This window comes from Marmota flaviventris, chromosome 17, assembly GCF_047511675.1.
Source record: "Marmota flaviventris isolate mMarFla1 chromosome 17, mMarFla1.hap1, whole genome shotgun sequence".
Taxonomy (NCBI): domain Eukaryota; kingdom Metazoa; phylum Chordata; class Mammalia; order Rodentia; family Sciuridae; genus Marmota; species Marmota flaviventris.
This window is the reverse complement of record NC_092514.1, coordinates 73,924,741-74,206,408: the sequence shown is the minus strand read 5'-3', so window position 1 is coordinate 74,206,408 and position 281,668 is coordinate 73,924,741. Positions and strand designations below refer to the sequence as shown.

Here is a 281,668-nt window from a genome sequence, read left to right as displayed (position 1 = left end):
TGGCTTTTGCACAGGAGGGAACCCATCCAGCCCTTGACTCTCTGGGGCCCACTTAGTCCACTCACATGATGTTCTCATCCTGCATCTGGAAGACGCAAGACTCCACCAGAAGACACCTGATAAACAAGTTCAGCAGAGGACAGGATCCAAGGTCAACGTACACAGACCCATAGCTTTCCCAGACTCCAGTAGTGATTCCGCTGAGAAAGGAATCAGAAAAACTGTCCGGCTCATAAGTAATCTCAAAAACAAAACAAACCAAAAACAACTTAGGAGTAAGTCTAATCAAGGAGGTGAAAGACCTCTACAGGGAAAACTATAGAACACTAAGGAAGGAATCGAAGAAGACCTCAGAAGATGGGAAGAGCTCCCATGTTCATGGACAGGGAGACTCAGTACTGTTAAAATGGCCACGCCACCAAGAGTGCTGTGCGGACTCAGTGCACTCCCCATCAAAGTAGAACTAGGAAGAGCAGTTCTGGGACTCATTTGGAAAAATGAAAGACCTAGAAGAGCCAAAGCAATACTCAGCAAAAAGAGCAACGCTGGAGGATCCCAAAGCAGATCTCAGAGTTTACTTCAGAGCCATAGTAACAAAGGCCACAGGGCACTGGCACCAAGACAGACACGAAGACCAGTGGGACAGAACAGGAGACACAGAGACGGGCCCACACGGTCACGGTCATCTGATACTCGACAAGGGGCCAAAAATAATATACACTGGAAGAAACAGCCTTTTAACAAATGGAGTTGGAAAAGCTGGATATCCATATCTAGAAGGATGGAACCGGGTCCCTATCTCTCACCCTGCCCAAAATTCAAATCAAAATGGATCCAAGACCTGGGAGTCAGGCAGAAACTTTGCAGCTGCTAGAAGGAAACATAGACTCAACACTCCAACGGATGGGCTGGTGCAGGCGCTCACGGGAGGAGAGCTTTGTCCGCCTCTGCTCCGACAGGGACCTAACAGCAGAATGCTCCCAGAGCCGCTTCTCCTGCTCCTCCTGGCCAATAAGGGAGCCATCCACACAGATCTCCATTCCCAGGACCAGGCACTGCCCACTGGACCCTGGGACACTGTGGCTTGGGACAGGATCCCTCGGAGACAGGGTTTCCACCTCTTCTCTTGGACTTTCCTGGTTGTAGAAGACCAAAAGGTTTCAGAAAAGATTGGCATTCTCCACTGTTCCAGGGAGAGCACCTCAAATGTCCCTCTAAGGGGAAAGGGGGGCACATCTGCACCCACCACACCCATTTCCTCCACGCCAAATAAGGTGGGGGAGGGGTTTCTTCCCGCTCTTCGCACACAGGAGGTTAGTGAAGTGTCTGGAGGACACTTCCGAGAAAAGCAAAACAAAATCAACTTCACAGACAATGAGGGTCTTTGTAGGACAAAAATCCACCATTATTTTTTTCCCTCTCCGAAAACCTTTACACCCTGACGCCATCAAACATCTCGATGGGCCATCAGATGATTGGGTCTCATAATCTATGGGACCATTAAATGCAGGAAAATCTGCGGAGAAGTGACACGGTGACTCTGCCCCTCCCCACCCCTGGTGCTTTGGCGGCTCCCTGTGTTTGTCATCGCAGGTCAGACACCCACTTCCTCTTTGTCACTCTGCAACGTGACAAACGTCCCTGCACCCGACTCGGTCTCATCAGTCTGTGAGCTTGAGGGTTGTCATCCTTTGTCCTGGAGAAGAGCCTGCAGGGGACAGGGACACTGCACAAGATTCCCCTCGGGGTTGGAGGGGGCGCTGAGCAAGGAACTGTGGCCCCACGAGAACAGGGGTCACGGTGGCCGCCCAGCCGCCTCCCTACACTGAGTTGGCTGTTATAATAGAAGGGCCATTCCACATGGCCACCTCGTCCCTCCTGCAACTGCAAGCTCCGTCTCCTACAGCCGTGGGGCACAGAGATCCTCCCCTGAACCCCCCAGTGCCTTGCTGGTCCTCCTCTTCTGTGGTACCTGGTGTTGTACTGGTCAGGAGTGGACCAAGGGGTCAGCCTGGGCACCCTCTCCTCCTCCTCGTGCCCCCACCTCAGCACCACAAGAGCAGAAACAGCAGCCAAGTGGCTGGAAGGGCCACGCTGTCACACAGGACACACGTCACCCATGCTGTACCAGAGGAACGGCATCTTGGGGAGGAAGGATGATGGCTCTCCCTGGTTCAGGGGACTGGGAAGGCCCTCATGGAGGACTGACGTTTGCAGAGAGCCTCGGGACGTGGAGGGCTGCTGCGGCCCTGAAGGCAGGGTGGGGCAGGGCTGCGGGGGAGGCCAGCTGGAGCGAGGGCAGGAAGTGGGCAAACTGCTGCCCAGGCTCAGGGGGTCATCTCTCAGGACGCTGGGGAAGGGATGGGGGGCAATGGAAAGGAAGGGGAGGCTCCGGGGAAGGCCAGGCCCCAACCCAGGCCCGGGGGCTGTGCTTCCTTCTGCCTCCCCCAGACCTGGCCAGGTGAGCCGGGCACGGCTCCTGAGGCCCTGGGGCTGAGGTTAGTGGCAGGCCAGTGTCCCCTGCTCCGCCCCAGGAGGTGTTGCCCCACGAGCCCCAGCACCTCTCTGCTGACTCTGGTCCCCAGATCCTGGGCTGTGCTCCCTCCCCAGGGTCACACCTACTCACCCCCGCCACCCTGGCGGACACGGCTTAGCCTGCCCAGCCCTGAGGTGGCTGCCGGCTCCTGCTGTCACCTGGGCCGTTTCCGCCTCACTGCAGCCCATTCCCCGGGCGGCAGGTGCGGTGGGTGCTGGGTTGGCTCAGCCCAGTTTGAGACAGCCCATTGGCACAGCCTACCCTGGCTCCAAGGTCAGCAGAGTGCCCTTGAAATTGGCCACAGCGGGAGTATTTTCATCATGGGCATGAGGAAACGAGGCCATCAGGACTGCCCCGGGGGCCAGCTGTGGGACACTCAGCAGCCCACCTCTGCACCACGGGGCAGGACTCCATCGCGTCTGAGGTTCCCCTCTGTGCCTTGCTCTGGGTGGGTACAGATGCTGCATTGGCACAGCAAGGGACAGCTGAAGAGCAGCAGAGACCTATGGTGTGAATACGGGCAGTGTCCCCAGGCTTTGTGTTTTAAAGACTTGGTCCCCAGGGTAGACCTGCTGGAGATGCTGTGGGCCTGGTGGGAGGTCCTCGGGTCACTGGGGACGTAGCCTCCAGGGGACCTAGGGGACCGTGGGTGGAGAGGGCATTCTCTCCAACGTGCACGGCCACCCTCACCAGAGGCCCAAAGCAAGGGGTCCCCTGACCTCCAAAACAGTGAGCTCAAGAACCCTCCTTGTCTTCCCAAGAAGCCGGCCTCACAGTCGCGTGAAGCTGACGCATGCCGACCCTCAGGCTGGGGTCCGCCTTCTGATCAGCCTACATCAACAGCTTCCGCGAGATACACGGCCTGGCGCTCTCCACATTGGCATCAAAGTTCCGTCTTTGATAATATCACAAGTTCCTGCAAAGCAGAGGTTGCCACAGTGTCACTAACTGCCACTTCACCTTTCTGCTCTCTCCACAGAGGGAGGAGGAAGCTCCACACAGGTGCTCCTCCTCTCCTCCTTGGTGCGTGTGAAGCCCCTGGGGAAATGCTTACAAGAGTTGCTGCTCAGACCTGCCCTGGGGAGGCTGAGAATCCACACTGGCTCCCAGGCAGGGGCTCAGACCTGCCCTGGGGCAATCAAAGCCAGACCAACACGTCCCACCCCTCACATGTCAGGAGGACGGTGTCACCAGGAGCCAGTTGACTGTCCATGGGACGCCAGCATTTCTGGTGTCCCGCAGACCCGTGGTTTCCGTGACCTCTTCCTGCCAGCTGTTCCATGAGGTGGAGACCAATTGCCACATGTCCTTGGGATGCCACTAGCCACGGGCAGGGCTTCATAAGGACTTCTCGGCTCCCCGCAATCCATATGTAAAACACTTGGGAAGAACAAATAATTCCCACACAAACAGCAAAAGGAGAGGCAATTTTCATCAACAGAGACCCCATAAATCTTTATATATTTTATGAATCTCACTTACGTTTCTCGTCTGACTCGTGCATAAAACTTCTTGAGATTTATACAAGCCAACTGCATCCGTCATCCCCTTCCCGCGTGGGCTCTATATCTTGATGACCTTTTAGAAGCCAATGACGGCTTTTCTGTTGTTATCCATAATTGGAAAAGCACTGGAGATAAGAAAATTTATGGCGCCGAATGATCTACCTGAGCAAAGCCATAAAGAATAGCGGGTCTCTAAAAGAGGGCGGCGGGAAGGTACTGGCCTGTTTATCAACCTTATCTCCATCAGCCAGGGGCCTCTGTAGCTCGCTCAGGCCGACTCCCGGAACCCGCCGGTGGCCCACCAGAGGCTGTGCCGGCCTCTGTGGCTTCAGGGCCGCCTAGGATCAGCCTTCTCCGTGGATGAAGGTCAAGGAGGTGCTGTCCTCCCCTGCCCAAGAGCACTCCTGCTTTCACGCGGACAGACCGAGCTTCAGTGGAGTCCGGGATGGGCAAGGACGGAAAGATAGATGGGGTCCCGGGGCACTTCCTCAGCCCCTCCAGCCCCCATGGCTTACTGAGGGCCTACTGGGTGCCAGGTACTGGTCAGCAGGCTGCGGATACTGCAGTGAAGAGAGTAAAGGAAACGTCCTACCACAGTGCCGTTTATGTGGGGTTGGACCTGAGTCACAGTCCTGTGTCCAGCCACAGGAAGGAGCCAAAATGACCCTGCGTGGCCAGAAGAGGACCAGTCAGTCCTCCTCCCTCTGACTGGCCTTGTGGAACCTGACTACCCACCACGCAGGGATGATGAGCTGACAGAATTCACGGTGTTAATCCTGGCCACCAGGAGAGCATGAGCATATCAACCAGCAGAATTAAGCACCACTGATGTACGTACGCGGAGCTTTAACTCCTGAGCACGCCTTCTAGGTCTCTAAGGAGCTCATAGTTGGTGGCTCATGGCCACCTGGGGGCAAACATCCTGTCCCTGAGATAGAACAGGGGTGGGGGTGGGGGGAGTGCCTTGCTCCTGGAACTACACCTCTCAGGGTGGACAGCAGAGCTCAGAGGCCTGAGGGGCTCCCATCCAGAGCACCACCTCTTCCTGGCTGAGCCAGGAGACCAAGCACCTCATTCCCCTGGGCCTCCAATTTCCACAAGTGGAGAGGGTGGCCAGTGAGGAACCCCAGACAGCAGCGGAGGGAAGGGGTACCGGAGACCAAGACCCACAGCAGGCAACAGGAGGAGCCCAGAGCCCACCACTCAGCCCGGGCCGTGGCTCCCTCCTCCGCCCTGGCCACCACACATCTGTGCCTGAGAGCGCTTCGCATGGACGGGTGATTCCTGATGCCCGACTTGCCAGCCCACATTTGAGAGCCTCACGGGCTTCTCATGGACCAACAGTGCCCCAAAAGAGCAGACGGGCAAAGTGAGTTATTAACGACGGGTTGTGGTTCTGAGCTAGCCAGTGGCCAGTCCCTGGGGCCATTTCAGAGGCTTCCTCCGGGGTACCTGGAGGAACCCCAGAGGCCTGTGGTGTGTGTGCACACATTCACAGAAGGGGCCCTTGTGCCCAAGGGGCACGACCCGCCTAAGCCAGGGCTGCTGCTCCCCGTCTACCTTTCTCAGGGAGACTCCAGGCTTCCTCTGCCCTGGGAACACAGCCTGAGGGACCCCAACTCCCACCTGGACTCCATGTCACCTGACAGGGCACAGCATGAAGACAATACGTCCTAGGCATGGAAGAAATGATCTTGCAGTGAAGAGCCCTGTGGCAGACCTCAGACCTCCGTCCGCAGAAAGGCTTCTGGGAGGCCGGCCCTGGCTGGCGTCTGGGTGCGCAGATTTCGGGAGGGTTACCCCAGACCTTGCTGACGGGGACTCACTGCGCCTAGACCCTTTGTGCCAAGGTTTGTGATCCCCCACTTTCCACCTAGAATCCAGGTGCATGCTCCATGCCAAGCCCTTCATTCCATTATCTCAACCGGCCCGCGCCAGTCCTGGGAGGGTGCTGCTGTCACCCCATTTTACAGAAGGGGAAAGTGGAACCAGGGAGCCCGGGTCAGACAGGGGCTTAGACATAGAGGTCAGAGGCGTGTAGGCAGAAGATGCCTGTGACCAGAGCCCAGTGAGAAGGTTAGGTGCACCATTCAGAGGAAGGAAATTCTGATGCACACGTGGATTGACCCTGGGAGACACGATGCCAAGGGGCACAAGCGAGTCACAACAGGACAAACGCTAGCTACATGGCCTCACTCACAGGAGGTCCCTAGAGCAATCAAATTCATGGAGAAGGAAAATAGAGTGGGGTCCCAAGGGCTGGGGGAGGGCAGTTGGTGTTTAATGAGGACACTTTGGGAAGATAAAAATATTTCAGAGATAGATAGTGGTGATGTTGGTACACACTGCAGGTGTATTCAATGCCACCGAACTATCCACTTAAAAATGGTCAAAATGGTGAGTTTTACATTGTGTATATTTTACTACAACTTAAAAAAAAACAACACTTCAGGAATTGGGAGTGTAGCTTGGTGGCACAGTGCTTGCCTAGCATGCTCAAGGCCCTGGGCTTGATCCCCAGCACAAAATTTTTTTTTTAAATTTAATTAAAAATATTTTTTCATCACATCAGTCACTCCCGCTTAGCCCCGCCCACATGCCATCCCCTGGCCCCGGGAAGGAGATCCCAGCTTTTTCTGCTGGGGCACAAAGCCCTGCAACCTGATCTGGCCCTGCTGCCATCTCCCCTCTGCCACCCATGTCATCTTCTCTGTCCCTTGAACATGACAAACTTGTACCACCTCGAGTCTTTGCACCTGCTGTCCCTCTGTCTGGAAATTTCTTTATTTCATTTTTCAGACTTGCTGGCTCCTCCTTGTCATTCAAATTTCTTTTTAAATGTCACTTGGCTCAGAAGGCCCTGCCTGGCCACCCTATATAAAGTGGGGTCCCCTCCCCTAGCTCATCACCCTGATTCAGCCTGCAGAGAGCACACACACCCAATCTTCTTCCTGCTGTTCATTTCTTTTCTGTCTTTTGAACAAACTGTCCAAAAGAAGAGGAACCTAGTCCTGTGGACAGAGTGTGGCTCACGGAACCCCCCCCCCTTCTCGGGGAGGGGGGCTGGAAGGAAAGAAGGTGCTCAGCAGTCACAGACCTTCACAGGGCCCCCTGCAGGGAGGTGACCTGGAGAGGAGACAGGGAGCTGCTGTGCAGCCCCACACAGCCCCCCATCCTGCAGCAGCTCTGGAGCTGGGGGGCCCTGGAGTTGCCCCAGGGGAGACAAGGCGACCAGGCTTCACCCACCGTGTCTGCCGGGCATGGGGAATACAGGCAGCTGGCAAAGGCGGGTGACTCTGGGGAGGCTGGCTTCTCCAGCTGAAGGCAAGTTCAAGGAGGACTCAGGAGAGAGCCCAGCAGGAGAGGAGCTCCCAGAACTGGGGGAGGGGGCTCTGGGGGACCACCGCCCACTAGGGCGGGGACAGCCTCTTCCCAAACACTCCTGCTGCAGACGCTTTCTCCCTGAGGCAGGAAACGCAGAGGGGAGCTGGAGAGGTTAGACCCAGGCGGGCGCCTTCCCCAGCCGGCCCCAGCGCGCTCCCCGGAGGACACGGACCTGGACCTGAGCCCGCCCCCAGCATGCCAGGGTGCTTCCAGAGCCCTGCCCCGCTCTCCTAGGCTGCCTGCTGCCCTCCACCCACGAAGGCCCTAGACAGGCTCTTCCAGGGGGCGCCTCGCCCCGCTCCCCTCCCCAGGGTGGGCATCTCCGCGTCGGGTCTCGGCGCTCCTGGGGGCGGGGTCTGCGGGGAAGGGGCGGAGGGATGCGCGGGCAGCTCGGGGCCTGACCTTCCCGCGGGGCATGCGCGCGCGTGCGCGTGTCAGCGGGAGGCTGCGGAGCAACTCGGTTTCCTAGGCGACGGTGCGGCGGGGCGCAGGGTGCTGCGGCGTGGGCGGGGGAGCGGTGTCATTCTGGTCGGCTGCCGGCGGGAGCCCGGCCCACCGCTGCCCGGCTGGAGCGGCCGCGCGAGGAGCCTGGAGAGGCCCGGGGCCCGCCGAAGGGTCCGGCAGGTTACCCGGGGAAGCCGGCGGCGCCCTCGCGACACCCGTCCCTCGCTCTCTGCCCGGGCGGGGGAGCCGGGCAGGCGGGCAGCAGGCCATCCCGGCCCACTCCACCGCTAATTATTTTCCATGATGAACATGTTATTATGTCTTACACTCGAAATAATCAATTTGGAATCACCACTCTGATGACTTAATGGGCACTTGGTGGGTGTCATTTGAGAATCTCTCCGCAAAGTGCGGTTCTATTTTTAACAGCGGGTGGCTGAGCAGGGAACATGAAGGACATGTTAAGTGTGCCTGGCCAGGCCCCGCTAGGCACCCAGGGCTCCCCTCGCGCAGGGGCGCGCTCTCCCTTTCTCTTTCCCCTGCTCTCTCTCCCGGCCCTTCTCCTCCTCTCCCAGGCCCCTCCTTCCCTCTGCCCTCCCTTTGCGGGGGAATCTCTGGCGCAAGGACTGAGTGCTCAGGCTTCATCAAGACTGGCACCAGAACCAGACCACCAACCCCCTGCACCGTTGACCCTCCCTCCACTCTCCTCCTGCTCCACGGGGCGGCGGGCTGTTGCAGGGGTCTGGGTGCCTGTGGATCAGCTCTGCTCCGTGATCCAGGCCACACCTCCCCACCTGGATAAGCCCCTGGCATGTGTTGGCTGCAGAATTTCGCAAACGTTCCCAATGGTGATTGTGATTATTAATTCTATTGCACAGAGGAGGAAACTGAGGCTCTGGGGTTTGAAACCAGAGAGCCTGACCCCAGTGGAAGTCTGCATGATCTATCCCAGCAGCCCAACCACATGACCATGAAATAAGAAGCAGGAAGGATTTCTATTCATAAAATTCTTTAAATTGCAAAGATGGACACTAGAACACAGAGGTTTCTGTCATTTCTGCAAATGTCAGAAAGTGGGGTGGACAGAAGAGAGCTAAAAGCTCTCACCCCCAGGTAAGAGTCACAGGCGAGTCTGCAGCTAAGCACCTGCGTCGGCATGATGGGTGGACACTGGAGGGGGGGAGGTGGGCATGATGGGTGGACACTGGAGAGGGGGATGTGGGCATGATGGGTGGACACTGGAGAGGGGGATGTGGGCATGATGGGTGGACACTGGAGGGGGGGATGTGGGCATGATGGGTGGACACTGGAGAGGGGGATGTGGGCATGATGGGTGGACACTGGAGGGGGGGAAGTGAGCATGATGGGTGGACACTGGAGGGGGGGAAGTGAGCATGATGGGTGGACACTGGAGGGGGGGATGTGGGCATGATGGGTGGACACTGGAGGGGGGGAGGTGGGCATGATGGGTAGACACTGGAGAGGGGGACGTGGGCATGATGGGTGGACACTGGAGGGGGGGATGTTGGCATGATGGGTGGATGCTGGAGAAGGGGACTTGGAGGGGAAGGCGCAGGCAGACGCTCCCATCATGGGCCCCTTGCACTGGGGCCTGTCCGTGTGCAGTGGTGGGAGCACTCTGGGCTCAGAGGGATGGACTGGGCTGGCAGCAGTGCTGGCGAGGGCCAGACTGTAGACAAGGGCTTTTTACAGAAGAGATCTGAGACTCACAGGGAATGCTGCACCCTACAAAAGCTCCCTGGAGTCAGGGCTGGTTTTTGTCTTTGGCTTCCCTCAACCCACCCGCTGTGGTCCTTGGATCCAGGCCATCTTTACACTGGTGTGAATGGACAATGCACCTAGCCCATGGGCCAGCGCCCCCAGCCTTGGCACCACAGACTTACCAGTGACCATACCTTTGGTCCTTTGAGTACTCGGATCTCTCTGTCAGTGAAAGAGACACCCCTAACCTCAGTTAGACAGAAACCTACTGGTTATCTGCTTGGCCCCTGTGCCCTCTTCCCAACAGCCTCCGTTTCTTAAGCTGAGGGTCTAATTGGGCCTCAGGAGCCTGACCCAGGTCCAGGGATAAAGCACACGACCTGGACTAAGCCAGTCAGTGAATTCCCATCCTCTTTCCACATGATTGGTTCAAAGGTAGGCACCCTGGCCAATCCAGACCAGTGGACATGTGGCTCAGTGCCTTCACTTGGAGCATTAAGGCAAAGAGGCCTTGTATTTCTTACTGGGCATAACCAGAAATGCCCAAGGAGCTGCCAACAGCCACTTGCTGAACTTAGAGATGAAAACACACACACACACACACACAAACACACACACACACACACACACACGCTGCCTTGGTCCTCACACAGCAGAAGGCCCTGGCTCTCACACACACAGGCCCCCCGTGGGGAAAGAGAACAGCAGGCAACCTTCTTTCAGCCTGTTCTTCAAAAGCTGGGCGAGACCTGCCTTTCCCATCTGAGAACAGCGGGAAGCTGCACCGGCCAAAGCAGAGGGGCCTCCTGTTGCAGCCAGCTCCTGTTGCAGCCAGATGCTCGTCCTCAGCAAGGAGAAGCCGTGGACTGCCCCTCTCCTCAGCAAATCCCAGCTTCTCGATGGTTCCAGAGGCAGGAAACTAAGCTCTCTTTATTCCTCACATCATTTCATATCCTGTGGCTAGGATCCATGCAGGAGGAAGGAAGGCATGGAGATTCTTCTCTCCAGGGCGCCTAGCCTGAACCCTGCACAGCTCATGGTCAAGGCCTTGCTGGACATGAGGAGTCCACGGGGTTTGTAGAGCCCATCAAGGCAAAGAACAGAGAAGCCACCAGGATTCCTTCCCAAGAACAGAAGTGCAGTACAGGGGTGGAGGGGGAAGCTTGAGGAGGCTTGGAGGAAAGCACCGGTCGGTGTTTGAATTTGAGTGACTCCTGCCCAAGCTCATAGAATAAGGGGCTTTTCAAAGACACTGGCAAAAGCACTCAAATCCCAAATTCAAATTGTGTGACCAATCACTTAGTGTAAACAGTAGGCTTGGTGGGGTACCCCCTCTCCCATTGCCAGACACCCAGGGCAGAGGTGTCCGCGGGGCCACAGGCCACATGCCAGCACATCACCCCGAGCACTGAAGGCTGCATAGTCCCAGCATGCTGTTTACTGATCCCAAAAAGGAACTTGGAGGACTCAAAAGAGAGGTTTGGACATTTTATCACTCACATGCTTCTTGGCGGTGTGGGGGGTACAGTGGAGAGCCACCAGTGCTGATGAGCTGAGGGGGTGCATGAGCTCAGTCGCTGTCTCCAAGCAGGTGGCGTTCTGCGGATGTGGTGAGCATCCTTTACTCTGCAACCAGGCTTGCTCTGCTTTGACTCTCACCTAAAGACTGAAGATAAGGGAGGTGGCCAGCTCCCCCCTCCATTTCCTCCCTCACTGGGTTCTGTGAGTCCTGGTCTCACTACAAGCTTCCCTGGGTGCTGGTCAGTGTTCACCCACACCTGCACTCACTGGGAGAGAGGAGAGCTCTCCATCTCTAGGAACACCAGATGTACCCAGCCCCAGCTGTGATCCACAACTCATGTTCAAAGGAAGGCCCCGGGGAGCCACGAGAGGACCCCAGCAGGGTTCAAGAAGAGCCTCAGGAACGCACCAGCTCTGGAGGAGGAGTGCGCCAACCGGGCGACGGCGGGAAGCCACGGGGCACATGGGAGGTGCTGCCTGAGGCTGTCAGCCCCCCATCTCCAAACAGAAAACCTCTGATCACAACCTGCCAACGTGACTGAACAGGTCAGGACAGCGAGAGAGCTGTGGGATGCGTCGACAATCCAAACACTACAAGTGCAAATGTTTAGCATTTTATAGAGAGCTAAGTGTCCCTGATATTTGTGAGTGACTGAGCACCTCACATGGTCCCTGTGTCATGTTCCTTGCCTGGTGTTGCGTATCCAGAAGGAAAAGTGGGAAGTCCTCCGCCGGATCTGGTGCCCACCTTTACTGCCAAATACAATGCACCTCCTGAGATATTCAAAAAATATCTCAGACCTGACTTTGGACTCAGAAGCAGTTTCCTAACATGTTTGTAAAAATAGTCTGGAGGAAGAGATCTGTGGGTCTTGAATTCATTTACTGAAAAACAAAATGTGCAACACCTTTCAAGGCTGCAAGAACAACGGCTTGACACAGGGAAGGCTGCAAATAAAGCAGAGAATCACAACTAAGAAGCAAGCAAGCTTGACCTGATCCTAGATGGGTAACCAGCTTCCGTGAGCAGGGGCGGCCGTCACTCTCCCACTGCGTGGGTCTGCCTACCTCTGCCATTTCCACCGATGAACCCCCTCAAAATGGTGAAACAAACAATTCAGGGAGAGATGTTCCAATCACACTATCACTAAGTATTAAGCTAGAATTTTCCAGACTAATCAAGTGTGGTCAATTTGTTTTCTACAAAGGCCCAGCAGCATCCTGCGGGGAAAGAACAAGAGGCAGGACTGGCCGGCCCCTCTAGACCTGCCTCTGGAAAACACAGAAGGCACAGTCTCAGCCCATACCCACCAAAAAAGAGCTCACAGTGAAACACAGACCTAAATATAAAACCCCAAATCTAGAATTTCCAGAAGAAAACATAGGAGAACATTGGACAAGGGACGATTTCTTAGACATAAACCATGTAGTAGAATCTGTTAAAGGAAAAAAAACAAATGATGAACTGGACTTATTCAAAATTGTAAGTGTCTACACTTTAAGAGACACCATTAAGGTAACAAAAAGAGGGGCTGGGGCTGTAGTTCAGTGGTAGAGCACTTACCTAGCACATGTGAGGCCCTGGGTTCCATCCTCAGCACCACATAAAAAGCAAATAAACAAATAAAGGTACTATGTCCATCTGCAACTAAAACTATATTTTTTTAAAAAAGATAGTAAAAAGATAAGCCTCAGGCTGGGAGCAAGCATGTAAAAAACATATCTGTTAACAAATGTTTATATGTTAAATATCCAGGATATTTAAGGAGTTCTCAAACCTTAATAATGTGAAGACAAAAACCTCAGTTTTTAAAATGGGCAAAAGATTTGAAAAGATCTTTCACTAAAGAAGACGTACAGACGGCTCAGTTGAGTGCTCGCCTCACATGTGGAGGGCACTGGGTTTGATCCTCAGCACCACATAAAAATAAAATAAAGGTATTATGTCCATCTATAACTAAAAAAAAAATTAAAAAAAAAGAAGACGTACAGATGGCAAATAAGCCCACCAAAGGGTGTTCAACACCATTGCTTATTAGAGAAAGGTGAATTCAAACCACGTGAGAAACCACAGCAGCCCACCAGCATGACTACAGTGATGTTTCGTGTCGTTCAGTCTGACAATAGCATGTGTGGAGGGCGTGGTGGAAACGCAGAAGTGCAGCCACCTTGGAAACCTTTGGGGACTTTCTGATAAAGTCACGTGCACATTCACTAAGTGACCAGCAATCCACGCTAGAAACACAGGTTCCCACAAACCCTGCGATGTGACTGTTTATAGCAGCTTCATTGATCCTAATCAAAACCCAGAAACATTCCAAACGAGCTTTAATAGGTAAACAGAGACACGAGCTTGTCCATCGCACCGTGGGCGGCTGCCGGGCTGTGAGCGGGCATGATCCTGGTGGACATGGGAGATGGTCTACTAAATGAACACAGCCAGATGCAAAGCCTGCCTTCTATAGCACCCCATCTGTATGACACGCCGGAAAAGCAAAGCCATAGGGGAGATAAGAGGAAGTTTCCCTCTGACCACAGAGAAACACCCAGGAAGGTTCTAGGATGAACAGATGGACGACGGTTCCACGTCTTGGTTGCAGTACTGGTTGCGTGGCTGCGGGCTGGGGAAACCCTCAGGACTGTGCACCAGAAAGGTCCACCCTACAGCACTCAAATCTCACCTCTGCAGCCCCGGCTGCAAAAGAAGAGTCCATCAGATGAGTCAGATCGAAACATGAATTTGTCGGGCTGGGGACGCAGCTCAGTCGCAGAGCACCCACCTGGCTTCCATCCCCAGCCCTCTGCAGAGCTCCTCTGCAAAAGCTAAGAAACAGAAATGAGTAATTTGCCTTAGCGATGTAACATTTATTGTCCACAAATGGGCCCTGTCGGCCCAGCCAGGGCGCCATGTTCTCGAGTTGTTTTGAAGGTCTGTTCCCTGGTTGTGGGTTTGGACATCTGTAGGGCCCCACAGCCTTTCTTCTCCCTGACGTAGAGAATGGTGATAGCAGGCGGAAGCTCTGGCAGGTTGGGTCTGCCATTCTCCCCACGCCCTGTCTTCCGTCCCCTGCTGGTTCAGTCTGGAAGCTTTGGGGCCACCACTGAGACTGTGGTCACTTGAAATGGAAGACCCTTTTGGTCCTCATCAGGGTGAGAAGTGCTCTCCAGGTACATGATTGGGACAGCTTAGGTGGAAAGATGGAGGGGCAGAAAAAGGATCAAGCAGAGGAGGGGACGTGGGGGCAGCGCCTCAGGAGGGGCGGGCGGGGTCACCTGAGTGGTGCAGGTGGCCCTCTGGGTAGCTCTTGGCCATCCTCTCCTCAAATTGTGAGGCGGGCAGGCGCGGGTGGAGGTGTAAGGGCCACGAGCCAGCCCTCCCGCTGGGGGTCATCCGGCTCGTGAACAAGTGCCCTAGTGACCCCTTGACTGCAAGCTGAAAGGGGTCACAGCTTTTTGACCTCCACGTGGTTTGACTGGAGGCAAACAAAACCTCCTGTTGGTTTAAGGAATCTTCTCTCAGGCCAGGGGCCTCAGGAGAGCGCTGCTTCCTTCCACGTAGACCAACGACTCTCCCCGGAGCCTGGGGCTTGCTGGGAGCTCTGCAGAGGGCCGTGCCCACATGGCTCCTGTGCCTGTGGGGCCCTCCCCTCACCACGGTCAAGTCTGTCTTCTAAATGTTGGTGTCTTGAGCTGATTAACCAGAGGCACTGTCCCCTGGAGGACACACCTCCACCCTCCAGCTCCACGTCCAGCACCCTGCCCAGTCCTCCCGGGTAGGACAGGTGCAGGATGGAAACCCACGGTGAGCTGCCAGCTGCCCCCCACCTCACACTGGCAAAGGTGAAGGACCCAGGAGCCGACAGGCAGAAGCCCTCGGGGGAACAGAATGTGGAACTGACCTTGGCAGGGGAGGGTCTTCCCCAGGGGGGCTGGTCTAGGCATCTACCACGGCCTGGGAGGAGGAGGAGGGGGCTGCAGGGGGCACAGCAACCTGCTGAGGTCCAGCGTCCTGAGTTCCAGGGGTACCTCCCACCCGCGCCCCCTCTTGCTTATTGAGGTGACAGCAGGCAGGCTCTGCCCCTGGAGGAGGGATTGTTTCACTGATCAGGACTCCGAGGTTCAGGAAGGTGAAGTTGTTGGCCCAGAGTCATGTGGTCAGCAAGGGGACAGCCAGGACTGGAGCCCAGATAGACTCCCAGAACAGAGCTCCCGCAGGAGGGCTCCGGAGAAGTCAGAGAAGTGGAGTCTTGTGAGCCGGCCAGCTCCCTCCAGAGGCCTTGCGGGGGCTCTCTGCCCAGCCACCAGTCAAACCATGTGCACAGCTTTGGAAAAGTAGACACCTTGTCCCTAAAGAACCGCACCCCAGGGTGCCTGTGGAGCGTTCCTGATTCTCAGCCAGGACAGCCTGTCTGTCCCGGGGCCTCTGGACACCTGCTGGGCCCAGCCAACCACCTTCCCTTTGAGCCGTCAACTGGTCTCCATTTCCTCAAGGCCCCAGGCCCCCAAAGCCCACCTGAGGAGGGGACAGGAGGGTCAGAAAGGAGCTGCTGTGACACAGATCTGCACAGTAAGGGGCTGACTCTGGCCGGGCAGTCAGCCTGGAAAGGGACGCAGAGACCTGAGGATGACCAGCGCAGGGCCTGCTGTTGCCAGGGCAGGCAGTGGGCGGGGCCTGCCCTGCTGCTCACCTGGGAAGAGGGTGGGGCGCAGGAGCCAGGCTCACAGGTGTGGGCAGCGGGGAGGGAGGCTGCAGGTGGATCCTACCAGGTAGGAAGGGGCAGACAGATGGGATGGCTCCCAGCTGAACTCACCCTGCCCTCCAATACCTGGCAGAGGTTAGCCTGGTAGGCAGAGGCCTGGCGGTCACCATTGCTTCTCTGGCAACCAGTGCAGAGCTAGCGTCCACCTGGAACAGGACGCACATAGGCTGAACGGCAGCCCTCTCCTGGGGTCCTGTCTTCCTTGGGCCAAGATTCGGTCCACACGTCACCAGTGAGCAAGCCGGGCCTGAACCAAGCACCACCAGGCAGCTCCCGCTGTACCTCTGGGCCCCTAAGTTTGTAGAAACAGAAGTGGGGGCTCAAGACAAGGAAGTTAGTAGCAAGACGCACTTTCCAGAAAGCCAGCAAGATCACCAGGTGCCCTGGGCTGGGCTCCCCTGGAGTGGGGCCCCCACCACGCCTCCCAGCCCAGCCCGGAACACTCCCAGCCAGCTGCCAAGGGCCCACAGCAGCCTGTCACCCCGCCTGCCTCTCAGGAAGGAAACCCCTCTTCCTGGTGAAGCCCTGCAGCTGAGTGGGGTCCCCACTTCCCACCAGTCCAGTTAACATCAGCTTTGGTGAGGGCAGAGGCCCTGATGCCTTCACAGCCGTCCCTTCTCCTCCTGTGGCCCCAGCACTCCCCGTTCAGTCCTGTCCCCTCCTCCGCCATAGCACAAGCCCAGGGACACCCACCCCCCGTCAGACCCCAGTCCTCCTAGGCTTCAAGAGCAGGTTTCTGCACCCAAGGCCCAACTGCTTCCCTCCAGGCAAGCCTCCCGGAGCAGCCTGGGAGGTGGGATATCAGCCTGGGAAGTGGGGTGCCAGCCTGGGAGGTGGGGTGTCAGCCTCCTGCACTGAGTCAGCAGGCCTAGAGACAGTGGCATCACTCAACTCTACACCTGCAGGCCATGGCTCCCCAAGGGCACCGCAGGCTCTCGGGGCAGCAGGCATCTTCTGTACCCACAGAGCCCTGATCAGGCAGCAGCTGATGATTCTGACAAGCTGGGTTGGAACCCTGGCTGGGTCCCCAGGACGGTGCCTGTCCACAGTGCACCCTGCCTTCCTACAGCCGTCATAACAAGTCTCCCCAGTTGAGAGCCTTAAAATAATACAGACTCTTTTGGTCAGGAGGGCAGTGCGGGGTCTCGCTGGGCGACCATCCCGGTGTCAGCGGGGCTCCCTTCCTTTCCCAGGCTCTAGGGGGAGTTTGTTCCCTGGCCTGATCCAGTTTCCACAGGCCACCATGTGCCTTTGCTCCCGGTCCCCTCCTCTGTCTTCAAAGCCAGCAACGTTGCAGCCCTGGTCCCTTCCTCTATCATTGCATGTCCCTCCAACCACACACAGGCCTTGCGATTAGCTGAGGTGACGGGATAACCCGAAGGGTCCCCGCCTTGCTGATCCTACCCGCTCGAGGCTCGCTAGGTCAAGCACAGTTGAACAGGACACCTCTGCAGGGCTGCTCAGAGCCTTGCTCTGCTCATGAGCAGGGTGAGCCACCAAGAAAGGCTTGGAGTTGCAGCATTTTGCAGGTTGCTCACGTGTGACTCCAGGACCTCTTTGTGCTTTTGCAATTACTGAGACCTCCCTAGAAGCCCTGCAGGTCACCAGGGTAGGAAGCACACTGCTGGAGCCTCCCGGACCCCTTCTCTCCTCCTCCTGGACTTCTCAGGATCTGCAGGACTTCACCTGAGGGCACCCAGCCTCAGAGCCCTGGCATGCTGTGGACAGTGACCGTGACTTGGGGGACACTAGCCCCCTGAAGCTTTGGTTCCAGCTGCCAGGCAGACTCCACTTTGCAGGAGCAGAAATGCTTCTGCCTTGTGTTTCAGGGCCCGCCTGGCCCAGATGAACCAAGCTGTGAGAACAAGCCAAGGTCCCTGTGCCTCTGTGCCAACGACTGTGCACCAGCACTGCGGGGTCCTGGGGAGTAGTGTCCGCTGAGTCCCTGGCCTTCCAGACAACACCTTCTGAACCTACCAAGGGGATGTCTGTGGCGCTCCTCCTGGCCCTGCCACAGGGGCTCCCAGCAGGGCTTCCTCACCGGCTTCTGACGCGCTTCCTCTAAGGATCAGTGGGGCCAGCGACTGGGGACACCCTTGGGCACTGAAACAGTAAAGCCAGTTTCCAGCCACAGGGAGCGTGGGGGTTTCCGCCTCTGAAACACCAGGCTCTTGTGCCAAACCAACCACCTCCACCCGGAAGGCTCTTAAGGGCTGTTCCCTCATCGTCACAGCCAGATTCTCCCGTCTGTGGGACATCAGGGGAAATGCTCAAGAACGCTCCAGAAGTCATACAGCCACCCCCGTGTGAGGCCAGCACCAACTGGGACTGTCTACTACAACTGACAGCCCGCCCCTCTGAGCTCTTGTTGGCTGGCGCAGGGGTCCATCACCAGCTCAGGGAGCCCATAGGGCCCTGCATGGCTGCTTTGGCTGATGACCACGGGCCTCTGCAGACACTGTGTCCACACCTGGAGACGTGCCTGGGGGAAGGCCAGTGCCTGTTCCCAGCCTTGCTCCGCTTCACAAAGACAGGGAGCACGTGACTGGGTCTGTAGGGGAGTCACGGTTTCCAGCCCACAGGTGCCTGGGGGTATTCTCACTGAGCCCAGCCATCAGCCAAGGGTCAAGTTCACTGGTAGATGAAATCTCCCTCCCTCCCTGCAGAGGCCTGGGCAAGACGTGTCCTACTGGCCAGGAGTTCAAATTCACGCTTGGGACAGATGACTGAAGTGACTTCTCTAGGGGACCTCCCCCAGGGCCCAGGCCAGCTAAAGCTGTGTGGGGATGACCTCGTCCTGTCCTGCTGGCAGGGATGGCCTGTTGCCGTCCTGCACAAACAAAAGTAGTGCTTCTGGCTCCCTGGCATCATGGCAGCACCTTGCCCCCTCCCCCCGCCCCGTTCCAGCCCAGCTTCCTGCAACACAGACCACAGGACGGAAACTCCCTGGGGGGGGGGGGGGGGCGGCCCACGCTGCACCCCGAGTCTGCCCCAGAGAGCCCTGTGATCTTGGGCATATTCCTGCACCCTCAGGACCTCCCTCCTCTCCGCTAAGCTGACCCTTTCTTTCCATGGCCTCTTCCAGCTTCAGGACTGGCTTTCCTTCCTGACACCCCAAAACCACATCCAGAGGAGAATGATATGCATCTCCAAAGAGACCCTCCCACCCCAGCATCTTGGATGTGGCTCTTTTCTACCTGTATCTCGAGTCTCCAGGGAAGGAATTATTCAATCTCATTGTACAGCACTGTGATCATTAGCGGCACTTTGGTCATTGAAGAATTTCAAGGCCATAAATAATAACGATGATTATAAAAATAACAGGCATGTTCTCCTCCCTCCCCACGTCAAAGTGCTGGATTCCTTTTCTTTCTTCTTCTTCTTCCTCTATTTTTTTTTTAATGCCACTCTGTGCCAGAGGCCTTCAGAAAAAGAGTTAATTAATATCCCTTGCTGTGGACTAATTCTCGTTCCAACATGTGGCTGTCATTTCCCTGTCATCAGAGCTGATTTACAACAGGGTTTAATTAAATTCTCCGTACATTATTCAGCATTCTCCAAAGACAACACCACCGTGGCCGGGGGTATTTAAAATGTCACCTGCTGAGACATATCACCTTTCCCTAAATAAATATGACAGTGATCAAACTTTGGCTAATTACAGTGACTTAGTTATTTGTTTGTATGTTTTAATATTTAATTGCTTTCATGTTCATCCAATTACTGAGCAACAGCAAATAGAAATTAACTTTTTTATCAGCGTGTTCCCAGCCCAGCTAATAAGCACTCCAAAGCCTCAGTACAATGGGAACTGCCCAAGCTGAGAGGATTGTAGACATGTTCTCAGCTCAGTGGACGGAGTGATTAAATTAAGGAAGAGCCCTTCCAGTCTCCCCAGCAGTGAGGAGCTGCAGCCCCCTTCCAGGAAGGCAGGAGAGAGCCTTTGATGGCACCAGGCACCTGCAGGGCTTTTGGTTCCACACTGCCACCCCATGGCCACTCGGTGCAATTGCCCCAGCTCCTTTGCATGCTTAGGATTCCTGGAAAATGACAAAAGTCCAGAACTCCTGGGAACACATGCATGGAGAGTCAACTTCCCGCGTGGGTGACCTGAGAGCTCCCCCCTGTGGAGGCACGTCTTGAGCCTCCAGCTTCGGGGGGTCTTTGGCTCCTGGAGAGAGGCTCTAGCACCTTCTGCCAAGCTCCCTGGGTCAGCAGCAGCCCCTGAGGACATGTGGAGTGCATGCTTCACAGTGGAGGTGCTGCCCTCCAGGAAGTGGGAGCTGGGAGGTGCACACAGCCCATCAGGGGGCAGCAGCCTGTCCTGGGAACAGCACACCCGGCCCCAGAGCCAGCCGCTCTGCCTTATCTGAGAGTTCCCACCCTTCCGCGTCAATCATCTGACATTCCAGCATCTGCTTATGTCCCAAGCCTGACCTCAGCATCGCAGAATCTCCGCAGAGTTTAGAAATTTAAAAAAGGATGAGGAATTAAGATCTTCGCGATCCTGAACTGGATCCTAACCCACAGCCTCATGGGAGGTGGGCTTAAAACAGTTCAACCTTCCAAAAATAAAGAGAATCTTCCCGTGCGCGCACAACTTATCTCCCTGCTCAGCTACGTGCTCTGGAGCATCTGAGAGCTGACAGAGGCGCACCGTAAGAGCTGGACGACAGAGCGGCTGGCTAGCCGGCCCTATGGCCCTGGACTGGACTTTGTGTAGATCTGGTTCTCAAGGGGACCAGGCATCCCATTAGGGTTCCAACCATTGAACAAGTACACCTACTAAGCACTAGGTGTTGGATTTACTGGCAGTGAGTGGTCAATCTCTGTCCTTGGGGTGCTGGAGTCTGGGAAGAAACATACCCACAAATAAGTGCAGCCAGTTGGGGTACCTAGAGGAGAGAGTGGGGGACCTAGTCAGCGGAACGCCCTGAGAAGCCACGGGAGCTGACAGCTGAAGAAAGACAAGGGGACTTTTTCAATGAAAAAAAGATGCTTACCCCTGGGTGAGCATCTGCATGGGGTCCTGGGGCCGATGTCACTGTCAGGCCCACTCTGCAGACCCCAGAGACTTCTACCTCAAGTTCCACATGGTCTCTGTGCCTCTTCCTCTCAAACTAATTCTCCTCTACAGGCAAGTCCTTGAGAAAGTGGCCAAGTGTCAAGTCCTGGGGCTTGGCCGAGATTCGAGATCAATCCACCAAGAGAGCAGCCCAGGGAGAGATAGGAAAGAAGGCAGCCCAGAGTGGGTGAGCAACAGGAAAGGCTGTACAGCAGGAGCCCGGGGTCCCACCAACTGGGCCAGCCCAGGGCCCCTCTGGAAGGCAAAAGAGAGCCATTGAGGGCTTCCCGGAGGTGAGGGAGCCCAGCACAAAGGTCCTCATTAAACACTGTGGCAGTGTCAACAAGTACTCAGTACCTCGGCAGGGGAGGCAAGAGGCCAGGCTGCTTGGGGAAGCCCATTTTCCTCCATGCCTTTTAAATCCAATCAGAATTCTTTACTCCCCGAAGTATGCAGCACTAAAACTATTAAGTACTGATCAAGATTTTCATTCCAGGGTGTCACATAAATGTGACAGCTTGCATTTTCCAAAAATGGTCACAGCAATATTTCTGGTCTCACAAGTTCTTCCAGAACCTTGCCACTCCCATCAGGAAGTGGAGTCCATTGGTCTCACTGGGAATCTCGGTGAGCCTTTGTGACTGGCTTGGCAATTAAAATGTGGTAGAGATAATGCTCTGTGACCAGCTGGATGATGAGAACCTGGCAGAAGGAATGTGTGCATTAAAGCTGATCCAACTTCACCTCGCTACCTCTGTCTCCTCCTCTCGCAAGGTGTTCATCCTTGGACTGAGGCCACCATATTGTGAGGAAGCCCAAACCACACAAAGAGGCAACATTGTAGGCATTCTTGCTGACAGTTAAGGTTCCGGATGACAGCCTCATCACCTTCAGACTTGAGTGAACAGATCTGTAGATGATTCCAGCCCCAGCCTTTGAGTTTTGCAGCTGATTCCATGGGGCAGAGAAAGGCTGTCACCACCAAGCCCAGGAAAAAAATTAATGTCACAGTTTAAAGCCACTAAGTTTTGGAGTGTTGCATAGCCCCAAATGACCAGAACAAAACCTCTCTGTTCAGTTTCAACCCATCTGTCTGATGGCAAAAGGTATCCCCACTTTTACATCAAAGTTCTTCAATTCACTTCCTTCCCCTCTGGGCTAAGATGTTTATCTTTATCTGAATTATGGAGTTATCTAAGCAACTTGGGCATACCCAAGATGATGGGAGAAACCTACTTTCATTGGAATTGTCTGTAAGTACATCGATTATAACATCTTTTGCATATAACTAAGTTACATTCCAATCACAAAGCAAATTTATCTACTTGTTTTACCCCTTTCCTGGAAACTTTGAGGCATTAGAATATATTGAATTGTCACTACAGATGCTTTAAAATAATTCAACAGCGCTTCTTTTAAAATGTTCAATGAAGAGTGGCCGTGATGGTGCATGCCTATAATCCTGGCTGAGGCAGAAGGATCTGAAGTTCAAGGCCAGCCTGAGCAATTGCGAGACTCTGTCTCAAGATAAAATAAAAAGAGCTGTGGATTTGGCTTAGTGGAGAAAGCCCTGGATTCAATCCCCACTGAAAAAAAAAAATTAAAATGAAAAATTTATAAAGTTCAGTGATCAGCTAGCTCCAGCATTTCCCCAGTGACCATCAGCCAAGTCTGAGATCAGCAAATCCTGGAGGATCTATGTGGAGGTGTCCTGTGAGAAGCAGCTTGAGCACAAATCTACTCCTGCAAGTCCCTTCTCGGATGACGTGATTAGATGCACAGGGTTCAGTATAGGGGAAGAGGTGGAGAGCTGCCCCGTCCTCTCTGTTGACCAGCTGGAGGAGCCCAAAACCCTACAGTTTGGGAGATTCATGGTAGTTTCGTGATGAGGCAGGATTGATTTACCATTGGCCTCAGGATTAACTCAGAGGAAGGGCTGAAAGTTGGGTCCTCTGGTAACCCCTTTTTTCCTAAAGCTATTTAAGTGTCCATCAAGATTCACCTCATTAACATAAACTCAGGAATGACTGAAAGGGGCTCGTTGTGAATAACAAGAGACTCTCACCTCCAACACAGACTTTTAGAAACTCTTGTACTAGGAACCAAGAATAAGGATTTTATAGACAGATCGATAGATACACAGACAGACAGATATATGTATCTATGTCAATCACAATATCGCATAGGGTGATCCCTAAATCAACTATTATTACAAGTATTAATAAGTACGAATTAAAAAAATGCCATTAGAGAAATTAAAGTGGAACACCAAAAAGTATGTAATGAGCCTAAAAGAAGTCAGGGACACAGGAGCAAAACACAGAAGAGGCCAAAAAGAGAACAAATGAACGCCCGGGCAGATATAATCCAGCTATATGAACAACCACACTTAACAGAAACGGACTTTACATCCCAGTTAAAAAGCAGCAACAGTCTGGCTGGATCGAATGGCAAGACCCAACTTTGTGCTGATTCAAGAGAAGCACTTTAAACATAAAAAAGACACAGATAGGCTACACGTGAAATAAGGGAAAGGCCCTGTCCGGCCTCTGCTATAAGTACCGCAAGCAGGCATGGCCACACTCACATCAGACAGTCCAAACAGTACCACTGAGGAGTAGAGAAATATTGCATAATGACAGAAGGGTCAGTTCACTGGGAAAACACAACAATACTGAATGTATATGCACCGATTAACAAAAGTTCAAAATACATAAAGCAAAACTTGACAGAAGTAAATGGAGAAATAGACAAATCCAAAAACCATAATTAAAGATTTTATATTGTACCTATCTTTCAGTCACTGACAGAACAAGTCAACAAAAATCAGTATGAACATTGCATATTTGGGTGACTAATTTGACCTAATTGATATTTAAAGAATACAACACCTAATGATTGCGAAATGCAAGTTTACAAATACACACAGGGCTTTCTCCAAGGTAAACCATATGCTGGGCCATAAAATAAATCTGGACAAATTTTAAAGATCAAAATCTTGCAGAATGTTAGACACAAAGGGAATATATGAAAGTAAGGTCTTTTAAGCTAAGCTACTTCAAATGTGACCACCCAAATTTGAGAAACCCATAGAGTCACACCAGATACATAGATTGAAATATAATTTTACTAATATCTAACGGTATTATCCATTTGGAGTAACATGCATGGCCTCTCCCCAGGGATGTGACTTTGTGAGGTTTTGCCGGCCCCACCATGCCATGTTGGCACTGAGAAACGAAAGCTCACTGTCGTGATCATAACCTGCCAGTACCCAAGCCGGCAGCCCTCCTGGACCCTGCTCACCCTCTTCCTTGCTCTGTGGTTGGGCAAGACAGCACCTTCCTGATCTCTCCCCTGGCTGTAAGTTCCTCAAGAGCAGCACTGGGCCTGGGCACAGTGACAGGCACATACACAAAGTCATGGTGTGTGGAAGCCTTTGTCGTCACCGTCATCGCTGTTGTGGTCACCATGGGGAAATGCCACGAGGCTCCAGACTCACGTGGTACCCCAGTGACCAACCAGGGGACCCTGCCTCCTAAAGCGCACAGACCCACTGCTTCTGAGCCCTCTTTCACATCCAGCAGGAGGGATGGTTGCCCACAGACCCTCCTTAAAGCTCAAGGCCAAATGAGGCCTCCAGGAGCCCCCAGGAGCCAGGGTGTGGGCAGGCAGAGACGCATCTCACAAGGGGTCTTTTGCCCAATGACTGGGGTTCGAAGCCCAGTTCTACCACTTCCTAGCCATGTGACCTCCAGCCCTGACTTAAATAAGCCTCCTTTGCTCCTGAAGAACGGGGATAGTCCTAGCACCTCACCCCATAGGGTTGAAGGAGCACTGAGACACAGAACTCACGTCCAGCGTGGGCCTGCTATTTTAACCACCCTGGAACCGGTGTACGGCGGCCATCATCCCATTTTAAAGAGAGGGCCCAGGGTTCAGACCAGGCAGCTGTGGAGTGGGAGAGAGGGAGTCACACTCGAATGCACCACTGACCCCGATGTGCCCGCTCGCTCGGGTCAACACGGGTGCATCTTAATATTTTTCAGTGCATAAAATAAAATATGTAAAATGACAAAGAGAACCTATGAGATTAAAAATCCAGGCCTTAAAATATGTTCTAAAAATTGATAAATAATACAGGCGCTTCTATGTTACCTAGAGCGTTATGTAGCATTACCTAGAGTTCAGTTGCTGGTTAATAACGGCCAATATTTCTGAGAAACAGCTGTACGTGCCAGGGTGCTTCCTTAATTCTATTTATAATTCAAGGAAATGCTAGATTTCAAGGAAAGTTTCCTAAAAACAAAGATGCGAATTTATTGGATCCTACCTCGTGGACTCCTGACTCCTTCCGTAGACCCGAGGGGCCTGGGTTGAGGACCAGCCAGGGGGGACTATGTGGGTCCTTAGTGTCACAGTCTTCTGCTATTTGGGATGTGGATTCCCTCTGAACATTGCTGACCCCCCCGGCCCCCTTCCTTGGGAAGTCAGGGGAGCTGAGCCTGCACACAGACCTGTGTTCTCCTGACAACTGCAAGTGGCCCGGCCCTCAGGAGCCCCTGAAACCCTCTAAACCGACGTCAAAGCTCTCAGCCACTCAGAGTCCCTTCAAGAGGAAAATCACCATATGATGTTTCCAAGAATCCAGAAACCTCCAAAGAAAGAGAGACCAGGAGCAGAAACCGTCCACTGGGGAATAAAATGAAAATGCCCCTCGCTGTAGAGGTCAGTGGCAGTTTCCACAGGGTGTCCCATTTCCAGCTCTGATGACCTCCTGGGACCCAGGTCTCAGGGAGCCGCCGGCAGCTGGAGCCAGAGGGGAGCGCGGTTATGGATGATGGTGTTCGATTCCACTAATTACTAATAATGGCCCAAACCAGGAACCAGCCACAAGTCAATTCATCTTAAAAGCTGTACGATAATGTGTAGGATGAGGAATTAATTTTTATAGCCACTAGAGCAGCTGAACGTCCACCGTAACACAGATTTATTACAGATTGAATCTTCCTCAAGTGGCTAATGTGAGGACAGGTGTCCGGCAGAAAGGACGCCCGGCCGTGCTCCCCTCGGGCTGTGCCACAAACCGAGGGCAGTTGTGTGGGGGACTGTGTCCCTGGACACCTCCCAAGTGGCCTGTGGCTCCTACTCAGTCTCATCCCTGGCCCTTCGGCAGGCGGGAAGGTGAACTGCGCCCTCAGGCAAGGACGCTGCCTCCCTGTTTTCTACCAAAGAGACCAAGGGCACCTTGCAGGCCCAGCCCTCGGAGGGCGTCCCTGCTGTCTGGCTCCCACCCTGGAAGAGGGCATCAGGAGGGAGCGAGACCGGAACCCACAGCGGCCCCCCATATCAGCCCCCCACTTCAGCCTTGCGCTCACCCGCGGGGCTCTGTGCTCAGGGAATACATTTTGTTAAGTCTCTGCTCACAGAACTCCCCGCCCCCGCCGTTAATGGGAACCCTGGGGTTCCTGGGTAGGCCAGGCCCCCCACTCTTTCCACATCCGTAAGGTGCTCCTGGTGAGTCCCAGGCAAGTTCTGGCGTGAGTGTCCCCTCTTCTGCCCGGCAGTCCCATCCAGCTGTGGCTCTGCACAGCTGGGCTTCCCAGGGTCCTGGCTAGCAGGCTGGGGTGGGGCAGGGTGGGCTGCTCTGTGGACCTCGGTGGGAGTCAGCGGGAAGGCCTCTGTCTGAGGGGACCAGGGAGCAGCCTTCACACCGCGCTCACCTGCAAGGGTGGAGACCTGCTCCCTCCCAGGTGCCCAGCCTTTCAGCCCTCAGGAATGGCCACGGGGACCAGCCCAGGGCTGCTGGCTGCAGGGACTGCTGTGCTTCCCGACCTCGAGGTCACTTCCTTCTGGCTGCAGGTTGCTGGGCAGCACGGCCTGGCTCCGCGGGCTGCCCACTTTCACCCACTGGCTCTTGTCCAGGTCCCCACAGGGAAGCTCAGTGGTTGCGCCCAGGCGGGAGCACAGGGGCAGGCAGTGTGAGTACTTGCATGTCCCACCGGCTTGTTTCCTGGCCCACAACTCGATTCTTTTGACTCAGCATTTCCTCAGCCTTGAGGAGGACCTCAGGTCCCCTCCTGGGCATTTTGGACCCACTATTCTGGTTTCACGTCTTCAAAGAACACCCAGAAATCCAGGAGACAGACCACAGGGGACAGTCATCTCCAGGACTGCCATCTTCTGGGCCTTTCGCTTCCTGAGAGTGACAGGCAAGGTCGCCATGGCTCCCGTCCACCTGTTTTCTCCAACCCACAGGGAGCTCCCAGAGCCTGGGGACACAACAAGAACCAAAGCAAAGCCCTGGCCCTGTGAAGTCCACTGTCCCAGCAGGAAAGGAAGACAATCAACAGATGAATGGAATAAGGATCACCTGACCCGAGGGACAGTGGCTGGGTAAACAAAGCCAGGTCAGTCAGGAGGTGAGGGACACCCTGGAGTGGCCAAAGACCCGATGAGCAGCACGGAGCAGGGTGTAGGACATGCGGGGCTCCTGGACGAGAGTGTCCCCAGGAGAGGGGACAGCCAGCACAGAGCCCTGAGGCAGGAGGGCCAACAGGTGCCCCGTGATCCCTGCCTCCTGGGGTTCAGGGAACACAGCTCAGAAAAGCCGGGCCTCACAGGAAAAATCAAGACTTTGCAGAGTTTTTCCTGAAGTCGTGGGAAGTCTGGAGCTGAGAACCGACTTGACCTCAGCTGCAGAAGGCTCACCTGGGCCAGGTGGGCTGCTGGAGGGAGCCAGACAGGCTCCTTAAGGGACAGTTACAGCCGGGCACCGCGGCACACACCTGTGATCCCAGTGGCTCGGAGGCTGAGGCAGCAGGATTGGGAGTTCAAAGCCAGCCTCGGCAAAAGCAAGGCGCTGAGCACCTCAGTGAGGCCCTGTCTAATAAAATACAGAATTGGGCTGGGGAGGTGGCTCAGTGGTCGAGTGTCCCTGAGTCCAATCCTGGGAAACCCCCTAAAAAAGAGACTACTACAATGATTCAGTTTGGGGCTCAGTGCCTGCATTGGAGGCCCAAGCAGTGCCAGGGACATGGTGGGCGGAAGCCCCCAGGGCTATTGAAGGCTTGGGCGTGAGCAGGGAGGACAGAGAGAAGGCAGGATGCTAGGGGTCAACAGGGCCCTAGTCACTTGGCGAGTGGCAGTGCTACTGAGACAGGACAGACTGCGGGAGGTGCAGGTCTGGGCACGTGGATCCAGAGGTCAGTGTTGGTCACACTGTTCTGAGATCTCGAGTGACCAGGCCTACCTGGAGTTTGGGAAAAAAGAGACAGAAATCTGGGGCTGTCCGTCCCAGATGGTATGGAGAGGGAGGTCCAAGAGCCACCTTTGGGATTCTTCATCATTTGTGGTCACTCTGAGAAGCCGTCAAGAAGGTGACGGGCAGCCAGGCTTGAAGGAGGAAAACCAAGGAATGTGCTGTCCTGAGAGCCAGGTGAGCAGCTGTCTGAAGAGGGGCCAAGGAGGGCCAGCTAAGCTTACCCACCGTCCAGCGGGAAGGGCCAATGGCCACCCAGAAGCACTGGGGGAGGGGAGAAGCCCAAGGCCCTGGGAGGGATTCAGACCTCACCGTCTCCCTCCTAGAGAAAAAGAAGAAAGAGCCAGCAAGGACAGCTCCTGAGGCCACCTGAGAAACCTGGGCAAGGGGGTGGCTGGACAGGAGCTGCAGGCCTGGAGCCCCCACAGGAGGGGACCTGCTGGGTTAGGTCCTGGGTCCCCTTCCTCCTCATTGCCCCAGCTCCAGGTGACAGCTCTTGGAATCTTGCCCTAAGCTGGCCCCTGGGATCCCTGCCTCCTGGTGCCCCTCCCCCAGCGCCCCATGCATGACCATGACCATGACGTGTGTGGGGCCCCTCCCCTCAGGGCCCTGCGGTGCTGTTCCCGGGGAAGGCCATCCCTGCCCTACTTGGTAAGTAGCTTTGAACACATCCTCCTCCTGAAGAAGAGCTTCCTGACCCCTACAGCAATGATGTCACCCCAGACTGGTGACCCTGCTGGTAAATGGCTTCCTGGAACGTCCAGGTAGGGACAAGATGGGGACGTGAAAACCCAAGCCCTCGCCCGAGCCAGCTTGTGCCACGTGCTGCTCTGTGAGAGGGGGTCAGTCCTGTCCAGCTTCGCAAGTTCCCCATGGTGAGCAAGGACCCAGGGCAGCTGGGCTAGTGGACGGCAGATGCCTCCCTCCAGGAGCGTCGGGGTCCTGGGCATCAGCTGAAGGCTCCACCAGTGCCCACAAGGGCCCATGCCCACGAGCTTTGCCCGTCTGCAGGGAGGCCGCAGCCTCTGGCTATAGCCCTCCTTGGCCCAGAGAGTGGCTCCGAGGACCCACTGAAACCCGGTAATGTTGCAGGACATGGACACGACTATTAGGCATGTTCCTGTCCCCACCGTCATCACTGCTGTCCCCTCTGAGTGCACCTGGTATGGTCACGCCAACACCAGGGTCTCCCACCAGCTCCACAGGGTCAGTGTGGGCCATGAGGGTGACGGTGTCTGCCGGCCACACACGGCATCGGTGACCTTGGTGAGTGTCAGGGTATGGATATGAGGTGTCCCCCAAAAGCGCATGTTTGAGACAATGTAAGATTGTTCAGAGGTGAAAGGATCAGGTCATGAGAGGTGTGACCTAATCAGTGGATTAACGAATTTGATGGGTTAACTGGGTGCTAACTGTGGGCAGGTGGGGTGTGGCTGGAGGAAGTGGGTCACTGAGAGCCTGCCTTTGGGTTCGTATTTTGCCCCTGAGAGCAAAGCACCCTCTCCCCCTCCCCCTCTTCCTCTCCCTCTCCCTCTCCCTCTCTCTCCCCCTCTCCTCCTCTTTCCCTTTCTCCCTCTCCCTCTTTCTCTCCCTTTCCCTCTCTCTCTCCTCCTCTTTCCCTTTCTCTCTCCCCCTCTCCCTCCCTCTCCCCCACCCTCTCCCCCTCTCCCTCTCCCCCTCCCCCTCCCCATCTTCCTCTCCCTCTCTCTCTCCCTCTCCCTCTCTCCCCCTCTTCCTCTCCCTCTCCCCCTCCCCCTTCCCTCTCCCCCTCCCCCTTCCCTCTCCCCCTCCCCCTCTCCCTCTCCCCCTCCCTCTCCCTCTCCCTCTCTCTCTCCCTCTCCCTCTCTCTTCCTCTCCCTCTCCCTCTCCCTCTCCCTCTCCCTCTCCCCCTCCCCCTTCCCTCTCCCCCTCCCCTCCCCCTCCCCCTCCCTCTCCCCCTCCCTCTCCCTCTCCCTCTCCCTCTCCTCCTCTTTCCTTTTCTCCCTCTCCCTCTTTCTCTCCCTTTCCCTCTCTCTCTCCTCCTCTTTCCCTTTCTCTCTCCCCCTCTCCCTCCCTCTCCCCCACCCTCTCCCCCTCTCCCTCTCCCCCTCCCTCTCCCCCTCTTCCTCTCCCTCTCTCTCTCCCTCTCCCTCTCTCCCCCTCTTCCTCTCCCTCTCCCCCTCCCTCTCCCCTCTTCCTCTCCCTCTCTCTCTCCCTCTCCCTCTCTCCCCCTCTTCCTCTCCCTCTCCCCCTCCCCCTTCCCTCTCCCCCTCCCCCTCTCCCTCTCCCCTCCCTCTCCCCCTCTTCCTCTCCCTCTCTATCTCCCTCTCCCTCTCTCTTCCTCTCCCTCTCCCTCTCCCTCTCCCTCTCCCTCTCCCCCTCCCCCTTCCCTCTCCCCCTCCCCCCTCCCCCTCCCCCTCCCTCTCCCTCTCCCTCTCCCTCTCCTCCTCTTTCCCTTTCTCCCTCTCCCTCTTTCTCTCCCTTTCCCTCTCTCTCTCCTCCTCTTTCCCTTTCTCTCGCCCCCTCTCCCTCCCTCTCCCCCACCCTCTCCCCCTCTCCCTCTCCCCCTCTTCCTCTCCCTCTCTCTCTCCCTCTCCCTCTCCCTCTCCCTCTCTTTCCCTCTCCCTCTCTCTCCCTCTCCCTCTCCCCCTCCCCCTCCCCCTTCCCTCTCCCCCTTCCCCCTCCCCCTCCCCCCTCTCTGATTCCCAACAGCCCTGAGCTGAGCAGCTTCCTCATCTTAGGCACAGGGCTATGGAGTCTGCTGACCATAAACTGGGCCTCTGAAACCGTGAGCCAGTTTCCTCCTCTGAGTTGTTCTTGTCAGGTGTATTGGTCACAGTGACACAAGGCTGACCAACACAGTGTCCTCAGTGGGTTTTGCTGCCCAACACTAACACGGCACAGACTAAGCCCAGGCCACTGTGCCGACCAGGTCATGGTAAACAGAGATAAGCAGAAACAGCGGCTGGCCAGCGGCAGGCCCTCTGCACAGAGGCCATCTGTGTGGCCACAACGGGAACACCCACCTGGATGGTTGTTAGGACTCTGGCTTCAGAGACACAGAAGTGAGGGTGTCCAGGAGGGGACTCTGGCCAGGGAACCTCTAGTGTGCACCAAGGGACAGCCAGGTGCCTGAGGCCACTAGGCATCCAGGTGTGCCCGAGGGTGCCCCTTCATGTCAGAGGCAGGGTCTAGTGACCCCTCTTGCCAGGACACCAGGAGCAGTTACACTTGGACATGGAGCATAGGTCCTGTCCCCTCTCCAGGGACCATGTGGATGGCAGGGGCCACATCCTCTTGACCACACACCAGGAGACCCTCCCAGTAAGTGGGTCACAGATACAGAAAGCTGAGGCCTCCTAGGGGCCTCCCCTCTTCTGACCCCTCCCAACTGGCCTTCCCTGGGGTCACTAGGATAGTGGGGACGGGCTTGGGGGGACAAGCTCTGAAATCCACTCCTGTCTTCCGTTGGAATCCCAATCCTCATCAGCCACAGAGGAGAATGACCAACATAATCACAGAGATGGGGACAGTCACGAGGGAGAGGGTCGAGAGCCAAGCGTCACCGAGCTGGTTAGTTACGCAGCCGACCGGGGAGCACCTGCGTGACCTCCTCTCAAACGCTGTTGACACGCTGGCCTGAGTGCCAGTGACCTTTAAAACGAGCAGGTTATAAGTTGGATGATCCGCAGGTGGATGGCAATTAAGCAAAGTGTCTGGGGCCGGGGCTGGGAACGCGAAGCTTTTGTGCCGACCTGGGGCAATGTTAGCACCGGAGTCTTCCGAGGGCCTTGGCCCTTTCAGAACAGGACCGTGCCTGCACCTGTGTCTTTGGGAACACACTTGCCTTCATCTTGTCCGGCGGCTCTGCCTGGCTTGGCCAGGGTTACCAGAGCCGACTGCCACCTCTGCCTAAACAGCCGAGGGTTACCTTCTCGCCTCCTGGAGGCCGCAAGCCCAAGGTCCAGGTGCCAGGCTTGTCCCTCTCTCCTGCCCAGTGAGTGGTGGTCCCCTCCTTCCTGAGCCTTCCTTCATGTGGCCGTTACGCTGTGCGTCAGTGCCCTCGTCCCTTCTCAGAAGGACACCAGCACTCTGGATCACAGCCCGTCCCCACGTCCGCCTTTGAACCTCCCCACCTTTTGTGAGGCCCCACCTCATACCGCGCACCCCGAGCGAGTGCAGGGCTTTGTGTGTGAATGTGAGGGGCACGTTCAGCCTTCACAGAGGCTTTCTGCAAAAGTCAAACCCCCTGCTGCCCAGGAGGGGAGGGGTCACCGAGAACCATGCCCTGCAGAGCCCAGAGCCTCATGAAAGGCCTGGCCCTAGCTGCTGGCCTTAAGGATAAATACAACAATAATAGTAAATAAAGTAAAACACTTCAAGGGCAGACAGAAGGTCCTAGAACATCTCACATGAAGGGCTCTCCTGATAAGACAGGCCACGTGGTACTTTCCAGGACCAGCGGTGGAGACTCGGAGGTGGCCCGAGCACAGGGCAGGGCAGCCTTTCACCGGCCACCCAGGCAGGGCCGTGCCCTCGCTGCTCCTGCGTAGCCCCGTGGGCAGCTCCCAGCAGGCTCATTAGCAGCTGTCCTCAGCCTGGGGACCTGTGGTCACCGCCAGGAGCAGCAGCAGCTCTTCCCTGGGGGACACAGGCAGGGGGCCAGGGCCCAGCTGTGTCAAGTCAGGTCACCATTCCCCCGGAAACATCTTCCTCTCTGTCTCCTGGCCTCCAGCGGGGCCATGCCAGCATGGACAAAGACAGACAGTCCCTGTAACCATGACATGCTGTCCCCCCCGCCCCAGGGATCCACTGACAGCATGGCCCCCCAGGACCAGCAAAAAGCCTCCACCAAGTGCCCTGTGCCAGCAGGGGACGGGGACCTGGTTTCTTGCCCAGCCCATCCTACCAGCAGCAGAGGGGAAAGGAAGGAGGGACCCAGTGCCCAGGGGCTGCTCCTCTGCATCCTGGTGGCTGGCTGTGGCACAGAAATGTCATTCGTGCCCCCGGGGCATCCCGAGCTCCACAGGAGGCAGAGTGGGTGGGAGTTGCAGCCCCTGCCCCCCTGCTCACTCCAGGCATGTTCTCAGCTACTGCTCTAGACACCCTTCCGGAAGATTCCTGGCTGGCTGCACTCTGCTCCCACCCAGCCCTCCTTGGTGGCCCTGCCCACCCTGCTTCCTGGCAACGGCTACTGCGGATGGGCTCTGCCGCGTCTCCCCTCTGCCTCAGCCTCTTCAGCCCACCTGGGAAGGAGGGAGAAGTGGGGGGACGAGCAGGGGGCAGACAGGAAACAGCAACACCTGGCACAGGGGCTCCCAGCCACCAATGGGCTGTGTGACTCATGCAGAGGAGCGCAGGGCAGGAGGGGTGGCCCCAGGTGGCAGGCCACCCACAACCACCTGGAGGACGGTGCAGGAGGGATGGCCTCTCCACCACCTTGCAAACAGGAGAACCTGGACAGCTGGGGACGAGGAAGGGCTCAGGGCAGAGAGGAGGGTAGGGTCCTCCCTCCCTTCCTCTGGCCATTGCGGGTCCCAGAGAGGAGCAGAGGGGTTAGCAAAGGCAGGCGCCCCTGCGTTCCCACCTCCCCCACTTCCCCTCCCCCCCCCCAGGGTGCCTGTGGCTGTTCATCTGCTCCTGGGTGACCACGGGACACGCAGTGGGGCCACTGTCATTCCAGGGGACCCCTCTGTGTTCTTCCCTTTCCAACTTTGTCCTTTGTTGTGACACAGGGGCGAGGGCCCCAGAGTGCGCCCAAGATTAGACAGGCCTCCCATGAGGGGCCTCAAGGGAGGGGCTTGGTGAAGGAAGAGCCCTTGGCTGGTCCCCTGGGTCACCCACCCCGAGAAGCCCATCCTGCCCACATACACTGTGAGGTTCCCAGCAAAGCCCAGTGGCCACTGATGCCCGCACACAGATGGCACTCAACGCCCGCGTGCAGAATTGCCCTCCACAGCCCAGTCCCACCCCAGATCTCACCTGAGTCGCTTCCCTCCGATCAAAGAGCAGAGGACCCCCCCCTTGCTCCCCAGGGTGAGTGGCAGGAGGAGCCGGCACACTGCAGGGGGGTGGGGTGCTGGGTGGGGGTAAAGGGGAACCAGAAGGGAAGAGCCTACCAGACCCACCCTGGCCTTCTGCAGGAAGCCACCTCAGCTCAAGTCACCCAGAAACAGCACCCGGGAGCCCCTGCCACCACGGAGGGCAGCACCCTGGCCGAGCTGGGAGCCTGCAGGAGGTCCCGTGTCATCACGGGGGCTCATTATGCTCCATCCAGACCAGAAAAGCCGGAGCCCATTACTGCTCTCTTGATAGGATTCAAAAATAAAAGGCCCTTGTATATTACAAGGACTCAGTTAAGCTCTGATGAATGCGATATTAATTAATTGCGTGAAGCTCATGCGGGAGGCGGGCCGTGCGGGAGGGGAGGAAGCCGCTGGAGCTCTGCTGCTCGCGTCTCTCCCTCAGAACCCACCTCGGCCGGGGAGGTGTACCTGCAGGCAGCAGCTGTGGCTGCCACAGATTGAAAGCCCCTGGCACCATTACGAGAGGGGCGGGGGCTGGGGATCGCATCACCGTGGAGGGAGGGGAAGGGGGACCCTGGCCCAGGCGCCATCTTCTCTCCCTGCAAGCGCAGATTTGAAATCCATTTCACACGTTCAGATGGCTGCTGTCAGTCGGGAGCCCGGGGAGGCTGCAGAGAGAGGCCCGAGTGGCTCAGGCGCCTCCTGCATTCATTCTGTCCATAAAACAGTCTGAGCTTTGCAAGAACGCGTCCCTGTCTGCCAGAAGCAGATCAATCTCCTCCAGAATATTCTACAGAAGCCACTTTAAACCCCTCTCCAGGTCTGGGCCCCAGAGGAGGGCCCCTGCCGCGGGAACCTGCAAAGCTGACAGATACTTCAAAGGAGAGTGCGGAGTTCCTCAAAAATCACGGAGAGGGAACTGCATCCTGAGCATCAAACAGCCCAGAGGCCACTGCCACTTCCCTGGTGGCCCCGATCACTATCAGGACTCACTCTCACCTCCCCCCACACCCGCTTCCAGCCTGAAGTAGAATGAGCCCAGGACACAGTAAACCTCTCTCTTTAGGACCAGAGACTTGTCCCTGGGGACACTGAATAGATCCTTAGTGACAGGTAGCCGGGCAGCATCTGGGCCTAATGGGAAGGTAACCAGTAGGTCCAGTGAAGTGAGCCAGGGGTCACCCAGAGGCCTGCAAAGGCATGAGGTGCGAGTTCAGGCAGCAGAGAAGCAGGTCCATCAGAAGACAGAGTCCAGACAGGAGACCCGGGGAACAGGAGGCAGCAGGGACGTGGGGCTTGGGAAGGGTCTGAGCCACTGGGAAAGCCAGCAGCAAGAATGGCTTTTGATCTGGCTAGAGGGGCTCAGGAGCTCAGGGGGTCTTGCCTAATGCCACAAATGTCACTCAAAGGACTGGGCTGCAGGCAGAAGCGACAGGCTGAGTAAGGAAGTCAGAGTGGGGGCAGATGTGGGGTTCCTGTAACACCTGCCCCTTTTCTCTCCTCCATATGAATATTGTCAGAACTCTAGAATCTGAAATCAAGCTTTTTTTTTTTTTTTTAAGGCATTCTTCTAGCGAATCTAGAAAACTTCAAAGCACCGTCCATAGAATGTGAGACATTTCATGGTGTTGTGATGGTTAATGTCATGTGTCAACTCGATTGGGCCACAGGGCACCCACATATTTGATCAAACATTATTCTGTTTCTGCAAAGCTGTTTTAGGATAAGTACAGCAGATTTTTCTCCCCTAATGTGGATGGGCCTTATCCAATCAGTTGAAAGCCTGAACAGAACAAAGGGCCCGCTCTCCCCTAAGCATGAACAAATTCCTCCCACCTGAGGGCCTTCGGATTGGGATGCAGTTTTTCCTGCCTTTGGGCTTGAACTGACCTTAACTCTCTGGGTCTCCAACTTCCTGAATGCAGATCTGGGGACTTCTCAGCCTCCAAGATCACATGAGCCAGTTCCATAATAGATCCCTTTATGTCTAGAGAAACAGAATCCGTAAGACAGATGCATATGTATGTGTATATAAGTCTCCTATTGGTTCTTTGGAGAAGCTGGATTCATAAAAATATTCACAGATCATTTTCTATGCTTCCCCTGGGCTGAGGACCTGGAGAAACTCAAGAGCTAAAGCAGATCCTATTACCATCTCTGAAAACCAGAAGACAATTTTCCTATATGTGTGTCTCAATATTCTCAATGGCATTCAGCACTGGTCTCCCCCACTCTGGGAGCAGAAGGCAAGATGCTACCTTCCCAGACACCCTGCTGTTGTAGGGGACCAGCTGCTTGGTAGGTAACACTGGATGGCAAAGGGACTCAGGAAACCTGATTCCTCCCTGCAGTGGGAGGCTCGGGAGCGAGCTCCATCACTTTCCCCGAGCAGCTCCACCTACCTGAGGCCAGCCTTGCTCCCCAGGATTCGGCTTCACAGGTGTGAACCTGTGGTGGTGGCAGCTCTGGATCATCAAGGACCTCTGGATCATCGCGACCTTGGAGCTGGTGATGCAGGCTACCATCTGCTGCTTCAGCCTCCCATGGATTCCACAAACTCCCAATTTCCTGCATTTTAGCTACATGTATGCACGGGAGAGACCTGGAAGAACCCAGCATAAAGTGAGGCCAGACAGAGTTGTCTTCAAATGTACTGTCAAACCCACACCCGGAGGCAGCGGAGGGGAGCATTCCTGGGCTCAGGGTGTATCAAATCACTGGTTGATCAATAAGCCGCACAGAGTCACGGTGAGCCCAAGGAAGGCAGGAGAAACAGAGTCGCCTCCATAGGGTAAGTTCAGGAAAGAGAAATAAAATAAAAAACTCAGAAAAAGAAATGGAATCCAGAGCTACTACAATATATGATTTTAACCAAAAATTATGAGACATGGAAATAAATGGAGAAATATGACTCCTATTTGGAAGGAAATCAGTCAATAGAAACTGACTCAGAGTGATCCCCAATGTTGGCTTTAGTGAAGACACCAGAACAGCACTAAGAGCTTAGGAACTACTAAAATGACAAGTTACATGTTGTGCTTATTCCACCACTATACGTAAAAATATGAGGACAGGAGAAAAACTGAAGGAAACTATATACAAAGAATTAAAGGAAATATGATGACGATGATTCAACAAATAGGGAATCTTGCTGGAGATGGTAGTGCATACCTGTAGTTCTAGCAACTTGGGAGGCTAAGGCAGGAGGATTGCAAAATTTGAGGCCAACCTCAGCAACTTAGAGAGACCCTGTTTCAAAAATAAATAAATAAAAAGAACTGGGGATGTAGCTCAGTTGTAGAGCACCCCTGGGCTCAATCCCCAGTACCACAAAACAAAACAAAAATAAAAATAAAAATAAAAAAGACAGAGGGGGCTCTCAATAGAGACATAAGAAACTATATAATTCTAGAGATTGAAGGTAAAATAAAAATGCAGAAGAAATAAAATTAATAAGATGAGCTCAACAGATTTGAGATAGCAGAAGAATCCAATAATTCAACAATAGATTGATCTGAAGAGCAGAAATGGAAAATATTGAAGAAAATGAACAGAGTTCCAGAGACTTACAAGATGACATCAAACAAACTAACACATATGTAGTGGGACTTCCAGAAGGACAGAAGAGAAATAAAGGGGCAAAAAGTTCTTGAAGAAATTTTATCTGTAAACATCCTATATTTGATGAATAACAATAAAAATATTAACCTAAATATTCAAGCAGTTCAACAAGTTCCATAGAGTAGACACAAAGTGATACACACCTGGACGCGTCATAGTTGAACTGCTAATCCAAAAACAGAGAGAATCTTGAAAGCCGAAGAAGAAAAATGACACTTTCCATACAGGAGAAGACCACTACGTACGGCTGACTTTTCATCCGAAACAATGGAGGCCACACGGCGGTGCGTGAGCATATTCATCCAGTAATTATATTTCCTGTGAAATTACGTTTCAAAAATGAAAGCAAAATAAATGTATTCCTAAATAAACTAACCTGCAACATTCTCTGCTCACAGATCCACCCCACAGGAAATATTAGAGGAAATCCATCAGACCAGGCAGCTTCTCAGCCACTGAATTATTGACGTTTAGGCCAAATGATCCTCTGCTGTGATGCTGTGCTGTAAGGTATTTTTGTGTGTCTCTGGTCTCTGGCCAGTAGGGGCCAACTGCAGCCCCCCAGCTACAGGAACAGTGTCTCCAGACACAGCTGAAAGTCTCCTTGAGAGAAACTTGGCCCTGGTTGAAAATCATTGGGGTAAAACAAAGTGATACCAGACGTAATTCAAATGCATGTGAAGCAATAAAAAGCAATGGGAATGGTGGATTCCTGAGTGAATGTTAACAAGCACATGTGCCTGTTCTTTCTTCATCTCTTAAAAAGCTTTGTGTTCGTGTAATGAATTGGACTTTTATGTCTGAAGATTTTCTAGAGAGAAACTAGGATGTTTTGCAATAAACCCTGTTTGTGACTAGATGTTCTTTGCTTGTATGCCTATTTGTTTAAATAATTTTTGCTGGATTTGGCTTGCTAATGCTTTCTTTTGAATTTTGTATCAGGTTTCAAATGTGAGCCTGGCCTGTAATTTTCTGTTTTATGCTGTTCTTTTCCTTGGGCTGTAGATTAGACTAGCCACATAAAACCAGTTGGGAAATTTCTCTCTATTGCCCAGTCTCTGAGCAGTTAAAATAAAATAGGATTTATCTGTTTTCCTAAATCTATTTATAAAACCATCAAGACTTGATGGGATTCTGATAGATTTTTAGCACATAGTTCAATTTCTTTAATGATTTTAATTCTAATCTTCATGAGTTTACTTAAATAAGATATGATTATATATAATATTGATATATAATAAACACAAAATATATTTGTGGGTTTTTTTTAAAGTATATACTTGGTTTTTAGAAATTATTGTATTCAAATTTATCTTTTGAAGGTATTTATTTCCAGGATTTTCCTTTTCATTCTTAATGTTGTAAGATCATCCTCTACTCTCTTCTATATTGATCCATTCTTATCTCCTTACAAGAATCAGCTTTGGGGTTTTGATGAGCTCTCTGTTCTCATCTTTATTATTCTGTCCTGACACTTTTTTACTTGATGTCCTCTTTCAAACTATTTTAGTTTGATTCTTCCGTCACTTTTAATGTTTCTCTTTTCTACACACACACACTTAAGGCTACCCAGGTTGGCATGAGTTTTATGTTATATATTTAAAATCATTTAATTCTACATATTTATTAGTTTCTAACGTTTCACACAGTTACTCTTTGCATTCATTATTTAAATTCTTTGTTCCTTAAATCATTATTACATATAGAGAGGTTATAATTTTTTTCTGGGTATTTTGGTTAACTTTTGTTACTGGCTTTGATTCTCTTCTGTTGCACTCAGAGATCGTGGTCTCCACACAGCACTCTTGGGCTGCGTTGACCCCCGCTTGGCCATCTCCTGTGTGGCCAGTTTCTGCAAATGTCCCACGTGTGCCATGTTAGTCAGCTCTTGGCTGTTGTCACCAAAATACTAGACAAGAGCAATTAAGGGGGAAATGTTTATTGGGGCTCATGGTTTCAAAAGTTTGGTCCTTGCTCTGGGCAATGGAGGAACATCCTGGCGAAGAGTGTGGTGGAGAGAAGCGGCTCAGCTCCTGGTGAAGTCAGGAATCAAAGAAAGAGGAAGGGGGCACAGGGCAGACGCACCCTGGAGGGCACATCCCAGGGGCTGACTCCCCAGCCACACCCCAGCTGCCCACGGTCACCATCCGGTCAGTCCACGCAAACCAGGGCAGACTGGTGAGGCTACAGCCACCATCCAATCATCTCACCTCCAGGCATTCCTGCATTGATGGGCACCTTGGGGACACCTCATATCCAAACCACAACGCGCCTATGAAGCATTCTGTAATGGGTGTGGGGGCACCAGTGTCTTGGATCCAGCTTTTTAACTGCTTTATTCAAATCTGCTACAAACTTAGCAAAACTATTTGTTGCTTAACTCACCCTTAATAAAGGTGTGGTTGAGTATCCAGCATCACTGTGGTTGCTGATTTCCCTTTTTGGTCTACGGTTTTTAGCTCTGTGCATTTTTGAGCCCCTGTAACCATGTACATACACATGTGGGATTGTTGATGAATTAACTGCTTTATCATTATGTAATCATCTCTTTATCCCTCATATTATTCCTAGTGTATGAGTCTACTTTTTTGAAATATATTTACATGGTATGTCCTTTTTTTAAACATTTCACCTATTTAAGCTCTTGTAGAATGGGTCTCTATGGACAGTACACAATTGGATAGTTGGGTCTTGCTTTTTTATCCAATCTGACAATCGCAGTCTTTTAATTTGATCATGTGCATCACGTACTGTTGGGTTTGCAGGTACGGTTTCCACCTGCCACAAAAATAAAAATCTCCACGGTCATAGCACTTAGTGAGGTAAGGAAAACATGGCATCTATAAAACACACGTAAAGGTTGTTTCTTAGAAAGAGAATAATCTTCAGAATAATCAGATAATATCACTAAATGCTTTTGGAAGTTAAAAATTATCATGATATTAGAAAGTTTTAAAAGTTTGGTAAAGGAAGGTTGGAAGACGTCATTGAAAATATCTTTAAAAATCAAGGCAATGAAATGGAAGGTGGCAGAGAAATGCCAAGACCATCGGACAGTTAATCCATGAGGCAGGTTCCACCAGGGGCAGCTCCTGTCACCAGCAAGAGCCCGCCTCTAAAGTCTAACGAACCAGCCAATAAAACTATTCTGATATGCAATATGCTAATTAGCAAGGTCTCGTTGTTGATTGGGCACAGGAGGCACTGCTTACACAGGGGCCCATCAGAGCCCATGAGCCAGCGGCCGTGCTAGGAGGGATTATGGCCTCTGTCCACCCTGTGAAATGCGCCAGCCCACTCAGCACCACTGATAGGCTTGGGTTGGCGGTGGCGGGGGGAGGGTCCCTGTCTTGCCGTGGGACTGCCCAGGCGGGAAGGGCCGCCAGCTTTGCAGGGTGTTCTTGACTCTGCATTTGGGTGTTGATCTGGGAGGCTGCCCCCAGGGCTGGCTAGTTCCTGGAGATAAAGCGCCTTCCTGTGAGCACACCTTGGTGCACAAGCCAACCACTGAGCCACACAGCCACTCTGCCTCCCCACCCCCAGTCACACACTGTGCCATGTTCCCCGCCCTCCTTCTGGGTGGTGGGGGACCACCCCCCACACAGAGCCTGCCACAGCTGTCCCTTCCCCGTCCTCAGAGCTCTCAGCTTGCCTCACCTGCCCGCCCTGGAGAACCCCAGTGAGGCCCCAGCCAGGCTCTGGGCTTCCCCTCTGCCTAAGGCTGGTGCCCCCCCAGGTGGCCCTGCACGGGGCCCTGTGCTTCCGCACAAACATTCCTCATGACAATCATTTCTGTGTCCACGTGTCTCACATGCCTGACGAAAATAAATCCCAATTACAACTTTTTACACAATCAACCACGGAGACCACTAGCATTCGGACACCAAAGCAGATAATTTTTATTGGTGAGTCCAGTGGCCTGCTAACTGGCGTGTTGGAAGCAGGCTCTCACTGCCAAAATGAAAGTTAATCAAGATACATCGAAGGCTGACTCTGATAACAGACTCCCCGTTCGAGGGACCAGCCAGGATTGTCATCTGTACCCTTAGGAACTGTGCCTGATGCTGTCCCTACGGGCCGAGTGCGGCCAGTGTCTTCACAGCACTGACCACTGGCCCCAGAGCCCAGAGCCCCACTCTGGCAGGTTCTGGAAGCCGTGCACACTGGGAAGCTGGAGACTGACAGACAGTCGCTGGGGCTTCCTGAGGCTCTTGTGCCCTTGGAGCACATGTTGGTCCAACAGGAATTTGCACACGTGGAAGTTTTTCTAAGTCTGTGGTCATTGTGTCTGGGGGCCCAGTGTGAGGGGCAGCTGGCACCTCCTTCCTGCATCGGCTACCGCCATCTAAGGCGACAGTCAGATCCGCGTGGACCACTTCACAAGGAAAAGGGCTACCAAGGGCCCAGCAAAGTGGATTCCAGTGACCACACGGAGGTGTATCGTGATGACCACATCGAATTCCAGGACTAGAGAGGAAGTGGGTGGACCAGACGTCACTAGGAAAGGAGAAAGGAGAAATGACAAAGCCGGCCGTCCACATTCCCAGAGAAGCTATTCCAAGCAGAATCCCACGTCCAGTCCAAGGACAGAGCTCAAGGCTCTGCGGGCAGTCTCAAGACTTGTCGGGAAGCCACTGGAAGGCGCTGGATCTAGGAAAAAGGCACCCAACCCAGGAGAGAGGAAAGAGGACGTCCCGCTGATGGCCGGGGCTGCGCAGCCATCCTGGGAAAGACGGAGCAGCGGGCACCAGAGCCCAGCGGAGGCTGGCAGGAGGGGGCTCACCACCTGCTGGCGTGGGGAAGACGGGCAAATGTCAACTGCGACTAGTCACCCAGAAGACAGAATGGGGCATGATTTTACCCTTCAGTCCGAGAGTCTAGAAAGACATGGCAACAGTGACCTAGTAAACCAGGTCATCAGGAACAGGAGCCTCAGAAGTTGTCACTGACTCCAAGATGCCTCTCCCCCTAAGAGCTGAAACGTACCAAGAGGAAAGTAAGACCCAAACAGTTCCACCCGCAGAGCTGAGATTAAATGTGCTTCTCCCAAGTCCCCCAAACCACCCGGCAGTGGAGATTCAACCCCAACAGGACACAGGGGACGGACGGACGGACGGAGCCGGGAAGTGGCAGGGTGGGGCAGGGGGAACCAGGGCGGATCTCCAGCCTCGGTCACAGGAGCTCAGCGACACTGCCAAGGAGGGACCGATCCTTCAGACACGAGGAGATGAGTAACAAGAAAACGACCAAATGTGCCTAAGAAAGGGGCCCCAAAGCCCCAGAAGCTCGAGGCCCCTCCCCACCCCCTTTCCTATCCCTCGACATCGACTCCTGCGCACGCGCATTGGTGCGATTTTAAAAATAATTTAAAAATAGACATAGATTTTAGTGCTCTCCTAGTTAAAGGCAGAAAGGTTCTAATGGAAAGTGCCCAACCTGCCAACGTCTAGTGGAGATGAGAGGAAGTCACCCAGCCCCCCCCCCCCCAGAGCCGAGTCCAGAAAGTGGGCAGAACACGGAGGCCAAGAGGGCTCCCAAGCCAACATGCACCCTGCGACAATAAACGACATTCCTTCCTAGCTTGCGAGGTGAGCGCTCTGCCACTGAGCCCCGGCCCAGTCCCCCATTAAATACATCGCCTCCTTAGAACGTGGCCAGGCCCTGCGTTCTGCTGTTGAGGCTCGTGTTCTGGATGCGCCAGGCCCCTGCGCTCTCTCCACGTTGCTGTGCTCACTTGCCCAAAGGTGGCCAAGAGGTGATCATTTTTACTCAGTCTGACACGACCCTAGTGCTAGTTTGTTAGCTGAAAAAGGCAACAAATATTTAAGGACAGATGGACCCAGACAGCAGGCAGAGGGGCGAGTAGGGCGTGCTCCAGCCGTGGCAGAGAAAGCTAGATCCAGGAACTCAGGCAGTCCAGGGACATGCAGGAGGTGCCGTCGGCTCTACAGAGTTTTGACAGTGAAATATCTACTACCCTTAGGTTGCTGCCTCGGTATTAAAAAGAAAAGACTTGTGAGTAGAACACTTTAAAATCCTCCTGCCATTGGGGGGCACCTCAAGGTCATCTGACTCAACCCAAACCACGACTGCTCACGTCTGCTCATCTGGACACTTTGTTTTCTGCCTAATTTCATAAAGCAGAGAGGGGACAAGCTGTATTTCCTACCAGAGGGTTTTTTTTTTTTTAAATGTAAAGCAGACATCAATTGTCACATTAAACAAAATAGTCATGTTTTACACCTAAAGAGACAATCAATGGTTTGGAAAATTTGAAACCATCTCCTAAATAATGATTGGTCAAAAAAGAAGTCAAAACCTAATGCAGATTACTCACAAAATAATGGGATAGTGTCAAAGTCAAATTTAGAAGTGAATTCAAAGATTTAAGAATCCTTACCAAGGAAAATAAAAATGACAAGAAAGTGTGTTCGCTCTATTTTTTCAAAGAACAAGGTGACAGAAATAAGTCCAAATCTGTCAATATCAATACTCACAAATAACGTGAATAGATTAAAATCCCCTACAAAAGAGAGAGTTTGATTTTTTTTTTCTTTAATTGGTTGGTTTTTAGAGAAGCAAAATTTACCTGTGGTGATCCTAAGTGCAAAACCCAGTGAATTTTGATTGACGTATAAATGCTGAGCAGCCAGAACCCAATGCACTGTTCTGTACCCCACGGTGCTCTCATCTGCCCCTTCCCCCAAACTCCACCTCCCCGTGGACAACCCACCTGCTAGTTTTTATCTCCATGAATTCATCTGCCTCGTCCTGAATCTCACTTTAAAGGGAATCGGTCACTGTGTGCCCTTTGCAACAGGCTTTCCTTTCCACCCAGCGTTCTTAAGAATTAACGCACCCACAGGCCAGGTGCAGCGGCTGCGCCTGGAATCCCACGGCTCAGGAGGCTGAGGCAGGAGGATCGTGAGTTTGAGGCCAGCGTGGGCAACTGGGTGAGACCCTGCCTCAAAATACAAATTAAAAGGGCTGGGGGTGTAGCTCAGTGGTGGAGTGCCCCTGGGTTCGAGTCTCAGTACTAAAAGAGAAAGAGAACGCGAATCACGCCTGTGTGTCTATAGTTCACTTTTACTTGCTAGAATTCCGTGGTGTGAATATATCCAAATCCTCCACTGGTGAACATTTGAATTTGTTCCCATCTGGCCATAATTTAAGCACAGCTTCTAGAACATTCCAGCCCTGGGTGTTTGTGGTCCCTCCTCCCTGGGCTTTGTCTCTGCAACTTCTTTCCTCCTCTGCACCTGGCTGCCTGCTCTCCGGGGGCAGCTCTGTCCGACGGGTTCTGCGCTGTCCTCGGCACCCCTGGCCCTCAGTGCCCACCGCGCCACAGTAGCGACGCCTGATCTAGTGACCACACGGTCACGTCTTCCCCAGCAGGCTGCCATCTCCTTGAGAGAGTCCGTCTGTGTTTCTGGGCTTAGGCTCCCGGGGGGCATAGTGCCTGTCCACAGAGGATCTCAAAATCAAACAAACAAGACATCTTAAGTGAACAAACAAGTTACTGGTCACAGTACCTGAGGATGAAGATGGAGAAGTAAAACTCACCTGCGTGCCCTGGGAGCAGCCAGGGGCTGGGGGAACCCCAGAACCGGAGAGGGGCCGTCTCCCATCCAAGGCTGCAGCCCACCCTGACAGGCAAACCAGTGGAGGAATCAGAGCCCTGAGCTCTGCGCGACTGCAAGAAGCCAACAGTTTCTCTCTGGAGATGCGGGACACTAGACTAGCCCTTCGGGTCCTGAAGTCCCCACCCAGGGTACACACTTCCCTGTGCTCCACGGCTGGCTGGGGGAGGGGCGGCACATGCCAGCGTTCAGAGCACGGGAGAAGAAGCTATTAAACTGCATATTTGTTGAAAGAGAGAGAAAGAGTACAAAGAAGAATTACAAGAAACCCCCTAAATTACAAGTGTGGGTTCCAGTAATTGCTAAATTACAGAGCTTCGCCTTTATGAGATACACACCCTCTCAGCTCCCACGACTTCCTAGGCCTGCCTCAAGCTGACAAAAGCCAGAAAGTTCTGCGGGAAGTCTGGCAGGCAGCAGAGGGGGCTCGCGGTGGGGGCCAGGATCCAGAGAGCCGGGCCAGGAGCAGGGGGCTTCTGCTTTCTAAGGTGAGCGCCCCTGGCCGCCGGGCTCTGCCTGCTGTGGCTGGAAGCAGGACGGGATGCCATCATCGTGGATCTGAGGAAGCAGCAGGGCCTGTGGCCGATTGATCTGGAGTCCTGAGACCCTCGCCTCCCCCGCCCCAAGTCACTGAAGAGGTGAGCTGGAGGCAGAGCGTCCATCCTGAGATGGTGAGAACTGCTGTCTTCAGCGACGCAGCAACTGGAGCCTCGAGGATCAACACTCCATCTCTGGTCAGTCACCGCCCGCGCCTGCACGTCTGCAGTGCCACCTTGCCTAGCAGCGCTGACCTCCACGTCCCGTGTTCACATCCTCCGTGCCCTCCGACACCACACCCACCGGAGGCGTGCGCCACCTGCCTTCTGGCAGAGACACGTGCGAGGCGACTCACGCAATCCTCTTCTCTCCAAAGCACTTGATTCAGGGAAGACCTGATGAAGTGGGTGGAAGACTTCACCAAAGCCCAGGGCCAACCCATCAGACCCACGTGGTGGCCTGAGACAGGAAGGCGTCTTCTTTCTCCAGGAAATGTATTTATTTTACACACTGCTTTAAAAAAAAAAGCATCATGCTTGGCATACATTTTAAAAAGTTGCAAAGAAGCAGGAAAAACATGCCCCCTAATCAGGAGAAAAATCGTTAATAGAAGTAGATCCACCAATGGCGGAGATGTTGGAATTATTAGATGAGGTCTTTGAATCAACTAAAATGAAGATGTGAAGAGACCCGGTGAAGGGAACGGTTGCCAAGATATGTGAACAGATAGGACTTTCTGCGGAGAAATGGGAACTGTAAAAATCATCTACTGGATCTGGACATGGTGGCGTGCTCCCCTGTAATCCCAGTGACCCAGGAGGCTGAGGCAGGAGGATTGAAACTAAGGCCAGTCTCAGCAACTTAATAAGACCTGTCTCAAAGTGAAAATGCTGAGGATGGAGCTCAGGGACAAAGCAACCCTGGTCAATCCAGGTGTCAAATGAGGGAACTGGAGGTGTGGGCGCATCCACAGCCTCCGTCATGGGGATGCAAAGTCTGGACAAAGTCTTGATTCTGGGCGGCAGCTGGTCCAGTGACTCTGCTCCTGAGCATCCCAGGTATCCCCAGGAGGGGTCCTGGGCAGGCTCCTCCACCTGGCCCTTTCCCCTTGGGGACTTACATTTCCCCTGGGACAGGGCTCTGATGAAGTTATTAATCAGCAGGATGGAGATGCTGTGGCAGTTTTCTATGTGCCAGGACTGATTGATGAGCCGGCTGCCCGTGCCTCTGGTGCCCCAGGAGGAGGCGGCCAGTGGTGGGTGACACGCAGCATCTCCCCGGATGTGAGGACTCTCCGAGTCATTAGTCCTTAAATCAGGCAGACAGTTCAAGGAGCCTCGCTGTGGGAGCCTTAATCATGCATGCCCCCTCTCCCTCTGATCATTTGTGATCGTCCTCTCTGGAAGCCGGGGAAGATGTCTTCTCCACTGGACTTTCTGTGTTCCTGCAGCTCCGACCTCTGTGGGATGCGTGGAGCCACTGGGTGCCTGGAAGCTGGGCAGGACTCTTGAAGGGACCCACACTGGGCTGGCCAGGGGTCCAGAGTCCTGAAATAGGATGCCTCCTGGGTCCGCCCTACCTGCTGATGGACGTGCTGCCGAGGCCCTGCTGGGAGCATGGGCAGATGTGCAGGGGGAGCGACGCACAGACTGGGGCTCGGAGCCGTAGCTGGACCTGGAAAGGGAGTGGGGGCCCTCCTTTTGGGGTGTAGGAGTGACTGTGACTCCGGAGACAGAACGGGTAGGCGCTTGCTGCAGGCAGCCCTCGGCTTAGCCGGAAATCCACGGGTGCTGGGCCCCTTCCTGCCCCGTTCCCCAGGCGGAAGGACGCCGTTTGTCAGGTGAGGGGGGCTCAGTTACCCTAGTCCTCCCCGTGCCACAGTGGGGGATTGAACCAGGTGCTCTCTGCCACCGAGCTATACACCCCGGCATTTCTCGCCCTCCTCCTGCCTCAACCTCCGGAGCCGGGGGATTACTGGCAGGTGTCGCGGCATTCAGCTGCTTCTACCATGTGCTGCCACCTTGCTGTGCCACCTTGGCCCAGGAGTGCCTGAGGGCCCTTGGCATCGGCTCTCAGCCCCTCTCCCCCACCCCAGCCTGCTCTGACCCCTAGGGGCTCCTCATATGTGATCTAGGCGGGGTGACCTCTTTACAGGACCCAAGTTCAAGAGAGGCCAAGCTGCCTCCTGCATCTACGTGGAAGAGCACTCGAAAGTGAGCATTTCAAGAATGGGATGGCAGGGGTGACTTCGTGCCTTGACCTCTGAGCGTCAAGACTGTGTGTGTGCGAGACCCAGAAGGAGGAGGCTTCGCTCATGGACAGGCAGGAAGCAGGGACCAGAGACGAGGGTCTTGTCCTGATTTCTCACCCGCTTGTCCCCCACTGTCCCCCTGCTTGGACTCTGGGCAAGCCAGTGGCTTCGGCTCCTGTCCCATGCGTTTGACCAGCAAGTGCCAGCCGCCTCTCACCCAACCACGAGAAGGGACGGGGGCTCAGCCAATGGCCTCGAGGGTCCCCACGGGGCGCCAACTGCAACTGACTGACAGGAGCAAAGAGGGCAGTAGCCGTCACTGCAGTGGCCTACGTGTGCTTCTATGGCAGGGTGCTGCCCGGCTGCGAAGTCCTGTTTATCAAAAATGACATGGACAGGATCAGGTGGGTTATCAAATGATACGCACAATGTGAGCTTGATTCGGGGAAAACAAAACTAAAGAATGTTTGCAAATGCATTTTTTTTTTAATTGGCAGGGCCGGGGCTGGGGGTGGCTCAGTGGGACAGTACTTCCTAGGTTCCATCCCAGCCACAATTTTTTTTTTTTTAAATTAAAACAATTTTAACTCTGTGTATTTTTTTTTTTTTTTTGTACTGGGGACTTCACTCAGGGGCACTCGCCCACTGAGCCACATCCCAGCCCTATTTTGTCTTTTATTTAGAGACAGGGTCTCACTGAGTGGCTCAGCACCTCGCTTTTGCTGAGGCTGACTTTGAACTGTGGTCCTCCTGCCTCAGCCTCCAGAGCCGCCGGAATCACAGGCGTGGGCCACCGCGCCTGCTTTGTGTTTTGTTCTTGCGTCTCTTTTTCAAACGCTTCATCAAGAGCTGGCATCGCTTCTTACCAGAGAGACACCAGGACATCCCCTCCATGTTGAGCTGCTGGGAAAGAGCAGGGAGCTGGGTGGGGTAGCCCCTGGGGGTCTAGGGGCCAGCCCGCCCTGACGGACCAAGCCTGTCCTGATGCCCGTTATGCCTGGCATTGACGGGCATCGCAGCCCACCTGGGACTCTGCAAGGAGAGACCTGAAGGTGATGTCACGGGTGACGGCCGTGTCCTGGCGCAGGGCCAGCGGCCCCCGCACCGCCGGCTCTGCTTCACGGCCCCTCCTGCATCTTGGGGCAGAACAAACATCTGGAAGGTGTTTCTGCTCCAACACAGGAAGTGTGCCTTGGCCCCGCACAGATCCCAGAGCAGGACACCGGAGCTGGCCCAGCAGTGGGGCCTCTCCTGCAAGGGGCAGGGGGTGGGGAGCTGTGAGGAGGGGAGCAGAGGGCGGGGGAGGGGTGCTTCACGGGGCTGGCCTCTGAGGCTGCCCCCAGGACACCTGCTTGGAGAGCCTCACCTGGGCGGCAGGACAGGCGTCCTCCCAGGGCTGGACACCGGGTCTGGCCCGGAGCTCGGCAGTTTTCTTTTCTCCCTCCCAGCAGCCGCCACCGCCTCTTCCCTCCCAGGGACAGCCCCCACCCCCCAAGACCCCCAAGTCCGCCCAACACCAGATCCAGCAGGAAGCAAAGCAATGCACAGAACCGGCTCCTCCCAGCCCTGAAGACAGAACCCTGCCACGCGGGAGGGGCCGGGCGCAGCCCAGGGCCAGGGCTGGACGGCATCATCCACATCAAGGGGCCTTTCCATTTTCTTCATGGGATATTTTTTTCTGGCATTTTCCACATTGTCCCTACTACTTTTGTGGTCATAATGTAGTGTTTAAAAATGGGCAGGGGAATAACTAAGAACAGAGTTGGGAGGAAGAGCATGAGAAGAAGATTAACATTAAACAGGGGTGAGAGGTGGGAGGGAAAGGGAGAGAGAAGGGAAATTGCATGGAAATGGAAGGAGACCCTCAGGGTTATACAAAATTACATACAAGAGGAAGTGAGGGGAAAGGGGGAAAAAAACAAGGGGGAGAAATGAATGACAGTAGAGGGGGTAGAGAGAGAAGAGGGGAGGGGAGGGGAGGGGGGATAGTAGAGGATAGGAAAGGCAGCAGAGCACAACAGACACTAGTGTAGCAATATGTAAAACAGTGGATGTGTAACCCATGTGATGCTGCAATCTGTATACGGGGTAAAAATGGGAGTTCATAACCCACTTGAATCAAAGTGTGAAATATGATATGTCAAGAACTATGTCATGTTTTGAACAACCAACAATAAAAATTAAAGGAAAAAAAATAAAATAAAAATAAAAAAAAAAAAACGGGCAGGCGGGTGCCGGGCGTGGGGGCACATACCTATAACCTAGCAATTCAGGGAGCTGGGGAAGGAGGATCGCAGGTTTGAGGCCAGCCCGGGCAACTTAGGAGACCCTCCACAACTTTGTAAGAGCCTGTCTCAAAATTATTTAAAAGGGTTGGGGGTGTGGGGGTGTAGCTCAGTGGCCTGGGTTTAATCCCCAGTTCCAAAAGAGCAAGACCCACAAAAGGAGGGGGGCATCCATAAATAAAAATCCAAAAGCAGACGCCCGGCCGCCGGCCTGCGCTCTCCTGGTTTCCGTCTGGCTCCCTGCCCAGGCCGGGGGACCCTCCCCCACCCCACTCCACTCACCATGGACTCTCGCTGGCCCCTGAGCTCAGGGGCTATAAGAATCCCCAAGGCCGGGTCTGGAAGGGCCTGTTCATCCTAATTTTCTGGCTCTAAACCTCACAGCTCAGAACAGGGGGAGGAGGCAGTGAGGAACCCGGCCCCTGCTGCCCTGTGGGCCGCCCCATTCCCACAGAGGTCCCCCAGCCAGCATGAGGTGGGGGTGGCTCCTTCTTGGGGCCTTCCGGGTCTCCCTGAGTCCCACCTTGGTGACAGCCTGGCCTGGCCCACGGGCTGCTTAAGGAAGGTGGGTAGGGGGATGTGAGGCTCTCCCGCAGGGTTCTGCTTGGTTGGGTCGGGGTGGGGGCACCCACTGGGCCCCATGGGAGGTGTGGGGTGGGCTGGGCAGAGCTGGTGGGCGGTTTCATCAATGAGATGACAAGGGTCCACGGTCAGAGAGCTGGACTGAGGTGGGCTGGGGCATGCTGCCCTGAGAGTGCTGCTTGACGGTGCTGATGGCAATGGGGACAGGTCAGTGTGGAGCAAGGAGGGATTCAAGGTGCAGGACCTGCCAAGAGCAAAGCCACGGCAGCTCGAAGGGCCTCAGAGACGGAGGCTCCGGGCTGGCAGTCCTCACCCATGTGGACTGACCCTCTCAGCTGTCCATGTCCACAGCAGATGCTGGCAGCCAGACACGCCTCAGAATCCTTGAAGCAAAAGCCCCATGTGGCCACTGCCCGTCCACTCATTCTGAGATGATTTCAGAGGTCAGGTGGCCCCTGAAGAGCCAGAGAGGTCGAGAGCATCCTGAGGCCGCCTGGCCCCTGTGCAGCTGAGAGGAGGCAGAGCGAGGCTGGAGGCCTTTAGGTCCAAGTTCAAGGCTTTCACACTCCTCTCCTGCACTGCCCAAGACGGCGGGAAAGGGGGTGCAGTGGGTCGAACAGAACCCCCCAAATTCACGTCCACTCAGAACCTGGGAATGCACCCTCATTCCTTGCAGATGTAGTGAAAGGCCAGGTTATACAGATCAGGGTGGACCCTAAGTCCACGGTGCTGCAGAAGAGGCTGGGGAAGGCCAGGTGAGGACAGAGGCAGAGACTAGGGTGACGCAGCCCTCGGGGGCTGGAAGGGCAGGGAGGTGCCTCCCCTAGAGCCCTGGGAGGAGCAGCGTCCCCGACACCTCGGCTCAGCCTTCCCAGAACTCCGGGGTACATTTCTACGGTCTGATCCGACCCAGGCTGGGGTCATTTGTCACAGCAGCCACCAGGCACTGAGACACAGGACTCTGCCCACACCAGGGCTGCTGGACCAAGATTCCCGGGCCTCAGTCCCCGCACCTTGCACACAGACAAGCTTGCCCGGCCAGGCCTGGACTGTGTGGGGACACGCTCTCTCAGGATGCGTGAAGTTGTCATAAATTACTGCTAATCACTGACCAGCTGCTAGGTCAACCTCATAAATTTCAAAAAGAAAAACTTTCCAGGCCTCCCCAGCAGAAACCCTCCAGACCCCGATGGCGGATGATTTAAGGCCCACCATTTGCTTTCCTCCACAGCGGACAGCTTCTCAGTCCTACCCCTTCCTTGCCCTGTGTGACTGAGACAGCTCCAGGAGTCACCTTGATGTGACCCCGACTCCCAGCAAGTCCTGTGTAGGATGCTCCCCACCACAGCTCCAGGGACTTCTCGGTTCTGAGTCCAGGTTCCAATCTGGCCTGACATTTCTTACCTGAGCCCCTCTCCACCTGCAGTGGACCCCGGCCAGTCCCGAGGCCCGGAGAAGTGCACTCTCAGGGTAGAAATGACATTTCCACTCGGGAGCCTCTGAGTTTGCATTTGAAACATTTATTTCAGGAAATACATTTCAACATTTTTGTTATTTATACAAAAAGAGACGAATTTCTCAGGAGGCACAGAGCTAAAGGCCATTACGGAACACAGCCCAGCAAAACTGTTCAAAATCTGGTTACAGAGAAAGGAAGCAAAGCCTTCCGGAGCCGGGATGCTGCTAACCCCAGGCGACATGGGGGCTGGGGAGGGCAGGGCCATGCGTCCTGGACCCTGGGCTGCACACTTTCAAAGTCTTGGTTTTGGCAAAAACTTGGCAAGTCGGTAGTTGACATGTAAACTGTGGGGCAGAGGGGTTTGTCTTCTCCTGGAATGGGAGGCAGGAAGGTCAGCTGTGCGTGGTCCCTACCAGTCCCCTCTTGGGGACCAGGCTGTGTCACGGTTAAGCCTTTCTCTGCAGCCTAGGTGTATTCTGTGTATCTCTGACCCCTTGTCTCTCCCTCTCTGGGGACTTCAAATCGGACTCTAGGGTACAGAGGCCCAGGAACATGGAGGACAACCAACAGCCAGGCTCTGTGGCCTCCCGTGTACCCAGGTCTCTGGGGCAGTGAGGGCTGAGCAGGAGCAAAGCTGGTGAAGGTGGAGGAGGGGCATGAGTGTAGCCGGAGCATCTGGGCCAAGCCAGACTCCACAGGTGCCAACGCACCTCCTGCGCCTGCAGGGTGGCCCCCACTGCTTCGCCCCTCACCCCTCCACCAGAGTGCGGGACATGCCCAAAATTCAGGGTGGAGGTACCTCCGTCCTTTAATCCTCACCAGATGGCACTGCAGCACCCACAGGCAAAGGGAGGGAGGAGAGGGGACACCACAGGCCTCCTGCCTGCAGCCTGTCTGGCCTGAGGGGACACACAGGGACGCTGAGATAAGGCACTTTCTGCTCCGGGCTCATGGGCGGGCAGGGGCAGCCGGGGACTTGCCACCTCTAAGCAGTGGGGCAGGCGGGGTGCTGAGTCATGTCCCATGACATGTAGGGGGCAGGAGGGGCTCCAGGTCCACCTGCTGGCTCTGTCCTCCCCTGGGTACAGCCTCCGACAGGGGCCAGGGGACGTGGCCACTGGGACAGAGTATGGCCCAGTGGTCATCCCTGCACCCTGGACCTGGCCCAAGCACAGACCCCCCAGCTCTGCAGGCTCCGTGCAGGGGGCAGACAGTGGCTCTCCTGGCCCCCGGGAGCTGGACCTGGGCGGGGGGTTGGATCCAGGGGGCCCTCCCTTCTGCCCACTGCCCAGCCCTCCCAGCCCTCAGGAAGGCCAGAGGCTGGCCCAGGACCAGGACCAGACCGAGGTCCAGCCACGTGCCCGGAGACCTCGGGCTGGTGAAGAGCACACGGGGGACGCGCCTTCTCTGGTGACCAGGCAGTGTGTAAAAGGGGCGGAGACGGGTGACAAACGGAGAGAATGATATGAAATAAGACGGGTGAATGGGCGGGCCTGGGGCGTGGGGGACTCGGGTGGGTCCCGGGGGCGTCTACATCTCCTCAGCGTCTGGCTCCTTTTCAAGGCCATTGGCCAGGGTGCTGCTGCCCTCGCTGAGGCGCTTCACGCGGTAGGCTTCGAAGTGGATGCTGCTGGTGATGTCCTTGATGTTCTGCATGTGTGTCCTGCGGGGAGCGGGGTCAGCGGCCGCCTGCCCCTGCCCGCCCCACCCCGATGGCTGGGTGCTCCACGGGTCCCCTGGGCTCACCAGGCCTGGTGCTAGGCAGGGCCTGCCACCTGGTGCCCTGAGCATGCTTCCCTCCCCGGGCTGCTACCACCCACCAGGCACCCGGGCTCTCACCTGATGAGCAGGTCCCGCAGGTAGGCAAACTCACAGTGCGTGGTGTTCTCGACTGGGGAGAGACGGGGCTTCAGCGTCACGCAGGACACCCCCCCACACCCAGTAATGCTGCCAGGAGCAGCTTCTGCGGACAGTCTGCTGGAGCTGCGCAGGGGCGGGAGGGGGAGTCCGGGGCACCTGCAGGCACCCGGCACTGATCCCAGCACCTGGGATGCTGGGCGGCAGGAAGAACTCAGCCCATGCTCCCCAGAAGGTTCCAGCCTATTGGGGAGATGGCCCTGCCACCAGGTCAAGAGCCATAGGAAGGCCCCTGCTCCCTGGGTGGCCAGGGAGATGGCTGGGAAGAGCTGGCTGTCCCAGCACCAGCCCGAAGGCAGGTGGGGGCTAGAGTGCAGGGAGCGGGAAGAGGTGGGAGTTGGAGGGGCTTTTCAAGGAAACCCGGGCCCCAGCTACAGAGGCACAGAGTGGGCACCGAGTGCCCGCACACAGAGACTGTGACAGTGGCTACCCTCGGTACAAACTCAGGGACGGCACAATGAAATGAGACACTGCCTGGGACTCCTGCACAGGGGACATGACCAAGGGGACCCCAGGGGAGGGGTGAGCACAGCTGGGGCTCACTTCTGGGGCCACCAGGGGGCGACACGCACGTCCGTGGGCTCCCCTGAGCACGCCGGTGCAGGTGGAGCGCTGTGGGTGGCAGCGAGGTGCCACTCATGGCTGTGGCTAACTCACACACTGCCAGGTGTGTGTGACCGTCACCAGGGGTGGGGGCTGCGTGGCATTGGTGGAAGGACTAGGGAAGCTACTCTCCCTGGGTGGCCAATGCAGTCTCCTCAGGCCCTGCAGGCCCAGCTAGGGTCCTCTTCTGTAGCCACTAAGGCAGGCCTGGGAAGGCGTCCGGGACTCGAGTCTGCCTGGACGAGGTCACAGAGGGATTTGGAACCCAGGCCCCAGCTCCACAGTCCCGTCTGCCCTGTCACAGAGCAGTAGGACTTCCCCAGTTGGCGGTCTGGGTTTTGCCTGAGGAGCCAGCCGGCGGGGCCCAGGCTGTGAAGAGCCGTCCCCTGGACCCCATCCCTGCAGGGCTGGGCCCCACGGGAGGCTCTGCGGCAGGCCCCAGGCATGCAGCATGGTTTCCCGAGTCTGAGAGCTAGCAGGAACCAGAGCTCAAGTCTGATCTGTGTGATCGGCTTCCTGGCTTGGGCAAGTTATTCTGCTCTCCCTGACCCTGTTTCCTCATCTGTAAAGTGGGATAACAGTGTCACACACTTCTCAGAGACGCGAGGACCAAATGAGCTCAGGGTGTGATCTGCAACACCCACTTCCTCTTCCAGGAAAAACCACCTCGTGACCACACCTGCAGGGGTGCACCAAGCAGCAGGTTCTCTGGTCAACTCACGAGGTCTCTGGTCTGGACCCATCATGTTCTGGGGAAGTCTCTAGGGTCTTCATAAAAGCCGGGTGGCTTGAGTATCGCTACCCTGTAAGCATCTTTACAGGTGCCAAAGGGCTGCCGCTTAGAGGGTCCCTCAGCTGAGTCCTGACATACGGCTGCCTGAAGTGCCTGGCGCTGGCCACCAGGGGGCAGCAGCAGAATGCCGATGTCCAGTCCCCCCTCCCTGGGTCCCTGAAGGCTCCTTTTGATCCCAAGCGTCTCTGTTCTCTAAAACATGATTTTCGTAAAGGGGTTCCTGGAGCAAGGTTTGGGGGGTGCGCAGGGAGGAAGGGAGGAAGTGGAGGAGGGGCCTAGGGGAGGTGTCCAGGGAAAAGCCTGACAGAGCCTCCTAGTTCTGATGGCCCCCCCCCAAATACTTGACCACTCCCCTGGAGTGGGGGAGAAAACCAGGTCCAGCACGTGGTGCAGACCCTAGAGATGTCCAGACTGGCTGGTTTAGAAAAGCACCAGAAGGCTGGCACTCAGGTGGGGGGCGCGTGGGCATGGGTGAGCAGGACAGGGCAAGCAGACAGGGTTCTCGGGGTGCTGACCCTGAGACAGGCCTGGTGCTCCTCCATGTGCTCCTGCAGACGAGAACCCCTGGCCAGAGGAGTTGCCCTCGGGGCTGGGACCCTCGCTGCAGCACCTTCCTGAAAGGAGGGTGGGTGCAGGGACCTCGTGACAAGGGCTCCAAGGATTAAACAAGGACCGTCACCCTGAAGGACCAGTGCCTGCTACCTGCCATTATAACCTGTTTCTTTCTTTTTTCTTTTTGGTACCAAGGACTGAACACAGGGGCACTTGACCACCGAACCGCATCCCAGCCCTTTTTATATTTTATCTAGAGACGGGGTCTCACTGAGTTGCTTGGGGCCTCGCTGCGTTGCTGAGGCTGGCTCTGAACTCTCCGACCTCCTGTCTCGACCTCCGGAGCTGCTGGGATGACAGGCATGTGCCACTGTGACTGGCTATAACCTGTTTCTTAAACCCACGGCTCCCCGCGAAGCTCTAGTGGGCTGTGGGACGTTTGATTTGCTGAATTCTTGGCACACGGTACCCACTTTATAGATGGTGAAAACCGAGGCTCTGGAGGATGGAGGACTTGCCCGAACTCACAGCAAGGAGACTTTCTGCCCCTTCTCTCCTGGCCTTTGGGCAGAGCCAGGCCTCCCTCCTCCATGCTAAGGAGTATGGAAGGAACAGAGAAGAGGAAAGAAGTGTCCAGGCCCACCCCCGAGGAGCTGCCGCCGGGGCTGAACGTGCCCCAGACAGGGCCAACGTGTGTGTGGACCTTGTCCAGAAGACGTCTTTGAAGAGGTAATAAAGGGTTTCAAAAGGTACCAGCCTGCACTCAGGGTGGGCCAAGGACAGTGACAGGTGTCTTCAGTGGCCTTGGGCCATGTGTCCTGGGTGCAGAGACTCATTCTCCCCCTCCCCCACGGCCCCAGGAGGGGGAGTACCTTCGATGGTGCCCCACTTGGTCTTCCTCCCGAGGATCCGCTTGCCGTTGACTTGGTACTCCTGGTCACTGCCCACAACGGCAAACGGGATCATCTCCTGCGGGAGGGGCGGGTGGGTTGGTCCCCTGCTCAGAGAGGCCAGCTCAGACCTGAGGCCTGGGAGGAGCTGCCCTGAGCCTGGGCCCCCCCCCACCCCGCCCAGCCCCAAAGGCAGTTCCCCAGGGCTCAGGCCATCCCCCCATTTCCCCAGACCCCCTCGGCAAGCCCTGGGACCTGGGAGCAGCGCCGTGGCTGAGGCACTCACCCGGAACTTCTCGTTCACCAGCCTGTCCTCCGAGTCCTCGTCAAACTCCTTCTGGGGGTACACGTCAATGCCGTTGGACAGCAGGTCTGCGGTGATCTGGGGGACCAAGGGGCAAGCTGGAGCCACCCTGCAGCAAGCTGAGCCCACCAGCTGGTATGGTGACCTCAATGCTGCCAGCTGCCCCTGGCTCAGGGTGAAGGGCAGGCTCTGGGGGCGGGACCCTGATAATCTCCTCTTCTGGGGCCTCCTGAGTAGAGATGGTCTAGCGGACCTGCCCGCCCTGAGATGCTGTGGACCTCCAAGGGCCCTGGGGTCACTCATTGTCCTGTGTCTCCCCTGCCCAGCTCAGAATTCAGGGTTGCTGAGCCCCTCTTGCCGAAACCCTGGTCATAGCCACCTCCGGTGCATCTGCTGTGTTAAACTGTCTGTCCCCAGACCGCAGCGCCAGCCACGCGATGGGCAATGGAGAATGTCCCAGGGAGCAGCTGTCACATCTACCCTGAGCTCCACGTGCACCTGGCCGCGGGTCCCTTTCCCTCCAGGAGCTGCGTCTCTGCATGGTGAACTGTCCTTCCCTAGGCATGCTGGGAAAACCCCCACCTGGCCCCCGATGGAGGCCCTTGGAGCCGGGGATGAGACTGGAGGGCCTCCCCAGGCCACCAGGCTGGTGCGCGGGCACCTCAACATGAAGAGTTCCCTGGCTGTGTGCCTCCTGGGCTGGGGTGGCCTCTTCCAGGCCCACAGCCTGCCTCAAACACCAGTCCCCAAGGAGCAGGGGGCCAGGTGGAGGCGGAGCGTCCTACCCGCTGTTTGAAGTAGACCCTCTCCTCCAGGGTCAGTGTGTCAGCCTTGGCAATGACAGGGACGATGTTGACCACCTTGCTTAGGCGCTTCATGAACTCGATGTCCAGGGGCCTGAGGCTGAGACAGAAGGAATCGGGTGAGACTCAGCTGCCCTGCAGCAGGGGACTGAGGGAGGCCCCGCCGCCAGGACTGGGCATGAGTTGCCCGGACTGCCAGCTGGGGCTGTCCGGTGGGTCCGCACTGATGAGGACCAAGTGGTGAGTGCAGGGCACGGAGGGGCAGGGCAGGTCCCCGACAGCACCACTGAGCTGGAGCAGAAGGGTGAGGCCAGCTCCCAGCAGCCTCGCCCACGAGGTTCCCAGAGCCCAGCTGCCCTGGACAAGTCCACGTGGAGGAGCTGCCCCTGCCCAGATGGCCAGGGGTTTGCCTGGCGGGGACAAGGGGGAGGATGGGAGCCAGCGTCCAGCAGCTCTGAGCCCTGGGGCTGGCTGCTCTGCAGGGCACCTGGCCTGGTGAGCCTGGGGTCTCAGGTGGGGAAAGGCATGGAGGTGGGGGCTGGCAAGCCTGAGGAGTGGGCGTCACTTCCCACTGGAGCAGACCCCCCACAGTAATAAGTCACAGTCAGGCCAAAGCGGGGATCCGGGCAGAGTCAGAGCAAAGATGGCCAAGGTCACCCCTGCCCCCGGGATGGGTGCTGGTGAGGGGACGGGGACCAAGCCCAGTGCTCAGCTGGGGTCCCAGTCCAGAGGGTCTTCTCCAGAGAAGCACCCTTAGCTCTCCCTTCTGGGTCTCAGCCAGAGCCTGAAACAGCTGGATCAGCTGCTCAACTCCCCAGCAATGGGACACAGACCCCTCGCATCACAGCGGCCAATCACGGTCCCCGACGCGGCCCCTCTGTGCCCGGCAGCAGGGTGGACAGACCGTGAGACATCCCTGGGGCCACGGGACCTGGGGCACCCACACCAGCACATGGGGCGTGAACAGGACGTACGAGTGGCCTGTGGCAGGGATGAAGTAGAGGCAGCAGTGGACGCGCGTGTCCGGGATGCGCTTCTTCCGGTTGATGTTGACCTCCTCCTGCAAGTACTTCTCGTACTGTTCGTTGATGAACTTCATGATCGGCTGCCAGCTGCGTGGAGACCCGGGTCAGCACGCAGGACCCTCTCCAGGCCCCAACAGGCAGTCAAGGACCCCCACCTTCCTATCACACCCGGGGACGTGTGGCACCCTGATCTTACAACTCCCTGCCCAGCGTCCCCCTGCTGACCTTTCACCTGGTGGGGGGGTCAAGATTCCCATGGTGACTCTTTGATCCATAATTTTCAGACCCCAGGACGGGTGTTATAGGCACATCAGCCCTCAACATGGCCACAGAGTCCTCAGGGTTCTGACCCTGGGGCCCACTCCCAGAATGGCTCCCCAGCTCTCTGACCCCAGGCCTCACTGCTCCCCGGGAGGCTCACCAGTTCTCGTTATTGATGTGGTCCCCAAAGCCCGGCGTGTCAATTACCGTCAGCTTCATCCGGACGCCCTTCTCCTCAATATCTGCAGGAACACAGCACCCCAGGCTCAGAGGGGAGACCAGGACCCTCGGGTTGCCTGGTCAACCCCGGGGTCCCCCGGTGGGCAGTGGTGGCAGACAAGGTGGCACCGGGGAGATCGACCTCAGACAAGGAAGCTGGTGGTGATCTGGGTGACCCCCGACTCAGCTTCTGGGTAACTCAGCCTGCCGGGGTCCACACCACTCATCCCTGAGTCTCAACACGCCCAGGGCTGTCACAGCAAGTCCTTGCTGAAGGGGCCCCCGCTGCCTGGGCCCAGGCTGTGGTGCTGACCGTGTGTGATGGATTTGATCTCGATGGTCTTGGGGATGCGCTCCTCGGAGGGGGGCTGCACCGACTTCCGGCTGATCTTGGATTTGAAGAGGGTGTTGATTAAGGTGGATTTCCCCAAGCCGCTCTGCCCTGGGAGGAGAACCAGAGGTAGGTTGGCAGGCTCTCTGGGGAGACAGTTCCCAGCACGGGACACAGGGACGCCAGGCTCACAGCACCCTGCAGCGTCCCTGCCAAGTGGGCGGGGCTTCCTCCTCCCCATAGTGCCCAGTGATACATGAACCCCCACAGCCGGGCTCCAGGGCCTAGTCACACTCAGCCAGAGTCCCCGCCTGAGAGGTGGCCACCCAGGCCCCGAGAGGGTTCAGGGAGGCCTCACCAAATACAGAATGCCAAGGCCCCAGAGGTAGGTATGGGCCGGTGCACACCGACCTGGGCAGGTGGCTCCCCAGGACAGAGGGGAAGCCCACCAGACTTGTGCTTGGTTAGGCCTGAGCTGGGGTGCACTTCCCAGACCCCTCCTGCTGCCCCATGAAGCAGCAGGGCCCCGTGCTGAGATGGGCTTGTTTCCACCTGAGAAGCTGGGCAACCCCCACCGGGCTCCTGGGAGACCCCACGGAGCCCCAAGCCCTCAGGAACAAGGGGCCGCCCATCACACCCAGCCTGCACCCTGCTGGGGTCCCCCTGATCAGTGACCTCCCCCTGCTGACACCGGTTTTTATAGCCCCCACACCCCACTCCCCAGGCAGGCTGTCAGACAGGCCACTGGGAAGCCTCCAGCCAGGGGACAGGCAGCAGAAGGCACGCGGACGTCACGGCCCCAGAGCCACCGCTCACCCGTCCTTACCAGGGCTCTTAATGGAGGGAACTGGTGGGAGCTGGGGCCTCCTCCCAGGCACCCGTGCGCCCACAAGGCCACTGGCCAGAGCTGCCACCACTTTACAGAGGGACGCGTGGGGCCCAGGCTGGTGTGCCTGGCCCACGTGCGGGCTGGCGGGTTCCCGCGTGGGTCTGGGGCGACGGGAGGCGCGGGACTCACCCACCACCATGATGTTGAACTCGAAGCCCTGCTTCATGGCCTTCCTCCGCATCTGCTCCAGGATGGAGTCGATGCCCACGTAGCCGAACTCCACGGGGGCCTTCTCGTTCCGCGTGGCCGCGGCCTGCTTGAGGGCGGCGTCCCTGGAGGAGTCGGCCATGTTGCCAGCGCTGCCGGGAGCTGCCTCGGGGACTGCAGGAGAGCAGAGGTGTCGGTGCTGGGGTGTCCCCAGGCCTCCCACCCCCAGGCCTGTTCTCAGACGAAAACCGAGGCTCAGAGAGGCCAGCCCTTGTCCCAGTGTCACCCACAGGCCACAGCCAGCTCTTGGCATTCAGCCCCCCCACCCCGTGCCCACTGTGCCAAATGGGGACTCCCCTGGTGCCAGGCGCCAGGCAGCAAGCACTTCGTCCCCTCTCCTTGGCCTCAGGCTTCGGGACCCCTGGGGGTCCTCTGGGCAACAGAGGGCCAGCATTGCTCCGTCCTGGCCTGGCCTCGTGAAGGTGTGTCCACTCTGTGAACCCACCAGCAGCCCAGGGTTGGGGTGGGATGTGGCGGCAGAGTGCCCAGGGCTGCCTGTGCCTGCCCCCACCTGGCCCAGGTGACCACCCAGGTAGTACCTGGCCCCAGGTGCTCCTCACCCACAGTCAAGGCCCAGGGTGGGCTTCAGGTCAGACAGGCTGTCTGTTTAGGAGTCCACTCTGTGGGTCAGAGGCTGGGGTCGGGGAGGATGCCTGAAGGTGGTCACTGGACACCTCAGGAGCTCACAGCCAGCAGGGGTGCGCAGGGCTGTCCACTCCAGACACACCCCATCATAGGTGGGCAGGCGCGGGGGGTGCCCACCAGGTGAGACACCCCTCTACCCGCTGTGTAGAACTGCCCTGGCACCCAGCTCCGGCTGCCCTAGGTCCCCTTCCCTGACCGAGCTGGTTCAGGGACTTCCCACCCCCTCAGGGCACTGAGGAGGACAATCTGCCCAGTCCTTCTTCCCAGGGAAGGCCCAGCTACCCCCCCGCTCTTTCCAGAGCACCCTGGGCTCAAAGGAAAGGACCACACGGCCCATCTGATGCCTCCTCCCCCAGGACACTGACCAGGGTGGCCACAGGGAAGACAGAGGGGACAGGCTTCCAGGACTGAGGGACATGAGCAGGCTTTGGTTAAACTGTCCTTCAGCCAACCTCACCCACTGGGCTGAGCCCCCACGTCCCCAGCTGACAAGCTCTGAGGCCAGCAGCTCTCCCCCCCGCCCTCCCCAGGCCACGGTGGGGAAGAGACCGAGGACGAGTGGCTTCCCAAGTCAGTCCAGGAAGGGGGTGGGAGCGGTCATCCTCACAAGCAGGTCCTTCCCTGATTCTCAGCCTCTGCTGGGCCCAATAATCGACTTCACGGAATCAAGGACACAAGGAAAGAGCAGAATGCATATAAGACTGCCAGGAACTGCCGCGGGCCCGCTATCTCCATTCCCAAGCACCATCCCCAACAAAGGCAGCCCCTGGAGCCACGCTGCTGTCCCAGCCCCAGGCGCCAGGCTGCCCGTGCCCACCCAGGCCAGGGAGAAGCCCGACGGCTTCCAGCAGGGGCTTCTCTCCCTGCTCAGAAAGGTCCTCCTGGGCTTCCAGGATCTTTAAATAAACAAAGACTCAGCGCTGCATCTGGCCCCAGAACCTGTGGCTTTGGGCTGCTTCCTGGAGACAGCCGTGGGGCCTGCCTCGTGGGGCAGCCGTTCAGCCTCGCCCACGTGACTCGAAATTGCTTCCATCTGTCTGTGGGTCTGGGAGCCATTTTGCCCAGACCGGGGCCAGCCCCCACCCCTCGGCCCCCTCACTGGCAGTGCGCAGGGGGAGGGTGCCCCCTGAACTCTCCCGCTGCTGCGAGGAAGGGTCCTCCCGGGCTCCAGCTGGCCCCCTCCACAGGCACCAACGTCCACTGCAGAAATTCAAACCAAGCCAAACATCCTGCCCACCAGGGTCCTGCTGGAGAACTGATAATAAGAGCAAGAAAGAGCCCCAGCCTCCCTCTCTTGGGGAAGCCTCTGGCCTGCACATTCCTGCAGCCCCCTCCCCGGCAGCATCCTCCGCCAGAGGCGCCCAGGAGGGCCCCTCCCCCGCACCTGCCTGGCTAGGGGGGCGCCGGGGAGGCAGGAAACGCTGGCCCTCGGACACTCCAGGAACGGCACCCTCGCTCTTGGGGTGCTGGAGCAGGCTGGACGGGGGGGGGGGGGCGGGGGGCAGAGTCCACCCACCCATGGCCTGTGCTCACCACCACTCTGGACCCACCTGGTACAACACCAGGCAACGCGGAGCCACGACTTAGAAGGGGGGAAGTCTGCCATCCTAACCAGCGTCGAGTGCAACTAACCTCAACAAGACCCTGTGTCCATGACACAACGGCTCCCCGCTCCCGCAGCCCCTGGACCCCCACCCCTCTCTCTGTCTCTACGAATGTGACAGCTCTGCGGAGCCTGGGGAAGTGGAAATCGCACAGTACTTTGTGTCATGTGTCACTGCACAACACCCTCAATGTGCACCCACGCTGCAGCACATGCAGAAATCCCCTTCCTTTCTGAGGCCACATGATGTTCCTCATATGTACAGACCGCATTCCATGTGGCCATCAGAGCTGCCACTGGGCACCACGCTGTGGCATACGGCTCTTGGGCACGCTGCTCGGACTCTCCTGGGTCCGCGCCCGGCCGGCAGTGGGGTAGAGCTGCTGGCTCCCACGGCGGCTCTATTTTTAATTTTTGAGGCTCTGCCACAGTGTGTTCACACGTGACTTCCAGCCCTGCAAATGGCAGGTCCGACAAGGAACTGCTTTTTAATTTAACTAATTTAAATAGCTACATGCCTCTCATGACAACTAGTGGCCAGCGCCAAATCCTAGCCCAGCCCCCTTTTACAAACTGGGGAGGCGTGCCCCACCCCCCAAACACCACTGGAAATGGTCAGACCAAAGAGGCCTGGACTGACTCTCACCCTGAAAGCTCACATTCCCTCCGTGATGCACGTTGGATACCCAGTCCCCAAACAGACCGCGACCCTATGCCTGGGGAGCAGGCTGCACGTTTCCCAATACCCGTCATCTCCAAGCTCCTGGAAGCCCAAGGCTGTGGCTCATTCAGGGGTATCCTCCACCCCCAGTCCAGAGAGGAGCACAAAGCAACTACCCAAGAAACATCTAGCCCAGCACCGTGACACACGCCTGTGATCCCAGCAACTCTGGAGGCTGAGACAGAGGATCACAAGTTTGAGGCCAGCCTCAGCAACTTAGCAAGACCCTGTTTCAAAGTAAAAATAAAAGGGCTGGGCTGCGGCTCAGTGGGTGAGCGTCCCTCCATGGATCAATGAAATGTGGCAAATCCCTGCAATGGATCCTCACCAGCCACAGAGAGGAAGAAAGCACTGGCCGGTGCCACACCTGGGTGAGCCCCGGAAACACCACTCTTGGTGGAAACAACCAAGCTGCGTGGCTCGTGCCTCCATGCAGACGAATCGTCCCCCACGGGGGACTCGAGAGACGGAAAGCAGATTCACGTCGCCAGCGGCTGGGGGGAGGGAGGTACTTACTGAGTCTGGAATATGAGGTGAGAAAATTCTAGAAGTAGATAGAGGTGATGGCTGCACGAGGCTGAGAATAAACGCCTGGCACCTGCACCTGAGGGGTGGTGGAGGGGCAGGAGGCATCTCTAGTGGAGCTGGACCACACCAGCCAGCTGACGGGGCAGAGGACAGCTGAGGCTCACGTGCCGACACTCGGGCCCGACGTGTTGCCAAGCCCCGTCCCGGCAAGCAGCCTGTCACCTCCCAGCAAGGGCGTCTCGGGTGGTGACCAGCCAGAGGAGCCGGTGCAGACTTTGACAGGGTCTCTCTGTAGGTTCCCGTTCTGCTCTCAGGCCCACCTGCCACTCCCTCCCTCCCCGGGCACCTGCTGCTCGGTCTTTTCCCCAGAGTCTTGAAGAGAAGGGTGGCTGCCATCAGTGGAGCCCAGGCCAGTCCCACCTGCCCCCCACCCCAGAGCCCAACAAGGACGGCAGAATCGAGTCACCCCGGTAGTGGGGAGGGCTGTGGGCCACACGCCTGGCAGAGGTGCCCAGGGGCAGGAAACTCAAGGCCTTCGGGGGTCTCGCACCTCATGCCAGCAGGCTTGCAGGCCAGACCTGGGAACCAGCACCAGGGGCCGCCCTCCCGCCCCTGCTGCTCTGGCTGCTCTGAATCCCAAGGGAGTCCACACAAGCCTCCTGTCCACACAGCCCCAGGGGCCAAACGCAGAGGCAGCTCTGTCGGGCAATGGCCTCGGCTCCAAGAAACATCTAGAAGCTGCAGGGTGACAACCAGGGTGACGCCTTTGCCCTGTCTCACGCCCAGGCATGCAACCCCTGCAAACCCGGGAGTCTCCCCCCAGACACCCCCCCACACCGTGCTCAATAACTGCCCACGGAGGGCAGCAGAACACAAAGCCAGCCTGCCCCGGACACCTGCAGGGCCCACCAAATGTCAGGGCAGTGGGGACACTGCACCCAGGGACAGCCTCTCACTCACCTGCCAGGCCTCCAGCAGGCTGGCCCTCTCTGTCAGCAGCGGGGCACACAGGAGAGGCCACCGCCTCCCGGAGCTCACCCCCAGGGACTGTGGGGCAAGGCTGCTAGGGACATCGTCCTGCCTGCAGCTGCCTGGCCTGCAGTGAGCCCCGTGGAGCACCAGACTGCAGAAAGAATGTCACACCCCATAAACATGAGATGACCCCGGTCCCCTGCAGAGGGACTTCTTAAAGGTGGCCGTGACCTGGGCACAGGAATGGTGACCAGAGCTGCTGCTCCCTCTTCTCTCACCTCCCCGGTGCCTGCCAAGTCCCCAGGTCCAGGCTCAGCCGTGGGCATCTCCCCACACCCCTGCGCCCTCACTCCTGTTCTTCCTGAGCTTGGGGGTCGGCACCAGCACCCTGGGAGTGGGCGCTTATCTATCCCCTCACAGACAGGACACTGAGGCTGATGAGGCTTTGTCACTGCCTGGGGCTGCACGGATAGTGGGGAGCGGAGCCAGGATCGGAAGGGGCAAGCAGCCCCGCAGGCCAGGTCCTTGGGTGGGGAGGAAGGACTGAAGTAGCCCTCCCTATGTCTCAGTGGGGTGGTCCAGGGGCCCGGGGCTCTGTACTGTGGCCACAGGCTCCGGGCCTCGCAGGCTGGGCCCAGCAGCACAGGGCTGCCAGGAGACCCTGCCCACCTGGCTCTGCCCACCTGGATTTCCATGACCTCTAAGAAAAGGCACCTGAGCGCCAAGGGCTGGCCAGTGCTCCCAAGCTCTCCCAGCCTGATGAGGGCAGACCCTGGTGCACCAGAGGTTCTGGGCCCCCAAACAGAAGGCCAAGCAGCCCCGGTGCCCTGTCAAAGCTCCCAGGGACCTACACCCCAAGTAGACAGCAAAATGCCCATCCTCGTCTGGAAACTGCACCTCCAGGAGCTCACCCCAGGTCGGCCTGACCAAATCCAAAGGCCCAACTCAGATGACTCCCTCTTCTGGTATGAGAGTGGGTGGAGGGAGGAGCCGGCAGGAACCAGTTCAGGAAAGAGGTGAAGGAGAGACAGGGAGAGCCATGGGGCTAGACACCAGGCCTGCGCAAGGCGGCAGACCTGGAAGGAACTGCCCTGGGAGGAGGTGGTAAACCAACAGCTATAAACAATAACGGGAGAAAACTATCCCGGGCCCCAGTGGGGCAGGACCACAAACTTAAGTGTTTTGTAAATATCTGTCGCTTCCTTCCTTCCTAATAATAAACCAAAAGATGGCGTTACATGTCAGTGGCTCTCTGTCGCCGTGACCAAATACCCAAGAGCCACAACTCAATGGGTGGAAGACTCGTTTGGGCTCAGTGTCGGTCCAAGGTCAGCCAGTTCCTTTGCTCTGGGCCCCAGAGGAGGCAGAGTCTCAGGGTAGGGTGGGTGTGGCAGAGCAGAGAGGGAGGGGCTAAGGTAGGACACGCCCCTACTAGGCCCCACCTCCTGCCGTTTCCACCACCTCCCAGGTTGCCATTAAACTGTGACTCCATCAATGGGTCGATCCCCTCAGGATCCAATCACTTCCATAAGGCTCCACCTCTGCACTCAAGGACCAGGCACGGGGGACACTGAACAGCCAGCCCAAGACGAGAGACTGGAGATCAGGCTGAATGAAAACAGAGGCGGTGCATGGCACCACGGTCATTCGCTCGCAGGCGGGTTGTGTGTTGGTTCTTCTGAGGGGCTGGGGACAGAACCCCTGGCCTCACACCGGCGCGCAGGGCCCTGGCACTGAGCTCCATCCCCAGGCCCCCCGAAGTTCATGCACTTGAAGATCATGTATCAGCCAAGCCTTCCAGATGATGCAAGTCCCTTCCAGGTAAGGTGGTCACAGAGGTGCTGGACCTGTGTGTCACCAACCTTACAGAAGCTGATGAAGGGAAAGGACCCTTCAGGGAATGGACAAAGGACACACACACACACAGGGATATCTGGGCGATTCAGAGGGGCCCTCAAGGCACCCTGGGTCTGTGAATGAGCCACCAATTTAAAAACCAACTTGGCCTAAGGGGAATTTAGGATTGAATCGGGTTATCTATCCCTGGATTAAGCTTCAGCACTCGATGAAGTTTTATCAACACACACAAAGTGGTCTTGCGTCCCCCGGCTGGAGAAGGACAGGAACGTGAAATGACGAGAGGTCAAAGGCCAGAGAAGAAGTCCAAGAAGCGCAGGGGAGAGGGAAAGGCTGGGCTCCCGCCAGCTGGGCTGCATCCCTGGGCCTCGGAGGCTGGCGCCTGGGTTGGGCAGAGGTGGGACTGCCGCTCTCCGGAGGGCTCTGGAACCGGGGTCTGTTCTCATGTTCTCAGCTCCGCTTGTCACTGAGCCGCGTCCCCATGAACGACCCAAGCCACCCCAAGCTCCTCGTAAATGTCACCAGAGACTTCCTGTTCTTTTCCAAAGATGGAAACACTGAATCTAAATGAGCGAATTTTGCGAATTTGCACAGGCCGGGATCAGGGGCCGGATTGTAAAAGCGCGCACGGCTCACACGCGGCTCACCTAACGTGGTAAGTAGCTCCACTGGGAACCACACTTCTCACTTTGTCGGGGCGGGAGGTGTCTCCCTGGAGCCGGCAAGCCAGAAACCCGAGCCTCTGCCCTCCCACCTGAGACTGGTGTGGAAATCCAACACAAAAGCTCAGAGGGCCGGGCCTGCCAGTGCAGGAGGCTGCGCCCAGTTGTGTTTTCCTGAGCGGGTTCTCCTTCTCAGGAGCAGGAGTGGCAGTGTGGGAAGGCCCAGGCCCCATGCCCTCTGCAGGACCTGGGAGGGTCTGCCCCCACACAACTCTTCCTTTGTTCAGGGGCCCAAGGCGCCCCACTTTCCCCACTCCCACTGCCAGTCTGGCCGCCCCCTGCTCTTCCCACCAACCCTCTCTTCCATTGTCACAGGAGCCTGCAATTCCGCCAAGACAGTTTCACTGGCCCAGTGCACAAAGTCACATTTGGACCAAGTCCAAGGCGCGGCCCCACCCCCTCCCACCCCCTCGAGGGCTCCCTTTCAGTTCTGCCTCCTCCTCTGCGGCCCCTCCTCCTCCTGGGGAGCCGCTGACGATTGAGACATCAATCTTGGGTCAGAACAGGCTGCAACCTGCAAGCCATCCCCAAGCACTTCCTCAAAGTCACGCAGGCCACGGAGGAGCCCTGACTTCCTGTGCCAGGGATCTACTTTGCCTCTCAGTTTTCCACTGCCCCCCCATCTCCAGCTGGGGCGGGACGGGAATGCCCCCCCACGCCTCCCCTCTCCCAGGGAGCAGGGAATCCAAGCAGCAGCTGCACCCCACAAAGCGCACCCAAGACCCGGCCCCCACCAGGCCGACCCCATCCAGAGGCTGCCATCCAGATTCCTGCAAAGTTCAGAAAAGAAGAGTCCCCCAACACCCCCACCCCTACCCCACCCCCACCCCCGCCAACAAAATGGTGGCAACTGGCCATTTGTCACAGGGTGGAATTTCCTCTTATCGGGGATGTCCCCTAGGCGGAGGGGGCTGGGGCCGGGCCTCCTCTCCCCAGGCCATCAGCCCATCCATCCACTCATCTGTATCAGCGCGGCTGTCAGCAGATACCCACCAGAGCCCCATGGTGAGACCAGCCGGAGGTGACCCAACAGCCGGAGGTGACCCCAACAGCCGGAGACCAGGGTCTGAGGAGCACCGCAGTTTGTCCCCCTGGCAGGACCTCAGCAGAAAAGGGCCTTTCCCCAAAGACACCAAGCAAGTCCCTTCTGCACAGACCGGCCCACGCCGCCTGAGGCTTCCTGAGGCCCATTCCTGGGCTGTGAGTGGGAGCCTGACCAAAGACCCCCTAAGGAGGGAGAAAGATGTCTCATACAGCCCTCCGATTGTGTCCGAGGGCCCAGGAGGGGGTGGGTGTAGGGGCGGTCACCTCCCCCTCAAGGGGAGCCAAGCAGCCAGTGGGTGAGCCAGAGGCCCAGGAAGCCTGTGAAGCGTTTCCCCAGCACAGAGCTCGGCAAGTCCAAAGGCCCTGAGGCAAGGAGGGCGGTCAACGTGGGCAGCTGAGTGGGCGGGGGGCAGCTGAATGAATGAGTGGACGAGGGGTGGAGAGGCGGAGGAGTGGGGAGTGGGTAGACGTAGGTGGATGGATGGGGATGGAAGGGTTGTGGATGGAGGGATGGGGGACGGATGGATGAATGAGTGGGCAGATGAGTGGATGGATGGGCTGATGGGCTGATGGACAGGTGGGTGGACAGGTAGCCTATCCAAGGAATCTCAGAAACACATCACCGCAGGCTCTCCCCCAGCTGCCGGGGCACCGTGCCGTCAGACACCTTCATCACCTCTGGGACGCCCAGGAGCCAGGAACGAGCAGGTGGCGCAGCCTGACCTGGCAGGAAGTTGAGCCACACCTCTGGATTGGAGGTTCTGACCAGGCAGAGCTGCCAGTCCTCTGGAGGTGGAGGACACGGGCCACACCTTCCCCAAGCCAGGGAAATGGGCTCCTGACCACCTTTCCTCTCCCCTGATTTCGCCCTGGCCTGCGTGCTGACCCCTGCTCCATGGGCACCAGCTCTGGCAGAGACAGGCCTGGCTCCCCACTGACGTCACCCTCCCCTGGACAGCTGAACCAACGTCTCCCCCCAGGTTCACACACCAGTGCCAGCCTCACAGCGCCGGGAGTCCATGGTGGCTCTGCACCCGTCCCAGGGCCCCTCCATGCCAGGCCCGGCACCAGGCACCGCCCTGGTCAAAGCACCACGTGAAAGGCACCTGGAACTGGATGCGCCCCACCCTGAGCCCACCCTCTTCCCACCTCCCCTCAGCAGCCCCAGCCACAAGTGGTCACAGCTGACAGCCAGGCTTCTCTCTTGTCAACACCCCCAGTTCTACCAATTCAGCCCAGTGTCCCCTCACTTGCTGACCATCCCCTGAGGCACCAACTACCTGACCCAGTCTCCCCAGGGGACTTCCTGGTGCTCTGGCGTTGGATACTTAAACTAAGGTGACCCTTTCCCTCCCTGCTACTGTGACTGATGTCCACCGTGCCTAGGGCAGCAGAGTTCTGGGCTCCAGAATCCTGTTCCACTGACAAGCTGTGTGACCCTGAGCCAGTAACCCAACGTCTCTGTGCCTCCACATTCTTATGTGTGAAATGGGATAATGTGTGTGCCAGGAGATTATGAGGATCAGGTTAGATGCTGACAAAGGGTACAGCACTGAGCCCCCTCAGCCAATGCTCTTTGTTAGTAAAACGCCCGATCTCTGTCTGCTCTCCAGAGCCACACGGGCACAGCCTCCCTGCCCAGAACATTCTCTCCCCTGCTGCTCCTGGGAACTGCCTCTTGTCTTCCCAGAGCGGCGGCGGACTGCAGGGTCTTTCTGTTCTGGGGCCCTGCTCAGTGAGCGGCTACTTGTTACTCGGCCTCCCCTGCTGGCTGCGGCACCCCGGGGTCTGTCTGCGGGGTCTGTCTGACTCTGAGCACAAAGCCTCACCCCCGCCCCCCCCCCACCCCGCAAGCACCTACCAGGATGCTGCAAATGAGTGGTGGGTCAGCCGGCTGCGCTCTCCTCTGCACCTCCCTTCCTAGAGCACCCCAGGGCGGCCGCGGCTCCCCAGTGAGCCCAGGTGCCGCCTGCTCCCTCCTGGCCTGCGGTCCGGGTGCTGGCCAGTGTCCTTTCCCACGGCTGCCGTGTGTGTGGCAGCATATGAATGAGATGCTAACAATTTCCGGTTTCCATCATCTGCTGGAGCCCAGAGCAGAGGCACAGGGAAGGATGGAAGGGCTTCCTGGGGCGGCTGGGGCGGGGGCCACTGAGGACATGTTCGGGAAATGGTCAGGGGGTGGGATGGGGCGGAGAATGGGCGGCCTGGCTGGGCCCTAATCCACCCACACCAATGCGGGGCTCTGGGCTGGGCTCTGGGCTGCAGGCAGAGCATGAGGGCAGTGGGCAGGGGCTCACCTGGGCCCGCCTCCCCCACAGCCCTCACTACCTGGGAGGACACCAGCGGGAGGGGTCGTCACCAGCCCAGGCTTAGGAGTGGCACAGGGAATCCACCAGGTGAGGCGCGGCCAGGACAGTGGAGCGCCCCACGTCCACGGCGCCCTGGCCTGCACGCGCTCAGCCACAGGCAGGCACCCTGGGCCCCAGGCCTGACGCGGGGCCCACGGGGGCACAGCGCTTCACATCCATCGTGGGCCCAGGCCCGTGGCAGAGGCCACACTCCTATGGCAACTGGCTGTGTCTTGAAATCAGCAAACACCGCAGCAAAGTCAGCTCAATGAGGGGCTCTGGGGCCTGCTGCGGGGACCCTCCCGGGCCGCGCCCCCTCCACCCCGCAGGACAGGGCCGCCCGGGTTTACCTACGTGGGATTCAAGCAGCGACCTCTGGGGCAACCCCTGGGAACCTGCCGATGGCGACAGAGGCTGTGGCTGGATTTCGCAGTCAGTGCGGGGACCTGGAGGCCCGGGAGGGTGGGAGCCAGTCCCCTTTCAGCCCAGGCTCCGGGAAGGAGCCACATTCATATGGTAATTTCTCCCAGGAACCAGGAGGGGGGAGGGGGAGGAGGGGGAGGGGCCGTGGCCTTCCTGAGGCTGTGCCCAGTGGGCCTTCCAAGTTGGCTGGAGAGTCCAGTCCCTGAAGAGGACGCAGCAGGACACAGCCCAGGAAGGCAGACCCTGGCGGGCTAGCCAAAGGGAGAGGGCTTTGCTCTGCACACCCGGTGGGGGCTTAGAGTGACCTGGGCTCCCACTTCTTCTATAGTTTACCTTTTGTGCCTGAGATGCAGAACATTCCAGAAACGAACACTAGAGCAGGGTGCCCAGCCCTGGAGACCAGTGGGCCGCCCCGCCCCCTCCTGTGCTCACATCCTCCCCCAGGAAGGCCGCTCCTGCCCTGCACTGAGGCTGGCCTGGGGGAAACAATCAGGAAAGTCACTGTCCAGGCCTTCTGAGGCAAAGCAGGCCAAACCCACCGCCCCGCCCACCCACTTCCTGTCTCACACTGCAACAGCCCACCCACCCGGGCCAGCGCCTGCCGACCTCCTGCAGGGCATACACACAACTCCCACTTCCCCTTTCTGACACGGCCTGCCGGCAGAGGAAGCTAGAAGTCGGCGTCCAGGACCCCACTGCAGACCCAAATGTCCACTCCACACCCCCCACCCGCACCCCAAGTCATCCATGAGAGAAATCAGCCTATTCCAGTGAGCTCAAGGAGAGAAAAAGGGACCCTTGGCCTCCTGGGGTGTAGGGTGGCCGTGGGAGCAAACCTCAGAGAAACAGCTACAATTAAAGAAAAATAAAAATTAACATAGGGGCTGGGGCTGGGGCTCAGAGGTAGAGCGCTCGCCCGCCATGCATGGGGCACGGGGTTCCATCCTCAGCACCACATAACAATAAAATGAAGATGTTGTGTCCACCGAAAACTAAAAAATAAATATTTAAAAAAATTAATAGAGATAATTAAGAAACAATTAACCATGCTCCAGGCTGCACCAGGATCCGTCCTCTGACACACAGAGGCTCCTGTGCTCAAATGGACCCAGCAATCACCCCAGGGAGAGAAAACCTGGGTCTCCTTGAAGGCCACACCAAGACCACGCACTGGAGCTCGGGGCAGCCCGGGGGGCAGCCCAGCGGCCGTCACCTGAGGGTGGTCAGCCCAGAGGAACTGAGCGCCAGCCGGGGTGTGGCTTGGTGGCAGAGCGTTGCCTCGCAGGCCGCAGCCCTGGGTCCCGTCCCAGCACTGAGAACAAGGACAAGGCATGCCCAGGCTAGAGCAAGGACCAACCTGGACATCACCACTCCAGCCAGACAGAGAAGGTCACGTGTCACGTGATTCCCCGATAAAGGCACCTACAACAGGCAAATGCAGAGCCGGGAGCAGGTGGGTGGACACCAGGGGCCAGGAGGGGAGGGGACGGAGATAGGCAAAGGGCAGCGCGCGTCCAGGAGTCGGGGTGACGGCTGCACAGCCGTGGTGGGTATTTAATGTGTCACCTTGACCGGGCTCCAGGGCCCCCCAGTGTTTGAATCTGAAGGGAGTCTGGGGATGAGCTTAGTAAAGCCAGTGTCCTCCCTGATGTGGACGGGCCCCTCCTATCAGGCAAAGGTGACAGGGTTCAGAAGCTGCCCGATGAGGCACCCTGGCGTGAGAAATGGCCGGAGCGGAAAGGACTCTGTCCTCTCCCTGCTCCCTGAAGGAGGTCCTAAGACCCTGGCTTGGTAGGTCCCCTCCACACCTGCAGAAGAGCACCCTCATCTCCCAAGACCAGGCACCTGACAGACAGGCCACAGGCTGCGCCCGCTTCCCCAGGCAACCACTCAGCTGACCCAGGTCACCACTGTTCCCCTGCTTAGTGCAACCTCGCGCAAACCTTGGGCTTCGCCATGGCTGTGGGGCTGTTTCCTTATAATGTCTTCCGCGTGTCGGGAACTCCGTGTGCCGGTCTCCCATTCACTCTCCTTCACACTCAAACTGACGCGTCGGGCCATGAACCTCCCACCTCTGAGATCGGGGGAGCGATCCTAGCGATAAATCTGGTCCACACAGGGCCAGCCCCTCTGGGCCCTCCCTCTCCGTGGCTGCAGTTACCCACGGCTGGCCACAGCCTGAACACCCTGACCTGAGCCGCGGGCCACAGGTCAGCGATCCGTTAGTTTGAAATGACCGCTCCTGTGTACTGCACAGCAGCCGCTTCCTTGCTCGTGACTGTTAATCTCCTACTGTGTCTAATTAACAAGTCAAGCTCCATCACAGGTAAAGTGGACGGGAAAAGCAGGACCTCTGGGTCCAGGAGCACCTGAGGCTCCAGGCAGGGGCACCTTGGGCACCTTGTCCCCCAGGGACACAGAGGTTTGCTGTTGACACACACCTCCTGTGGGTCCCATTTCTCTGGGGAACCCTGACTCGTACAACTTTACAAATATCCTGAAACCACTGGACGGGATACTTTAAAAGAGTGGACGTCACAACATGTGGAATTCCGCCTCCATAAAGCTATCATTAAGGACAATAATGGCAGCAAAGAGCCGTGAGATGTGAACACCCGCTCCACCCCCGAGAGCAGGGACTGTGGCCTCCGGGCAGGAACATCCCTGCTTGAGCCTACAGGGAGGGCCTTCAAGCCCCCCACCCCGACCTGCAGCTCCTGGTACCCAGGGTCCTCAGTGGGCTCATCTCTGCTCCCCTCCCTGTTGCTCACCCCAATGGCGGCCATCAACATAAAGCTCTCACAGGCATTTTAAAGAAGGCCCCGTTGGTGCCAAGGGCTGGAGTCTGCAGTCACAGAAGGACGCTCTCGCAGAGGAGGCAGGAGCCGCCACATGGAAGGAGAGGCCGCAGCAATAAAAGCAGCCATCAGAAAGCCAGGAAGACTGAGCTCCGCTGTCCCCAGTGTCCCTGGGCAGGAGGGAGGGAAGGGAAGCCCTGCCCCAAGACACCCCCCTCAGCACCCCACTCCCTGGAGCCCAGGCAGAGGGCTGGAGGCGCGGGGGCTGCAGCCTCCCAACAGGACCCTGCAGGGGCCAGGAGGAAATGGCCGCAGGGGCCCCGCTGCTGGGCCAGGACTTCCTGGGCCACCTCTGCAGTACCCACGCCCTCTCTCCATTCAACCAAGCCAACAGCACCCACCAGGAGCCCTGCTGAGGACCAGCCCCAGAGAGAACTCCGTCAAGCCTGATGCGGTCAGGGTGACGCTGGCCCAGAGGGAGTGGCCCCTGGGCTGCTCACGGCTTAATGACAACTTTAGCGTTTGGTCTCCAGCATCACATGGGGTTAGTCTTTGTTCCCAGCAGTCCTTGGAAGACAGCCCCATGGTGAGCCAGGGAGGGCCAGCCTAGCCTGGTGTAGTGTCCACGCTCCTGCTCCCCCACACACCCAGGTCCCTCACGGGACCCTCCCCGTCCCCAGCCATGCTCCTACTCTGTAGACTCAGTTTGTGCTGCTTAGTCAAGGCACACACAGCAGGGCCATCTGCCTCCCCTCCACACCTCACGGAGGGCCAGGCTGAGGGCTGCACTCTGGGGAGATGGCTGCCATGAGGTCCTCACAGACCAGGCCAGGGCCACCATCATGGTGGCATCTCAGTCCCTCAAGGCTATCCACAAGCGCACAAAGGCACCGTGCAGTGGATTCACGAATGAGCGGATGCGTGAATGAGGACAGAGGTGGCTGTGGGCCCACAAGCACAGGCCCAGGACCCTGGGGAGATGGAACCAGGCAGTCCAGCAACCATGAGCCCTGGGGGTGGGGGGGCGGCTGTGACAGCTGCGGCCATGGGAAAGGACAGCTGGGGAACCTTTACACTGAGTGGCCTCCCTGTTCCCAGGTGAGCAGGAAGCAGCGGCAGCCTGGAGTGCAGTGTGGGTGGCCCTTGGGGACCAAGGCTGGAGGGACAGTTGTGCAGCAGGCATTGGGTGCGGGGGCTCACCCCTCACTGCCATGGCCTCCTGGATGCTGGGATCCCCTTCCATGTCCCCCGCACGCCCACACCAGGCTCCACTCCCAGAACCGAGCGCTTCCCCCCCTCTTGGCCCCACTGTTCCCACTGCCACTGTAGCTGGGCCGTCCCCCAGCCCCTGGCAAAGCCCCAGGGCCCAGAGTCCAATCTCCACCACCCCTGTGCCTGCATCTTGGCCTCCTGAGCATGCCACAGCATTAGGGTAGTCCAGCTGACAGCTGACAGCTGGTTCAGAAGCTTCTGGAAAGCCATGCTCGCCCCATGCTCGGCCAGCAGCTGCCATGCAGTTGGAATTTAACTGCAGACGCAGCCGTGGCCAGTGACCTTCTTTGAAATGGCCCCTGGTCCTCCCTTCCTCCCCAGGGTGGCCCCACAATGTGGCCACCACCACTGTCCGTTTTGCAGCCAGAAGACTGGCTTGGAGGGCAGGGAGCCTTGGGGCATGCACGTGAACACCGCCGCCCTGACCGCCTCCCGCCACGTTTCTGTGAAGCCCACACGGGAAGGCAGTCCCAGGGCGAGCAGGACAGGATGGCAGGTCAGGTGCTGGAGGCCATCGGGAGCCTCAACAGCGTCACCCCTTGAAGACTCACCATGTGACCCATCAGCAGAGGCAGGGCCAGGGCAAACGGGGCTCCTCTGCTCCCAGCTTTTGCCTTCTTCTGAGCCTTACAGACAGCCAGGCCTGGCCGGGGACACGCCGCCTCTGGGAGTGGGGCTGCTCCTGGAGCACTCAGTGGCCGTGGGCAGGGCCGGGTTCCAGAGGGGCTCCCACTCCATCTGAGTAGTTGGCACTCGGTGGGTGTCTCTCCCACTCTGCCACTGCCCCTGGGGCCCGGCAGTGCCCAGCCTGGACCGAGGGCCAAGCAGCCCACTTCCGAGGTCACTCCCCACCCTGGGACCCCTTCCCAGGTATGCCCGACACAGGTGGCACTCGGGGGTCTGCTGAGAGAGCCAAGATGTGAAGAAAGGCTGCGGCTGGCACAAGGTGACTTGGCACGGGGAAGACACCAGCGGGTAGAAGTCACAACCCTCCATGCCCTACTGGCCCTGCACACGGAGGTGGAGGCGAAGGCTGGCCAGGGCCTGCGGGGGGCGCTGACTCTATCAAGGGCTGCGAGGGGCACTGGGGTATGGCCACGCTGGCCTCGCTCGGGAAAGGTGGCGGGGGGGGGTGTCGAAGGGGTCCAGTGAACCGCTAAAGCCCATCCGCTCTGAGTAAGCTACGCACATGAGCGAGCGTCACCTGTCCTCTGAGGAGACAGTTACCGAGGCCACTTTCTCACCAATGGGCCACTTCATAGTGACCTCCCAGCTTGCCTCAGCTATCACATCTGTGCAGTGGGGGCAAGAGCCCAGTTCCCAGAGCATTTACAAGGAAGCCCTGCAAAGGTCTCCAAATGAGCGGCCAGGGCTCGAGAGAGAAGAGGACCCGCATTTCCCACGCTCCTCAGACCTCACAGGCTGAGTCCCTACCCGTCCTTCCGCCGTGTGTGCGTGTGCATGTGCATGTGCGGTGCTAGCCGTGAACCCAGGGCCTCGCGCGTGCCGAGCACCTGCTCTACCATGGAGCCACATGCCAGCCTATTTCCCCGTGTTTAAAACAATCGCTGTGAACCGACGGGGGGAGTCTCCAGAGGAAAGGTCAGGAGAAGGCCGTTGTGCCACAGAAACATGCGCCCCCCCTGCCTGTTTCCAGCTGCCAGGCTGGGAGGTGACCAAGGTGGCCTAAGGAAACAGGGGAGATAATGACCAAGCGCCAGAGCTAGCCAAGGCGCACTCGGAACCGCCCAGACCCCCGCCGCACCCTGGGAACAGGAGCGCCCATCAGCAAGCACCTAACTACCCCTCACAACCACGGTCCTCAGAGACATGGGACCACAGCCCTGCAGACATGGGCAGGTGACCCTGAGACACAGGGTGCCCGTCTGCACCAGGCCCTCGACTGCCATTCATTAGTCCCCGTCTAGCTGAGCCTCGGAGGGCAAAGCACAGGACCCTGGTGGGCCTGTCTGAATCTCAAATCCAGAGGCCCCTGCAGAGACCTAGGTCACCCGGCTCAGAACTGCCCAGTCACCAGTCCAGCTCCATAGTGGCTCCACTCACCCATGCTGTCACTAGGTCCCCAGGGCGTGGCTGACTGTGCCCTCTGGCTCAGGGCCAGGTGCAGGTGAGTGAGGACTCAATCTTGGCTGTCCTGTCCTCCGGTGACCCTGACACCCTCCTCCGCCACTTGCCACACTGGGTCTGCCATCCTGCCACCCCTGTCCCCGCCACAGACAGCAGGGATTCTCCCCCCTGCTCGGTCACTGCAGACCCATCATTACTCTTCGGGCCCACACCTGACACCAGCAATTGGCTGCGTTTTCCTGGGTCTCAGCACACAAGCCAGGGAAGCTGTGGCTCCTGTCCTGGAGACCTGCCACTCACACGGGAGCCCGAGGCGAGGAAGTCAGAGAAGGCATCCAAACCACCCAGGAAGGCTGAGTTTTTTGATTAAAGCTCTCCCAGAAGACCTGCAGGAGAGGAAAGCCCAGAGACAGCTATCCCTCCGGGGGTGGACTCACAGAAACCACAAAATATTTGGATAAAAGTTGAAAATCTGCGGTCACCCAATGCTGACTGTTCATTCAATCAAACGTCAATTGAGCAAGCACCTAGGACGTCCAGGAACTGGGGTCCAGGAACTGGGGACACAGATGGATGAGTCGCAATCCTTGCACAAGTGTGTGGAGGTGGGGGCCCCAGGGGTGGGTGTGAGTCACTCTCCTGCCTGGTCTTGGCCTGGGGGTCAGGAAATCTTATCTCCTGCTCAGCAGTGACAGGCACCTGGGCCAGAGCCCAGGAGATAAGATTAGAGATAAAGATCTGGGAGGGGGGAGGAGGTCCTCCACATACCCCTGGGGACACAGGCAAGGACAACTGTGCTCACCTCATGACCACTCTCTGATGACCACATTGCTGTGTCCTCAGTGCCTGGCACCCAAAGAGCTGGGTGAAGCTGCAGATCCTTGGGGGCCTAGAGCCAGGGGGAGGGGGGCTGCGAGCCAGGGTCATGGAACAGACAGCGAGCAGCCCCTCTGCACCGGCTGCACACCTCCTCCCCATGGCCAAAGGGGTCGGGGTCAGCGACTACTGGGGTCAGGCCCCACAAGCCCCACCTGGAGCTGGCGTGCCAAGTGCAGCCTGGGACACTCAGGAGCCGGCGTCTTACAGGAACCAGTTACTGAACCAAATTAAAGCATTCACCATGGCATTCAGGCTGGCCAGCCAGAGAGAGGGTCCAATCTGTCACCTTCAGGCACTCTGCACTGGTGACACGGAACCCTCCCACAAACCAAGGCCCAGACCCTCCCCCAGGTGCCAGCAGGGGCCAATTGCCATGAGCAGCTTGTGCAGCTGACCATGAACTCCGCCCTTGGCAGGGGCTGGCAAGGTGTCAGGAGGGCAGACGCAGCAGGACAGTGGAATTGGGCCCTGCACCCCGGGCCTCAGGGGGGGAGCCCTCTTCACTGGACCTCACAGCCTGGAGGGGTGCAGTTCCCAGGGGAGAAAGGAGGGAGGATGGGCAGGGGTGAGCTCCCCCGGTCCTGAGCCTGGTCCTGAGCCTGCTGAGAGGCGGGCAGGCGGAGGCCTTGAGCATGGAGCGCCTCCCACCGCCCCAGGTGTGGGCAGGACCCCTCACTGGCCTGTCATTAGACCTGCGCCCTCCCTGCGGACTCCCCATAAAACGACCCACAGCAGAGCTCTTGTGCGTGGCACCGCCTGCCCGCCACCCTCAGGAAGGGTCCCGGGAAAGCTTCCCAAGGCCTCTGCAGCTTCTGAGAACAGGTCCCTACCTGTCCAGCAACCAGCCCAGCGCTCACACACAACCCAAGCTCACACCGAAGTCTGGGGAGAGACCCAGCCAAGGGCTGGAGACCTGCTGCAAGTGTCTTCCCTGGAGACCCAGGTGTCGGAAACGGGGACCCTGCCCGGCACTGGGCTCCTGAGCCAGGGGAGTGGGGCTGAGAGGGCAGGCGGTTCCCGTGAGGGGGGACCAGGCATCTGCCTCCGTCCTCGTGCATTTAAATAAGGTCCCTCTTCCCACACACACAGCCAGCGAGAGAGGAGGCCCAGAAGCTTCCGGGGTGGTGTGGGAAAGCCGTTATGGGCTGCAGCGAGCAGAGGGCGTAGGAAAGCGGAAGCTCTCCCTGCCCGAGCCCTGAGACCTTTGGCCGCCCCCCAGCACCAGGCCCGCCTGGCGGGGGTCTCCCCTCTGCTAGAGGCGCCTCTCCCCTGCAGAGCCGCCCTATCTGACAGGCACAGTCAGGCGTCCTGACACAACAGGAAGCGGGGAGGATGTGGTGGCCGGGGCCTGGGGCGGGTGGAGTTAGTGGTTCTGGTGGCCCAATGGGTACAGGTTCTGGGACAAAGGTCCTGGGGAGCCGGCCGGTCCCCACAGCCATGGGCAGTCAATCTGGCGCCCAGAAGAGGACTCTGCGGGCCCCAAGAAGGTCCATCTTGACGTGGAGTAGTGGCTGACCACAGGCTTGCCACATTCTGCCCTGTGACTGGGCCTGCAGGGGAGGGCAGCAGGCCTCCACCTTGGGACGCCCTGGGGCCCATGCAGGGCCTCCCAGGTGCCCGCAGCTGGCTCTCCCCTCTCACCAGGACAGACAGCCCTCAGGAGGGTGTTCTTGGGACACACTGGCACAATCTATGGATGGAACAACGTGGTAGGTGCCCTAGCCCAGGAACGGCCAGGGGACAGGAGGGTTGTTAACAGATACAGATGATAAGAAAGGCGGGTCACAAAGAGGCCACCTTCCACAGCCAGGTCTTAGCCCCAAGGAGCCCCAAGAGGGGGAGAGAGGCGTGACTCCCACCTTCCCAAAGAGAGGGCAGGTGGAGTCGGGGGCCCACCCAGGTGCCTCCACCAGCACATTCTCCCACCTATTTCCCGAAAAGGAGAGCCCTGGCTATGGGGTGGGGTCAAGCTGGTCACCCTGTATCAAGCCTGTGTAAATGCCACAGAGGCCCCCAGGTGTCCCAGGAAGCAGGTTGAAGGAAGGGGAAGCACGCACTGTGGGGAAGGGGCTTTCGCCCACCTCCTCCTCCAACGGGTTTTTCAGCGTGGGATCCAAACCGAATTCCAACTCAGTCCAGCGGGGGCCGTCCCCAGTGCCAGAACAGATCTGCCAGAAACCCACTGCCCGGCTGCTTCCGGGTGGTACATTTTTCTCAAAGAAAGGAATTTCAAACTTCTCTTGGGGAGCAGAGGGATGCTGCACGGACCTTGGCCCAGAAGAGAGCGGACGGACGAGGGCGCAGGGCAGGGACAGAGCGAGGCAGATTGGAGGCTGAGTCAGTCCTCAGGGGCTGTTTGGGGTGGAGTGTCAGGAGCAGATGGCATTGCCTCTGTCCCTCCCTGCTAGGGGGTGTAGAGGGACCACACCGTTGGCCACAGGATTTCAGGCTCTCCCAGCCTCTGGGCTGGCTGCAAAGCCCCCTGGACGGCAGGTCGGCCGAGGAGCTGCTTCCTCGTCCCTGGCCGGCAGACCAGGGTTCCCCCATGCTGCATTCTCCAGCTGGAGCAAATGCGTGCCAGCCCCCCACCCTGCTCGCTCCCAGTAACGCGCTGCACATCCCAGGCTTGACCCAGGACCCTGAAGCTGACCCCGCAGCACAAACCCCCTGCTCCCAGCGCGGGGGCCTGGGGTCTCTGCTGGCTGCTTCCAGAGTCATGGAACTCAGCTCCAGCCCCGTCTTGGGAGCCTCCCACTCATAAAGGCTGAGAAGCCGTGCGGAGCGACTGGAGAGAAGCAATGGCTAATTCCCGCTTCCTCCCGGCCCCTGGCAGTCAGGGAAGCCCCTGGGAGGGAAACCCACTCCAAGACACTCCCAACAGGAGGAGAGCGGAACCACTGGCCTCCTTGGCCAAATATTTACAAAGAGATAGCTGTGGCCACACAAAGCCCTTTTCTTCCATTCCGCCACCAAAAATCTGGTCCCCGCGTGGAGATGAGCTCCCCGCCGCCCCTCTCCCAGGGACTCTGAGTGTCCTGCTGGCCCCAGGCCCTGGCCAAGGGGCGGAGAGGCTCCGGGCCCCACTGCCACGGCCCCGGGGGCCCACCGGGCAGCCGCACCACCTGAAGGCCCCGGAGCCAACGGTGCGAGGCTGGGAGAACAAAGAGCAAGGACTCACCCCAGCAGCTGAAAGTCGGGCTGCGCTGGACGCCGGAGAGCCGCGGCCCGCCCACCGGGTCACATGGCTCGGAGCCGAGCAGAGGATCAAAGGGGCTTTGTGGCCGAGGAACAAGGAGCCTCCCAGAGCGCGGGGCAGAGGTAGGAGGGCCCGTGACTGCCTGCCGAGGGAGGCTCGGAGGGGACTGCTCCGAGGGGCAGGGCAGGCAGCAGGAGGCGGGGAGAGGGGTGCAGGCTGCAGGCGCCACGACCACGGGGTGTGTGGCACGCGGGGGCCTTCTCCCTGCACGCAAGACACCCCCCAGATGGAAAGGGACAAGGCTCCTGGGGAAGAGCTATGGGGGCCACTGCCCGGACCTGGCCATGCAGCCCTCACCCTGCATTTGCCAAGTCTGTGCCCATCCTGAGCCACCATCCCCTCCTCTCGGCTGAGACAGGAGTGGTGCCCTCTCCACCCCATGCCTGGCTGGTGCTCCCTCAGCCTGCTCAGGTGACAGCCGTGACACCCAGGCTCTCCCGCTGAGCTCTAGCAGGGCCATCCACTCTGAATGCCCCAAAGGTGTCCAGACCCAGCATCCAGATCTGCACCCAGCCGGAAGCCATTGCCCCAGGCTTGGGGGAGGGTGGAGCACAGCCGTCCCCAGAGTGCAGTGCTGGCTGGGGCCAGGGGAGAAGGAGTGGGCAGGGGGTGGGGCAGGGCGGGGCCGCTCACCCTAAGCGCCTCTCAGGAGCCTCCGACTCAGGTTCTGATCTGACTCCTGCTTCTCCTGCTGGCCCCTCCTCAAGGCCTGGGCAGTGAGTCACGGGGATCTTCCTCCGCACTCCCTGCAGGCCCTGGGATGTGCTGGGACCCAGCGGGGGATGGGCACGGGGGTCCCCAAGGGGGAGCCCACCCTGCTGGGCTGGGCCAGGGCCCTGGGATCTTCCAGACCCATCCCGATGCCCCCGCCTCTGACCCCAGTGAGTCACTCCCAGGAACAGGCCTGGCCAAGGCGGCCCCACGCCAACTCCCACATGAGTGCTGGGGGGGCTGGTCTGGGAGGTTTGCTAGGGGGCAGGAGCAAACCCTGAGCCTCTGGTGACACCTGGGAAAGGCATCTTAGGGTCCTGGGCTGGTTTCTCCAAGTGACAGCCCTCCCTAGCCATGAGGTGCGACCATGAAGTGCGACTCTAGCCCAGCCCCCAGGGCCTCCATGCCAAGGCCATTCCAGTCCCACCCTGTGCCTGATGGTCAAGACCTCAGGGCACCCACTCCACTGGCCACACATGGAACCCAAGGCCCCTGGCTGCCACTCCTGGAATCTGACCTTCCCACCTATAAAATGGGCACCGTCAAGTCTGATCTCAAGAAGGAAAGCCAGGCGCAGGTCCAGCCTGGCCCAGCCAGGAGGGGCCGCCCTCCAAACCCTGGGCTCCTCTTTCTCCCAGGAAGGGAGTTCCCAGGCCCGTCCTCCCCACCACCGGCTGCCCACTCTGGGGCCTCTTCCCTGGTCCTTCACAGGCAGCTCCAGGACCCAGGGAAAGAGCAGGCTGCAGGGGCCCATCTCAGCAGTATCAGGGCTGACCCAGCCTTGGAGACAGGGCCTGCACCGCCGCCTGTGGCCTCCTCCCTGGGACAGAGAGCTCCCTTCCCAGTGCTCCCCGCTGAACCTCCTGCTTAGACTCGGGCCTTGTTCTGCCTCCCGCTTCTGGCCGCTCAGGCCATTCCCGGCAAACCTTTCCTGGCCACTCTGGCCAACGGCCTGCTCTCCCCGGGGCCTTTTCCCACCCTCCTCCGGATTCCTGGCTTGGGAGGTGGCAGCTTGGATGCTGTACACAGGTGCCCATCCCTCTTGCAGCTGACCTGCTCCTGTCACCAAATGAAGTTCTCCAGAGCGCAAGAGAGGGAACCCCGGGCTACTCAGCTGCTTCTTCAACCTGAAATGCCACCTGGGGCACTTTCTCAGGTCTCTGCCACTCAGCACTCTCACATTCCGTGTCACAGCCTGTCACCTGCATAGGGGGCCATCCAACCCTCTGGGAGGAACAGAATCCTAGCCACAGCTATGAGCTCGGACCTCCTAGTTGCCAAATTCAGAACATAAGAATGATCGGGTGACACTCATCTTAACACATTTGTACCTCATCTGAGACACGTGATCAACCTGAAAACCCTGGAGACACCCCGCGTTGCTTTCTCCGTCGATACCGAGACTCTGAGATCCGGGGTGTTTCCCACTTGGGCCCCTCCCAGTTTGCACGCATCCCATTCTGCATGCTCAGGAGCCAGGGGTGGCCAGGAGCCGCTGTGCTGGACGGTGTGGCCCTAGGCAGCGTCCTTTCGCCCTGGGATCACCCAGGTCCTGAGGAACCCTGGACTGAGATGCCTCACTGCAGCCTGAGTCACTTCCAGAACCGTGCCTGCACTTCCGTGTAGAGGTAGAAACACAGTGGCCTCGGCTCCAGGAGACGGCTGGCCGCCCATGCCCACATCTTGGATTTCTGTGTCAGAGAGAGCAGAGCTTCTCTGAGGAAATCAACCAGCTGGACCGAGGCTGGGCATCATTCAGGCCTGCCCACCCTGTCTCATTAAACTCACTCCCGGTGCCCAGGGCAGGACGCACCTGAGAGCAGGCGGCTGGCCACTGGCTCGCGGCATCTGGCCCCTGAGGGTGCCCCAAGGCATTGGCGTGGCCCCAGGAGCGTGAAGCAGGAGCTTGGCTTGGTGGAGGCCCTGAGGCCGTGGGAAGCTGCCCAGGCCACATGCAAAGGGAGAGCAGAAAACCCTGGCAGCGCAGGCCGAGACCCGGGCTCCCTCCACCCCTGCCCTTCCGGAGGCGGAGGTGTCCACGCGCTGGCTTCCGCCAACTCACACCCTTCCAACAGCGAGCTCATCAAGATTGTGTTTATTTATATTAAAGTCACATAGAATTGCACTTAAAAAAGAATTTAGAGAGACAGAAAGCAGACCGGTGGCTGCCAAGGCCAAGGGCGAGGGGAGGGGAGGGGACGGCTCCTTCGTGGACACAGAGGATGACAGGGTTCTGGAGCTCGACTGACCAACAGCCACGTGACACTGAAGGCACGAGAGGCGACCCGTGGTGCAGCCCACCTTCCGTGTGTCACCACAATAAAATACACCAGGGAAAGGGAATTTAAAGTTCTCCTTTTTATTTTCTGGACCCAGTTTATTTACATTTTAAAATCAAACTGGCCCTAAGACACATCATGAGCCCGAGACAGGCTGGCTCTCCGAGAAAGTGACTTCACCTGGCAAGGGGGACTTGGCAGATTTCTCAGGTGGCCCTAAACGCAACCCCAAGTACCAGGGAGACAGAGGCAGGAGAGGTCCAGCCACCAGCAAAGGAATGACAGCGGCACCAAAGCCCAAGAGGGCAACGTCCTCATGGGGGACTGAGTCACATCTTCCGGGGCTGGGGATACTCGGAGCCTGACCCGTACCCACCAAGACTCATCCGAGAGCTGAGGAGCCCGAGGGCACCCGGCCAGTGGGCAGTGTCTGGGATGCTGCTGCCGTGATATGTTTACCCAACAGGCGGCACTTGAAAGAGGGCCCCACGGGGTCCTAGCCACGTGCCCACCTGACCAGGAGCAGCACCCACTACCTTCCTGGTGACCATCCCAGCACAAGGGCTGCCAAGGAGATGGGCAGCAGTGGTGGTCAGTAGGGTCCTACTCTAGACCTCAGGGGGACAATCACGGTTCCTTCTTCCCAGTCTCGGAGGCCGCCACCTGCCAGGAAGCGCAGGACACCACGTGCTGCCCTCCACACCCGCGGCCTCCTCGGGAAGAGGATGTGGTTTCCCAGCATGCCCCTCTCTCCTGCACACGCACGTACACACCTGCCCCCATTTCCAGGTCTTGCGGTCGCCTTCACGCTTGAGCGCCAGAGAGCCAGGCCCTGAACACAAAGCTCAGCCTTCCGCCACCCCACCCCCCAGGCCCCGACCCCGGCCCAGATCCCAGGAAACACCCGGCTGCCCTCTGTGGCCGGTGTGGGCTCCTGCCCTGGACCAGGGTGGGAAGGGCTGGTCCATGTGCAGCTGCCCAAGCACCCCCAGGGCCACGCATCCCCGGGGCTGGGGACGGCCCAAGCAGCCCCAAAGGGAAGGCCCAGCCCAGGCTCAGAGGGGAGGGGCTGGTTTGTCACCTTCACATGACCTTTTTCTTCCGGTTCCCTCCCTTAGCCTAGCAGAGGGTGCGCCTGCTCCATCTCAAAACCCAAACAAGCCAGCCCCCTCCCCGCCTCCTCCTCAGAGGCCGAGCCCCGAGGAACAGCCAGCTCCTCGGTCGATGCCCGGGCTCCATCCTTCCACCACCCACCGGCTTCTTAGCCTGGGCACCTGCTCTCTGCCCACTGCACAGGGCAGGAAAACAGCTCTGGAGAGACTCCTCAGCGCCACTGTCCAGTCCCACCCACTAGCTCCAGGGCAGCAGTTGACACTCGGGCACGACCCCCTGATGGAGGGCGGCTGCCAGCCCCCTCCCTCAGGCTCCCTCTCTCTCCCCTTCCCTAATGCAGCGGTGAAACAGCTCCTGGTCCTGTCCCTCACCTGGGCCTCCTGGGTGACCGCCCCCTGCCCTGCTCCAGGTCTCAGGGCAGGATCCCTTCCCAGCTCCACCCAGAACTGCAGCTTGCGGGACAGGACCGGGGACAGGACGGGGACAGGACGGGGACAGGACGGGGACAGGACAGGGACAGGACGGGGGCAGGACAGGGACAGGACGGGGACAGGACGGGCCTCTCCGCTCTTCCTCCCCTGCTCCCACTGCCCCGGGCCCTGCCTCACCCAGGCCTCAGGCTGCTGCTTCCCAGCGGGGCCAGCTGTCCCTTCCTGCCCAGTCCTGGGTCGTGCCCTTTGGCCACTCCCCGGGAGGACTGCAACTGCCCCTCACTCCTGCCCATTTCCTGTCTTCTCCCCCCATGATGACCCTGCCCACTCCTTTCCCACAGTTCAGGGGCTCCTCCAGGAGGAGGAGATTCTTCCCTAGCATTGGGGGACCCCTGTGATCTGACACACCCACGTTTTCCCCTAAGGACACTGCACTCTTCAGCCAGGCCCCAGAATCTCCCAGACCCCACTTACTGACAGCTCCCAACATCCTCCATCCCCGTGACCACGACCGAGTCACGGTGGCTGGAGAACCCAACGCTGGCTGCCTCTGACAGCTTTGCCTCCCCCCTGCCACCCACCCCCGTCTCCTAGGTAACAGGTCCCATGTCTGTGGTCCTCAGTAGAAGGGCCCCCTTTCCTTTCTTTCTTTTTTTTATTTCAGTTCTGAGGATCAACCCCAGGGGTGCTCTACCACTGAGTTACCCAGGCTGCTAGGTTACCCAGCTGGTCCTGAACTTATGGTCCTCCTGCCTCAGCCTCCGGAGTCACTGGGACCCCTGGTCGGTCTCCTCTTCGCGGCCCCCACTAGCATCTGCAATATGCTTCTTCTTTCCCCTCACAAAGCCTCCTTCTGTCAACAGTGTGTCCTGTAAACTATTTGATGCTATCTGAACTTAAAGCGCAACCTCCTGGTCTGCAGCCAACGCTGATATTCACATGTGATGACCACAGATCAGTGACCGCGGCTGCAGGCACGCGTCCAAGCCCACGGCCCCCACCTCACCCCGACAGGCCCCTCTCCCATCACCGCGCAGGGACGCCAACTGGGGGCGGACACCAAATCAGGATGCTAAACGCCAAGGACAAGACAGACCCAGCCCGAGTCTGCACCCCATAAACCACGCCACGCGGGGTCTCCAGGCCTGGGGGCTTCCAGGCGCCTGGTGGGACAGCTTCCCAACCGTCCTGCCTTGAAACAAGGACCAAAACAAACTCTGGGTGGCTTAGGTGTAGGACTTGACTTCGGGCATTCTGAGGAGCTCGAGGCGCCCAGACCTGTGTGGCAGGAGGGAGGAAGCAGAAAGGGCGGGTGTTCGCTGGGCTCCTGGAAGGGGGTCGGTGAAGTCAAGGGCTCTCAATCCTGGTAGCAGGGTACTGTCCCCGGGGGAGCATCTGAAGAATGAAGAGGGCCCACCCAGTGACTCTAACTGGACTCATCGGGGCCGTCCATATTTAAAGAGATTCTTGAGGGGACTCTCACATGTAGCTGGGGTTCAGAACTGCTGGTCAGCACTGAAAGACAGGCACATGGACACCCCCCTCGGCTGCTTCCCGGCTGCCGGGACTGCGCTGCCTCCCTCCTTCACACCCTCCACCACGAAGCGCTGCCTCACCTTGGCCCAGAGCAATGGAGTCGGCCCCTCAGGACTGACCCTCCGAACCTCTGAAATCTAAACAGAACCCACTTTCCCCTCCTCTGAATGATTCCTGTCAGGTGTTCTGGTCACAGCCTTGAGAACCTAACACAAGGCCCGTGTCTCTGTCCCTGCTCCAGCCAGGCATCAGACAAACCCTTTCTCTCTGGACACGCTGGGCAGGCAGAGGCAAGAAGCCCCACGGTAGGAGGCCCACCTGGGGCAGCCTCAGGTCTGGGAGTATTGTTTTAAAATCCAAATTCCTATACCAAGGGTGGTGGGGGGGAGTCCCTGCAGTGTTGTTCATTAAAATAAAATTAGATTAAAAACTCAGCATGGAGAGAATCCAGTGACCGGTTACAGTGGAGAAAGCCAAACGTCCAGAGCGATAGATACTGCCACCCACAAACGGCTAACTAACAAACGGCAGGCACCAAAGGTAAGCTACAGACGGGGGCCAGCGACGCCAGCTCTGTGACCGCAGAACAAGGCGGAGCATCGCCCGGCACCCGTGGCAGGAAGGCCCGCGCGGACAGGGAGGGCGGCCAGGCGCTGGGCAGGCTGGGACAGGAGGCGGGCGGGCAGGGGCCTCCTGTCGGATGGCACCTGGTGTTCACTGAGATGGTGCCTATTTTTAAAGACTGGAAGAAAAGACCTTGGTGTGCCGGGGTGTGAGAGGCAGTGAGCGTTTCCATAGCCACCGGGCTGGGTGGCCGGGGAGACCAGTTGGGGCCACCCGAGCCCATTTTCCTTACCTGTAACTGGAGGGCAAGGAAACCCGGGGCTGCTGGGGAGGCGGCTGTCCACACTTCCTGCCCTCCCTGGCGGGTTTGGGGAGGATCACGTGGGTTAACATGAAAGAGCTTTGAAAACCACAGGAAGGTCTCGGGGAGTGGGGGCCGGGCGTCTCCAGGCCTGTTTCCTTGAGCAGGCAGAAAACGCCCCAGTCGGGGAGCCTTGTCTCCCCCCCCCACCCCGGGGCAGGCGCCCCAGTGGGCGATCCCCCGGGAGGCTCTGAGGCACTCCTAGTGGGGTCTGAAGCCCTCCTCCCTCTGCACAAACCTGGGGCAGGTAAAGTCATGGACGGTGGCAAACTAAGCGGCTGGTCTGACTTGGACCCAAACCAGCCTCCTCCCCTCCCAGAACTGACCCCAAGAAACGGGGAGACAGGGTCGGGGGTAAGCTGCTGGAACAGCACCTCTTGATGTTTATCCATAGAAGGGGGCATTTACCACCTCCCTGGGTGGCTCTGGCCAGACCCTCCCTGTCCCAGCAGTTCCTGTCCCCGAGCCACCCAGGGTCTCAGGGTTCCACCAGCAGACCTCCTGCCTCATCCAGGCGACAGGCCGGGACAGCAGGAAGGATCCAATCTCACACCATGTTGAGTGACGGGCAAATTCCTTCCTTCCTTCCTCCCTCCCTCCCCCTCCCCCAAAATGCCAGGCGAGCACTCTACCCGGAGCCACACCCCAGGCCTGGGCAAATGTCTTTACCTCTGGGGAAGAGTTTTCTCATCTGCAGAGCTGGGAGGGGGCCTCAGGGGAGAGGGAGGACACAAGCACAGACTGGCACCTGGCGGGCCCCAGGCAGAGGAGCCAGCAGAGCTGAGGGCGTGGGCGCTCGGCAGCAGGAGGAAGGAGCGGCTGTCAGCCTGGGGCACAGACGCCACCGCCCAAGGACTGGGAAGTGAGGAAAGGAAAGAGCCAAGCTGCTCCCTGCCCACGAGGCGCTGTTTCTGCTTTAAGGCAACCGCTGTGTGTCCAAAAGATCCTCCAGGCAAGGTCTTTAAAAGGTGCATTGGAGGGGCTGGGGCTCAGCGGTGGAGCGCTCCTGGGTTCCACCCTCAGCACCACGTACAAACAAACAAACAAACAAAGGTATTGTGTCCACCTACAACTAAAGAAAAAAAAATTTTTTTTTTAATAAAGTGCATTAGAGGCGTAGACTGCCACGAGTATTTATCACAATTGGCAAGTCAGCAACACAAGCAGACGGCTTCACACGGGGGCATCTGACCTCCGCCATGGAGTCCCTTCACACGGACGGTGTTCTGAGGGTCCCCTGGGTGCCGCACTGGCCAGGGCTGGGACCCGGGTGCCTCATGTGCACACAGCATGCTCAGGCCTCAGGGTCAGGAGGAGACACAAAAGGTAAGGGGGCAGAACAGGGCTCCCTGGCAGCACATGACCAGGGCCTGTGGCACTAGGAACAGCCCAGAGTCCTAAAGGGACCTGACTCCTGGGAATGCAGGACCCAAGAGGCAAAGGCCTGGAGGTGGGCCCCAGGAGAACTGTGGCAAGAGGACGGCAGATGAGGCAGAGGGACACGCCAGGAGGCCGCAGACACGGATGCTCCTAAGGTGCCACCAAGTGTCATCTGGGCTGTTTCCAGCCAGGAACAGAATGACCCCAGGGGCTGGGGTGCAGGGATTGGCTCACCCGTCCCCTGTTCAACTCAGAAAAGGACTTTCACGTGGACAGGAAAGAGCCTGGCTAGAGCAAGCTGCTGACCACACAGGGGCTGCTGGGGCAGGTGGACACCAGGCCCAAGGTCTCCGGGGGCCCTGGGCAGCCCAGAGCTCCTGTGGCAGGTACTGGGCTCACTCTCCACCTCCTGGCTGAGTCCTCGCCTCCTGACAGAGTGTCTCCAGGTCCCTGGGCCCTGAAGGTGGCAGATCACCTGGCCACTGTGGTCCAGGAGGCCTGCTCAGCCTGCTCCACGCTCTGCAACGTGCCCTGCACCCAGGAGGTAGGTGCTGGGGACCAGGAGGGGGAAACTGGGCTTGAGCTCCCTCCAGGGGCCTCGTGGAGCCTCTGAATTTCCTGGGGTCCGTCTCCTTACTACCCTAACGTCTCTTTCAGCTCCAGAATTCCACACCTGCATCTACGGAAAGGGGACAGTTTTGTCCTCTTTCCCACCAGGTTTGGAGGTGACTGTCCCCAGAAGCTCACACGGGAGGTGTGAGGGGGTTCGGAGGGGAAATGACTGGGCTCTGAGAGCCTTACCCAACCAGTGAATTAACCCTGACGGGATTAACTGGGTGGTGACTGCAGGCAGCGGGTGTGGCTGGGGGAGGTGGGCACTGGGGCAGGGCTTTGGGGACCCGCTTCCCTCCACCCAACGCTCAGCCTCTCCTCCAGCCCTGAGGAGTGGGGCAGCTGCCTATGGATTGAGACTGAAACCGAGAGCCGCCAAATGAGCTCTCCCTCCTCTCAAGTTGCTGTGGTCCTTCAGCCACAGCAGTGAAAGACATGACCAACGGGCATCCTCGGACTGCAGCCCTGGGGCTCTGCAGGCACCTGGAACCTTCCGGGCCCAGAAACACCAGGGAATTCCTCCGGATCCTTGCAGATCCTCTCTCCCCTTCCCGCCCTGCGTGCAGGAAGCTAATCGTGACCAAGACGCCACCCCTCCTGGCTGGTCAGGGTGTCCCCAAGCCCCTCAGGGGCTCCAGGGGAGAGTGGCTCGCTGGCCTCTCCTGCCGCCTGCATCTGGTGGCCGCAGCCTTCCTCCTCCTGCCTCCTGCTTCACGACTCCAGCCGGCTTTCGCCACTGGAGTGGCATGAGCCCTTGTGGTCACACGGGGCTCATGCGGGTTATCCAGGGAAAAAAATCTCCCCATTTGAAGACGGGCTGATTAGCAACCTTGACTCCAGCGCGACCTGAATGGCCCCTGCCATGTCCCCTAACACGCTCCCAGATTCTGGGGACTGGACTCTCCGGAGCCATGCCAACCCCACCAAGCCTGGTCCTGGACTTGCTCTCTGTAAGGGGGAACGGAGACACCCTCCACGCTGTCCTGTGGGGCAAGGGACGGCGTGTGCTGGACGCTGGGGCAGTGCTCAGCAGGTGAGGGGATCTGTGACCATCTGTCCCTTCTTCACCAAGTGACCTCATCCAGATGGCCTTTCAAATCTCTCAGCGCTTCCTGGCCACCAGGCTGGAGCCTGTCTGCAGGTGCCTCCCAGGGCCACCCAAGTCCCTGACCCCTGAACGGTCACATCCCACACACCAAGCTCTGAGTAGATGCTGTGAGCTCGTCACCTGCGCCTGGCCACAGAGATGCCAGGATGAAGCCACCTTTGTGCGCACACAGCTCAAGCCAGGGGCCCCCAGTGTCACCTCTGACCCAGGGCAGGGCCCAGGCCCTGTGGCTCTGGACAAGCGAGTCCCCAGTCCCTGTGACTCTCCTAGTGGGACATCTGGCCATCCCAGAAGGGTGATGAATAGGCCAGGGCCACAGGCAATGAGGTGGCTCACCACCCGTGGTCCCCACCCCAGGACCAGGAGCAATCAGGAGTGGTCAACACCCCTCGCCTAGTCCCTGATGGGCCAGGAGGCCTCCCACCTGACTGAGGGTCCCCCAGGAGGACAGAGCCTCCCACGTGTCTCCACAAGATGACCCCCTCTGGGTGAGCCTCAGGAGGTCCTGGGCAGGGGTAGGGTGGGAGGGGTGTCCCTGCCTGGGAGGAGAGGGGCAGCAGGCCTGGCTCCACGTGGGCTCGGGAGGTGGCTGGGCCTCTCTGGGGCTCTTCTCCAGGTGACGTGCACACTCTGTGTCTGAGGCTTGTCCAGGGGCCTCCGTCCTGCAGGTCCACCTGCTCCAGAGCTGGGCTTCTGGACCACTCACTCCTGGGAAGGAACGCTGGGGACGTCCCCGAGGCCTTCCCTCTGGTGTCACCGCTAGGGTGGCTCTCAGTCAGAGGAGCTCTGCAGCCAGACAGGAGGAGGCCAGGGGGGTCCCTCCAGGAGGGACAGGGTCGGAAGAAAGCCTCTGGCGAGGATCTGGGGGAAGGGCAGCTGCAGACAAAGGGGACAGGAAGCAAGCGCCCCTCCCACTCCCACTGGGGGATGGAGGGGGTCTGGCCATAGCCCCCTCCCCAGCTGGCTGCAGCCCAGACGCCTCCAGGAGGACCCAGCCCCCCCTCGTCTGGGGGAGGGGGAAGTGAGAGTCTTTGCTTTGCCAAGTCCCAGTAATGAATCCCACATTCACTGCGCCTCGCTGCCTGGAGAGCCGCCCTCCACCTTCTGGCTGTGCGCTGAACAGCTGGCCCGCAGAAGAGGCTGGGACCGTGCACGCGGAGGTGCCTGTGCAGAGCCCTCTGTCCCCCACCCACCCCTTCCTCTGGAGATAAGGCCTCTCTGTTCTGGCTGTTTCCCTGGGAAAGCAGCGGCGGCGGGCAGGAAGCGGATCCACCATTAACCCTTCCTGCACGCCAGCATCCCCAGCCCTCCCACGTAGGTTCCCAGTGGCTCTGCAGGTTGCAAGCCCTCGCCTGGGTGCTACCTGGGTGCCATCTGGGTGCATAGCCAGGTGGAGGTTTTGCAGGCGGAAGAAGGGAAGCCCCAAGAGGTCCAGGTCTGTCAGGCCCTGCACAGGCCCCGCCCAAGCAAATGTTCCCGTATCCACCTAAAACACACAATAGCCCCACAACAGGGGTCACTAGCTGACCGCCCTCACACACCACAAGCCCTCCAAGGGAGAGGTAAAGACCACAGCAGAGACGGCCATAAAGCCACCCCTAGGCCAGGTACCACACTATGCCGGTGATCCCAGAGACCAGGAGGCTGAGTCGAGAGGATCACAGGTTGGGGCCGGCCTCAGCGATTTAGTGAGGACCAATGTCAAAAGATTAGAAAGGGCTGGGGATGTGGCTCAGTGGTAAAGCGCCCGGGTTCGATCCCCAGGACCAAAAAAAGAAAGATCACCAACAATGGTTTTCATGTGTCCAAGGACTTCCAGGCCCTGGGGCCCCACCTTGAGTGACAACCGCCTTTCAGGAAGGATAAGGTGAGGGTCAGCTGCTCCGATGAGCCCCTGCAGCCTCACCCAAGGACACGCCATCTGGTCCCAATCAGGGCCTGGCCAGGTGGGCCTCGGTGGCCCCGCTTCCCCTGCCTGGGCCAGGACCCCACAGGTAAAGAGGAGGGGAGGAGACGGAGCTACCGCGAGGGCAGAGGCTGCTTCCGCGGCCTGGGAGGCCCACTCCTGCTCTGTCACTGACCCGCTGTGTGACCTTGCCCTAATCACTGCACCTGCATCTTCTACTAATATGACGGCTGGCCGAGAGGGTCAACGACAGTGGAAGGGGCCCAGATTCAAATCTCTGTCACACCCAGGAGACGCGTGACTTGGGCAGCTTCCTTCGGGGCTCTCGGGGACTGCTGGGTTTGAGGCGTGACCGATGGAGAGGCCCCGTGCGTGCTGCCTGCACACCTGGAGATGATATGGGGCTGTCTGCATCCAACGGACCGAGGAAAGAATTTGCAAACCATGCAGAGCCCTGGAGACCCGAGATGGCGTCGGCAAGACACCAGCAACCCGCAGGGACAGTGCCCCTCCACCCACACTGGCCATGTGACACTCCAGCTGGCCCTGAGAGATGGGGTGCAATGACACACAGAGAGGTTAAGGGACATGCCCTAGGAGTGCACAGCAGACAAGCACTTGGTGGCGAGACCAGCCTGGGCTCCGGCCGAGTTCTAGAGAACCTTCTACACAGCCAACGTGCAGCTGCCCAGATTGAGGGGAGGGGTCCTGTGTCTGCCCAGGGTCCCCCGGAAACAGGTACCCTGAAGGAGCAGCAGCCACGGACACAACCCGGGCCTTGGACGGGCGAGAATGTGGATGACGCAGGCGCGGAGAGGTCTGCAGCTTGGCTCTGCAGACGCCCGGACAGCGCCCAAACGCCAGGGTCTGAGGGCCGGGAGGGCCCTGGCCACCCAGGAGCAAAGGGCAGCACCCTTCAGACTCAGGGGTCCAGGAGCTGCCCCAGCTGCAGACTTACCCTGCGGGCGCCTCAGTGCCCACCAACACTCCAGCCCCCGCCCAACGCCCCTCAGCCCTGGAGAGCTGGCCGGTCACTACCACAGGGCACACTGCTGTTCCCGAGGGGCCGGCCAGCTAGCGGCTGCTGGTCCAGCAGGGAGCTCGGCTCCTCTGGCTGCCACGGGCAGCGCAGCTCGAGGACAGGAGTGCCACGTGTCCGCCCCGGCTCTCTGCAGACACCAGGCTCTGAAGGGGTGTCTCCCTGTCCCACTGCCAAAAGAGGGCCACAGGGTGGGGGTGCCGCTCCCTGGTCCAGCCACGCCCACTCTGCCTGGGGCCACAGCATCCAGGCAGGAGCCACCAGGACCAGACTCAGGAACACACACAGCTGGGGGCAGAGCTGCCTGGTGACCCTGTGGGAGGGCAGTGAGGGGTTTCCAGAAAGGTCTCCGGCCCCCTCCAAGGGTCCCTGGAGGAGGGGGACGCAGGAAAGAGACCTAGATGTGGGGAGGGCATGGCAGCACCCCGTGTTAGTGGGGACACAGTGGCCAGGACGGTAGGATGGGGTCCTCCAAGCACCAGGCACCCTGTTTTATGCAAGAGGACGTTCTCGCTGGGCACGGTGGCGCCCGCCTGTAATCCCAGTGCTTTGGGAGGCTGAGGCAGGAGGATCGTGAGTTCAAAGCCAGCCTCAGCAATGGCGAGGCCCTAAGCGACTTGGTGAGACCCTGTCTCTAAATAGAATACAAAACAGGGCTGGGGTGTGGCTCAGTGGTCGAGTGTCCCTGGGCTCAATCCCTGGTACCTCCCCCCAAAAAAAGAGTACGTTGTCCTTAGCACTAAGCCAGAGGAGCTGGGTTTCCGTTACTTGAAAGCAGAGGGTCCTGTGGACAGCGGAGTTTCCTGACCTGAAAATCAGCACCTGCTTCTCCAGCCGAGGGGACGGGCTGCAGGGCGCCGGGCAGGAGGCCGCTCCCCTGTGAACAGGGCTCTCAAGTCAGCGACTGTCCACGACCACAGCCGCCGCCCTCTGATGGCTTTCCAGAGAAAGCATCCCACCCCGTCGGTGCCCCAAGATCCCAGAATGTCCTCAGAGTGGCGAGTGACGAGGACCCACGCTGGGTTCCCAGCTCCTCTCCTCATCCCCCAGGAACTGGGCGGCCGGGCTCAGACCATGAGCCCCCAGGGGATGGTGCGATGGCACAGCAGGTGACCAGCCTCTGCACCCTGGGGCAGGTCCTGCCACCCAGGCTGGGGCTGCGGCCTCTGCAGAAACCCCCCCTGCTCCCAAGTGCCCCAGCCTCGAGGTGGCCTTCCCACCCTGTCCCCCCTACAGCAGCTGGGCCTCGGGCACAGGTGGAGAGCAAACCCCAGTGATGGGGTCTCCGTCCCCAGCAGGGACAAGCACGGACCTCGCTCTCCTTAGGAATCCCTTTTTGAAGCCATATTAAGCTCCATGTAGAGAAACCGAAGCTCCCAGAACCTCCGCGCGGGTTTCAGGTGGAACACGATATTCCCGATGCGCATTTCCTAATCAGACTCTTTTTGCCACGAGGAGGCGCGAGTTTTTAAAATCTTGGGAGACGAAGGTTGTTCTCCAGCCAGGAGGCAGGTCCAGCAGCCCAGCGGCATCGCCGACCCCGGGAAGGACGTCACGGAGCCTGGGCTGCAGCCCTTCCCGCTTCCACAAGGCCCTGCAGTGAGGTCACCTCCTCGGCCCCAACGCATCGGCCGCTGGCTGTGGGAGCACGCGGTTCAGCCAGGGCTTGTGTCCACCCCTCAGCGCCCACCCCCCCATGACCACCCCAGGAACAACGTAGGCAGAGAGGAAGCCACTGGGCTGCGGGCAGAGACTCTCCAGGGACAGATCTATGAAAACGCGCCCTGCCGAGTCCTCTCCAAGGACTCCTGAGACCTCTGCTGGCCTCCCTGGCTGGCCGCAGCTCGGGGAGAGGAGGGCAGGGGCAGGGAACCAGCGGGGCCTTGCGGGAGGCAGGGGAGGCACCCCAGCACCCTGAGACAGGCCGGACAGGGCGGCCTCGCCAGCTGGCTCGCGGCTGTGGAATCCCCACCCATGGCCGGGACTGGGCGCCTCGTTCAGGGAGAAGCTGCCCTGCCTGGACGGGCACCCACGGTCACGAATCCCTGCAGAGCCAGCCCCAGGGCCTGTCCTCACATAAAGGACAGCATTGCCACAGATGTCCTGCACCACTGACCTCTGCCCAGCCCGCGACAGGCCCACTGTCCCTGAATCTCCAATGAGGGCCCCCGTCCAGCTTAGGGGAGGACTGTTAGCTCTGTGTTCTAGACGAGGAAGCTGGAAGGTTCCAGAAGGCACTCGACGTCACCCAGTTTGCAAGGGGGGCAGAGTGGGGACACAGGGCACAGAGCCCCGTCTCTCCACTGTCTGTCTCCCCAAGTGAGGTCACCACACTCACAGCCGGCACTTTGTAGCCGGTTCGGCCTGTATCAGAGTGGCCGTGTCAGCAGGCTGCCAGCCCCCCCTGGACTCTGTCTGAGACAGCCTGGTCCTCACACCTGGCTTCTTTGCCAGTGTCCTGCCGGAGACCTGCAAAGGCCCTGGAGTCAGAGACCTTGCCTGAATTCTGGCACGACCCGGTGCTTGCTGGGTGACTATGGGCCAGCAACCCAACCTCTCTGTGCCCCTGGGTAGCTGTGAGGATGACCGAGGTATGGAGGGGACTGAGCTCTCGGCTAGCACACTGGGAAAGCTGGATGGATGGCAGCTGTGGGGTAAGGATGCAGCAACGATGACAGACTCTACGGTGACTTGTGCCTGGGGTGGGGTGCACGGCCACAGACACCAAGTGACGGGGTGCTCTGCCGTGATGGGCAGGCAGGGCCAGCTCCAACGGCAGCCGGGCACTGAGTGCCTGGGGAGCGACGGGGGCCAGTGGGGTCCCAGCAGAACCGAGCAGATGGCAGGGCTTGGGCCCCGCAGGCGGGCAGAGCAGAAACGGCCCAGGGGCTGCCAGTCCCCTGGCCCCACCGTCCACCTGCGCTGGACCAGCACCCTAGAAACAGCCTCACCACGGCTCCCGCTGACCTGGTCTGAGTGTTGGGTTGGTCCAGTCGCTGCCCCGTGCCCACGGCGCCAGTCCCACTGCGGCCCAGGCCGTCCCCAGCAGCTCAGGCCAGAAGCAGGCACAGGTAGCCAGCTGTGGCCGTCCCTCAGCACCAGCCCTCACACCCCGCCGACGGCAGCCTCAGCGGCTTGTGGCCATGTCACGACAGTGTCCCCTGCCTGATCTGACTGTCCACATGCAGACCTGCTGCTCCCGCCAGGAAGTCTCCCCGTCCCTCCCCCAGGCTGCCCCGGAGACGGCCCTGCCCCACACTGCCCACAGGCATTCACCGAGCGCCTGTGACCCAAACCTGTGTCCCTGGAGCAGCCCGGCCAGGGGGGCTGGACACCAGTGACAGTGGGGGCAAGGAGCGGCCACCCCGACCAGAGCAGAAGATTTGTGACGGGAAGATGCCAGGGTACCGTGTGCCACCACCGCACACCTCCAGGGGGCGCCATTGCACACTACCATGTGCAGGAGAGCTCTTAGGGGGCACCGTGGAGGGCAGGCGGGCTGCAGGGCAGGGGGTCATTTCTGGAGGGACGGCAAACTTGCAGAGAGGGACAGGGAGGGCGGGGCAGAGCGCTCCAGTACCGCAGCTGCAGCTGGGCGGGCAGGGGCCGTGGGCTGGGCAGGGGCTGCGGGCTGGGCAGGGGCTGCGGGCTGGGCAGGGGCCGTGGGCTGGGCAGGGGCCGCGGGCTGGGCAGGGGCTGCGGGCTGGGCAGGGGCCGCGGGCTGGGCAGGGGGCTGTGGACTGGGCAGGGGGCTGCGAGCTGGGCAGGGGCTGTGGGCTGGGCAGGGGGCTGTGGGCTGGGCAGGGGGCTGCGGGCTGGGCAGGGGGCTGTGGGCTGGGCAGGGGGCTGTGGGCTGGGCAAGGGGCTGTGGGCTGGGCAGGGGCTGCAGGCTGGCTGGGCTGGGAGACACAGGAGGCCTCGTGTGAATCAGGGGATGGCTGGGCCTGAGAGCGGCCTGGGAGGTCCCCTGCTCCCCACGCCCAGACCTCTAGCCGTCCTGACCTCCCCAGCCCAGGACCCCTGAGGTGGCCTGTCCGCAGGCAGAGCCCTCCAGCTGTGACTTCCCACCTCAGCACGGGACGCTGAGCCTCCCCGGGAGGCCCCTGTGGCTCCAGGAGGCGGGGTCCCCAGCCGCCCTGAGACTCGCCCTGCACAGCGCCTAAGCAGGCAGGGAAGGACTTTCCTCCTCAGCCTCCACACGCAGGGGAGGGGCCATGGGACCCGGCTTTGCCCAGAGACAGTGAGGAGCAATGGAGGGGTCCCTGGGCTGAGACTCCACCTGAGAGGCGAGCACAGACCCCGGGACCAGGGCTCAGGCCCTTCCCTGGACGGGCAGCATCTCCCCGGCTGGCACCAGGGACAGGTCCCCTTGGCCGGCACAGGGACAGGAAGAGGCGTGGGCGGCAGCCAGAGTGGCACTCCAGGTGAGCAGCCACCCTGGGGACATGGCCACACCCCTTATGGGCCCTCTGAGTCCACAGGTGAGGGCTGGGAGGCCCCAGCACCACCCCGAAGTCCAGCCTGCCAGGCAGAGGCTCCAGGGCTACTGGCCAGCACCCTGCGCAGCTGGCCTTCCCTGTGGGCACTCCCCGCACAGCTCTGGCCCACGACCTCCCACCGCTGGGCCACCTCCCATGGCTGGGCCACCTTCCCATGGCTGGGTCACGTGGTACGGGTCAGCGGGACTCTGGGGCGGGGGGACGGGGTGCCAAGAACAGCCTGCGGTGTGGCTTTGGCCTGGTGCCCACCACGGGCGGCAGGGACTAGCCCTCCAATCCTGCGCAGGTCTTGGTGGCCCTTGCCACTGGTGGGAACCTCAGGTCCTGAGGGGACAGGGAGCTGGGTTCCCAGCTCTGGGGTCCCCAACCCCTCCTGTGCTGGGCCAGCACCTGCCCTGGGCACCCGGCTCAGAGGTCCCTTCATCCAGGGACCCAGCAAACCACGGCAGAATCTCGCACTTGGTTCTCCCGAAACCCTTGGAGGAGGACGGACGCTGCTCAACCCATCTTATAGCAAAGCCACTGAGCCACAAAGTGACCTGCCACACAGTGGACATCACGGAGCCACAGAACAGCACTGCTCTGTGCTCCCGCCCTGACTGGCCTGCTGGGGCCCAGTGTCCCCACAAGCAGACACAGAGAGGGGTCCACAGCTCGGGGACCAGCCTCACACTACCCTTGAGGGGCATCTTGAAGGTCAAGTTGTTAGGCCCAAACGGGGTGACTGCTCCCTGTCACCACCGTCTCCTCCCAAAGCCCTTCCCTGCCCAACCAGAAGGACCGCAGAAGTATCTGTATGGTCTGACGGAGCATCCAGTGGGCAGAGAGCCTGACAGAAGTTGTGCCTATGACTCAGAAACCACAAATCTCATTACCATGGAGCCAGAGCTTGGAGTCAGACAGCTCTGTATTCAAAGCTGAGGTCGCCTCCTGTAGCTGTGTGGCCTGGGGCCAGTTGCTCAGCCTCTCTGTGCCTCCACGCGTTCTTCTCTAGGAGAACTGTTTCCCAAGGTCTGGAGCCCAGCGCTGGAGTGTGTAAGCAGTAAGGGGGGGTCACTTAGGATTCATGAATCACCAATAAAGACAGGAGGAGGGCACAGCTGCCGGGAGCTGTCCCTAAAATGGAAACAAATTTGCTCCACTCCCCAAGCAGAGGGAAGCCAGGGGCAGGCGCCCAGGCAGGGCCCGGTGCCGGCGGCCACCTCCAGATGACTTCATAGCTGGCACCTGCTCCCAGAGCACGTGTGTGGACTTCCCAGATCTTCCCTGCCCTTCCTCTGGCCTCGCTCTCTGGGCAGTCCCCCTTCTCACTCACCCTTCCTCTCCTCTCACTGCTGTGGAGGCCAACCGCATCAGCTGGCCTGGAACCGTCCCCCCACAGCAGGGACGGGAGGGGGTGGCCTGAAGGGAGAGGACGACTCTGTGCAAGCCCCGCGGTCCCAGGGTGCGGTCAGGAGGGGGAGGCTCAGGGGTGGGGGACCCAGGACCGGTCACCGACAGTGACCAGGGCCAGCACCTGCCCCCATGAGGACCCAGCCTCTCCACCTGGTGGGCTGGAGGGCAGACTGAGCGCCACGGCCTGCGGACACGCAGCAGTGGCCGTGCTCCCGCCTGGTGGCTGACCTCTGCCCTAGGGTGAGGGTGGGGGCGAGGCCCAGCCCACAGGAGGCAGCTCAGGGCACCTCGCCCCTGTCCGCCTGGTGGTCTCAGCTTCCCCAGCCTCGGGTGGCCACTGGCCTGGCCCCTGGTCGGGGTGGGCCTGGTGGTGAGGGGAGATGGATTTCCGTCTTTCCGGCCACTTTCACCCAGTGTCCTCCGCCTCAGTCCCCAGCCAGAGCTCCCGAGGCCTGACCCAGCTCTGGAGCCAGAAAGGAGGGGACAGGGCAACGGCCCCTCCTGCCCTGGGCCACGCTGCCTCCCAGGAAGCCACACCAGAATCCCCTGTCCCGGCCACCCAGCCCAGCCCAGCCCCGGGGTCCTGATGGCAAGAAACCCACCTGCTCCTCCACCTGCGCCAGGCTGGAGCCTCAGGGGCAGCTCAGGGCCCTGCTGTCCAGGCAAGGGACATTCAGAGCAGAGCCCAGAGCTGGCACCAGGAAGCGCCCAGGACAGGGTGAGATGAGCCAGGAGCTGTCAATCCCTGGGGCCATCACTGGCCACGCGCGGTCCACACCCTGGCACTTGGGGAAGACGGGCTCCCGGACCCCATCCCACTCCTCCTTGGCACCTGGCTCTGCCCAATCAGATGGAGGAAGAGTCAGTCCCAGCTCCAAAGAGAACGACCAGTCAGCTCGGCGAGCCGTCCAGCAGCCGTCCCTGCACACGAGGGCCCTCCAGGACAAGCGGATGCCCCCCACCCCGGGGACACGGAGGCAGCCTCCCAGGAGAGGGCGGGCATGACAGCCCAGGGTCTCTGCTGTTCCCAGAGCCAGCCTAGAGGTCAGGGGGCCAGAAGAGTCCATCTGGACTCCCCCTCAACTGAGGAGGACGAGCCCCCAGCCCCCTCATGCCGGCCTGGCCATCCTGCCGGGGCCTGAAGGACGAGCCTGGCAGGGCAGCGGGCAGCGCTGGTCTCGGGTGTCCCACCTGTGCCTGCTCAGCCAGGAGAAGCAGGACCAGGGTGGTCCCTCCTTCCTAACGGGCACTTCGCCCTCTTGGGACACCTTGCAGGGGAAGCACTGGACACTTGGGCCTTCCCAGCTCCTCCTCTCCCTGCCAGGGCCGCAGGGCAGGGCCCAGACACAGGGCCCTTAAGTCATAGGGCTGGCCCTAGCCCTGAGGGGGGTCAGCAATGGCAGAGGACTCTGCCCCCCACCACTGCCCACCTGCCAGGCTCCCCAGCTCCCAGCTCTCCACACTAAGTGCTGTGGGGCGTTGGGCAAGTGGCTGCAGCTCTCTGGGCCCTGGCCGCCGACCCTGGAGTACAGGCAGGACAGGGAAGCTGACGGCGTTAGGATGGTCACTTGCTGCCTTTCTCCACCCCCTGAGATGAGGCCCGAAAGGCCCGACCCAGAACCCTGGGAAGTCACCCAGTTCCTGAGCCCAGAGGGCAGGGAGGTCCCGGGCCAGCTGCTGCTACTGCGAGGGAGAGGGAAGGAGGCGGCTGGTGGGCCCCCAGACCCCGTGTTGGGACACAGTCACCTACAGTGGGATGAACTGTCCCCCGAGGCTTGTGGGCACCGTGTTTAATGTGGGCAGGTCCCAAGGCCAGGGTGGCCAGAGGGCCCCGGCCGTCCTTGGCTGAATAGGCAAAGACTTAGTCGTCGTGACTGGGCTTCAGACTCACTGGCCAGGGCTTCTTGCCTGAGCAGAAAGCCCCTTGACAGAGTGAGTGACCAGAGGAAGCCATTGGGCAAAGCGAGGTGTGGACTCCAGGTCCGCCGTGCAGTCTGACCAATGGCCAGTCGCCTTCCTCAGAGACACGGGATGGGCCCCGACTGCCCCAGAGCTACAGGGACAGGTGGCTGTAGAGGGCACGAGGGTCTCTAGGCAAGAGGGTGCCCCCATCAGGGATAAGCCTGCCAAGCCAGCACACAGGCCGGGGAAGGGACCAGGGGACAGAGAGGGGAGGGACGGGCCACCCTCCTCCCCAACCAGGGGCCTGGCTCCTCCTCCACCACACCCTCCCCATCCTCTCCCCACCCCAGAAAGCCACTGCACCCAGCCCACAGGTCCACCTGGCCCAGTGACACTGGCCTGCTGACATTACTTGGGCCTGAAGCCCAGGTGGTCAGTGGGAGAGTATAGCAGCAGACTGGCACTCCCTCCCTATCGGGCATCACATAAGCACTGGGCAGAGCCCAGGCCTGGGGAGGCCTGAGATTAGACCACAGGGACAGGGTGACACTCTGAGAGTAATCCCCTTCTTCCTGGGCTGCCCAATGCCCACCGTCCTGTCCAGCCCCGGGGCGAGCAGGCAGAGTCCGTCTAGGATCAAGCACTGCTGGGGTCACCAGTGCAGTGGATGCTACCCTCTAGCTGGTCCCAGTCCACGGGCGTGAAGAGACAGACACGCCGGCCAGCACCCCCACCCCCAGGCACGGGGAGAAGCCCGTTCTGCCAGAGCAGGAAGCTGGGTCTACACGTGTGACCCTCCCTGGGGAGGGATGCGGGAAACCCAGCAGCCCCCCACGGCCCCCCACGGCCTTCTGTGAAAGCAGCAGCCTCCTCAGGAACCCCGGGGGGGTTCCTATCCCTGCCCAGCCAGGGCCCAGGAACATCAGAACCGAGAGGACAGATGACCCAGGAAAACAAGCTCCCCCCAGCCCTTCCCACCAAGCAGCCTCGGGCCCCCGCCGTCGCCCGCAGGTAGCGGCCACCTTCACCCCTTTCTATCCCTCAGCTCAGACCAGACTCGCCCAAGACTGGGTTTCAGTCCAACCTGGGAGCAGGGCCACACTGGTCTCAAATGACGTCCTGCACAGTGATCCCAAAAGGGCCCTTCGGCCAGCCCAGGGAGCTCCCGGGGGAGGTGGCTTTGGTGGAGCATCTGGAGGCTTGGATGGGGGTAAGGAAAGGACCCGCCGGGCACACGGGGCAGGTCAACTGGAAGTTCTGTTGGCCGAGGGCCATGGCCAAAGAGGGAGGGAAGCCCTGGTCAGGGCTGCCTTCCTGGCCACCCAAGGGACAAGGCCTGCCCAGACCCAAGGCCTCTGTTGACCTGTTCCCCAGGTGCCACCAGCCCCAAACACCCACGGTGCAGGGAAACGCAGCAGCAGGCAAAGCTCGCGCGGCCAGGGTTGTCACCTGCACTCCTGGACGGAGCAGGGGATCGCCCCTGACCTTAAGTTCCAGCACCCCACGCCCGGCAGCAGCTGTTCCCAGGGGGACGGGGGTCTGCCTTTACTTAAAATTCTGACCTCTGCTCACCAAGCGGGGTCTGGTCATAACGTGGGTCTTCAAGAAGCATTTCGAGAATGAGCTGCGAGAGCAAGCACGGCGAGGGGCGGAGCATGAGCCCGGGGAGGGGCGGGGCCGGCGAGGGGCGGAGCATGCGCCCGGGGAGGGGCGGGGCCGGCGAGGGGCGGAGCATGCGCCCAGGGGGGCGGGGCCGGCGAGGGGCGGAGCATGCGCCCGGGGAGGGGCGGGGCCGGCGAGGTGCGAGGCTCCATGCCCAACACTGCAGAAAAGGAAGCTTTGAAATACTTGGGACCCCCTTAAACTCTGCTCAGGGGGCATGGCCTCGCTCACTCACCCTCACTGGCCCTGTCCTCACCTTCTCTCAGTGACCTCCAGTTGCCCTCTCAGTGACCTCAAGCCTCCCGCCTGGCACCACGGGAGCGCCCTGTCCAGCTGCTTCTCCAGTTTCATCTGCAGCCCTCCTGCCACCCCACACCCCTCACCCCAGGTAAGCACGGAGCTCCCTGGGGACACTGTCCACTGCGGACCCAGTCACCACGGAGCTCCCAAGAGCCCCAACATGCCTTCCACGCAGCAGCTCTCGTGTGACTTTTCTTTGTTAACCTTACGTATCTCTTTTTAGTATTTGAATCTCATGTCGCCAATCCCAACAAGGATCCCAGATCAGAGAGAAGTGCAACCTACATCCTGACACATGCCTTCCCCAACCGTGCTCCACCCCGCCCCAGCCACAGGGACAATGCAGAGACAGGGATCCTGCCTCGATCACACGTTGGATGAAATTATCAAAGTTCCACAAGTTCTCCTGGCATCTGCTTCATGGGTGCGGGTGAGAACATGGCACAGCCCCTGACCAAGCCTTTCGATAAGAGAACACCAGGCTCGTTGGAAGGCGGTCATTTCAAAGTTTTGAGAGCAATGCAAAGAACTGGAAATCAACAATAAATTCAAGGTCAAGAGAGAAAATGTTGTCATTGACAAGTACGTTGGACACTTCTGCAGTAAGACAGCAACCCCTGCTCTACACGGTGTAGATTCCACTGTGACGTTTGGGAACCTGTCACAAGATTAATACAACTTTTTCAATGTTTGCTCCCCAAACAAATCACAAAAGATAGTTCAGCTTATATTGCATATGATCCTCGGAAAACTAGACAAGGCTTCAAATCGTAAGAGCCCAGCGCAAGGGCGGAGGCCATGGGTGGACAGGAGTCGGCCGTGTGATACTGTGGATCGAGCATTCCAAGGTCCCCTGCGTTCCAACGCACGCCAACTCCCCTGGGAGGCTCTATTTAGCGGCTCTCGGGCTCTGGAGACAAATTTCAAGATTGGTGCATCTTCTCCTTTGGATTTACTTAACCAACAAGCAGTGAGCAAATAAACACACACTCCTGACAGGGCCTTTCAGCAGATCTGCTCAGGCCTGGCTTACACCACAGACACACCACACACACAGACACACACACCACACACACAGACACACACACCACACACACAGACACCACAGCTCCACCCTGGAGGCTGCACGGGATCTGGCTTCAAGCACCTAGGGACCAGCTACGCATCCCATCTGCTAGCCCAGCGCATCCCACAGCGGGTCCAAGAAACAACATCCCACCAACAGCACTTTTTCCTCTAAACAGAAAATATTCATAAAAGCCAAACAGTAGCAATAGCCCTGCATCTGTCACCTTGTGAGTGCAGAGACCTCCAAAAGTGATCCACCCACACTGGAATATCATTCAGCCATGAAAGAGTGGAGCACCAACAGATGCTACCAGGATGAACATTGAAGATGTCACGCCAAGTCCACAAAGCCACCCAGTGCAGGACGCCGTCCTAAGGAACGCCCAGATGTCAGCCACTGCTTAGGGCTGGGGAAGCGCTAAAGGGAAGGGGTTTCTTTCTTTTTCTTCTCTTTTTTTTTTGGGGGGAGGGCGTACTGGGGATTTAATCCAGGGGCATTTTACCATCAAGCCACATCCCCAGCCCCTTTTATTATTTATTTGTTTGTTTTTTAGTGTGTGTGTGTGTGTGTGTGTGTGGTGCTGGGACTGAACCCAGGGCCTTGTGCATGCAAGGCAAGTCCTCTACCAGCCCTTTTTAATTTGAGACAGTGTATTGCTAAGTTGCTGAGGCCGGCCTTGAACTTGAGATCCTGCAGCCTCGGTCTTCCTATTCACTGGGATCACAGGTGTGCTTCCTGGTACACCACACCCCACAGACACACACATGCCCCACCCCACCCCACAGACACACCCTACCCCACACCACACAGACACACACACACACCCCACCCCACACCCACACACACCCCACACCACACCACACAGACACACACCACATACACACACATACATTACAATTCAGACACACATACACCACACATCCCACATATACACACACACCCCCCCACACACACACACTACAATTCAGACACACATACACCACACATCCCACACATACACAGACACACACACACCCCCCACACACATACACACCCCACACACTAATACACACCACACACCCCACACACTCCTACAGGTATGTGTGCCCTGGTTCGTGGTGTGAAATGAGCCTCATAACCCACTTTCTGGAACCTTCCATGACCCCAGACCTCTCGTGACTCCTGAGGCCTGACAGGCTTCTCCTGCCTGGACCCTCTGCCCCCTCAAGGCCCAGCTCCCTGGTCACCAGCTCCTCTGGGGCTGCAGCAGCGAGCACAAGGCGCTCTCTCCTCCGGGTGCAGGGTCCCCTGGACGCATCCCTCTCAGCACACGTCACACTGCACGCGTGTGCGGCCCGGCCCATCTCTGCGCCCCTCTGCAACAGCACCAGGCTCCGGGGAGCTGCTGGGCACACAGGTGGCGGCAGGGACTGTCCCCTCTGGTGCCGTCCTCGCTAACTTTTGTGCTACAGCTAGTGGCCCAGGGACCTCTGAATGCTAAGAGGTGATTTTCTAGGGAAATAAATACATTTGAAGGAGAAGGAGGAGGAGGAGGAGGAGGAGGAGGAGGAATACCCCAAACTCATAGCTCTGAGTTTTTAAAGTACTAGATGCCGGCAAAAGTCTCCGGCTCAGATGGTTTCACTCGTGAATTCTTTTCAAGTTCCATGGAGGAGATGATTGTGTCACTGTGAAGATGTTCCAGCTCAGGGGGGTGAAGGAGCACATCCAACTGCTCTGCTCAGCCAGCAGTCACTGACACTAGAAATGATAAAAATAGCACACCCCACGCTGCGGGGCACGCTCACTGCAGGGACGCCTGGGGAACTGCTTCAGCCGAAATCACTTCCAATGGAGTAATGATTTCAATACATGAAAATAACACCACAGAAGTACTAGAAGAAAACGCAGGGGAAATTCTTTGCTGTAATTGTGGAATGCAGGAAGCCACGAATTCCAAAAGCTAAAAGTAACAGGAGGAATTTGACTACATAGGCCTTAAAATTCTCTGTTTGGGAGAACACACCAGAAACAGCAAAGTCCACAACAAGGAGCGGGATGCAGCGGTGCATGCCGGTGATCCCAATGACTGGGGAGGCTGAGGCAGGAGGATGGAAAGGCTGAGGCTGGCTTGGGAACTTAGAGAGGCCCTGTCTCAGACACAGAAAGGGCTGGGGGTGCAGCTCAGCAGCAGAGCACCCCGAGTTCATTCCCTAGTACCATAAAAAATTAAAAAAGTTAACAACTGGGGAAAGACAATTGTACCAGCTATGACAAAGGTGTCTTCAAAGAAATCAGCAAGACTGACACCAGGACTGAAAGGGTAGCAGAGGGTCATGGGCCTGCGGACATACAAAGGTAACTTCTCTCACTTAAGACGGACGGTTCCAGTTTGCATAAAGCCCGTGTGAAAGGCTGGGTCCCCGGGGAACGGGGGCTTTGAAGGAGTCTGGGGCCCCCTAAGGGAACCCTGGGGCCTCGCAGGCTATGCTTCCCGAGGCAGGTTGCAAGCCCTTGGGCTCCACCTCGAGGTGACCAAGACAGCCAGGTGACGGACCCTCCAGAAGGTGACCGTCCAGAAGGTGAGCCTCCAGAAGGTGACCCTCCAGAAGGTGACCCTCCAGAAGGTGCCAACACAAGCCCCGCCTCCGTAAGTGGCCTCCTCCAAAGCTGGGTGATGTGGGCCCCAACAAGACGCCCGTGGGAGCACTTCTGCCCCACCACCCGCGAGGGCACGGGGTCTCGCCGTCATCACTAAGAGGGCTGTGACCACTTTAGGGACAGTTTGGAAACTGGATCAAAATTTAAGACACACACACCCTTGAATGCCAAACCCCTCCTAGGGGCCGATGGCAGTCACAGGGCACAAAGGCCAGCGTGGGCGCTCAGGGCTGCTCTCAAGGTCTCCTTCACTGTGACAAGCTGGACAGAAACAAGGGGCCTGCGACAGCCTGGACGCGGCTGCTAAGAGGAACCCGCTGCCGCCCGCCTGCGCGAGGCCCTGCGCCACCCGCGGGAGGAAGAGAAGCCAGGAACAGAGTCACCCTAGTGTCCTTAGGGGGCACCGGGGCTTCCGTCCCCTTCCTCCCTCTGCAGGGCTGGGTGGAGCCGGGGTCTTGCTCCTGCTAGAAACTGCTCTACCACCGAGCCCACCCCAGCCCAGCCCATCCCAGCCCCCCGCGGAGCCCACCCTGCCCTGATGAAGCCACCCCGGCCCCTCTGAGCCCACCCCGGCCCCTCCGAGCCCACCCCACCCTGCTGAGCCCACCCGGCCCTGCCCTGGCCCCGCCGAGCCCACCCCAGCCCCGCCGAGCCCACCGCGGCCCAGGACACAGACGTTTTGACAGAGTCCTGACAGCACATGAAATCCTGAGGGACAACGGCACGACACGCTGTCGACACCGGCCACCTCGGGGACGGGCGAGGAGAGGCCGGGTTCCCTCTCCTCCTACTCAGGTGGGCACCTTTGCTACCTACCGTGGCCGGGCAGCGCCTTCTGGAAGGAAGGAAGGAAAGGGGAGGAGCGTGAGAGCAGCCCCCGGAGGACAGGGCCAGCAGCTGGCCGTGCAGACCCTGGGGCCGTGGCTACCGACGGGGCCGCACCAGAAGGCGCTGCACGGGGACTTCGGACAGCACTGCCCTTCGCCAAGTGAGGGTCACGCCTGGTCTTCACCTAGGGGCTTGTTCCCGGGGGCCGGAAGCAGTCTACCAAGTCACCACTTCTGGTGACACCAGGCAAGAGGAATTGTCACCTTGACCGCGAGGAGACGGGCCACAGCACACATCCTCAGGCCCAGGGCAGGGCAGGAGAGGGAGCCCAGCAGAACAGGGCAAAGTGCACGTCCACAGCCGCTGCCCTTCCCCAGACAGAGGCCAAGGCCCTGGGGTGGCCACATGCACTGCGCTTCTGAACTGGAACCTCTGGGCCATTTGGAAGCAGAGAGTGGAGCCGGTGGTGACCAGAGTCACATAGGTTCCAAGTTGCAGATGGGGACAGACGCAGTGGAGGAGGGTTTCCATCAGAGGCCACTGGAATGCAGCTCAAGCCAGGGGAAAGAGGCTGTGTGACCGAGGACCAGTCACCTTCCCTCTCTGAACAGCACTGGGTAAGAGCAGGGATCTCTATACAGGGCTCCTCTGAGTCCCTGGGCTGCGGAGGTGAACCCCAGCAGGGAGGGCAGGGAGGCCAAGGGTGGGGCTCTCCATCCCACCATCTCCTCTGAGCCAGGGAAGGCCCAGCCCTGGGCCCTGCTGCTTGGCCTCTCAGCCACATCCCAGGCTGCAGGAGCCCCAGGCTGGGGAGGTCACCTACTCACCCACGGGGAGCCCCAGAGAGGAAGCGGGGCCTGGCTTGGGAAGCGCCTCCTGCAGCCCTAAGACAGGAGGCCATGGGGGACACGTCTGTCCAGCCAGTGTGGGCACATGGCATCCTCCCAGGCCCGCCCACTGGAACCCAGGGTCTGGTCAGGGGCTGCCCACACTTCGGGGTGCAAGGCGGGGAGTCTGCAGGCTCCCCAGGGCGGGATGTGCCTCTGTGCTCAGAGTGCGGCTGCCCGGCTGGCTCGAGGCCCGACAGCCGCCCCTCCGTGCAGACCCTGGGTCCCAGCAGCTGCCCGGGGTCTGGAGGCCGCGGACGCGGCTGTGGCACGGCTCCTCTGACAGCTGCTCCGCCTTCCTGCACCCAGGGCCGGCCTCACCCAGGGCCATGTGCCTGGGGCCTAGGCTGGGTGGTCAGGGCCGGGCCCACGGAGGCAGAGGGGCGCAGCCTCCTGGCCCCACCAGCCCTGCAGCTGCGCGGCTCTATTTAAGGCATTCTGCAGCTGCCTGGCGCATTCCCTGGCGGCCTGGCTCCCCTCCCGCGCACACGGGGCTTGGCGGACAGCTGGGCCACCGGCCAGCCAGGGAGGGGCTCTTTGTCCTAAACCACAGAGACAGGCTCTGTCCTCGCTGTCCCCACCCTGGAGACCCACCTGGCCTGGCCCGTCCCCCATAGGTCCCCCTGTCCCCCAGGTCAGGGCTTCCCCTGTAGACCAGGCAGCTCAGAAGGTGGGCCTCCGACCAGGGGAGGGGAAGGCCCGTCACAGGGTAATGGGGTGTCGGGTGCCCCCTGGGGCGAGTCAGGAAAACTGGAGGGGCTCGGAGCAGAGGGCTGTCTTCACGGTAAGAGTCCAGCAGGATGCCCCTCCTGGACACAGGCTGTGTCTCTGCAAAAGCAGAAATGCATCTCCGGCCGGTGCCGGGGAATGCCCAGGCCAGGGACGGCCCACGGGGCACCCTGCAGAATGTGGCGTCCTACAAATTCACGGGACTGCGAAGGGGCTCTGAGGCAGGGACACTTCATCCCTAAGTCCTGGGGGCACCCTCTCCCCACTTCACTCTCCGACCCCACGCAGTGCTGGCACCCTGAGTCCTCCCGGGCGGGGCCAGGTACACAGTCCACGTCCCCTGGCTGATGACTCCACTCCTCAGACCCTCCAGTCCCCGCCGGTGGTCCCAGGGAACCCTCTGCTGGTTAACCCACTCAGCGCCTCACTGTCCTGCAGCCCCCCTGGCCCCCCGCCCTGCACACAGGCCTGGTGAGGACATCCCCATGTCCCTCAGCGGGGACCTGAGTGCCCCACCCGCAGCCGCACCCATGCTGTTCCCAAAGGTTTGGAGTCACAGGGCAACGCCTGCCCACCCCTGGGCCTCCCTCACACGCAGCCCCTGGCACCACCAGGGACCACCCACTGGCAGCGGAGCCCACGCAGCTCTGGGGCCCGCCATCCACACCCTCGTCACTGACAGCTTCAAAAACAGAGGCCTGGAGGGTAAGAGCTCGGGGTTCCTGGGTGGAGCCGGACGCACCCAGGAACTCAGCCTGGCTCCCGCAGCCCAGAGAAGGCACCATCGCAGTCGCGCAGGGAGCGCACCTTATAAGGCCGCCGGGAGCTCGGGAGCCTGGCCCGGGAGGGACCCAGCCAGCAGCCCTACAGCCCAGCCCTACCCACAGACGGAATGGACCGGGGATGACCCTGAAGAGGATGAAGTCCCTTCTGAGGGAAGGACAGCAAGCAGGGGCCAAGGGCCAGGGCCAGGGCCAGACTCAGGAAACACAGAATCCAGCGCAGCACAGGCTCAGGCCTCAACAGCCCCGGGCCGGGAGGAGCAAGGCGGCCTCTACCCTCAGCTGCCCGCACTCCTCGGGCTCCTCTTCAGCCACCCTCAGCCCACTGCGGCCCCTGAATGCCGACCCTTCCGGGACCACCCCGCGTCACGCGCTCAAAACCTGCGGCAAGCCCTGCAGAGTCCTCCGCGACCACCTGCCCCAGCACCGCAGGCGACCCCAGCCGGCCGGCAAGCAGGTGGCCCGGGCGAAGTCGGCAGGAAAAGCATCTGCTCAGTCCTGGGGTCCCCGAGGGATCCGTAGGGTCCCTGCACCACCTGCAAGAGCCACGAAAAGCCAGCTCATGTCAGCACCCGTGGGCCACTCCCGTGGGCCACTCCAACACTGTCAGTGGAGCACCTGCTGGGCCAAGTCCCTTACCAGCCGTCTTGTGGGATTCTCCCAAACCAAAGGCAACAGCCCACCTTCCAGGGACCTAGATGCCACTGGGGGAAGGGAAGGATCCTGAAGAGCGTCCAGGAAAATGCTCAAGAGCACGCACGCTGGCCCCGGCAAAGGGGCTTCCCTCTACTGTCTGTGATTTCTGCATTCTAAGGAAGGAGAGCTGTTACTTTTTATAACCTGAAAAACTACTTTTCCATTGAAAAAACACATCCAGCCGAGAAAAGAAGGTTCATACCCAAAGAGCTTAGATCCCAAGCCAAATATCAGGTATTTCACAGGAGAAAGAGCAAAACGGCCCGGAGGATGCGGAGGAGTCGCAGGGACACACAGGAGTCGCAGGGACACACAGGAGTCATAGGGACGCGCAGGGATGTGCAGGAGTCGCAGGGACACACAGGAGTCACAGGGACCCACAGGAGTCGCAGGGACACACAGGAGTCGCAGGGACACACAGGAGTCACAGGGACGCTCAGGGACACACAGGAGTCACGGGGACACACAGGAGTCGCAGGGACACACAGGAGTCACAGGGACGCTCAGGGACACACAGGAGTCACAGGGACACACAGGAGTCGCAGGGACACACAGGAGTTCCACAAAGCAGTGATGGGGACGGGGACCAGGGGTCAGGGACTGTGGTTGTGAGGAAGAGTGTGGAGACCAGAGAAAAGCTGGAGTGGGGCCCAGGCGAGCGAGCCCCAGGTGGGAGTGGACCTCACTGCTGTGCCCCTCGGGGCCTTGGTCTGGAAGCAGCTGGGCCAGGCCCTGGAGGCAGCGGCCAAGGGGCTGAGCGTCTAAGGAGCTCGCTCCCTCCCGGGTCCTTCCTCCCACCACGCCAGCTGGCCCTCGGGCACAGGGGGCAGCTTGGTGTCTGCAGAGGGCAGTCATAGCAGAGTCTGCAGGGGACCCTGGTCACTTCCAACCTGGTCCCCCATGAGGTGGAAGGGGACAGCGAGCTGGGTCTACAGGAGAGAGGGCCAGTGTGTGTCCAGAGGCACAGGTCAGGCTGTGAACAGATGAGGGGACAGAGAAGCAGGCGGGACCCTGAGGAGGGGCCAGGGATTTCAGGAACACTGCTCCGTTGGGAAGGCTCTACCCTTCCCGTCTCCTGCCCTTGCTCCACGCGGACAGAGGAGCACAGGACACAGGAGCACAGGACACGGCCCTCCCCACAGGAGCTGGGCTCCCAGGCCGGGCCCTCAGTGGCCGGGGCATCTGGGAAGCCGTGGGAGTGACTACTCCCCGGGGCTCTGTGCAGCGCCCCAGGCCCCACTAGGGGGCCTTCCCCTCCCAGGCAGGCCCCCCTCTCTGCCCTCAGCCCCCGTCCACCCACCACCCTTCCTGCGGCTTGGCCAGCTTCGGAGGGCAGAGGCCACAGGACTGCCCCTGTGCCCCAGCGCCTGGCACAGACTCTGCTTAAAGCGGGGCTGAGCTGTCTGTGCCGGGGAAGACTGGCACCCCGGGGCACATCCTTGGCAGTGCCACCCTGAGCGGAAGCTGCAGAGCCAGGACCCCTCCTGGTGCGCCCAGCACCAGCTGTCGCAGGATCTGGACGGCCTGCTGCCTCCCCACCACATCCTGTCTGACTCAGCGGAGCGTGAACACCTCTTCCCAGGAGGGGGTGCATACGGTGGCACAGCCAACCAGGACGTGGACCAACAGAAGACGGGGGGTGGGGGAAACAGCCCCAACACCCTGCCCACCCGGGGCAGCCCTGGACGTCCGGCCTGGTGGATGGTGGGGGCGGGGGGGGGCGGGGGGGCTCTGCAGGGTCAAGTTTAGAGAGACAGACTCACACCCAGGGCTGGAGGAACCTTCAAAGGTCGCCACAGCCTCACAACTCAGGGCAGCCCGATGCCAGGCACGGGAAATGCAGAGCCCCAGGACCCCAGGCCTCCTGAGCTAAAGGAGCGCTCAGCAGGGCGCAGGCGCTCTGTGTGCAAGGGCAAGTGGCAAGGGTGTGGCCTGCACATCCATCCCCACCCTGACCCCGGGGAGGGCCTCATTCCAGAAGGAAAACCAAGGAGAACCGAAAGCAGGTACTGAAAGGGCTGCAGGGCACCCAGGCTCACAGCAGCATTGCCCAGAGGCCCCGGGAAAGGGAACAAAATGCAGCATATGCATGCACGGAGTAGTATTCAGCCCTGAAAAGGAAGGAGATTGTGACCTGGTGACCCTCGAGGACATCATACTGAGTGAAATAAGCCAGCCACAAAAAAGACCAGTACGGTGAGATGCACTTCCAGAGAGACACGGCCCTGTGGGCCACCCAACTGCTGAGACAGACAGGAGGGCCTTGGGGAGCAGAGAGGGGTTGGGAGTGGCTTGAAGGAGACAGAGACGTAAAGTTCTGGAGAAGCCGGGACAACAGCCTAAAAGCGGCTGAAACAGTCGGTTTTACACTGCTGTGTTCACCACAGTTAAAAATAACGAAAAGCCAGGTGCTGGCTCACGCCTGTGACCCCGGCAGCCTGTCCGGGTTGTCTAACCAAAGAACACCACGGGACACCAGCGAGTTCCAAGTCCTGCGCCCCACACTCAGCTTTGAGGGGCCGATGACCCCACACCCCTTCATAGGCGCTTCTCACTGGGAGCCTGGGAAGGGCCGAGTTGGGACAAGCACACTTCTGAGGACCACAGTGCCCTCAGCCCCGGCACGCCCCCGCAGGCCTGGCCCGTCTCCCCGTGGGTGCTCTGAGAAGACCACAGAGAGAGCACCCCCAGATGAAGGTGGGTGCAGGTACCACAGCCCCCTGGGTCCAGGGACCCCTTCCCAGGGGCCTTGGCCATTTCCCCAGCAGGCTGCTGGCCACGGCCATCCCTCCCCAGGGAGGAGGAGGGGGAGGGAGAGAGGCCCAGGCACAGAGTCAGCAGGAGAGAGGGCTCCCCAGCAAGCCCAGGAGGACAAGGGAGCCTGCCTCCCCACTGGGCCTCGGCCTCTGCCGGGCACTTCCAGGCCTGTGGTCCCTCTTGGCAGGACCTCTCCCAGCAGCCAGGGGCTGCAGGCCCGTCTGCAGCTCTCAACCCCACCCCGTCGTCCAGCACTAACCACTCTTCTCCAACCCTCCGGCCCCCAGGATCACAGCGCAGAGTCCTGCCACAGCCCCTGGGGACCAACGAAGGGGTTCCCTTGCAATCCATGGACTGTTTCCAGAGTCCAAGTCCTCACGCATCTTGGGGCGGTCCCAGGGGTCAGGGAGCCAGGCACCGCCCGAGCGCTGGGACGCTGCCCTGCGCGTCCAGCTCCTCCATCTCCACAGAGCATCTCCCCCACGTGAGCGGCTCCCCCAGTGACCCCACGTCAAAGCCCATCCCCTCCTGCACAGGCTGGAGGACCCAGCCCAGATACTCACCCTCCGGGCTCCTGGGCAGGGCCTCGGCCACCGGGGGCTTGGGCTCCAGCCTGCTCTGTAGCTGAGACGTCAGGGCAGGCTCCGAATTCTCCAGGGTCTGGGGTGGGAGGGGACAGGCGGGAGCCTCGGCCGGCTTGGGCACCTGGATCTCCACCCTCTTGGGGGCTGCGTCGATGGCAGGGCTGGCAGGCACCTCGGGGGTCTTGGAGGCAGGGGCCTCCATCCTGCGGTGGGCTGGCTCCGGGGGCTTGACGATGGTGATCTCCGTCCTCCGAGGGGTCGGGTCTGGGGTCTTGTGGCCCAGCGCCTCGGCCCTCTTGAGCCCGAACCGGGCCGGCCCAGGGGTGGCCGCGTTCTCCACCTGCTTGGACGAGATGTCGATGGAGAGCTCGGTGCGTCGGGACACAGGTTCAGGCACCTTGGGCCCCGCGAGCTCCACTCTCCGCAGGGCAGGCTTGGGCGAGCGCTGGCCCAGGGGGTCTACATGGCGGGCGGAGGGCTCTGAGTTCTTCACACCCAGGTCCTGGAATTTCTGGGTGGAGCTGGCCACAGTGGCACGGAGCAGGGGCGTCTGGACCCGCCGGGGCGGGGTGGAGTTGGGTGGCTCGACCTCCTCGACCTCGAAGGATCTCTTCAAGGCTGAAAGACAGAGGAGGACGTGGTGAGTGGCCGCAGGGGACGCTAGGCAAGTGCGTGCTTTGGGCTAAGGAAGCGTCCAGGAAGGTAAGTCGGCTGGACCACAGGGGACTAAGAGAAAGGACAGGCCCCTCCCAGAGGACTCCCAGGGCACCAGCAATCAAGAGTTCTGGGGACAAAGACAGTGGAGCAGGACGGACACTGCCCCGCCAAGGCCACGGCATGGGGGCCCACCTACAGAACGTTCCGGCTCACAGGGGCCTGGATTTCTTCTAGGTGTGGCTTTCTGGCTCCCCCTCGCCCCCCCCCCCCACAGCAGGCACTCAGACACCACTGAGCCAGAGGAGGACACGTCCCCCAGGACCAAACTGCACCCATAACGGCTCCGATCAGGACAGGACACGAAGACCCCGTGGACAACGGTGGACGCCGCGACTTCTCCTACACAGCGCTGGGCTCGCCGGCCCAGGCGCACCTACGGCCCCCGACAACCCGTGACGGAGAGAACATTCTCCCTCTGACACAGACAGGGAAACCGAGGCAGGAGGCACCTCAGCAACGGGCCAATGGCGTGGAGAGCAAGTGGCAGAGCCAGGCTGTTGGTCGGCCCTGTCTCCCCTTGCTTGTCCAGTTCCCCAGCTGGGTCCACGCTGGCCAGCTCCTCAGTCCTCTCCCTCCCCCACATTCTCCATCCTGTAAGCCTGGCCCTGAGGGACGAGGACCACTGAAGCCCAGCACCCAGCTCTCCCGCCCCCTCCACCGGGGTCCGCTCCCTCAAGGCCGCGGGTGGTGCCTGCAAAGCCGCCCTCCCCCACCCTGCAGCCTCCCACCAAATGAGAACCAGCTGCCTGGTTACGGCCAGCAGGGAGAGGCCCACGTGGCAGGAGCCCTCCCCAGCTCCTTCCCCGAGCGACCCAACCCTCCTCTGCCCTACAGCCCCCAGAGCCCAGGACTTCACGGGACCCCACAGCCTCCTCCCCTCCCCACAGAGAAAAGGGCCGACAGCCCGTCCCGGCACTCAGCAACAGCTCGGCAAGACCCTTCAGCCTTCTGGCCTCCAAATGCAGAAGAGTTCCTGTGTCCGCAGGGCCAGCACCTCCTTCGGAAGACCAGGGGCTGGTGGGTGCTGGAGAGGCAGGGGGCAGGGGGCGGGTGGCAGGGAGGTGGGAGGCAGAGGCGGCCCCGGCTCTGAGGCCTGACCGTGGAGCCCACCAGCTTCCCAGACGGCACTCACATGAGGACCGCTAGCTCTGGGCATCCCGCCCTCACTTGTCCTGAAGCCGGACAGGGAAATGTCAGCTGAGTGGCAGGTGTGACCAGGTAGTGACAGGTGCTAATAGCCATCTCTGCCCTGCAGGAACAGGGGCCCAGGGTGGCCAGAGCTTCTGCATTTCTATATGATACCTCCTGATCCTTAAATGCCGGCCCGAAGCAAAACAAGGCCTTTGAAAGATCACACTGCAGCCAGACCCGGGGGTGCACATGGTAGCTGATCCCAGCGACTTGGGGGGCTGAGGCAGGAGGATCACAAGTTCGAGGCTTGGGGCTGGGGCTGTAGCTCAGTGGTGGGGGACCTGCCTAGCATGGGCAAGAGCCTGGGTTCCGTCCCCAGCACTGCAAAGTAGATAAATGATGAGAACAAGGTGCAGCGCAGCCCAACAAGATCACACCCACAAACCTCAGCTGCTCACAGGCCCAGCCAGTGGCCTCAGTGATAATGTGGCCACTGGGTGCAGGGTTCTGAGCCAGGGGGTGACAGCTCCAGATTCCAACTTGGTGTAACTCTCCCTGTCACTGGGCCAGCAGGGGATTCACCCTACGTGCACACTGCCTGCTTTGGCTCTAAGAAGCGTGATAGGCTGGGGTTAAGGTCACCCCAGCCAGGAAGTCTAAGGCTCGGAACTAAGTAAGAGGGATGCCCAGGGCTAACGGTCCTTAGAACTTAGTACCCCGTGTACTCCCCTTAGTCACCTGAGGTCACCTGGTATACCCCCAGCCTCCAGTGCGTGGTCCAAACTGCCCCAGATGGGGCGCCCTGTGCTATGAACCCCCCCCCACCTCCCGCCCTTGTTCCTCGCGGCCAGCTGCACAGCAGACACTGGGTGAGGGGAGACCGTGACCAGGCTTGCCCCAGGGAGGAAGCAGAGCCTGCCCTCGGAGTCCCAGTGAGTCTGTGCCCCCATCTGGAGAGCCCCTCCCTGGGAGCCCACCTGGAGGCACCCCGTTGCCACCGCACGGCGTTGCGGGTGGAGTATCGTGGTGACCCGGCCAGGGCCGCCCCTGCGCACAGGCAGGCTGTGTCCACGCTGCTCGTCTGTGTCCGCGGCCAGCTGCCCTTACTTTCTATGCTGCGTCCCTTCAAGGCTTATGTCACTGCCGTCCTCAAGCACACCCTAGTGACCTCTGGGCTCACGGCCTGGCTGTTATCTACCAGGAGTCTGCTACCCTGCATCACCGGGTCCTCGCCGGGGGAGCCACCCTGCCATCAGGATGGTGACCACCAGGACCCAGGGGGGGAATCTGGTTCTTTTTTTGGGGGGGGGGGGTTCTGGGAATTGAGCCCAGGAGCTCGCTGCCTCTGAGCTACACCCCCAGCCCTCCTTTTTGTTTTGAGACAGGGTCTACGTAAGCTGCCCAGGCTGGCCTTGAACTTGCGATCCTCAGCCTCCTGAGTCGCTGGCATCACAGGCCTGTGCCACCATGCTGGCTGAGTTATTCTTGATGGCTGGGGTGACACAGATCACCGCACTCTAAGAGCAGCGAAAAGGAGCAGCAGGAGAAGCCCCTCCGTGCTGGGGGGCGACCCCTTCCCCAAGGAAACCGTGTTCCAACCACTCCCAGCCCCTCCCTGCTCCCAGAGGACCTCCTGTCTGTCTCAGAAGGCCATACCTGAATAGAGAGGGGCCAGCCGGGCCATGCCAGCCCCAAACCAGCACCCCTCCTCCTCCTCCTCCTCCTCCTCAAGAACCAGGCCCCCAAACCAGGCTCACTATGGCCTCCTCCCGGAGCCTGCCTGGTGCCCACGTCGTCCACACCCCTCCCTCCCACACCAGTGGCTTCAGGGAGGGTGTGTGGGCTCTCTGGGAGCAAAGCTGGACACTGCCTACTCCCTACCACGAGCCTACTCCCAGCCCTTCCGGGAGCTTGGGACTTCTATGGAACTCACTACCGGCTGAAACACAAGTGTTTAACTTGGGCAGAGAGCCCAGAAGGAGCCTCAGAAGACAGGCCTTGGGAACAGAGAAGGAACAGTCTTTTTTTTCTTTTTTTTGGAACTAGGGATTGAATCCAAGGGCACTTACTACTGAGCCACATCCCCAGCCCTTTTCTGTATTTTATTTAGAGACAGGGTCTCACTGAATTGCTCGGGGCCTCACTAAGTTGCTGAGGCTGGCTTCTAACTTGAAATCCTCCTGCCTCAGCCTCCTGACCCACTAGGATTACAGACGTGCATCACCACACTGAGTGCAACAGTCTTCTTTTTTCAACCTGAGACCCCACTTTCCTCTAAGGTTCCTTAATGGCTTGAATAATGTCTTCAAAAGAGACATGTCCACCATGTGACGTGGTGCACACCTGTAATCCCAGCAGATCGGGAGGCTGAGGCAGGAGGACCACAAGTTAGAGACCAGCCTCAGCAACTTAGCAAAGCCTTAAGCAGCTTAGTGAGACCTTATCTCAAAATAAAAAATTGAAAGGGCTGGGGGTGTGGCTCAGTGGTTAAGCGCCCCTGGGTTCAATTCCCAGTACCAAAAAAAAAAAAAAAAAACCATAAAGGCATGCCCAATGCCAACCTCAGAACTGGGAAGGACAGGAGCTTATTTGGAAAAGGTCTTTGGGATGGAATCAAGTTAAGGATCCTGAGAATGAGAACATCCTGGATTTAGGAGGGACACCAACAAGTGTCCTTTTAAGAAAAAGGCAGAGGGAGAGTTCAGAGCCAGAGGCCCAGAGGAGGAGGCCACGTAAAGACCAAGGCAGAGACTGGAGGATACAGCCCAAGCTGAGGGACACTAGGGTCCCCAGAGGCTGGGAAAAGCCAGGAGGACCCTACCCTGGGCTGTTGGGAGGGAGCAAGGCCCTACCGACTCCTGGAACTCAGCCTTCTGCCCTGTTAAGCCGCCCGGTTTCCAGTGATTTGTTACAGTGACCACAGGACACAGACACAGGCCCCACTGCAGGGACAGGCCCTCCCAGTGTCTCCACCAGCCCCAGGCCTGCCCCCCCACACTCAGCAGGGCCCCGCAGGGCTGCCTCCCCTCCCTCCCAGAGTCACAAAGGCCCCAGATGGTGGAGGGTCCCTGGGGAGGGCAGCCCTGCCCTAGATTCACAGCGGGACATTTGGCGAGGAGACCAGATTACTGTCTAAGGCAGGGATGTCCATGTGCAACCGCCCCCCACGGAGGACTTCATGGAGAGCACCCAGCCACGAAAAATTAGGAGACAGCTTGCCACGGGTCCTCGGGCACCTCTGCCCTGTCAGGGTCCTAAAATCGCCCGTAGGTCCTGCACCCACAGGCAGAGCTACCCCCTTCTGCCAACGTGAACGCACCCTAGAGAAGCCCCCACCCCGTGACCCCCCCCAACAGGTCACTAGATGTGTCCTCCCTCCCCAGATGCCAGCAAGGGTTTCACCAGCTCCTTACTTTGCAGATCTCAGACCCCATGACCACATGTCACTTCCTCTTCTGTCTGCTAGGAGTTGATGCTACAAAGGGAGCAGGAGATGCCCCGCTGGACATCACAGACTTCCCCTGCTACACAGTATCAGGCAAATATGGGCCTGGCTGGCCTTGAAGTGTGAGCCTCCTGCCTCAGCCTCCTGAGTCGCTGGGATTACAGTCCCTGGGATTATAGTCCCTGTGGGCCTTCTCTCTGCCCCTGGGAGGTAAGACAGAGAGGGAAGGCTCACTTCTGCCCACCTTCACGGCCTCTACGGATTCTCGGCCGTCCAAAGCCAGCTCAAACCTTCCCGGCCTCCACCTTCCCCAACCTGGAGCAAGACCCTGAAGACGGATCCTGCGCTTTGGCCCACTTCTGGGAATCTAACCCAAGGAAACAATCAGAAGTACAGAAAGATTTATGCACCGGGCCATCTGCATCAGCACTACCACTGCAAACACTGGAAATGATTCAGATTCATGCAGATTTTTCTAAACCCATGTGCTGAAGTCCCACAGAGTCATCAAAATCACGCTTCGGAAGATGAGAAATGCTGAGGATACTAAATAAAAATAGCAGGACGCAAGATGTCTACCAAGATCCTAATCCCCCGTCACACACGCGTGTAGTTCGCACGCACACACACGCACACACTCACCCTCGCGGAGAAGGACTAGCTCCAGACTGAACCACAGTGGGTGTCATTAGACCCCCTGCCTCCCTCTGATAGGACAATGATAAACGCACTCACTGCAGATTTCCAGGGCTCGACGCAACGGGCACTTTAAGAAACGCACCTTGCGGCAGACAAGCTGGAGGGTGGGCATGACTGTGCGCGCCAGCCCACGACCCCTCCCAGGAGAGCATTTCCAGGCCGGCTTCCTTCCCAGGCTGGGCACAGGGCCACCCTCTCCTGTCCATCAAGCACCTACAGCCTCAGCTGCTCCACAAAGAGGCCAGAGTGGCCTCCCTCCAGATGCAAACCCTGCCGCCTGTGCCCGTGGGGGGCCGAATCAGGAGCGGCCTGGATCTGGGCCTGTTGGGGGAGGAATGTGCCCTGCACAAGGGGCCATTGTGAAGGCCCTGCTCTGACCGCAGGCTGCAAGCCTCTCCGGCTCCTGAAACCTGATCGAGCACTTCCTGGTGCACAGATGGGCCTGGTCGGGGAGGCAGCATCAGGAGAGCCACGAAGCCCTGCCCAGCCCGGGACAAATGTCCTGTACAGAAATGCTACAGCCCAAGGTCAAAAGAAACCCGGTGCCGGTTCCCCGGGAGGGGGTGGGCGGAGAGACAGGAGGGAGCGGCGGGAATTCTGCGCTAGGCTCCGGGACACCCGCCTTGATCAGAGTCCCCTGCTGCAGCGCAGCAGGTCTGTCCCTGAAGACACTGGCTGCCCAGGAGCCAGGGCCTGACCAGAGATCCCAGGACATAGAGCAGGAGCAGGAGACAAGGCCCAGTGTGCTGTCCTGGCCCACAGGGACCCCACCCACAGCTAAAGCATGTGGAGGGAGGTCCTGGGCATTGGCCGCAGCCTCAGTTGACCTCTGCCCCATTCTGTCTCCTCCGAGGGCTGCCTGCAAGGGTGGTGGGCAACGGGCAGGGCCTCGGCCTTTGCTGCCTGCCTGTGAGGCTCCCCCCTCCCCCTTCGATGCAAAGCCACAGGCAGCGAAGGCCCAAGAAGCACCTCAGCATTTGGCCTGAACTTCAAAGAAGGGATGAGCCCAAAAAACCAAGACCTGGTCTGGAGGTTTGGGTGTCAGGGGACGTGGGCAGTGAGGCAGGGGGCAGAGGCAGGTCAGGGCGTCCGCATCACATCACGTGCTATCGGAGTTATCAGGGCAAGAGAGCACGGGCGCAGGGGCGGCCCACAGCAGTGTGGCTCGGCTGGCACAAGTGCCCTCTGCTGAGCGTGAGCCGCGGGAGGCCATGCACGCTGACAGGGGCACCACCCAGGGCGGCTGGGGCCACACCCACCCGGCCTCACCTGGCCTGATTCTGCTTCCCTGCACAGGGCCTTCCCTGGCACCCGCCTGGTGCCCACCCCTGCAGAAGGCAGGAAGGACTTAACACTGGGCCCTTGCCCCAGATGGGACCCCCAGCACCCAGCTCCCTCCCCCACGCAGGTGGGAAAACCCTGGGCTCCAGGGGGGCTGAGCTCAGCTGCCCACAGGGCTCCACTGTGCTCCCTTCCCATCCCCACACGGGGATCCCAGGGGTCACCTCCCGCTTGGACCGTGGTCTCACAATCTGCGCCAGGAGGCCTGGGCGGCTGGGTGGAGGAGGGTGGATGCTGGGCAGGTGGAGGGAGGGAGGCCTTCGCAGGACAGGGAGGGGGAGGCAGATGGGGTGCTGGGGGGGGGTGCTCAGGAAGCAGGACAGCCCAAGGAAGGATGGCCACCGTGGAGCCCGCTTGGGAGGGCAGTAAACACCCTGGGCTCCCCAGGAGGGTCACACTGTGTAACAAGAGCAGGACAGGGGGCCAAGCCCACATACAGGAGGTGCTCCCTCCTTCAAGAGTCCCAGCGACACCTCAAACCTGCTAAGGCGTGAAGGAGAACAAGGGTGGCGGCACCACAGCTCAGGATCCCCCCTCTGCCCCCTCCCTGCCGTCCCCAAAGCCAGGCTTGGCAGGTCCATCAGAGGCCAGAAGCAGCCATCTCTAGTGCCAGCCCACACTGCAAGGGGCTCCGGCTCTGGACCAGGAGGCCAGCACGGCGGCCCAGGGCTCGGGCACCCTGGGCCTATCTGCACATGGGACCTGGGGAGACCAGGGGTCACGGTCCACGAACCCCTGCTCCCTGCCTCTCACCAGACCACGCCTGCCTTCAGGCCAGGACGATCGATCGCACAGAGGTCCCCGCCTGTGTCCCCTGGACAAGGAGGAACAGGCTAAGCATCTCCATCTGCTCCTGCGAGGAGCACAGGTAGCGTCACGGGGAACTCTGATTCTGCCAGGAGGGTCCAGCTCCTGGAGAGGAAGCAGGGAAGGCCGTTCAGCCCTGACTGTAATGTCCACCTCCCTGATTTATTCCAAGGACTTTAGAAGGAGGCTTCTTCCTCTCTGTGGTCAGCACCCTTGGGCCAGGAAGACATGGAGTCCTTCCTGCCTGTCACAGCCCCCACCCGGGAGGCCTGGCCGGCTCTGGAAAGACGATGTGAGAACAAGCAGGTCTACAACGTCACGTGCCTGCGGCTGGATTTCCCAGATGAGGCCAAAAGAAATAAACAAGCCCTCTCCCTTCCTGCCCCTCGGCACACTTACCAGCTCGGTGCAAGGGACCCTCCCCTCAGCTCCGCTGGCCTGGGGGACGTGGCGGTCCCCAGCTTTCCTTCCAAAAACTGGGCTCAGAAACCCTGAGTCCCTGAAGGCAGGACACAAACAGGTGGGCAGCCCAGTGGCCGCTGTGGTCAACACTGCTCTTGAGACATAAGATCTCTGGCTTTTTTTTTTTTTTTTTTTTGGAGTACTGGGCAGGGAACCCAGGGCCTTGGGCATGCTGGGCAAGGGCTCTACTGAGCTACACCCCCGCCCCTTCATCATGCTGCCTTCTCCCTGGAATGAAACTCTAATGACCTGGGAAACAAGGACTCAGGCTGGACAGCGCCTCCCCAGCCTGGCCACACCACCTCATCCACCCAGGATGGACCAGGAGTTCCACCAGATTCCCTTACAGCTGCCTCCAAACTCTGCTCCAGTGTCTGAAGGACACGGGACTCCACCCTGGGTTTGCCAGAAGTGGGATGAATAGTGTCCCCGCCCCTGATACACCCAGGGCTAACTCCTGGGGCCTCTGAGTGTGACCTTAGCTGGAAAAGGATCTCGAGGTGCCATTAAGGTGAGAATCGGAGACGGAGACGCAGGGATCACCGGGAACCGCCCTCATCTACCGGAGGCTGGAGAGGCATGGAAGAGAGAGGGTTCCTCAGGCCCCTAGAAGGGACCCTGCCGAGACACCTTGATGTCGGACTCTGGGCTCCACAGCCATGAGCTCCCAGGCACCAAGAGAAATCGGGAAAGAAAGGGGACAAGGGGTCGGCTCAGTGACACAAGCATAAAATCCCAGCGGCTCTGGAGGCGGAGACGGGAGGATGGCAAGTTCAAAGCCAGGCTCAGGGACGGCGAGGCTGAGCAGCTCGGAGAGACCCTGTCTCTAAATGAAATACAGAATAGGGCTGGGAGGTGGCTCAGGGGCTGAGTGCCTGAGTTCAATCCCTGGTGTCCAAAATAAAAAGAAGAAAGGGGACAGGGGGCTGGGGTGCAGCTCTGTGGCAGTGCCCAGCACCACAGGAAGTCAGTGAAACAGGAAGGGGCGGGTCTCACGCCCACATGGCTGTCCCCATCCAGCTCAACCTCTTGGCCTTCGGTTCAGCCTGAAGCCACTCTTTGCCTCTGATTCAACAGTGCTTAGAAGGGACACCGGTGCCACCTGGCAGGAGGAACCTCAGTCCCCGGGGCCCTCGCCGGCCCACCAGCTGCCACCAGGCTTCACACCTGGCCCCTTCTGCCGCCTGGCCCCCGGTGGCCACCAACCCTCCCCCACATCAAGGTGTCCATGTGTGTCCCCTACCTGGGAAGTTCCCGGCTCCCGGTGGCCACCCTGCCGACACCGTCACAGCTCCTCCTAGGTGTCCCCTGGGGCAATAAGTCACGTGGTCATCCCCCCTGTGGCAGGTAGGACTCCCCAACTGAGAAGGGCCTTCAGCGAGCGCTCAGGGCTGGGAAGACACCTCACAGCCTCGACAGACCCCGCCGGACAGTCTAGCCCAGCTCCTGATTCTGGAAGTCCCTTCACCCAGCGCAGAGCCCCTGGCCTCCAGGCAAAGGCTCCCCTCTGTGCTGCCTCCTGTGGGCCCCATCTGGCAGCCTCCTGGGGTCATTCCAGGCTGACTGTAAACATGGCTCTAAGAAGCAGGACTCCCTTTCTTCTTTCCTAAATTACAGACTGGGGAACGTGAGCACATCTGGAACAACTGGTTGCAATGCCTGGACGGGTCCTACCCTCCCCCTTTCAAGCCAGCTGCGGGCCTTCTCCCCAGGATCAGGAGGAGGGAAGTGGGCTGGAGCTGCAGCAAGAAGACAGATGTGGGGTAGATAAGGCGAAGAACTTCCTGGCTCAGGGTGGGGCGGCCGGGTGAGAGGGCAGCTCACAGCAGAAGTGAAGATCTCTGGGTGTGGCTGGCGGGGGGGAGGGAGGGCTCAGGAGACCCCTGCAGGTCAGAGGTCCCCTGGAAACAGTTCTTGAGGGAGCCCCTGAGAGACGTGGGCTTCAACACACGACTCCAGCCTGAGCCCTGAGGCCACGGAGGTCCCAGGTCCCAGGGGAGAGCAGGTTTCCTGAGCTTTAATCCACCCACATCCTCCGGGCAGCCCAGAAACCCGGCCAGGGTCCTGCCCGTAGCCCTCGGTCCTTCTGGGGAGAGAGAACTGAGCCCCAAGGAGGGTCCGGCCACCGTCCTGCCCTCAGCCCCGCCCTCCCACCCCCCTGCAGTCCACTGCTTCCACTTCCAAGGCCCCGCTGCAGCCCAGGGAGCCAGGACACAGGCCCTGAGGACGGTGACCTCGGCCTGTTTCCACCCAAGCACCGGACAGCGCCAGGCGGGGTCCGTGTGCAGCCCAGTGTGCAGGCCAAGCTGTACCTCCTCCTCTGTTCCCAGCCGGGCCCCTGGTCACGGCTGGGGGCAGCCACTCCTGATGCGCAGGGAGGCCACCCTCCCTCTTCTCCTGACCGGCTACTGGGAAAATATTAAAAGCACTTTAAAAATGAAGGAAAAAAAAAAAAAAAGGCCTAACAGCAGGGGCCCTGGGCCAGGTGGAGGCCTCCATCAATCACCCAGCCAGGGGCACCGAGGGCCAGATGGCTCTGTGTCGTGGCCTGGAGGCCCAGGCCAGTATGAGCTGCGACCTAATTACAGGGGACGGTGACCCTGGGGAGCGGAGTTCAGGCTCCGGTCAGAGCAGCGCCCAGGACAGCCGGCCTCGGAGCCAGGGAAGGGGCAGGGCCAGCCCTCAGTGAGCAGACCCGTGCTCTCCACGCTGCGGCGGAGGTGGGGACAGAACTGTGAGCGCACAGCCCTGCGCCTGTCCAGCCAGCCTCACCGGTCGGAGTTCGAGGGCTGGGTGGGCTATCAAAACTAGAGGGGGTGGCCAAAGAAGGGGGTCCCAGAAACGCAAAGGAGGAGATGGAGGGCTGCGTGGGACAGGCCACGGCTGGACACTGAGAGGATTCCAGAAGGGGCTGCCAGGGAGGGAGAGCCTGGGCATTCCAAATGGCCCAGGGGTGGGGGCTTGGCAAGGCCCGGGGTTCCTCCTTCTGAGACCCTCCTGGCTCCCCTCACAGCTCTGGGAAACCCCACAAAGCCATCCAAGGACACCCACAAAGAGCAGGTGAGGCTGGGGGCGGGGCAGGAACCCTGGACTCCCCGGGACTGCCCGGAAGGAGGAGCCCAGACGTGAGGAGCAGCCGGAGGGACCCGGGAGAGGGTGTCTGCCTGCAGGGGAGGCAGAGCTCTGGGCCTGTGGCAAGGCTGGGAGGGGAGTCTGGACCACACCCCCGCAGTGGCAGAGGCTGGATGTCCCCGCAGTGGCAGAGGCTGGACGTGGCAGGGATCTGCCCACAGAGACCATGAGTGCCCAGACCCACTCACACACTCTCCCAGGGAGAGCGGCAGGGACCTGGGGGCCTGGACCAAGCGGGGTTCTGCAGGGGGCAGGTAGACAGGGGGAAGGGCCTTGGTCCACCAGCACAAGCCGCCGCCTCAGGCAGCAGCCATCAAAGGGTCAGAGAGAGGAGGACCACCTGGCCCTGTTAGGCAGGCCAGGCGGCCAGTGGCCACCCAAGCCCCACAACTTGGCACGTCCGGGCCCGATTTCCTAATCCGCTTCGGGGCTCCCCAAGCCCCGAACACTCTGATCCCCCAAGATCAGCTGCTGCCACAGACGGAACAGTGGCCCTAAAGTGCATGTCCAAGTCCTACCACTGGGCACCTGAGTGACCTTAGGGGGAAACAGGGCCTTTGAAGACGCGCTTAGGGACCTCAAGACGAGACCATCCTGGGTTTGGGTGGGCTCCAAACCCAGTCACAAGCGTCCCTCCTCTTGTTAAGGACAGGAGACGCGGAGACACAGAAAGGATGGAGCAGAGGTTGCAGGGACCTCTGCACACGCTGAGGGAATATGGGGTGCCGAGAGCCAGCGAGGTGGGGGGCGCTGCCCGTCGGAGCCCGGGGGGGGGGGTGTGTGCCCGTGTTCCTTCTGCTGAGCCTTGCCCAAAGCCACCACACCCTGGAGCCTCGCGGGTGGGTCCCGCTGTCCCCAGACCCTCCCACATCTCACACAGTGGTTCTGCTCGTCTGCTGGCCCTCAACACCCGGTCCCCACCCCGAGGAGTGAACAGTTCACTCCCTTCTCTCTGGGTTTATTCTCTGAGCCTCTGAGCACCCGGCTGTCACCACCAAAGGTTGGAGAAAATGCTTCTGAGGCCTCTCCTGGATGGGGACACCGTGTCCCCAGCAGCACAGAGAGGCCCGGCTCAGTGACCTCCCTCGGACTCGCTTTCTTGCCAAGAGGGGAGGCCCAGAGCCAGCCTCCGGGGCAGGACGGAGGGAGGGAGGGCTTGGCTCCTGCCTGCTGGGCTCCCACGGACAGGTAACCACCCGTCCCAGGCCACACACCATCCACAGATGACCCCTCCTTGTGCTTGTGCCCTGTGAAACAGCAGTGGGCAGCAAACTCCCACCCTCTGTACGGAGACCCCTCTGGCTGACCCAGGCACCCTCAGCCCCATGATCTGACGTGCCTGCGGCAGCAGGGACACCAGGTCTGCCCATCACCACCTCCAAAGCCCCCAGGCTGCCAGGCCCTTCCCTCCACCAGCAGGACAGTCAGGAGCTCTGAGGACTGGCTGGAACCGGGGGACCATGGGGCATAGCGTGGAGGAGTCACAAGGCCACCTGTGCTCCACTGGAGCCAGGCAGACGACTTCTCTGGCCTCTGCTTCCTGGAGAGGACTGGAGAGCTGGGCTGAAGGTCCCTTCTGTCCTGGTCATGGCACCCCGACACCAGCTCCCGTGCGCTCTTGATCCTGAACCAACCAGGTCCAAACATGGCGCACAGCAGGAGGGGTCTGGCCAGCAGTGCACAAGCAGGGCCAGAGACTCACCCTTCTGGGTCAAGGTGGCACATGGGCAGCAGTGCCCACAGAGGCCCCCCCACAGCCTGCACCACCGAGCCAAGGTGGATCACGGGACCCAGAACCCGACCCGGAACTGGAGAGAACCAGCTGGGTCTCGGGCACCCTGGCTCTCTCATGCCAAGCTGAGAGGTTTGTCTGGGTGAGTAATTTTTCTGACGATGAGCTTCTAAACATAACATTTGTTGCTTTTTTCTTATAAAAGCATCGGAGGCGCGAGGCAGAAAACAAAGGTGGGGGACGGATCGAACGCACACCCAGAAACCGTCGGTACCTCGACAGATATCCTCCCCCTCCAGGGAACACGGTGTGGCTAGGACCCCACACCCTGGACCCTCCTCTGGACTCCCCTGCAGCTCTGAAGTCCGGATCCAGGTCAACCCTTCACAGCCGGGTGTCACAATCATTTCAGGAGCTCGTTATAAACAGACTGTTGGGGCTGGGATGGGCTCGGGGCAGGGGCTTGCCTGCCATGGGCGAGGGCCTGGGTTGCATCCCCAAAACCGCAAAAAAAAGACTTCGCCCCCCCCCACTCCTGGTGGTTCTAGCTGAGGAGGGCTGAAGGTGGGGGCAGCCAGGTGTGGACCCCGCCCTCCCATGGGCTCACTGCCTCACTGAGACCACCCCGCTCTGGGGATCCTGTAAGCAGCCCACGCGACACTCAGCGGAAGCAGCTCTGCTGAGAGACCCCCGGGGCCGCCGGCTCCGCAGCCCCAGTCTGCCCCCACCTTCCTGGCAGTCACCCAAGGACAATGTCCAGCTTCAGCCACCACCACTCAGCCCCCCGGGCAGTCACCAACTGAAGGACGCGCACTGCTGGGAAACAGGGGGTGTGCCGGTCACAGGGTCCCCAAAACTGTGTCACCTCAGAAAGAGAAGGTCCCACAGCAGGGCCTGGGAGACTCACGATAAAAGCTGGCACCGTGCACTTGGTGTCCCCCACCCACTACAGGACACACGGGGGCAGAGCAAACCCCAGCCACCCCCACGCGAACCTCCCTGCCCTGGGTCCTGGCCCAGCAGCAGCTGTGGCCCTCCTCCTGCTGACGGTCACCCTCCTGGGGCAGGAGCCAGGCCTGCTCCTTGCTGTCCCCTGAGAAGGACTCGCCACACGGAATCTCTGACGGAGCACTACTGAGTCCTCACCCAGGCCACCTCTGGACCCTCAGGACCACCCACAGACAGGGATGCACTCCTGTCTCCATTTGACAGATGGGGACCGAGGCAGAGAGAGGCTAAGGACTCACCCAACATTGCAGTGTGGACAAGAGTGAAGCCCGAGCTGAGCCACACGCTGCCCTCGTGGCCCACGAAGCCCTCTGAGAGCAGGGAGCCCTCTCCATGGGAAGCCTACTAAGCCCTGAGCACCCATGTTGGTCTCTCCGACGGAGGCAGACGCCACCCACAAGACCCCAGGCCTGGGAGCCTGGCTGTCCCATGCAGGGGCAAGCAGGAGCCAGCAAAGACAAGCCAGCGGAGGGCGGCACCAGGCAGGGCCAGCAGAAGGCCACAGCGGCAGGTGACACCAGCTGCAGGCATGGGGCATAGGACCTGGGCTGCCTGCGTCCAGCTTGCTGGGCTCTCTGGAGGGCTAAAGTGGGTGCTCAACCAAAGGAAGTGGTTCTGATTGCCCAGGGTGGGCTTGGCCAGAGCAGTCGCCTGTGAGCCATGGAGGAGCAGCTGAAGGGCTGGGACTTGGGTCAGAGACAAAGAACACAAGAGGAGAGGGAGGCCACAGCCACCCACAGCTGGCTCCGGGGTTCCTGACAGCTGTGTGCAGGAGCCTGGCTTCATCATTTAAACACTGCCAGCCTGACCTCACTGTGGGCCTGCGGGGAGGGCTGCTCCCTCACCAGTGTCCCCATCCTGCCCCCCAGCTGCCCCAAGACTTGGTTTCCCTGGGCCGGGTAGGCAGGTGGGGACAGCCACCCAGCAGGGAGGGGAAGGGGCCGCCCCGGGGTGAACGAAGCCCCTCCTCCCACCACAAGCCCCCAACCCTTGATCAAGGGTCTTCTTTAGTCCAGAAAATAAAAACCAGAGGAGCTCTTCAAAGGTTTCCTGAGGGCCCAGCGCTCCAGGCTCCCCACTGCAAACTGCAGCTGCCCTTGCCCCAGTCCCCGGCCCCCGCTCAGGTGACACAGAGTTAACCTAAGCCAGGGACCCGCCCACCCAACTCTCCGCACCACCCATGTTCCTCTAGGCTCCCTGGGGCTCCGGGAAAGGAGCAAGATGCAGAGCCTGAATCCCTGGACAGGGGCCCCCTGGACAAGGGGAGGTCCACGTGGGGGGCGCCTTAGTGGGGGGGCACCCGTGCTGGGTATGGCACACACGGGGTTCTGCACGGGAGTCAAGTGGAGCGACGGCAAGAGAAGTCGGCACTTCATGTTGAGCTAAGGGGAAAAACCAAGCCCCAGCTGACTTCCAGAGAACTCCACTCCTGGCCTTCCAGGGGACAGCAGGCAGGGGACAGCAGGGAACACGGCCCCTCCAGGCCTGGTGTGGAGCCAGGAAAACTTGTCCGCTTTTACTACAGATAATATCAGTCTCCAAGGGACCCAGGGCAGGGGCCTGGCCTGCCCGCACAGGGAAACTGCCCACCCACGTGGAAAGTAGGGCTAGTAGCCTGCTTAGAGCCGGCTTCCTGCCCCAGGAAGGGGCGAGACCCGGCCCGGAAAGCTAGGAACCCACAGACCCGCCATCACCAACAGAACCAGAAACCTCACGTCTTCCAGGCTGGGCCAGGGGACGGGGGCTGGCAGGGAGGCCCATCTGAGCAGACTCCCCGTGCCGGGGACGGCCACTCTCCTCCCGCCACAAGAAAGTGAGACTGGTCCATCCACTGACCTCTTGGAGGCAGAGAGGGGGCTCCTGGCCCAGCCGGCTCCTCCCACCATTCTCAGGGGGTCTCTCCCAGGCCCTGCCTCAGGGGATCAGCAGACAGCCCCCAGCTGGGCTCCAGGAGGCCAGAAAACAGGAACTCACAAACCCTTACGTAGGCCGCAAAGGGTTCCAGAGAGTTCCAGGCCCTCAGGGGAGAAGCCCTGGGGAAGGGGACAGGGAGAGGCCAGCTGGCTGCCCCACTGAAGCTGAAGAGCCACCCCCACCCAGACGGCGTCCCAAGGCGCCCACCTCAGGCAGGGGCTGGCGATTCTGCCAGGAAGGCTGCAGCGAGGGCCTCCAAGGTCTCACTGCCCCGGAGGCCAGGTCCCCTGAGCTCCTGGACTTTAGGCCAGAGACACTAAGGGGGACTGCAGAGAGAGACCCAGGAGTTCCGTGGGGCAAGGGTGGACAGAGAAAAGCACAAAGAGGCGGAAGGAATGGGCTCTCAACCTGACCGCCAGGGCCATTCCCCAGGGTGCTGGCCGCTGGTCCCCGCAGTGCCTACGCCAGCCCCAGCAGAGTGTAGGGCGCCTGGGGGCTCCCTGTTTATGTTCCCCGCTAAACCGAGGTCATCCTCTTGTCCCTCCATCTAAATTTCTGGGCATTGGCAGCACTCTCAAAAATGACAACAAACTTGAAGTTTCTAGAACGTCTGCTGGTCCCGTCTGAGCGGAGCCTCCGGGCTCTGTCCAGACCAGATTAAACAGCCCGATCCCAGAAATGCCCTCCAGGCGCCTGGGGGTGTCCAGAGGCCAACTGGTGGGTCTGTCTGGCTGGAGGGATGACAAGTCCTTGGGCTTCTTGGACTGGGTTCCAGAGAATTCTGGACCATTCCGTCTCATAAGCAGCTGAGAGAGCCTCCAAATTTGGGAAAAACCAAGAGGGCTTTGGAAAGAGAGCCACTGCTTAGCCACCCGCCTCGGGGGCCAAGAGAAAGCACCGGAGACTATTTCCAAGCTGGGTGTTCTGGGATGAGTCAGGAGGTGCCCCAGCCCAGTACAGGTCTCCAGCAGAGCAGCCTGGCCCCCTGGCCCACCCCGCCACCCCCCGCCACCACATCCTGAGGGCCTGGCTTGCAGAACACGCTCCCCGCACAACGCTGGCCGTGAAGGCCTCCAAGCCAGGGGCAAGTGCCCAGGACTCCGTCCTGGGTTTGGGGGTCAACCCAGATTCCTAGAGCAGCAGGCCATCCCAGCCGCCCAGAGTGAGGGTCACTGACTGAGACACAAAGGATAATGGGCAGTAACGAGATTCCGGGCCAAACCCCGGCGACCTTCCCCGCTCCCAGGCATGCGAAAAGTGGGAGGTGGAGAAAGGAGGGGACCCCAGCTCTGTTCCCCTGCCACCAAGATGACAGGGCCCAGCACATCTGGAGCAGTGGATGGAGACCACAAGTCACCAGGCTGGGAGACCCCGGCTCCCACAGGTGAGCACACACCTGCACATTCGTATTTCCCTTGGCGATGCCTATCCCGCAGGCAGGGGCCCCTGCCCCCCACCATGAGCATGGCAGAGCAAGTGCCACTCCACACAATGCGCTGCTCTGGCACCAAGTTCCTCAGCCCCCACCCCAGGCCCAGGCTCCCCAGGCCTCTGCGATAGATGGGCCTGAGGCGACCAAGGAGCACCCAGCTTTGGCCTCAGAGCCCCTGCGCTCCCCACTGGCCCAGGGTGGTCTGTCCAGGCTCAGGGCCACTCTGGCCCCCCGCGCCTCCTGACCCAGGTTCCTGCTTTTCCGTCTGCAGGCCTCTGCTCTCCTCAGAGTCCAGCCACTTGGTGCCTGCCCCCGCGGCTGTCAGCCCTGGGCCATAGAAACAGGCACGTGGTCCGTCTGTCCATGGACAGAGAGGAACCCTGCACCCCACATGACCCCAGCTTCCAGGGAGAGAACCCCAGAATGTCAGCCACATGGGAGGAGGGGTCCCCCAGCTTTGCCAGGAGACTGGGAATCTGCTGCATGCAAGAGACAACCCCCCTCCCACAGCCTCTCCAAGTCTGCAGGACTGGCCATCTCTAGTGGTGACCATGCTGTCCAGCCTATGGGATCAGGTGACCTCCCATCACCCAGGACCTAGCTGTCCAGTTCCAGCAGCTGCAGCCAAGCTCCAAACCCTGCTCAGCACCACTGTCTGCATCCTGAGTCCCCCAGCAAGAAGAGCCGTCCACAGCCCCAGTAACCCAGGAGCGAGCAGAGGCGCTGGAGTGGGTCGGACGCCTACCCGAGGCCCACGGTTCTCCAACAGCAGAGCAGGCTGCCCACCACCCTGCAAGGCCTCTCCCTCCGGATGCCCACCAGCCTCTCAAAACCTCCCTGGAAAGACGCAGGCCCCAGAAAGCATTTCCAGATAGATCTCCTCAGAATGGTGTCCCTGTCTTCCGGAGATGTCTGGCCAGGGTACCCCCTGTCCAGCTGCAGGACCATCACAGCAGTGCCTGCATCCCCCTCTACCTAAAGAGCTTGCTCACCGTGGGGTGGCGGGCTTGCCTGTGCCAGGCTCTGGACACACAGAGCACTACATCAGCGATGCCAACAGCCGTGGGTCCATGGAAGACACCCGCTCCTCTTAGCTGCAGGGCATACCCACCCAGAATCCCCGGCTCCACGAGGTCCTGCTGGGCACCTTCACTAGCACCGTCAGCCTCAGAGGTGCAAACCACAGGGAGACCGTATTCCCAGGAGCCTCAAGAGGCAGGAGCTACATGCAGGAGCCCCACTGGTACTAATCAGGGACAGGTCTGAAGCCACCTCCCTGGAAGAAAGTGGCACCCAGATCCAGGCATTGCCAGCACCCATGTCCCAGAGGTATCTGCGTGATCCTTTCTCACTCAGGAGCCCTCCCCTGCCCTCTTGGCCGGCTCTCCTGCTGGGGCGCAGAGCCACCACAGCTCCCAGGACACAGCTTAGAGGGTCCTCCCTGGGGAACAGTAGAGGGCCCCAGACAAGGGCCAATGCCACCCAGCTCCGAAGTCAGTGTCTGGGTCTCAGGCCAGGTCTGTTCCAACAATCAAGGACTTACTTAGGGGACTCTTTCTGGGTGTGCAAATCTGGTTACGGCAAACGCTGCAGAGGGAAGGCGGCCAGCAGCCGGCTCTTGGAAGGGCTCCTTACACAAAGACCCAAGTTGTAACTGTGTCTGCGATAACAGATCGGGCCTGCAATCGCCAAGGAGCACGCCACCCAACTGCCCTGTGCCTCCGCTGGCCCCGAGCGAGACAGAGGACAAGGTCAGCATTCTTGACATGCGTCACCAGGGAGTGGTGGGTGCCACAGTCACCTCAAGGCCTTTTGTGCCGGGAAGTGGGAAAATAGGAAACTGCAGAGAAGGGGAATATCACCAAGGCGTGGGACAGGAGGTCCAAACCGCATCACAAAATAGGAAACGTTCTCCTCCTTGCCCTTACGTGGGGAGTCCCCACAGAGCTCCAGGACCTTCCTTGAAGGCGGGGGGCTGAAGAGGGATGCAGGAAGTTTATGGGGAAGGGGGAGGGGGAGGCAGGGGGAAGACAGACTGGAAATTAAAAAGATAAAAAGCCAGTAATTCCAGCAACTCAGGAGGCTGAGGCAGGAGGATCAAAAATTCAAGGCCAGCCTGGACAACTTACGGAGACCCTGTCTCAAAATAAAAAATAAAAAAGGGCTGGGGCTGGGGCTCAGTGATAGAGCCTCCTAGGTTCAGTCACCAGAATTGGGCAAAAAATAAAAAATAAAAAAGCAAAAAGAAGGGTGCTGTCCAGGGAGGGAGGGGGGAGAGATGGCCAGAATGTGGGGTTTCTGCAGAATTTGTACACGCACACCCAGAGATGGCTGCCCCTCTGCCCTGCAGGGTGTGCTGCTCTGGCCTGACCCACCCACCCAGTTGCTGGATTCCAGGGTGGGCCGACTGCTTGGCTGGAAAATCACCCAGAGACTCCATGGCTCGAGCCTGCCCTGCTGTGGGGGTGGCCTTCAGGGCCTCCACCCCTCAGCAGCTCCCCGTGCTTCAGGACTGCCAGCCTCAGGGAGGAACCCGGACTGCTGGGGACGCCGCGGAGGACTTGGCCTTTTCCTCCTCCCCTTCCGACCTCCCCGGGGAAGCCTGGACACCAGGTGACGCCCCATCGGAGGCCCTGGCTTTCCCCCAGGAAAGCAAAGGGGTGCCCCTCCCACTCCTCCAGACCAGCCGAGGGGCGCCCAGATACTTCCAGCAGACTGGCACATGGGTATCAGGGTGCCTGGCCCCTCCCCACACCCCAGCCCCCAATGGGCCAGCTCATTCCAACCTCCCAGTGCTGCCTGGGCTGGCTGCAAAGCTCTCCTCCTTCCTCCTGCAATCAGATTCCTACTTCCACTCAAGGTCCGCCTCCTCCCTCACTCCCCGTTAGCCAGAAGTGACCTTACTCTGCCCTGACGTGGAGGCTGCCCGGCCGCGTCCCATGCTCCCCTCCTCCCCAGCCGCACCTTCCCATGTCCCACCGTCTGTCTGTCTGTCTAAGGCTCTTCACCTTCCACGTGTGCATCCTCCCCATTCTCCAACTCCACTCCAAGTTCCTGGGGCCCAGGGAGGGATGCCTGAAGGGGGCGGTGCTGGCCTCACATCCAGGCCACGCACGGGGCAGGACATGCATTCCCACCACGTCTACCCGGGATGCCTCGGGCTCTAGGGCCCAACCACTGCCCAGCTGAAGTTTTCAGACAATGGGGGAGACTGACGCACACAGAAAACTAGAAGAACAGAGGCCCTGCTCCCCAAGACTGAGGAACCTTCTACCAGAGCCAAAGGGCCTCCGACCATCGCACCAGGATGCTCTCAATGAGGCCCTTGTCTTGGATACAACTTGAGGGTCAGAAGCTGACTTGGGAGGCACCCAGAGGCCACCAGATGGAGTTACACACAAGGACCCAGAGGCAGGAGCACTAGCAGCCTCCACAGTGCACTGTGCCAGATGGTAAGACCAACACCACACCAAACTTCTGCCTCCGCTGCCACCAAAGGACTCCAGGTGGAGATCCCTACTTTCACCATAAATCCCACCTTCAACTTAGCGCCTGGTATCAGGGAATGAAAGCAAAGACCCCAATTCACAGGCCAAAAGAGAGAAGAGCAGGGAGCACAGGACCTGAAGGGGGCAGCATCTTTCTCCATCAGTGCCTGCAGGAAAGGCATCCCACTGCTGACTGGCCAAGTGGACATTCGGGAGAAAGAAATGGCCCAAGGAGGAGCTGTGGAGGTGATGCCCGGGTAGAGAGGGCTACAGGAGGGCCGCGCTATGCCAGGTGGCCAGAGGGCAACTTGTAACAAAGGAGACCTGGGGAGACCCTGCAATAAGCATGGCCCCTGAAAGACTCAGATGGTCAGCGGCACAAGACATCGGCTCTGCAAACCCAGAACGCCCCTTGTTCTTGAAAAACACAATGCAAGATGCTAGAATCTGAAAATCTGCGGCAGCCACGGAGTTGACCAAGTGGATGCGCCATGCCAGGCTTTGCACAGGCTGTGCCACCACTAGACCGTGGGTCCCTCCTGAGTGTCCACCCCATCTCACCCCGTTCCCAGCAAACACAGCCAAAGCTCTGGTCCCAAGAAGTCACCTCCACTCAAAGATGAGGCTGACCACAGATGAGCTGTGAGGGCGCTGGGCTCGGGACACCCAGATTCTAGCCTGGTTCTGGCCACGGAGGGTGGAGGGCCTCAGACTGGTCACCTCCAGGCGTGGCCTGGCACCTGGCCGCCGAAACTCCTTTGAGCTCAGCCTCTCCCCCTCGCGGGCTCTGCCCAAGGCTGCTCCTGCTCCGAGCAGCTCCGAGGGGCGGGGGCTCCGGCCGGCAGAGACAGGCCCGCCCTCAGAAAGCCAGTCCCAGAAACGCCGAGACCATTGTGTGCGCCTCCCTTCCCACCGCTTTATTTACTCCTGAGGACACAGGACACAGGGCCACGGCACCGGCAGTCACGAGGCCCCGCGAAAGCGCGCGCACACACAGGCCGGGGCGGGGGCGCCAGACTCACCCTGGGAGGGAGCACCCCCCAAGTCTCCCTACTTTATAAACTCTGAAGGAAGGAAGAGCCAAAATGCTCCCCTTACCCTCACGCAAGCCCCCTCTGCCCGCACCGCCCTACTCTTGGAGGCGGACGAGGTTGTCCCCAGGCCTGGATGGGGGCCATGGGACGCCCCACGCCGAACACCAACGCTGCGGGGGCAGTGTCCGCTCGGCTGTGCCCGACCCTGCGGGCTGCGCGACTTGGCGGCCCTCCCCAGCCCGGATTCGGCTCAGCCCCGGCCCAGAAGCTGGCGTGGGGGAGGGGAGGGCTGTCCACCGGCAGGACGCGGCCGCCCACTCAGTCCGAGGCGGGGGACTAAGTCCCTAGCCAGCCGCCAGGCCCGAGGGGCCGAGAGCATCGGGCCAGAGGCTCATTTTCGGGAGTAGAAGTACTCGGTAGTTCCGGGGACGCCCCGCGAGCCCTCGAGGAGGTGGCTGTCGCTGGGCAAACACAAACAACAATAAAAGGAAGGAAACTCGGGCGGCAGCGCGCAGCGCGAGCTCTGGGTCCCGTGCGGGTCCCTCCAAAGGGGGCCTCCACTTCGGCGACGCGGGGCCGGGTGCGCGCGGCGCTCCTGGCTGGAGGGCGACCATCGGGGGTCCCGTCTGCTCTCCGCGCACTCCCGTCCCGCCGTCCCGCGCCAGGCCCGCCGAGGGTCCTGCCCAGCTCGCCCGCGGCGGCAGCAGCCAGCCGGGCACCCACCTTCGAAGTCCGAAATGATCCCGTCCAGCTGCGCGTTGACCGCGGGGTCGGACATGGTGGCTGGTGGGCAGGGAGACGCGCAGAGGGCGGCGGCGAGGAAGCGCCCCCGGCCGGGCCCGAGCCCTGCGCGCTGGCTGGGGCGCCGCGCCCGCGCTCCTGCAGTGCAGAGATCGCCGCCGGAGCCCCTCGGCCCCCAGGATCGGCTGAATGAATGGGGGAGGAAGGCGGGCGCCGGCCCCTCCCCGCGCGCCGCCCCCGCCCGCCGCCCCGGCCCCCGCCCCGCCCCCGCCTCCCGGGCGGATCAGGTTCCCGCACCGCCGGCCTCCCCGGCTCGCACTGGCTACTCCGCCCGCCTGTCAAGGCCCGGCCTGGGGGGCTGGGGCCAGAGCGGGCGCAGCAGGGACCGCGGAGCCCTGGGCACACGACCCGCGCGCCCCCCTTCTCCCGGCCTGGCCTGCGCCCAGGGACGGCGACCGACCCGGCCTCGGCCCCTCCCCCCCGGACGCCCCGCTGCGACCAGATGTGGGCGGATGTGGAGGCCGGGCCGCGGCGCAGGGGCGGGCGCCGAGGGGGACGAGATTCCTCCCCTTTCCCGGGACGTAGGTTTCCTTCTGCGGGAGGTTTTATTTACGCAGCCAAAGTTCGCCGGCGCCTGCTTTGCGCGCCCAGCGCCTGCAAGGGTTAAGCGGGGGCGCGCGGCGAGATCCAAGCTCTGGGCTCCAGAGCCGGGGATGCGGGGCGACTGCGCGAGTCCACAGCATCCTACGGACTGAAGGCAACTGGTCCCCTGGCCGGGGTCGCCGCTGCACCCGCTGGGTGGCCTCTACGGAAGGCGCTGGCCCAATGCAGGGGCGTGCGCCGGGATGGCGGACCCTGTCACAAGAGCCCGGGACACGTTCCAACTCCACATCCCCTGCTCAGCAAAGAGTAGACCCGGGCCTTCCCCCCCCCCCCCAGAGAGTAGAGGGTTTGTAGTATCTGAAGGAGGATAGGACACTGGGAGAAAGGGCAGTGGTGGGCTCCCTCTCCCGCTGGGCCCGAACGCGAGCCGCTCCCACTCGGCCTTTCTCTGGGTCAGTAGTCTCCACTCCTCCAACCACCGGGCAAACGTGATTAAACCCCACTGCACACCATGGGACAAGGGTGAGCTAGAGGCCAGACAGAAGGGGCAGGAAGTAGTCCTCCGGAAGGGCCCCGGGGTCCCCCCAAGGGAGAGGGGTGATCTCCCACTCTGCCTGGGCCACGAGCTGTATGCTCCTGCCCTTACCTTAGGCCCAGGGCCTCTGCCTCGGCCCGGTGAGGACCCAGCCCCTCCAGAGTGGATGGGCAACTCTGCCCAAGTGGTCCCCAGGGCAGGGGCCTGCAGCATGGGGGGGGAGGGGCGAATGAGCACCTGGGCTCATCCTGGATCAGGGGCTGGCCCCTGGCCACTGCCCACTCCCTCCCCACACCCACCTTTATGAAAGATCCCAAGTGTGCAAGGGATCCTGACCCCTGAGGGGAGGCCTAGGCAGGGTTGCGGGGGTCCCTTGGAGGACAGGGTTCTGGGTTTGGTGGCCTTTCAAGTTGCTGGAATCAGGTCCTTGGTAAGAAAAGCGGTCCCTCCCCTTCATGCCTTGGATGTTTTGAACTGTTTTCCACCGAGTGAGTTCGGGGACACGGGAACTGCAAAACCACAGTCAGCTCAGACGGAGCACACCCTCGTCTGCCTGGGAGCCTGGGTGACAGGATGGGGTTGTCATTGCCATCACAGCACCCTGATGGCCTCCACACCAGCAGTCCAACCCTGCTGGGTCACCTGCCCACCCACCTCTGGGGATTTAAGTCCTCTCAACAGCACAGCCCTCTGGAAGATGAGGCTCAAGGCGTCTGCCCTGGGCCGCAGGATTATTCTCCAGGGTTTTTATAGAAAGCACCTGTTGAGTGGAGACCCACCCATGAGATCGCTCTCCTTGTGCCCTGAATCCCTACGCACAGCAGGGCCAAGCCGACTTGGGTGTGTTTCCTTGGGGAGCCCAGCCAGGGTGCAGGACTCACCGAACTGCCCCCATGGGAATCCGAAGGACAATGGTGGGAGGAAGGCAGTTTCCAAGGCCTGTTGTGACCTGGCTCAAGAGCCCAGGCACCACCCCCTGCTGCCATCCCCCTTCACCTTAACCACAGCCCTCATTACCAGGCCTCTGCTCCCTGGGGAAAGCCAAGCTGGGTTTGGCCACACTCCCAGCAGGAAGTTCACCCTTGTGTCTAACCAACTGCTCTAATTGTACATCATGATTTCCTCCCTTTTCTGCTGACCTCAGAGGAGATGGGAAACAGTTGGGTACCTCCTCCCTTCACATCGTAATCACCTCCAAACTCCAGGCACTCCGCCTGCCTGCCCCTCGGACTCTGTCTCTCAGCTTACACTGCCCTCCTCTAGCCCTGTAGGCACGGCCCTTTGATCACTCCCTGGGATGCTCCGTCTGGGGCTCCAGGGCTCTCACCAGGCCAGATGGCCACCTTGGGGGGGGGCCTCCTGGACCCCTCTCCCGGGGTCTAGGCTGGACAAATGGTCCTGGTGAGGGCCCTGGGCAGGTGAGGTGAGCAGCGGGTGAGAGAGAAAGAGGCTTGGGTTTAGACAGGGAGAGGACCGGGGCTCTGCCCTCTGTGATGATGACCGGTGGCAGGGCCACCTGCAGGCCTGGCCAAAGGGGAAGGTGTGCTCAGAGGGACACCAGAAACCCCCCTCCCAGGTGCACCCAGACCTAGCGGGGGCCGGTTCTGCCCCCAAGACGTCCCCGGGCTCAGACGGCGGCCTGGCTTGGGACAGGGCCTCGGCTGATGGACTTCAGGTCAGCATCTCCGGACGAGCTCCTCCTGCGCCAGGGCAGGCCCTGCACCCCGAGAGGAGTCCTCAAAGGGGACAGAAGGGCACAGAGACGGAGAAGAGACTAGAATAACGTGGCCACAGGCCAAGGGTGGCTGGGTCCCCAGAAGTTGGGTGGCAGGAAGGACCCTCCCCAGAGCCTGCAGAGGGACAGGGCCCTGTGACACGGTGCGTCAGCCCGGTGACCTCCAGAAAGGGGAGAGACCACCCTTGTGTTGCAGGAGGCCATCCTCACAGCTGCAGTGGGAGAGCCCAGGCCCGAGTCCCCGTCTGGATCTCTAGGTCAGCGCTCGTCACCTGACATGGGGCTGACACCGGGCACCTCCATCCTGAGGGGGTTCAGCCCTGAGTGGGGTTCAGTCCTGGGGGAGGGTTCTGTCCTGAGGGAGGGGTTCAGCCTTGAGGGGGGGCTCAGCCCTGAGGGGGGGTTCAGCCCTGGGGGGGTTCAGCCCTGAGGGAGGGGTTCAGCCCTGGGGGGGCTCAGACAGCAGCGAGTTTTCACGAGAAGCTAAAAGCAGGACAGGTGAGGAGTGGGAGGAAGCCCGTGGGGCCTGGCTGGTAACAGGAGGGAGCGGCCTGGGAGAAGCCACGGGTCGCGGGGTCCCGTCCAGCTGGAGGGACGTGGACCACAGTGTGGGAAAAGAGGGCGGAGGAAACGCTGGGCGGAAACAGCCGTTTGGCGTGACTTGGGGACGGTGACCCCTGTGCGCCCAGGTACAGCCGTGGGAAGCTGAGCTGGCCCGGAAGCAGTCAGCAGTGGGGCCTGGAGCAGGGAGTCGGTGGCACTGGGCCCAGCCACTGCGCCTGGACAGGACACCAGCGAGCAGTCTCCTCCCTCACGGGGGCTCTCTCCTCCTGCACCTGGCACACAGTAGGACCGCACTGAGCTCCAGGGCCTCAGTCCAGCGGCAGCCGGGCCTCCCTCAGCCCATCCCAGGGAGAGGCACCCTGTTCGCCCCGCTGCCCAAGCCCAAAGGCCACCACCTCCTGCATCCTCCTTCCCTCACCCCAACAGCTGGACCCCACGCAACTTCCTCCCTCCAGGAACCTGGGGACCTGGGGGCCTCCCCAGCCCCGCAGGCTGACCACAACCAGCCACCCTCAAATACACAGCAGGGCACTGGATTCAGCTCCACCTTGGACAAGCTCAACTCCCAAGGTGACATCAGTGAGCGCGAAAGCTGCCCTCCGGCCACCAAACCTCAAGGGCAGGACAGGAGGCCCTGGTAGAGCCTGGAGGGCGCAGCCCGGCCATCCCCAGCAGCACACACGTGGGGACACGTAAGTGTAGACAGAAAACCAACACTGGGACCTGCTGGGCTCCGTGCTTCTCACCTCTGTTTAAATGCAACTTAACTGGTTTAATTGTTACATCAGCATAGTGTGTCACTTGATTTTATAACGTTCTTCTAGTTCAGGCACTTTCACTGTGATCACACACGTTTACACATAAAACACGAAGCCTCCCACTGACCACGTTAGCCGTCTCCGGGCACACAGCTCAAGTGTGGCCACCACCACCGTCCAAGTCCAGTTCTTTCCATCTTCCCAAAGTGGGACTCTGCACCATTAAACAATGACTCCGCATTCTCCCTTGCCCCACCCGCTGGCAACGGCCGTTCCCCTTCATCTCTCTAAATATGACGACTCCAGCAGCCATGGAGTGGAATCATATAATCCTTTGTGACTGGCCTGCTTCCCTTGACAGAGTGTCTCAAGGTGCAGGGTTTATCCAAGTCACAGCACGTGGCAGAATTTCCTTCTTAAAGGCTAAATAATATTCCACTGTGTGGACATACCACATTTTGTCTACCCGTTGATCCCTCCATGGACGTTTGAGTTGCCCCCAGCTTTTGGCTGCTTTGAGTAATGCTGCTGTGAATGTGGATATGCACATTATCTGTTTAGGTCCCCACAGTCACATGAGCATTTAGTTCCCAGAAGTATAATGGCTGGATCCTATGGTCATTTTACGTAATTTAATTTCAAACAATGTCTTATATGTAATTTGTTTTTAATGTATTTGCTTTTATATATGATAACCATGTGTATAGTTTTATATTATGTAAGTTCTGTATGATTTAATCTTTGATAACAACCACTTTGCCAGATTCCTCACGGTTTACCCATCTGCTCTGGGTCACTGTGGCCTCTCTGCTGTGCCCCTGCAGTACACTGCCTGCCTGCCTCCGTTCTTGTTCCCTCCACGAGCCCTCAAGCCCTCGCAGTGACCAGACCACGTCGACTCCCTCTGCCTTGCTCACTCTTCAGGTGCCAACTCCTCCCCTGCGTCTGCCCGTTTCCAGAGCCTAGTGACCTCATTCAGCCCCAGGCCTCCTTCCTGTTCTTCACACTGCCTTCTGCCCCAGGACATTTGCACAAGCCCTTCCCTGGGCCTGAACGGCTTCCCCGTCTTCTCCTGGTGGCTCTCTGTCTATCATTTCAGTCTTAAATATGAGAGCCCCCACCCCAGGGTTCCCCGTGAGACTCAGTTACTTCCTCACCTCTAGGCAAGTGCCAGGGGCTTCCCTAGTTCCTGTTCAGTCCCACAGAGTGATAAAGCAGGATCACGGGGGCTTCTGATGGGGAATCAGCCCCGGGAGGACAGCAGGGGTCGTAACCCACGTGGACTCTGCCCTCCTGCCAGCACCAGAGGCAGGCGCTGCCACACCTGGACCCAGCCTCCAGGACCCGCCTCCCTGCCAGCCCCTGCCTGGGCAGCCACCCAAACTCGACCACTGACTGCCTTGCAGGCTGCCAGATTGTGAACGCTCATGTGACAGTGGGGACAGCTGACATCCATCCAGTGTGCAGCTCAAAGCCCATCACACCATCTGCCCAGAGGCTGAGAGGCAACTGCAGGGTCTCACTTCAGAAGAGCAGATGACTAATCCATTCCCCAAACTGCCCAGCGGCGGCCTGCTTGGTGCAGCACCGCGGTGAACCCTGCCCGCAGGCCTGGCTCTTATCTCGGGGCAGGGACTTTCTAAACAGTGTGTCGTCTCCAGGCGTGTGAGGCACAGGAGGCTCCTGGCCTCGGAACCTGCAGACACTGCCCACGGCTCCTTGCCCCCAGCTCCAGTGCACAGGGCTGCGCAGGCCCAGTGGGCCTGGAGTCCCCGGGCTGCTGGCTCTGGTGACAGGACCTGAGGTGACCTGACAGCAGCACCACCTGGCCCTCCCATGACTGTGACCTTAGACCTGCTAGGAACCAGGGAGCGCTGGCCTTGGTGACGACCCACACACAGCAGTGGGGAGGGACACCCTTCTCTCCACGGCCACCGCTTTCTTACTGACCAGTTTCATCTTGACACAGTCCCTCGACGCCTGGTGCGACCCTGGTCCCCAAGACACAGCTTTGGAATGGCCTCAAGTCCCCAATATCCTAGCCACCACCTGAGGCTGGAGTGCAGAGGCGGGGGACATCGTGTGCTCCAGAGAGTCGAGACACAGCCTCTGACCCTCCTGGGCTCCGCGAGGGGCTGAGAGGAGTGGCCAGGCTGGTCCTGACCCCGCCTAAAGGTGCACAGCTCGTCCCCGTCCCCTGGCTGTGCCAGCCCGCAGACACCTCACGGCGGCTTCCAGGACACCTGGACACATGCCTGCCCCGAGGGACAAGGGACAAGGGATGGGCTGTTCCCGGGGCCTGCAGTGTCCTGGCCTCCCCACCACTTTTCCCAAGCAGGCACCCTGCCCTGTGGGTCTGGGGCTGCAGGCAGCTGCCACCCTGCAGTGTGGGGACAAGGGCTGAGTCACCAGCCTGCCACGTCAGCAGGAACAGCGGGGACCAAGCTGAGAAGAAAGCACTTGTTTAAAGTCACCACAGTGGCCGTCCCCAGGGAGCGCCCCTCCCAGCCGGGGCCGTCTGCAGCTACAGGCTGGAGAACACCCTGCCCACCCGGCTGCCAGGACCCAGCAGGTGGCGGGCAAGAGGGCGGAGGAGGTGGCGGGAGCAGAACCCTCTCCCCTCCCTCACCTCTGACAGGGTCCGGGGCCACCTGCACCGCAGCCCCCAGCCCAGCCTCCTAAAGGCTCATCACCCGCCCTCGAACTCTTCCCGAGACAGGGAGCTCAGCACCCACCGACGCCTCTCACTCTTTCTTTGGACTGTTTAGAAACACACGGAGGCTGGGGTGCGGCTCAGAGGCCGGGCACCTGCCCAGCGCCCACCCTGCGTTCCACCCCAGCAATGCACAGCCACACACATAAAAACTGAAACGAGATAAAGACGGGGCTGGGGACATGGCTCAGTTGGTACAGTGCTTGGCTCGCATGCACGAGGCCCCGGGTTCAACCCTGAGCACCACAAAAAATAATAACAATAATAAAGGTAGATGGGGTCTCGGGCAGTGACCCCAGGACCCCTGAGTGCTCTGGAGCATCCCCCAGAGGACAGGTCTGGGGTCCACTTCTGCCCGTGTCTGTGCCAGGCTCTGATGACCTCAGTGGAGCCCCAGAGATTAGGGGGCAGCACTGTGAGCCGGCAGGTCCCCAGGCCTGGCCTTTCCTCTCCTCCTCCCTCCCACCAACCGTCCCTGCCTGGCCTGGCCACCTCTGCAGGGGCACAGAGAACAAAGAGGAGGAAGTAGCTGGGCTCTGCAGGGCTCCCTCAGAAAGAGCAGGGAGGGCTCTTTCTGAGAGGTCAACAGACACGGCTCTGCGTGGGCTGAGTTCTCTCCCCTTCCCAGTCCACCATGATGTACGGCCTCACCCCCACTAAAGTAGACGCCAGGTGCCGTCACTTGCAACTGTATCCCAGCTACTGGGGAGGCCAAGGCAGGAGGATCGCAAGTTCAAGGCCAGTCTCAGCCATCTAGCAAGATGCTGCCTCAAAATGAAAAGGGCAAGGATGTGGCTCAGTGGCAAAGTGGCCCTGTATCCAGTCCCCAGTACCAAAGACCAAAAAGCAAAAAAACAGTGCCTGTGCTCACAGTGACCCCTGTGGGGGAGGAAGAGGGCGGGCAGCCGCTCTACCTGAGAGGCAGCCTCGGGGCTGGCCCTGCGCCTGGGGACACAATGCTCCTCTGGATGGAGGCAGAAGAGTGGCCGCTGGCCAGCCCCCCTGGCCGATCTGGATCATGAAATCTTCCCAGCTCTGAGTGTGCTGGAAGCAGCAGCCAGAGTCACCAAGTGAACCACTTGTCCCCAGCGAGGAGCGGGGTACAACATACCCGGCCTCTCGCTGGCCCGATTCTCCCCGCAACGTGAGTCACTGGGGCCAGGATGACTCGGCCCAGACAGGGCCCTGCCAGGGTCTTGCCAGCTCTGGCCAGGCCTCGGGTGGGGAGAGACGAACAAAAGGCCCGACCAGAAACCCGGGGCCTGCGTGGAGGCCTGGGCACTGCCCCCGGGGTCCAGAGCAAAGGGAGGCCTCTCTGGCGGCCTCCAGGCAGCTGCGCCCCTGCCCACGTGGGCACAGACGGCCTTTCAGAGCCTCGGTAGCAGCCAGCAGAGTGACCCCAGGTGGAAACAGGCCAGGAAGGACGTGAGCGAGACAGGCCCGAGGCCCCCGGGTGGGTTGACACCTTCCTGCCCCTGGTGGCAAAGCCCCGACGGCGCCACGTCAGGGACAGGCTCTGGGTGGTTGTTTTTGTTTTTCATTAAGAATAAGAACGCGGCTCCCTCCCCACAGCCCGGGCGTCAGCAGGACCCCCTCCCTCCAGGCTCAGGTGCGCCCACCTGGGCTCCAAGCCCATGTGGAAGGACCTCCCTAAAGTGCGACAGTCCCCGGGGGCATGCCTTCACCTGCTGGGCACAGGGGGGCCACTCAGCCTCCCCTCCCGGGCTTCTCCCTGCCCTCTGGTCCCCCCAGCTCTCACGGGACCCCATGAGCCGTGCCTCTGCCCGCCCCATTCTACTCCCCCTGCCCCTCTCTCCCTGCTCCCTGATTCCTCCCCTCTACTCCTGCAGGCTTCAGCCCAGATGCCACTTCTTCCAGGAAGCCTTCCAGGGCCCCAGGGGGAGGGCTTTTCCTCTAGGGCCTGCTCAGCGCCCCCAGTCCCTGGGCAGCCTCCATCTCAGACCCGGCGGCCTACGAGGTATCAGGAGGCTCTCAGTGAGCGGAGCTGAACCAAGGCCCTCAGAAAGCCGCGGAGCTGGGCAGAGGCGCAGCAGATGCAGAATGAGAGCAGGTGCGTCCCGCCCCTCCTGGCGCTCACCCCACCCCGGGGCCTTCCTCTGAAGGAAGGGGACAGGTGGCCGGGACCGGAGGAGGGCTTCGTGGAGAGGGACTCCAGTGATCCTGGCTCTTGCTGCAGGGCACCTAGAGGGGACCGTGGGCCAGGAGAGTGGAGCAGTGAGCAGCCCGCGGGCAGCTGGGCCAACTCGGCACAGCTGTTCTCCAGCGGGGAGAGATTTCTCACCTTCAGGAACAGGGTGGGGACATTCCCAGACAGGGCCACGTCTTGGCTGGGAACAGGAACCACAGTGATGGGTCTGGGTGGCCGGTCCCATCCCCAGACCTGGCCGGGAGCCTGTCCCTCTGCCTTAGCCGTTTATGGAGGTGCGGCCCCGTGACAGGGCACCCACCTGTCTGCGGAAGCCGCCCTGACCTGCGGCACAGGACTGCGGCAGTCCCCAGCCAGCCTCTGACTCGAGGCCTCCTCTTCCAGAAGCCAGTGTGGACGTCCAAGGCCAAGATCTCCACAGGCCCTTGGCACATCCCCAGACGCTGGGGCCTTCGTGGCCAGCAGGGTGGACAGGGCCCAGAGATGGGCAGGTTTATCAACTCAGTTGTGAATGATCTAGAGCACAAACCCCGCCTCACCCCAGTGTGGCCTGAAAACTCACAGCAAATGTCCCCTTCAGAACCATGTCACCTCTCCAAGGCCCACCTCACCTCCCTCCTGCCGGCTCACTGGCAGCCACCTGGACACGGCAGCAACCGTGGCTCATCCTGCTGGGTCTCTGAGCCAACCTGTCCACCCCCACAGCTCTCCTCTGAGCAAGAGAGACCGACCTTCAGAGTGGACCCCAGACAGGGAAGACCCTCCAAGGAGCTCGGCTCTGCTCCGAGGGGCGCCTTCCCACCTTCCTTCCCCTCGATGCTGGGTCGGAACCCAGCCTGTGCCAGGCAAGTGTCCTGCAGGAGCCACACCCTGGAGAGCACCCTTAACACAGAGACTGACACTCAACCTAGGGGTCCTCCTGCAGGGCAGCCCTGAGGGCTGGGGCCTCTTCTCTTTCCTCTTAAGGTTGCAAGGACACTTACGGAGCACGTGGGTCTCAAGGACGAGACCCCCTGCCCCATCCTCCCCCGACCTGGGCCTGGAAGACGCTCCAGGTGGCAGAGCCAGCTCTCCCCTCTGCCCTCTGCAGATGCCCAGTGAACGTCAGCCCCTCCCCGATGCCTCGGGCACCTGCCTTCCCAGAGCGGTCCCAGCAGCCCAGCCCGGCCACCCAGCTGGCATTCATGGACATCTGGCCAACAGCTCTTAGCTCTGCTCCAGTGACCTTGCAAATGCCCCAGGTCATAAACGAGGCCCCGGCTCGTGTCTCGGCAGCTTCCTCCTCCACCACCACTCCTTCCCGTCCCGCCAACGTCCCGACAGTGGTCGGACAGGCGAGTGGCCTGTGACCCTCCCTGGGGTCGTCCCTGTGCGGGCCCGGCTCGCTGGAGCCCGTGGGGGAGAATGCCCAGCCTCTCTGGGCCTGAGTCCCCACTTAGAGAACCACAGGGACGAGGACCATGAGTGGGAGGCACCTGGGGACATGAGGAGAAAGGAGGGGAGGGGGGAGAAGAGGAGGAGGGAAATAAGGAGGAGAGGAAAGCGGAGCGAGCGGCCCTCGCTGCTGCTCCCGTGACCTGACCAGCTACTGCCCCCGTCTCCAACACGCAGCCGACATCAGAGAGGGCCAGGCTGCCTGTGCCCAGGAGGGTGGAGCTCCAGGACTGGTCAGCGACGTAGCCACCACAGTGGACCAACAGGGTCCCCAGCACAGGAGCTGTGGCAAGGTCCCCACAGGGTCTCTGAGGCCGAGAGGTGGGGAGAGGGGACCGCAGCTGCAGGCCAGGCGCAGGTGCCCGTGCGGCTGGGGAGCAGCTCAGCAGTCAGCCAGCCCAGGACGCCACTCAGCCTCCCCCAACGTGCCCTGCTCCGAAGCTGGGCCTGGCACCCAGGAGGGGAGTCCCCGGCCCCCAGCATGTGTGTCAGGTCTAGGGCACAGGGACAGGAGGGGGCCATGTGGTGTCCCTAGATGCCCAACAGGCTGGTTTCTTCTGAAGGTTGACACCCAGAGCCCAGCCCAGAGGAGGAGCCCAGAGAGATTCCAAAGCCCCCGGGAAGTTCACTTAGGTCCAACTTCAGTCCCTCACCACAGAAGGCCTTTGGACGGAGCAGGCCCTGTATGTGTGCCGAGGGTCTCAGCTGCCCAGAGGGAGGAGCACGGGATGCACGTGCCACCCAGATCCACTGTCTTTGCACACAGTCGTGAGACAGAGAGACGCGCAGCAGCCGGGCACGGCCGAGTGTTGGCCTGGCAGCCCCCCCCCCGGGGGTTGGGCATTTGCACCAATCCCGTGCACACAGATCTTCGCACACATGTGGCTGACAATCACCCGCACAACTGTGCCGGGGAACCTGGCCCAGCGCCCGCCAGCAACAGGGCGCTGTAATCCCCAGCTGCTCGCCGGATGCCACAGGAGACGCCATTGGAGGACAGAGAGGGTCACGGTTTTCAAGGCCACACCCCCATGGGAGACATGGGGCCACAGGATGGACATGTTGTCAGCCAAAGCATCAGCCCGGCCCCCTGGGTCACCAGAGGAGCAGGCACCCGCTCATTCAGCATTTTTATTGAGCAACTACAAGGAGCTAAACAGCATAGACCAGGACGTAAGCAGCTCATCCCAAACCACCCGACCCTCTCCCGGGCCTGCTGTGAGGGGCAGACTGGCTTCTGGAGGCGCACGGAGCTGGATGGACCTCTCAGACTGGCCAGCCCTGGGCCTGGGTTGGGCAGGTGCGTAGCACACGGGGGCTGGGATGGACTCCCCCAATGGGTGCGTGAGCAGCGGACATCGGCCTGCGCTGCTTGTGGAAATGCCCAAGCGCTGGCCTGTCCACGCCTGTGGCGAGGAGCACAAAGCGGCAGCAGGAGCCAGCAGGCCGCCCAGCTGCTACCCAGGAGGCAGATGATCTGCTCCAGAGTGTCCTGTCCTTCCCTGACAGCTGCTCCGCCAGCCTGCGGCCCTGGCAACCACGGGAGGCTGGCGGCCGGGCTGCAGGCTGAAACCATGAGTGACCTCCACGGAGGGGTCACTCAGCCTCTGTCCAGCTGGAAACGGGGCTCCTGCCAGGCGGGAGCATTTGGGAGAACCAGTTCCTGGGAGCTGAGCCAGGCCCGGGTCAGGCTGCTGGAACCTTGGGTGATGCCCACCGCCTCACCCCGCGGGGGAACAGCAGCCGTGGAGGGGAGGGGCAGGGTGTGCGCGAGCAAGGGAGGGACAGGGACAGACGGGCCTCGGGAGTCCCTTCACCCCTCCCTGCTTCAGCAGGGCCCAGGGCTCCTGCTTCACGGGATCACAGTGAAACGTGGACACCTCGATGTCTGTAACGTGCTGAGAGCCGGGGCGGCACACTGTGCGCCAGGCCTCTGCGGCCTGCGTCTGCCAGCACAGCTTGGTTGCGATCCCCCGTGAGAAGCAGGGGCAGCTGCTGGCACCGTGGCCTTGCTCCCTGGTGGGAGACGTGACAGCCTGCCGCTGCCTGGGGTCCCAGTGCCTGTGTGCACACGTGGGCACTCATGTGCCACCCACATGCGTGTTCTCATGCACATTCGACTATCGTACGTGCCTTCCCAGCACCTGTGCGTCTGTGCGTTGGCTTCCACGTGGAGGCTCAGGCTGAGCGGGTGGGGACAGAGCCTCTGTTTCCATAGGAACCAGGTGCAGCAATCTTCTGTCACCACTGGTGGTCAAAAGGACAGAGCAAGGTGAGGCGGGGAGCCACTGTCAACCCTTCCCCGGGGACAGGCGCAGCCGGGGCCTGGTGGTGGTAGGCAAGTGCCCAGATCCTTTGGAATTCAAGTCCTCATACGACAACAGCCCTGAGCCTCTGAAAGACCCTTCTCCGCAGCCCTGAGCCACGCTCACACGGTCCTTGCTGGAAACTTCTGGGCATGGGGGACTCGCTATTTTGTGAAATGTCCCATTTCACGGTCACAAAGTGAAAACGGTGAGAAAAACACCTGTTTATGTAACGCGTCACACTCCTCGTTCCAGCGTCTCCCGGGGGCCTGGTACCGGGCAGTTTCTGGAGGACCTCAGTCCTGTATCTGGCTAAGCCTGAAGCTCCTCTGCGCCCACCACACCTCCGTGTGAGCAGCCTCCATGCCGACCAGAGCCCCTTCCCCACAGGATCTCAAGCCCTCGGGACACACGGTCTCCTGCTGGGCCCTGGCTGGCCTTCCACATCCCCCTGAGGACCACGCCCTGGGGAGCCCTCGGGTGAGGTTGAATTGCATCCCCCAAAACGAATCCCAGTGCTCACCCAATACCTGTGACAGTCACCTTACTTGGAAAAGGGTGAAATGTACTTAAATGAGGGCACGCTGGGTCCCTAACCCAGTGACTGGCGACTTGGTCACAGACTACAGAGGCGACGTCAAGAGGTGGCAGACCCTGGAGGGACGCTGCCGAAGCCAAGGGACACCCCACCCAGAAGCTGGGAGAGAGGCCTGGGGCCGATTCCCTTGCAGCCCTGTGGACACCTGGGTTTCAGACTTGTGGCCTCCGAATCCCTCGTGATGTTCCGGGCGGGGCTGTTTGGGGTGCTCTTCTGGCCCCCCAGGACACAGCTCCAGGCCTCAGCAGGGGGCCCAGCAGCCTGGGCCCCTCCCCCACGGCAGCCAAGCCCTATCCCTTATTTTGTCTCACGGTTAAGGTCACATGGCTGTTCACCCCAGCTCCGGTCAGCCAGCCTGGGCGGATTTCCCCGTCCACGCAGAGCAGCCTGGCCCTCGCCCCTCCCCTCACTCTCTGCCGCTCTCCCCCCCCTGCTCCCCGTTAGACGTGGGGTCCTGGTGTAGGCCCAGGACCAGGGTCACACTGGACAGCTTCCCACTGCTGGGCTGGAGCTGACCAAGGCTCCCTGGCGTGGAACCTCATGCCCTGACCTTGGCCCTCGACTCACCGCAGGGCCTCCGGGGGTCTCTGTGAGGTCAGCCTTCCCCCTGACCGAAGCTCATGAGGAAGGGTGCCCAACCTTGGGGGTGGAGACTCCTGACCTTGACAGACCCCAGGGGACACAATGTGTCTCCCAAGGCCTCAGAGCCACTGGTCTGTCCCTCCACTGCCAACACTTAGGCAAAATCTGCTTTTGAAAGTAGATGCCCCCACCTCGGCCCCTCTGTTGCCATGAATGACCAGCAACAAAAACACAGTCTTGTGCCAAAGGTGGGGCCTGCAGTTCCCAGGGCCAGTTTCCTGCCAGGCCTAGGTGCAATCCACAGGAGGGCTCGCCCGTCAGAGGGCGTGTGTGTGTGTGTGTGTGTGTGTGTGTGCGCGTGCGTGTGTGTCCCCCCACGCGCAGTCGGGAAGGGTGGAGAGGCTCACGGAAATGCTTTCTGGAGCTCGGGAAGACAGGGAGATGGAAATGAGAGCTGTGCATCACACACATACACACTCACACACTCACACACACTCACACACATACTCTCACACACTCACACTCACACACAGTCACACACACTTACCCACTCACACACACACTCACCCACTCACACATGCACACTCACACACTCACACACATACTCTCACACACTCACACTCACACACAGTCACACACACACACACACACACACACATGCACTTCCTCTTCTTTCACCCACAGGCTCTCCAGCTTCACCGACCGGGCCTGGACTTGGGACACCTACTTCAGATCTGCCGGGGGCCTTCGAGGTGTGGACGGCAGCTCTCCCCCGCCACGCCTCCTCCCACCCCACGGCCTCCTCCCTTCTGCTCCTCTAACCTTCTGCTGCCTGCCTGGACTCCACCCGAGTGAGCGCTCGGGTGTGAATCGTTTCCTCTGCACGTAGGTTGCGGGGGAAGGAACGGGCAGGCCCTCTTCCGGATCTGGGGCTCTGGCCAGGGATGAGCTTTCTCCTGGAGAACATGCACAGCTCGCGGATGCGTAGAGCAGGCCCCGGCAGGGAGACCCCGCAAACGCCAGGCTCTGTCAGGCCTGGGCAGCCCCCAGCCTGAACGCCCTCTCCTCCGCCCCCCACCCCAGGAAGCACGGGGCGGGGACAAGAGAGGGCTCTTTCCTTCAGGGGCCACTCTTCGCACACCTCTGGAGCTGACCCCAGTGTTCTGGGCTGCACAGGAAGGAGTAGCAGCCCCCTGTCCCCCAACTCTGCCCCCCAGTGGGGAGAGGACCAGACGCGTCTGCAGACACATGCTAGTGGAGGTGGTGGACAGGCGGCAGTGGCCCAAGCCCGAGTACAGTGGCCCCTGAGCCTGTCACACCAGCAGCTCTCCAAGCAGACCAGGGCACACTGACCTGTGCCACCAGCCTGGTGCTGATGCCCGCTCCACACAGCGCCCAGCAGGAACCCCAAGCACCCACCATGTCACGACCTCAACCTCCCCTTCCCAAGGAGCAGCAAAAAACAGAAGTGGGGCAGGCGGAATAGGATCGCAGGGCTAACCGACAGTGTGGCTCCTTGTCCAACCCTGAGTAGCATGAATTCAGACCAACAGTGTTTCCCAAGTGCTATATACACACTAGACTAGGGGGTCCCCTCTCGCCCTGCGGTAGTTCTGTCCTATGCACATGTTTAAGTCCTACTCCTGCCCTCGCTCATCCTCTGAGGATGGAATCTCTGGATTTCATTCTTTGGATTTGCAAGAAAGGAGAAATCGGTGGCGAGCTGCTAGGGTCTGCTGCAACATTGGGGGTCACGGCCTGCAGCTGACACAGACCCCATCTGCCAGCAGAAGCAGAGAGGCCCCAATTTCACCAGGGTGGAGCCTGTCCCCAGGCGGGGTCACTGTCCTGTCACTCAGCCACCCTGACCAGCGATTTGACTGCTGTACCCTCTGGCAATGAGGAGGATTAAGCTCCCAGCAGGGAGGTGGCTGCTGGCGGCTGTGGGCAGAGCATGGAAGGCCACATCCCTGCCAGGAGAGAAGCGGCTGCCACCTGGCTAATTCTCCTGCAGGAAACATTGTAACTACGAGAAATATTTAAAGGAGCAAATCGGAAAGATTATCTTTTAACTTTAATTTCTTTAAAAAGGATAGAACTTTCTGAAGCAAAATATTTGCATTCTTGGGCTGGGGTTGTGGAGTGCTTGCCTAGCATGCGTGAGGCACTAGGTTCCATCCTCAGCACCACATAAAAATAAAATGAAGGTACTGTGTCCACCTATACCTAAAAAAAAAAAAATGATACTTTTTAAAAAAAAAATTGGTATCCATTTTAAATAGAAAAAAAGAAAAATTCAGAAAGACTGTTAGGAAAGAAAAATAAAATAAAGTGTATGCAGGTGTGATAAATACATCAAGCTATCACACGGAGGATGGGAAGTGGCAGACAGATGTTCCCTTAGAGCGCCATGGTCCCTGCTTTCTTTTTTTCAGGCAGAAACATAATGCTAATTCCAAGTAGATTTTGAAAAGTTGATAACGCAGATTTGAACACATAGCAACTTCTACTACACCAATCCAAAGAGGTGTGAGTAAACAGCCAGACGTAAGTTAAAATAGAATCCTGAATAATATCCAACTAACCTAAAAGAAGAGGAAACAAAGAGAAACGGAGGTTGCAAACCCAGCCACGCCCATAAGTACATTGAATATAAGTCGCCTGAAAACACCAATCGAAGGCGGAGGTCCTGAGAATGGAGAATGGGTGAAAATGGCGAGACCCAACTCCATCCTGGCAACAAAAGCTGCGCCTCGGGCGTGAGCACAGGTGGAGATTTTCTGTTTGGAAAGAGGTCCGAATTGCAGACAGCAAACGCAGGGGCCTCCGGGGCTGCAGGAGCAGGTGGCTAAAGCCAACTCCAGGCTAAAATCATCGCCACAGATAAAGGAGCGCGTCTCATCCTGATCAAAGGGTCCATTTGTCAAGACGACATAAAAATCACAAATGTGTATGCAAAAGAGTTTCACAGCACGCGAGGATGGACAAGCAACTCCACAATCCTCGCTGGAGGCTGGAACAGGGTCTCTGTCCATCTGGAGGCTACAACAAAACTCCGCAGCCTGGGTAATGGAGGATCAGCAGACAGTGACATCTGGAATCTGGGATCCGGGGGTCAAAGCACCAGCAGGCTCAGGTCTGGCGAAGGCTGGCTCCCTCCCCAAATGAAAGTCCCGGATGCTGTCCCGCAGGTAGGAAGGACCAACTCCCTCCAGCCACTTTCAAAAGAGCCCGGGTTCTATTCATGGGGCTCCACCCTCTTGACCTCATCACTTCCCAGGGGTGTCACCCCAGCCCCACTACATGAGGTATTATATTTCAACTTCGTAAATTTTAGAGACAAAACATTCAGAAGGTAGCAACCCCCATCCTCAGCAGCTGAAAAACAGAAATCTGAAGACCGCCACTAACCACCTTGGCCTAATCAGCAATACTATTTTATTTTTTAATTTTTGGCACTGCGACTTGACCCCAGGGGCACTTTACCCTGAGCTACATCCCCAGCCCTTTTTATTTTTTATTTTGAGGCAGGGTCTTGCTACAATGCTGAACCAGGCCTCAAACTTGCAATCCTCCTACCTCAGCCTCCCAAAACACTGGGATTACATGTTGCACCGCCACATCTGGCTTAATCAGCAAATACAAAGCATTGTCCCCAACAAGTGTAAAATACATGCTCTTTTTAAGTGAAAATGGCACATTTACCAGGACACACTGTATACTGGGTCATGAATCTCAAACTTGAAAAGATTGAGATCTTGTAAAATGTGTTGGCTGGCCAAAATAGGATTGCATTAGAAACCAATAACTATTTGATATTTAGAAGAATCTTGACTATCTGCAGTTTAAATAATATACTTCTAAAAACCCATGTATCTAAAAAGAAATCACAAGAGAAATTTTACAATATTTTTAAGTAGAATGACTATGAAAACACAGCATATCAAAGAAATGGAATGAAGCTAAAATGATGCTTAGAGGGGAGCTTCAAATGCTTTTATTAGAAAAAGTACAGTGAGCATGCCTATAATCCCAGTGATTTCAAGGCTGAGGAAGGAGGATTTCAAGTTTGAGGTCAGCCTCAGCAATTTAGCAAGGCCCTGTCTCAAAATATAATAAGGACTAGGGGTGTGGCCTAGTGGTAGAGCACCCCTGGATTCAGTATCCAATACCATAATAAATAATGAATATGTACAAACAAAAAACCCATATATCTGAATCCAGAAACTGTCTAGAAGGAACGAGGAAAAGGGAATCAAGTAGCCAGGTGTGGTGGCACACGCCTGTCATCCCAGCAGCTTGGGAGGCTGGGGCAGGAGGATCTTGAGTACAAAGGCAGCCTCAGAAACTTAGTGAGGCCCTGAGCAACTTAGCAAAACCCTGTCTCAAGATAAAGTATAAGAAGGGCTGGGATGTGGCTCAGTGGTTAAGTGCCCAGGGCTCAATCCCTGGGACTAACAGAAGGGGGGTGGGGGCAGCGGCTCAATGTTACAAGGGGCAACAGATTTGAAAGGAGATTTCACAAGGAAGAGACTATGAGTGGCCGGTAAGTCACCAGGAAAATGCAAACGAAAGCCAACATGGGATACCCCTCCACGCCACCCGCAGACTAAAGGGCAGAGCAACCACCAAACGTTGGCCAGCACCTGGGGCGACCTCGCACTGCTAGGGACTGTGATGGGGCGGCCACTCTGGGAAAGGCCAGGCGGGTTCCTGGAATTCAGGTTCCGCTCCTCTGGGCTCCGGCTTCTGTTTCTAGGTATTAGCAAAAGGGAAGGAAAGCGCTTGTCCAGGGAGGGCCTGGTGCGGACACCCTGCTGACCAGCTCACAGGCTGCTCACAGGCCCTGATGGACAGCCAGGGGCCACGACAGGAAAGGGCTGGAAAGCCACAGAGCACTCGCGCAGTGAGCCAGCCCGGCGGTCAGCTGAGTGCGGGTGTCCCCAGGGGCGCGGGGCTCCCCAACACGCAAACCAGCAAGTCCGCCTGCGGTGGGCGGGGCAGCGGCCAGGTGGGAGGGGCTGAGGGACTCCCTGGGGCGCCCTGAATTCTGATGGGGTGCACAGTGTGCCCACCTGTCGAAATCTGGGAACAGTGCACTGAACATTCTGTGACACACAGATGTCCCCTCGAGAAGGAAGAGAGCCCCCAACAGTCCTGGGTCCACACCAGCGGGCGGAGGCCGAGGGCTCCGGGCCTCGTGTGCTGAAACGCACCCCCAAAGCCGACCGCGGGTGGGGAGAGGGACGGCCCGGAGGAAGCTCACAGAGGCCACTGCGGAGCCGGGTGGGCACGAGGGCGAGCACTGTGACCCTGTCATTTTCTCTGCATCGTGAATTCTTTCTCAGGGGGGTGGGGAAATACAGGGCCTGAGACACAGGGACCCCAAATCGGGAAATGAAAAAGGCACAGAGCGGGCGGGACCCCTGCCTGTCCCCCTGTCCTGAGCCGGGAGCTTCCAGCTCTCACTGGCCCCTCCCAGGTGTCCTGTCCTGTGCCTGCCTGGGGGCTTCCTTCTGTCCTCGTCCTTCCCTCGCCCCTTCCCTGGCCTGCGTCCAGCAGGCAGGCAGCCGCGTCCGCTGAGACCCAGAGAAAATGCCAGGCGCAGCGGGCTCTCGAGAGCGGGCAGCGCCACCTGCTGGGAAAGAGGCGCTCTGCACCGGCCCCTGGGCGCCTTGCCCTGGGCCAGCCCCTCCCCGCTGCCCCGCCCCCAGAGCTGACCCCTGCATCCCGCGCTGGCAATATAGGGGTCCCCATGCATGGGGGGCATAAAATGAACCCCTCTGCCCGCACCTCGGCCGCCAATTCCCAGGGGCACCCCAACCCACAAACATCACAGGTGCGTGGGCTCAGACCCCCTGCCTGGGGGAGCCCCCCCCCTCCCTCACCGCCAACCTCAGGACCAGGTCACTTTGGAGACTCCTGCATGTGTGAACATGTCGGGGCTCCAGTTCTTTCCGTCCCAAGACGGGGACAGCTAGCAGGACACACCGGCCCGGCCGAGAGCCCTGCGCTGGGGAGCCAGCTGCCCCCGGGACAGAGCATGGGGACCTCTGCTCCAGAGGTGAGGCCACAGAAAAGCAGGGCCTATGCGGCTGGAGCGCCTCCATACAGCTCGCTCCAGTGCCACCGACTTCAGGCAGCGGGCCTCTGGGGGACAGTGAGGCCCTGGCTGTGAGGGTTAGGGGCTCTAGGGGTGGGGTGCACAGACCCCCCCAACTTATTACAGAGGCTGTCAAATCTCTTGTGTCCCCAACACCTGCTCATGGCCCTCCTCGGGTGAGCAGAAATGTCACCCAGGAAAGGTCAGAATCAGGGGAGTCTGCCCGAGGGGCCTGGATGAGCCTGGGATGACCCCAAAAGCAGGCCCCAAAAAGCTGGGGGTGGCTCACAGCCACCACCAGGAGGTAGTGTCAATCCCCAGGTCAACGAGTCCCTCTCACAGCTCCTGGGAAGGTGCCCAGCTGGGTGCGTGGCCAGGCTCCTGAGCAGCTGTGCCCCCAGGGCCACCTGCAGGCTCAGAGCCCACAGAGCGGGGACTCAGGGGAGGCACCCGCCCTCCAGGAGTGCCTGAAAGTCCCGCACTGTGTCTCTCCCAAGTGGCCCGGGACGCGGAGGGCAGGGCGCTGGGGAAACGCACGGGGCAGCAGGGTAGCATTGTCTTGGAGCGGGGCGGAGGCAGGGAGAGCAGAGCTGGGGTGCAGGGTTTGAGGGGTCATGGCCCAACCCCAGGGGCCACGGGAAGGACACAGACTCCACGCCCCAGGGGCTGCCTGGCCTCCTAGCAGCCTCCCTGGTCTGGAGGCCTCTCCCAGGGATGGAACTGGAAGCCCTTGACCTTGGCTGGTGCTGCAATGCGGGGAGGGAGGTTCTGACTCGGCCCCAGCCCCAAGGGCCAGCTGAGGGCCTTTGGGATCTTCACCCCGCCTTGAGTCAGGGGCCCAAAGCTGGGGAGAAACGTGGAAGCCACAGGACGGTGGCAGAGCCCAGGCACTAGGCACAAGGCTACCACGCAGAGGGTCCCACGGGGCTGGCCATGGCCCTGCCAGGGAGGAAATGGGGCTCCGAGCAGCGCTCCCTCCACCTACACCTGCATCCCTGCCTTGAGGCCACCAGGTTCCTAGGGCCACCTTCCCAGGGTCAGGCCACAGCACCGCACCCCTGCCAAGGGAACCAAAGCTCAGCTCGGCCCAGAAGCAGCACACACCTGTCCTAAAGGAGCAGGAGGCCAGGGCCAGCCGACACATCAGCCTGTGTCTTTTGTGAACACCCGGGGCCCCTAGCAAGGAGCCCCCCACCTGCAACGACTACAAAGTCCCCAACCCTCCAGCCTCCTGCTTCCCCTTCCTTCCTGCCACCAGCCACCCAGCAGCTGCAGGGCACTGAGGTCCCACCATAGCCAAGAATAAAGTCAAGTCCTCACCAGGGACTCCAAGGCCCCGCATGACCTGGTCCCACCTGTCCGGGGGCTTCAGGCCTGTCCTCCTCCTCCATCACACTCCAGCGCTCAAGCCTGATGAAGTTCAACCTCAGGGCCTTTGCACTTGCTATTGACCTAGCAAGAAGTGCACCTTTCTCTCTGAGCGTCCTCACAGCCCTCGTCTAAAGCCATCTAGCGACTTGTTTATTTGCTCCCTAACATCCAGTGCAGGCTGTGAGTCCCAAGCAACCAGCCATCGCACCTCTCTCTCCTCACCGTAGACTAGGACTCGGGAGAACCCTGGAAGACATGTTCACTAAGTGAACCGGAACCAGCTGTGTCCAATGGGACGATGTGAGACAAGGTCAAGAAGAGGCTGTGGATGGAGGACCTGGGGCTGCAACTGCTGGGGAAGAGGGACAGGGGCAGAGGGACAGGGGCAGAGGGGGAGGGGAGAGGGGGAGGGGAGAGGGGGAGGGGAGGGGGAAGGGAAGAGGGGTGGATCTGGGGGCAGAGACCTGAACCCCAGCAGACAGAAGCCCCGGGGCTGGAAGCTGTCCTGCTCTGCCCTGAGTCTGGTGTGGCCAGGGCCCAACTAGCTCTCCAAAGGGGGGCCGCCTACTAGGAAGAGGGGTCCCCACACCTACCGCATCCCATGCCAGACCCCTCCCCAGAGCACACTGGCCCTGCCGGTCCTGAGAGCCGCTGCCCAGCCTGGGCTTCAGGAGCCCCTCAGGGGACCCTCGGGCTCTCTGCACAGGTGGCTTGCGCCCAGGCACCCAGAGCCTCCGCCAAGGACAGGGGCGGCCAGGCAGCGCCCCAGGCCCCGCACACAACAGCGTGGGGCTCAAGGGCAGCTCTGGGGGCACCCTGCTGCCCGTGTGGTTTGGGGGCAGGAGGCCCAGTGGGAAGCTGCAGCGTCCAACCTGGCAGGAGGGCAAGAGGGCAGGAGGGCAGGAGGGCAGCGCAGTCCTGGGCCAGTGGAGCAGGCTGGGCAGTCAAACCCATCCGAGGGTGGAGTGAGATGAGCCCCTGGGGCCAGGGAGGAAGCCGAGGGTCTCCTTCCCCACTCCCTCCAACGGTGAGGTTGTCAGAGGCGGGGATGGCAGAGGAGGGCTGTGTCAGTGGACGTCAGAGGAGCCTGGGGTGCGGGGTGGGACGTGGGAAATGCCTGAGTCCAGAGAGCCACATCCTGAGCCGCTTCCCCTCCAGGACCTTCCAACACAGCCACTCACAGGTCCAAGGCCCCGGGTGTGCCAGCACCGGGCAGGCAGTGGACATGCCACGCAGTGAGAGACGAGGCCTCCCCAGACCTGCGGGTCAGGAAGGAGGCCCTGACAGCACCCAGGAAGCCGTCAGCATCAGTCTCTTCCTGACTCCCTCAGCCCCCAGGCCTCAGGCCCTGCAGCTCTGGGGCAGGCCTGGCTGGGGCCTGGTCCACCCCTCACCTTCCGAGCTCGGCCTGAGGCGTCTTCCCGAGGGCAGCCTTCCTGACCCAGCTCCCTCCCTCCACAGGATGCACCTCTGTGCTCTGTCACGCAGGTATCCTAGTGACGTGATGCAGGGCTTGCGCAGCCCTAGGTCAAGGCCCCGTCCAGTTTGTTCTCTATGGTACCCAGCGCAGGTACGCAGTGGGCACGGTTTGTTGAATGAATGAATAAACAGCATCCACACAATCTCCAGGTCAGAGTCCAGGCAGAGCCCTGGGCACCCCAAGTCCCTGTGAACAGAGTGTCCACAGTGACCACCCAGACAGTAGGAAGCAGCCCTGATCTCGTGCTATGTGGCTATCTAGGGCCCTTCTTTAATGCACAGCACTGTGATGCTTCTGTCACTCTTAGAGGGACTTCACAAAGAAACAAACACGAATCAGAAAAATTTCTGGGCAGACATGAAGCTCGCGAGCAATCATATTGACTGGGATCTGTGAGTCTCGCCCCCGCCTTACTCCTCTGCCCACTGCCCAGACCGCCCTGGGGAGCTGTGGGCACAGGAGGGCTCAGGGACACAGGAGGGCTCCTACCTGCCCCTGGAATTCCACACAGGGCTGGGCCTCCTCACATCACCAGGAGTAAGTGACCAAGTGCAGGGGCCAGTGGCCACAGCAATGGCCCAGCAGGCCAGTGTGGGTCTGGGACACAGAACCTCTTGTGCATCCAGGACACATGGGGACTGAATGGATGGTGGCCCCCAAATGAGGTCCCCTGGGAGCCTGTGAACGTGGCTTTATTCAGAAAAAGGGTCTCTGGAGACAGAATTAAGGATCTGGAGATGTGATGATCCCTGGTCACCCAGTGGGTCCCAAATCCACGAGTGTCCTTATAAGAAATAGGGGCATTAGGGACAGGGGAGCGGCTGTGTGACAAGGAAGAGGCTGGAGTGAGGAGGCTACCAGCCAAGGAGTGCTGAAGATGTCACCAGCTGCCGGGAGAGTTGCAGAGCAGATGCCCCCGAGCTCTGGAGTGGCCAGCCCCGCGCACCTTGACCTGCACTCTGGCCTCCAGAGCTGGGAAGAGCAAGCTCCTGAGTGAGCCACCAGGAAATCCCACAGGGACCAAAGTCCCCGCCCGTCAGAGCAGGTCAGAGCAGGTCAGAGCAGGAAGACAGCGCGGAGGGCCCCAGGGGAACCTCTCACCCTGGAGCTGAGAGCCAAGCCGGAGAGTTCCGCGCAGGCAGGAAGCGGTGGCCACAGCGCCCATCCAGGCCAGGATGCCAACTCCCCGGGGGCTCATAGATGAGGGGCCACAAAGCAAGGACAGAAGGGACAGGGAAGCACAGACTCCAGGCACCTCCAGCTACCTGCCGGTCCACGGCAGAGGGCCCACCCTGACGGGAGCAGAGCCCAGCTGTGCCCCTCTGCACTGGCCAAATACCCACCAGCAGAACACCCAGGGCCAGGGCGGCCGGGCAGCTCCAGGACGCTGTGCCAGCATGGTGACCGCACAGCGACTTCGTGGCTACGCAGCCTCCCCCGGGGCCGCTCCCACCCTCCCGAGGCCCCCTGAGCAGCAGCTCCCAGGGGAAGTCCCCTTCTTGGAGACGCTCTCCCTACTGAAGTACAAGCTCTTGGAACAAGATAAAACTGCTTAATTTGTAAAAGCCACAAAGCCAGTCCAGAACAAGAAATCCCGACCTTGGCTGGAGGAATGGCCTTCTGTGCCTCGGCAGCCTGTCCCGCTCCGTGACTCACACCCCGCTGACAAGCAGGCAGCATCTTCCAGGGGAAGGCAGTGGCTTCAGAGAAGTCAGGGCCCGGGGGGGGGAGGACCCCAGGGTTCCCCACTCCTGAGGCAGGTGAGGGGAGAGAAGAAGAAAGAGGAAGCAGATCCAAGGGCCACTGGCATCTGCAGAAGTTCCTTCCCTGAGGCTGGGCAGACCACCATGGACCCACCAGGACAGGAGCAGGCCACCACCACCCCCAGACAGCGGCTGGGCAGCCAGGCTGGACCCAACAGCCAGGGGTGTGAGCAGCAGCGTCCACAGCTGTGTCTAGGGATCGGCAGGTGGGGCACCCAGCAGGACAGGCCTCTGACCACACATGCACTCACCGTTGCCCCCAGCCCCATGGCCCATTGGATCACTGGTAAGGACGAAAGGAGCTGTCACCACTGATGGTGGGACAAAGGGGCACAAGCCAGAGGGCCCAGCGCCCAGGAAGGCAGAGAGGAAGGGATGCCACCTAGGGGCCTCATGGGTACCTCCTCAAGGTCACCCAGCAGGGACTGGACAAGAACTTGCCCAGAAACCGGAGCCAAGAGCTCAGCCAAGGACCACAGGGGAGGCCTGGCGGCCTGCAAAGCATGCTGGGAGACAGCTCTGGGTCCTCCTCCCGGCTCCTAGTGCCGGTTTACAACGGGGTTTCAGGAGGGGGGAAAAAAAGAAAGGGAAAAAATTCTTTTTAAAATAAAAACACATCCAAACAGGGATTGTGCTCTGCCATTCAGATCCCCAGGTAGTCGCCCAGTGGGGTCCGGCATGGTCATCTATAAAATGAAAGCTGAGGTGGGGTGTGGCTCACGGGTAGAGCACTTGCCCAGCATCCCCAGGGCCTGGAGTGTGATCCGCAGCGTGACTAGATAAATAAATAAATAAATAAAGGCTGGACCAGAGGCCCCCTTCCAGCCAGAACATTGGAGTGACCTGTCCTCCGGAGCTGCAGCTGAGGAGGCAGAGAGGTCCATTCTCCGGGCAGCCTGTGGGAGGAGGCCTGCTCTGGGGTCAGCTCCACATCCCACGCCCAGGCCTAGAGAGGGTCTCTCCCAGTGCCCCCTGCCCCAGTCCCTGCCGATGGCCCAGGGCACCCGGGCTCTGCACCTATGCCTGACCTCAAGAAGGACCAGCAGGGCTGCACTTTCACAGCCGGCCATCCTCCTGCGGGTCTCTGGCTGCCCACCTCCAGGGCTCCGTCTACCACGCCTATTATTATGTGCCCCAAAATACTGCACGTTCCCCACTCCCCACGGCAGGACCCTCCCGGCCGGCCTCTCAGAGCTGCCCAGCCAATTCTGACACTGCCTCAAGAGTGGCAGGGGAGGATCCCATCCTTCCAAACGGCCACTGAGGGGTCTTTTTTTTTTTTTTAATATTTATTTTTTAGTTTTCAGCGGACACAACATCTTTGTTTGTATGTGGTGCTGAGGATCGAACCCGGACTGCATGCATGCCAGGCGAGCGCGCTACCGCTTGAGCCACATCCCCAGCTCCACTGAGGGGTCTTTTAGGGACCCCCTGCACACACAGGATCCCCAACACAAGGACAGACCAGGGCCACGGGCACTTATGGGATGGCGTTCTTAGGCTGAGCATGACCAGGGCACCTCAGGACACCAGGAGCCGGGAGCGCGGCGCACACCTGAGGATTCTGCACCCGCGGGCGACCCCTGGCACCCGGCTCAGAGGGGTGCGCCCACGCGTGGGCACAGTCTCCAGCGCATCCCGAGGAGCGCAGCCCTGCTCGCCGCGCCACGGCACTTCCAGGGCTCGGCCTGGAAATCGGGTTTCCTCACTGGGGAGGCCAAAGCAGGAGGCGCCTCCCTTTCATTTATCCACTCACACCCCGCCCCACGGCCCGTGCCTGCTGGGGGTCCGCGGGAGCCACATGTGCACGTGCGCATGCACACGAGAGCGCACACATGCGCGCGCGCACGCCTCCTCCGAGCGCCGGGAGCCTCCACCTCTATAATCAACTGCCAGGGAGGCCCAGAAAAGCTATTTCGGGGAGGAGACCAAGACAGCCTTGAAGACAGACTTCGGTTGGCAGCAAGAACACAAACCACACAGTGGACAAACAGGCCTGGCGGCGCCCACCCCGAGCGCCACTGCAGGCCCCCACCCTTGCCCGGGCCTTAGTGCCCACATCACCGTGGACGCAGATGCAAAACTGGCACGTTGGAAAATGAAAGAGAAATTGCAAGGAGAGAGGAGAGCCGAGCTTAAATAAAAGCCAGACTTGGAAGCGCTTAGGTTTGGGAGAAACATTCCACCCCACGAACTGAGAACAGTCAAAAGGAAAATATTTCTCCAAAAATGAGTAAAAGTGACCCTTGGGTGCTTATTTCCCGCAGCATCAATAGAGCCCAGTCCGGGGAACTGGGAGGGGGAGTGGGGCGAGGAGGGCCGTCTGCCTACCTGTGATCCGGTCCCTCTCCATTCCTACGGGTATATTTAGCAGCAGGCGGGAGTCCCAGCGGCCCTGGTTCAGAGGCAGGCGTCCTCCCCTTTCTCACCCGTCCGTCGCCCTCCCTCTCTCTGCCTCCTCCTCCTCCTCCTCCAAAAACACTCTTTGTCTGGTCTAATTTCTTCAATCTGTTGCAATCACGAATGCATCCAAATTACCACATTTCCATGTGCTGATCATATGTTTGTGCTCCAAACTGAAGTAGCATTGTCTCTTCAAAACAGGAGGGAAAGGCAGCGAGGAGAGAGACGGGAGGGGGGAGGCTGGGGAGAGGAGGCCAGAGGTGGGTCCGGAGGGATCCCGCCGCGCCCAGGGTCCTCCTGCGCGAGGACCGGCCGCCTGGCCTTCGGAGCGGTGGCTTCAGCCGTCCAGCGTCCAGCTTCCGGCGGCGGCGTCCTCTCTCCACCCCCTCCAGCCCCCGCCGCCCTGAGCCTCGCTGCTTCTTTTTAATATCCACTTGGAGATGCTTAACTTAGGCTCTTGGAAACCAACTCGCAGAGTCAAATTCCTGGCGACTTCCAAAGTCTTTCATTTTCCCCGTCCGGCGATGCCGCGATTTCCTGGGGTTTAAGTGTTTAAAAAGCCCAGTTCCTGCTGCCTGCCTCGCCTGCCTCTGGCCCCACTGGCCCGGCCCTTCCTTGGCACCCCGACTGGGCTGGCTGGGAGATGGCCACCTCCCCAGGCATGCGAGCTGGGAGAAGGTTCCAGAGCACCTGCCCAGGATGAACCCTACGAAGGTGCCCTATGCTGCCAGCCTCTGTGTCAGAGGGAGCTGCCGTCCCCACCCCAGCAGAGGCTTCCTGGAAGATTCCTACCACAGAGCATGAGTCAGTAAGTCTGGGCAGTCCCCTGGGAGGGAGCAAGTCCTCTTGTTGCTCATTTCCCCAGACTCCTCGGCTCCCAGGGGGTGGGCAGCTCCCTGCCTTTTCCCACTGGAGTTCCAGGGGCTGCTCACCTGGAACCTCGGGGTCCCCACCAGCACCTGGTCAGTGTCTTGGGGGCGGGGTGGAGGAATTGGGCAGAGCAGGTAAGTCCCCGGTGGGGTAGAGTCATCCCCACCGCAAGGGTCCCTGCAAAACTGAGGCAGAGATAGGTTTTGCTTTCTCATTTCTGTTTAAAGGAAATGGATATTTGTGTCAGTGTTAAACTGAGGCTACTTCCCTAAAAGCTCCAGATTTTTAGCTTCTCTTGACAAAGTGAGGGGATGTGGTCAGACAGGGGCACTTCCTTCCTGGCCTGAAGACTGCAGTCCTCCCTTGGCATCTGCTCCAGTCCCCAAGGTCTCTTACACATTCTCACTAGGTGCCTGCCCCCCAGAGGCCTCCAAATTTACAATCCCTGCCTCAGCACAGGTGAGTTATGCGTGGCCAGGTAAGGCTCCGGTATCGGTATTGTTTTCAGCTGGACGACAGAGCCAAAGGCCCTGATGTGTCACTGACACTTTGCCACCTGACCCCCTCCCTGCCTGGGACAGGACCCCCCAATGCACTGGCCTACAGCAAGGGCATTTCTTGCAGGATTCGGGGGTGGGGGTATAACCTCCAGCCTCCTGGGAGACACGGAATAGCAACTGCCCCCTCCCAAGGAGCTTGAAGGGCAGCCCCACAGGACAGTCTGCACACAGAGAAGGTGGGGACAGTGTCTTGGTCACGGCAATGGGCTGAATAAGGGCCCTAGATCCTAGAACCCGCAACTGTGACCAATTTGGAAAAGGGTCTCTGTAGGTGTGACTAAGTGAAGGATGGGGACATGACCCTGGATCACCCAGGTGGACCCTAAAGGCCATCACGCGTGCCCATGTAAGAGGGAGCTGTAGCTGCACGGAGCAGGACAGGGAACGTGGAGAGAGAGGGTGAGACTCCGCCTGAAGGCTGGGAGAGCCTGAGCCACCGGAGGCTGGGAGAGGCCCCGGGGCCTCCCCTGGCCTCTGGAGGGAGCCCAGGTTTGCAGACAACTCGATTCAGACCAGCGAAGCTCAGGTCAGAGGCGGTGCCTCCAGAGCCCTGGGAGGGCACGGCCGCAGAGTTTTAGCCCTCCCAGTTTGGGGGAGCTCGCTACAGCAGCCATGGAACCCCCAGCCAGCACCCCAGAAGGATCGAGAGGCACGTTCGCTGTAGCTGTTTTCTGTTACTCAACCTCTAAAACACTGTCACCCGCCAGGGACCATCGCTGACAGAGCAGTGAGAATCGCGGGGGCCTGGGGGTGAGCTGTGTACTCCTCTGACTCTGAAAAAATTTCTGCTTTTTTCTCCGATTACAACTGTAATGTCTGTTCGTTGTATTAAGTTTAGAAACCACAGAAAAAGTACAAAGAAGCCCTGTTAATCCCACACCAGCCTCTCCAGCACCGTGTCCCTCCTGCAGGCAAGCCAGGAAGGCCCGGGAGGCCACCGGCCTGGCCAGCTGGCGGAAACGGGGGGAGTGGCCACGGCCAGGGCTGTGCCCGCTCTGGGTTCACTGCTGTGGTCTGTGCAGGGCCCAGCTCAGCCTTGACCCTCAGTTCTCCATGGCATAGTTGAGCTCAAGGTCTGTTTCTCCTCTGTGCCTAAAAATGCATGCATTCTGGCCCAAGCAGGGGACGACGTGAAACCAAAAGCCCGGCGGCGCCCATTGGCTCCAAGGAGGCCTGAGTTAGTCACGAGCCAGCTCTGAGCAGGGTGCGGAGGTAAGGCCAGGCTGCAAGGAGAAACGAGGCTCCCGCCCACTGCCTGTGGTGTCCAGGGCTCAGGTGGGCAGCCCAAGTCCCAGGAGTGGGTCCCACGTGGTCCTCCCTCGGCGGGACAGTGAGGAGGTTTCTGGGGCTGTGTAACCCCTTACCCCCCGTCTCACACTCCCCGGGCAATGACAGCGTATTAGGCACAGTGAGGCGTCCAGGACAGCTCAGTTTCCCAAGTGGACCTGGCTTGGCGCTCCGGGGAGGCAGGGCCCTGGGGCCATAGCTCTGGGAACTCGCTGTGCCAGCCACAAGCCCCAGCTCCCACCCCCTGGCCTGCCCATAGTCAGGGTGCTGTCACCAACAGCCCCTTCCAGAAGATTCTCAAGCAGCACCTCAGTCCTCACCTCACATCAGGACACCCCTGGTGGCTTTGCAGGGTCACTGTCACAGTTCTCAGACCCTCCTAACTGCAGAGTGGAGCTCGCCGGCACAGAGCCCACTTGGAGAAGCAGCCAGGGGCCCGAGGAGGGTAAAGAGGGACGGTGAGGACCACTTCGCCTCTTAGACATGGCCGGGCCCCAGGGCAGCCAGAACCCGCAGGTAAGAACGAGGGCCCCACTCACTCTGCTTGGACCCTGCTCAGGGTGAGCAACAGAATTAAGGCCAGCGGCCGCCCCTCACTCCAGCAGGGCCTGGGGACCAGCTGCTCTGTCAAGGCTCCTCAGATGCTCCCTCTGTTAGGGAATCATCCATGGTTGTCCCTCCCTCCTGTCCTGCCCCCAAATGCAGCTGGACCCTCAGGGACAGTGCTCCACGGGAGCCTTCTCGGTTTGACTGTCTTCCTTAGTGGAAATTCATGCCCCAGCCTGCAAGGATGCGCAGATTGAGCCCATGCTCCCCGTGGGGCAAAAGGAAAAGGGACGGTCACTTCTCTGTCCCCACCCACCTCTCACACATCCGGCCCAGCAGTGGGTTCAGTTCTCTCGCCCCAAGCACAACTCTCGAGCACCACAGCCTCACCTTAGTCCCCTCCAGAAAGCACATGGCATGACCCGCTCCCGCTGAGAGGGGACAGAAACTGTGAGGTGTCCCCAGGGTGGCCTGAGCTGTCAACAGCATCCAGGAGGCCCTGGGGCTGGCCCAGCTATCTGGGAAAGCAAGCAACCTCCACGTGACTCTGACGTGGGCAGCAGCGGCCCCGACATCAAGCTGGCAGGGTGGTGCCACCTTGCTCCTGGTGCACACCTGGGGAGGGTCCTGCAGGAGTGGGGAGAGGATCTGCTGAAAGCACACTTTCTAATGCTCTGGGCTCAGATTTTCTGCCACCTGCCATGCCCCCCTCCCTAATGCAGGGACTTGGGAACCTTCCCGGTGAGTGCCAGCTACAGGGACATGCAGGCTCACTTTAAACAGTGACTTCTCCGAGCCAGGTGCTGCAGCCCATGCCTGGAATCTTGCTGACTTGGGAAGCTGAGGCAGGAGGACCGCAGATTTGAGGTGAGCCTCTGCAACTTAGGAGACGCTCTCTCAAAATAGAGTAAAATAAAAAGGGCTGAGGTGGCCGTTCAGCAGTGAAGTACCCTGGGTTTAATGCCTAACACCAAAAATAAATAAATAAAATAAACGGCTCTTCTGTTCATTTCCTGCTTTTTCCCAAACTCGCCCACTTAAGTTTGCCACCCCTCTGAATTAAAAATAAAGGAGCTGGGTCCCATGGCCCCGGGGTGCTGACCCGGCCACAGTTGCTGCTGCCGTAGCCACCAAGCAGCCTCCAGTGCAGCCTTGACCCAGCCTCGGGGGCTGCATCTTCTCTGCACTTTTTATTAGACCTCAAGATTCGTCTGTTCCTGAATAAATAAAAGCCAGCTCCTCTCTGCTCCTGGGGCGGCTGCAGGGTTCACTGGTGTCGATGGCATGGGCCAGCCGGCGGCTTTGGGAGCCCCTCCAGGTCAGCGTGGAAGGGGACCAAGGGGATGGGAGAGGCAGCCCAGCCGGGGCGGATTCCACCGCTAACGGCCTCACGCTCAGCCATCCATCCAGCGCTGCAGGCTGACCAGAGCCAGAGCTGGCGCTTCACTCCTACAGGGGCCTCGGCTGGTGTCTGCCCAGAGCAGGAGAGACGGGGAGGCCAGGGGAGGCCAGGGGAGGCCAGGGGAGCCGGGGTCCCTCTTAGAGTGAGACAGGAGCTGGCGCTTCCACTTCCCACCGGGAGCCAAACTGCCTGCTCCGTAGGTGCCCAAGGACTGAAAGCCAGCGCGTTATGATCCCAACCAGCACCTGCCCACAGAGCTCTCGGCAAGGGTGTCAGTGCTCCATATCCACAGACCAGGAGCCACCAGCGGCCAGTGCGCCCTGGCAGTGGGCAGGGCTCTGCACTCACGGTGGTAACTTAAATTTAAGCCCAGCGCTGCCTGACCACTCCTACTGTCTTCCTCGCCCTCCCTGGAGACAGTGGATCACCGTGACCTTCCTCCCCAGAAGGCAGGCAAAGGGAAGAGCTACTTCTTAGCCAAAGCTCAAGAAGGCCGATACTTCTATTTTAAATTGACTTTTTTATTCTTTTTAGGTGCATATGACAGCAGAGTGTATGTTGACATAAACACCTGGAGTGTGACCTCTAACTAGCATCCCGTCCTCGTGGTGTGCCCGATGTGGGGTTTCCCGGGTGTGGAGTCAGCCAACTTTTTGTCTCCCCAGCCTTCTCTTATCAGGATCAGCTGGACAATGCCCACTGTCTGCTCTGCAAAAAACCCCCTGTGGTCCAGAGGGGACAGATGAACCAAGGCAACCAGCTAACGGGAACATCACAACTGGAGCATCGTTATCCTTCAGCCCAGCAGGGACCACAGGGAGGGGAGGGCTCTTTCCCAGAGGGAATGCCTGCTGAGGTGACATGGAGCAGGGACAGAAACACCGATAGAGAGGTAGTCAGGGCCAGGCAGGGAGCAGTTCGAGCCTGGTGCTCGGGGCTTACAGTGGACACACGGGGGTGGGGGGGACCCAGGACTCTGTAAGTAACAGGACTGTGGCCAGGGTTAGGTGGTGGGAAAGGGTTAGGTGGTGGGAGCCTGGCATGGGAGAGGGACGGTAAGTGTCCCCTGGCTGTGTATAGGGAGGGGCTTGTGGCAGGGAGATGGGGTGGGGATGAGGACATCTACGGAGAGACCACAGAGGCTGGACCAGGACATGACCAAGACCCTGAGCAGCCTGCCAGGGGTTACTGAGGAGAGGGGGATTGGCCTGGGGGTGCTGAGGAGGCAGAGGTCAAGGTCGACACTTGAGTACCTAGGGGGTGGCAAGGCTGGTGCTTTAGAGAAGAGAAGGCGGTGCAGGCATCCATGGAGGGAGAGGAGGGAAGGAGGGAGGTGTACCCTGGGGAGCCCAGAGGCAAGGTCCCCAGCAGCAAAGCTTCCACCAGCCTGTCCCGCAGCTGCTCCTCCACAAGGCGGGCATTTGCCCTCGTGGCCGGGCACGGCAGCTAGCCACCCAACACACAGGCCCAGAGCAGCCCCTCTGTACTAAGGCACATGGCACGGTGCCCTGAGACAGCTGGCGCTGGCTTGGCAGGCCCGCCTCATGGCCCTACTGTCTGCTGGAGTGGTGGCAATTAAACTGCTAGTTGCAGCCAAGTGTCACGGGTGTTAGGCCAACAGCTCCCTGGGTGGGGCCTGGCCAGGCCTGCAGCAAGGCCTTCTTCCTCTAAGAGGGGTGGGAAGGTGGGTGGGGGAGCTCCTCCTGCCTCCGCGTCCCTCCTGGCTCAGACGCCCAAGGCAGAGTATTTCAGGGCAGTCCTTTGGTGGCAAGGGCCACTTACCTACAACAGCCTGGCAGGGGGTGTGTACCAGGGTCCTGTGGCTGCCTAACCAAGCACCACAAACTGGGGGCTAATTGTTCTGGAGGCCAGAAGTGCCAATCCAAGGTGTGGCAGGGCCAGGCTCCTGGGAAGGCTCTGCGGTGGGGGCGGGGAGGTCTTCCTGCCTGAGGCTGCGTACTCCCACCTCTCCTGGCTCCCACGCGCTTCTCCTCTGCTTTCTTAATTTTTTTTTTTTTTTTTATTGTTGGCTGTTCAAAACATTACATAGTTCTTGATATATCATCTTTCACAATTTGATTCAAGTGGGTTATGAGCTCCCATTTTTACCCCATATACAGATTGCAGAATCACATCAGTTACACATCCATTGATTTACATATTGCCATACTAGTGTCTGTTGTATTCTGCTGCCTTTCCTAGCCAATCCTCTGCTTTCTTATGAGGACCCTGCCACTGGAATCCGGCCACCCCTAACCCAGGTGACCTGTCTTAAGTTCTTTCCACCTGAAAAGGTCTGTTTCCAGTCAAGTCACATTCTGGACCTGACCTTTGGGCAGTGACATCACTCAGTGCAATACTGCGGGCCGATGGTGGGGCTGGGCAGGAGGCCAAAGAGCCCAGAGGTGGGGGAGAGAGGAATGAGCAGACCAGATGCAGAGCAGAAGGCTCCAGGGTCCCGGCTGGAGGTAGGAAGTTCAGACACAGCCCCGGAACTGCGCACCGTGGGAACTGGGCCAAAGGTCGCCCGAGAGGCTGCTGCCGAGGGCATAGGAAGGGGTAGCGGGGTAGCAGGGTAGCGTGGGAGCAGGCCCAGGGCTCGGGAGGGAGCTTTGGCAACATGTAGGAGGGCCGGGATGGGCATCCGGTAGCCCAGCCGAGCCACCTGCACATCCACGTGTGTGAGAAGGCTCCTGGCCATTTCCGCAGCAGGCCCCCCCCCCCCCCGCCAGGGAAGCCCACCAACAAACCCAGGGCAGGAACCACCTCCCCCTGCAGAGGAATGCGGTTTGCTGTCAAAATAAACGAAGCAGAGAAACCCAGCTCCTCACAGCAGAATCTCAAAGTCCCTAGTGTGCAGACAAGCAGAGAGCAGAGGACAGCAATTATGCAATGCCGAAGGTATACAAAGGAAACACAGGTCGTTCAGACAAAGAACCACAGGCACGGGCAGGCCTGACAAAGACCAGCCAGTTCAGGAGAGTGTCATTGAGGGAGCAAGCGGGGGCAGAGGGCCCCTGGGGCTTTGACCTTAACTGTCCTGTCTCATTGCTTAAATGGGAAGGTGGGTACCTGGTGTTCTGCTCTAGTATTCTTTATACTTTTTTATTTTATATTTTGGTACTGGGCATTGAACCCAGAAGCACTCTACCACGAGCTGCATCCCCAGCCCTTTTTAATTTGGGGGACAGGGTCTTGGTAAGTTGCTGAGGCTGGCCTGGAATTTGCGATCTTCCTGCCTCAGCCTCCCAAGTCTCTGGTATTACAGGCGTGCCCCATTGCTCCTGGCTCATCCTTTACGTTTAAGAAATACATCTAATAAATCTATTTCAGAAAACAAAAAACAAGCACAGAAAGTGAGTGAACTTGTGGGTGTCCTCTGAACTGAGGAACCAGCCTGCACTAGAAATGGCCAAACAGGCCTCAAGACGAACGTGGAGGGGAGGTATGAGACGGAGCCCACTACCCTTCTGGGAAAGGGACAGGGTGGAGTCCTCAGTGTCACAGGGTGTGTGACAGAGGCTGGGAAGAGTGGAGGGGTGAATGGGAGCCCCACATGGACAGCTAGGACAGGGAGTTTGGGTCCAGGAAGGACGCCCTGCCTGGACCCCTGTCATGGCCACAGTGTTGGAGTTGGGAGCCAAGAAAGGGTGGCTCCCTCCGGCCGGAGCCCACAGAGGCGGACCGCGTGTGTCAGCAGGCGGCCGTAGGGAACCTAGATCACCGGCTTGCAGCTTGGGGCTTCGGCAAATTATGCCTTAGGCTTCCAAGGCGGCCGAGACGGTGCTGCCAAGTGCTGACGGCACAGAACCGCCCGGTCTGAGCACAGAGAAGCAGCACCCAGACAGAGGCTTTGTCCACGCAGTCCGAGGTGCCAGCTCCGCAAAGTGCCCCTAGCCCACCCCCACCGAGGCTGACCAGCAAGAAGGAGGGAGATGGAGGGGAAGACCAGTCACAAAGCCAAGGGGCCCCAGAGAAAAGGCCCCAGACTACCAAGTGGTTGGTGGACCAGCTTGTCTGGGGGTGGGGGGGAGTGCCGCTTAACCACAATCCTGAGTCATCCAGCAGCCCAGGGGACTCCAGCCAGGGCGTCACCTCCTCTACCCCCACCCCCATCTCACCCCGAATTGCAAGGGCCTCACACACACTGCACATCCACAGTCACCCAGGCCACCCATGCCACCCCTGTTACCGTGGCCACTCCCTGCAGAGAGCCGCCCACAGCCACTCGCAGGCCTGGGGTGGGTAGCACCAGAGCACTGGAGGAGGGACCCGGGAGAGGTCTGTGTTGGCCCTGGAATTGGTGCAGGAGGATGCAGGGTACAGAATTCTGGGACCCCAGGCAGCCAACATGGTCTAGGGCTGTCCATGTCCACAGCCGCTAGCCGCATGCCAATACTAACTGGAAACTAATAGAAAATTAACTAATTAATTCTAAGCAAATGGATGAATAAACTTACAAATGTCTATTTGAAGTGCGCGATAGACGCGTGTGGTTAGTACTCTCCTGGACAGAGCTGAATGAATGGAATGTTCCACTGGACAGAGCTGGCCTCAAAGGGACTGTGGGCTCTGAGGGGCTCGCAGCTCCTCCCCCTGGGGCCGGGGCACAGCTGGGAAGGGCCAGAGTGAGTCCGTCTGGCCCGGGTCTACGGCAGGCCTGATTCATGGATGACTTACCCGAGGGGATTCCCAGGCCCTTCTGTGACTCCGATTCCTCCTGCAGAACAGCTGCTCATGAGGGTGCAGCCCTTGCCTGCTCTGTCTCCATATGTCCCTCTGTCCAGCCTGGGTCTGGCACTTAGTCCCCAACACACATGCAGATGAGGGCAACATCGCGGGGCTTCCCCAAGAGCGGATCATCTCTGAGTCCCTTTCATCTCTGTGTCCCAACATCTCTTCTGAACAGAGGCCACCAGAATGAGGACACATGCCCCAGTTTGGCCTCTGGAAGGAAGAGCCAAGGTGGGCTCTGGGAACAGAAGCTGGGATGGCCACACAGCCCTCAGCCCCTGCCCGGGCTGGCCCCGTGGTGGGACAAGCCTCTGCAAGCCTGGGAGAGGCGATCCCTGCCCAGAGCTCAGCCTGGGGAGCATCTGTTTCCCTCCCCACTGGTCATCAGGAGAAAAGCTGGCCACAATAGGTCACCACAGGAGCCCCTGACTTAATCCTGGATCATGCAGACTGGACTTGCTCCAGGCTGCAAGGCTGCAGGGGGCTGGCACCGTGGTCTAGGATCAGCCCTGAGCAGCCCGCACCAAAGCCACCCCTTCCACAGCTTGCCACCCTCCACGCCTGTAACAGAGGCCACCCTGCAGCGACCACCTCTGGCTCTCTGCTCCGGCCTGCTCACAGGGCTTCTCCCGTGCCTGGGGGTGGCTACCTGTGGAGCTAGACGGCCCCTGCCCCCACATGGACACAGCCAGGATCCACCTTATGTGCAGCACCTAAGACCACATCCCCCAGGGCTGCACCCACCCAGGAAGGCCAGGTGGAGACCAGGTCCCACACGGGCCAAGGCCCAACAAACCACTTACCTGGACCGGTTGGGTCACCTAGCCTCCGGAGACGGCCGCTGGAGGTCCGAGTGACTCCTAAAGACAGAGAAGGACAAGGATCACACGAGGCCATGGCTCTCCCTCCTGCCGGGTGGTGACACAGGTGTGTCTTCATTTTTCCACCTGCCAGGGACTCCAGAAGCAGGTAACCCCAGACGAGCAGCCACCTGTACCTGGGAGTGACGGCGGCCACCCACCTGGGTGCTGGCACTGGGCCAAACCCTTACCATCCCATCTTGCAGATAAGGAGCTGAGTCTCAGCTGGGTTGGTGACTTGCCCAAGGCCACAGAGCACAGAGGAGCTGAGCCCACTGTGAATCCAAGTCCATCAGACTCCAAAGTCTGGTCCTGGCCCAAGCATCCTCCTGGGCAGGGTGGCAGCAGGTGTCCACTGAAGTCAGCCAGGCTCAGGCCAGCACCCCTAGAGCCACGTCTGCTTGTTTTATGCACAAAGGTCTCCCTGCTCCAGGGTCTCCATCACGGGCCTAGTCCTGTCCCAGCCCACGTGGATCCCAGGGCTGGGGACTGCTGGACTGGATGTGGGGAAGCTGGGGACCGAGTTTTCTCTCCCACCCCAGATCCACACAGCCTCGTGCAGCACGCGCTGCCTCCACCCATCAGCCCCTTGGCCCAGGGCTGGCTGCTGGAGAGGCTTATGGAGGGCAAGTCCTAACTTGAGGAGATTTGCAAGGTGCTAAGCTGAGCAAACCCCAAAACTGCCAGGTGGAACAGGTTCAAGAATATGGCCACCAACCCATGGCTGCCAGGTTGCAGCATCTGGGGCAACGCCATGCTGCCCCTCCTCCAGAGAGCCGCAGGGATACTCCAGGCTAGCCCAGCAGAGGACCTCCCCACCCCCACAACAGACGAGGGCCCAGGCTAGACCCAGACAACTGCCTGCGGCCTCCACCATCTGACACCGCCTAGCTGCTGGTCAGAGGGGATGGCTTCCCCTTGGGATCCCAGAGACTCTGGCAGACCCATCCACCCATCTAGCGGTTCACCCCTCCACCACCCCCAGCCCACCCCTAGGCCATGCCCAGGCAGAAGTGGGGTGTGGCCAGCCGTGTTTCTGAAGGTTCTGGGCAGTTCCCCCCAATCGCCAGGGAAGCCTCAACGAGGTGGCCAGGGCAAGCTGGGCCTCCGAGGAGAGGCTTCCACCGGCCCAGGCTCTGGCAACAGGCCGAAATCAGGTTCGCACCCCTGGCACTCAATTCACCAACCCCAGAAGGCGGTGCTACCACCCCCATTTCCCAGCAGAGGGAGGGAAATGGGGCTCCTAGCTGAGCAAGTCACCCAGGGTCAGCAGCAGCTGGATTCTCCTGCAGGCCTCTTCTGTGTCACATGGAGGGACGCCAGCCCCCTCGGCACCCACCAACCGATGAGATCTCTGCTCCGGGCGGAGCTCTGAGGACCCTGCAGGAGGCCCAAGGATGCCGGGGCAGCCCACTGGACGGGCGGACACAGGCTGCCCATGGCTTCAGGCTCCTGGAACCGACAGCCCCGTAAGGCCAGGAGGGGGTGCGGGGAGGGGAGAGGCAGGTCCTGCTCCCAGGCTGCCAAGGGCAGAGTAGGGAGTCTGGGCTCAACTCACAGCCACGGAAGGCTGTGGCCCTCCCACAGACACACTGTATGTCACATGATCGTCACAGCCTTCTGTTCCACAGCCTCGGTGAACTACTGGGAGGCTCAGCAGTCCAGAACAGAGTGGCCCTAGTGAATGGCAGTTATGTCCCTACGTCTAGCAGGCCCCGGACATGGGAACTTCGGACATGGGAACCTCAGACATGGGAACCTCGGGTGAGGAAGGGCCAAACATTCCTGTGGACTGAGTCGCTTCTGGTTGAGCTGTCTCTGCAGGGGATGCCAGGGACAGAGGCGGCCCTGTCCTCCCCCCTGGGAGGGTGCTGGGTGGGGCCACTGGACGCCCACCCCCACCCCCTGCCCTCTGGCTTCCAGTCCAAAGTAAAGCTGAAGGGGACCCATGCAGGTCAGGCAACCCCAGGCCTCTGAGCCCTTCTCCCCAAACTGGGGGCGGGGGCAGAGCTGGGGAGAGGAAGAAGACGGCACTCAGGCTCCCAGGGCGGGGCGTGGGGGTGTGGTGGTGGGGGGTCCTATTTTATTACACTGTTTATTTTTCCAATTTTCCAAAATGGAAGTCTGGTGCCAGGCAGCCCCTGGCAGAAAGAATGCAAAGTGTGCCCCCATCATAAGAAGGGGAGCAGTGCAGACCACCCCAGCAAGTTCCCAGGCTCAGGCCCCCCCCCCCCACTGCATCGCGGGAGAGACCTGGGCCCAGGAGCACTCCAGCGCGGCCCTCCGACCTCATCCCTCAGGCCGGCATCCAGTGCTTCCTGCCACCGCGTCCCAGTTGAGCACTGAGCTATTTTTATGTGATTTTAAAATAAAACATATCGGGGAGGAGAGGAAACCATGTGCTGCTCTGGTGTCAGAGTCGGCCCAGACCAAAGGCTCCGGCGGCTCCGAGGCCCAGGCGGCAGGAGGCCTGCAGTCCAGGGCCAGGTTCAAATCCAGACCTCCCTGGCTGGCTTCCTGGTCAGCCCAATGGGGACAGAGATGGTGTCTCCTCATGGGTCATTAAGATTAAGTGAAACAGGCCAAGAGAAAGGACTTTGGATGTTCCCACCATAAAAAAAAAAAAAATAAGGACCTATGTTTGAGGAGATAGGAGTGTTTGCCCTGACTTGAACGTTGCCCAATGTATGGAAATATCCCGTGGTGCCCCATAAATCACGTGGTGCCCCATAATCATGCACAATTTTGGGCTGGGGATAGCTCAGTGGTAGAGTGTGTTAAGCATGTGCAAGGCTCTGGGTTGGACCCTCTGTACCACAAAGAAAGAAAAAACAATTTTGATATATTTGTTAAAAAATTTTTCTCTGCTACAAGAAAGATTAAATGGTACACATTGTGAGTACTGAGCACGGCAACTGGCACAGAATAAACGCTAGCAAATGATGTTATTATTATTGTGTTAATTATTATGATAATTATATTGTATAATATGGATGTTACAATACACCAGCCCGGACCCAGGGACCTATAATTAGGAGTCAGCAAAACTTGGCTGCTCTGTGCTAAGGCATTTTAATAAAATGTGAGTTACAACCAAGGTCCCTCCTGCCATGGCCAAGACACTGCTCTCCCAAGCAAGGGACGGACATCTACCGACTCCCTCCCAATTCAGCGGGTCGGAGCCCTCCTGGCCCCACCAGGGCAGGTGCATTAGGGGGAGATGGTCAGGATGGAAGGAGCTCTCCCCTGGAACCTCCCTCCGGGCTGCGGCTCACCCAGCCCAGGACAAAGGCCGGTTCATAAAAGTTCACGGATCCCAGGTCAGGGACCAACATCAGTGAAATTTACTATCAAGGCCACAGGATGAAAACAGATGACAGGGGACAGAGACAGAAGGAGGCGTAACTGGGGATGGTCACTGGCTGGCACCCGAAACAGAAAGAAAACACGACACTGGAAAACAGGAAGAAAGAGCCATATTCAAGGAGATAGTTCCCTGTCCTCAAAAGGACCAGGTGGCCCTGGGCAGAGGAGGAGCCCCAGGCTGCCTGGGAAGTGTGTCCCCCACTGAACCAGCAACGCGGGCCCGGTGCGCCTGGCTGCACCCTCGCCCTCTGCCACCAAGTGCGGTCTCCACTGGGCCCAGCAGCCTTGCCCAGACAGGCGCTGGCCTGGGAACCCGATGCCCATCCGAGCGCAGTGCTGGGGATGGAACCCAGGGCCTGGCTGTCCCACGGAGCCTCATCCCCAGCCCCGACCCGTGCTAATGATTTGGGAGCCTAAAAAAGACAAAGATAGAATTGGTGCGAGGAACTTTGACTTTTTTCTTTCAAACACATGTTTATGACAGAAGCTGATAAATTACAGAGCTGAAACGGTTAAACAGGACGGAGAGGCGACAGTGAGCCTGGTCATTTCTTCGGTGATCACCACGCCCATCTCCCCAGGAAGGCAGCCCAGGTCCAGTGGCCCATCTGAGATCGGGAACTAGTGCCTGCAACCCCGCTGGGGCCTCGCGCAGCTCAGATGTCTGTCACCACCCAGGGGAGGTGACGCCCCTCCACCCAGCTCTGCTCTGTGCTGACCACCCAGGGGCCTGGACAGGCCTCCTCTCTAGAGACGAACATCGAGTTCTGATTTTTTTTCTTAAAACTCATGGGAACCTCTCAGGAAAGGGTGGGTGGCCCCCAGTGACCCTTGGCCAAGGCAGCTTTGCCTGCCACTTCCCCCTTGGGGCCCGGATCGGGTGCTCAAGAAGCAGGCTCTCCTCCCCCTCCTCCTGGGCTCACAGAAGCTCTGCGGGGCTGGATCTAAGTCAAGTGCCGCAGGTGGGAGTCAAGAGTCAGATTCCAGCCTTATCTCCAGAACAGGGCACTCAGGGCTTATCTGCAGAGGAGGCTGAGATGTGCAGATAGCGGTTCCCCTTCCTCTTACTTGTCCTTGGCTTTGCAGCCTGTACACGGGGGCTGCACAGAGAGGTGGCTGAGCTGGGGCCCTCTTGACAGTCTCCTCCCCAGCGCAGGACCTTTTCCTACCCTCAGAGCCGCACCTGGAGCTGTGGCCTACAGCAAACCTCGGTTTACTAATTCACAAGGCCAGGAAAGCTGTGCCTTGGGACCCAGCTCCTGCCAAAGACCCTGCCATCTCCGCAGAGCCCTGGGCCCCGAAGCCAGAGGTCCCAGTCCCCCCTCTGACACGCTCTGACCTACGGAGCCCTCTGTAAAGCAGAGGCTGCTTCCAGCCCACCAGCCCCTATGAGAAGCAGCAGCCCACCCACCCACAAATCACCAGCCCAGAGGAGGGCCACGCGGGTGCTGGGGTGGCGCCCTCGGCGGCGTCTATAAGAGAGCCGCGTAGACGCGCCTCCCCTCTCACTGTGCCTCTGGGCAAGTCTTGCATGGTTGGAACCTCAGTCTCCAAGACTGACGGGAGGTGGATGTGTGAAGACACCTCCCGAGCGGCTGCTCTGCCTCAGCGGCTACGTCAAAGCCGGGATACAAGGGTGACCCAGGGTGGCCCTGCCTTGGTGACAAGCCAGCAACAGTACCTGGCTAACGGATGGGAAAGGTGGCTCCATGGGCGCATGTGGTGGCCTTGCTCTTTCTGTACCTGGCAGCAGACGCTCCAGCTGTCAGGTGGCAGTGCCCATCACGGACATCAGGGTCCACCCCAGACCCCCGGGTCCCTTCCCTCAAAGGCTCACTAGTGGGTGCCTGGACTCGGTGCCTGGACTGAGTAGGGCTGCCATATAAAGTGCAGGACACTGAGTTAAACCTGAACTTCAGGTAAAGGACAAATAATTTTCTAGGCATGAGTTTATCCCAAGTGTTTTCTGGGGCACACCCTTCACTAAAAATTAGTCACCATCAGAAACGCAAGCTGGACACATCTGGGGGAGGCAAGGGCCTAGTGGCCTCACAGGAGAGCCGGACAATGGCTCCTCCAGCTCCGGCTCACCACGCCTGCCCCGCCCCCCACCCACACACCAAGTGACCTTCCAAAAGGAGAAAGTCCCGCGGGCCATTTTCTTGCTTTCTTTTTTGGTGGTGGAGGGGCATTGAACCCAAGGGCACTTAAGCACTCAGCCCCATCCCAGCCATTTTAAAAATTTTACTTAGACGCAGGGTCTCACTGAGTCACATAGCACCTCACTAAGTTGCTGAGGCTGGCTTTGAACTCACGATCCTCTTGCCTCAGCCTCCTGAGCCACTGGGATTACAGGCGTGTGCCACCACCGCTCCCGGCCTGTGGTCCATTTTCAGATACAATATTTGGCATTAAACGTAAAATCACTGGAGATGGGGGGGGAGTCCAAGGGGAACTGGACAGAGTGGTTATCAGCAGTTAACACCTGATTGTGGCAGAGTCACAGCCCTTGACAAACAGGAGGTAGGAGACGGGACTGGCCAGCCACCAGAGATAGACTGCATTTCTGCCACAGGAGAGGAAGGGACAACTAAGGGGACATTTGCTTATTTATTTATTTTGATACTGGGGATTGAACTCAGGGACACTTGACACTGAGCCACATCCCAGCCCTATTTTGTATTTTATTTAGACACAGGGTCTCACTGAGCTGCTCAGCACCTCACCGTTGGCGAGGCTGGCTTTAAACTCGTGATCCTCCTGCCTCAGCCTCCGAAGCTCTGGGATTACAGGCGTGGGCCACCTCACCTGGCAGGACATTTCTTTAAATAATCCCGCGGGAGACTGTAAAACCTTCATTCAGGAAGACTGTGAGCCCCTAGTCCTCAGCCAGCGAGGAACCAGAGGAGGGACCTTGCACTAGGGATGCCAATCGTCGCCATTCTGGGTGCACCTACCCCTCAGACACTGATCCTGCAAGACCCTCAGTAAAACGCCTGGCTTCCTCTGCACCCTGTGCCTCCTAGTCATGCCTGGGTTGGGGCAGGGGAGCTTGTGTCTCGCGTGCCCAGAAAGGGACCTGAGAGGACGAGGTCCAAGCGCTGAGGCAGAGCTGCACGGGCTGGCCTTGCTCTGGAGCCCCACCACCGCGCAGGGACTGGCCAGGAGCTGTGGTCAGGAGACCTTTCCCAGGAGCACCCGCTCAGAGGGAGCGAGGAATCCGGAGAATGAGAGCGCTGACGCGGCCTGTGGGTGACATTGCGTCACCCAAACTGAGGCCAGGGCAGCGAAGTGCAGACTCAGCCCGAAAGGGCAGCAAAGGGAGGTGACACCATCAGACACAGCCAGAGGGGACAGAAGAGAATAGCCAGAGAGGCCCAGGCATGGCCAGCCCGTCTCCACACTCTGTGACCAGCTTCCCCCGGGGCACCCGGGCCCTTGGGGCCTGTTCACACCCTGACGAGCACCTCTGCTCCAGACGTGAGGGGGCGCAGGGCTTGGAGAAGCAGGGAAACTGCCCCCTCCAGCCACCCTGAGGCCCACCCTGAGCGACTGGGGGCGGCCATGGTGGAGAAGGCTCCCTGGAGGCGGCAGGACCCTCAGACAAATGTTGCCGTGCGCCGGGGACAACCACGGCTCTCACAACACCCAAAGTGCAGAACGCAGGCAGGAAGACCCCACTCTTCCCGGTGGTTCCACTGTCCGCCTTGTTGAAGGATCGCAGTATGCCGGACCCTGCTGGCCCTGCGGCTTCTAGGAGGTGATGCACTCTCCCCCTCCAGTCTGGCCCAGGCTCCTCTCTGCCCTCCCCTCCCCACTCCTCCTCTGCCCCCAGCCCCTCTGGCCTTCCTGCTGTGCTTGGACTCTGTCCCCCCAGTCTCCTCATGTGTCCAGCTCCTTCCTGTTTTCCTGGCCTCAGCAGGTCTGTCACCTCCTCTGTGAGCTCTCACCACCCACTCCAATGCAGCCGTGGGTGCTTCCTATCAAACCCCATCTCAACTCTCCCCGTAGCGCTTGCTGCTGTTGGAGACTTTCCTTGACACACTAGCAGATGGCCAGCTTGATTTTCTGTTGGCTTCTCCTAGACCGTAAGCCCTGGGAGAGAAGAGACTTGTTTGCTCACTGCTGAGCCCAGTAGTGCTTGCTACTGCACGTGGCATACAGCAGGCACGTGGGTCAGCTCTACGTCACTGTGACAAAACACCTGAGAAAATTAGCTTAAGAGAAGGAAAGATTTATTTTGGCTCTCAGTTTCAGAGGTTGCTTGGCCCCATTGTTTTCTTTTGGAGTGCTGCGAACTGAACCCAGGGGTGCTCTACCTGTGAAGCTCCCGAGTTGCAGGGTTACCCAGCTTAGCTCTGTTGTTTTGGGGGCCTGTGGCGAGGCAGCACACCATGGTGGGGAGTGTGTGGTGGAGCAAAGAGCTTGAGTCGTGGCGGCCAGGAAGCAGGGACAGACAGGAAGAGGCTGGGGTCCGGATACCCCCTTCATGGGCACGCCCAGTGACCTAACTTCCTCCCACCAGGCCCCACCACCTGGAGGTTCCACCTCCCAACAGCACCTGGGGCTGGGCACCAAGCCTTTAGCACCTGGGCATCTGGGAGGCGCTGAGATCCAACCCCCAACAGCAGGTGCCCCTCAAACGCATCCCGTGATGGCAGGAAGGAACCTTCAGGAACCTCTGCCTCGTGCCCACGGTTCACCCTCGCTTCTTCCCGGCACAGCCACACCCCTGCTCCAAGGGCGTCCTAGTCCACTCCAGCTGCTGTAACAAAACACCCCAGGACCGGGGACACAGACGACAGAAATGTGGCTCCCCACGTTCCGGAGACCAAAAGTCCAGGGTCCACGGGCCGTCGGGGTGGGCTCCTGGCGGGGCCCCTCTTCCTTGCCACATCCTCACGGGGCCTTTTGTCTGTGCCTGTGTCCATGGAGAGAGGCCTCTGGAGTCTCCTCCCCATGGTAAATGGTCACCAGTGCCTCCCCACCAGCCCCATCCCGAGGCGTCACGTTGGGAGGTGGGGCTTCAGCACAGGAGCTCTGGGGACACAGTTCAGTCCACACCATGGGAATCCACGTCCACTACTAGCAACCCCGGTTGAGGGCAGCAGCTGGAGAGGAGGAGCCCAGGTGGCGGAGGCAGGAGCTGCCGGAGAGGCCTCCTCCTTCCAACAGCAGGCGGGCAGGGTCAGCCGCGGAGCCCCTGCGAGTGGGAAGACGGGCAGCTCCTGTCCACACAGCCTGGCGGTCCTGCCTGGTCACCCTCCATGCCTCGCCCTCCTGTGCCCTCCTTGGGGGTGGCAGAGGAGCTGACGGCTGGCTGTGGGGCCCGGATCCCCAGGTCTGCTGGCTTTGGTCTGCGTTCAACCAGCAAGAGGCCCGAGAGGACAGGGGCAGGAGGGAGGCGGGAGGGTCCTCAGCTCCCTTGCCTTGGAAGGTGTCCCTAGCAGCAGGTGTTGCTTCTTCTGCGACTTCATCTCCTGCAGGAGAGGCCCGCCTGGGTTCCAGCTCCTGCCCGGTGACCCTGGCCCCTGGACTCTGTGACAGACCTCCTCCCCCTGAGCCTCTGATCTGGGGCTCCCTGCCGCTGATCTCTAGGCTCCCTCCACCTTGCTCAGGCCCTTCCCTGCACAACGGAAAACAGCTTAACTACAGTTGGCGAAGATGGCTGTTAATTTCCAGTCTGAGTCCCTTCCCACCACGCTTTCTCCCGGTCAGGTGGCAAGGTGGCATGGCTGGCATCTGGGGACTCCTGCTCCGGAGAAGTTGAGTTGGAAGGATTGAGCTTGGCTTGAGTCAGGCGATATTTATGAAGTTCCCAATGGTTTCCCTATGCAGCTCAGTTGTTGCTCGGCATCCCAAGGTAGAAATGGATTCCAGGAATACTCCCTGCACTTACGGATCCAATTCCACCTACCGTGCGGAATCCAAAACCATCAGCATGTTCCTGCAGCGCCTGGCGCCGGAAAAATGTGGGCAGTGGGGAGAAGCAGGATTTGAAATGCATGGAGCCGGGAGCAGTCTATGGAAAATTATTATTCCAATCGCTGGAGGTGCAGTTGGAAGCGAAGGATTCAGAAACAGAATGTCTCCCTACCAAGAGCTCACGCAACACCGCCGTGGACGGATGATCGTGCCCCACACACGGCTGGCTTTAGACGAGAATCACATCAAACAGAACTTATCAGAAAGCTTGGGTAGGACAAAAAAAAAAAAAAATGGAAGGAGTGTCATGGACTCTGTCAGCCTCTACTCTTTCAGGCATCCCAGCCTCCAAAATAAAAAATAAACCTTGATCACTCGGGAAGACAACAGAGAATATTATGAGGCCATCAGTGGAAATAACGCCAAAAGAGGGAGGAAAAATATTATTTTGGAGACACAACAGATCCATACTATTCTGGATTCTGTGATGCTTATAATTCTTGAAAGTTGCTTATCATTTGAGGGTTGGGATGTCGCTTGCTGGTGGAGGCTTGCCTAGCACACACGAGGCCCCAGCTTCCATCCCCAGCACCACGCACACAAAAACTGCTAGTAAAATTCACAACTTGCTAGTAAACTCTTTTCTCACTCTAAAAACTCACATTCTTCTTTTTATTTATTATTTTTTTTCAGTGCTGGGATGGAACCCAGGGCCTCGTGCAAGCTGGGCAGGTGCTCTACCACGGAGCTGCACCCAGCCCCGCACGTCCGTCTCTCTAGGAGCTGGATGAGCCCCACACACCCTGGATCTGCCCCTGTGGCTCCCTGTCTCTTGTTTGGCTTTTCGACTCTTGCATTGTAGGTACGAGAACCCACGGCGGGGTCCCTCTGTTCCAGACATGCAGGTTTCTGCTTCCTGGGTAGACCCCATACACACGCAGGAACACACTGCACCCCGGGGACCAGGAGCCCACGCGTGGGGAGCACCGGTGGACAGAGGGGCAAACCACAGATGACATGGAGAATGGCCAGCAGGAGCACTCCAAAGAGCGGCAGGAGGCCCTCCCTCAACACCAGGAAAGCCACACCAGCCCTCCAGGGCTTCTGCTCAACAGGCACCCAAGTCCCCAGGGAGGTCCTCAGGTTACCACACAGGATGTACCACAGAGAGCGGGAGGCTGAGGACTGCTGTGCAGAGGGGCCCTGGGAGGACCGGCCAGGACCACGTGAGGAAGACGAAAGAGAGAGGAACGAAGTGGCCCCTGTGCAGGGTCACCCGGCAGCCACTACTCTTGGCTGAGGAACCAGAAGTTTCCAGAAGAAATGACTGCAAAGCACTCGATCAGCAGAATGAGATCCACAGGAGACCGGGCATTCAGGTGGCCCAAGTGCACAAAGAGGAACCTCCTGGGTCCGAGCACCCACAGGGGCCAGGGAGGGGAAGCCAGGTGGGGCTTGGCACCGCAGCCAGTCACAACAGGGAATCAGAAGCTGCACGTGGGGACAATCTTTCCAACAAGCTGGGACCTCTCTCACTGAAGACAGAGAAGGAACCTCAAATCAAAGGGGCACAGAATTCACCTTGAGAACGCAGCCCCAGGGCGGAAGCCAGTACCCAGCCAGCCCACGCCCCAAGGGCACCAGACAGACACACGGTCAGCTCAGCTCTGCAGCGCCCTCAGGGAGGTCAGTCAAGGTCTGCAGACCCATCAGGGCCGCTGCTGGGAAGGTTAAGTAAATTAGGGAACATCCACTCTGAAGAGCCGGGAATGGGATGGTCCTGGGCTGTGCCTGGATCTGACTTCCTCCCAGGGAAGAGCAACACGCAATGGCAATGGCGTCTGCCTCCTGCCTCTGGCAGTTAAGAGCCCTGCGCACCTATGGAGTCAGGCCCTGCAGAGAGCCAGAGGGAGGGCTGGACTTTCCTCTCAGCTTCCTGTTTGCATTGTTTGGCAACAAGTGACAGCCCGATTGACAGCCGCCCACGACAACAAAGCCAAGGAAGACAGCTCCGGCCGCGTTTCAGGAAGCTTCCCTGAAACCAAAAACCAACAAAGGGGACGGGGTCTGGCAGTGAGCGCCAACTGAGCCCTGCGACCAGGAGGGCTCTGCTCCCAGCGTGACTCACTGCTCGGAGCCCAGGTTCGCCACACCTTGGCCCCGAGGCAGCCTGCTGCCAGCCCTGGCGAGAAGTCACCACCTCTTCCGCCCCAGCCCCACGATGCCAGCTGCTGTTGGCCCACCGCCTGGTGCCTCGTGGTGATGGTGTGACCGGGTCACCTCTGAGTGGCACCCACCACACACACACACACACACACACACACACACACACTGATCCCAAGGCCACACAGCCCAAGTCACGTAATCATTAGTGAGTTTCACGGACAACCCCCCCCCCAAATCCCTCTGTGTTGAGTCGGCCGAGTCCTTCGCAGGCTGGACGCTGACCAGGGCTGGATCTAACCCACTTCCAAGTGGCTTGGGTTACATGACAGCCAGCCCCCCACTGGGAGCTGAGTCTGGATGGAATCGGCAGCTGTGATTTGCGGGAAGGCTGTGAAAGAAGCTTGGGGCGCAGACCTGAGCGCCCACAGCACAGGCCCGGCCGCCTGCCAGCTCACCCAGGCCCGGCCCGTCCTGGTGCTCACCTGGGGCCCAGCTCCAACCCGGCAGACAGTCGGCGCGGCTCCATGTCAGCCACTGCCCCAGCACGCCTGGCCTGGTGAGGACCGGTGCCCAGGCACAGCACGAAAGGACTTCCTTGGCCACTGAGGCCCACTCCCGGGGGCCCTGGTGCAGTGCATCAGAGGGTCCTGGCCACCACCTGGGCTTCGTGGAAGGCCTGGGAGGAGCTAGGACGATGGCCATGCACTGCACCTGGGCAGAGACAGAAACCGCCTTCTCCAGCAGGAAGAGTGGCACTCCCACCCAGACCCTCCTGAGACCCCCAGGTCGAGGTGGCCTCTGGCCCTCTGCAGCCCCAGCCCCAGCACTGCAGGGTCCCTGGGCTGCTGGGGCTCCAGGACGACTGGTGACTTGGGTGCCTGTCAGAGGGGGCAGGCAGCCTGGGCCCGCGACCTGAAGCTGCTCTTGCCATTCCCTCCCTGCCTGGCTCCTGGTCCCTGTCCTGGAGGTTTCCAGGCTGCCGACAGTCACGCCTCAGAGAACCAGGTCAGATGAGGCCCGGGAACAAAGCTCAGCTGTTGCAGAGCTGCGAGAGGACACTGTCAAGCAAGACGCTAGGGAGCTGATCGGAGTCCCCTTGGTGGTGGCTGCAAATGGATCCGGGCCCAGGCTAGGGTCAGAGAGATAAGGCACTGAGAAACTGGGCTGGGAGCAGAGTGCCCACTCAACCCTGGGGGCCAGGGCCAAGAGCCACCCGGGGCTGCTGAAGAGGGCCTGGCGCTCAGCAGTTCCCAGCAGACTTTTCTGGAATGAATGACCGAATCCACGTGGAGAGCTGGAGCAGGCCAGGACCCTCAGGGAGGCGGGCTCCTCATAGTCCAGCAGGGCTCCTCTGATGAGGCTGGCCAGCGCCAGGCTCCTGGCCATGTTCCCAGGGCCCAGACACAGCTCTCCCATCAGCCCACCTGCCGGGGACACTCCCATCTCCAGGGAAGCTCGGCACCCCATAGGCCTGGCTGCCAACGAGCCCGTGCCTGACACCACAGTGGCTCCGCAGTAGCCCTCTGCGCCCAAGTCAGACTCCTTGGTGGGATGGGATCACGGGACGTCCGGCTGTTGCGGCCAGGACTCTGTCTGAGGTCTCTCTGGAAGACCAAGCACTCAGCTTGGCCCTTCCCCAGGCATGCCCCCCCCCGACCCCCACAAATCCCCTGGCACAGCCAGGAGCTGAACATTTCCATGTGGTAACCCCAACAGAGGCACAGGAACCCGGCAAGTCACCTCCTTCCCCACTTCCTCCCCCTTGACCCCCCTCTCCCCACCAGCCCCGGTCAGCTGGATACACCCAGAATCTCCTCAGCCCCAGCTGGGCCTGCACCAGGGCTGAACCTTCCCTTATCAGGTGCATCTTAAGCAAGCTGCAGAGCACACACCACACGGCTCACGGACAAACACGCGGAAGCGAGGGCCTCCTCCAGCCCTCCACGTGGGGCCCTCAGAGTGGTGGCCTGGGATGGGCAGGACAGTCTCAGAGGAGGGCAGCCCGAGGGCTCTGAAGGGGACCAGGGTACCTCCTCAGGGCTCTTCAGGTGAGACGTCCTCTGCAGGTACCCACCCGGGACCTCCAAGCACATGGCTGGCCCCCATGGCTACCTGGACTACAGACCACGGCTCCGATGTGGCAATCAAGCCACACCTGTCCTGGCTTGCACTGGTCACACCAGGGATCCAGGTAGGAGATGAACCATCCCAAACCCAAGTCCATTGCCAGGTGCACTGGACTAGAATCCCCCTGGGCAAGCGGAGGAGCTGTCGGCTGGCCGGTAGCTGTGGCCTGGGGTGAGCAGGCAGTGTGGGGAGGCCGCCAGGTACCAGCATGCGTCCTACCTCCGCGCAGGCCGGGAAGAGGACTAGCCTGGGACCTGGGGGCAGCACAAGCCCAACAGAGCCCTGGACTGGCTCCCTGGACGGCCCTTTTCCTCCTCCCACGTCCCCTGAATGCACCAGAGCAAGCAAGAGGAGACAAGGGGCAGCCCAAACAGGCCGAGCCTCGGAAGGGCCCGTGGGGAAGAGGAAGAAGCCTGTGTCCGTGTCCCCTGAAGCTCGCCTCACCAGGGAGCTGCCTTGGGGCGGAGCTCCCCACCCCCTGGACAGCTTGGCCCTGAGCCCCTTCTGAGGCTGCTTCCTCTGGGGCGCAGCCTCCTTCCTGCCTGTGAAGTGTCATCACAGCATAGAGCATGACTGGCACCCCTCCAGGGGCATCCTGACCCCATGGAGAGCCCCAGAAGAACCCCGAAGGGTGAGCGCACACACTCTCTCCACCCGTCTGGTGGCTCACGGGTCTCAGGCAAGTCCCCCTGCTACTGCCACTTGAGGACTCCCAGGGTAGCCAGGGACACCGAGAAGCAAGTTCCATGGGACCCAGCATGCAGGGAGAAGTCCCAAACTCAACCCCAAACAGTGGGACGGGAGCCGACTGCCGCTGGCTGCAGCATGGAGGGGCACAGTCCTGGCCTCCAAACCACAGGAGGGGCCGGAGGCGGGGAAGCTCAGGGTTGTCCTTGTGCTGGGCAAGCCGCGGATACCTCACCCTTCCTCCTGCCGATAACTCGCTCGGGGACAGAGACAGAGCAGCCCTTGTGTGGATCAGCTCATTTAACCCTCACAACTTAGCACCGTCCCTCTTTAACAAATGAGCAAATGAGACGCGAGAGCGAGATCAAGTAACTCGTCCCCAAAGCAATGAGGCCGCCGAGGATTAATCCCAAGAGTGCAGTGGCTCTGAGCCCACACGCCTAACCACTGGGCAACACTGCCCGTAGCCTGCCACTACGCAGCTTCCCTGCAGGAACAGGGAGGTGCATTCAGAAGAAGCCTGGAGTCACCCTGGGGCTGCTGGATCCTGGCCCCGTGGCTTCCCCACGGCCTTGGCTTTGCTCCCCACCTGGAAAGACCCTTGTCATACTCCACACTCCTCCCTCCTCCCTCCTCCAGCCCAGCTCAGGCTCACCTCCGGCTGCTCCCTCCCTCCTGCAGGGCCCTCTGGCGTTCAGAGGCTGCACTTGGGAGGCAGGGGTGGCATGAGTCGTGTCTCACCCACATCCTGCCTCCCCAGTGATAGTGCAAGCTCCCACAAGCAAGAACCACTTCTTGTCATTTATTTGTACCCTCCTGGCCTGGCCACATGTGTCCAACACACACACGTGTTCCATGGTAGCGCATAGACCCATTGTCCTGAAGGTCACCCTTCAGAGGCGCACGGGGGCTCACACAGGCACTACTGAGGACAGCCTGGCCACCATTCCACGTATTTGCAAGTCCAGAAATAGGTCCACAGCAATAATCCCCCTCAACCAAGGGGAAACACAAAAGCCTTCCTGGTTGCCCTTGGATTTCCAGACTCTGGGGAGATTTTTAACATTCTTGATTCCATGGCATTGACGGCTGCTGAAGGGCCAGTGTGACTCCAGCAAGTGCCCTCACCCAGGACAGGGCTGGCTCCAGACCTCGAAGACACTCAGCATGGGGCCAAGAGACCCCAGCCCTGGTCAGCACCTGCAGCTCCACTCAACAGCTGCAACAGAGGGACCCAGCACAGCCGGGACCACTGCCAGGCGGGAACCCTCCCTCACACCATCCTCCCGGGGGCCCCACCCCTCAAGGCAAACACCAGGGCCTCGGAGCTGCTTCCTACTCACCCCATAAACTACTGCAGAAAGTTTCAACCTTTTGAAAAGAAAATTTACCTGGGCAGGTGCAGGTAGGTGGAGAGAGGAGCAGGGAGCGAATGCTCCTCTCCCTCCTCTGAAAAGGCCCTAGGCTCAGGGACCTCAAGCCTGTGCAGGAAGGAGATCAAGGATCCAAGACCTTAGGGGACCCGGACACCCTCCACCAGCCGGATCCCCCAGCTGCAGATGAGATGAGCAACCAACAAGAGCAAAGGGCCATCCCGGGCAGGCTAAGGAGCCCAGGGAAGGCTGCGCACCGCGGCCATGCCCACAACCATCCCAGGCATCTGGAGCATGCTGGGGAGGGAGGGAGGTCCGAAGCCAAACCCAAGCATATGCCACCTAGAAGCCCCCTCCTCCCCCACCACGACATCAACTCGCCTGCTCTCCTGAGACACAGCTGTGCTCAGTGTCTGGGGGTCATGTTTGCAACACGGAGGTGGACACGGACATTCTAAGTTGCTGACCCAGGAGGGTATTTTAGGAGAAGTTCTGAATGATCCTTTTTGAGACAAGGTCTTCTTTATTGCTCATTTTGTTACCAAATATGGAAAGCAGGAGGGAACAGAAAATGACCCCAAGACTGAGGGATGGCCCAAATGACCTCTTTAGTTCCAACCAAGACCCATGATTCTGACTTAATCAATAAAAGTTAATTCGTGGGTGCTTGGCAGAAAGCTCCATGTCCAAATAGGTTAAGTGAGGAACACAGAAGGCTTCAGGGTTGGCAGGAGATTCTGGAGATGAAGGACACCACCTGGGTCATCAAGGAAAAAAGAAAACAAGAGTGGGGATCAGGAGTGTCCTTAATCTGCAGGGAGCACATTAAGGAACAGGGAGCAAATGCTGGTCACCCTCCTCTGAAAAGGCCCTAGGCTCAGAGACCTCAAGCCTTTGCCGGAACCGGACACCCTCCACCGCCAGGTGTGGCCTCAGTGGCCCATCTGAGGAATGGGGCTGAGGAGCAGGAGAAGGGGAAAGGCTTACCACGGATCCCAAGTGCGCTCGGGCTGCCTCTACCTGTGAGTTAGGGTGCAGCACACCCGGTTTCCTGAGACCCAAAGGCAACCCACCAGAGTTGCTGTGCTCAGGCGCTGCGCTTTGGTCCCCCTGGGCAGAGGACGAACAGGAGTTAAGGTGAAGAAGGGACTGCGGCCTGGAACGCCAGCCCAGGAGGCTGGGCGCAAAGCAACCCACTCCCTCGCCCCCCACAGAAATGCACGCGGGGACTCAAAGCACCTCCACTGGAAGTGAGCGGGTCCAAAGGATGGGCGAGCACGGCCAGGAGGCGGGAGCGTCCCTCAGAGCAGCCTCCCAGACCCCTGAGCCAGCGGGGGCTGAGGGACAGTGGCAGGACCAACGTTAGGCGCTGCACCAACCAGCGCTGCAGAGGTCCGAGGGCTCGGGCACCCGCCCACGTCACACGCGGGGTCCGGGGTCGGCGCGCAGCAGCGGCCACTAGGAGCAAAGGGGAAACCCAAGTGCGTGGACCGGGCGGGGGCGTCCCCCATCCTGATCGCGGGGAGGTGGCTGCTGTAACCTAGCCCGGCGCCAAAGCCTGTCCTGGAGCAAATCGACCTGCTGGGGCTCCGCGGGGGGAAACTGCTCAGCTCCCAGGTGGCCGCGATCGCTCGGGCCGCCAGCGCTCAGGCCAGAAGGGCTCGTCCGGGACACCGACCCTCCCCACGCCGGGCGCGGCGCCCACCTGAGTACGACTTCTTCATATTGCCGCGGTGGCCGCCGCTCCCAGGAAAGTGTGACCGCCAGGCCGCGGGGCTCGGGCTCCCAGGTCGCTAATCCAGGGCCGGGAGTGGGAGGGAGGAGGGCGGGAGGACGGCGGCCCCGCCTCGGTCCCGCCCCGCCCCGCCGAGGTGCGCGCCGCGCCCTTCCCTGCGCCCTAGCGCGCGGGCTGCTGCACCTGGCGGCGGGGACAGGCCCGCTCAGGGCTACGCCGGGCCCGAGGGGCCAATCCCGGGCGAGGTCCTGCTGGCGCGGGTCTCTACAGCCCCGAAGCAGCTCCGTCCCAGGGTGGGGATGGCGGATGCGGGACCCCCGCGCCTGCAGCTCCTGGCCCCCGCCACACCCCCCTGGCGACAATGGTTGGTTCCGCGAAGTCTTTCAACTTTCCCGTCCCGAGCCCGGGAGGGGCGGGGCCCGGTGGAAGAGGGTGGCGGTGCGCAGGGCGCAGCCTAGGGGTTCGGGGCGGGACGCTGGCTCAGGAACCCGGGCAGTGCCGGACAGGCGAGGTCCGGTACGTGGCTCGCTACCTTTCTGATAATCAAAAGGCCAGACCTCATCCACTCCTCTGATGAGCTGGGGCCTCGGTTTGTCATCCGTAAAATGGGTGGCTTCAGTCAAACTATTATTTCTGATCCTTGTGACAAACGCTGAGCATCGGCGCTGCCCTGGGCACGGTGCGCCGCTCGGTGTCTCCTTGTAGAGGGGCAGACACCTAGAAACCCGTGTCTTTACAACCCGGGTGGTTTATGCAGCGACGACGTACTAAATTCTCTTTACCTTTGAATCCTTTAAAATAAACGTTTTCCATCACAAAACGGCTTTTTGAAAGGTAAAGAGGAGAAAGTGATTAATTCGGTCTGGAGGGTGGTGAAAGAGTTTCATTGAGGTGTTGCCAAACCAAGGTTTTAAAGAATGGGTAGGAATTTGCCAGGTAGCCAAGGAGATGGGGAGGCGGCGGTTCCCGGCGGAGGGAAGGGCGCGGCGGAGCCTGGGGGCGGTGTATCTGGTGAGCCCCGGGGACACACGGGCTGGACGGTCCACGCCTACCAACTGCGGTGGGAGGCGAGTCTGAAAGCGCCAGCAAATTCTCAGCAGGGGTGCAGCGCTCTTCCGTGAAGCGTCCCAAAAGCCCTCAGGGAGCTGACGGTATAATTAACACCACCAAAAACATCCCTCTTCCCGCTCCCTGCCCTTCCTACTAGTCCAAGAAGCCCTGTCCTTCCTGCCTGCGTGTGGGAAACTTGCATGCAGATGCGCATGCGCGCAGTGACTTCTCTAGCGCCTGTCCCCCTCCTCAAGTCTATCTGCCCAGCCTTAGCCCGGACAGACTCCCCATCCCAGGACTCCCTCCTCCTCTGCATCCGGAGGCTCAGAGGCTGAGGGAGGGAGGAGGCATAGGGGAGGCCTGTCCCCAAATCCGAAGACATCCACACCCACACCCTAATTGCCACCGTACCCAGCACCCAGCAGATTTCCACTCAGGCCAAATGAAAATGCTTAAGCGCCATGTGGCCCGGCCAATAACCGACATGATCCTCATTCCAGAAATCTGAAGGAAGGATAAGGGATGTTCTATGTAAGTGCAGTTTTGAGATGCGTGAAAGTTTTAATTAATTTTATTGATGCATGATAACCATGTGTGATAGCGGGAGCACTTGCGGAGATTGTGAGGCCGTGTTTGGTCCCCGGCACTGCAAAAATAATGATGATAAGTTTGTCATCTCGGTTGGCTCTTTTGCTTCTGTGGTACTTGCCGCTTGCGTACCATGTTGTGATCCAGCCAGAGACTATCATCATTTCCAGCCACCAGAATTGTGAGCCAAAACCTCCTTTCCTTACAAATCAGCCAGTCTCAGGCCCACTGTTCACAGCCAGGCAAGACTAAGACAATCAGGTGTAAGAAACTCTCCATTCCATCAGGTCCCTGCCGACCTGGATGGACCAGGTTGCATGCGGGGGAGTTCCACATGGCAGGGAGCTGGCATCCAGCTGGCTAAAACCCCAGGCCCTTGGCCTAATGGCCTCCAAAGAACAGAACTCCACCATGAGCCACAGGGACCTAAAGCAGCTCTTCTTCTGGGGAGTGGCGGAGGAACTGTGAGGCAGGACCATCTTCCTCGCCTGGACACCGGGACCCACAGAGACCACAACTGGGTTTTGTTTTAAACACAGCGTGGGGTTTGTTATGCAGCAATGGATAACGAGCACACTTCCTGCCGCCTTGGCATCCCGGGGCGCGGAGGTCTCGGGCAGCCGTGTGCTGGACAACTCAAGGGTCCCAGAGAGCAAGGCAGCGGCCTCACCCCGTTTCTTAGCATTGGAAGCAGCTCTGCCTCTTCTGGCGGTCGAACCGAAACCCCCTAGGTTGGGCTGTGGCCATGTGGAAAATCAGTCCTGCCATAGCCCACCCTCGGCCACCATCTCCCACTGTCACCACACTGAAACCAAAGTTCCAGCATGTGAACCTGGGGGGACAGACCACATCCAAGCCAGGCACTGATCTGGAAGTTACCGCCCCTCAACATCAGGTCCTCGTTGGTCAAGAAGGGGCTACAGAGGCCAGGAAACCGGGGTCATCGGGCCACCTTGGAAGCTACCTGCCCAAGTAGGTGCTCCAGTCCGGCAGTCCTGGTCTCTGAGGCCTCCCAGCCCAGGCGCGAGCTGTCCCCACGCCACAGCCCTCACATGGTCCCTTGCTGAGGGCTCCCTGGCTGAGCCCCGCCACCTCCACCTGCCTGTTCTGCTCTCCCGCCTGTCAGCCTCTTTCTGGTACATTCCCTGCCCACCCCCAGGTTTCCAGGCCTGGGTGACTGAGCAGGCTCCACAGGGCAGCTGAGCCGTCCCTGTCTTGGTGGAGAGGGCTGGGCCTTTGCCCCTCCGGCTCTGCTCGGCTGCCCTTGGGCCCGCTGGGCTCAGCAGCTTGGCCGCTGACTCTTCTGGGACTGGGGAGCTGTCCTCGGGGCTTGGACTTGTTGATGGAGGCCTTGCTGCCTGGGTGGGTTTACGGTAGGGCGCGGCCACGCGGGCACACTCACAGCCACTGCAGGCAGGGGTGTGATCTGCTGCCACCTTCCCAGAAGGCTTGCTGGAGAGATTTCTCAAGAGCATTTAAAATGCCCACATGCTTTGTAATTCACTTTTCAATTTGCTGATTCAACCTGTGTTTTTCAAATATCTCAACATATTGCCCCATACGGGCCCTGGGGAAAAGCAGTTCTCTCTGGGAGGGAAGGCAGACAGTGATCAAATAACCACAGGTGGTCACAGGCGGGTGCAGTGACAGTGGTGGCCAAGTGAAGAAGGAGAGGGGCACCCGGGACCCTCACCTGGGCCGAGACCACAGGATGAGCAGGGATTAACCAGGGAGAGACTGAATCAGAAAACAGCCAGTGCAGAGGCCCCGTGCAGAGCCTGGGGGTGGGGGTGGTGGTGGCTGCCTCTCGGGGCAGAGGGAGAGTCCGGAGGATGGCTGGCTGGACATCCTGCACCGAGGCTCCAGAGCTCTGGGGGGGGGGAGCGGGGCGCAGGTGGGGTCTCAGCTGGAGTCCCCCGCAGGAGAGGGGTGGAGAGGTGGGACACACTGTGGGAGGGAGGCCGCTGCCCAGGGCCCGCATAAGGAAATAATCACACCCTGCCACCAAGGAGTGGGCACGGCGTCCCCAGGCCGACTCGCAGGGCCAGAGGTGGCGGAACAAGCACCGGTGACAAGTTAGGGCCATGCCATGGTCCTCCTATCTGTGCTTGAGTGTCAAATGAGGGCACAGGAAGCACCCTGGAACTCCAGCCAGCCCTGCGCTCACACCACTGAGATGTCACTTTCAATGGGACACGTTATGTGGATCTTGACCCACTGGCTTTTTATTTATTTATTTATTTATTTATTTATTTTGAGACAGGGCCTCACTAAATCGATTGCTGAGGCTGGCTTGAACTCACGATCCTCCTGCCTCAGCCTCCTGAGCTGCTGGGATCACAGGCGTGCACCCCTGCTCCCCGCTGTGACTTTTTAAATGAGGGCTTTGAGGGCTGTGTGTACACAGGATTTTACTTGTGTAGAAAATAAAAAAGAAACTAAAACATGATAAAATGAAAACAGGGAAGCAACCCTCGAAGGCTCTCAGTGGCTCCTGTCCACTGGGGGCTGATGGGTGACTTGTTTTCCTCCTTGCAGTTTTGTGTTTTCTGCAGTAAACACATTATGCTTTCATAACCTGAAAAAAATCAGATACACATTCTCTGTACGCACCCATGTATGTATGTGTCAGTGGAAGATGTTATTTTTAACCTCTGGACACTCTCTCGGGGGGTCAACAACAATATACTTTAAAAGGTCCCGTTGTTTCTTTGTTTCACTATTTATTTACTTTTGGTGCTGAGGATTGAACCCAGGGGCACCTAACGACTGAGCCACACCCCAGCTCTTCTTTATATTTTATTTAGAGACAGGGTCTTGCTGAATTGCTTAGGGTCTTACCAAGTTGCTGAGGCTGGCCTCGAACTTGCCGTCCTCCTGCCTCAGCCTCCCCAGTTGTGGGGACTACTGGGTGTGCCATCGCCCCCAGCTACTATGCCTCTCTCCTGCCCATTTGAAAGGTGGATTTCACACTGTTCACAGGTCTCTTGCTGTACAGAAAAGAGGACACCAGGATATACAGTGGCCAACATTTCAACATTCAACAAATCTTAAGGCCTAGGGGTGAGACTCAGGGTAGAGCACTTCCTAGCATGCACGAGGCCCTGAGTTCCATCCGCAGCACCCCAAAAAACCTTAGTAGGGTGGGGCTGCTCAGAGCACTTAATATGCTAAAGGGGCACTGAGTCTCCAACAGGGTGACAGCATGTAGCGCTTCCCAAACTCACTGATCCCAGAATCTCATCTCAAGGTACCCTGCATGTTCCATGGAACATCCTTTGGGAACGCCTCTTGCACACGGTCCCTAGGTCAGGCGGCTTGGAGGGGCCTCCACCATCACAGGGGCCGGCTGGAGGGGGCGCAGCACACACCCTGGAGGGCAGCCAGCCTCCTCCTCCAGCCTGCAAGGGAGGCCTCCAATGAACCTCAGCCTCCTGTCCTTCGCCCTGGTCACTTCCTGCTGCCCTGCCTCTCCTCCGTCCCTCTTGGCTCCCTCCCCCCTGGGGGAGGAGCCAGGGGAGCTTCCTGAAGGAGGGCTGGGGGAAGGACTGGCTGCCTGGCCGGCTTGGGCCCTGCCCTGGAGAAGTTGGGGACCCCCCCGAGAACCGCCAGGGGACCCCGCGCCACCCTCCTCTTTGGCCAGCCTGAGCTAACCTGCAGAGCTGGCTGGTCCCCAGTCCCTAGGCACTCCTGGGCTCTGCCACTGTGGCCTCTGCGGGCCACCCTGCCCCTGGCCCCCCTCTCCACCTGTCCCCTGGGGCTGTCTCCCCTGAGCAGCCAGAGTGCCCTTCGCTCATGGCCAGGGAAGCTGGTGTGGCCTCCCGTGGCTCTCCCAGGGAACGTGTGACAGCCCCTGCTGCCCACCGAGCAGAGCGTCTCAGGGTGGAACTTTGAACACTCTGAGCCGCCCCCTCCCCATCGGGGTGCTGGCCCCCTCCCCATCGGGGTGCTGGCCCCCTCCCCATCGGGGTGCTGGTGGAGGGCTGGGCTGGAATCCCAGTTCTGCTGCAGATCAGCCTGCACTCGCCCCGTGATCCCTCCCCCTGAGCCCCGGTTACCTCTGCTGCAGGGGGTGGCCATGCCACCCGGGGCCTGATGTGGTCCCTGTGACCAGGCAGGGATCCTGGCTCGCCTCTCGCGGGGGGCCCCCCAGACGCACACTGGCCTGACAGGGGGGTGATGGCGAGGAAGGCCACCTGAGGAACCGCCTGCGCAGGGCTCCGGGCGGCGGAGAGAGCCAGGTGCCTCCACTTGTCACTAGGGCCATCAGGTTGCGCCCTCAAGAGCAGCAAATCTTAATTTGCTTTCGTTAAAATCATAAATAAATACAGGGCCTGCCAAGCTGCGTTGGGAACCTTGGGAAACTGGCTGGCGGGCCCCAGGGGCTGTAGCTGCAGGTGGCTGAGGGTCCCCTAGGCCACACAGGTGAGCAGGCGGGTGCCCTCTGGGCGCCCTCTGCTCAGTCCTCAGGCTGCTGACGGTAAAACACAGATGCCAGATAAACCTGAACTTCAGATAAGCCCCATGACTCTGGAGTGTACTTCAGAAACTAGTGCTTACACTGAAAAAATACTGTTGAGATTCAGATCTGGACTAGCGGCCTGTTTTTTTGTTTGTTTTTTTACTTGCTAAGGCTGGTAGCACCGTGACCTAGGAGAACTTTGAGAGTCTCCCCATTCAGGGCTCCCAGACACCAGGCCGAGGACCAGGGCCAGCTAGTGACAAGTTCGTACCTGGCCAAGTCCAATCAAGACAAACAGGAACGTGAGGAGGGTTTGGGTTGGTTTGTTTTTGTAAACTCAAGATGTTCAAAGGACTGGAGTTTATCAGGAGATGATTTTTCCCCTTAGTGTGTGAATGTGCTGCGTGTGATGATGTCCTTAAAAAATAAAATGATGTGACAGCCAGGGGCGTTTGTCTTTTAACATATATGTTTCAGGCCAAATAAAAATGGGCAGCCCTTGGCAGAGCCCAGTGGGCAGGCCTCTCGTCCCAGCCACTCGAGAGACAGGCAGGAGAGTCACTGGAGCCCAGGAGTTCAGGGCCAGCCCGGGGCAACATAGGGAGACGTCATCTGAACAAACAGAACATGAAAGAAAGAAAGGGAAAAAAAATAGCAATCCCATCTGGAGGCCCGATTCTTCTTTTTAAAAAATACTGGGCTGTGAACCCGGCGTGCTGGGGCACACTTATAAGCCCAGCAACTCGGGAGGCCGAGGCAGGAGGATCGTGAGTTCAAAGCCAGCCTCAGCAACTTACGAGGCCCTAAAATAAAAATAAAAAATACTGACCCATGAAATGGTACAGCCTGGGGAAGTGAGGTGACCATCCCGACACTGACCTGAGGACAGGCCAGTACTGGGCCCCGGCTCCCCGCCCACTCCCTCCTGCCCAGCCTGCCCTGTCCCTTGCTCCCTTCCCCCTGGGCCCATCTGACTTCACATCAGCTGCTCCTTTCTTTGCTCCCAGTCGCCACCTCCCTCCATTCCAGCCCCTGCCCCAGCTGTATCAGGGACAGAGCTAGTCCCTGAAATGGGACCAAGAGACCTGGCCCGGGCCCTGCCTGCATCTGTCTCCCGGCCGGGAACCGGGGAAACCCTTCCCCCCACGCCGATCTCCTTACTGATGAAGTGGGGCCAACCACCCCAACCTGGCTGCCCCTGGTCTCCGGGAGGCCACGTGAGCGTGTCCACATTTGGAAGACGGTCACGTTGCACGCTTCTCATGTGGCATTCTTCTGTGTCCATGTTATAATTCAATAAAGTGGTTTATCAAAAATTCCCAATTAACTTCCATTAGCAAGGAGGCTTCCAACCAAGAGGAACTGAGACAATCTATCTCGCAGGGAAACTTTATTACCTCCAACTTTTAAACTGGACAGTCATTTATTATGTGCTGCCTGTATGCAGCTGGCAGAGCCCCCCGTGGGGCGGGAAGGGAGAGGGGTGCTCAGCTGAACTCATAGTTGGGATAGTTGATGAAAATTTAAGCTTTTAAACATTGACCTTCAGGCCCTTTGCATTCCAGAACACTGAAAAATTACACTGGTTTTCTATTTTTAATGGATTTGCAATAAAAGAAATAATTTAAAGCATTTTTTTAAATGGCATTTTTAATTTCATATTTCAAGTCATCCCATGAAGGGGGACAGATAAACTTTTAAAAGAGAAGATTAAAAGATATAGCCATAATAAAAACCAAGATAACCATCTTCATGTAGCAGATATTAGGAATGAGGCAGTGTCCCCAAGTGCCCCCCAGGGCTGTGGGCTCTGAGCCAGCCACAAATGACCCCCTCATTCTGGGGCAGGGCCAGCAGGCGAGACAACTCGAGAGAGGGAGAGAGAAAGGGCTGCTCAGGACGGGGGCAAAACTGGCCCAAACGCGGGGACAGAGCTGATGTTAATAAAGACCATCAAGGACCTTGACCGTGGGATAGGAACCCACGCCAGATGCAACGGAAATAATAAAAGGATCTGCAAATGATTTTTAAATAAAAATGTTTAGGTTCATCAAAGACATTAAGAGATTGTGAAACCTCAAGTGGCTCTAAAAAAATAAAAGCAGGTGTTTGTGGAGAAGAATCGATCGGAAATCCTGCAAGCTGAAGTGGGGTTATTGAAACAGCAGACAGAAAGCACTCGTCTGCGCCCACTGAAGGGGAAATGAGTGGGGTGTCAGGTGGGACCAAGAATGTGGTACAGAGCTACGCAGATGGGACAGACCAGTCAGAAGTGACAATGACGAGGTGTGACAGGCAGATGAAGACTCTCCAGAAGGAACAGTGAAATGACAACTTTCTAAAAGACAAGAGCTGACGTTCTCAAAAATGAAAGAGAGAAGTGGATTTCAGACCCCTACCCCTGCACAGGGTGAGAAAGCGACGAGCCACTCTCAGACACTCCAGGACGAAACTGCAGCACGTCGGGAGGTAAGAAGGAATCTGAAAAGCTACCGATCCTGCCTCGAGCAGACCCTATGAAAGAGTTTTCCTCCCACAAACCATCCCTGAAAAAAAATCACCTAAGGGTGGATTTCAGCAGGAGCAAAGTCGACTCGTGGGGAAAGATGACAAGACTATAAGAACACCGGTGAGCTAGATAGTTAACTGAATCACTGTCAATTACGAAAATAACAGTAACTAATTCAATGTGTCAATAAGGTGGAACTGAAATCATAAAGCAATAACAAAGACTAGAGGCAATAAAGTTCAGGGAAAGTTGATCTTGCTGAGGATGGACCCACTGAACGACCTCCAACTTCACTATGAACGTTCAAAATTAAATGTCTATATCCCAGGGCCTACAGCTTCCAAACCAACAAAGGAGAGAAAGCTGAGATACTCACCAACCCACCCACAGACAGGAAGGGAGACAGGACACATGGTGAATGGAAACCATAAAATTAAGCCGCAGAGTCCAAACACATGGGTCGTGAAGAATGGCGTGAAGTGAGGCTCCACACACCGACTCTAGATATCGCCACGGGGATTGGCACAGGCAAATGAAAAGTATCAGCTTATAGACGTAAAGGTACAGAACAGAAGGCCAGTGGGTAGCCCAGGGAAGAGAGAAAGACAAGGTCCCAGTGTGGGTACGAGGGTCTTCGGTGTCCCAGGGAACTTATCTCCTTTTTCCTACCACACACACCTTTACTTACTCATTTATTCAACTCACCTATTTATCCACTTATTTATTTGCATGTAACACTGTTGTTAAGTGGGGGAGGGCGGGAAGGTGAGCTCTTGGCCCCACTGCACTGGGAGGTGGACACAGGTGCTGCCCACCTGGGAAGACATAGGTCCCCATTTTTTTCTGACTCTTGAAACAGCGCTTTCTCGGGTCTGCACACCTCGGGCCTGAAACACCTCTTCCCTGGGTTTGGCCTGTGAGGTTGGTGACCTTGTGGGCTCCACTCTTGGGGTTTTCAACAGTGACCTGCTCTGGGCAGGTGTGTAAGGAAGGGACGCCCCATCAGTGAAGCCACGAGCAGGGAGAGGGGCACAACTCCTCCCCCACCTCTTTCTAGGGGCACTGAGGGTGACGAACACTGTCCTCGGGCCACGTTCTGTGGCCCCCAGGACACTATTCAAACACGTGAATCAGGGGTCGGGACCCACTGTTTTGGCTGAGACCCCAGAAGAGACCAACCCAGGGAATCCTGTGACTGCACAGACTCACCTCCCGTCCTCTGAGGCAGAATGTTGCCTGGTTCAACTGTCCCCAGAGGCCACCAGGGCTGTGGAAGCACCTCTACAATGGGATGCCCCCAAGACCTTGATTTACCCAGGAATGACCCAGCCCCACGCTCTCCCAGTCCCCTGTCCTATGACCTCGGGGGCGTTGCAGGGCCCAAGGCAGAAGTTGGGGATGGCGGCGCTGGCTGCGTGGGGTGGGGCAGGCAGCAGCGGGAAGACTGCCTTGAGAAAGAGGAAGAGGACCCGAGAGACCCTGCAGCCCAGGGGAAGTTAGAGGGCAGGCCTGGGGTCAGCAGGGGGCCTGGCACATCTCCAAGGGGAGCTGCCCTGGTACCCAGCAAGTGGCCCAGGGTGCCTGGGGTCCCAGCCTCTCCCACATGGCCCAGGTACAGAGCCAGAAAGGACCATGGGATTGTGACAGTGGACATCTCAATAGGAGCCAGAGAAGGACAGTGGCCAGGACTCCCTTTGGCAGGCCTGGGACCTCCGACACCCACAGTGGTAGTGGCTAGGGGACACGGGGACGGGAACCCCCATGGCCGAGATGGACTCCCATCACCCTGCAGGTTGGGGTCTGGTTTGGAGATACAGAGGCTGTGGGTTGTGGCTGCCCTGAGTTGGCAGGCTGAGGTTCAGGCTCGCTCCGGCCACACGCAGAGACAGGATCTGCTTAAGCCAAATGACCCCCAACCTTGGACAGACACCCCATCACTGAGGATCAGACGGACGTTGCTCCAGCAGGGCTGCCTGTCGGCGGCCTTGGTTGCTTCCAACCAGAGGCTGAAGGCAGCCACGGGAAGAGGAGGCTCCTGTGCGGGCCCCGCGGGGTCTCAGGCTGCCCAGAGCTTCTGGGAGGCAGCGTCTTGCCGACAGCGAGCTCGGGTGAGCCGCCGCACCTCCCTGAGCCTCAGCTCTTCATCTGTTACACGGGCCCACAGTCCACAGTGCAAGGGCTCAAGCACCGAGAACGGGCCCCGCCTGGGGCTTGGCTGCAGGAGGAGCTTGTGAGGGCTGCTGAGATCAGGATCCAGGGCCTCCTGCTGCGCCCCTCCACTCCCTGCCCCCCTGTGCGTCAGGGGCTCCCACAGGCAAAGAGCCGCCTTTTCCATGCAGGGATGTTGGGCCCAGGGAAGGACCCAGGGCAGGACCAGGGCAGACCCCAGGGGAGGACCCAGGGCAGAACCAGGGGAGGACACAGGGCAGACCCAGGGGTGGACCCAGGGCAGACCCAGGGCAGACCCAGGGGAGGACCCAGGGCAGACCCAGGGGAGGACACAGGGCAGACCCAGGGGAGGACCCAGGGCAGACCCAGGGGAGGACACAGGGCAGGCCCTGGGCTGCGGCAGCTTTCCCACTAGGAAATGGTGTGTCTGGTGCCTTCCAAGAGAAGCCGAGAGGCCGAGGGACAGCTGGTGATGGTGAAGGGGGCCGGAACCGAAATGACGGAATTGGCAGGAAGAGGTGGGGATGGGGGAGAGAGAATGTGACAGGTGAGGGAGGTGAGGGGATGCCAAGGTGATGAAGGTAGAAGACGACGGGGAGGGGAGGTGATGGGTATGAGTGAGGTAATGAGATGTGGAGGGGAGGGATGGGAGGTGAGGGGATGGGGAGGTGGGGGGATGGGAGGTAATAGAGTGGGGGAGGTGAGGGGATGAGGAGGTGGGGGGATGGGGAGGTGATGGGATGGGGAGGTGGGGGGGATGGGGAGGTGGGGGGATTGGAGGTAATGGGATGGGGAGGGGAGGGGATGGGGAGGTGGGGGGATGGGAGGTAATAGAGTGGGGAGTGGGGGAGGTGGGGGGATGGGGAGGTGATGGGATGGGGAGGTGGGGGGATGGGGAGGTGGGGGGATGGGAGGTAATGGGATGGGGAGGGGAGGGGATGGGGAGGTGGGGGGATGGGGAGGTGATGGGTATGAGTGAGGTAATGAGATGTGGAGGGGAGGGATGGGAGGTGAGGGGATGGGGAGGTAATGGGATGGGGATGGGAGGGGAGGGGATGGGGAGGTGGGGGGATGGGGAGGTGGGGGGATGGGGAGGGGAGGGGATGGGGAGGTGGGGGGATGGGGAGGTGAGGGGATGGGGAGGTGAGGGGATGGGGAGGGGGGGATGGGGAGGAGAGGGGATGGGGAGGGGAGGGGATGGGGAGGTGGGGGGGATGGGGAGGTGGGGGGATTGGAGGTAATGGGATGGGGAGGGGAGGGGATGGGGAGGTGGGGGGATGGGAGGTAATAGAGTGGGGAGTGGGGGAGGTGGGGGGATGGGAGGTAATAGAGTGGGGAGTGGGGGAGGTGGGGGGGGATGGGGAGGTGAGGGTGGGGGTGGGGGAGGTGGGGGGATGGGGAGGTGAGGGGGATTGGGGAGGTGGGATGGGGAGGGAGGTTGGGTGGGGAGGGGGAGGGGATGGGAGGGGGGATGGGGAGGGAGGGAGGGAGGTGGGGGATGGGAGGGAGGGGAGGGGGGTGGGGGATGGGGAGGGGGGGGGATGGGGAGGTGGGGGGATGGGGAGGGGAGGGAGATGGGGAGGTGGGGGGGATGGGGAGGGGAGGGGATGGGGAGGGGAGGGGATGGGGAGGGGGGATGGGGAGGGGAGGGGGATGGGGAGGGGATGGGGGAGGTGGGGGGATGGGGAGGTGGGGGGATGGGGAGGTGGGGGGATGGGGAGGGGAGGGGATGTGGTGGGATGAGCTGGGGTGTGAGGTCATGGGTGCCTCTGCCTCTTGCTGGCCCAGGTGCAGGCTGTGGAGCCCCCACCCACTGGGAAGCTCCCCTCGGGTTGTCCTCCCTGCCAGGCGGCCCCACCCAGCTGGTGGCCCTGTGGCTCAGCCATTAGGCAGCAAAGCCCCTCAGGAGCCTTCCGCCTGGCCTGCCTCCCAGTGTCACATGGAACCGTCCTACACCCTTCTCTGGGGAGTGGGGTGGATGCTGAGCTTGTCCCCAGCTGGTGGCTTCAGCCTTTAGAGTGCTCCCGGGGACAGGGGCGGGGCTCCCTGGGTGCCTGGAGCCCCACATGGCAGCAGACAAAGCAGGCCCTCCAGGGATGTCCCCTACTCCACAGGGCCCAGGGCCGGACTCCAAATTTAGTGAGCCCAGCTGAGGGTCCACCCCTGGTGGTCTCCTTGGCCTGTCGCTGGAGGTGAGGGGACACCACTTCTCCAGCCCGCCACTCCGGGTGGATTCCAGCAGCCGTCCCGTGCCCGCAGCCTTGGCTCTGGGCTCCAGGGGCCTCTACAGACCCGAAGCGCCTCATGCCCAGAGGGGAAACTGCTGGAGGTCACATGGCCACTTGCCAGTGTGCCGAGTCCTCTGGGGTCCACTGCAGCCTTGGCAGGACCTTCTGCACCTCTATGTCCACGTGGAGATGGCCCAGTGCTTCTGGACAGACCAGTCTGTGCCTCACGCCACATCCCAGAGCCTGGGAAAGTCCCGTCTCAGCGCCGGCTGCTCCCAGCCTGGGTGGGCGCGGGAAGAAGGAGCCATTGTTCTCCACCTTGACTCTGCACTGAAGGACTCCACGGGCCAGGCCTCCTGGGAGAGGCCTGTGGGTCCTGACTGCAGGGGACGGGCCCGTAGCTCACGGGGTGCCCGTGCCAGGCGGCAAGCTGACCCAGCTCCAGTCAGCAGGAAGTGACTCAGCCCTCCCAAATTACAGGCTGTGCGGAGACGGGGTGGGGGCACTGTGGGGGAGGCACCCAGGAGGGGCCAGGCACAGCTGGGTGAAGGAGAGGGGCAGAGACAGGAGTGGGTGCAGGGCCTCTGCCACCCGTACCCGGCCACACCTCCCAGGGCCACGGAAAGCCCCCCCAACAGGGGCTGAGGACCCAGAAAGGTGGGGGCCCAGAGCCAGGGCTTGCAGGAGATGGGTGTCTGCAGGTGGGGGGTTCACTTCCCCAGAGCTGAGGTCCAGAGCCCGGCCTGCCCCCAGAGCAGAGGGCCCTCTGAGCCTCAGCTCCCCACTGTGACAGAGCATGGCCACACACCTTCCTGGTTCTGAAGGGTCCCTGGAGGCGGCTGGAAAGTGCTTTCTCCCTGCAGCCCTGGCCCTGAGCTCCAGGGCTGAGCTGGGAATGGCTGGCTCCCGGGGGGCCTGCTCCCACCGCCCACCCCACCAGCGGCACAGCAGGGGACAGAGTTCCTGACTATGGGAAAAAACAAAATCGGAGGAAGAGAATTGGCCTCTGGGGCTGTCGCAAGTCTCACCACTAAACACTCCTGGTCACTCCCGGGGAACTGGGCTGCACACACAGAGAGAAATACCTTCATCTTCATCCTGCGACGGCTCCTCTGACCTTAGGGGTCCGCAGAAAGAGAGAGAGGAGCACCATCAGGAAGAAGCCATTCAAACGAGGCAAGGGGTCAGGTTTGGGGGGCTGAGTCCAGCTTCCTGATGTCCTCTGTCAGCAGGTTGACCGACACCTAGGAAGGCCACACCCAAGGGCAGAGCAAGAGAAGGGGACACACAAAGGGCATTTCCATGGAACATTCCATCCCAAACAGGGCAAAGGGGTAGGATTACAAAGGAACAGGTGAGTGTCTCAAGGTGGGACAAGGCCCAAGTCACCACAAAATGTAGTGATTGGTCAGAGCCAGGACTGGAAGGCGTGGTCATTCAGAGCGGGTCCCCACATGGGGTCCCCTTTCTTCCCACCCCATCCCCGAGAAGCTGCCTTGGCAGACCCTCCCTGAGGACCCCCAGAAGTGCTGACACTGCTCAGTGGCAGAGGTCCAGGTGACCAGCAGTGGGAGGCTGAGCAGGTTCTGAAGACCTCCACGGCCTCTGGAGCAAGGTCTGTGTAGAACTGAGGCCTCCACCGAGGAGCCCAGCCGTCAGCCAGGGCCAGGGCCAAGGACCTGCCCGAGACGCCCGTAGATGCCCCTGCTCCTGCTCACTGTGAGCGCACTCCTGGATGGAGAAAGGAGATGGGTCCAGGGGCCACGGGCTAGCTCCCAGGCCTTGACCTTCCAGATCTCCCTGCCCACTCAGGGCCAGCACCGCTGTCCTCATCCCCTCCCCCACAACACGGGAGCCATTGTCTTAGGAGGCCAGCGGCCCCACGGTGGGAGTTTCCGGGCCCAGGCTTCTTCTAGCCCTAGCTGCTCTTTGCTCTTATCTGGGAGCCCCGGACTGCCTCTCCCTGGCCAGTGCCCAGGGGGTCCAGCTGATTCCTACAGGATGGATCCCTGGGGCCCACTGCCATGAAGAGCCACTGCCAAACCTCCAGGTGGCGCGGGAAGCCAGCTGACCCTGGAAGGAGAGAGGTCTTCTTGGCCTGGTCCTGCCTTCCTTCAGCACGTCCTTTCAAATAAACACGCAGACATCAGTCACCCACATTTTTAGCGACCCCCTTTCTGGATAGGATGGCACAGACCTGGTGTTTTCTGACGTTGCAGCTAAGCGCAATTGTACACCCTGGAAAGGGGGCAAGGGCGGCCAGAGAAGGCAGACTGGTCAGGGGGCCGAGACGGGACCAGGAACAATCAACAGCAGGACACCTAGGACACCCCTCCACCCAAAAGCAGGATCCAGGCGCTCCCAACCCCCAATCCTGCAGCCCTGCAGGCACAGAACCTCCTTGGCTGGAAACTCCACCTGCCCAGCCAAAGACACTGCACCGTAGGAAGAGGGAGACGTGGATAAGGAAGTCCCGCACCCAGGAAGTGCCCTCTGACCCAGTGGGCCAGGCACGCGCTCCCTGCACCTAGGGGCAACTCGGGCCCAGCCTAGGGAGACTCTAGGAGGAGTCCCAGCAGCAGCTCCTGAACCAGCAAACCTAAAGGTCCCCGCGAAGGCTCTGAGAATCAGGTTGTCCCACAAGAACAGGCCAGGCCCTGCATGCTGAACCTGACCAGGACAACTGCTGCTAACAGGAAAAATCAGAGGAGCCGGAGCCTCCGGACACAGCAGCTAAACGTGAAGGGTGCAGTCAAACTTAGCCATCATCCGGGACCCAGGAGAATCACAACATGAAAGGGCAGGTTCGAGACCCGCACCGGCATCCAGACGAACTGGGTGTCAGAACCACGTGACCAGGATGTTAAAGAGGTGTACAAATTGTTCAATGCTATTTTGTTTAGGGAATAATGACAAGAAGACGGGTTTGTACTTGGTTAGTGGACGGGCAATGTGCTTTCCCATGTCTTTATCTGTCTGGTTGAAACTGGATGCAGAATGTGAACAGGGCTGGACCCTGAGGCCATCGGAAGGCCCTGAGGAGGAAGGCGAGGACACAGGGTCTGTTGGGGATACCTCTCTGAGTGCTGGAGGAGAGTCACTGCTCGGTGCAGGTTCCCAGGATGGGGAACCCCGTGACTCATTTGGGAGAGAGGGGAGGCTGGACCAGGGCGCGGCAGAGGGGAGAGAAGAGGGGCTCCAGAGCTGGGGGCGGTGGCAGGAAATGGAGCTTAGAGATGGAGGGGGGTGGGGAGGGGAGAGGGTGTTCAAGTTGGGCCTGGACAAGGGGTGACTAAGGGGTCCCTGTCCGAGTGGGAGACGGCTGTGCGGTGTTCAGTGGCGGCAGAGCAAACCTTCAGTGATGAAGAGAACTTCTTCTTGGTGGGTGCAGGGTTCGGGGGCCTGTGATTTCAAGGGGAGATTCTGAGCTGGATCTTAGGAGCCCCATGGGAGCTGGGTTACGAATCAGGTACGAGGTGCAGGTGGCTGAGGCCGGGGGGACGCAGACACAGTGCTGACCTGGTGCCGAGGAGGGGAAGGTGGAGCCTCAGGCCTGGGCCTGAGGGGAGGCAGGAGGGAGAGGGAGGGGGCAGGAGGCACTGCTGTAGGAGATCAGGGACAAGAGCGTGCAATGGGCCCAGTGTCCAGGGCCACGAGGACCTCGAGGACCACCTCAAGGAGGCCAGGACCTGGAGGAGAGCTGTGAGGGAGGAGGGAGCTGGGGAGGCCGTGGTCTCCAGACCTGAGAGCCTGGAGCATGCTTATGGCTGGAGCAGGGAGGGCCTGGTGACGGTGCGGGGTCCCCCTCCCCTGCCTGAGGTTAGACCTCACCCTGGGGGTGGGGTCCCTGCGGTGCTGGCTGTGGAGCCTGGTGCACAGACACGCGGACTCCGGCAGGTGGCGCTGTCGCCTCTGCAACGGGCCTGACCCTCCCTGGGCGGCGGGTGGAGCAGGGCAAGCCTGGGACAGCGGGTCATCGCTGGGCCCTCCCTCTGCCATCGCCACCCTGGGCACCCACACGTTTTTCCGAGAGCCCGGGCCCCAGATGTATCAAGGCTGCCGGCTGTCCTCCCTCCTGAGTCCCCGCCGCAGGCCGGTGTCAACTGGAGCCCTGCACCCACCTCATTCTGGGCGCAGGAGTCACCCTTCATGCCAAGCCCACCCCAGCATTCCCTTCTCATCGCCCGGTCCCTGACCGAGGCCAGGTGGTTCCCTGGGGAGGGGGGCGGAGGGGCCGACGGGATACTTGGGCGTGACGCAGGGACCCTTGGGATCCCGCAGCCGCTGTGTGTGGGAGAGACAGTCCTCACCTCAGGCTTGGGTTCAAGTCCCGACCACACACCTGGGCCCCTGGACACTTCCTCCACTCGTGTCCCCTTAGGTGGTAACATCAGCTGGTGGAGCTGGCCGAGGAGTGTCATGGATGTCCCTGGAACCTAGGGGCTCGGATGGCTGCAGTTATCTGGAGAGGCCTGTGCCAAGCCCTGAAACCTCTGTGCTGGCTGATTTGGGGATGAGTTGGGCCAGCTGTGTCCCAAACTGAAGAGGAGAGAGTGACCAAATGTCATCACTACTGCAGAGAAGAGGGAGGAGGGACACAGGACCCAGCCAGGGTACGAGAGGGAGAGCGGGCAGCTATTGGGGGTCCCTTATGGCCCCGTGTCCCCAGAGACCCCTGCTGCCACATGCATGCACGTGTGCGTACATACACGGCTGGGCCCACAGGAGCCCGGCACACAGCCCTCTCCCTCCCTTCCCTGGTGGCTGCAGTCTCCACCTCTACTGACAGGGGGCAGCAGCGCGCCTCAGCTCCAAACAGGCCACTGGCCAGCTGCCGCCTGCTGACCCAGCACTCTTGGCTCAGGTGACGTCATTCCTCGCCCCTGAAGACCCCGGGGCAGAGCCAGGGGAGATGTCCAAGCTACCCTGCCACACGGGGGCCCTGGCCCTCTGTTCTGTGCCCCACGTCCACCTCAGGACCCAGCCCCTTTGCAATGCTCCCTGGGCAGGTGGGGGCCGCTCCAGGCCGGCCTGTGGCTGCCTGCTGTCCCCTGCCTGGCACAGAGCCTGGCTCGTGCTCTGCACTGTGAAGCCCTGTGACTCGTCCCCCCCTGAGGGCAAGGCTTCCCCAGGCCTCGCCCAGCAGGTGCCAGGAGCCCGCAGGCCGGGCCTCACCCGCCCAGCCAGCCCCTCCTTGCCCAGCCCCCACCCAAACTCCTGGGCGGAAAGCTGTGCTGCTAACAGGGTCACCTGGCGTCCAGCACCAGGTGGTGGGAACCTGTGAACCCACCCCTCCGCTCTGCTAACGCAGGGGCCGGCCCAGCCGCGTCTCCCCAGGACCCCAGCCAGCTCCCCAGGCTCATGCTGGGGCCTGGGAAGAGGAAGACCATGGGGGGCCCTGCCTGACTGGGGATTTAAGAAGGAAGGGGAACGTGGGGGCACCCCAGCCTCAGACTGTGGCCTCTAAACCCATCCTCGACCGCAGGGGCCAAGGCTCCAGAGACCGCCCCGTCCAGCCACAAGGGAGGACACGAAGGAGCCCGCGGCGCCTTCTTGCACCAGGAAGCCAGGACGCGCCAGGACCAAGAGGGCCAGTGAGGGGTGTCCTGGGCCAAAGTTGAGCATCCAAAGGGAGGACTATCGGACTCACTGGAGGCCTAAGACATCCTGAGCCCGCGACGGTCATCAAAAAACGAAAACGCTGAAGACGAGACTCACGAAGGCCGGCCTGCCTCTCTAGCTTCTCCATCTAAAACAGGAGCGAGGGAAGGAAGGACGCGCCCCCTCCACGGCTGCAGTAGACCGTGCTGAGGACCACATGCCCAGCCCTCCCCTAAGCGTGCCAGACACGGGCGCACAGGCAACGCTGGGCTAGAAAAGCGCCGTGTGCAACCCCAGATTTAAGTGATCCATTCAGTCGGTGGGCAGACTGTGGGGAACTGGCGTTTAGCCTGTGCCAAAGGGACCCCAACAGGGGAGGCGTGACCTTAGCTATGCAGAGGACCCGCTCTTACCCCAAACCCAAGGACTGGCCCTGGAATCTGCAAGAATCACGACCATGAGATGCTACCAGGGATTGAACCCAGGGGCGCTTAACCACTGAGCCACATCCCCAGCCCTTTTTTGTGTGTTACCTAGAGACAGGGTCTCCCTGAATTGCTTCGGGTCTTGGGTCTTGCAAACTGCTGAGGCTGGCTTTGAACTCGTGATCCTCCTGCCTCTGTCTCCCAGACCACTGGTTAGAAGCTCATGATTCTGATGGCCCAACGGTCCCAGGAGCATGGTGCCAGAGCCCCTGGCTTTGTCCCAACACTGCAGAGAAATGTTGGGCACAGATGGGGCTGAGCACATGGGTGCCCTCTTCAGAACCAACCCACTCCACAAGACCAGCCTTAATCCCTCCCAGGGATGGAGCCCCACGGCCTGTGACCTTCCGCTAGGTGCCTCCCGAAGGTCCCCCACCTCAACTCCACCACACTGGGGTGTGGCCTCGTCCAGCACAGGAACCCTTGGGGGACATTCCAGCCATATGTAAACCACAGAATAATCTAGATTAAAGGTGGCATAGGAGACAGAACAAACACATGCCACGCACAGGCTGTAGCCAGATCCTGGCCTGGGGGAACCAGAGTATAAGACATTTAGGGGATAACTAGGCAGAGCTGAACATGGAGGGACATTAAAGTGACATAAAGGGACTCTTGTTCATTTTGCTGGCTGTGATGATGGACTGTGGTTAAGTGGGAAATTGTCATTTTTAAAAGAAAATGTCTCTAAAATATTTAGAGGGAAGTGCCACAAAGCTGGCAATTTATTTTTAAATAAGGAAAAATCTCAGGAAGTGACTGTGACGAAATGTTGGCAACTGTTAACTATCCTCCGTGTGTCTGAGCTCCTCATGATGAAGGTCGTGACTCTAACAGGCTCCCGCACTTGTCCCAGGGCAGCTCCCTGGAGAGGTCATTGCACAGAACTGGGTGGTCGCCACAGGAAGCCCTGCTACGTGAGGGGCGTGAAACTCACCTGCTGGTGCTGGGCAGTGCCCATTGGTGACGGGTCCCATCGTAGTGCTGTGGGGGAGAGAGGGTGACCCCAGTGGCACACAGAGGGGTTCAGACCTCCAAGCAGCCCCGACACTCTGGAACTTCTGGGAGTTCCTGGAGGGGCTCACGGGCTCCTCCCCAAGACCTCCGTCCTGTCACCCCTGCTGCCCTGCTGTGGCTGAGCACCGTCCACCCGCCGGGCACCTGGCCAGGCTCAAGCCATCCTCCAACCACACGCCCTTGCAGACCTGTCCCTGCACCTGCCCAGGGCTCTGCTGACCCCTCCTAGTCTCCTGGGGAGGGTTCTGTCCCGGGAGGAAGCCGTCCCTGAAGCTGGCGGTTTGCTGGGCAGGAGCAGAGCCCTATCTCTCCTGAGGCTCTGCCGGAGGCGCATCTCCCTCGGCCCGTCCCCGGGGAGGTGCTGGAGTTGTCTCAGGAAACTGTGGACCACCTGAGGGAGCCCTGGCTGGGGCCCTCCTGGGGGCCCCTGTCCCCCGCAGCCAGCCCTGAAGCTGGAGGCAGGACAGTGTCGGGGCAGCGCCTGCCCGCAGCGCTGGCTGCACAGGGACTCGTGTGTCAACACACTGGGTTCACAGAGAGCCGTTCGGGGTCGGCCCTTTGGAAGTGCCCGAGTGTGATCCATCCCAGATCAGGGCAGCAGCTCAGGAGGGAGGCCCTACCCGCAGGGCTGGGCTCCGACGTTAATGACCCGAGCGTCCCAGCAGCAGGCCACGGAGGAGGCTGACTTCAGGCTGCTCCTGTGTTCACCACCTGCTGCTGAGTGTCGCAGGGGCTTCTGGTGACGGGAAGTTGATTGCACGTGCTTGCCTGGGATGACCTTTCCATGGCCCCCAGCTTTGACACTGGAGAATCCTGGGCCTCTTAGCAGATAGATGCAGTGAGCTGAGACACCCCACCCAGGCCTGCTTGGCTGCCCCCAGGCGTGGATGCTGCTGTGGGGGTTGGCAGGACCACAAAAGGGACCAGAGCCAGGCATGATGGCAACTGAGTGCAGTGGTGCACACCTGTCATCCCAGCCAGTAGGGAGGCCGAGGCAGGAGGATCACAAATTTGAGGCTAGCCTCAGCAACTTAGACCCTCAAGAACTGATGGAGATTCTGTCTCAAAATAAAAAAAAATAATAATAAAAAGGGGCTGGAGATGTGGCTCAGTGGTAAAGCACCCTGGGTTCAATCCTTGGTACCAAAAAAAAAAAAAAAAAGAAAGAAAGAAAAATAGAGGATCTAGGGACAATCTGGGTGGGGAAGAGCAAACAGGTGAGAGGAGCAGCACAGGGTCGGGAGGCTCACTGGAGGGAAAGGCCAGGTCCCTGAAGCTCCCTCCCACCCCCACCCTGCCGTCTCCCCCCCAAAGCTTCAACATAAATTCTCATTGACACATAATGGGGGGCTGGGGCAAGTGGGGGGGCCGGGGCAAAGGGGCAGGAAGGACAGTGGAATGAGACGGACACCGTTACCCTGGGTACAGTGACTGCACGAACGGTGTGACTCTACTTCATGCACAACCAAAGGAGAACTTCTGCTCCGTTGGTGTACTGAGCCGAAGAGCTTTCTGCTGTCGTGTCAGCTGATTGGGACTCATACATCAAAAAGTACTCGGTGGGACTGCTTCTCTTTGGGCCTCAGGTGGTCAGGGTGAGACCCAGGCAGGGCTCAGGGCAAGACCCGGGGCTCCAGTGCTGTCCAGGACAGGACAGCGCCGGCTGGGGCAGCGTAAGCTCTAGGCACGTCCCCACCCAAGCCCAAGTCTGCCCTAGCTCGGCACAGAAGCCCGAAGGGGCTGATACTTCCCCAGGTGAAGGAAACAGAGATTCTCACCAAGCCCGTGCTCAGGGTCCTGCTCCCTTACCACGGCGGAGGCTCTGACTTTGCAGACGCAGGTCCACCCAAGAGATTCCCGGGTCTCCCACTGCACCCTTCCATGGGCCGAGGAGGAGTCCGCTCCAAGCCACGTCCCCAGCCACCAGGGAACCAGCATGAAAGGCGGAGTGTGTGGAGAATTGGCTTTCGGCCAACTGCTCCCTGATCTCAGTGTTGGGGGACAGACAGGTGCGAGTGGTGGGAACACGAGGTTAAGGGAATGATTCTACAAAACGGCCCACCTTGCCGACTCCCACACGCCTTCTTTTCCAAGAAGCCATTTACCTGCAGCCCTGCCTGGCCTACGTGGACAGCCTATGTCGCATTCCTCAGCCAACGGCCTGTTACTGCAAGGAAATGCGTGATAATAACCTTGGTAAGAGGGACCCAAGTTCCTGGGAAGGGAGTGACTTTTGTGACTTCCCAGAACAGATTCCAGAAGATAAGGGAAATCCCTCCTGATCATAAAACCTGTAAGAATGAATGAAAGAATCCAGTCAGAACTGGTCAGCATGGGCCAAGGTGACCTAGAGCAGCCAGGGCAGTAAGGACTTGAAAGTGGGATGTCACTCTGCTGTCGATCAAAAGTCAAGATGTAGACCTTGGCGAGACTCTCTGGAAACTTCTCTGGGACCCTCAATAAAACTGGTGTAGGAGAGGCACATTGTCCCTGTCCTCTCTGAGGGGACCAGCTCTCTCCCTTGAGAGCGTCCCCTTTCCCTTTTCCTGTCTCTTCTAATGAACTCACGCCTGTTACTCTGAGAGACATGTCTGAACTCTTCCTGGCTTGACTGTAAGAGTCGGGGTGGGAGGGCTGTCCTAGTGAAGCAGGAGGCCTGGGCCGCCACGCTCCACACCCGCGGGCCTCACCTGACTGGACCTGGGGTGAACAAGCCAATCAGATTCCCGGGTCCAGGAATTTGGAATTGGGTGGAGAAGGAGCTGGGGTCCCTGCAAGTGGCTCTTCATGGAGCTGAGCTCTAATGCTCGGACCAGAGCCTGCAGCGGATGGAGCCCCAGAAGCCAGACGGGTGGCCAAGGGAGAGAGACCCAGGGCAGAGAGAAGCAGGTGTTGGAAGAGCCCCCCTGTTCTCCACTCTAGGTCCTTCTGGAGACCCGTTGATGTCTGTCCCCGTCCCAGGCGTCCCACTGTCAGCATATCATAACACGCCCAGGCCCACCTGGCTCTTCCCTGTGGAGTTCCTGGGCTCATTTTCTCTTGTGCAAATCACCATCAATGTAGTTGCTCAAAACAACAGACTCATCCTCTTCTATTTCTTGAGCTGAGAAGTCCAAAATCAGCCTCCCAGGGCTGAGGGCAAGGTGTGGGCAGGGCTGGCCCCCTCTGGAGGCTCTTGAGGCCTCCATCCCCTGCCTCTTCCCGTCTCCAGTGGCCTCCTGCAACCACCACCACCTGCACGGGGTCATGGAGCCCCCACAGGACCTACGGCGCCTGTTGGGAAGCAAATAAGAGCAGCTGCTTGTCGCGGGACCTGTGGACTGGGCAGCAGCAGCCGGCCTGTGCCCGCTGGGCAGCATGAGGGCCCGCACCCGGCCCCACCCCCCCAGTGTGGCAACGGGAAGCTTGTCCAGGGTTCAGAACTAGAGGCCATAGCAGAGGCCACTGCTCAGCACAGCATGTGCAGAGGAGGGTGTGGGAAGTGCTGGGCAGAGGGTGGGTTCCTGGGAGCACAGAGGTGGCAGAGAAGCCACTGGACCTCTCTGTGGACTGAGCGCTCAGCACCACCCGGGGCTAGTGTGGGCTCCTGCATGGGGGCAGGAGGCAGGGAGGGCAACTGCCCACCTGCGGGGGAATGTCTAGGCCCAGGGGCTCCTCCTGGGAACCATGTGAAATTGGCCTCTGGTCATCCTCAAGGTGACCAACCAGCCCAGAGGAAGTCCCTCTGCTGGGCCTCCAAGGTCCACGTGATTGCAGGCAGTGGGCTTTGGGCTGCTTTTCCACCCCACAGCCTGTCCAGGACACAAAGCCACCTGTGCCCGGCCACGGGACCAGGAGGCTGAACACCTCCTCATTTTCCGCTCCCCGCCCCCACTCTCCCTCTAAGACAGAGCAGCCTCCCGCGGCGGCTGTGAGCAGCTGGAGGAGCAGCAGCCTGCGAGGACACCCCTCAGGGCTGGAGTTGGTGTGGGAGCGCCTGGGGTCCCTGCATGGACCGGCAGGGGCTCAGCCCAGCTCAGCACAGCACCTCCAGCACACTCCAGGCTCCACGCTGAGCCTCTGTGCGTCAGCAGCTTCAGCCAGAGAATAGCCTCTTGGGGATTCCAAGGTGTGAGAGGTCCCCAAGGTCATGCCACTGGGGGTCACTGGCAGAGCTGAGGACAGGGGCCTCACTGTCCTCCAGTGGCTCCCCACTGGGAAAGTGTCCACACAAGAGCAGCCCACATGGTGGTCTGCAGGCGTCAGCGAGGCTGGCAGTTATCAGCAGCCGGGGGCAGGACTGGACCCTGACCTGAGGGCCCTGGGAGAGCTGGGGGGAGATAAGTGCCCCATTGGCTCTGTCAGAGGCGCCCGCCAGGGAGGCAGGGGAAGGGACTGGAAATAGAACAAGCTGGCTGCTCATTTGCATGCAATTTCCCTCTGATTTGCATATTTTTGCCAGAGCTGCTCACTGTAGGATTATAAAATCAACTGCGTAAGTGAATTCATGTACCCTTCCCGGTACACATGATCCTTGGGGTTATTCACGACCCCAGCGCCCACACATGCGCACAGGCACACGCCCCTTCTCTCCAGAACTCCCAAATAAGTGTGTTCGGGCTTTAGGAAAATCCCCCACCACGTCACCGCATTTATTAAGTGAAAATCAGGAAGTAATCACAAGAGAAATCTGGCATTGCGAAAGGACTCTTACGGGGGACTCTTTTCAACACATTTTAAAACCCAGTGTGAAGGGCTTGCTTCACAGGAACGTGCGAGGCAGCAGCGGGGGTTGGTGATGCGAAGACACCACAGGAAGCTCAGCCGCAGCTAGTCTGAACCCTGGCGTTAGTTATCTGGATGCCAGCCCCTGGCGCTGCCTCCCACCTCCAGCTCCCAGCTCCCAGCTCGGAAGGCTGTGTTCTCTGTCCGCCTGGGCACAGGCCATCCGTTTTAGGGGAAGCCACCCAGATCATGCCAATTAAATGCAGAGTTGGGTGGGAAAGAGTCTATGCCAAACAAGCCCCTGGGAAAAACTTCTGCCAGGGGCCTGGCACTTAAATGTGTGTGGCCAAGGAGATTAATGTCCGCCCTGTCTGAGCATTTGCCACTGCAGGGACTTCTATAGGAGAATCTGACTTTAAATGGAGTTGAGCTGCGTCTTTCATTAAAACCATGCACATGGGGGCTGGGGTTGTAGCTCAGTGGTAGAGCGCTTGCCTAGCACTCGTGAGGCCCTGGGTTCGATCCTCAGCAGCACATAAAACTGAAATAAAGATATTGTGTCCACCTACAACTAGAAAATAAATATTCAAAAAGAGTCATGCACATGGTATTTCTGCTGCATCTGCAAAGGGAGCCCAGAGCCAGAAGCCAAGCCCCAGGTGCCCCGCGCCCTGGACTCGCTTGTGACTCTGGGAAAATGTCCTAACCTTCTTGGGCCTCAGTTTCTTCTTCTCAGTTATAAGGTCTGGATTAGATCTGAACCGGTGATCTGTCCCCCGGGGGACATCAAGCACTGTGTGGAGGTATAGTTGATTGTCACAAGGGTGCTCAGGGTATGCAGTGGGTAGAGGCCGGAAATGCTACTGAACCTCCTACAGGGCACAGGATGCTCCCACCCAGAGGGGGATCCTGCCCAGCCAGCTAGCTATGGCAAGGCTGAGGCATCCTGGAGGCGGCAGACCCTGCCCACTCCAAGCCTGTGGCACGGTAGCTGGAAGACCACACCCAACCCTCAATACGCAGGACTTGGAGATGGCTCCCAGGGGAATCCAGGGGCATTCCAGTGGGACACCTTCAGAAACCTCCTCCTGCTCGGGACGCTGGAGGAGAGGGAGGAGCTGCTGGCCCGAGCACATGGCAGGGAACACGGGAACCCTGCGGGGCAGAACGCGGCAGCCTGGGCTCCCCAGAGCGCCCCGGCCTTCCTCTCTCCTGCTTCCCCTTTAATTCCGTGTCAGCCCCAGCCAGCTGGGTTCCTAGGGGACAGGTCGGTGCCCCGGAAAATACTTTGATGCCCTTTCAGCTGAGGGACATCCACTGTGTGTCTTAAGACAGAGAAACCCATATTCCTTATTTTCCTCTTAATAAAAGCCAGATTGCCTCTTTCAGCTCTGAAATGGGGACCCGACCCTGCCCAGGCAATGCCCACAACTCCAGGCCCAGAAACAGCCAGAAACGTGCTCGGGGAGCTGAGCTGCTGTTCCGGAAGAAAACATTGGCCAAATGTTCCCCATTTTTCTCTGGTTTGCATTTCTCTTCAGCTTTCTCTTGTGATTTTCCAAACCACACGGTTCTTGGGAGGCACGCTGAAGTGTTTAAAAATGAAGCAATAAAAATAAATCACTTGTCCTCGGAGGACCGCCCGCTGGCTGCTTGGCGACGTGTCTCAGCTGACTGAACGCTGACACGGATGCTGACGGCAGGAGACAGGATGCTGACGGCAGGGCCTGGGGGCACCTGGAGCCTTGGCCTACGGACACAGCCTCAGAAAAGGCCCTGGTGGCGTCCACACAGGCCGCTGGGTGGGGGGTCAAACCCCACCTTCCCTGGGTTACCTGAGGGCTGGCGGCGAACACCTGGCATCCTTAGCATGGGCGCTGAGATCTGTCCCTGCGGTATTCAACACTGAGAGACATCTAATTGTGACAGGAGGTGCCCAGCTGGCCCTGGCCCTCCCAGCTCTTTTTCTACACCCCTCCCACCCAGACCCCGCATCAGGCCCTAAGCAGTTTCTCAAGGGGGTTCTAAGAGCTGGAAACAGGAGTTGCCACCCAGTCACGGAATCCGGGGAAGCATTTAGACTAATTAAGAGCTCCACCTCACTCCTCAAGCAAAACCCAACGTCAGGCGCACCAGATGTTTACATGTAGAAACATAAATCCATGAGCCAGGTATGGTGGCTCGGGAGGCTGAGGCAGGAGGATCGTGAGTTCAAGGCCAGCCTCAGCCACAGCAAGATGCTAAGCAACTCAGCGAGATCTGCCTCTAAGTAAAATACAAAACAGGGCTGGGATGTGGCTCAGTGGTCGAGGGCCCCTGAGTTCAATCCCTGATAGCCACCATCACCCCCAAAAAAAGAAAGAAAGAAAAAAAGAAATTCCGTGGACTTTCCAAGACGATGAAGGAGAATTTAACATGGAGAAGTTTTTCTAACAGATATGAAATCCAGAGGCAGTTAAGGAAAAGATAATCAAGTTGACCTAGTAAAGATTGATTGTCTGCTTGTGGCAGGGGTGAGGCCAAGGCCAGATGGCCAGCGATAGAGCGCTGCTTCCCATGTCATCCAGAACTCAAGCCAAAATGCCAGTGTCCTGGTGGAGACCCAAGGCCCGGCAGTGCCTGGCCACCCTCCCCCGCGCCACTCCCTGCCCGATGACCAGCTTGGCTCTACCCTGCCAGGAGGGGAGGCTGAGCATCACACACCAGCCCTTAAGTGCTGCGGCCCTGGAATGGCACAAATCCCTGCTCCTCAGCTCTCTGGCTGGAGCTGACCACAGTGCTGCCTGAGGGCAGTGGGCTGGGGGCATGGGGTGGGCATGAAGGAGGACCGGCACACTTCTCTGCCGTAGTCCCCTTCATCTTGCTAACTTGCCCTGCTAGGCTGATTTTGCTGCTGTACCTTGAACACTCTGCACGCCTGTCTCCTGGCCTTCACATTAGCTCCTCTCTTTCCAGAATGTTCTTCCTAGGAGATCTGCTAGCTGGCTCCTCCTCATGAGGCCCGTCCTGGTCATCCTACTGGAGATGCAATCTCTCCTACATCCTCTGCTCCCTCGTTTTCCTCCCAGATCTCTTCCCACGTGGCACCTCTGATGGACAGTACTGCTCAGACCAGGCCGGGGGACCAGATCGGTGCTAGGGATCGAAGCAACGGATCGAGTCGCAGACACTAGCTGTGCAGGTTAAGGCAGAGGGTGCACCGGGTCAGCACCTGCAGGAGGCAGCTGTGGCATGGGGCCGAGAAGGAGGACCTTTCCAGAAGCTGAGGACTTGTGGGGACACTTGGAACAGCTCTGGGCCTCTGCCAAGAGGCAGTCGGGGGTGCTCGGATCCCCAGAGGTAACAGGGGGGTAGGTGTGCAGCAGGCTCCAAGTGTGGCCTCGAGGAGGAGCTTCTAGGGGCACTGGCTGCTGCAGACACTGTGTGACACGGCTGGTGCCCATGAAGTTGGCAGCTGAAGCCTAGCTGGCTGCTCCTGCTGGGACCATGCCACCAAGAACAGGAAGCAGCAAGGAAGTCCATTCAATCTCCTGCCAGGGCCGACCCTGCAGGGCTGTGCTGTGTGCCAGTCGCGTCCCAGGTTCAGCCCAGGGCAGAGGCTGTGCCCAGGGAGGGGAGAGGCACCAGCCGCCTGCAGTGTGGTACCCTGGGTTGTCACGGCCTGTCCTTCAGGCCTAGCAGGTGAGCTCACAGCGGGCAGGGCCTCCTTCCCAACTCAGTGCAGTAACCACTCCTGGACCCGCCAGGCACAAAGAGTGGACACTCAGGGAACACTCACACCAACACGGGAGGTACTGGGTGGCTCTAGAAAGTATCTGCTACCCAGGAAGACCAAGAGGAGAGCTCAGGTGGAGGGGACGGAGACGGAGAGTGGACTGAGAGCTAGGCCTGGGGGTGCTGCCCAAGGACCTCATGAGCCCGTCCGAGCCACCCTGGAAACCTCTGAGACTCCCCAGGGGAACGAAGCCAGGGCAGGCCCGAGCGCCACCAACAGAGACAGCATGGTGCCCAGAGACTGCACCTGGGACCAGAAAAGTCCGAGGGATCTCCAGGACTGTCCTCAGCCGTTGCCTCTGGGGAGCGGGGCGGGCACTGGTGGCAGATGGGCGGGAGGAGATGGTGATTTCTACTGCATCTCCTCGGTGCCATCTGCAGCTGTCACCAGTGGGTGCGTGTCCCTCAGAGAAGGCCAGTTAAAACAGGGTGGGGGGCAGGGGGACTGGAGGAAAAGTGGCTGAAGTTCCTACAGGAGAGGGAGAGACCGTCCCCACTAGAGTCTGTGCCCACTCTTGAAGTGGACGGGCACTACCGTGATCTGCCCCTGGGCCTGCCTCACAGCACAGGGCCTCCCGAGACCCTGGAGGCCTAGGAGACTGGACAGCCGCCCTCCACAGCCGCAGAGCCAGCCAACTGCCGACAGAGAAGACTTTAAAACACTGTGTGTCTGCACGTGCACAGACTTTTCCTTACCATTATTCCTTGAATAATATAGAAGAACAGCCGTCTACACAGCATTTGCGTTGTATTAGACATCGTACGTAATCTGCAGGTGATTTAAAGTATGTGAGAGGATATGGGTATGTTTTGTGCAAAGTGACATTTTATATAAGGGACTTAAGCATGTGTGGATTTTAGTGTCTGCAGGGGCCCTGGACCAGCCCCCTCAGGATACCAAGGAATGACTCCATCGCCATCATCTGAGGAGCTTGGCACTTTGTTGTAAAGCTAAACGTGCAGCTAACTGCCACGAGGCCTGGCCATTGCCCTCGCCTGCATTCATCCCTGAGAAGCGGAGGCTGGTGTTCACCCAGAAACCTGTGCACAAAGGTTCGCAGCAGCTCCCCATGGGAAGCAGCCCCAGCCTCACCTGGACAGGTAGGTGGTGAAGCACACGGGCCCATCACAGCACAGAGCACCACTCAGCAGTGACAAGGCAGGGGCCACGATGTGCCCAGCCACCTGACAGGTCTCCAGGGACCATGCAGGGTGAAGACAGCCAGTTCCAGATGGCCGCAGGCTGCATTCCTGGGGTCCTCCAGGCCCAGGGGATCCAGAGGCCGGCTTAGGAAGAGACTCTATAGGCAGGATTAGCCCACACCATCGCGGAGGCCGAGAAGTCCCAAGACCTGCCACCTGTGAGCTGGAGGCCTGGGAGAGCCAGAGGCGGTTCCAATCCAGCCCAAAGGCCTGAGAACCAGGGGCGCAGATGGCGTGAATCCTGGCGAGCCCAAAGGCCCAAGGACCATGAGACCCAATCTCAGAGGACAGAAGCTGGACAGTCTAGTCAGGGAGCTAGAGGACTTGCCCTTCTTCCGCCCTCTGTCCTGTTGGCCCTGGATGGCTGGAGGAGCCTGCCCTCGCTGTGGACAGAGCTTCCTGACTCAGCCTACAGATTTGGAAGCCGATCTCTTCAGGGAGCGCCCTCACAGGCATGCCCACAGTACTGCTTCTCCCTCCCTGGGCCTCCCTGTCCAGCCACGCGGGTGTGTGCGAGTGAGCAGCGCACACCCTGTGACTCCTTTCTATGCAGCGGTTCTGGGTGGCAAATGTTCTGAAAAGAACAAGAGTGGTGCCAGGGGCTAGAGACGGGGGCAGGGTGGTGCGACTATGTGGCACACAGCGAGACGGGTGGAAGCAATGTTCTGTTGCTGTTGTTGTGACTTATAAACAATAGACATTTATTTCTAACAGTTCTGAAGACTGGCAAGTCCAAGAGCAAGCGCAAGTAGATCTGAAGCAGGCCACTTTCTGGTTCACAGATGCAGGCTGCTTTCCCAGGGCGGAAGGGGTAAGAAGTTTCTCTCTAGCCTCTTTTGTGAGAGTGCTAATCCCATTCATGACACCTCTGCCCTCTTTTTTTAAGTAAGAATTTTTAAAATTTGTTCTTTATATTATACATGACAGTAGAATATATTTTGACATATTATATATAGAGAGTGTCCTGTATTCTGGCCATGGTGGTAGATACTGGACCTGGGCAGGGGATACAGTTCTATGGTACTGCATGCATGCCCACTGAATGGGTACGAGTAAACTGGCGAATCAGAGCAAGGTTGGCAGAGCGCGTTGATGTCAGGCCTGGCAGAGAGAGCTGTAATCTTGTAGAATGTTACCATGGGGGACACTGAGTCAAGGGTACCAGGGATTTCTCTGTATTATTTCTCATGCTGCATATGGATCCACAGTTATCCAATAAAATTTTCAACTAAGCTGGATGTGGTGGTACATGCTACTAGAGAGGCCGAGGCAGGAGGGCGGAAAGTTCCAGGCCAGCCTTGGCAACCTAGTGAGATCCCAATCTCAAAATAAAATGTAGAAGGGCTGGGGATGTGGCTCAGTGGTAGAGAGCCCTCGCCTAGCACGTGTGATGCCCCGGGTTCAATCCCCAGTACTGCAAAAAAACTAAAATTAAAAAACTTTTAAATTCAACTCAAAATAGGTCCAACAATTCTTTATTCTGCAACCTGATTTCAGTTACTTCATTTTGGTTTTGCTGTTCCAAAAAAAAAAAAAAAATGATGAACAGACCAGCATGACATCATTGGTAAATAAACACACTGGTACTCGCTCCCCACTTTGGCTGGAAACCCGCTGTGGGAAGACTCTGGAGCCCTGGTCTTGGTTGGATCTGGGCCTTGCTGTTCGTCACCACCCCCACGGGAGCACATTGCCATGAAGGTCATCTCTCCAGCCAGCACTACATTGGCTAAGTCCTGTGTTTGTAAAATTGAATTCTGCCATGATGGAGGGATATCAGCAGGTGTCGCACCCAGATTACAACAGGTCCTGTCCTTGATCATTTCTGCAAAATTCAGGCTTGCTCTATTTTGCTTCCCCAGCCCAAGAGCCTTCTACTGTCTGTACCCTCTGGGGGGTCAGTGGAGAGTGGTGCTCTTAGGGGTGCTGCAAACCCCTAAGAGCCTTCTACTCTCTGCACCCTCTGGGGGGGTGCAGTGGAGAGGGGTGCTGCAAACCCCTCAGACTGCAGCTCCTGGGCCCTCTGCTCCCCACATCCTGGAAGGTTTCTTGAAAAGGTCACCAGCAGGAAGCCAACAGCCTATCTGCTGCTGCCTTGGAGAGTCTCAGCAGAGCCCTGAAGTTGGGCACAGGACCCTAGGGGCCAAACACCCCCATGCATAGCAGGCATCTGGGCTGCCCCTACAGAAACCCCTGAGGATCAGCAAACCCATTCACCAGCTCGGACCATAACCCATCTGTCCACAGATGGTGCAGCTGGTCAGCTGGTGATGCTCCTGACCATTCTTGCTCCCTGCTCCTGGGTTGCTGCCTTGCCCTGGCCTTGGGCCTGGATGGCCCGATTTCTTCTATACACAGGCATTCACCACGTCTATGGCTCTCAGCAGCTCCCTGCCCCCCACCCCTCACTAAACCCCGCCAGGCTGGGCCCCAGGGCTCTCCACCAGGGGCCACATCTGCACGGCCTTTTGGGTTCCCGGGCTGGTCCTCACGAGGCCCCCACCCTGCTTGCAATACACCCTGCAGTCCAGGCCTTTCCTCACCCCGAGAGCTCACAGCTTTATCCACACTTCCCTCTAACTGCCACCTCCTCCACAGGTCCCTCGACTGGGCTCCCACCCTGCTCTCCAAACCTCCCCTCTGATGTGCAGCCCACTGAGGAAGGGATTCGATCCACTGAAGCCCCACCTGCAGGGCTGAGCTGCCGTGGAGACCTGTCTCATCTTTCACCGTCCTGGCTGGCACCTGCAGCCCCTACACCCTCCCCAGCTCAGGAAAGGCAGGCGCCATCTCCCGGGCCAGTGCAGGTGGACCCTTGGTTCCTGCTTAGGTCAGCAGGCAAAGGATTGCTCACTGAATCCCAGGAAGGGAAGAAAGGCTCAGACCTTATCTAGGCTCAGACAGCTCTGGGAGAGGTGGGGGGCCTGCAGGGAAGAGGGCCCTCCACAGCAGCCTCTCCCCTCCCTGGTGTGCCTCTCCCTGGGCCAGGAAGTTCCGTCAGATGCACCTTCCGCTCCTCCATTCCGCTCCAGGGTAGGGATTGGGCTCTTCTTTCACGATCATGTTCCTGGTGCTCAGAGTAGTAGCTCAATAAATACCAACAGAATGAAAAGCAAGGTTCTTGTCTAGAGCCTGAGGGAAGATGAACTCAGAACACGAGGCCCCAGTGTGGATTGGGATGGGGCTGGGGCTCCAGGGAGGTGGCCCCAGGCCTTCCAGCTGAGGATGCCTTCCCCACCTGGCCTGTCCCCCTGCCAGCTCTGCAGCAGCCCTTCAGGAGTGTCTGGTCTGCTGGGCCCACGGTGGGGAAATACCTGGTGGTCAGCGGTCCTGGGGCCTCAGTTTCCCCAGCTCTGTAACGGGGCTGGGCTGGGTGAGAGCGGGACACAGCCAGAGGAGGGCTCTGAGGAGCTTGCGGCTGGCAGTGCCCAGGCACCCTTGCTGCAGCCGGGCCCCGGAGTGCCAGGCTGGATGGAGTGGGAAGGAGCTTTCAGAGCAGAACTGACACTTGGATGAGCTAGTCTCATAATCATCCCGTCTGCACAAAAGCCTGTCAGGGGCACCAAGACAGTCGGGGCCACCACACCACCGAGTCATGTGCAAGAGCCTCAGGGCACAGCAGAGGCAAGGCCCGGCAGCCTGGTGGGGGCTGGGCAGGCTGAAAAGATGGCAGCACAGCCCAGGGCCTGACCTCGAGCCACTGCCCCTGCAGCAGACCTTTGCACAAACAAGGCACCTCCAGGAAACAGGCGAGCCCAGGCCCACTGGGACCCCTAGACCTTCACTCCTTCAGAGACCACCACCACCACCTGGCCTGGCTCATCTTGAGGCTGCATATAAAATGGGGCAGCTGAGCATCTAGTGTGCACCTAGGACAGCCCAGGGGAGGTTGTGGGTGCATCCAGCCCAGGGGGAGGCCTGACAGCCTGCCCTTGGCACCCTCTTGCCCTGGCCTTCAGGGTGGCCTGCAAGGGCAGACCCTGCCCATCCATTTTAACCCCGGCGGCCTGGCCTTCCAGGCAGGTTTCTCCCCACGTTCTGCCCCCAGCCCGCCTCAGGAAGGGGTCACCAAGGAGAGGCACAAGGGGCTGGGGAGAGCCACGGGGCAACAGGTGGCTAGGACCTGTGTGGCCTGAGCCTATTCCCAGGCACCTCAGATTGTAGTGACCCCTTTGCCAGCCCCAACTCCAGGACAGAGAATATGGGTGTTCAGGATGGGACTGTGGCCTGATGCCCTGCAGCCACCAGCCCCTTCCAAACACACCATGGTGCCATGTCAAGGGCTAGGCCAACTCGTACAGGTCTTCAGAGGCTCCTCCCATTCAGCTGAGAGCCTTCTAGAAGCAGTCAGTCCTGGTGTCCCTCAATGCTTTGGTTGGGCTGGAGGCTGCATGTCCCAAGAGGGAGCAAGCAGCATGAGGGCTTTGGGACGAGGACTCAGCAGAAGGTAGGAGTCCCCAGGAACCTGAGCTGCTGGCTAGCTGCCCACCCTGACGTCAGGAACCCCCTCCTCTCCTACAGCCTCCCCTGTATACCCAGTTTCCAAAGGCAGTTTGGGTGCAGACCCTCTATAGGACCACGCAGGCCCTGAGCTCCATGCCCGTCCTGGTGGGCAGAATGGGCACAGATCCAGCGCCCACACACCAGTGCTCAAGCAGGAGAGGCCCGAGGGGCAGGGCCTTCCCTCATGGAGAGGCCCTTCACCTCGTCTTTCCCCAAGACTGGAGTCTGGGGTGGGTGCAGGGAGGCCTGGTTAGTCTCGCACCAGGGGCTCCACAGGCTGCAGGACACCTGCCACTGCAAAGCCAGCCAGCCCCTCCCTCCCCTCTGGGGACAGCTGTGGGTGCTGGGTCTTCCTTCCCAGCCTTCAGGAGCAGCGCTGCCTCCTCATCGGGCTCGGATTCTGTTAAAACTCTTGTTTTAATTTCCTGTAAAATCAGGGGAGGTGAGTCCTGCTGGTGTGAGCGCCTTGTGGGTTGAGGGTACACTGCATGTGTCCGTTGCACAGTTGTGTAACGCGCTTTCCAAGGAGCTTTGACGGAAGAAGGGGTCTGGCAAGGCCAAGAGCCCCAGAAAGCACGAGGTCAGATCCTGGTCGAGCCCTTGGGCCAGAGCCTGCCACTTCCTAGGTCTCTGTGCGTCCTTCCTGGGTGGGCCCTAGACAGAGGCGAATCCCCACACAAGGCAGATGTCCCAGCCTGGTGAGGCCTGCCCTCCACAGGGGGTGGTGGGTGACGGTCACAGAAGGCCAGCCTGGGGGAGAGAATAGAAAGGCGCGGGAAAGCCTGGTGCTGCCCTGCCGGCCCTCTGTCTCCCGCCACACCCCCTGGCTCCCGGTCTGGTGCTCACCCCAACCAGCCTTCTGCCCGGTCATTTCCAGGGCTCCTGAGCTGCAGGACATGTTAGTCTCATGCCCTGCGGTCATCTCGTGTCCTCTCCTGAAGAGGGAAGAAATGCATGAGCTTTGCCTTGAGGCGCCAAACCCCCCTGTTTAGGCGCCCCCTGGTGCCAGTCTCCCAGCCGGCTTGGCACAGGGGCAGGCATGGCCCTGCTGGTCCAGGGCCCAGGGCTGTGCTCAAGTGCCCTGCGGGGCAGTTGTGCCTTTGCTGTCCTATTTGTGCCCTGTTCTAAGGGGGCAGGTGGGAGAAGCCTCTTCCTCTGGGGAGGGTCAGCCTTTCTGCTTGTCAGGCCCTTGGTGGATGAGGTCCACCCCCATCAGGAGCCTGCTTCACGCCACCTACCAACCAGAGGCTGAACTCACCCAGAGACACCTGCCTTGACAGCGCTGGGCACCAAAGTGACAGATCCGAGAGCCAACTAGAGGCCACATTCTGGCTCATGGCTTTGGAGGCTGCAGGCCACGATCAGCTGACCCCTCTGCTTTTGGGCCTGTGCCGAGGCCCCTTCATGCGGAGGGCCACGGTGCACAACCTCTCTCCTCCTGGCAGGAAGCAAAACAGTGAAGAGAGTGCGGGGCCACTGTCCCCCCAAGGGCACCCCAATGACCTGAAGACCTCCCACGAGGGCCCAGCTCCTAAAGGTTCCACCATCTCCCAACAGTGCCACCCCAAAGACAAGCCTTCAACACATGGCCTTTGGGGGATATTCTGGATCCAAAACTATGGCACACGGAGAATCATGTCTGACCAAACGCCTGGAAACCCTGTTGCCGAGCCAGGCCAAGGCATGAAACTCGGGGGGATTTCTGCAGGCACGGCAGCTGATGCTCCTCCATGGCCCTGGCCCAGGCAGAGCCCAGGGAGCAAAGCCCCCGTCGTCCCACCCCCGGGCTTTGGCCAGGTGACATGAGGCCAAGCTGGTGCCAGGGGAGGAGCACCCTGGCAGAGCCAGGTCCCCCTTCCTAGGCCCCCTCTGGACTGTGGCTTGTCTCCCCCAACTGCAGCACGGGGTCCCTCCGATTATGGTGTAGGCTGGCCGTGGAAGGGGAAGGGGAAGAGCTCAGCAGCCCCAGCAGGGCCTCGCTTCCAGCTCTGGGTGCAACGTGCCCTCAGGGGAGTGGATGGAGCCAGGGCCTTCTCGGCAGCTGCTCTGTCCATCAGGGCTGAGCTAGGACTCTCCCTTGCTGCTTCTCCAGAAGAGCCCAGGGTGCCCAGCAACAGCTTTTCCTGTCCTTCGTGTCTCTCATGGACAGCGAGTAGCAGGGGCTAGCATAGGGACCCAGGAAGGGCTCCCGAGAGTTTCCATGTCCCTGTCAAAACTAGGTCCTGGGGACTGGGTCTTAAGCCCAAAGGTAAGGGCAGAGCCACTGCAGAAGGCAGGCTGAACTGAGGCAGCCAGAGCCCCAGGGCATGAGCAGGTCTAGGGCCGGCTTGGGCCTCTGCTGCCCTCTCTGCCGTTGAGTGCCCTGCTTTGCTGTCCCTGCAAGGCCACAGGATGTGGGTCAGACTTGAGCTCCTGCAGACGCAGCCCTAGAACTCGGTGCCTGCACACAGGTCACAGCTGTCCCTGTCCCAGGACTTGATCAGAAGAAAACCTGAGTCTCCAGTTAAAGAACTACTGTTGACTTTCCTTCCAGGTGAACTGACCGACGTAAAGTCCTGACTAAACACACAAAAAAACAATAAACCTTTATATCCTAAAATAAAGAAACCCCACAAGCCAAAAAGATGCTGCATTAGTTAGGACTGCCACATGCCCCTTGCCACACCACAGCTCAATCCCCAGATGGAAGATGGAACTGCTGACCCGGCTACTGTCACCTCCTTGTGTTAAAGCTGTTATCACCTGAATGTGCTCCTCTAGAAAAGGGCAGTTAGCCTGGTGGTTCCTGGGGCAGCCCAGGACCGCCCAGGAACCTTCCAGTTCAGGGTGGAGACAGAGCTGGCAGCCTCTGTCCCAGGGGGTCTTCCACAGAGAGGCCTGGATATGGGAAAGGACAACCCTGGAGCCAGAACGTCCATAATGGTCACATCAACACTCCCCCAATGACAACATTATCACTGCAGTACTAGGGGTGGCCAGGAGGGTTCTACCTCTGAGCTACATCTCCAACTCTTTTAAAAATTTCTATTTTGAGATGGGGTCTGGCTAAGTTGCTGAGATTCCAGTCCCTGGGATGACAGATGGGTGCCATAAGGCCTGGCCCAATGACAGTATTAATAAAGCTGCTGATATAATCATTAAAAACTTCACAGTGGCTCATGTCTGTGACCCCAGCAGCTCAGGAGGCTGGGGTAGGAGAATCAGGAGTTCAAAGCCAGCCTCAGCACCTTGGTGAGGCCCTGAGCAGTGTAGTGAGACCCTGTCCCTAAATAATATATAAAAAGGGCTGGGCATGTGGCTCAATGGTTAATGATTGTCTTGGGTTCAATCCCTGGTCCAAAAGAGAAAAAAAAAAAAAAAAACACTAAAAACTTAACAATGTTTGCCTATGCTCCCTCTACTCTAAAAAGCAATAGTAGGACACCTGCCGCCTGGCACCCTGTCCTCCTTCCCAGCCTGACACCAGCCCCGTGCACGCACACAGGCTGTCTGTAGCCTCTTCTCTAGAGCCCCAAGGAGGGCGTACCAAGGACACGCTCTCCCACACAACCTGGCACATGCACCAGGGCTCCTAACTTCAGTCCCTTTACTGGACAAAAATCCCTGGGCTCACTCTTCCCTTGAAGAGTCGTAAGTATTCCTTTTGCTTCTGGCCTAAAGCTCAGTCCTCAAAAAACCCGATCTCCCTCCCTAAATGCCCCAAGGGTGAGTCTTTAAAAACATCCAGCGGGCACCACGGTGCACACATGTAATCCCAGCACTAGGGAGCCAGCGGCAGGAGGATGGCGGGCTCTAAGCCAACCTCAGGAACTTGGGGAGGACCTCAGTCAAAAAAAAAAAAGGCAGGGGCAAGGCCAGGGGTGTGGATCCAGTACCAAAAAATACTCAGCCTGTCTACGAAAATATTTCCTGATTTTGGTCCTTCTTGGGTCTCACTCTTCCCGTGTCACCCAGGTTTGATCTTGGCTTATCTTCCACGTGCCACTTTCTAAGTCTTTCCATCTGCTCCTTTCCTCCCGATGGTAAAACCACACTCTGCTGGGTTTTGCTGTCTCACATTTCTGAATTTTTTTCATTCATGATATTTTATTGTGCCAGCTCATTTCCGAGTTTTTCTAATTCTCATGTGTTTTCTGCGTCTCCTGTCATCTCCTTCATGTCAGTTAGTTCACATTTTAAAATTCGAGTCTTAATGCTGGGCCATCACCCATTGGCAGGCGCACGTCCCCCACTGAGGTGTCCTGCGGTGCCTCTTGGCTTCGCCTGGCCTCGATGTCCAGACCTTTGGATGCTCATTTTCCTGTGAAAATGTTTCCAGCTTTCAGAAGAAGGTGGTCTCTAGCTCAGAGCTCCCTCTTCTGTATCTTTGGTGGGGTCTGAGACACATGTGCACCTGCTCTCAGGGGTCCTGCACCCACCTGGGCTCGCCCCTCCTCTGAATCTATATTCCTCAGCAGGGGACCTGCTGGGAGCCACTAGCCAAGTAGGTATGACAATTTCCTTGCCAGCGTACCCCGTGTTGCTTAGTGGAAGGACTCGTGGAAATAGGACATTTTGCAGTGACATTGCATGTAAGGTGACCTTGCTCAAGGACCAGGGTGGATCCGGGTTTAGGGCGTTCTCGGTTTAGGACAATCCGGGTTTAGGGTGGTTCCAGGTTTAAGGTTATTCCTGCTGGGAATAGGGCGTATCCTGCTGCCTGAGTTCCCCTTGAGTTCTCACGGGATTCAGACAGTATTTTTTGGGAGACAGAAGCCCAGTGGGGGTGGATTTGGGCAGAGAACGTGGATTTCCCCAGAACGTGATTGTAGAGTGCTGGTGTGAGTTCGGGAATAAAGAGTTGCTGTTTGAATCTACAAGCTGTGTGGTGGCTCGTGATTTTGTGCCCAGCCAGACTGCGGCAGGGACCTTTCTAGGAGGGAGTCCTGGCAGTCAGTTTAGGGTCCTAAGGGCCCATTCTGCTTCTCCTAGACCTGTCCATAGAGCTCTGCGCTGGTCAGCCATGGGGGTTACAGGAGAGTGGCCAGCCCAGCCTGTTTTGCTGCTCTCAACCCCTGCCTCCCTTCCAACACTGAGAACCTGCGGGTCACATGCATCTTATGGCTCTTGGTGGTTTGACCTATGCTTGTCTCCCAAGAGGCACCTATCACCTGGCTTTATCATAAAGGATGTCCACTGGATGTCCTTCTTGTTCATACAACAAGCGTGGCTGTTCTTGTGACTTTAAAGCATACAGTTCAGCTTACCCGTGGTTTTAGGTTCTGTAGCCTAGTTGTGTGGCTGCGGGGATGCCACCACTATCTTCCCAGAATCCGGCTTCCCTAGCCCTAACTTCAAAGGCAATGCTGGCTGGTTTGCCACAGCCTAAGGCCAGCCTGTGCTCCTACAGGGATCTGGCACGCCGCGGTTCTGTCCTCCAAGGTGGATGGCGAGGAGCACTGTGCAGGACACTCCCTTCCAGGGGCACTTTCTGAAGACAGTCAAGGGATGGCTGAGATAACCCCGACTGGCTGGTTTCCATACCGCTTCTGGCTCTCATCGAGTACCAGACCAGCAAGCCAAAGGCCATCGGGAAGCTGGTCTGACTCATCAGCATAGGAACATGCAGAATTCCATAAAAGCCTTCCATCCACACCAGCGAGTGGTATGGGTGCCACTCGGGCTAGGAAATTACCTAGTCCGGCTGCCTGTGGACACACTTGTCATCCAGGCTGCAGCACATGCCCAGGCTTCCCACCCCACCTGATGGCCGGACACCTTGGCGGATCCCCAGGACCGACCCTAGCGAGGAGAAGGAATAACCCCTGGATTCTGGGCCCTAGCAAGCCAGCCATGGTCTTCCCAGCCTGCCCTGTACTGCACAGGGTAAGAGCCCACTCCACAGCCTGGGCTCCGCTGTCCCTACAGATCCACTGATGGCAGGGGAGCTGGGATGAGGCAACCCAGCCTTCGGCAGGCCATGCCTGCCTGCTCCATTTCCCGAGGCACCTGCTTCATAAGGAAACACCCCATCAAGCACACCATGACGGCCACAGCATGACTTCTTCCAGACACGGGATCGCCACCACTGGGTCTCTCTTCACGACTCACAGGGGCACTGGCTCAGCTCCACTCTCCCCTGACACAGTCCTGCCAAGGTAAGCATTTCCTTGAACTTCGGAGCACTGGTCCTCTGGCCTTGGAAAGCCTCTCCTTCCCTCGGCTCTGCACCTTCCCCCAGCTCTGCACCTTCCCTCAGCTCTGCACCTTCCCTCAGCTCTGCACCTTCCCTCAGCTCTGCAGTCTCCAGTGAATTTCACACTCAGGAGGGACTCTGAAGCCAGGTGTGGTGGGGCCAACCTGCAATCCCAGTGACTCGGGAGGCTAAGGCAGGAGGACCGCAGGTTAGGGGCCAGTCTCAGCAACTCAGTAAGGTCCTAAGCACCTGAACAACTTAGTGAGACTGTCTTTTGTCTCAAAGTGAAAAATATAAAGGGCTGGCCTGTGTTCAATCCCCAGTACCAAAATAGAGAGAGAGAGAGACACGGAGACTCTTTGACAATAAGAAAGACACTCTTTTCTTAAACAGTTCACATTTATTATTGGTAACAATAAAAAAATCTTTTAAAGACTATCAGTATTGTATTACCAAGAGTGAGGTAATATGTTTACAAAACATTTAGGGAATTCTGATATGCAAATAATGAATCTAGGAAAGTGAGTTAAGACACTAGTAATAGAAGGGAGAACCAACAGAATCATTGGAGCGTAAAAGGGAGACGACAGCAGCATTTCAAGAGCGGCAGGGCACGAGACGTCAAGAGATGCGCAGCTGCACAGGGAACCCTGTGCCCAATCCCTCACAAGACGAGGGGCCCCACGCTCCCGAGGGCCACCACGCTCCCGGGGGCCACGGGCACTGTGCAGTCCTATGCTGCTCTCAAGTCTCAGAGACACGGTCAGCTCTCTGGGGATAAAAGAGTGCCACTTCTGAACCAACTAAAAGGAACGCGTCTTCAGCCTGGGGTGGGGCATGGCTGCAAGTCAAATGCTCTAGAAACACCTCTGGGCACGTGTGGACGGGTGAGTGAAGCATTTTCTTGGCAGCTGTCAGCAAAATCGCCATCTGAGACAGAGAGACAGACAGAGACAGGAGAGACAGGGAGAGAGAGACAGGAAGAGAGAGAAGAGGGACCATCCTCAGGTCCTTGTAACTGGAGATGGGAAGCTCTGACAGCGCAGATGTGCTGGCCAGCCCTGCCATGCTCTGGGAACGAGGTTTCGGTGTCAGCGAGCTGCCTTATAGGGCAAGGGCAGGCGGGACCCGGGGGGTCCGCGTGTGCCTCAAGGTGCACAGGCACAGGAGCCAGAGGCCTCCTCTGGCCAGGAGCGGGACAGTCAGTTTCTCCCAGGCTCACCCGACCTACTCATGGGGTGCACACTTGGCCTCCACACAGCTCTCTGGTCACATGGCCGCTCACCCAATGCCCAGGCTGAGTCAGAGCACCGTGATCTAGGACTGTGAAGGCTGTGTGGCGTGGTGTACAATTTAAAAACCCCTGCCACACAAAACACACATTGCACGTCTTTATCACACAACCAACCCTATGTGACTCCTGGACAGATTCATAAATAACGTGCCTTTCTCATTAAAAATTGGTGAAGGGGGGGAAGAGGGCAAAGAGGCTTGGTAGTTGGAAATCAAAAAGAAAATGTAAAAAGCAAACTGATCTCATACTCGGATTTGCTCCCGAGGACTCCTTTGCGACTCAAACTGAGCTTCCAGCTGTCCACCTGCACCATCACCCGGCTGCTGCGCGCACCCACAAGCACCTGCACATGCATCCAGTTTCCACTTACAAACGCAAAGGGCTCCTACAGCCCCATGCCCTCCTTAAGTGACCCTGCTGGCAGCTAACACTCATTGCCACAGCTTCCAAACAGCAAACATGGCTGTTTCCAGAACACCCTCTAAAGAATGGCCGGAGCAGAAGTGGCCGAGCACAGCGAGCTGCTAGAGTACGCGGGAGGGGTGGCACTGAGCCCAGAGCACCCTCCCTGCAGTGGGAAGAGAGGCACCCAGAGGGAAAAGGGAGAACACCTCCACCCAAGTTCACAGAAAAATTCTACTCTGAAAAATATCGAAAGATTTGAAAAGGAGGAGAGAGAAAGCAATGTTTAATGATGGTGGCATTTTCCCGGAGTTGCGGGCGCCCCCAAGAACCCTTCCTGAGCCACCAGCCCCACTCAGGAACAGCAGCAGTTCGGCCCTAGGACTAGGTGCTGCTACAGACTGCCCGAGTCTTCCAGAGGAAAGGACTCGGGGGCTTCCACCGGATCCACCGACCATCTCGACTAACAGGGAGCCACAAGGACCGCGGAGCAGCTTAGGGCAAGCAGCTGGGGGCTTCTGTTCCCTGGGAGAAGGTGGGCTTGGCTCTGAAGACGTCATGGGAAGTCATTCACTAATGGACAAGGTGGAGCTTGTTGGAAAAATTTTTTGCATCAATATTTGAGACGAAGTCAATCTCTTAACTGGCAATATAAACCATTTTTCTTTCGAGAGAGCCCTTGCGCTCTGGTTTGATTTTGTGCACGCTGTGTATAAAATCTATGGCTATCGAGTTAAGGTCAGGGTCAGAGTTAAGACTACCTGTCGACAGTTCTGGGACGGCGTGGCTAGTTTACCATCTGGATGGCTAGAGCTACCTAGAGGGCGAGAGGAGGCTGCTCAACGTCGGTGGGCGGCCGGCACAGTTGGCTGTCGAGGCGCGGCCATCCCCTCCACACAGTGGACACAGGCTTCGCGGCACTACCTGGAAATCATGGAGCTGGAGTGAGACTGGCTGGAGGTGGTGGTGGCGGCGCTCAGCTGGGAAAAGCCACTGTGGCTGGACTCCAGGCTGGTCATCGAGCCTCTGCAGATGCAGGGAGGAGAAGAGGTGTGAGGACCCAGCCACAGGCGCCCGCTGTCCACACTGCTGCGGGCTTCCCACCCATCCTGCTCTCTGCCCCCTCTATGCCGCCCCCGCCCAGTCAGGGGGAATGGGCCACGAGTGTCCCATCCAGGGACAGCTTCCCCCAGCCTACACAGAGCTGACACGACGCACAGGCAAAGGCTGTGCTGCTGCTCTGACACCCCTCGCCACAGCTGTGCAGTCAGAGCCAAGGAAGGGGCCCAGCGCTGCCCGGGAAGCCCGGACCCACCATCCCTGCTGCACACAGCTGGCTCTGGGGCCTCTGCTGAGCACCCTCACCCTCAAGGACGCCTGTGTGGGGAGGGAGCCCAGACCTGAAGTCCTCGGAGCCGATCACTTCTGTGTAGTACATCACTTTGCACTTGTGTGAGGACACCTGCAGGGAGGCCAGCACGTCGTCCACCCGGGGCAGGTTGGTAGCCGCACACGCCGGCATGCTGTGGAACTTCCACTGCAGGATGTAGAAGCCTGGCCACCTGGTCACATGAGAGCCCTGGAGCAGCGGGGGAAGCAGGATGAGGAGGACTCCCTGACAAGCCTGGTCCCACAGTGGGGCTGCCGAGTGCCGGGGCGCTGTCTCCCAGCCTCATGGGGATGCGACAGCAGTCAGTGGCCATCTGGACAGGACTGGAGACCTGCTATCTGGATCACCATCAGGAAGGGCTTTGACAACATCCTTCCATCCACGATCAGGCCTGTCCCAAGGCCTCCAACAAGAGCTGGGAAGGCCACAGGAACGCCCCTCCCAACTGTCACCTTGCAAAATCACACCTCTACTATGGAAGGCCAGAGGCACCCGGAGGGCTGCCTAGACGGGAAAGCGGCAAGAGGCTGAGGTGAGCCACAGAGCATCTGGATGTAAACCAGCGTGCCTGGCCACCAGCAAGTGGCTCCCTAAGTTCTGCTCCTCTCTATGGTTCTCCTCTGACGAAGACAAGGGCAACCCCTCAAGTTCCATCCAGCACATGTCATCTGAAGGCCAGCTGTGTGTGTACACACTTTCTCCTGCCAGATGGCCCTTCTGTGCAGGGGAGTCCTGGGTTGCCTGCACGCTGCTTGGGTGGGAGCTCCCGCTCAGGGCCCAAGACCCGGATCTTTCTGGCCTGGCAGCTAGGCACACCCTGCCCTCCACCAACAGCAGAGCCTCCATGAGCCACCTGGGCTGGGGCAAAGCAGGAACACCCACTGTCAAGAGGAGGCCCCCATGGAGCGTCACGAACACGTGACTTTACCTGCACGCTTTCTCCTTCTTTGCAAATTAGGGGCGACTCCACCATGCTGTAGTCGCGGCCCAGCTGCCAGACCTTGTCGATGAGCTGCACGTTGTTCCCGCCTGGAGAGGTGATGCTGTGGGCCCCTAGGGAGTCCTTCTTGGGGGGCTGCGGAGACCTCTTGGAGTGATAGATATTAAAGACAATGTCGCCTTTGCACACGTCAAAATCCCAAGTGATCACAGAAGCAGCATCCACAATCTGAATGAGAATCTGGAAAACAAGAGGGGGAGTGACTCAATCGCATGTGTGAGGCCTGCGCTTACAAGCCCTGCAGGGGCCTTCCGGCCCAGGGGTGTGAGCCAGGAAGGGGCAGGAGGGACGGGCAGGACTGACAAGCAGGGGTGGTGCCTTCACCCAGGTCACTCAGCCCTCCAGGGCCCGTTCCCTCTCGTTCTTCTTTCCCCAAAGGCTCCTGCTACACATCGTGGAGGTGTGAGCCACTGTGCCTCTGTGACCTGCGTGTACCCTCCAAAGATGCCCAACAGCATCTGCAGACAGCTTTCTGAAAGTCGGTTTTCCAACCTAAGACGGGGAACTGGACACAGGGGGCTGGGGCTGCTTTGGGCTGGGGAGCAGCAAGCCCTGGAGAAGAGCAGGGGAGGCCTGGAGGGCACAGGCCACATACAGGAGTGCAGCTACACCAGACAAGCTGGAAGGAAGAGATGAGCTGTGAGGGGTGGGGGTGGCCTTGGGTGCCCAGTGCCATCCAAAACCCGGACTTCAACCTGCAGTGACAGTTCCCCCGCAGAAAGAGGTCAGCGTCAGTTTCAAAGACTAGTGGGGGAGGGGCATGAGAACCCAAAGCAGCTGGGCAGAGCTCTGCGTGGACTGGCCTCTGCGGCTCCCTCTGGAGGCCAGCTGTGCCCCTCAGCACGGCCCCTCTGGAGGCTGAGGAGCAGGCCTGTGGGGCACGCCCTCCCTGCTGCACAGGACGCACCGCTTCGCCCCGGGTGGTCCTGCCTTGGGCTTGTGCCTCACTCATTCCTAAAGCAGAGCGCAGGTGTGGTAACAGAGGCCACTTCTAACAGGGACAAGCACAGCGCCATGCACCCTCAGATAGGGATCCATACAAATCATCTCAGGACAGTGTGACAGGGGGCGCATCAGGCTTCCTCTGCCGTTCAAATCACGGCTACAGCCTCCCTCATCCTCCACCCACCAGGGTCCGTCCGGTCAGCTGCTGGGAAGACATCAGCAACAGTGATCAGCAGGTGGCTGAGCAGGGAGCTGCCATGGCAAAAGCAGTAAGGGGTCAGCTCCTGGCCACCACCCTGGGCAGAGACAGCAGTCAGCTTGACCCAGCACCCCTCGTGTAAAGTGCTGCCACCCAGCCAGGACCCAGGACCCAGGACCTTGCCCAGTGGCCCTCACACTCAGGTCACCTGCACTGTTACAGACACGTGGGGGCTTCATGCAGGGACACTCTGGCCTTTGCACCAGTGTGACAGCAAGAAGAGGAAACAGAGGCCCACTGCTCCCTCCTCAGCCCCCTGCACTGACGGAACCGGCAAAGCTCTGAAGAAACTCCACCGAAGTGGAGTTTCTTCCCTTGACCACTCAAGGGAAGCCTGGTCAAGGTGACCACTGAGTAGCCAGCTCAGGGGTGAAAGCAGGCTTCCGACAGGACCAACTTGTTCCCCATGTCCGTGTCAAGGCTCTCCAGCGAAATAGGGCAAGAAACCAGGCCCCCTTTAAGGCTTTGGCCACACAGTGGTTTTCCATGTGAGAGACCCGCTCTTCCACGTGGTCATTTACCAAGATAGACCATCAGGGACCTGAAGACCCAAGAGCAGAAAGACCAGCGGCTCTTCTGATGGGCAGCGGGCAGCAGGCCTGGGGCGGCCCCTGGGGTGGCCGGGAAGGCGTACCTCGTGAGGGGCTCCTTTGAACACACTTGCAGACTGGTAGATGGTCTCGGTCCAGAGCTTCAGGTCTTCATTTTCCAGCTCCTCCGCAGTCCTATACAGAGATTTGGGGACCAGTCCACCCTCTGGCACTTCACACTGGAAATGTAAACACAGCCATGAGAGCTGTGCCCACAGCCCACAGCCCGAGCCCCCGTCCACGCCCACTGACCTCCTAAGAATCTAGACAGAGCCCTGGCAAGGCCGAGGCAGGCCGTGCAGCCTGTGAGATACTGTGGAAAACCACTGCAGTCCTGTGTTCTACTCTGAGTAAACACGAACAAGTTAAAGACGGTTTACCACAGAATTCACGCTAATATGCAGGAGGTACCGGACTCAATTACTACAGCTGTTTTTTATAGGATTTAAAAGACTTTCTATTGCACTACAAAGGAAACACATTATGTTAAGAAAGTTTTATTCCCAAGAACTACAGGCATTATTTTTACATAAAGTCTTAACTGGAGCTGGTTATGCAGGTCACTGATAGAGCACCTGCCTAGCACGTATGAGGACTCGCTTCAATCCCCAACACCACAGAAAAGAAAAAAACAAAATGATCAAATTTATAGTCAATTACTACCAACGAATAAAGCTTCCTGTATAATCAAACGATCAGTCTATACCATCACCCGCTATTATTAAAGGAGAACTTGAATGTGCAAGAAACAGCAGTGTCCTATTTGACAATGACAACTGATGAGTCATTGAACAGCAGCTTCACCTGAGAGTTCATAAAATCCAAGTACTCCCGACAGCAGCCCAGGAGGCAACCACACAGAGCAAACGCTCACACCCTCGGCCCGCAGTGCGAAGTGGAACTGTCCCCGCAAGGATGGCACGTTAGAAAACACCAGTTGACCGGTGGTGAGAAACCTTCTAGGCCCAGGAGCGCTCCCCTCCGACCACCAGGCTGAGTGGCTGCCCAGGAGGCATGTGGGGTCCCACAAGGCTCAAAAGATGGACATCTCAATAAGATGGACTCTCAGCACTGTGAGTGCGTCGGGCATGGACAGGCTACAAAGGCAGGTGCTACCTGCCAAGAGTCTGATACCCGACTCCACCTGTTTTTGTTTGGTTTGGGCACCAGGTACTGAACCCAAGGGTGCTTCAGCATGGTGCCCCCTTTTTGTTTTTTATTTTAGGCTGGCCTCAAACTTGAGATCCTCCTGCCTCAGCCTCCCAAGTCTCTGGGATTACAGGGGCACACCACTATGCCTGGCTACAAGATGGTTAGCTTTTCATGATGAAAGCAGTTTGTAGGTTTCCACAAACCTGACCCCATGGTTTGATCTCAGGGGCACCTGCTAAGTCACATCCTGCAACTTACTTGCTCTGTGCACTGTGGTGTGATGGTGCCTGCAGCTTCCTTAAAATGGAACTGATGAGCTGAGAGCTAAACTCTTGGGTTTCCTAAAGTCCTCTAACCATTGAGAAGGATCCCTCAACAGCTCAATTCCTTAGCTAAAGGAGTCAAACCCAGAGTGTGCACATCTCAAGGGGTAGCTTTAGTGTGAAGGTGCCCAGAGATCCTTGCTCTGATGACAGCCTCGATCCCTTGCTCACTTCAGCAGCCACGGAGCCCACAGATCCAATCCCACGGAGTTCCTCCAGCCCCAGCCTTCTTAGGCCTCCCCTGGGCAAATGCAGCCTCCAGGCCTCCAGATTCCTGCTCCTTTGGCTCCTGATTATCCAGCACCTTATTTTCTTAAAACCCCAAACTTACATAAAGGAGAACCACTTCCTTTAATTTTCCACTTTGAAAGTATTATCCTGGGTTACGTAATTGTCAAGGAACCGCTCTTGAAAGCTGATTCAGTGTTGCTTTGACTGCTCTTGTTTTGTTGGTGGTGCTGAGGATGAAACCCAGGCTCTTCTGCACGCTAGGCAAGTGCTCCAGCCCTGAGCCACGCTGTCAGCCCCGAGTCCCTGTTTGCTTTTCTGATACTGGGGATTAAACCCAGGGATACCACTGAGCTACACCTCCAGACACTTTTTAAAATTTTTATTTTGCTTAGTTTTTTATTTTGAGACAGGGTCTCTCTCACAAAGTTGATGGGGCTGGCTTTGACTTTGTGATCCTCCTGCCTCAGCCTCCTGAGCTGCTCAGCTGCTGTGCCCGGCCGAATCAATGCTGTAATAGTATTTTTTAAAAAACTAAAACAGTTACTAGATCTGATTCTCTCACGGCTGTGTTAATAAAGCAAGCTATTCTTACAATAGATTCTAAAAAATTCCCATTAGAATTTCACGTAAAGAAATGTGTTACCAACAATTATCTGAATGGCTCTCCTCAGTTCAACCTCAGGTCAAAGGTGACAGGCAAAAATCAAGAAATCCAAACTAAAGGTTCTGAAGTCATCTGTGCAAACCAATACCACTCTTCTAACGTCCTCAGTACAAATGTGTGCCTCTTTCCTCATACGTACCATGCACTCCCCGCTCAGGAAATCTGGAATGATCTCTCTGTCGATGTAGTCCAGCAGGCCGCCGGGGCCCTGGTAGTCATTTCCTGCGTAAATGAGGAACTTCCTTCTGGTGTTGTCATCAATGAATGGACTGACCTGTGAGGAGCCAGAGGCCGGGCTGTTTGATTTGCTGTCTGGTTTTCAAAGAGCAAAAGTCTGACAGGGGGCTCTGTCAGGTCCGTCTGCACAGCATTAGGACAGTCAGAAACATTTTGCTTTTTCTCCCCTTTAACAACATCTGAGTTTCACTCTGCATCTTACTTTGCTTTTTCCCACCTAGTTGAGACTCCAGGACACAGACATGCAGCGAGTGCACAAATATCTGCCTTCTAGAAGGCTAACGGTCACTGCAGAACATCACACAAACCCACCAGCGTCCAGAGAACAGGGAAGACCCTGGGTGCCCGGAGGATGAGAAGGCGGCCCAGTGTCTCTGGGTAATTGGCCTCCACCACTTCGATGATTCGCAGCAGGGCTTTGACGCCAGGTCTCCACAAGTGGCGCATGTTCAGCCCTTCCAGGTCCACCAGGCAGGTCCAGGAACTGCAGATGGTGCAGAGATGCGTTTTATTCAATAGACAGCATACTTGGCAAACTGGGTCCTATATTCAATGTTTTTCTTTCCATATTATAAAACAGTCTTTTTATAGTCGTTTCCAAACATACATCAGGTTTTTTTGTTTTGTTTTTCCATTTTTAGGCAACACGGGCATTGACTACAGGGGTGCTTTACTGCTAAGCTACATCCCCAGCCCTTTAAAATTTTTAAAAATTTAGAGACAGGGCCTCACTGAGTTGCCCAGGCTGGCCTCAAACTTGTAATCCTCCTACCTCAGCCTCCCACATCACTGGGATTACAGGCACACACCACCATGCCTGGCTTATACACCAGTTTTAAGAATTATGGTGTTATGAACTCTATTCACATCTACTTACATAAAACACATAGGCGCAATGTGGTAGGACCCACCCTGAACTATCAAAGCCATCAATGAATGGCTGACAGCATATAAAAGCCTCTCTCAGACATGCTCAGTGACTAGCAAGCAAGACATAAAGCTCCATCCCGACACCCTGTGCCTCTTCCCCAGGGCACACATCTGACACTGTAACACACACTTGGCATTTGCACTGCAATAAGCTATTCCACAACAAATGTTCACTGAGTCCAGCGCCTTCTGAGGGGCTGAGAGGCAGCAGTGAACACGCACCCTTGCAAGCCCTGCCCTGGGGAACAGACACTCTAGAAGAGCCACCCCCACCCGTCCACGTGTCCACCTTGGCGTCCCTGCACACTTTCACCCCACTTGACAAAGCCTGGAAGCCAGCTCAGGAACACAGCAGAGTTTGGGAGAATGGGGGTCGAAACAAAGAAGCAAAGGAGCTATGCTCCTGGGCTCCCAAGGACCTCAAGGCCCACTGCCCAGGCCAACCCATGGGGCCTGCTGGGATGCCCTGACAGCCGGGCCTAGGGGGCAAGGAGCACCAAGCCTGCAGCTGTCCCTCTCATTACTTTCTAGTTTTGAAACTCCTTGGAAAACAGTGAACTCCTAGACTTCGGTCCTAAATACCAACTAGAAATATGGAATCCACATTGTCAGTAAGCCCAAAGAAGAGCGCACACCTCTCACCCACCTGATGGGCCGGCCGAAGACCTTCGTGTTCTCTTCACAGCGCCTCAGGCCCTCTTCGTTTATGGAGAGAACCTGTCACGGAGGGCATGGAGACGGGGCAGGTCAAGACTCGCCCACCGGGCACACCACAGGGGAGCAGGCAGGGTGCCCACAGAGCATCCTGGCAGTGGTACTGGCTGAGCACGGTCCGACAAGGACAACCATCTGGCTCTCAGGAGAGAGCAGATGCCATCCTCTGTGGTGAAGGGAGAGTCGTGTCACCGCAGGTTGGGCTCAGGGAGCCACCACTCTGGGATGGGTCTTCAGAACAGGTGAATTGGACAGCAGGAAAGAGGCAGTTGGGCATGTCCAGTGCGCCGTGCCACAGGTCTCAGAACAGCCCCAGGCAGCCCAGGACAGCCCTTCAAGTTGGGGTGACAAGTGCTCCCTCGGAAGAAGTCCCTCTGTATCTGCATTTGTGCACCGCACAGATGACCATGGCCAGGGGCATGGACAGGAACCCACAGAAGGCCAGCAGCAGGGTGTGGGGGTGGGTCTGTCTGCTCTAGACACCTGGCTACTCCGCGGAGGACCCCGCAGTTAAAACATCTGCAGGACGATTGTGTCCTCCTCTGAGGTCTCTGCATACATCAGGCTCTCCTGTCTAACTGCAAGGGCAGGGGGCGCGGCATGGGACGCAGGGCAAGGCCAGCAGCAGCCAGGACTTACGTATCGCAGCAGGGCTTCCTCGCCCAGGGCTCGTACCAAGCCCTTGGTGTCCATCTGCCCCAGCCTGAGCACGTAGAGAGGCCGTCCGTCTGCAGGGGAGGAAGCAATCAGAGGGTCCCTGTGTGGGGCATAGGACACCCCCGGGACCCCTGGCTCCAGGCTGGAGGTGGTGCAGTTGAAGAGCACCCACTGGGAGCAAGGCTGTGGGCTGCACCCCAGCCCCGCAAACAGGACTCCTGGGAAGCAGGAGTGCTCTGGAGTGTTCTGACAGGCCCAAGTTCTCCCCTCTGCTAAGCAGCAGCTGGCTTCAGTGTGGGGACAGGGGTGGGGTTGGCATCCAACATTTCCCCCAAAAGTCACAAAAGAAAAAAACCAAATAATGGTGCAGCTTAGCAGAGTCTGGAGATGGTGCTGCCGGGAGGAGAGCCGAGCCCAAGCCCAGCCTGTCCTGCGCGATAGCCGTCAGGCTGGGTTGCTTTGCTCGCACACAGGGCTTAGCAAGAGCGCAGAGGAGACTTCTGAATGCCTAGGATTTTTCTACGAATTCAGTTCAAGTTTCCTTTCTCAGAAAAATAAGCCTTTTTAATTTCATACGTTACCAATAAATTAGTAAGGTTTTTACAAGTCAGTCTTCCTCAATTTCCACTGAAGTCCAAGAAAAATGGGAACATTCTGGACACCAATCAGTACCCGCTGGCTCTGTCTCCGTAACCTACAGATCTAACGGAGGGAGCCTGAGAGGAACCTAACTCATCCCACAACCCTGTCATCACCAGCCAGCCACACAGGGGAAGATGATCCCAGGGCCAGAGTGTATGCAGCGGCCGGCACCTCTCAGATTGCCGCCCTGTGGTTGAAAGGAGAGCAGCAGGATCGTCCTGCAGGGAGGCAGCGTCTGCCATGGGTCCTCCCGGGGCTGACCTCGCCTTTAGGGAACAGCTGGTTCCACATCTGTTTACTAAGCCAAGAAGTTTTCTGTGACCCCAAATCTTGTAGAAAAGCAAGTTTACAAAAAGTTTGTACCAACATTTTTTCAGGTGGTGCTGGAGGACTGAAGCCAGTGTTCTGTCGCTGAGTTGCAGCCACAGCCCTTTCTTTTTTCTTTTTTGCAGCAATCTTGCTAAGTTAGTGAGTCTGGCCTTGAACTTGCAATCCTTCTGCCTCAGTCTGCAGAGCAGCTGGGATCACAGGTGCATCCCATCATACCTGGGTCCCTCTTCCAACATTTATATGGGACACATCTGTCCATGTCTTACTACAAAACTTTTTAACCTTTTAAGGTTCCAGTCATATAGTGAAATAAATACAAATGTTTCCAGTTACAACCAATAAAGCTACAGTTACTTTGAAGAAAAACAATTTGGGTGCAGTGGCACACCAGTGACTTGGGAGGTTGAGGCAGGAAGATCACAAGTTTGAGGCTGGCCTTAGCAGGCTAGTGAGGGATAAAATAAAAAGGGCTGAAGATGTGGCTCAGTGGAAAAGCCACTGGGTTCAATCCCTAATACTAGTAAATAAATAGCCAATTAGAAAAACAAGACAGACTGGAGTATTATAGTTCTGAAAGGACTTGTTCAGAGACAGAAGAGGAAGCCAGTTCCACAGCAATCCCTGCAGCCCCCCTCCAATGACTGTGATTCAATTCTGTCCAACCACCAACCTGCAGCCCAGGAGGAAAGAGCATCGTAAGACAAGGCCGGCACTCCCGCGGGGGCCAGTATGCAAAGGGATGGCCACCCCCACTTTGAGTGTTGTGTCCCTGGTCTACTTGCTCCTGAGAGAAACCGCAGTTCTCTGCTATCTGATATGGAGGCCTGGCTGGGCATGTCACAGCCACTGGAAGGCGTAAGTCATTAAATCCCTTTTATTAGCACAGTGCTGGGGAAGTCACTCTGTCACCAACATTTAAGTTTTGGGGCTTTTTAAAATATTTTTCTTGTAGATGGTCACGATATCTTTTTATATTTTCTTATTTTTACATGGGGCTGAGGATCAACCCAGTGCCTCACACGTGTGAGGCAGGCACTCCACCACTGAGCCACAGCCTGAGCCCAACGTTTGAGTTTTTAATATGTCAAAACAGACTCCACAGAGCTGAGAAAGGAAGTAAAGTCACTGTCCCAGGGCAACTCCAGGAAGGAGCCAAAGCCACTGCCCTCCCTCAGCTGCCCAGGTGGGACAGGAGTGTGCTGGAGCGTCTCACCAGCTGGCTCACACTGGAGAGCGCTTCCAGGTCCCAGGAGAGGAGGGCGATGCCTTGCAGGCCCCTGGCTCTCTGAGGAGCTCCCGGATGCCCCACGGGGAGACAAGATGGCAACAGACGGGGAGGCGCAGTGCCACCCACCTTTGTCATGATGGTGCCATCCTCCCGCGTAGTAATCCTGAAGCACCTGGGGTGGGGTCCAGGTGTCCAGGATGTAGTCCACCTGGTGCTGCTTCCGCCATGTTAAAGATTGACACATGATCTCTCTGGCCTTGTCGATGTTAAAATCCCGAGCGCGTAGGAACCGAAGAATATGCTCATCCTTTGGGATCTAGGAGAAGAAAAGATGCTTTTAGGACTGTTAAGAGTTGCCCAGCCTCAAAATGTCAGTTTTTAAAACGACTGGGGTGTGATGCAGTGGTACAACACACCTGGGTCCAACCCCAGGACTGGGGGTCCGGGGGAAGGTTTGTTGTTGCTAAGAGACCAAGACTCAAACTCCATCTCTTCTCAACAGTAACCTGCACCTTCATGCTGTTTAGAACGAGCTGCTGCTGGGGCAGGGAGCAGCTCAGTGGTACAGCACTGCCCGGCGTGTGAGGCCCTGGGTTTGCTCTCCACCACCGGAAAAAAATAAAATTAGCTATTCCCAGAAAAATCTTGGCCTGATGTTTAATTAAAAAAAAAAAAAAATCAATATCTGATTTTTCTAGTGATCTTCCTAAAGCACCCTTTCAGTCTGGGCAATGTGAAGGCACAATGTCTGAAACACAGGCAACAGTTCCAAGCTATGCAACGGCATACCATTGTGCCCTGTGCACTTCTGCATGGAGATTCTACTAAAAGTTGGAATGAAACCATGCTGGGATTGGCAGTGTGGGGGTGCTGCTGACATGCAGGAACCTTCTCAAGACCCTGTCAATCAGCCTGGTCACCCTGAATAAGAAGAAGGCTGAGTCCAGGATCTGGGTCTCATTTGGACCAGGTCTCTTCCCTCTGTGGTCACCTGTTCGCTAATGCAGGTAGCCAGACCATCCAGAGACCATGAAGAGAGTGGGAGCAAGAGTCTGCGTGGTATCCCACCTCGGCACATAATCAAAGCATAGGGTGCAGTGATTTGGCATCATCTTCACTTGGAAAGCAGCACAGGCACATGGAAGCGGTTAAGAACGTGGGAACACACCTATAATCCCAGCACCTCGGGGGGCTGAGGCAGGAGGATCACAAGTTGGAGGCCAGCCTCAGCAACTTATGAAGACCCTGCCTCAAAATAAAAAAAGGGGGCTGGGGATGTGGCTCAGTGGAAGAGCACCCCTAGGTTGAATATCCTGTATCTAATAAATAAACAGGAATATGGTGCTGAAACCACATGGTCTTGGTTCAAATCTTGGCCCCACTGTTTCCTAGCTTAAGACCTTGAGCAAGCTGCTTAACTTCTCCATGCCTTGGTTTCTGGACCTTTGAAAGAAGGAGATGATGGAACGGCACCCACCTCTAGGCCTGTTGGGAAGACTACACAAAGAGCTAAAAGCATGTCTAACACACGGTCGCAGACACCAACAGTAGCTGTTTTCCTAATGACTGGTGTTAAAAAGCTCTCGGGGGCTGGGGCTGTAGCTCAGTGGCAAAGCGCTTGCCTAGCATGCGTAAGGCACTGGGTTCAATCCTCAGCACTACATCAAAATTAATAAATAAAATAAAGGCATTCTGTCCATCTACAACTATTTAAAAAAAAAAAAAAAAAGCTCTCATGCAACCAGGACTGAGAGAATTAGAGACCGGAAAAACTGTGTGCAGGTGCCTGCTTCCTGCACTGGGCCATTAAGTAACCTTTATGCTTGCTACATAAACTTGTTATTAAAACCAAATTTCTTATGTGGCTACAATTTCACATAAAACTTCAGAATTAAAGCTCAAACATTTCTAATCTTGGATAAAACTCTGACCTCCTTCCGAATCTTTTCAAAATTTAAAATGCATGGCTACCTGGAACATCATGCTACTCTGCCACTCGATGACCGACTGCTTCTGAGCAGACCATCTCAGCAACAGCGCACAGAGCAGCAGCCATGCACACGAGGAAGGGCAGCCCAACCTGTTGCCAGGCACGTGGGCTCCAGCTGGCGACACTCCCGTGGGGATGACCTCTCCAGCTGCAGCAGGACCAGAGATGGCAGACTGCACAGCCTGGGGGCCAACACTCACCTTGCCCTTGTGGGTTTCCTGGAGCCACTGGCGAAGCCTGATAAGGCAGCTCTCCTGGAGTGGGGTCAGGTCACCCAGATACCTCTTGATGTAATCGGCATCGAGTTTGTCTGCAATGGGAACCACATGGCACCATTTGCAAAGATGAACTCTGTCCTGAGGCTCTCGTTGCCTGGTAGTGCCAGGTGGGGCTAGAGTCTTGGGGTGAAGGAGACTACAGAGAGGACACATTTAAAGCAACCACCCTGGAGAATTTAGTGACATCTTTAAGACACCACAGAACCAGAGGTGAGCCTTCTGACTCAGCTACCTTTCCCTGATTACCACACTGAACTACCTCAATTCAATTAGCCACAATGCCCCTCATGACATCACCATGACTAGAGAAGACATTCAACGACTGGTTTAATTCAAAGTGACAAAGCCCTTCCATGATATAAAATTATGAAATGAAACAACCAAGCAGATCTAAATCTTCGTTAAGGATCCAGCTACCGTGTTCAAGAACACAGTTTCTCCAGATAAGGTACCACTGGACAGATGAGTACAACAAAAAATTATTCACAAGGTGAAAAATAAAACATATCCCCAAATCATCCCCACTCCCAGCAAACTGTTGAAAGTCATCAAATGGCACAGTTAGCTGCCAACAGAATGTATGCAAGGCCGGGTATGGCGGCACTCGCCTGTAATCCCAACAGCTCAAGAGGCTGAGGTAGGAGGATCACAAGGAGCCCTGTGCCCCAAGTTCAAGGCCAGCCTCAGCAACTTAGAGAGGCCTTGTCTCTAAAATAAAAAAGGACTGGGGGTGTGGCTCAGTGATAAAGTGCCTGGTACAAAACAAAAGTATGAAGAGATACTGATATTTTAATGAACGTTCTGAATGGCAGAACACTCTTGTCTTTTCTTATTTTCCTGTGTTTTCTGAACTCTTAACAATGGGCATTACTCTCAGCACATGCCAAGTGGAGCAGTGGCTAAAGCAGTCCCTGAGCCTGTCCACCTGGGCACAGTCTCAGCCCTGGACCGACTCCCTGTGCCCCAGGCAGGTCAGGTCTCTGCCTCAGTCAATGTAAACACAGGGAGCATCTTCAGCTTCCCCCACCCAGAAGGAGCCACAATGGCGTGAGCACCCTCCACTCAGTGCCTGGACAGTCCCTGGCACCTGAGCAGTGAGGTGTCCAGCGGTGGGAGTTCTAGGAGAAAGCACGGATGGCTCGTGCTCACCTCAGGCACCTGCAACTAACCTGAAACATCTTTTTCTGCCCATTAAAAACAAAAACTAAGAAAAAAATCACATGAATGTATCACATAAGCTATAAGACAAGGAAACGAGACCAGAAACAACAAATGGCTTTCCTTCTCCACGTGGTGCTGTGTGTCCTAAGGAAACAGGAACAGGCAGAGCAGTAGAGAGGAAAGGCCCCACACGACTCCTAGTCTAGCCGGAAGAATGGAGCCTTCTTCAGACCCACCATCAGGGGTTCCCACCGTGGGCTCAGGGGTCCCTCCAGGGTTGCTGAGGGCCTCTCCATTCAGCCCCTCCTTGAGGGCAGCCTCTGGGACCACAACAGCCGTGGATGCCACCTGACTCTTGCTGGACGAGGACGTCTCTGAAGAGGGCCCGATGGAAGGTGGGGTCCAGCGCGGCACGAAGGTGATGCCCTCTTCTTCAAGCTGACGAAGGTAGTACTCAATGATTTCCTTCCCCTTAGGAGGAGACCAAGGTTAAGGTGAGTGTAGAGTCGATACTTCAATCATTTGTCCCTTACCAATTTGTGAGGTAACTACCAAAAACTAAGGGCTGAGATATAGCTTGGAGATAGCATGCCCCAAACTAATCTAGAACACTGATCTATCAGACACACTTGTACTGAACACAATTCTAACCTTGTACCCGAAAATACAACCACCTTCGAGAGCCCCCCACCACCCCCCACCACAGCTTTAAAACCACGACCCACAGCTCCCAGAGAGCGAGCGGCCGCACCTGAGAAGGTCCAGGGAGCCCTGCCTGGCCACCTGCCAAGAATCTCCTGAACACACAGAACTTTCCATCAGCAGACCCACAAGTAGAACCCAGGGGTGCGGCCACCTCACCCCAACTTCCCATGTTCCCACAATTCCAAGCAGAGAATGTGGTGGCCAGGAGTGACCCGCCTGTGCCTCCTTCACTCCACCTGCAGCCAGCACCACCAGCCCCGCAGGGCTAAACAGAAGGCCCAGGGCAGGGTGGAAGCACATTTCTACCCCCGAGTGACCCGCTCCCGGCCTTCCAGAGGACTAGCTCGGACACCTCAGGAGACTGCTGCCCTCCCTTTCCCATGAAGTCCCAGAGACTCACTTTTTTAATGTTGCTGGTGTACTGTTTCATGGCAATTTTTTCCACTGTACTTTCAAAACCAAAGAAAGATTTGATGTCTAGACTTGCAGACTGTTCAAAACAGGTCCAGTCTTCATTCTCAGGGTGAACCTGCGGGTGAAGAGAAGGCCTGCTGTGTGCGGCAGCGAGGCCTGCTCTGCTCCCCTCGGCCAGTGACCAGAAGGAGCAGTTCTCTTACAACAGAGCTACTCCCACGGAAACAGCACAAGGAGGGTTACAGAGGGCTCGAACTCCAAGACACCAGCGTGGCCTGAGAGGAGCGCTCGTCCTCCCCTGCCCAGTCCCTCACCTCCCTACACACAGAGCCGCGCTCCCATTAGGAATGAAGGAAAGACCCTTCCGTGTCACTGACAGCCTCACGAGGAGACAGACGGCCACGAGCCTTGGACAGAAACGTGAGGAACTTCCAGCTGCTGGAAGATCAGGGCCATGGGGAAAGCGTAGAGCAGGTTAAGGGGTCCGGGTAGGGCTGCAGGCCGCGCTGTCGACTGGCCACTGGGAACAGGGATCCGGGCAAACCTGAAGGAGGGCTGGGGAAGTCCTCGGGAGGCTGGCGTGCTGGCAAGCGTGCTGGCAGCCATGTACAAGGATTGAGGGGGAACCGGCCCTCCCAGGCCACGGCAAGCACTCGTGCTTTTCTCTGAGGGTCATGTGGAAGCACTGGGTTGTGAGCTCAGTGATAAAACTTGACAATCCTAAAACAGTTCACTGTGGGTTCAGCATTAAGGATACACTGGAGGTGGCTAAGGCGGCAGCAGACACACCATGCAGGAGGCCACTCTAATGACCTAGTGAGAGCAGCTCTCAAAGCAGGGTGGTCGGCAGTGAAGGTGACAGCCGACATGTGCTCCCAGCTCTAATCTCAAACACACACACCATCCTGCTCTTCAGAATGCATTTCTCAAGTAGCAGAGCATGGCAGTGGAATGACTTGGCTATGACTGCCACCACAGTGCAATCCTGCCTGCAGGAAGCCACACCTGCCACTGCTGATCCCCTTCAGAACTGCTAACAGGAAATATATGGCAAAGAACTACCCCAGGACAAAGAGGCACGCCGTTCCAGTGATGGCTGACCACCTTTGGAAGCCGTGCCCCCGTGCCTCCCGGCTGGCGGGCTCCGCCCAGGGCTGTGCACTCACGGTGTAGCAGCAGTGCTCGTTAATGATGACCCGATTGGAAAACGTTTCATTATGGGCCTCAATGTGCAGAGTGCGCTCCCGAGAATTGAGAGAGTTTTTCTGGACAAAATAAACATAATCAACTCCTGCAATCTTTAAAAAAGAAATAAAGAGAAAAGGGTTTATTATCAACACCACTGTGACAGAAGCGGAAACATAAATTCTCTATCTCTGGGACCAACGCCTTCCGGCAGGCCTGGGCAGTTACCTTCTTCAACAGCCGGGGTGCGTCTATGTCCAGCTTGCAGCGCCTTTCAATGACGTGAATGGCCCCGTCTTCACTCTTGAATTCATTCACAGTGTCACTGTCCACAAACATGGGAATCAGCGGACATGTAGGGAACCTCCTTTCATAGGCCTATGGATAAAAACAAACCAAAAAGAGAGAGGAAGTGAATGAAGTCCCAACCTCAGTCTCTCCTTGCCCGAAAGGGAAGGAGTGCTCAATCTTAGCCTGTGCCCACAGGAGGCGCCACAGCTGGGCTGGTCACCTGCAGCTTTCACTAACCTGGAAAAGATGTCCGCATTCACGACAGTCTGGTGAATTGTCGATTCTGTCCACATAGATACAGGCTAAACATAATTTCTACCAAAATTCTAGCAAATATACTTTGGAGCCTCAGGCAAGATTATTTTACAACTTACATGGAAAAGCGAAGGAACTAGAGTAAATGCCTAGTAAGCTAAAATGATTACTGAAAATGAATAAACTGGAGGGACTCCCGCCCCAGGTCTTTAGGCTTACATGTAGCTATGGTTACACAGCAGTTACATAGTATTGATGGACAGACACACAGCTCCATGGGACAGAACCCAGAACTAGACTCAAACAAATATATCCAAATGATGTTTCCCTTTTTCTTTTTCTCTTTTTTGGTGCTGGGGATGGAACCCACGGCCCTGTACATGCTAATCATGCACAAAACCTTGACTTAAACCTTGACCTAAACCTCACATCTTATGTACAAATTAACCCAAAATAGGACTGCTCATCTAGCATGCTGAAAGCCCTGGTTATGATCCCAGCACTGCAAAAACAGAAGACAAATGAACAGAAACCAAGATAAACCATAGACTTAAGCAAAACATAAAACTATGCACCCAAAATCAATCTGTAAAAGGAAAAATTTACTTCATCAAAACCAAAGACTTTTGCTTTCCTACAGTCCCTGTTAAGAGGAAGACAAAACAAGTCACAGACAGAAACTACTCACAGACCACGTTCTCTGGGAAAGAGAACACACTGAGAACACACAGAACCCAACTAACGCAGTGAGCTGCACAGCAACGCGCACGGTCAGCACCACTCACCCGAGAATGGCTGGGGCAACCTGCAAGGTCCTGCTCAGAGGCGGGCAGGGGGTTAAGATGGTAATTTTTAAAAACTCAACAGTTAGAAAATAAGCCACAGACATCTCACCAAAGAGCACACATACAGGTAACTAGACGGTCAATTGAGCAATGAGCTACCACAGAAATTCATACTGAAGCCACAAGGAGGTCTCGCCACAGATCTACCAGAATGACAAAACACAGCCCACCATGTGCTGGTAAGATGTGGAGAGCAGCCCCCAGACACTGCCGGCAAGAATGAAAAATGGTGTCACCAGGAAACAGCTGGGTACTTTCTTAGCACCAAACAGGCAGCTGCCACACAGCCGGGGCCAGCACCACCCTCCTGGGCATCTGTCCCAGAGGAACAAAGGCCACGTGCACAGACCCTCCATGCAGCTGGACTCCCAACAACCCAACTACAATCACCCAGGGTCCTCCACCGAGTGAATACGGGGCAGCCTACAGCCACAGCCCACTGCTGGCCATGGAAAGGGCTGAGCCACTGTCCACGCAATGACCTGGACGATCCCCAGGAAACTACGCTGGGCAAGACAGTTCCAACAGTTCCATGCTGCGGTCCTATTCACTAACACTCCTGGAAAGACAAAATTAAAGAGACCGCGAACAGACTTTCAGTTGCCAGGGTTCAGAAGAGATGTAGGTGTGGCTGCAGGACGCCAGCACCCTGACCACAATGCTGTATTCCTATATTCCCAAGATGTCACCACAGGGGACATGGGTGAAGACTGGGCAGGATTCTTCCATGTCATTTTTTGTGACAATATACTATTAATATACTGTGATCTACGAGTATCTCAAAATAAAATGTAAGACTTGCTACATAATTTGGGACGACATTTGGAAAATGCACTGAAGCAGCCGATTTAGTTTACTCCGCAGCAATCTACAAAGATCACTGAGCTAGAGACACTGCTGGAAGCACAGCTAACCCAGGTGTCCCAGCCCAGGTACATGGCACAGATGCCACAGGATGCAGGGAGCAGTCTAGCCATAGGCGGCCCAGGATCTCCTCTGCTGTCCCCACCCATAAAGGAGGAAAAGCAGGGTAATGATGGTGCCCAGGTGACAGATGCCATTCCTCTGTGGGACTGGACTAAAAATGGGAGGAAAGGTTCTGTGACTTCCCATCTTAAATTCATCACAACCTAAACCAAACTTTAGGAAGACATCTATGGAGTGAGTTCATGAGAAAATGGCACAAATGGCCCGATTCTACCTCTGACAGGTGCAAGTAGTCCAAAGCTCTGTCCAGCAAGGAGCCATGGCCTTCCGTGCACAAGCTCCTGCTCACCCACAGCAGGCCTGCTCACCTGAGCAGCAAGCAAAATGCAGACCACGGCACTGTCACGAGGCTCCAGAGGGCAGGGGGGAGCACAGGAACTCCCAGGAGCCCCCACTGCAGTTCCTTGCAGAGTTGCCCTCACTTCCAGATGAGTCCCACTTGTTCGCCTTATGTGACCAAGTAACTGGCTTATAAGGTCCACCAGACTAGGCAGCAGAGGGGAGCGAGGGAGGCAGCTGACACCAAGAACTCGGGGGCGGAAGGCGGGAGTGTCCTGAAGATGCACAGGTTCCACTGAGGTGGACGGAGGGGAGAACAGAACTCGGCGCACAGAGATTGGTGGGGGAAGCAGCAGCTCAGGCCTCGAGCCCCCAGAGCTGTCACATCAGCCATGACAGCATGTCCAAGAAAGAGAACACAGAAGCACAAAGAAGCTCCCGGCAGGCAGGGACCACACCCCAAAGGCAGGAGGGAAAGCCCGGGTCACCAACAGGGACACTGACACACAAGGCCTCCTGGGCCTCTCCTCCTCTTCAGGGGACAGGGAGGAAGGAAGACTGGAGTGATAAGAGTCACAGCGGGACAGCCTGGAAGGGAGGCAAGACCCACGTGGGTGACTGAGCACATGTGCCTGTTGGATGTCCTTCCTTTGAGAGTGGAAAACACACTCTTCATGTTAACGCCCTGACCTCCTCCTCCACTCAACAACGTCTCCTCAGCTCCACTCGGGCCGGGACCCTGATAAAGTGTCGGGCTCTCGTGCCTCTTTCCATAAACACCTGAGAGGTGTCTCACTGCTGATCACACCTTGGATAAGCCTCAGGAGGCCCTGGGAATGTGTGAGCATTAAGTACTGAACAAATGAGCAATTCTAGTAAGAAAACCTGAAATCACTGACTTCATTTGTTCCATATTAACACTGAAAACCACCTAAACCGATTTTTAAATTATACACTTAAAATCAAAAACAAAAACCCCTAGCTTTGTACATTACAGCACTATAACACCAAGAATTTAAGTGCACAAGTCTTCGAACAAAAAAAAGGTACTCATTCTCTCTTAGTAGAGGACCTGAATTAGAAGATTTTCTAAATACCCTCAGTATATTTAAGTTCTTGAAATGGAGTCAACATGAGACATTACCCACAGGACCAAGCTGGAACTTAAAAAAACCCTCCCCTCCCTATGGCACCGTGGCCTCCAGGATCCCACTGGCAGAGAGGGCCCATCCCCTAGGGATGAACCAGACAAGGTTCAAGGCCTGCACCTCCCAGCCTCTCTCTAGAGCTGCCTCAGGGTAGACAGTACCTTCCTTCTCCAAGTCCCAGCACTCTGCCACCAAATGCCTTCCTTGCTGGCCACAGGCAAAGACCAAGTCCCACTTTTCTTTTGGCCCTGAGAAAGAAAACACCTCAACGTTCTTTGTTCAAATATTTTTGAATCATGGAATAAAAATGTTAGCTAAGTAGCCTAAGGAGTCTCGCTCTCCCTGGCCCGTGTTTAGAGATATCTAAGGCCAAAGGATTCTACATAATGTGAGCCAAGAAAACCTAGCTTCCTAGAGGATTATGGGAAAGCAAAGCTGAGAAAAGTCGATATAACTTTAGTCTCTGGAATTTTTCAAACTCCAACCCCTAGTTTTCACCTACCTCTACAAAGTATATAAGAAACTCCTGAAAAACAAACAAAAAAACAGAAGCAGTCTAGTTTTATTTAAAAAATGACATCCTAAGCCAGTCATGGTGGCACATAACTGTAATCCTAGCAAATCAGGAAGCTGAGGCAGGAGGATTGGGAGGATCGAAAGCTCAAGGCTAGCCTCAGTGACTTAGTGAGGCCTTAAGAAACTTAGCAAGACCCTGTGTCAAAAGGGGTGGGGGGTACTGCAGGGCACGGTGACACAAGCCTGTAATCCCAGCGCTCTGGAGGCTGAGGCAGGAGGATCATGAGTTCAAAGCCAGCCTCAGCAAAAGTAAGGCACTAAGCTACTCCTAGTGAGGGCTGGGGATGTGGCTCAGTGGTCAGGTGCCCCCGAGTTCAATCCCCAGTTCCAAAACTACAACACCACCACCACCATGTCCCAGCTCTGTCCACTGCAAAGGCCTGAAAGCAATGCCCTCAGTAGCACTGAGCTAACCTGGCACTAGATCTTAATTTGTAAATACATTCCCCACTGAGAAGGAACCTATGCTTTTGGAGAAGTGGTAGGATTACGACTCTGGAGCAAGGACAAGGCTAGGTGACTGTGAAGCACTTCCCACCCAAGAGGAATAACTGGCAGGACTATGTACGTCTGAAGGACACGGGAACCAGCCTGCAGGGGTTTCACCCTCCAACTCTGGGTTAATGTGAGCACCAGAAAGCAAAAAGAAGGCAGGGCAGTATAAACCATGGAATGCAACTAAGAAAAATGGTCAGGGTAAGAAATTTTACAGAAAAAAAAATGTTATCTAATAAATACAGAGGAATGTTGTGATCGGGAAATCATCAATGCTTGGTGTGGGTAGTCCCAGTGACTCAGGAGGCTAAAGCAGGAGGATCACAAGTTCAGGGCCAGCCTCTGCAACTTAGTGAAGCCCTAAGCAACCTAGTAAGACCCTGTCTCAAAATAAAAAAAATAAAAAATAAAATGGGCTGGAGATGTAGTTCAGTGGTAGAGCATCCCTGGGTTGATCTCCAGTACCACAAAACAGACAGAAAATAAATTTTACTCTATCAATGTTAAATTCCTTAGGTGGGATATTGATCATTCTTATATGGGAAAATAGCTATTCTTAAGTGATACACACTTTACTACTTTGGAATAAAGTGTTGGGCTGGAACTGTGGCTCAGTGGTAGAGTGCTTACCTCACGTGTGTGAGGCACTGGGCTCGAGTCTCAGCACCGCATATAAGTATATGAATAAGATCCATCAACAACTAAAAAAAAAATTTAAAAAAAAAAGAGTAAAGTGTCAGGATATACACAACCTGCTTTGAAATATTTCTACCAAAAAATCTAGGGGTGGGTGTGGCTGTGGGGGTAGAGGGTGGACAATCGTTAGCTTTAAGGGAAAAAGTTCACACGTGAAATAAAAGGTGTGCCAGGCCCAGTGGCACATCTCCTGTAATCCCAGCACGCCGGAGGCTGAGGCAGGATTGAAAGCCCAGGGGCCTCAGCAACTTAGCGAGGTCCTAGGTAACTTGGTGAGTCCCTGTTTCAAAATAAAAAATAAAACTTGGTGTTAAAGTGCCCCGGGTTCAATCCCCAGTGTCCCCCACAAAAAGAAATAATAGGGCTGGGGTTGTGGTCAGTGGTAGAACGCTTGCCTAGCACGTGTGAGGCCCTGGGTTCGATCCTCAGCACATTTAAAAAAAAAAAAATTAAAAAAATAAAGGTATTGTGTACAACTTAAAAATAAATATTAAAAAAAAAGAAATAATAAATGCTTTTATTACACATAAAGTCAGACTATACAGAGACTGGTACAAACCAGGAAACCAGTATACCGCTCTTGCTGTCTTTTGCATCTGATTTGAAAATGTCCGTGAACGATGGTCTGCCCAAAGCTCTGCCCAGGTGTACAGGGCAACAGGCGCTGCTCTCCCTTGGCACCCTGCCCTCTTCCAGCCCCAGGCTCAGCAGAAGCAAGATGAAGCAGAACCAGCCCTCTGGGTTTTCACAAGAAGTCCCCCTACTTTTAACACCCTGTTTGGACCCAAGAGCCACACCAGCAGGCCTTCAATTTGGATCCATACCCGGGAGAACCCACTTATCAACTGTCACCAGGGTCGAGTCACTGTGTCAGATGAGCAGAAGCAATTCCCAAACTTCGACTTATTCCTCACAAACTCTCTGCCATCCCCTGATCACACCACCCAGCACTTCCCAAAACACAGTCAAGAAAGGTTGAACAAAACAGCCTCCCAGAAATAATTTCCTCAGAGAGGAAGAACTGTCCCTTGATAGCTCCCTTTTAAAGAAATACTTTTTTAAGAGAAGACTACTATAATCATTTTCTCACTCTCTTTGTTTAACAGAGCAATTGTTTCAATAATAAAAACAAAACTAAGACCTTATCAACTTGGCCCAGAGGAAAGCTGCCTTCTGGGTAACCGCTGCCTCCCACTTTCCCACACCCACTCTTTCCCTTTCAAAGGATTTCTGAGCCTGCAATTTGGAAGCTTGGCAACATACTTTCAGCTTTGCAATCTTGACATATTAAAAGGTAGAACTGTGCTCAAGAAAACCATATTTTAGTGAAGGCATTTCAACTTGAGAATTAATGAGCTGAATGGTGCTTTCTCCAAGAAATTCCATTTAAAGAACCTACCTTCAAGCTGGATTCTCTTCATACCAAATTTGTCAACAAACCAAGGAGCTCTGCATTCTACAGAACAAGTGGGGTGCTCTATGGCACTAGGTGTGACCAGCAGACTCAGTTATAAACAGGTCTGGCTTCACCTGGAAAGAATCAGCAGGTGAGAAGGCCGCCCTTCGTCTCTCTCAGAAGCTACCAGCGCGCAAAGAAGCAACCGTGCGACCTACTGAGGAAGCGTGGCTAAGTCCCTCGCGCTCCGTCCCGTGGTTCACTATCAACAGCAGCGACCTACAGAAGGCGGCACGCACAGGCTGACGCTGGGGACCCTGGGGCTTCCAGAGAGTCTAACAAGGGCAGACTAGGGACCCCGCCCGGCCTCAGTGGAGAGGGGACATGAAAACCTGTAACTGCACACAAGAGCAGAAAAGAGGACTGAGGGCGGGCCACCAAAGCGGGTGGGGAACCACTTCAGGCCGGGCTGGCGACAGCTGGGAGAAGTGACCCAAGGAAGGAGGAGCACCAGCACAACTCCAGAGAGGCCTTTCCGCCCCACTGCTAGACGCCCCCTAGTCAGCAGGAGGCTGGAGGCAGAGGGCGCAGGGAGCAGCTCGAGCACATGAACAGCCAGGTCAAGGCTAGATAGCAGGTGGCCACTCTCCAGGACCCATCTGGCCACTGCACAGCCCTCCGTGGGCCTTGTGGCCCACTCCTGTTTCCTCAGCAGGTCACTAGGAGAAACTTCTGTTCAGTCCACTGGTAACCGAGGTGTCCAGCTCCAATGCTGTTAGGGAAACATGTGTTTATGAGGCATTAACAGAAACTCAAATTCACAAAAACTTGACCCCTTTTAAAGAGAGCCCTCAACCAGTTAGTTATGGCACACTTCACTTAGGCACCCAACTGCCTGGGAACAGCCCCATCGCAGAAGCAGCTCCTGGCGCTCCGCTCCACCAGTAACAAGCAGCACCACAGTGCTACCAGCAGTGCTGCATCCAGGCCAGGCCTCAGCGCGACAATGGCAAGTCCTGACCAAGTCCTAACGGCATTGGGGAATACCCCCTGGGAAGATGGGACCAGAAAACACGGGCTCTGCTCTGAAACAAAACAGTCTGTGAATCTCTGGCAGACCCCAAGGCCACCCTCCAGGATCAAACTCCTCTCAAGGTTAAATCCTGAACTGCACTGGGGAAGACTCCACGATGCTGACGCTGCACCTTCTCCAGTAAGACAGCCTGGAAAAGCCCAAAGCTCAACCACCAGGGTGAGGAGGGCTCAGGAAAGGGCATCAAGGGCCTCCTGGGGGGCCAAGGCACCCCACAACGAGGCAGGACTCTGCGGGAGGTGCTGAGTATGGCAGGACGGAGACAAGTGCTGCAGAAAGCAGGCCGCGGGCGCAGCTGCAGAACAGAGGGAAGGGGCTGCTCTCGGCCACTCTGTTGGCCACAGTGGCACAAACTGGCTATGTTTACTTTTTCTTTTTAATGTGTTGTTTTATTAGATGGGGTATTGCCTAGTTGCCCAGAATGGCCTCAAACTCACGATCCTCCTGCCTCAGCCTCCCTGATTGCAGGCCTGAGCCACTGTGCCCAGCTCTGTGCTTATTTTTCTTTTTAATATTTATATTTTAGTTTTGGGTGGACACAATATCTTTATTTTGTTTCTGTGTGATGCTGAGGAGCACACCCAGTGCCTCATGCATGCCTGAGCCCCAACGCAGCCCTCTATGCTTACTTTCCACAGTGGTCAAGGGAAGGAACGGGGTGCTGGCGACAGCAGGAGCTCTGCACACAGCCCATGTGCTCCAGGAGGCCTGCCGTCTGTTTTGTAGCCCTGGCGATGGAACCTGGGCCCTTGAGCCTCACCCCCACCCACTCTGATTCTAAACATGATCAATTTCTGTCAGAGCACAAGAGAAAGAACTTCTAAATTCCTTCCAAAATCCATGTTTTCATCTTAGGAAACAGCACGCTGACTCAAGGTGTCTGTCCCACCAGGCTGTGTGGCCTGCACCAAGGCAAATGCTCTAGCCTGAGCAGAACGCCACCCTCCCCACCTCCTGACAGACCTTCATGTGACCTTCCTAGCAGGCAACAGTGGCACAGTCCTAAGGGACCTGGGAAAACACCCACAGAATGAACAGACTTCACATGCAGAAAGTTTTCATTCCACAGAGAAGTCATGAATCAGATTTTTGGTTATATTTTAAAATCGTATCAAGACAAAACAACAAGAACAGCAACCCACCCCCCGCCAAAAAAAAAAAAAAAAAGAACCACCCTCCACACAGGAGGACAGTTTTCCTGGCTCCTGAGACTTTCAGGTGAGTGGCGCCAAACCAGGCTCCTCTGCTCAGCCTCACAGTGCGCTCCCAGCTGGGACCACAGTCGGACGGAAGCCCTGATGCAAAATGACCAACAAGGGTCTCCTGCTACAGGACCAAATCCACAGCCCTGGACATTTTAGGATTTTCTACCAGACATTTCCACCCTGGGGTCCTAGAAACAAGTACTAGCCCATGACTCCCTCCTCCACGAGCCACCCCAGCACGGGAGCAGCGGCCTAGGCGCAGGAGCAGCAGGCAAGCCCTGGAGGACTGGGACACCGCCCACAGGCACAGTCTGACAGCTCCCAGCTCCCCACACACTCCCAAAAGACAGTGGACCTGGTGCTTTCATGCTGCACATGACAGTCATGTGACCTGTCCTTCCTGGTTCACAGGAGAGAGCTAAGAATCAGTAATGTCAAGTGTCCATAAAGGACTGTTGTTTTGCATTGACCAAAATACCTCACAAGAACAACTTGGAGGAAGGAAGGTTTATCTGGGGCTCAGGTTCGGAGGCCTCAGTCCATGGCCGGCCACTCCACTGCTCCGGGCCTGAGGCGAGGGGAGGGGCAGCGGAAAGCGGCTCAGCTCATGGTGGGGTCAGGAAGCAGGGAGAGGGGAAGGGCCCAGGGCAGATGCTCCCTTGCAGGGGACCCGCCTCCCCCAGCCACACCCCAGCTGCCCAGTTACCACCAGCCAGTCCATTCAAACTAGGGTGGACCGACTAGGCTGCAGCCTCACAGTCCATTCACTCCCCCTCTGAGGACTCCTGCGGGAACAGGAGCTTTAGGGGACACCTCAGATCCAACCCTAACAAGTATCATGGCTTCTGAGTAACTGAACCCCTTACCATAAACACAAAATGAGCATGAAAACAAAATTATGCTCAAAAGAAAAGCAATCACATAATCTACTAAAAGATCAGCATGCTTCCACTGGGCTTAAGACTGCCACTCAGATCTGGCCTCAGATGTAAGGCAGAAGAGGAGGATGGTTCCAGGTGATTCCTGATTAAGAACACACACTGTATTCTCTCTCTCCTTGCTGACCCAAATTTACCAACCACACAGCTTAAGCCTTGGTTTAACAAGATCTTCTAGAAAATTTTATCTTTTTAAATTTTTGAATATTTTATCCTTTTTATGAGTTTATTTTGTTTTGTTTTTTAATCTTGAATTACCTGTAAAGAATTCTTCTTCAAGAGTTTCCAGGAAAGATCTTCAGAAAACTTGTTAACACTAACAGACTGACAGTTAACTGAGCTTCCAAATAAAATTCAAGTATGCTTGTTAACTATAAATCCTCCATTTTAAGTTAGAAATATAAGGCCCACGCCTGGCCAGCGTCTTATTTCTGAACAATCTCAGGACTGACCTCCTCACCACAGCCTAGGGCTCTGTTGCACTAATCTCTCTCTCACCCTGAGGACACTCTCAAGACCCTTCTGGTTGGTACGTCCGGGCACACCCTGCCTCAGAGGGTTCATAGCACCCCTGGTGTCACAGCAGCTTTCCGACATGCCACAAAGCCAAAGTAAAGACATTTATTAAGATATCTGGTCCAAACAATTTGTAAAGCAGCTGACTCTTAATAACAGCAAATCTGAGAGGGGGAGATACATTAAGCTAAAGGGGAACAATGATTTCCTTCAATTCTTGAATTCAGTCCACCCTACTATTGATGAGAAAGTGAGGTGATGGAGAATGACGTGGAGCACCTGCCACTGCTGCCGGACAGGAGCAGGCACCACACACAGGAAGAGTGAGCCCAGACTGGACTTAACCAATAGTGGCTCATCAATTGTTAACAAACACACGGCAAAATGTTGATGATGGGAAACCGTCGGGGGAAGTCGGGGAACTACACTATCTGATCACTTTCCTATGAACCTAAAACTGCTCTGAAAAATAAAATGAAGACTATTTAAAAAGACTATGAAAAAAAAAAAAGGCATCATGAACCACCTCAGCCAGAGTAAAATCCAATCAACTGTCCATGTGTAAAGAAAAGAGAAATACAAACTTCTTTGAGACGTTCTCTCAGGTTCTAAGAAAAACTCAGTGAAATCCGTAACATCATTTATTCCACAAACACTCCCTCCCTCCACACAGCAGGCAGGGGGCAGGCTGAAGGGCAAGCAGGACAGGCCCCGCCCACGAAGTGCCCGGCCACCTAAGGGACAAGTGGGGAGCAGGCCCCAGCCCCTGCAGCTCCACCCAGGGCCACTGTGTGCACAGCACACAGCAAAGATGAAGTGCTGAGCAGGCCTGGTCTTTCTACAAAGTGAGCGTCTCCCCCATTTTAAAATGAGAAAACAGGCTGAGGCAGCTGCTCTGGATGGGCAGCGGGCATTTCAGGGCACAGGCTCTGAGCCGGAGAGAAGCCCCTGCTGCGCACCCCAGGCCCGCCCACGGCAGGTTCCAGCCCGCAGCGCTGTCAGGTGTTCAACAGGCCCCGACACAGAATAAAGACAAGACTCGATAAATGTGGCCACCGTCCCATGCTGCACACCAGCTGCTGAGCAGGAAATACAGACCAAGTGCAGCTAGTCCAACATCCAGGAACCGGCTGGGCGCCCCACAGAATAAGCCAGAGCCTTTCCAACACAAACAGATTAAAACACTAAATAAGCTTCTCCTCTAGCATTTTATCTTTTTACTATGCTTTGAAAATGCACCGCATAAAATCCATGTATTCATCAAACTAAAATAATTATCTCCCCCAAGACCCTAAAAGTATAAGATGTAAATCTCATGAGGCTTTGTTGGAAACCAGTTAAGTTTATAATTAGCCAACTATAAAAAACAAATCTAGGTATAAATAACAGTACACAGGTCTCTCTTCTGTTAAAGAAGAGAAAAAGCCATAAAGATAGGAAAATTATCGTATTTCAATCTAGGCACTAAGACCAAAATATTCCCGTTATAGTTGAGCACAGGAAATACATGGAGAGCGTGAGTCACCTGATTAATTAAGTACACTACATTCAGTTGCTGGAGGCAGAAAAGATGGCCCTGAACACATGACTCAAGCTGGGAAGAGAATCTTCATAAAATAAGTGAGGGGGAGTGCGGAACCTGCTGCTCTATGCAGAGGTGTCCACCCAGCTGGCCCTGAATCAGGCCTCATGGGTGGCACTGTAGCAGGATGGCATCAACACCTTCCACAGTCTAGGGGAGGAGAAGGAACTCAGGTAGGGAACCAATGGTGAAGCACCACAGTGGCCTGAATAAATGTCCACATGAGCCTGCTGTTCCCACAGTCCCAGGAGAGTCACCCACTGTTCTCAGGACAAAGCTTTCTGGAGCAATCTTCCACAGGTCCAGACCAGAGACACCATGCCAGCACCACGGCCTCACGCGACTGATGTGCTACTTCTGCTCCCAGAGACTCCATCCACTCCCTCTCCACACAAACAAAATTATCATGCCCACCACCCAGCTGGCCTCTCCCAGCACTGCATTTCAAGAGGACAAACTTGTGAGGCTGCACAGCACAAAGAAGGGCCGGAAAATCCAGCGGCGTGACCTGTAGGGCAGAGCCGCCTGCTCAAGAGAAGAGAGACCTTTAACTGCCCAGCAGAGAGCCAGATCAGGCCAGCAGATCCAGAGGAGCAAGGTCAGGGAAAGGAAAGGGAAGGGTCCTTTTTTTTTTTTAAAGAGAGAGAATTTTAATATTTATTTTTTAGTTTTCGGCGGACACAACATCTTTGTTTGTATGTGGTGCTGAGGATCGAACCCGGGCCGCACGCATGCCAGGCGAGCGCGCTACCACTTGAGCCACATCCCCAGCCCCAAGGGAAGGGTCTTTTAAAGCCAAGACTGCAGTGTGGCTCCCTGGGCAATCAGGAAAGCCAGGTGTCTGCAGCTGCATGTGGCCTGCTCCGGTTCTGCCCGTGCCATCTCAGGAATGGCACTGCAGCAAGCAGCTTAAGCCTCAGTCTCCTCATTTGTAAAGTGAGATAAAAGAAGAGCCTACCCACAGAGCAAGCATGAGCAGTGAGTGAGCTACTGGCACGTGAGCACCCAGCATGCCAGCTGTCATCCTTAGGCCTTGGTAGGCCTCTGTAAAGGGTGGGCCAGTGGGGGTCTCAGGCTGGCTCTAGGCCGGGCAACGTCACCTCCTCATGCAGCTCTGTGCTCCGCTCCAGGGCTAGCACGATGGAATGCACGTGTCAATCCTGCAGAAAATGAGACCCAGAAGGCAGCCACCCCAATGCCACATGGCCCTCCTGTCTCCTTGGTACCTGACCAACGTTCTCAAACTACACTGCTTCACAAGTTTCAAGTTTTAATGTTAAAAACATGATATGGTTGTATTTAAGGATCCTAACATCACTTACAAAGCATTCTAAAATGGCCTTCATGGAAAAGAAATGTGACCGTAAGAATCCATTGATGTACAGACTTTTAAAATCATCTTTTCCACTGTATGGCAACAGCAGTCAAAACGTACATGTGTGATAATTTCCACAGATCTAAGTTACACCCAGCAGAGGCTGAAAACACTATCATCACTACTGTCCTTTGCTTCCCCGGTCAGTATCACCTCAATTAGAACTAGTATCCAAGAACTACCTCTCCTGATCCCCTGCACAGAAAGATGCCTGTCCATGTTAAAATACTTGAGCCAACAAACTAGTCATGTCAAACACAGGCAGGACAATTCAAGAACACCCCCCACCCCCAGCCTCTCTGATTTCAATGGTCAGGTTTTGAACAGAACCTAATTTTAGGAGACTGGGCTGACTTGGATTCACGAAAGTAAAGCAAAACCCCTGTGACTCAGAGCCACCACTTAAAGAAGCAATCCATAAACCCCTTTTAAAAGAGAAGAGTTTCCCTGAACCCTTGAAAATAATCAGTGTTGACTGGTTATTTTTAATATAACCTGTGATTCCAGCTCGGGAGGCTAAGGCAGGAAGGTCACTTAAGCCCAAGAATATAGGGCCAGTCAGGCAACAGAAGCAGACCTTGTCTCAGAAGAATACAAACTGAAGAGACCCCTTGTGTGATAACAAAATGCAAACTAACAACACACATTTAACGGGGAAGAATCCAGAGGCTGAAGACAAACTTATCCTCACAGAAACACGGGGCTGACCCACTGCCCCCACAGTCTCTCCATTTAAATCCTGGCTTTGGCTATACTTGACTCAGACACATCATATGCATTTTAATTTCATCTCTATTTTTTATACTTGCTTCAATCGTTAAAATAGCATTATCTGTGCCCACAAAATATAAAAGCAAATCACTATCTGCTCATGCTCAGTCATAAACACTGATGTTCTTCTAGAGGATCAACATATTTATGCTGTGTTTTCACTATCAAAAGTAAGGGGCCAGGGTTGTGGCTCAGTGGTAGAGCACTCACCTAAGCATGCGGGAAGCACTGGGTTCGATCCCCGGCACCACACAAAAATATAAACAAATAAAATAAAGGTATTGAGTCCATCTACACTAAAAGAAAAATATTTTTAAAAAAAGTACATTAAGAACTGAGACTGTGGCTCAGTGGTAGAGCACTTGATTGGTACGTGTGAGGCACTGGGTTCAATCCTCAGCACACATAGAAATAAATAAATCCATCTACAACTAAAAAAAAAAATTTTTAATGTTTTTAAAAAGTATATTAACCAATCCCTGTTAGAGGATTAAAGGATACTAGTTAGAAAAAGAGTTGTACACATCTTAATAAAAGATCTTTAAATTTAAAATACCTGTCTCTGTCAATAAATCTCAAATGTCAAATGCGTCACATGACACAATGACTTAAGTCTTGGGCAAACAAGACTGTCCACAGTGTTATGAAAGGCTTTACTTCTGTTTTTGATGTGTTTAACTTGTATTTAAAGCAATCACATGATGCTAAATGGGTCCAATGGAATCTAAAATATGTCATGACTTTCAAAAACCATTCCCAATCCATAAAATTTTTGGTCTAATAAAGAATGAACTGAGATATATAAATATATCTCTGACAACAAAACAGCAGTTTTGCACATTCCTTCAAATCAAGATGGACTTGGCAGAGTTCTGTTTTACTTTTCAGAGTGTAAAAGATAAATTTGTGGACTTGAGAAAAGCATTTGGTGTTCCAGGGAACTGCAGCTGTCAGCTTTTAAAGATGCCATGTGTTTGCCCACATAAAAGAATGCAATGAGCTATGGAAATATTATCTGGTTCATGAACCAGAATAAATGCTCATGGAGTCAGCAAGCTGATAGAGGAGTTAGTTTAATACATCGGGAAAACATCTATCCTGTAGTGTTTATTAAATGACTATTTTACAAGTTGCACATCAGATATCTTGAAACACCAACAATTTAAATCCTACTCAGGAGAACAAAGAGGGTGGGGTGTGGCTCAGTGGTAGAGCACTACAGCACAACCGTTCTACAGATGACCCTGCCTGTTGTTGAATGACCAAGTCCTCCTGATTTCTTCCCTCTGCCTGCCTGCCTGCCTGCCTTTCTTTCTTTCTCTCCTGGTAAAGAATCAGAATTTAGAATGGTTAGAACTCACATTCTAAACCAACTATGTGTTAAGAAAACTTAAGTCAGGATGAAAATACAGCTCTACAGTAGAGGCTGCGTAGCATTAGGCCCTGGTTGCATCCCCAGCAAGGGAGGGAGGGAGGTGGGAGGGAAAATGGAGGGGTGCGGAAGGCAAGCAAGCAAAAGTATAAATGAAGATAATAGGTGTTTAGGAAATGCACTTTCTAAATATTTGTAGCATAAATCCTGCAACTCCCCAACAACCACTTAAACCAAATTACATATATATATATATATATATATATATATATATATATATATATATACACACACACACACACACACACACACACACACACATACATACATACATACCTATTAACCTTTGGTTTTTAATAAATACACAGGTGTTAGTTAAACTAGGAAAAAGAAAAGAAACACATTTTATGATTAGGACTATCTAAAGTCAGAGAATAATAATTAAGGGGGAAAAAAAAAGAATTATTTAACCAACTTCTCAGGTTTAAACTTGGAAAAATCCTGAAAAGAAAATTAAAAAGAAAAGTTAATTCTTTACTCTGATAGAATGGTAATTCTATCAGAGTAAAGAATTTTACTTAAAATGAATTTTAGGTTCTGCAGGAGAATCACAGAAATAGTGCCTCTGCATGCTCTGTGTTTACACTATGGGACCAAGTCACCTGACAAACACAAGTGATACACACAAGAGGACACATTTTCAGGTGACTATAGAAATTGTACGTTTTAGTTCACAGAATATAAATTCTATTTTACTCACAAAAAACACCATTCACATCAGAATCTTTTGAAACACGATCTAAGTAGTACATACATCCAACCAAAAGAATAGGTTCCAACATGACCTTTTGTTAAAACTGTCCTAACCAGAAGTAGAATACAGGAAGCTTAAGCATAAGTTCCAAGCCTCACTTATTCTTTAGACTAATCTATTTGAGAGTTTAGTACATGCTCAGGATCAAAAGCAAGATGGTTTGGTCTGTGTGTGTGCACGGGTGGTATCTGTGTTCTTGCACAGGTGAATTCTATTTCAGGTGTACTAAATCTGCCCTGGAAGAGTCAAACAGATTTCTAGCCAGCCAAGAGTCTGGGGGAATCTGAGAGGCACCCAGGCTACAGGTAAAGCCTTGAGACCTTTGGTTTATCAAGTGACAGTTGAAGCCACAGGTTTAGATAAAGCTGCCCAGAAGAAAAACCAGGTGAGAAAGCTGGACAACTATTTCTAAAACAGCATCAACTACTAAATACAGTGTCCATATGGCCAAGAAGCACAAAATATACAAGTAGGTGTCCCAGACAGCCCAAATAGATAAAAAGGAAGAGTGAGTCTGTACCCAAGAAGGCAAGAAAGTGGAACAGAAAAAGAAAAGCCAGAAAGATCTAAAGAGGAGAGCCAGGAACCCAAGAGGAAGAGAGCTAGGCACACAGCTATCTCATCAAATATGCAAGGCATTTACAAATGAAAGCAGCAATAACTCAAGTCCTCTAGCACAAAAGCAGGGCAGTACAGATCTATGAGCTGCACAGACTGATTTCCTTTCCTTCTTTCTGAGACATGATCTCACTATGCTGTTAAGGCTTGGCCTTGAACTCCTGGGTTCAAGCAATCCTCCTGCCTCAGCCTCCCAAGTAGAAAAATAGGCACATGCCACCATACCTGGCTTAAGAGTTTTCTTTAAAAAAAAAAAGCTAGTACTCCTAATATCAAATTGCATCTTTCAAGAGGATTATGACGCAATATATGCTTTCTATTAGGACTTTTAAAACAATTCCACTAGAAATACAAGAAACTGTTAATACAGGTTAAAAATCAAGAAAGATGGGTGGATGATAACAGCACAAGGGGACCCCTTGGACCACTACAGCAGCCACTCCACTCATTAGACAGAGCCACACTCCAGCCCTACAGGACACAGAAGGCTACTCATTCCTCTCAGTGACATATGGCCCAAGTCAGTGGGTTAAAGAAAGTATAAGTAGAATGACCCTCATTTAATTTGGGAAAAGATATTTTACACCTTATTTGCAACTCAAAATTACCTAGAATCATCATTGGAATGAGAGGGTTGTGAGCAGCCAGTCATAACCACTAGTGTCTGTCTCTCGGCTTGTGTTAGAACAGCTGCTGGAAGGTGGCTGGACTGACTGCACCAAGGCCTGGCCTTCTCTGCCTGTCAGCACCATGAACAGTTAAATCAGCCAAAGGCTAAGGTAAAGGCACAGGACAAAATGACCCAGTTTCTCTACCAAACCAGTTGCATGAACTGGAACAAAGAGGGAGGGGAAGTGGTAGGGAGCACAGAGACTTAAGAAACATGCTGACAGAACGTGAGCAGTTTACTCAAATCAGGAGTCAAACATTTACAGACTTTTTAGACAATCGAGAAAATCTGAGTAAGGACATGGTATTAGATGATACCAGGGAATTCTTTGTATTTTCATCAGGTATAATGATAATGCAATGGTTATGTTTTAAAAAGAAAAGTCTTCAATGATAGAAATGCATGCTGAAATATTTCTCAATGAATTCAGATATCCAAAATCTGCTTCAAGTACACCAGAAAATAAGGAGAAGAGAACAGATGGACAATCATGGCAGTCCAGGGCACTGGTCGTGTGATTCCCCTTGTGCATGCTTGAAATTTTTCATAAAACAAATTTCTGTTTTTGTGAAATTTTTTCGCCTATTTTTTGGTTTTTTGTTTTGTTTAACAAAAACAAGGAAAGATGGGCTGGGGCTGTAGCTCACTTGGAGAGCACTTGCCTCACACATGTGAGGTACTGGGTTCAGTCCTCACCACCACATTAAAATAAATAAAGAGGGCTGGGGTAGCGGCTCAGCCTGGAGTGTTCACCTAGCACGTTCGAGGCCCTGGGTTCGATCCTCAGCACCACATAAAACAATAAATAAAATAAAAATATTGTGTCCAACTACAATTAAAAAATAAATATTTTAAAATAAATAAATATTGCGTCCATTTACACCAAAAAAAAAAAAATTAAAAAAAAAAAAAACAATGAGAGGGGCAAGGAGCTATAACTGATCCTATCGCATTTCTTCTTGAAATATTCCCTACTGCACCACAACTACCCCTGTTCTCCGGCACCATGAAAATAACCTGGAGCACAGTGGTTCCAGAAGAGTAGGCATGGAGAAAGGGAAGGCCCGGCATGCCTCAAGACAGCAGGGGATGGGAGCAGACGCTCACTGTCCACTTCTAACACCAAATAAACCTGACTGATGACACCCCAGCCCTCACCAAATACAACAGAACTCACATTCAAAACCTTTACAGATGAGAAGTGCTCAATCCTCCACTGAACACTGGCGGGAACCCGAGTTCACCTCAGAGAAACTAGAACACTTTCTTCCACCCAGACTTGAGCAAAGCTGGGTTTTACTAATTCAGCCTTCTCTGAAGAGTAGCGTGCTTATTCACTGGAGTCAAAATGAACTCTAGCTGGGTGTCAACGTACAAGCCTGTAACCCAGCTACTGGGGAGGCTGAGGAAGGCCAGTCAGGCAAATTAACAAGATCAGGTTTCAAAAATAAAATTAAAAGGGCTGGGGGTGTAGCTCAGTAGAAGCACATCCCTAGGTTCAACCCCCAGTACCACCAAAAAAAAAAAAAAAAAAACTCTAGCAGGGCACCAACCCATCACCCCAGCTACTCAGAAGGATCATGAGTTCCAGGCCGGCCTGGGTAATACAGTGAGACTCCATCTCAAAAAAAAAAAAAAAAAAAAAGCACTCTCTGCACTACACCAGGCTGTTTGAAGACCTACCACACCTTGATGAATGAATGAATAAGGTGTATTTCAGTGTCTCAGTGTCGTACTTGATCACCAGGAACTTGGAAACCAGAATTAGAAATATAAGAAGGTCCAGGGATGAAATCTAGGACGAGGAAAGATGTGCTTTGAGAAGATGAATGGTGGAGTGAAAACATTTCAAAATAATAAAATCATGCTGAAAACATGATAGACCTGAGTCAGAAAGAGGAAAGTCTGAGAAAAACGAACAGGCAGCTCGAAATAGCTGGAGGCCAGAAGGGCTGGATGAACGGGTGGCGCTTCAGAGGAGGATGGCTGCCACACAGAGGAGAGGGTAAAGCGGTGCCCAGAGCACCTGTGCGCCTCTGCCCAGCCAACCAGACCAATGACCTGCACACATCTGCACACCTAAGCGGAGGTTCTGCTCCAAGACATCTATCTGATCTGAAAGAGACACACATTCAAGCAGGGTCATTTACTTATAACCTATAAGTCAGTCAATTCCCTGGTATTTGCAGATGGAAGAGGGAAGGGTGTCGGAAAGGGGACAGGGAGGACATGGCCATCACCAGTCCCTGCTCCACCTGCAGCCTACTTCATTCCACCCCCTCCCAGCACAGCTGGGTACCGGCCTAGTCATTAGAGCATAGAGCTAGCTGGTGGTGTGCTAGAATTGCACCTGGTCTCCAAACAAGTCTCTTTCCTCTCCTTTCATCTTCTAATCTTAGTGGGAAGAAAAGAGTCACCCTTGAAAAAGCCTAAAGAGCCAGAGACACACACAAAACGAAAGAGGAGGAGGAAAGCAAAAGCAAACTTGGTTAGTGGGCCATTTAATCCACAGTGCTGCACCAGCAAAGAGGAGTTTGGTAATTCGACCTGGAAAAGCAAACCACTTAAATTGTTACTACATCCTTAGCCAGCAATGTTTTGCATAATTTATGCAGACATTTAAAAAATTAGCCAACTTCATCACAAAAGGTCCTTGCCCTTTGGAGAGGTGCTTGTTAATTGAAGGATCACAGCGAGTTACTCTATGGAGAAACACAAAACCCTTGCTTGAAAACGGGACTGGAGTTACGTTTTATTTTTTTTTTTTAGAATTTTTTAATATTTATTTTTTAGTTTTCGGAGGACACGACATCTTTGTTTGTATGTGGTGCTGAGGATCGAACCTGGGCCGCATGCATGCCAGGCTAGCACGCTACTGCTTGAGCCACATCCCCAGCCCTGGAGTTACATTTTAGATCTGTTTCCACCAAGGCCACTTTTAAAAAGTCCTCACATTCAAAGTTCACATGAACAAAGAGAAACCCCCTGACCACACACATCAGTATATCTACGCACTTGACCACTTAACACTGGGAGACAACAAAAAGCTAGTGCCCTGGAGGAACGTGCAAAATAGCTGAAGTGTGACACTCAGGACCTTTGAGAAGAACAGCAAATACAGTAAGTAATATGGCAACTGAGCAGGGCTGGGGGTGGAGCCCAGTGGTAGAGGGCTTGCTCAGCACTAGGAGGCCCTGGGTTCCATCCCCAGCAAAGGGGAAGGTGGGAGAAAAGGGGAAAGGGGAGGAGATGTAAGAGAGGGAGGAGAGACAGGAGGCAGGCCTGGAGAGGCATCAGGGGAGAGGCAAGACAAGATGAAGAAGATTTACAAAGACAGATGAGAAAGGCAAACATCTGAGCCAAAGAAAAGGGGCAGGGCAGGGGCAGGAAGGATACTGCTCTCAAGCAGACCAGAACATTAAAGAATGTAAGTTAGGGCTGGGGCTCCATTGGTAGAGAGCTTGCCTTTTATGCAAGTTAGATCCCCAGGACCAAAATAAATAAACAAATAAAATAAAATAAAAGTTCAAATTGGGAAGTGTGCACAATTTGTGAAATAGGCAAAACAGGAAGGGCTGGACACAGGCAGAAAGAGCCTTAAAGACAGAGCCACGGGGTTCTGAAGCAGGGGACAGGCAGCGGGATCCTGCAGTAGAGGACTGACAGAACAGGAGGTGTGAGGAAGAGAACGCAGGATGACTCGAAGGGCTAAAAGATGGGAGGAGGAAAACCAGCAAGTCATGTCTGTTCACCCCTCCCAGACCACTAGAAGGCAGGCTGGTGGCTGGGAGAGAAAGGGACAGAGACCCGTGTGACCTGAAGGCACAACTAACACAGTGTGCCTGTGAGGGTACACTGAGGAGAAAAGGGTTTGGGGAGAAAAGCAGCACTGCCAAAAAAGAGGGAACTGAGATGGGGAGGGAGAGAGAAGGGGAGGGGCGAGGCTGCCTGGGCAACAGGGAAGGCCCAGGAGGGCAGGGACAGCGGAGAAGAGTGCCTAGACACACAGGAGCTAGCGGAGCCCCTTTCGTCATGGAGCCCCTCCCTGTGTGGAAAACAGATCCACCCAATGTGGCCCCTCAGGCCTGCTCTCCTCCCACTTGTCAGCCAGGGGGCCCTAGCCTGGGGAGGGGCTGCACTTGAAAAGGCCTCATTAGGCAGTTCACAGGAAACCTCCAACCCAAGCACCTCAGCCTGCTGCTTCCCCTTCCAAGCTCCTATCTGTGGGGCATATCCTGTGCCAAGGGAGACCCCACATCCTTGCAGGCACACTCAGCTGGGGCATCTGCACGGATCATTTCTCCTCCCCCGTGCCAGGAGAGTAGCCCTGGGAAATGTGTTTGGGTGACACTAGATTTGAGGCCATCTTCATGGACAAGACCTTTCATAAGATGTTTCCAGATACACATTACTGGGGGGCAGGGAAAAGCACAGTGTGATAAAAAGAACACTAAACTCAAGAATCAGATCTCTGCCACTGACTGCAGGTTGCACTGTGGCATCTCGGATTCCTCCCCCAGAGCTGGAGGGGCAGCACTATCTCGGCTCCAGTGTCCATTTCTGGGCTAACATCTGACAAAGTACTTCAAAGTGCTGCAAATGCCTACTAGGAACCTCCTCCTCACCACACTTTAATTCCAATGTGTTAAGGGAGGTCTGGGAACAGACATGGCTCAGTGGTACAGTGCTGGCGTGGCCCATGCAAGGTTCAATCCCCAGCATTGCAAAAAAAAAAAAAGTTAATGAGACCATTAATGTGATTTTTTCAATGCTGCTGACCCCAAAACAATGATAAGTCTTCATTAAATTGACTGAAATGCAAAGGACATGTCTGGCCCCGCTGGTTACCTATCTGCAATAGGAACTTTCCACCTGAACCATTTTCTATCAATGAATCCTAAGCTACAATTCAACTCTTGGTTAAAGCAAACCAACGCAAGCTCAAGTTGGGCAAGTTTGTTTTCTCCCAATCCTTCTCTCCATGGGGACACATATAAATTAGGACCCCTAATAAAATCACCTATTGCTGAATGCCACCCCACTTGTCACTCCTTGGACTCTGCTGTGCACTGTGATTTTTGAAGCACGGTCTTTTTGAGATTCTCACAAATATTTCACTGAGAGCTACAGTGCTGTCCCTGCCTTGACTGCAGCCCTTCTTCCTCACCCCAAATGCTTCCTCTTATCACAGTTGTTTTTCCTCAATGAGAAAAAAAAGCGAAATGAGTGAATACTGAGGATGTTAAGCCACACAACTACAGTCAGAAAAGGGGCAAGTGCACCAAAAATCCTAATGACTTAACGAATATCCTGGTTTAGGAAGGAGAAAAGCAATATATATTTTTTAACAACTCAAAAGGAAATTAACAACGACTCAAAACAAAAGCAATTTACAAAGGCTTAATTTTTAAGAAATTTAAATTTGATTTTTGAATTCTTCTGTAAATTCATGCATGAAATTTGCAAAGCAAACTTCTCAATTTTGAAAATAGTAAAGTAAGGGAAATAAGTAAGTTTGAAAATTAGACAAAATGCCTCTTTATTAAATCTAGTGTTTGGAGAAGAGATCAGCAGACCGCTTTTTAAATCACACTTCGGGCTCCAAAAAACAACACGCCCTGTCCACAGCCCCTCCCTTGTGGGGCAGACATGCGGCTTCATTCCTCATGGCCTTTCGGTCCCTACTATCCCCACACCTCCTCCCCCCACCCCACCAGCTCAGGAACTGGCCAGGGTCAGGCATCCCACCCAAGGCTGACACTAGGCGAGCTGGCCAACCGCTTGTAGTTCAGGTCGGGGGAGAAGTGGACCAGATCAAGTTTCTTTCAAAAACGTGAACTAGGAAATGTGACAAGAACTGGTCACTTAGAAACTAAAAGAACACAACAAGAAATGCCACAAAGTGGAACTGGAGCCAGAGGGTTTTGGCCAACTGGAAAAGCACTTGAGCTGAAGCCACAGGGAAGGGCAAAGAGTGAGCAAGAAGCCAGTTGGTGGGGAGACAAAAAAGTTCTGGCAGATAGAGCAAGGTGGGGTCCCATGGGGTGAAGTTCCAGGGACAACTGCTCCTAGGCCCTAGAGCTGCCAAGAGCCCCCTCCACCACCAGGCTCCAGCCTGTCCCAGCTGGAAACCCTCAATGTCTGTGAGATTCCTACAGCCCACAAGTGTGGCTGCTAACAGAAAAACTCCCTTTCAGGCTGGCTGGAGCGGCCTCTGCTCCACACAGCCAAAGCCAAACCAGCAAGAGAGACGCAGACGGACAGCAAAGCCTCTCAGACACGTCCTGTCATTCATCAGATACTAGGCAGCGCCACTCAGACATATTTAAGGGAAATACAGAAAGAAGTGTTTTTCAGAAACAGCCATACACACAGAAGTCTCACACCTGACAGAGGGAGCACAAGGAACTTGTTGGGGTAGCAGATGCAAATACTCTGTCTTGACAGAGGTGGGGGTGACTCTTCTTCTTCCTTTTTTTCTTTTTTGTGGTGGTGCGGGGGATTGAACCCAGGGCCTTGTGCCTGCGAGGCAAGCACCCTACCAACTGAGCTATATCCCCAGCCCATCTTAAAACTGACCAGGACGGAGGCTGTAGCCCAGTGGCAGAGCATTTGCCTAGCATGTGTGAGGCACTGGATTTGATTCTCAGCACCACATAAAAAAAAACAAATAAAATAAAGGCATGCTTTCAATCTAAAAAAAAAAACCGAGCAAACTGGGGCTCGGTTGTAGCTCAGTGGCAGAGCCTTGCCTAGCATGTGTGAGGCACCAGGTTTGATCCTCAGCACCACATAAAAATAAATAAACAAAATCAAGGTATTGTGTCCATCTACAACCCAAAAAAATTAAAAAAAAAAAAACTGATCAAACTATGTGGCTAACATGTAGCCATCTGCTATATGTAAGTTATGCCTCAATAAAACACCCACAAAACTTCCCCTTAATCCCTTAGACTGGAACTTTTCTTTCTACTTTGAGGGTGGGGGTACTAACTGGCAATAGAACTCAGGACCTTGCGAATAACAGGCAGGAGCCGTGTCACTGGAGCAAATCCCCAGCCCAGTCACCTTCAGTGTTAGAAGTCAGGGTACTGGAGCACTTTGAGAAGGTGGGGGGGACCCAAAGGAGCCAAGTGCAACTTGGCTCACTGACCCTGGTTTCAGAACCCTGCTGTGTTCAGTGTGACACTTCCTTAGGGATGCATGTGCGTGACAGTGAGAGCCTTTTCCTGGAGCTATCACGTGTTCCTGAAGGTATATCATACCCTTATAATAACACAAAAGAGAAGGCAAGGAGCATTACTACACAGTAACCTAAAAGTACCTGGAACAGTTTTTCTGTCCAATCAAATGTTTATTTTTAGCCAAATTTTCAGGCAAATAACAACAAGAAAATGAGACTTCAGTTATCTCATTTGTGGAATCTGACTCACAGATTTGCTGTCAGGTGGGAAGCCCAGGCAGCAGAGAGCTGAGGCAGGCCCCCTTCCAGTGCTCCTCGGAGACTACCTGCAGTCACCCACAACCAGAGCTCGCTCCCACAGGTAAGAACCCACACGCCACGTCCCTCTGCTACTTTAACCAAAAAGGAAAAACAGAACAAAATTCATAGGAAGTGTTTAGTCAGAATCCCACTTCTGCATTTTTAAAGGGGGAATTAACGCGAATTCACACATGATCCTGAGGGGTGTTTTTATAAAACAAATATGCAGAATTTCAGAGGCTTATGTTTTAAAAACATCTTACACACAATACAGTTCATGAGCATGTAAACAGACTAAGTGAAGCGATGGGGACAAACAATGCACGTTAAGTTTTACAGAGCATCAGATTCTAAGACTTAAAAAATAAGAAGCCAAAGAGTAAATGGAAATGTACAGTACTTACAGCCATAATTAATTCAAAGGGGTGTTTATACACCCTCACTGGTGACTGGTATTTTTGCACCATGATTGTAGTACAATAGCAATCCTCTCACACCTGCAAAACATACCCATATGTGATAAACCACCACTATACAGAAAAAATAAGTCTGCATCAACACATCATCCCACATTCTAAGGCTAAAAAGGGACCACAATAAGTCATACTTCTATGCACACATAAATCGAAAAATACTGAAATACACAATGGCAGGGGAGGTAGTGAGACAATAAAAAAGGCAAAGTACGCCCAAGGGAACAAGGGAACCACACTGGTCTGAGGGTGGAGGCCTCCACTGCCCTCATCTGTGTAGCTGGGCCCTGCCCTGGGTTCCATGATCTAGTCCTTCCTAGGAAGAAAATGCTAGGATTCAATTAGTCCAATTATTTTCTTTTGAACAACTTCAACTGAAAGCCAAATAAAAATGGTCATCATCGGGCTGGGGCTCAGTGGCAGAGCGCTTGCCTTGCACATGTGAGGCACTGGGTTCGATCTTCAGCACCATGTAAAACCAAATAAGCAAAATAAAGATAATGTGTCCATGTATAACTAGGAAAACTTTTTTTAAAAATGGTTAACGTCTTACTCAACTCTGGGGAAAACACAAAAAAGCAGGGGAAAAATATTATGTATCTCAAATCATGGAGTACCCCTCAAAATGCTGGTTCCCAAACAGCACTTTCATCATGTCCTGTCTTCTGTGTATACTACAATTTCAGAGATCAGTCTTCAAGCGACAGGGAGGCTGAGCACTGCGGTTCTAGAGGCTCCCTGAACACTCCAGCCTGGAAGAGCTGTGATGGCTCTGAGGCTTCGAGCCCTGCTCAAGCTTCACCCACACACCAAGGAACCCCCCTCCAGCACAAAATCATTCTGGTGCCAGCCTCACTGGAGGTTTCTGAAAACACACCTGGGACTCTACTCACCTAACTAAAAGTGGGAAGAGAAAAGTGAGGAGGAAAAAATAAATCAAATAAGCCTACCTGTCCTGCTGAGGATAATCATTAAGAATGTTATGTTGAATATGGTGAGAGGATATTCAAAAGTGCATAGCTGAATAGCCTCAAGGATCCCAAAGTCTAGCTGTAAAAAAAGACATTATGAGGATTTTATTTCAGAAAACTGCTCTCTATATTACCGCATTTCTACCATGTTTACATTACTTTAAACAGGCCTGGAACTTCCTCTGGTATGTTTATTTGGCATATCTCTCAGAGGAGCAGGTTATGCTGGAAAACAAGCCATCTGACAGTCGGAAAACTGCGAGGGAATAATTCTGGGTGACCTCCAGCAAGCCATTTGCCCTCCCTAATTCCATCTCTATAAAACCAGGTTTGGGAAAGATGATCTTGAAACACTCACAGCTCTAAAATCATGATAACCGGAGCCAAACTCTTGAGTTCTGCAAACTCGACTCCGAGTCTGCGTTCATCTGGATCCTGGAGCTGACGCGTCCCGGGCGCTGGGACCACGTTCTATTCACTTTGCAAACCGTACAGTGCCGGTGCACGGTGGGGCTCTAATAAGCTTTTAAATTTTTAATTGGGAAAATTAATTTTACGGTATCTCCCAGACAGAGGAGGACGACTGCCGGGGGAGGTCGGGGGAGGGAGAGGATGCAAGACACGGTGGTGCTCGCTGAGGAAACCGTCGGCCCGTCCGCTGGGACCCGGCCTGTCGGAGCCGGGAGTGACTCCAGCCGAGGACCCGCCAACTCGCCGCTTCCCTGAACCCGCCGGGCGCCAGCTCGGATGCGCGGCGCGGGGTCCGGGACCCGGCTGCCTCTATTGCATGACAATCGGCGTGGCCGGACCGGGCCGGGCCAGCGCCGCGGACTCCGGGGCCGGCAGGAGCGCGGCCGCAGCTCGGCTCCCGCAGGACGGGCTCGGGGAGGGGGCCGGGCTGCGCTCCGGCGCGGGCTCGGAGCGGGCGGGCGGGAGGCGGCCGGAGCGTCTCGGGGCCGCCCGGGGGCGCGCTCGGAGCCCGCCGCGGGGACGCGCACCTACCTCTTGTCAGAAAGGCCGAGCCCGGGGCGCGGGGCTGCGGGAGGAGCTCATGCCGGCGGCTCCGCGGTGCCGTCGCAGTTCCACTGCCCGGCGGCTGCCGCTCGACCGCCGGTTCCGGGGAGGGGGCTGGGCGGGAGCTGCGAGGGGCGCGGCGAGGGCTCGAGCGGTTGTTACGGCGACGGCGAGGGCGGGGCCGGGTGCCGAAAGCGGCGCGCGTGCGCGGACGCGGCCGGGGCGGGGGCGGGGCGGGGGCGGGCGGCGGTTGCTAGGGAGGGGGTGGGGTGACAACCCGGGCCGGGCCCGAACCGCGCAGGCGCACGCTCGGGGCCTGCGAGCGTGGGAGGAGCTCGGGAAGACGTCGGTCCTGACGCACGGCGGTCTCGCCAGAAGCCCTGTGGCCCCGCCTAATTTGCTTCTCGGGGCGGGACAGGGAGAGGGGCGAGGCTCCGCCTATAGCCGGCAGCGTGGCGTGGGGCCGGAGGGGCTTCGTGCGG

At 57.7% G+C, this 281,668-nt stretch overlaps 2 protein-coding genes and 2 long non-coding RNA genes across 17 annotated transcripts in view; 1 reads left to right on the top strand and 3 right to left on the bottom strand.

Annotated features, from left to right (window-relative positions):
- The window catches only part of LOC114082849 (uncharacterized), a 5,925-nt gene extending 3,339 nt beyond the window's left edge, over positions 1–2,586 (bottom strand). Inside the window, exons 1-4 of the long non-coding RNA XR_011705022.1 lie at positions 1,973–2,586; positions 1,607–1,708; positions 842–1,136; positions 66–200 (exon numbers count right to left, since the gene is read on the bottom strand). This is a non-coding gene — a long non-coding RNA (uncharacterized lncRNA). The remainder of the gene's footprint in view (positions 1–65; positions 201–841; positions 1,137–1,606; positions 1,709–1,972) is intronic.
- Positions 2,587–52,623: 50,037 nt separating this feature from the next.
- Septin9 (septin 9) lies at positions 52,624–194,138 on the bottom strand. 9 transcript variants are annotated; one of them, XM_027923933.2, is made up of 12 exons: positions 194,105–194,138; positions 176,699–176,755; positions 116,278–116,916; positions 61,295–61,486; positions 60,259–60,387; positions 59,887–59,968; positions 59,415–59,552; positions 58,423–58,540; positions 57,620–57,715; positions 57,316–57,412; positions 54,418–54,469; positions 52,624–54,241 (listed from the first exon to the last, which is right to left on the bottom strand). In XM_027923933.2, exons 1-12 carry the CDS (start codon positions 194,121–194,123, stop codon positions 54,109–54,111), a joined length of 1,752 nt encoding a protein of 583 aa, XP_027779734.1. In that variant the 5' UTR covers positions 194,124–194,138; the 3' UTR covers positions 52,624–54,108. The 9 variants fall into 9 exon arrangements, with proteins under 9 accessions (XP_027779734.1, XP_027779736.1, XP_027779735.1 ...); XM_027923935.2 differs by lacking the exons at positions 176,699–176,755; positions 194,105–194,138 and adding an exon at positions 166,425–166,864; XM_027923934.2 differs by lacking the exons at positions 176,699–176,755; positions 194,105–194,138 and adding an exon at positions 139,364–139,565.
- LOC114082852 (uncharacterized) lies at positions 167,468–173,159 on the top strand. Of its 2 annotated transcripts, XR_003581047.3 has the most exons (5): positions 167,468–167,825; positions 169,049–169,138; positions 169,566–169,729; positions 170,482–170,626; positions 170,957–173,159. It is a non-coding gene; the product is annotated as an uncharacterized lncRNA (long non-coding RNA). The 2 variants fall into 2 exon arrangements; XR_003581045.3 differs by lacking the exon at positions 170,957–173,159 and having other exon boundaries at positions 170,482–170,757.
- Positions 194,139–225,383: 31,245 nt separating the features above from the next.
- On the bottom strand, positions 225,384–281,346 carry Sec14l1 (SEC14 like lipid binding 1). Of its 5 annotated transcripts, XR_003581039.2 has the most exons (20): positions 281,175–281,346; positions 280,152–280,251; positions 279,133–279,225; positions 253,552–253,701; positions 253,305–253,436; positions 252,125–252,253; positions 251,256–251,490; positions 249,781–249,890; positions 247,717–247,906; positions 245,373–245,461; positions 244,666–244,736; positions 243,402–243,573; positions 242,992–243,126; positions 240,527–240,661; positions 238,617–238,868; positions 237,699–237,877; positions 237,223–237,324; positions 229,686–229,865; positions 229,274–229,362; positions 225,384–229,177 (listed from the first exon to the last, which is right to left on the bottom strand). XR_003581039.2 is itself a non-coding variant. In XM_027923929.2 (19 exons), exons 3-18 carry the CDS (start codon positions 279,193–279,195, stop codon positions 229,742–229,744), a joined length of 2,268 nt encoding a protein of 755 aa, XP_027779730.1. In that variant the 5' UTR covers positions 279,196–279,225; positions 280,152–280,251; positions 281,175–281,346; the 3' UTR covers positions 225,384–229,362; positions 229,700–229,741. The 5 variants fall into 5 exon arrangements, 3 of the variants coding, with proteins under 3 accessions (XP_027779730.1, XP_027779729.1, XP_027779731.1); XR_003581038.2 differs by having other exon boundaries at positions 225,384–229,362; XM_027923929.2 differs by having other exon boundaries at positions 225,384–229,362; positions 229,700–229,865.
- Between the last annotated feature and the right edge of the window lie 322 nt (positions 281,347–281,668).

Coding starts and splice junctions, on each gene's coding strand:
- Septin9 (XM_027923933.2), bottom strand. Junction 60,388..61,294: donor GTTCAACATCATGGTGGTGG/GTGAGTCCCGCG, acceptor TTCTCCTCCCAG/GGCAGAGCGGCTTGGGGAAA. Junction 59,553..59,886: donor CACATCAATAACGAGAACTG/GTGAGCCTCCCG, acceptor GTCTCCACGCAG/CTGGCAGCCGATCATGAAGT.
- Sec14l1 (XM_027923928.2), bottom strand. CDS start 279,195: ATGGTGCAAAAATACCAGTCACCAGTGAGGGTGTATAAACACCCCTTT. Junction 251,491..252,124: donor ACACCAGCAACATTAAAAAA/GTGAGTCTCTGG, acceptor TCTCCTCCTAAG/GGGAAGGAAATCATTGAGTA. Junction 240,662..242,991: donor TCCTGAGCGGGGAGTGCATG/GTACGTATGAGG, acceptor TTACATTTCCAG/TGTGAAGTGCCAGAGGGTGG.